At 45.1% G+C, this 288,358-nt stretch overlaps 2 long non-coding RNA genes across 6 annotated transcripts; one reads left to right on the forward strand and one right to left on the reverse strand.

Annotated features, from left to right (window-relative positions):
- The first annotated feature begins 12,631 nt into the window (after window positions 1-12,631).
- Window positions 12,632-95,850, forward strand: LOC103347858 (uncharacterized). Its single transcript, XR_016235303.1, has 3 exons — window positions 12,632-13,113; window positions 89,221-89,331; window positions 91,058-95,850. It is a non-coding gene; the product is annotated as an uncharacterized LOC103347858 (long non-coding RNA).
- LOC149126034 (uncharacterized) lies at window positions 76,567-232,071 on the reverse strand. Of its 5 annotated transcripts, none has more exons than XR_016235302.1 (3): window positions 231,651-232,071; window positions 230,912-230,972; window positions 76,567-78,031 (listed from the first exon to the last, which is right to left on the reverse strand). It is a non-coding gene; the product is annotated as an uncharacterized LOC149126034 (long non-coding RNA). The 5 variants fall into 5 exon arrangements; XR_016235301.1 differs by lacking the exon at window positions 76,567-78,031 and adding an exon at window positions 171,018-171,616; XR_016235298.1 differs by lacking the exon at window positions 76,567-78,031 and adding an exon at window positions 178,157-178,949.
- Between the last annotated feature and the right edge of the window lie 56,287 nt (window positions 232,072-288,358).

The following is a 288,358-nucleotide window of genomic DNA, read 5'->3' on the forward strand; positions in this document are numbered from 1 at the left end:
AGTTTGGAAGAAAGCAATGATCATAAACAGAATACCGAGACAGAAACCATAAAGAGGTCATCCCAATAGCAGAAGCAGACTGCAGAGAGAGATGAGCTGATTCCTGTTTTATTTCCCCCCCAAACACCTGATGCACCCTTGCTTAGAGTTTCTGGAAACAAGCCTTGACTTTCTGAAAATGTGGTTGCAGTAAGGGTGATGTTGTGTGTGCGTATGAAATGTTTTGTGCATTAAGTACCTTATGCAGAATGCCTCCATGAATAGATAACATTTTTTTTTTTTTGATAGAAGTAGCGCATGGGTGAGCTCTTGATGAAAGTATTTGGCGGTTTGTTTGCTTTTCATAGCCTCCTCGCTAGCAATTTATTTTCTCTCTCCTCCCCACCATATCTCATTCTATCACTCAGCGATAACCAGAGGTAATAAATGGGCATTCTTCGGGGCCTTTTTCCTATGGATTTGCTTATTTATAGACACACCTACACATTTATTTTCACTTTATTTGAGAGAGGGAGGGAGGGAACACGCCAGCATGCATTCAATGACTGCCTCTTCACATACCTGCGATAGCCAGGGCTGGGCCAGGCTGAGGCCAGATGCCCAGAACTCAGTGCAGGTCTCTAGTGTTGGTGCCAGGGACCCTGGGCGTACAGGTGTGGAAAGCTAGGATCAGAAGTGGAGCCATGACTTGAACCCAGGCGCCCTGGCAGGGGGTGTAGGCATCCCAGGTGGCTTGTTAGTTACTTCACCGAATGCCTATTCCACACGAGTATATAATATGTAACCTTTAATTACTATTTTTGTAGAAATGGGATTGGACTGTGCTTACTGTTCAGTATTTTTTCATTCAGTGGTATAGCCTGAAAACTAGTCATTTTAGTGCATATGGATAGATAATCTCTCCTGCTTTAAGCTACTACGTCATGTGCTGTAGCCTGAAGATAACATAGTTATTTTTAACTATACCTTCACAGATGAAAAACTGAGTTTCTAATGTTTTGCTAGTACATGCTGTTGTGTCATGATTTTAGGAACAAGTGTAACTATGTTTTTCTAAGGTAGTACTTTAAAGTAAAATTTTGATAAACACTACCAAATTTTCTTCTGAAATGCCATGTTATGATTTTTACTCCTCGGTAGTATGTTATTGTTCTTGTTCCCTAGATCTTTGCTAACATTGTTTATGGTAATATTAAATGCCTTGGCAATGTGATGAATGAAAATAGAATCTTTTAAAAAAATTTTATTGATTCTTCCAATCCATGAGCATGGAAGATTTTTCCATTTTTTGGTATCCTCTTCTATTTCTTTCCTTAAGATTTTGTAGTTCTAATCGTAGAGATCTTTAATGTCCTTGGTTAAGTTTATTCCAAGGTATTTGATGGTTTTGTGGCTATTGTGAATGGGATTGATCTTAGAAGTTCTTTCTCAGCCATGGCATTGCCTGTGTATGCAAAGGCTGTTGATTTTTGTGCATTGATTTTATATCCTGCTACTTTGCCAAACCCTTCTATGAGTTCCAGTAGTCTCTTAGTACAGTTCTTTGGATCCCCTAAATAAAGAATCATATAGTCTGCAAAGAGGGATAGTTTGACTTCTTCCTTCCCAATTTGTATCCTTCTAATTTCTTTTTCTTGCCTAATGGCTCTGGCTAAAACTTCCAGAACTATATTGAATAGCAGTGGTGAGAGTGGGCATCCCTGTCTGGTACCAGATCTCAGTGGAAATGTTTCCAACTTTTCCCCATTCAATAGGATGCTGGCTGTGGGTTTTTCATGAATTGCTTTGATTGTGTTGAGGAATGTTCCCTCCATACCCAGTTTGCTTAGAGTTTTCATCATGAAAGGGTGTTTAATTTTATCAAATGCTTTCTCTGCATCTATTGAGATAATCATATGGTTTTTCTTCTGCAGTCTGTTAATGTGGTGTATCACATTGATTGATTTGTGAACGTTGAACCATCCCTGCATACCAGGGATAAATCCCACTTGGTCTGGGTGGATGCTTTTTCTGATGTGTTGTTGCATTCTATTGGCAAGAATTTTTATTGAGGATTTTTGCATCTATGTTCATCAGGGATATTGGTCTGTAATTCTCTTTCAGTGCTGCATCTTTCTCCAGCTTAGGGATTAAGGTGATGGTGGCTTCATAGAAAGAATTTGGAAGGGTTCCCTCTTTTTTGATTGTTCTGAATAGTTTGAGGAGAATTGGAGTCAGTTCTTCTTTAAATGTCTGGTAGAATTCAGCAGTGACTCGTTCTGGTCCTGGGCTTTTCTTTGTTGGGAGGGCCTTTATTACTGTTTCAATTTCTGTCAGTTATGGGTCTATTTAGGTTTTCTATGTCTTCCTGGTTCAATTTAGGTAGATTGCATGTGTCCAGGAATCTATCCATTTCTGATAGATTTCCCTGTTTGCTGGCATACAAGTCCTTGTAGTAATTTCTGATGATTCTTTTTATTTCTGTGGTGTCTGTTGTTATGTTTTCTTTTTCATCTCTGATTTTATTGATTTGGGTCTTTTCTCTTCTTTTTTTAATTAGTTGGGCCAATGGGGTGTCAATTTTGTTTATTTTTTCAAAAAACCAGCTGATTTTTTGTAATTTTTTTTTTCGGATTTAATTCTGTTGATTTCTTCTCTGATTTTATTTATTTCTCTTCTCCTACTAGATTTGGGTCTGGTTTACTGCAGTTTTTCTGGATCCTTGAGATGCATTGAAAGCTCATCTGTTTGGTGCCTTTCCAGTTTCTTGATGTAGGCACCTATTGCTATAAACTTTCCTCTCAAGATCTTTAGCATCTGACTGGGAATGGGGAGGAATTCCCTGCCTAGAGTTCTACATAGTACCATGAAGAAGACAATTTCCTACTTGTGGGAAAACTGCACACTGTTAGGAGTAACTTCCATCTCTCGGTAATTTTTTAATACTGAAATAAATTGTCTGTTAACATTCAAAACTGTTGGTCAGCGTTACTGCTTTTCTACTGGCTTGGAGGTTTCGGGGACCATTCTTAAATACTCACTTTGAAAAGTGAAGAATTTTTTAGCGCCTAGAGTCTGACTCCTTTGCAGTGAAAGACAGTCAGTGATAATTACCTGCTAGTTTGTAACCTGTGTCAAGCCCAGAACATTCCTTGCACAAATATAAGCAAGAGTTAGTTGTTCTTTTATTCCCTGCCACCTGCCCTGCTGCACCTGCTCCTACCCTCTTCCCTGGCTCCTGGTCTCACCTGTGGTCCTTTCTCAGATCTCTGTCACTCATGGTTACTCTACAACCGGTGCCGATATGGGATGCCGGCGCTTCAGGCCAGGCCTTTAACCAGCTATGCCACAGCACCAGCCCTGAGATTTTAGCTTTTCATCCATAGTTACTAAGAAGCTAGCACCAGCTGCTTGGGCTCTGCCTCTTTGCCTAGTCTCAGGGTCTCCGGCCAGTAGGCAGCCTTGCCTGAGTTGTGGTGAGCAGGTGCTGTGCAGTATCCCCTCCATCACCTACTGACGTTATGGTAGGCAGCCTCCAAGATGACACCTGCTGATTCTCCCCTCCTAGCAGTGCTGGCCTTCTGTACCCAGGAACTCTGTCTCCTCAAATTCAGCCAACGGCTGCATGGAAAATATAGAAGAAAACCACTTCGGTGCCTGACATGTAGAGTTTTTGCCCTTGTGATTATTCCCTAAACAATGAAATAACTATTTCTACAGCAGTGAGGTCATGCTGGGTATCAGAAGTCAGGTAGAGATGACGTCGAATAGATGGGAAGCTGCGTGCCGGTTATCTGACAATGTGACACCATGTTATATAAAGGACCTGAGCAATTGCAGGAAGGCTGGGGAGGGAGCGGTTAGGAGAGCGATGTCACGGAAGCAGTCATGTGCCGGTACCAAGCGACCACTGTGTTCTTGCCTTTCTGTGGTGTCCGCCACGGTGCAGGAGGGCTGGCGGAGCTGGTGTATGTGACCGACAGAATAGGATAGAAGGGACCATGTGACAGCTCGTCTAGATCAGGGCATTGCGACTCCCACTTTGCTTCTTCGGCTTGTTTTCTCGTAGGGAAGCCAGGGCACGGCACGAGAACACACACCCAGCTTGGGGGAGGGGCCCACGGGCTGGCAGGCAGCACCCAGGACCACCTTGAAGTAGTCTTCCAGTCCCACTCACACCTGTAGATGACTTCAGTCCGGTGATATTTGACATCTTGGGAGAGACCCTGGTGCAGAACCACCCAGCCAAGCTGGTTTCAACAAGCAGCTCATAGGCTTTTAGACATTTAGAGGATTTTTTAATGCAATACTAGGGCATCACCACAAGCTTCGTGGCCTTGAACAGAATCCGCATGTGTAAGATGTAACAATAGCAGCTACGTGGTAGAATTGTTGAAAGGATCAAATGAGTCAGACATGTCAGATTCATGTAGTAATGCCTGCATCTAGCAAATTCTCTGTATTTGCTACATATTAGCTATTTTGTTTCAATGTGCCCATCTGCACTCCAACCAACCCTTGTAGGAGCTTTAATTCCCAAGTCTGACCCAAGAGCTTGTTCCCATCTGTCACCTATGGCTCCTAGTAGCTCATTCCCTGCAGTTTGGATCATGGGGACGAGGGAATTACAGTAGTTACTATTTTGAAAAGAAATGTAATTATCCTTCAAGATGCTACGATGTAAATCTCTGTTTCCCTAGAGACGTTGATCCACGATGAATTCTCATCCTTCGCCTTCTTGTAGAAACTCAAAATACTGATCCACTCACTTAGCCGCTTACTGACTCCGGTGTGGTCCAAGAAGGCTGACATTGACTTTGCAAAGCAAGCAGCCAGCATAGTACCTGGACTCCTTGAAGGCTGCAGGGTAAAGAATCTGACAGGCTGAAGTTGGGGTTGAGAAGAGCATGTGCAGCTCCTGTGTAGGTGTCTGGGTGTGCGCCGTGCTTGTGGTCCTTTGTTGATTTGACAGCAATAAGATGGTGATGATAACCTTCTGGGAAATTTGATGATGGCCAACTGGGCTCCAGTCAGTTGGGAGCAACCTGCAAGTGGTTGTTACTTTTTTTCAGGGCCTGGAGTTACTTAAAATGTCTGAAGGATTAGGGCAAATATCAAGATGTTATTTCTAGAAGAGATAAAGGACCTCAAGATCTTGGGATCTGTGACCCCGTGGATCTGGCTTGACCCTAATGCGCCTCTCCCTTCCTTTAGTGAGTTACCTTGAATAAGAGGTTGACTGGCAATCGTCAAGGCAGGGCAAAGAAAGGTTAAGCCACAGGAGGGAGACAGGGAGACCGTGGGAGATGAGGGTCTGATAGTTCCTAAGATCTACATAAAGGCACTGCACATTACACATGGGCTTGGTTTCAGCCTTTGTCTGTGCATGCCCAATTCTCATTACTTGAATACAAGTGCTTTCCCAAACAGACCTTTCTATTTCTGATCCTGCCCCCTTGAAATCTGCCTCTGGATCTTTGAAGATGTGGAAGGAAGATGGGAAGCCCATAATCAAGGGACACCTGTTGTGGAGTGCTGGCCTTTGTGGTTTTCCATGTCCATTTGTCTGCTTTCCAGAGGCAGACACTGGGCACCTGCTTGACTGGCAGAAGACACGATTGTAAAGTCCAATTATCCTGACCTGTCATTTTAGAGATGTAACTCAAAGTCTGCGCTGATGGTGGCTGGTGACCATCAAGGCTGGGGCAGAAGGTTCTTGAGCTGGGTTTCCTTTTGTCATACCCTTAACCCTTCTTTTCACTAATACGCAGTGACTATAGGAAAAATCTTCACCAGCAATTGCACCTTGGCTGTCTTGCCTATTTATTTCATGACAGAACTTTTGTCTCTTCCATCCACAGACTCAGGAAAGAGCTAGGAAAGAGCGAGGCTGACATCTCAATCTGCTCTGGATCCCTGCAGGATTGTTAACTCCTAAGATGCTTTCCCAATGTACGTCCAGTGTGTTCCGAAATCTTTGAAAGCCAAAGAGACTTCTGTTGGCAGCTTGCTGCTGGAACAGTGCTTTGCGGTTGTGCAATGTTCCTTGGACTTGAAATCTGGCATTACTCAGACATGTTTTTCCTTCCATTTTGGAACGCTAATGGGAAAGGTGATTTGTTCTTATGACCCTGAACGTTCCACACGTTTTTGTCTGCCAACTTAGGGGTAAATTCTAAAAGTGGCTGATTAGTAGATTCTTCATCCAGCGGCTCCCTGTGCTATGTGAAAACATCAGGTGTTATTACCAGGCTCCAAATGGGATTTTTGCAATTGTTCAGGAAACTCTAAGGAAACACCAGTCTGAGTGAACTAGCAGAAACTTGTCTTTGCTGGAAATCAGAGTCAGCATCTGGCTCCAACATTTTGAGCCAAAGCTAAAAGATGGCCTAAAAATTATGTATTTACTTAATGTATTTGATCGGGAGAGATAGAGAAGGACAAAGCGAGGGAGTGTTCCCATCTGCTGGTTGACTTGGCAGAAACCCACAAAAGGGTCTTAAGCCAGAAGCCTGGTTCTTGATCTGGGTCTCCTCTGTGGGTGGCAGGGTCCCAGTCACTTGAACCATCACCTAGTGGCTTCCAGGATACATGTGAGCAGGAAGCTAGAGTGGGGAACGGAGGTGATGCTCAGAGCCAGAAGCTACTATGGAGATGTGGGCGTCCCAAGGGCATCCTCACTGCTAAGCCAAATGCCTGCCTGCCAAAAGGTAAAATTTTGATATGCACACACACAAAAAAAGGGGAAACATTTAGATTACCCCTTAACAATAGAACTGCAGTGCAAAAACAGGAGGTTTCCTTGGGTGTAGGGAAGCAGTAAATCTAAGAAGCATGAAACACATGAGCGCAGTAGCTCTCCTTTGTGGCATTGTTATGTAAAGTTCAAATGTCTTGCATGCGATTAAATTCATCTTTTTAGGATACTGCCACATTGGAAGAGCCACCCAAGGAGGCTGAATGAGCTGAGAGGAAAACACACATGGCTCAGCAAGATGACAGCTGCTACCCCGAAATCTGGGTTGTTAGATGTCACTTTCCAACCCGTCACACAGAATTCAGACAGGGACATAGCTTTCTGTCGGCCTCGTTATGAGTTCCCTCTGTCTGGTGAGGTTTGAGTCACATCTGTTGGCTGCATTCTTGTCTTCATGAGATCTGCATCGACTGATGGTGTAAACGCGGTGTTTATCTAGGTCTGCGGTTCTTACTTTTCTTCCAGGGAAGTCTCCCGAGAAGCGCGGTACCCTCTGATGTGGGTGTCTTGGTTTTATTAATCAACAGTTGGTACCCACATTCACGTAGTTGTACTGCCTGTTTCTGGCTGGGATATTGGATACATTGACAATGTACATCTCTTAACACTTAGTATCTTGGAAAAAGATAATTTGTTAGAATGCAAATGCGAGCTTATTTCCCGAATATCTCAAACTGATTTGAAACAGGACTGTGGACAACACAACAACGCGAGCTCTTTGTTTGACTTCTGCGTGTTTCCAACTAGGGGGTTATTCTGTCTCTCAGAAGGAAATGATTGAAAAACACTGCATCAGAGCTTGCAACTCAGCTCGTGTCTACATCAGGATTCAAACTTTAGCATGCGTGTCTATGCACGAGCCCAGGCGATCCTTGTGCGTTTCATCTGTTGCGAAGGTTTCACAACTGCACATTGGGTCCAAACCCTTGATTTCTTCTGTAGACATATGGAATCTGAAGGCATGCAGAATTTTGTAAACATTGGCCCATATTTTTATTTCATAAGGTCTTGTTTTGTCTGTTGACCAAGTTTTGATTCCTTCCATATTGCTCTTAATAGTGTTAATATCCCCAAAGACTTGGCTATTTTGTGCCTCCCTTTATCTTTGCTTCTTTTATCTGTTGCCGTGAGAGTCTGAATTGCTGACATAGTCAATGCATTTAAATCCTCACAGTTGCAGAAGAATATTCAAATCTGTTTCAATTTTCTGATACTCCGCTTAGGACCATTATGCATTCTGTTCAGTTAATCTGTTTTTAATCAGATCTACAAATGCTAAAGTTGTACATGAGAGAAATGGTGTGTAAAGTAAAAGCAGACCAAGTGCTCTTTAGCATTTGTAACGTTAAACTCTTAGCTGATTCTACCTCTTCGTTTTCTTACCCCCTGGTCGGATGATCTTGACCTTTGGCAGGATTTATTGATGAGTTTATTGATACTCCACTGAAAAAAGTTAGCTTTTCCACAATTAAAATGTTTTCTAAATAGCAGTCATCCCCTTGATTTAGCAATAGAACTGATGAATATGTGCTTTCAATTCTATTTTATAATATATTAAACTCAGGTATATTCAGCTGCAAATAACTAATGACTGTGGCGGCATTGGCACTGACAGTGAAGACAGTAGCTTACTCGCCAGGAATTCAAGGTCCAGGCTCCTGCCTGCCTTCGGTCCTTCCGTTTTCTCTCTGTTACTCTCCATGGAGTTCCCCTGCAGGCACTGCACCGTAATGCTACCATGTCTGTGTGGAAAGGGAGGGACTATGAGGATATTTTGAAAGTTCATGGAGAAGAGGTATTGCAGGAAAACTATGCATAGGTCTCAACTTTTTTTTTTTTGACACCCAAGTAGATCTTCTACTTCTGTTGTACCCACACACATTTTGAAGTGTACTTGTAGGTGCAAAATGACTGTCTCTCCTGCATAGCTGTTGCCCTTTATCAGTAGAATCTTTGGTAGGAGGCTTCTACAGTCTGCCCCATTGTCTGACATAAACTAGAATTGGCCACAGCATTAGCCTTGGTCTGATGCTGAGCAAGATGGCAAGAAGTCCTTATGACTGGCTTCCCAGAAACATGACTTTCCTGGCCTCAGGCTGCTCCTTCTCAGCCACTGAGTTGTGTTACTGAGGAATAATCGGGCTGGCTGGAGGACAGGAAGAGGGGCTAGTTGTCTGCCACATTTACTAACTGTTCGAGGCTTAAGCTATGTCCGCGCGGGTCTTGAGTGGTGCAGTTAAACCTATGAAGCCAATTGAAATGTCCTCAACAATCAGCTATGTATGCATTGTTCCTTGAATTTTAATAGAGCTTATTTGTTATAGTATTTCCTTTCTGTATACAGTGAGCACTATGAAATGTACACTTCTACACATACCACTGGGAAATCAGCAGAAGCTTAAATGTGGGGAGAAAAATTCAAAAGGGCAAGAAGGGAAAAGACAAAAACTGAATTGTAATGCATTTCACTTGCAAAAACCTGTTTCTCTCTCCCTCTCCCCCTCCCTCTCCCCTCCTCCCTTCCCCCTCCCCTCCTCCCTTCCCCCTCCCCTCCTCCCTTCCCCCTCCCCTTTCCCCTCCCCCCCATCTTCCTTCCCCTCCCCCCTACCTCTCTCCCTCTCCCTCTCTCGGAACAAATGCAGTGTTTTGTGTATGAGTCTACCAGCTGCACATGATTTCCTCAGAATAAAACTGTGGCGCTCAGTGGGTGAACGGTTACAGTCAGTAGAGTATAATTCTGCAGCAGAATCTCGCCAGTCATCCAAATGAATAAATGCGGAAATGTGGAGAGCTAGTATCTTCAGTCATTAATCTTCTCACTCCTCTCATTCTTTGTGGGAGTGCGGTCCTCTGTCGAAAAAGGTAATGTAGAGTAGTAACATTTTTATTCTTAGGGTAGACTCTGAGTTGACCATGAACTACTAGCTGCCTATTCGAGATTGGAGAAAATTATGGGCCAAGACAGTCTCTGGTTTTACTGTGAAATTTAAAGGAAATAGCAGCCCCTGTCTTAGGATTTTCTTGGGTAACAGAGACATTCATTTCAAGATAAGGTAAGCGAAACACAGGAGTGGTGAGAAACATAGTGAAACACCCCAAAGACTCAGTGGGGAAACCAACAGCCGAGACGTGGGAGCAGCGTTGCGGATCCTGGCCAGGGAGCCTGGGTGGAGCTGCCGGTCCCAGGTTCCTGATTCCTTGGGTGTATGCAGCTTTCTCTCAGAGCTCAGTCTTCTCCATACAGAAGGGTCAGGCTCGGGCAGCCTCTGCGTCACATCCTTAAAGCCGCAGGATCAGGGAGCAAGGCGCCCTGCCTGACCAGGTGAAGTCTTACGCATTCTGAGAAAGGATGCTCCGCTCTCGCTGGCCTGAGCCGTGTGCGCATGCTTGGAGCAACCGCTACCCCTGCAGGTGGAGGGACGGGAGACGCAAGACCGCAGGGTAGAAAGTCCCCGGATTCCTCTAGAGCCGATTCTGTTCTTCAGTGGCTGCCAGCACAGATGCTCCCTTACTGAGGATGGGGCCACCCCAGTAGGCTCATCGGAAGTCTGACGTGCGTTGAGTGCACCTGGCCAACGGAACCTCTGCCAGCCGCTCGGCACCTAGCCGAGTGTGGCTTATCTGCCTGTGCACTGTGCGGCTGCCACCCAGCAACCCCAGTGAGGACTCACCAACCCAGGAAAGATCAAAGTTGGAGATTCAAGGAGCAGTTTCCACCAGACGTGAACCTCTTCTGTACCATCGTGGAGGCCAAAAGTCTGCAATGGACCGTTACAAACTGGGGCCGTTGCATAGAATGGCACACTCCTGCCCCACCCCCACTACGTCCATGGCTTTGAAGAAGGGGAGTTATTCTCAATGGGAATTATCCACTATAACACAAGCTCTACTGACTTAATTAAATTTATTTAAATAATTTGAAAGCATAGGAGCTGGGACCAGGCCAGGTCGCCCGCATGACTGGCACAGACTCAAATCCTCTCTGCCTCTGAGAGTGAGCTTTGGGAGCAGAGCTGGGCCTTACACCCAGAACCCTGAAAGGTAACTTATGAATCCATAGTAGCATCTTGTTTTTAAAAGATTTATTTATTTATTCGAAAGTCAGAGTTACACAGAGAGGAGAGGTAGAGAGGTAGAGAGGTAGAGAGAGAGAGAGAGAGAGAGAGAGAGAGAGAGAGTTCTTCCATCTGCTGGTTCACTCCCCAGTTGGATGCAATGGCTGGAGCTGCACCAATCCAAAGCCAGGAGCCAGGAGCTTCTTCCAGGTCTCCCATGTGGGTACAGGCGCCCAAGGACTTGGGCCATCTTCCACTGCTTTCCCAGGACATAGCAGAGAGCTGGATCAGAAGTGGAGCAGCTGGGTCTTGAACCAGCGCCCATATGGGATGCCAATGCTTCAGGCCAGGGCATTAACCCACTGTGCCACAGCGCCAGCCCCCCAAAATAGCATCTTAACTGCTATGTCAAATACTCCTTCTGAGAATGGATAATCTAATTGCTCCTTATGGTAAGCACTATGACGGAAATAGGATACAGAGAATTAAAGTGTTTATGAAAGGTTGACATGAATAGACTTTATTTTTTGTGTTTTTGTTTTTTAAGATTTATTTACTTGAAAGAGTTACACGGAGAGAAGGGCAGCAGAGTGGGGGGGGGGGCGGGGAGAGAGAGAGAAAGAAAGAAAGAAAAAGGGGAGGTCTTCCATCTACTAGTTCACTCCCCAAGTGGCTGCAACAGCCAGAGCTGCGCTGATCCAAAGCCGGGAGCCGGGAGCTTCCTCCAGGTCTCCCATGCGGGTTCATGGACCTAAGCACTTGGGCCATTTTCAGCTGCTCTCCCAGGCCATAGCAGACAGATGGATCAGAAAAGGAGCAGCCGAGACTTGAACCAGCGCCCACATGGGATGCCAGCACTGCAGGCAGTGGCTTTACCTGCTATGCCCCAATGCTGGCCCCTACTTTATTTGTTCATAACTCTGTCTCCTACTCTACATTCAGACTCTTTAACCCAGCTTCCTCTGGCTTTGCTTTCCTCTCCCTCTTTCTGGGACAAAAGCAAACTCCGAGACCAAATTAAAAGTCTTCAGTGCTCTGAATTCCCCACTGTGTACTCTGAGGATCCTCCTCATTTATCTCCTGTTTCCTATGATTTCTCTTGCTATGCATGGAATTACACTATTGATCTTCATCGAAGCTCCTTTGCCTAAATGAATGCCTAGGAGAGAGCAAAGATCCCTGCTAGAAGACAACCGGTTGGTGAGAAGGGGGCTGGTTGGGAAAGAGGTCGCCCCTATGTTGTCCATATTTTCAGATCAACAACTTAGTGCAGAGAAGCAGTACACTGGGATGAGACAGTCTAAGTGTTTCTCTTTGCATGCATTTTGTGTTTTTTAGTTTGCATCTAGCACACGTTCTTGGCTAGAAACGTACTGATGGGCTTATAAACACACATTATCGTTCAATTCCTTCAACGTAGAACAGCAGGTCAGTGATGGTATTAAGAGCATCTCTGAGCTGCTTGGACTTGAGATAATTTCCTCCCATAAGTAGATGTTTTTAATACTCTTTTGATAACTTTCCTTACCCTCCTGTGTGTGTTCGCTAGGCAACCAGAGTCCAGGACATGGGCCAAGTCCACTGCCTCTCGGTTGCCATGTTTTCTCACAGAATGCGTTGGTATTAGTCTCCTTGCCAAGCTGGTCCTCTGTTTTGTAAGGATGGCAATCTATCACCAACATCTTGGTTGGGCTTCCCAGAATCCAGGCTGTGGTGACATAAATTATGAGGCTGAAAGAAGTTTGTGGCTTGGCAGACATAACCTTTTATTTAACAGATTCTGGTAATGTTTATAAGGCACTGTAACCACTTTTTCAATATTTCAGAAATCAAGGAAAAATTACTTGGTGATAAAACATGTCTTCCAAGGAAATCCTGTTGAAACTTGTGTTCCTGCATTCCTAAAAAAGCGGATCATTAGGTTCCGAGCCTAACGTCCACAGTGGGATCAGCCTCTCCGGGAGTGAGCTTCAGCTAATCCCCCTCTTAGCTCTCCTCCTCGGGCTGTTCCTAATCCTTTGTTTTCCTTTCCACTATTTCCCATTCCCACAATGGGTTTTGCTTGCAGATTCGATTCTCCAAACTGTTGGCGAGTGGGTCTTCCTTTATCATGATGGACTTGCCTGGAATTCCTGGACTCCTGTGTCTCCTAGGGCTTTCCTGGAAGACAGCCCATCAAACAGACAGTAGAAGGAATTTGTGAATGTTCCCTGTGTGAACAGGAAAGGCCCATTAAGAGGCAGAATGACTTGCAGTCCAGCTGGGAGATGGCCCATAAACAGTGAAAGCGACCAAGGGACAAGGATGAGGTGAACAGTATCGGTAAGTGGGTGCAGTGTCCCAGAGGGGTGGCGGCGGGATGTCCACTTGGATCTGGTTCATCAGGCGAGAGATTGCAGAGTATAGCATTGAGTAGAGCATAGAGGATGGAGGGGAGAACTGGGGAACACAGGAACCGTATTGCTCTGCAGAGAGTTCAGTGAGACCGACCCATGGAGTTTGATTTCTAAGAGCCACATGAGTAGTTTTTATTTTACTTGGGCTCCTGGGTGCTGAATTGGTTTCTAGCCTCTTGGTATGAGTGTGAACCAGTGCTGTTTACTGTGTGCGCCTTCAGTAGTTCATCAAGTCTTGAGCTGTGCCCGTCTAGGGATATAGATGCAGACAGGGATGGGCTGATGGGTGGGTATCGCCTGGCCTGTGGTAGCCCGGTTCACGTAGGAGCCCAGCCTGCTCGGCAGCCTGGCCTGTGCCGTCCATGTCTCCAGTCCCCATCTCCCTGCTTCTGTGTGTCTGCCCAAACCCCTTTTCCATGCACTGCCTAATGCCCCGTTCTGTGTAGTGGAAAAGCACAGTGTCCAGGAGTTTCCCACTTAGAACAGGCGCCAACTCAAAGTATCCAACCTGGTTGCAGGCCACATCCCCACGGACACGTTCAGCTCACTATACTGTCGCTATAATACAATTACCACGGTTGACGCGCTCACTCCCATCACGTACCTGATGCCGTGACACTTCTGAGACCTCCAAAAAGGGGCAAAGAAATGGGTGATACTCAGTCTGTGCCCGAATCCCACTCTGTGGATATCGAAGTAAATCCCGCCCCAGACACAACCTCCTGTCCCCTCCAGATATAAAGGGACAGCCCTCACCCATGCTAATCACGGCTCATTCTCTCTGAGCTTGTCCACGCTTACTCCTGAATGTGTGCTTTTGCTTTAAGTACCTGCTTCCCATCCTTCCTTCCTTGGTTTCCTTGTTATGTGGAGACAGAACCTGGACCAAACCTAGCCAGGGGCCACTGACAACAAAACCAAGCAGTGCATACGGTACGTACATTCCTTTGCTAGCATATTTGGAAGGCGTAATATCTTTGTTTATTTGCTTTTAAATTTGAGAGGCAGAGGGACCGAGCTGTCATCTCCGGGTCCACTCTCCACATGCCCTCATTATCTGGGGCTGAAGTTGAGAGCCAGGAGTGGGATCCAGGTCTCTGAGTGGGGGGCAGGGACCCACGTCCCTGAGCCGTCACCTGCTACCTCCCAGAGTGTGCATCCGCAGGAAGCTGGCATTGGAAGTGGAGCTGGGATTTGAACGCAGGCACTCTGATACAGGATATGGGCGTCCCAATTGATGGCTTACTTGCTAGATCAAAAGTCCTCTCCCATAGTAGCTTTCGACTTGTTTTTCTTTGCCGAAAAGATTTTGCATCTGAAATTAATTCTCTGTGAAAAACATCACATTTCCCTGTTTGGAAAATCAAACTGAATGCAGGAAGTGGCAGCTTGCAGAAACATACACTCAACCTGTGTCTTGCTTTCTCAAGGTGATAAACAATAGTCGTTGAACTGCAGATCTCTGAATTACACGAGCTCTCTGTTCACCCAAGGGGGATTTTCAACAGATTTTAAAGCTTCTGTCTCTTAACTCTCTTTTTCTTCCCATGGAAAGCAGGTAGCAAGTACAGTGCCCCTCGCAATCAGCACACACTGGCTGGGAAGCTGCTAAGGTCCATACCACAGTTTGTAGGATGCACCAGGCACCCTCACGCCTTAGTGCTCTGCCTGTGCTGCAAAGGTGGTGGCCTTGAATTCCAGGCACACGCCTCCTGCTGATACTCCAAATGGCACCCCCCCCCCACCTTCTGACAACAGCCATTTCTCTCTCCTTCTGTGACCGCATGGCTTCCCGCCATGATCTGCAAACACACTGATCAGATCTCTAGAGACGTAGTCGACTATATCATCATTTGCGGAGGGTGTGCTTAAGTTTCTCCAGGCTAGACCTGTGTGTGTTGTTGTATTTACACCTCTCTGATGAAGCACCCCAAAGGGCAGAGAGCAGGTGCCACAACAAGTTGACTAAATGGGAGACAACAATTGACTTTTTATGTCCCTGCGTTCCCCTGGGCCATCAGCACACCTTTGGGGTTCTGGACAAGAGGGGAGTTTTCATCTAGGCGTGCATCACAATCGTTAGATTCTGGAAGGTCTGCTGAATTCGAGGTTACTGTTGATCCCAATTCTTTAGACACTTCTTTCATCTGATTTGTTTGGGGCTTTAAAATACACACTGATCTATGTTAATGATGCCTCGACTTCCAAAGACACACTATTTTTTTCTTTTGTATGTTCCTTAGAGTGTATACAAATACAAACGTTTGAAAGATATTTGAAGTAAAAATTGGTGAATGAGTTTGGTATTGCAAGGCAAAAATATATGAGAACATTTATATTTTTGTGAATTGCTTTCTAGGTAAACATCTATTTAATTCTTTATTTTCGCAACACACATGAAATCAATCCTATGCATTTCATCCCTTACCCTCATTTTGGATATTTTGTTTGCATTTTCTATTTATTTCCTAAAAGCCTGAAATGTAAATGTTCTTATAGTTTATTAGTGAGCTTATAGCAAGAATTAGAATGTAGATAATGTTTATACACATATATTTAGGTACAATTTACGGTTTATATAGAATGCTAATTCATGGTCAATCAGGATGTTTTAGAACTAAATATGATGAGTTCTGTTTTTAAGGATTTAGTTAAAAGTTGCTCATATGTTCATTGAAGGGGAAACAAACAAGAATGGTATGAGAGTGATCCAGGACAAGAATGAGATGGGAGGTCCGAGGGTGATGTTACTCTCTGTCTGGGAGCCTTGACACTCTGACTTGTACTTGAGAACATGAGGCCATGTCAAAAAAGAAAAGGACTTGAAGCCTCGCACCAGACAAGATACGTGTAGTCTGGTATGTAAATAATAGCAACCGTATTGACGATGGATTAAAACACAGGGAACAAAAAAACTCCAAAAAATTAGGGGGGGGGCACATGTTTCTGTGTATAGATGAATGCTAGATAATCAATATAGATGCAGGGATAGGATCAGTAAAACCTTCATTTTGTTTCCTCCCAATTGATAACCTTAATGGATGAATATTTATTGAGGAATAAGATAGCCACACAATCTCAAAACATTAGTTCTCAAATTACCTGTAAATTAGAAAGAAAATTGTGCCCTGCTACGGAGACATCTGGGAGTCACCAGTTTAACAAAACCATCCAATTTGCTTTGCTCGTAGCCGGACAGCCTGACCTGTGTGCCTCTGGAAGTGTTATAATAAAAAGAGCACTGTCTTTATGTCTAACATTCCAGAGAAAAGTCTTTAACCTGAGTCTAACCATGAGGAATCCATGACACTAATGGAAACTCTTGATACATTCCGTAAGATAACGGAAATCTTCAACAAAGCCGTTCTAAAAATCAGAGAAAGCAGGTGCACTACTAGATATGAGGATCAGTAAGCCTTTTCTGTAAAGGGTCGATTTCAAGTGTGTTCTGCATTGTGCATCCCATAGGATCTCTCTTGTGTATTCTTTTGGTTGTATTGCAGTGTAGTTGTCTTTTTATTTTATGGTGAAAAAACATATATTTAGAATTAGCCATGTGGACTTAGTTTAGGATATCTGAATTTTGACATCTGAAGTGTCATAGTTGGGAGCCAGAGGAACACATTCCTTCTTCTCCCCATCGGGTCTGCTCAGGGTGTTGACCTTGGCCACATCAGTGTCACAGAGCGTCTTCACAGCTTGTTTGATCTGGTGCTTGCTGGCCTTGGTGTCCACATCGAACACAAGTGTGTCGCTGTCATCTGTCTTCTTCATGGCAAACTTGGTTGTCTGGGAGACTTGATGATGGCATAGCAGTCAAGCTTGTTTCTCCTGGGGGCACTCTTAGGATATTTGGGCCACTGCTGGAGGCTAACAGCCTTGGGATGCTGGGCCGGGGTGACATGTGGGTCTTCTCTCTTTTTGTGGCTGTGGACGGCTTTCAGCACTGCCTTCTTAGTCTGCAAAGCCTTGGCTTTGGCTTCTGCTTTGGGAGGGGCAGGATCTTCCTTCACCTTCAGGGCCATCTTGGTAAAAAGACTCAGTGGAGTTTTTTTTTTTTTAATTTTTTAAAATTTTTTTTAATTTTTGACAGGCAGAGTAGACAGTGAGAGAGAGAGACGGAGAGAAAGGTCTTCCTTTTTCTGTTGGTTCACCCTCCAATGGCCGCAGCGGCCAGCGTGCTGCAGCCGGCGCACCGCGCTGATCCGATGGCAGGAGCCAGGTACTTACCCTGGTCTCCCACGGGGTGCAGGGCCCAAGCACTTGGGCCATCCTCCACTGTACTCCCTGGCCACAGCAGAGAGCTGGCCTGGAAGAGGGGCAGCCGGGACAGAATCCGGCGCCCCGACCGGGACTAGAACCCAGCGTGCCGGCGCCGCAAGGCGGAGGATTAGCCTAGTGAGCCGCGGCGCCAGCGATTCAGTGGAGTTTTAACATCTCTTGACATTTTTAAACATTATCCTTGAGATACAAGAGCAAACTGTGCAGGATTGGGTTGTGGCCCGTACTTTGATCTTTAGTACGTTTCTAGCTAGAAATGAAGGTACACAACAACCAAATGCAATTTGTGACCCTTATATCCTAGACCGAAAAACAAGGTGACCATTGAAGTCATTTTGAGAAGAACGGGGGAAAATAAAATGCGGTCGATGTATCAGAGGTTGTTTTTGAATTTTTGCTGCTTTCTTAAGTGCGATCATGGTGGAAGATAGCCTTCTTAGGTGTCATCTGCTAAAATACCCTGAAGTGACGCATCATGGTGACAACTTACTTTTCAATGTTTTTGGGGGAAAGTCATAATAAAAAGTAGTAGGAGTCAATAAGTGTTCTCAAGTGATTGAGTGGATTCCACTCAGTTCTCCCACTCTTCTGCAAATGTGCTTGGAGAGTTCAAAGAATATAAAAATCTGTTGCTGGAGTCCACGCAGGAGTGGGCGAAATCCTGCCTCTAGAACTGAGTATAGGTTAGATTCATCTGTGTTGGAAGAGTTGGGTTTTATGTGAGTCATCAGAGAGGAAAGAATGATTAACTCTGGTGTATAATGGAGGTATTTGTATTAAGGGAAATCATAGTGACAAATGATTTGTTGAGTTTCACATCAGAATACTGGATCTATAAGCGCACGGGAACTGTTAGTTGAATCTGCTCACCTTGCAGAAAAGGAAACTCCTGCCTAGACCGACGTTGTTCTGCCTATCCAGGGCGTGGTGCATCTGTCTTTGCTCTGTGCAGTAGTGTTTCTGTGGTTCAAAGTTACATGTTAGATGAAGTGCTTATTTACCTTAATTTATTTTTTTATTTATTTGACAGATAGAGTTATAGACAGTGAGAGAGAGAGAGAGAGACAGAGAGAAAGGTCTTCACTCCGTTGGTTCACTCCCCAAATGACCGCTAAGGACGGAGCTATGCCGATCTGAAGCCAGGATCCAGGTGCCTCCTCCCAGACTCCCATGCAGGTGCAGGGGTCCAAGCACCCAGGCCATCCTCCACTGCCTCCTGGGCCACAGCAGAGAGCTGGACTGGAAGAGGAGCAACCAGGACTAGAACCAGCACCCATATGGGATGCTGGCGCTACAGGCAGAGGATTAACCAAGTGAGCCACGGCGCTGGCCCCCTATTTACCTTAATTTATAAGATTAGATTTCCTACCATTTCCTTCAAATAGGGAAGTATTTAATAGATTGTCTTAATTGTGACTATCAGTACGTTAATGACAACAGAATGAACAAGAAGTGGAATCAGTTTTTGAAAAATTTATTTATTTGAAATGCAGAGTTACAGAGAGAGAGGAAAAGTGACAGAGAGATTGATCTTCCATCTGCTGGTTCACTCCCCAGATGTCTGCAGCAGCCAGGCTGTGCCAGATTTTTCCGTTTGCCGATGCGCTCCGCAACTGGCCTCAATGGCCAGGGCTGTGCCAGGCCAAAGCCAGGAGCCAGTAGCTCCGTCTGGGTCTCCCATGTCGGGGGCAGGGGCCCAAGCGCTTGGAGCATCTTCTGCTGCTTCCCCAAGCACATTAGTAGGGAGGTGGATCAGAAGTGGCAGAGCTGAAACTTGTAACCAGTGCCCTCATGTGATGTTGGTGTCGCAGGTGGCAACTTTACTTGCTACGCCAGAATGTCAACCCCTAGAATAATTTTTTCATTGGAAGTTACATAGTAGATTCAGGCTATGTGTACAAACTTTTGGGTCAATGTGTTCTCAAATGTAAAGGCCCCTTCCTCTCACCTAAACAAAATGAACAAAGCACTACAGATCAAACTCCGTGAGCACTCTGAATTGTGAGGGCAGGCAAAGAGAACCTGGTGTTTCGCTTGTTTATTTGCTTGTAGTTTACATTAAAAGCACTGGAGTACGTGCAGAAGGGATCTATTTGCAAAAATCTGCACACCTTATTGAGCTTCTGCCTTGAATCAGACACGCTTTTCCCTCTTGTTGCAAAGAAAGTAGAACTTGATGGCACCCAGTGGCAGAATAAATATATCACACTCAAAGTAAAGGGAAATCAGAGGCAGGATCATGGGAGAGGGAGGCATCAGAGGAGTATAAAATACAGAACATCACAGTGAGAAGACACTGCAGAGAGGATATGAAGTGGGGGAGCTCCCCCCACTTTTAAGGCAACAAAAGGGATGATTCCATGGTTGGCTTTGAGGGAGGGGGGCGAATGAACAAACCCAGGAGCTTTGAAGACCCACTTGCATTTGATGGATGTGAATTCCCTCCAGTTTGATATTCAGAATTACTTCCTCATTTGAAAAAGGTGTTGCAGGCATTTGTGTGTTGATAGTATCCTTAAATCTCTGGTAGCTGCAATGATTGAAGTTCCAATTAGCTTCTATTGCGGTCTGACACTCAAGGACACCACTGGTGAAGAGAGGTTGCTGTGTGGTTTGTTGCGCAGATACTTTGATGTCTTCACTGAAAGCCCTCTCTTCAGTGTAGAAAGAACGGAGCAGTGGCCGTCCACGGCTGCCTTTAGTGCGAGAATGTGCTGGAATATTTTATTGTTGGGTTGGCATTGAAGTCTGCTGTGAACTGATTTTTATGAATGCTATTTCCTGGGAGGCTTACAGAACTGAGAATTGCATGTCACGAGGCCACGATCCCAGGGAGCAGAAATCAAATAAATAAAGGTCTTGGGGAATTATGGTCTATGGGATATATTTTCTTCTCAAAATGAGTCCATAGTTCACTTTGATGGTGAGTTTAAATGGATCATACAAGAGCCAAAAAATACATCTATCTTTAAGCGGTAACAAAGTTCCTTTTAAGAAATTCTCCCATAAAAATGCAATCTGAGATCTAAACAGTAAGAGACAAAGTAAGAAGAGATGGTACAATAGATAATTTTAAAGCATTTGATTTTATGATGCCATATTGATGAGACGGTATTACATAAGGTTATTGGTATTTGCAATGAACATGTTAATTTTTGATCCAGGTTCTTGTCTTCCACAGCAATGGAAATACTAAGTGGAGACTGGTACCATGTGCAAATGGGAGCAGAGTTTATTTGGCAGAGAGGGAGTAAATATACTTTTCCATTCAAGTATGGGCCGCCCCACAAAGAGAAATACCTAACATGAGTGGGCCAAAGAATTGCCCCTAAACAAAAGAAAATTAAAAACTGGAAATGGTACCTGCAGTCAGGAGGGTCCATTTGAGAGCAGGTTAGTGTGAGAGAGAGAGCTTTGTGGCGGAAGAGCACACACTGCAGGGGTACATCCTGCACCCCAGAGTGAAAATGAGAGCAGTATTTCTAAGAAGGGTCTATGGCAGAGAAGAGAGCAAACAAGAGTGCTATTTCTAACTCAAGTTAACGGTGAAGAGACTTGTCTCCCCTTTCCACCTCTATGTATAAGGAAGGGGATGGTACCCCAGTTGCATATGCAAACAGTGTGGGGTCTTAGCATGAACCCTGGTTCCACGAGCAACAGGCACGTCCTGGGAAGTTGGCTGTATCAAATCCACAGTTAAAGAGGCAACATCATTTGCATGCATACAAGAGTTCCAGCTCACCACACCTAGGTACCTTCCAGCCTGTGTATCCCACACCAGTATATGCTTGATGGTTCTTGGCTAACAGCTATGTTCAAGAAAGTTTTCCTTAAGGAAATTAGGCTAATTTTAAGATGAAAAAAGCCCAAATCAGTTGCCTACAGCTGGAGAGGAAGGAATCAACTTTTCCTGGAACATCATGGAGAGAACTAGCTGTTACGTTCTGGGCTGGTGCAATCCCTCTGTTGAACAATGATTTGAGAAGATTTTTAAGAACATGGATACCCACACCCTGACTCCACGGAATCGCTGGGCAAATGTTCAGGAGGCCAAGGCGCTTCACAGGTGTTTTTGAGGTCATCTTAAGGAGGATGCATGCATGTTCTAGAGCAGAGAGAGAAGAATAACCAACACAGGTTTCCTCTTTGCATATGGGACACAGACTTCTGACAGACTCCTGGGGTGGCCAATAACAATTGGAACATGGAACAATTGTGATATGGACTGAGACTTTAAATAATTGGCACCATGTATGGTCATAAGCTAAACTCAACTGGTTGAGGTCTGAGGGTTACTAATGCAGGTTTTTCATTCTGTAGTAAAAGGATAAAGTTCTAGAACAGTACTGTGAGAGCCACAGGATGAGTTTGATGAGAGAAGACTAATAAAGCCCATACAAACATTAAAAAAAAAAATTCCAAGAACCAGTAAATGTGCAATATATGTGTTTTCGATTGGTATTTAACATTTGAAATGATTGGTTTATATTTTCCTCTTCTACTTTATGGATACATTCCAAACCCACTGTTAAAATGCAGTGTATAATGGCAAACACAGACATTGCAGATACTAATGGTGGTGCCGGTATTCAAGTGCGTCAGACAGCCCAGGGTTGAATTAACCACAAGGACAATGCTAACACACACACCAATATAGTTCTGTACATCCCTATTGAGGAACAATCCCATAGCATATATCCTAAATTGGGATTGTGAGAGCCTGTCCTGCGTGCAAGGCTAGTATTTTGGAAGCTCCTATGTTAAAAAAAAATGAAAAAATCCATGATCTTGCTAAGAACCATAATGACCGTACGAGGACATAATGCAAATACTTTATCTGCTTTAACTCCTTTCATTCTCCCAGATCGGTGCAGTCATTTTTTTCTCATTAAAAGAAGGCTAAGTAACTTGCCCAGGGTCAGACAGATAATAGTGAACAGAGCTAACGCTAATTTTACTCAGACAGCTAACCACCACTCCAGTGTTGTAGTTCTCACTCAAGAAGACACAGGGCCCGGTTTCCTGTGAGCTGTGGGGGTAGTCCCTGCATTGCAACCATAACAATCCCCTAGTTCAGTGCTGCTCTAAGGGACAAGGAGTCTGGGTTGTGTGTTTTTTAAAGGTTTATACATTTGAAAGGCAGAGAGATTTTCCATCCACTGGTTCACTCTCTAAATAGCCTTAACGGTTAGGGCTGGGCCAGGCCGAAGCCAGGAGCTTCTTCCAGGTCTCCTACATGGGTGCAAGGGGCCCAAGGATTTAGACCATCTTCTGCTGCTTTCCCAGGCCCATTAGCAGGGAGCTGGATTGGAAGTGGAGTATCCAGGACTTGAATTGGTGCCCACGTGGAATCCCAGCACTGCAGGCAGTGGCTTTACCTATTACACCACAGTGCCAGCTTTAGAGCAGTGAATCTGTAGGTCCTGTTATATAATGGCAGGGACTTGGGTTTTATGGGACTGGTTTTGGAACTCTGTGTCAGTGGGCAAATATTGGAGGTGGTTAGAAAAGGAGAATGCAAGTCCTTGGAAAAGGTGGGTTTGTAGATGCCTCTACCCAGTCTGCCCACATTGGCTTCCCGAAGAATCTTCAGGGAGGCTGAGTGATTGTTACCCCTCCCCATGTCTTTTTGTCCAACTTGCTGAATTGTGTTCATCTTGAGAATAAATGAGGAGAAAAGAAATGTTCTTTTTCCTTGGATCAGACAAAGGCTTGATGCTAAGGAATGTTCTCATTTGGCTGTAATTGGATATTTTAGAATGAACCCAGACTCCTTTTTAAAAGTCTTCAGAATCAAAGACCACATAAAAAAACTTCCAAGTAATGATGCCAGTCGTGTTCCTGTCTACACAGTTCCCAGCTGAGCCGAATGGCGACCGAAAGTTTGGAGAGTGGAGATGTGGTTTTACTATTGTAGTTCCCAAAGAGCTTCTCTAAGTGGGGGTAGTAATAGAAACAGCCAAATGATCATCTGGAATTTCTATTGTGTATTGAAATTGAAGTAGAATACATAATTACTTTTTAATTACTGTGCTCCAAAAAGTCAAACAGGAAATGGTAAGAATGTAAGATTTCGGGGAAAAAAAAATCAACATTGTGTTTGACCTCTGCTCTACAATCTGGACAGAAAGCTCAAGTTCATCAGACCGAAGTCTACCCTACTCGTGTCGTCCCATCACTCACCTCACTTACTGACTTGTAAAGTTTCCTCAAGTTCTCGTTCCATGTAGAAACGGTTTGAACATTCAGTTCAATTGGACAATTAAGATCCTTTGGCTTCTTACATCTCTTGGGATCGAAGATAGCATCCACTGGCCATTCCACATCCCAGAATCCTCTGAAATCCGTCTGTTCTCCATTCTTGTGGATGCTGGCTTATCCATGCCCCAGGTTCCGTTGAATAGGATTTTTACAAGTCTCTTACTTGCTCTTTCACATTGAATGGACCCCTAAACTGCTACCACAGGCACTTTCCCTGGAGCGCTGCTCTGATCACCGTATTCTTCAGTGAGACACTCCGGTGTCCACCCATGGTGAAGAGGACAGAGGCTGAGCTTTTTTTTTTTTTTTTTAAATTTTTTTTTTTGACAGGCAGAGTGGACAGTGAGAGAGAGAGACAGAGAGAAAGGTCTTCCTTTGCCGTTGGTTAGTGCGGCTAGTGCGCTGCAGCCGGCGCATCACGCTGATCTGAAAGCAGGAGCCAGGTGCTTCTCCTGGTCTCCCATGGGGTGCAGGGCCCAAGCACTTGGGCCATCCTCCACTGCACTCCCGGGCCACAGCAGAGAGCTGGCCTGGAAGAGGAGCATCCGGGACAGAATCCGGCGCCCCGACCGGGACTAGAACCTGGTGTGCCGGCGCCACAAGGCAGAGGATTAGCCTAGTGAGCCGCGGCGCCGGCCAGAGGCTGAACCTTTAAGTAAGTTACTTGTGGCCTCGGTCTACAAGCACATCTTCTGTGCGCTAAGCTCTGAGCACAGGGAGAGGAGACCACAGACTCCAGAGCCCTGCCCCAGCACGAGTGCCTGATTCAGGAGGCCTGGGTTTCCGACCAGCGTACAGGTTGCTGCAGTTTAGATCTAGTTTGAGCTCGTCCCTCAGCAGCTTGTGTGTGGGAGGTCTCCTCCCTGGGGTGGTGTTCACGGGAAGTGCTGTGAAGTCTGTAGGAGGTGCAGCCTGGTGGGAGAGCCTGCGATCCATGGGGAGGGGCGTCCTAACAGAGAGGTGAGAGCGCCATCTTCTGCACTCCCTGTCTGCCTCTGCGGCCCCTCCTTCCCATACCTTTTTTGGCCTTTGTTGTACCACCTGCTGCTTGGCCCTCACCGGAGCCTGCAGCATTGGTGCTGCCTGATGGCACACTTCCAGTCTCAGACGCTGTGAACTAAGTAGACGTCTCTTCCTGATAAAGCGAGCCTGCTGGGTAGTTTGTCACAGTCATGCAGAAAGCACTAGCGCTCGTGTGATGCTGATGACGCTGGCTGGAGGAGGACGCTTGGTCATCCCGCCTCTACAGCCTGCAGGGTGATGGAGCTCAATGGCCTCTTGAGCATTGTTAAAGTGTCCGTACACCTTCTGCCTCTGAAAGCAGTATGTACAAAACAGACGTGTACTTAGTTCACCTTGCTGTCTTCTTCCTTATCAGCAGTCTCTTTAGGCGAGAAGTGTGTATTACATTCATTTTTCTATTACTAGACTTAGCTCAGTGGAGAGGGAGCCAATATTCTTTGCCAGAGGAATGAATATTGGCAGTATATTATATCTACGTTCTTGACCGGGTCATTTTCAAGTTGCAGAATCGGCCATGGTGTCTGCTAACATTGAAAGCTACTGGGTACATGTATTTCAGTGACCTTTCGATAACATTTCACAGCTCTTAGCAATTCACCAAAGGGAATTTTAGAGCAATCCTAATCTTACATTGTAATGAACAAGAGAAACACGCATGACAGGTCGTCAGAAATCAGTCTTAGAAAATTCAGTGCAACATGAAACAAAAGACTGTAAAGTTGGTCTGGAAGTTTTATGGGCTCCTGTCTAACATAATTTCTTTCCTTGAGGTGTGGTTACTTGATGAAAACATAACTGGGATGTGTGTCAGCTGAGAGAGAAGCGTCCAGTGAATGAAAAGGCAGGCAGAGAGTGGCATGGCAGTGTGTTGATTAGGGTTGATTTATTGTTTCTCCTCCAATTGGTGTTTCCTGTGTTGCGTTGAAGCAGCGTATAGGGAATACATGGATTCATGTGATCCACAGGGAAAGGATTCCTAGGGAAGGTGAACTCCCGGTGCTGTTGAATCCTGATGCACAGTCACTAATTAGGTCAGCTAAGTGCCAATTAAGAAGTTCAGAGCCGAAGTGTTCCACTTCCCCTTGATTGTACACCTAGTAATTGGGACTCTGGCTCTCGTCAGAAGAGCATTGTTGGCCAGCGCCGCAGCTCACTAGGCTAATCCCACCTGTGGCACTGGCACCCCGGGGTTCTAGTCCTGGTTGGGGCGCCGGATTCTGTCCCAGTTACTCCTCTTCCAGGCCAGCTCTCTACTGTGGCCCGGGAAGGCAGTGGAGGATGGCCCAAGTCCTTGGGCCCTGCACCCGCATGGGAGATCAGGAGGAGGCACCTGGCTCCTGGCTTTGGATCAGTGCAGCACGCCAGCCATAGTGGCCATAAGGGGGTGAACCAACGGAAAAAGGAAGACCTTTCTCTCTGTCTCTCTTTCTCTCACTGTCTAACTGTCTAACTCTGCCAGTAAAAAAAAAAAAAGGCTGTTGAATGCGTTTGGGGAAGGGACCCAGCAGATGGGTGATTTCTCTGTATGTCTCTTGGTGCCTTTCACGAAAAAAATTACAGAATTAGTAGGTGAGAGTTTTCCAGAGAAAGAACCACCAGGGTGTGATTTTCTGTGTGGCTGCGAGTGTATGTGTGTGTGTGTGTGTGTGTGTGAGTGAGAGAGAGAAAGAGAGAGAGAGAGATTCCTTTTAATGAATAGGTTCACTCCATTTTGGAGGCTGGCAAGGTCCCCATGTACAGGGCAGCCAGCTGGCTGAAGACGTAGGGAGGAGTCAGTGGTGCAGCTGTAGGTGACGGCTCTGTGCTGCGGAACTCCTCGGTGCCCCGAGGGAGGTCAGGCTGTGGTTCCATGATGCCTTTAACCACATAGAGAAGCTCGGTGATGTTACAGAAGACAACTGGCGTTACTCGGAGTCCACCACTTCTAGGGTAATCTCATCAGAAAGACCCTGGAGAAACATGGAGAGTAACGCTTAGCCAGCTGTCTGTGTGCTGTGGCTCATCCAAGTTGATGCACACAGTTCATCATCATGGTGTTCAGTTGCATAGAGCTAAAAGGTGCCGATGATAAAAGAGTGTTTATGTGGCTGTTTGTACTCAGCATTTGAGCGAATGGTGATGCTTTTCACTAACACAGAATTCCCAGAAGATGGGAAAATTTCAGTTAGCTATTTCTCCTTATTCAAAAAAATATGGACTCATCATCAACCTTGTGGGGAGCAGCCCGGACTGGACTGAGTTACTGGAATTAAGACTTATTCTATGCATCTGCTCTCCCACAATATGGCGCTGGGAGAGAAGTAAACAGCTTCCGCACAGCTGCCTCCAGTTCAACCAATAAACTGTAGGACTTGCTCCTGATTGGAGAGCAGCGTACTCGGCGTGTGGGCAGCTGAGTTGGGATTGGCGGAGGACTATAAAGGAGGAGAGAGACGGCATGCACCAGGAACATCTAAGGGGAACATCTAAGGGGAACACCTGTGCAGCCCCCGAGAAAGCCGGCCGGCGGTGTGCCGCTCCCCTGCGGAAGTGGGGAATGTGGCCAGGGGGAACTGCCCTTCCACGGAGGTGGAAGGGACAGTAGCCAACCCGGGAAGAACCAGCAGCAAACCCGGGGAGGGCCGAGCAGACGAAAGAACAGCGCAGGGTCCTGTGTCGTTCCTCCACGAAGAGGGGGAGCGACAAACCTTGCACCAAGTATTAGACCAAATACTTCTTCATGGCGGTGTCTATGGAGAAGGGAATGAACTCACGATGACGTGTGCCCATTATAGGTGGACACACTGACGTTCCGTGACTTGAACCAGGTGCTTTATCTATCCGAGTGTCATCTGTAAAATTAGATTTTCTGAGTAGGGATTACATGTATCTCCATCTCTCTCTCTCTCTCTACCTCTATGTCATCTGTCTACCTACCTACTACCTACCTTGTGCTGCACATAGTAGCTAATCGATTGATATCTGTAGGCAACTTAGCGGTGTTTTCATTGTATTGATTGTTGTAACCAATGTCAAATGTTAAACATATAGGAGCGGATTTTCCCCAGTGCCAGGACAGCCTCAGGGGACATGGTTGCTGGGAGGGTACTGAGTGACTGTCTTCTGTGACAAATGCTAAATGGCTCCATTGTGCCTTGAAGCAGATAATGTAGATCCCCAGGGTGCTGTGTTAGAACCAAGGAGAAACTCAGGCCCTGGTCTCATTAGGATCAGCTATTCACTCGTAGAAATGTCTAGAGGACCCAGTAATGCATATATAATATTTTATTGAAGTTCATAAAGGTTACAAGTAAATCTCAGACCCATAAAACAATTTCATACTCATTTAAAATCATTTAATCAGAGTTGCTAACATGACTTGTTAATAGTCACAGTAGTAACTATACAGACTCCTTTGGTCTGGAAGTAGATTTTACCAGTTGGTACAATATCGTAGTCTACACTGACTGTTCCTTCTATGAACAGACCCAGCTGCAGTTGGTTCATAAGCAGAGGTGACATTCCGCAAGTGGGGTCAGGGAACCCCGGGCCTGAGGGTCAGACTTGCGTTGCCGCCTGCTTTTGTAAATGAAGCCTAATGGCAACAGTGACATGTCTTTGTTCACGCTGGTCTGTGGCTCTCTTGCCCCCACAGTGGCAGAGCAGAGCGGTTGAGATAGAGACCGTATGGTCTGCAAAGCCTTTACAGAAAAAATGTACTGGTTTTTGGAAACTTGGCTTCATTGTAGAGATCAAAAATGCTCAAATGCAACAATAGCCAAGCATAAAGGGTGCTTATAAGGGCTCCATGCTGATGAGCTGGAGAGGAGGATTGGAGGAGCCGGAGACTTGGGAAAGGCAGAGTACAGAGAGCATCAAAGGCCTGGAGCTGGGAACCCACCGCTGTGCGGTGTTGCCAAAGAGAAACACAGTTCCCAGTGAAACATTTCTTCCAAATCTGGAAAGGAAGCTGGGTTTCCGTTTCTTGAATTAAATTCCCAGGTTCGAAGTCATTGTCACAATAAACCAAAGAGGTCTGGCCACCTGTGTTTGCCACCTTTGGCTTGGAATCTAAGGAAAACCCAATTGTGCGACCATAGATGATGGGGTAAAAACAGAAAGGACACAGATGATTGTGCTTCTGCACGTGGCTTTCGCCTCGCGCCCAGGCCTCAGCCGACAGATCCAATCTGTGCGGTGCAAAGAATGACAGCATGGAAGGAAAAAGGTACCAGGCCCATCCATCAATTTCAACCTAAACCCCCTCACTTCCGAGGGGCTGAGGTCTGAAGAGACGTGGCGAAACCTGCAGGAGGCTGAGCCGCTGGGAGCAGCAGAAAATGCATTTACCTGCGCTGCCAACTCACAGCAGATGCTGAGCTCCGAGGGGAGATGAGCATGAAGCCCTGGAACACAAGCTCTCCATCCTGGCAGCGTTCAAGGGCTGCGACTGCTGAAAAGATCAGCCCAGGAACCAGAGAGAAACGGCGACGGGGCAGTGTGTGACGGCAAGCGAACCTGCTGTCGCATGGGTGATGGAGAGGCAACCTGCTGAGGGGAGTGGAGTGCATGAGCAGTGGGAAGCAGTCCCGAAACCTCCTGGAGATGGAAGAGCAGCAAGGAGGCAGGTGTGGGGCGATGGAAGGAAACAGAGTGTGCTGTATAGCAAGCAAGCTGGTAGACCAGGAAGCGATAGCCGTCTTCGGGGAGTGGGAGGGCCTTGGGCTAGGAGGGGGTCCGTGCATTCTGAGCTGTTTGGTTTTAACATTGCTAATTCCCAAGATGACACTGAAGATCTTTTTCTTTCCTTGAAAAATCATCTGAGAAGTTGAGAGACAAAAGGAGAGAGATGAGAAAGAGAGAAGGAGGGAGAGAGGGAGAGGGAGAGGGAGAGGGAGAGAGAGAGAGAGAGAGAGAGAGAGAAAATGAATCTCCTCCACTGTTGTTGCAGTATGGCTCTGAGAGGCTACCACCGTCCCTGTATGAGTTTGCCATTCACTTATGCATCATCAGTTCTCGCTTGTGATCATTTGCTGATGGCCAGCGCAGATGAGTGGCTTATGTGGTAGGCACTGTGCTTAGGGCTGCAGGAGCGCAGTGAGCAAGTTCAAGTCCCTTAGCTCCTGAAGCTTACATTCTCTTAGGGGAAATGCCTCTTTTATAGATGGAATATAATCATACTTGTAGTTACTGAAAGGCTGAGGTGGGGATTATTGAGAAAATTTTTAAAGGTACAGAACCAACCCCGTCAGAGTTACTATAATTAACACTAGGAAGTCTGTTTCCCCTACTTGCCCTGTGTCATCTCGCTCATGAACAGATGCGATGATGCTACTCCCTTTATTTTGTATCAAAGGACTCAGGAAACTTTGTGTAAAGTAAACTTCTGTGGCTTTGTCTTTGGTGTAACTATCCCACATTGCGGTTGTGCAAGCAAGTGCCACAGCTGTGTGAGTGTGGCTGCTCGTGTTCCAACGCAGAATGCTGTCTTCACAAACAGAGGGTGGGCGTCAATGCTGAGCTCCGACTGCTGGAGGCCAGCTCCTCATCGAGCCTAGGAGCAGACCAAACGTTCTAGGACATCACTCCTTCCATCGCGTCTTGCTCCACAAAAATAGACAGTTTAGTGTTTTGTAGCTGTTTCTGAAAATGTGTAATGGGCTTATTGTCAATGACTCAAATAATGTGAAGGTACTTAAAATGGAATGAGAGCCAACTATGCATAATATTGTATATCCCTTATTTTCCATTCATAAATATACATCATTTCTATTTTTTAATGTTTATTTTAATATACTTGGAAGGCAGAGTTAAGGAGAGAGCGTGATCTTCCATCAGATGGTGTACTACCCCAAGTACCCCCAACAGTCTGGGCCAGATTGAAGTCACCATGCTGGAACTCTGTCCAGATCTCCCATATGGATGGCAGGGGCCCAAGAACTTGAGCCACCATCTGCTGCCTCCCAGGGTGCACAGCATCAGGAAGGTGGATCAGAAGCGGAGCGGCTGTGATGCGCACAAGGATTCTGATGTGGGGTGACCCAAACGGCAGCTTAGCCCCCAATGCCACAACGCCCTCCTCTATCCTGTTTTTAATGGCTGCTTATTAACTCTACAGATGAATCGCAGTTTCCTCAATGACGTATTCTGCCCTTCCAGCATCCTCAGTGTAGTGTATGCCCAGTCTATTTGACAATCTTCTTGAGTTCAAAAACCAGGCTTAATGTAACTTTCCTGTAATATCTGTCGCTCTGTGGCTTCTCAGTTTATATTTAGCTGCATTGTAGCCCTTTTAAGAGTCTGGGGGTGGAGCGTGGGGTCATATGCTAGAAATAATAGAAGAGAAAATTGACTGAGGGTTACTGGACACAAAGTACTTTTTAAAGCACCTTCGTCTGTCTGCACCAGCTACCTAAGGAGTCTGGTTTCTTGCTGCTATTAACGAAGCGCTGATTATGATGTGTTTTGCTGTGGTCGTATACACATTAAATAAAGTAAGCAGACTTTGCCTGCTGCAGGAAAGGAAGGGGCTCCTACCTTACGCAGCATTCAGGACCGCTGAGCACTGTGTGTTGAACCCAGCAGGTGCAGTGGAAAAGCTGCCTTGTCTCTCCTTGCAAGCACAGTCCCCTGACCATGTTCACCAGACCTTAATCACTTCCTATCACCAGGGGCCAAGGTAGTAATTTGCTCATGGTGGAATCTCAGTAAATATCCGCCTGGCGAGTTAATGACTCTGCTGCCGAGGGGAGATAATTTACTCAATGGGAAAGGAATGGATGAACTAACACTTCCCTGAGCTCAGCTTCTTCATCTTCTAGGGGTGTGTTGTTCTGACTGCTGTGTTGCTCTAACAGACGAGGGGTAAAGGAGGTGGTGAGACCCCGAGTTGCGTGCTGATAACTCCATTGCTAGTTCTCCCATAGCTGAAGGTTTTCAGAACTCAAGCGCTTAGGAAGAGATCCTAATTGAAAGGACAATCATAGTCTGTACTGTATGAAACAGAAAAAGGACAGCGTCCTTTTAGGTTGTTTAAAAGGACTCGCGCACCAGGATGTCTGTAGGACATTTGTGAGTGATTGAGCACTGCAGGGACCCGGTGTTCCGGCAGCTCATCCGTGCCTATCGGCATCGCTCTTTGACCCGCTTTACTCAAATGAACAAAGCTGGCATCTGCCACTCGTGACGTGGAGTGACGTCCAGTCGAGCAGCACATGGCCTCACACGTCTCCATGATGCTGACGGCAAAGCCCTCTGGGTTTGCTGGCAGGTCTGAGGTTGGAGCTCAGGACAGGGGCTGAGTCAAGGCCAATGTTCTACTCGCAACATTGTATGTTAAGGCTTAACTGGAGTGATGGGAGAAGTCAGTGGTAATAACTGTTACTCACACAACTAGGTGCTCTTCAGAGCGCCACAAGTATCTTCTACAACCTCTCTGAGAGCACTGGGAAGTAGATATTTTCATCCCCTGTTTACAATCGACTAAACTGAGACTTAGGGTATGGTCATGCATATAGTGGTAGATTTGTCTATCACTCTGTTCTCTTTCACTAGGCACTGACCAATGGAATTTGAGCAGAATTTGCCTTCCTGTTTTCTTGGGATAATCGGGAAGCAGTTTCACGACATACATCATCATTTAGGAAGGGAAGCATAAGCTGCAGTTGGCTAATTCTGTATCCCTGAGTCCCAAAGGGGTTAATCACTGGACCTAGAGGACAGTACGAGCTATCTGCAAGCCCATGGGACCGCTCTGTCCTCAGCATCCCGATCTGTGGGTGATGACTGCTTCCCTGAGAAATTTCAGGAACGAGAGCATGCCCCTCCATGGCATCCGAGACTGTCTTGGTGTTATATTTACAGAAGTACAGCCTAGCAGACAGTCTTATTCCTTTCTATGTCTTGATTAAACCTGTTTGGTTTTACTGGTCATAGTGAGAATACCTAGCACCCAACAGATTTTATTGACACTCATTCTCGTGCCCTTGAACACCACCTTGCAGCTCCTCGTAGCTTCTCATCTTCTGAGAGCCAACAAGTGTTTTCTTAGCCGTGTGCCATGTTAGGCACACCGGTCCCTGTCCTTGACCTTCACTCCCTATTCTGAAGGACATCTACCATTTCATCATGTTCCCAGGACAATCGGTCTCACTCTTGTCCCATCCTGTACACACCGCAAGTATCCCCATGGAGTTTGCAGCCTCTCTTATGTTACACTGCTTTTTCTCTTGAGAATGGGGTCTTTGAATCATGAGCACCTTCTCTCCTCTGAGATGCTAGGTTGGCTGTCCCCAATTGCTTTGTGCTAAGTGCAGAGAGGGGGCAGAGCCTGACCTCTTTGCACTTTTTTTTAAAAACTTCAGTGCCAGCCTAGTATTCAACTCTGCTAACTCTCAAACATCTTGTAACTGATGATGTTATCACCTGATACTTAAGGCCAACTGTGCCGTGTTTGGATTCTATATTTGGACCTACTCCCTAGCTCTGTTGGATGGAATTTCTTTTTCACAGCTTGCCTTCCCATGGAGTTTATACAAGCTTTCTCAGCTGGTTCCACAGGACAGTTAATTAGCACAGTCACCTCAATTGTGCTGACATTGGTGGCCAGTAGCAGCCTAGAACCAGACATACTTTGGAATGATAGGGCGTGTGGACGGATGCCGAGAGAGAGCTGCTGCCTGTTTCTCTTCCGTTCAGAATATGTTTAATTGTAGCTCTTCTTCTTCCAAAGTACAGATAATACTAGTGATTAAACACACACACACACACACACACACACACACACAACTGGTATTATAGCAAGCCAGATAGGAGATAATCACTGGCCATTAAACAAAATTTGTTTCCAGAGAGACAATATAGAGTTGTATGGGTTTGGAAGCAAACGAGAATGTTATTTTTATCTTGCAGCCAGTTCCACAGATGGCAATCCTGCTGAGCCCTGTGACCAGGCAAAGTTGAGGGACTTGTTACAGTGAGTTTATTAGCTGCAATGGGACCTTGTTCCATTTAATTTGTGCCAAGAGGCTGTTATATGCAAATCTCTAACATGGTGCAGAGTCGGTTACAAAAGAAATAGCAAGACAGAATGGGGAGCTGTGTCTCTGGTAGACTAGAAGAATCTTGATCTTCGTATATTCACGTGTGGACATACAGTGCAAAGGTAGCTGCCTCACTGGGCTCTGTCACTGGAAAAGGAAGTGTGTGTGTGTAATTTTAGAAACACATAAAGTGATTACATGAGCACATTGGGGAATGAATTTGTGCGACTTTGACAATTGTCAGAAAGATAACCCTTTGTTAGTTAAGCAGAGGTGGTTCTGTACCCATAGCCTGGTTTGCACTGTAGGATTTGGCTTCAGGGAACAGACAAGAGGTTTGCAGCTCTCCTGGGGGTGCATGACATTTGTGTTTTTCCACAAGGCACAAGGCTCTTCTCTTGGTGGGGGGGTACTTTCTGGTAGGAGACAGTTGGCCAAAGCAAGTCTGTGTTCTCTTTGGATTTTTGACTGTGACATACTTTTAAAGAATTAGCAGAGAAACTTGGAAAATACGAGATATACAGGAAGAACATGAAGTGGCAAAAGGTTGAAGTTAAAAAAAAAAAAAACAAACCGTAGAGATACGAGTGAGCAGGGCAGTGAGAGGACTGGGCTGAGGTACTGGGAACAGTGGATGCCTGGTCACAGCGCAGCTGACCCTCACTCTGGTGTGCTGTGAGCTGATTGGTTGTAGGGGTGACTGCAGGCAGCCTTACTGTGCCCGTACTGTGCACAGGAGCCGCTGTTGTGACTTCCAGTCCCCACCTGGTCCCAGAGGCTTCCTGCAGTGCTTGGCTCTGTTTTCCCTTCAGCCAGCACTCAACCACTTCAACATCCTTGAATGCTGGCCCCCGAGCGTGGCTCCCACGTTAGTAATCTGAGTGTCCGATGAACACAGACCTCGGTCTTCCAAAACCCTCCACGGATTCTTAGCTTGACTGAAACAGTGGTTTTCTGAGCCATGTTGTCTAATCACAAAAACAGTCTCCATCAGCCCAAAACACAATGATTTGTCTCTACCTGGGGGACTGACGAGACAGGGGGCTGTGTCCAAATGGATGCCGCACAGTAGGGTCTGTGTTTTTCCTAGGTGTGAAGTTTATGCTCAGACTCACAAGTTTCCAGTCAGGTGTTCCCTGGCATCATTGAAAGATTCCAAAGGGCCATTCCTACACTTTAGCTAGAATCGCCATCTCTTCGGCCCAGCACGGGCCAAGCGCAAATGATCTGTTGGAGGACAGGGTGTGGCTGTCTGGCCGCATTCAAGGACTGCCCAGATCTCTGAGGAAACACTGGTCCTCTTTGGGGGGGGAGGGGGAATGCTACTTCCCCTCTGACCCGTGTCCATCTATGCCAAAAAGAAATAAGAGCAATCGTTTGAGCTGAGAAAGAGTTAATGATTTGTGACTTACATAAGACAACTAAGAGAATTGTGTGTGTGTGTGTGTGTGTGTGTGTGTAGATAGCAGACCTGGAAGATACAAGGGTATTTCAAAGAGTTGATGGAAAAATGGAATTAAAAGATAATCTAAATGTGTTGCAGAAAACAATGACATCCATGATGCATATTTTTTTTCATGATAGGCATTTTCTGCAACCATTGTCAAGAGCTCCTGTCTCCGCAGGTAAGGGGTCAATTTCCACTTCCCAGGCCACAGACGCTTTGCAGAGCCAGTGAGAACTGCGTGTGATGAGGGTGTATCTCATAGCCCTGCATGTCTGCACGCTTTGAACCAGCTGAGCCACTCAGGCAAACATAGTGCAATGTGCAGAACATCTCGTTTCTCATCATTTTTTTTTCCCAAGTGTGACACTCATGTGCACCTGGTAGCTTCATACCTAATAAATGATTTAAAATTAGAAAGTAAACAAGATACCGATACAGCCTAAAACTAGGACTTCTGGCCTGCTTTGAAAAAATTATTCAATCTCCATCAATTGAATGCTTCCTACGTACCAGGCACTGTGCGTGATGCCTTGTCACGGGACAATGCCACTAGAACAAAACCCAGGTGTGTGCGCACAGGTGGAGCAAGGCGCTTTGTGTCTACTTGTGAGTTGTCAATCCTCCGGTGAGGAATGTCCCTCTGACTCCCTGTGACACTGCTTTCTGGATCCATGTGGCACTAGGACTAGTGCAAAACGACTCGGGCACCAGCTTTGGCGGCATGCACCTTCTACCCTGTATGCTCTGTAACCGTGATGATGCTGTAGCACTGGTGGTAATGGTGATTTGGTCTTGGAACAAAGAGGACTGCTGACTAAGCCGGGGAGGAGAATGTTGGAACACGGAGCAGAGAAGAAATGCTTGGTGTAAGGCTCCCTTTGTCTGGCGAGAGGAATTAGCTGTATCCCATTGTGAATTGGGGTTTTCACAACCTCTTGGCTCCAAGCGCTATGTGTTAGCTTGTCAAAGACCACTTTGCATTTTCAGTGTCTGCCTGAAGATACAATTGGACTGACTTCCTGTTTAAATTTACTTCCCAACAAAATGTAACCCGACCGGATTGTGAACAATTCGGATTGATTTAAAATCAATTTAGGAGGATGTCATAAATATATGACGAATGAACATCGCAACATAGACATTTTTTGAAAACTTTTCCTATTTGGATATGGCGAAGGAATGTCACTATTAACCTGTAGTTTAATAGTAGCCTTGTGTGTATTTATCATGGAAGAGATACATACTTGTTTTTCTTTTAAATCTTATTTGCAAAGTGATTCATGTCCCAGAGGAAGGTTAAGTAGCGTCGCATTAAATTGTGACCTTTCGAGAAATATTTTGTTTAAAGCAACACATGGCTCCGTATAGCTCTCTATGAGAAGTGGCTGTTTGACAAATGCTGAGCGACTGAGTGAGACCGCAGCCGAGGAGTAATTACCTAAGGTTCTGCACTTAGAGAATGTATTTTCTCCGGTGGACCCAAACTGTTCGATGACGTGACAGGTAATTTGGCCTGAAAGCAAAGCGGCAGACTTGTACAAGGGCCAGAGTGAAGTGGGAGGGCTAATGTGCTACAGAGCTGGTGACAATCACTCACGCCATCTGTGACTATTGGAGACATGGATCTCCCAGTATTGCAAACATCTCGCTTCCCAAGTATTCATGTGTGTTTCTTGGCTGCGTTTTCATGGAATGAGGTGTATGACGCTGGTGCGTCAGATTGCCAGTTGTGAAAGGATGGGAGAAATCGTTTTGGGGAAGATGAGGGACAAAGATCCTATTAAGCCTTCTTCCCGCCTCTCCCCAACCCGCTCCGCGCTGCTGTCTTGCTTGCTCTGTGTGCGGTGCCTCTCCCATCCCCCTCCCCCTTTTCTTCCCACTTCTATGGAGGGGCCCCCTCTTTCCATTTGCACTTGTTAAGCGCTGTGCCTGGGCCTCGGATTACAGGAAAGCTATATCTCTGTGAATGGCCCGAGGGAGGGACAGGCTCACATTTCATTTGCCTGGAAATTTAGAATTACAAATTAATCTACAGGAAACAATTGCTTGAGCAGTTAACACTGATAGGGCCAGCAGTCCACAGCCCCTTCCCGTGGGTGCCCCGGCCGAGTGGAGTGGCGAAGGGCTGGACACTGCCAGTGTGTTCCTTCTGCCCCAGCTCACTCAGAACGTTCCAGACGTAGCTTCTCAAAAGGGGTCAGCAAGGTAATGGAAGATGTTTCTAGCACTGTGATTCTTACACGGTGACGTTCATTCTCCGCTTGATGAAACTCAGCCCTTGAACAGCCTTTTGGTTCGTTCTGGCTGCAACATGTGCATTTATACCTTGGTGCAGGGATGCCAGCTGTAGACCTGCTGTTTGTTGAGAGGAAGGGTAGTGCAAAGGAGTTTAGACCATGCGTTTTTTTTTTTTTTTCAAGAGTGTCTCTCTCCTTTTTTTTTTTTTTTTTTTTTTTGGACAGGCAGGGTGGACAGTGAGAGAGAGAGACAGAGAGAAAGGTTTTCCTTTTTGCCATTGGTTCACCCTTCAATGGCCGCTGATCCGAAGCCAGGAGCCAGGTGCTTCTCCTGGTCTCCCATGCGGGTGCAGGGCCCAAGCACCTGGGCCATCCTCCACTGCACTCCCAGGCCACAGCAGAGAGCTGGCCTAGAAGAGGGGAAACCAGGACAGAATCCAGCACCCCAAGTGGGACTAGAACCCAGTGTGCTGGTGCTGCAAGGCGGAGGATTAGCCTAGTGAGCTGCGGCGCAGGCCCAAGAGTGTCTCTCTTAAGACCACATGCGACTTGTGACTCTTGAAACTACTACAGCAGTAAGTCCCTCCCTCCCTTCTTTCTCTGTATTCTTCTTTCTTCCCTTTCCTTTCTTTCTCCAGTTTTTCACAGTTGCAGAAAATAATTGGTCCCATGAAAAGGCCCCTCGTTTCATTATTATGTTTAGCTCAGTACGTTATGTAAAATTGTCCACTGTGGTGGGATGAGATATTGTAGTTGATGGATGATGCTTTGAGGAACGCAACGGCCAGTGTGTGAAATAGTCATTCATTGGTTTGTCAGGTCAAACGGTGTTGAGGCTCCGCATGGGAGTGACACGGCACCTCCTGCTGGAGCGCACAGGCTCACGCTCTGTAGGAAGGGCAGAAGCACGAATGCCAGTGACTCGGATATTAACGAGGGCCCGAATGCAGTGGGAGCATTGAGTGGTCGGAGACTGTTCACGACAGAGAGACCCGGAAGTCCTTGTCATGGCACTGGACTGGAGGAAACCAACATGTCAGGGATAGGATTAGGGAAGAATATTTCCACCGCAGCCGGAACAAAGTAAAGGCGCACAGGAAGCTGTGCGTGCGGCTGGGACCGGAGCCGAGCTGCTTGGGGTTCGCAGGCACCTCGGATGCAGGGCGGATAGAGTTGGTGCGGGCTGGGGAAGGTGGGATGTTTGAGACTTTGCTCCAGTTAACCAGGAGGCAAGGAGAACACTAGGACACAGTGCATCACGGCATGTTGTTCTAACCACATGAATTATCCCAGCCACAAAGAGCGAAATACTGCACAGAGAGCTTGCACAGGTTGGGCCAGCATGATGGACCCACGGTTGCTCCAAGCACCAAGCCTTCGGTTTAGATTTTTGTTCTACAGCATCATCACATGAGGGTCTCCATGTTGGTGTTTTTGTCTTTTTCCACGGAGTACTTCCTTCTCCTTAATCTCGTAGTGGTGTCACCATCACCGAACTCTTTGGAGCCCACTTCAGTGTATTTTTCTTAGATCTGAAAACGCTCTCATCTAGATGGGAGTGTGAGACAGTATAACCTAGCCGAAGTCCTTTATCGCCAAACAACTACTTGTGCCCCGTAGCTCTGCAGTTCCGCTCAGCTCATCCTTTCTGGGAATGGTGACCCCCTGCTGAAGGAGCACGGATCTGAGCTGATGGGACACTGACCCATTCAAGGAACCAATATTATTATGTGCCTCTGATAGGAAATTAGTAGCTGTCATCAGTGGAACTGGTGGCTTCCAGGAGTCAGCAGTTAACCAGCCCCCTTTAATGCCTGAAGGTTACCGAAGAGTCCAGGGGATTTTCACTTGAAGCTCAAAGCCATGTTTCAAAAGAGCAGCGAGATGTTTGCAGGATTGGGTGCACGCGTCTCAGCCAGAGATAGATCTCTGCCTAGGAAATGTTCTTGCTTTTCTTGCATTGTTATTTATGTGCTGACGAATTCCCGCTACACGCTGCTTTCCATGGCCAACTCACCAGTATATTTAGTCTCTACCTGGAAAAGAACATAAAGTATAACATGACTTTTCTGCGGTATTTTTTATTTATAAAATTGACCTTTTGCTTGAATGGACAGTTTTCCTCTTTGTAGTGGATGCACACACCCGGGAACACAATCAGATGATTCCTATTGATTGTTCTGAAGCAATTTAGTTCTGGTCATGGTTGTACTGGATTTGCAATTATACTGTGGATAGGTGTTATTGACTGGGTCTGGTAATTACCACACTGACATCAGATTCAGCCGGAGGTGAAACTAACCTACATCTCCATGTTGGTGTTCCTGAGATAAAAGATTTGCTCTGACCCTTCCATTCCCGGGCCGAACACAGCACGTGACATTCAGTTTTAGTCACAGCAGTTTATTTCACTATGCAGTTCATGTACCTTTGGGTATAAGCAGCGTAAGGTCGTGGCTCAGGAAAGGTATACATTGAGGAAGTTAATTACCAAGACATGTCATAGGTACTTCCATTTGGGGAGTGGGGGAATCCAAAAAACGGAACCCGTCACCTTTTGTGTTGCAGCAGTGACTTCTAGGCAGGTTTTAGAAGTAAATGCATTACTCTCCTGCATGTGTTTATCAAATCAAATGACCTCTTAAAGATTGAACCTCTTTTTAATAAATTGACATTCTTGGATAATATGAAATATAAATGCAGTGTTAAAACAAAGACCCTGTTTATCCTTAGAAAACAAAAGTGTTTGGCACACAGTAACCTCAGGCATAATGGATACTTTTGGGTAAATTCAGTGGAACGTGTATGTAAATAGAGGTTACACGGAGCTGGTGTTGTCTTTTACTGAATTTTGAGCTTGAATAGAAAGAAAAAAAAAGTGCTGGTTGAACAACGCATCAGCCCCTCTGCAGAGTAGCTTAGCTTAATGACAGACTACAAGGTGTGCAGGCAGAAATCAAGATATGAAAAATGTATTGTTCATACTTGGCGTATAGTTAACAAAAATCTATTAAGTAATTACCTAATATGCATATCTGCTTTTGCATTTTTCATATTATAGTTACTTTCACTTCCTAATTGAAATGGATGGAACCAGAAATCCTTACAGTGTAAGACTATTTCAAGTGGGCGCCTTCCTGTGTGGAACACAGGATTTAAAGCAATTCTCCATTCAGCACTGGCTCTAGAGACCCTCTATGGAATTTGTTTGTTTGAAAGTATAAATTGTCATGATTGTAATTGGGAACCTCAATAGGAAAGCATCATCATGTACTTCTGTCCTTGGAACAAGATTGTCATTGTCTCGAAACCCAGGTTTGTTTGGGTCTGTTGGTTAACATAGTGTTTAGATCTTTTGTACTCGTATCAGAAGATTCAATTTACACTGTGAAAGACTGCTGCTTTCTCATTGTCTCTTGGAGTGCAGTAATTCCAGGATCAATATAATACCCTTAAAGAGGTTGCATTCACATCTTTCTGGCCGTAACCGTTATTATTTTCGAGTTTAGATAGGGCACGAGTGCAGTGGGAGATGCATCCCGCGAGTCTGGATTCTCTCCTGGAATTAGGGATTTTGATCTCAGGACATTTCTGATTGGATATGTCCAGTCGCTCAAGCCGTAGGCTTCTTCCAGAATATGTAGCCCGACTGTCTGCAATTGTCGAAACTCTCACCTGAGCAAGACTGTAGAGAAGCCACCCTGAGACCACCTTGGAGGATGCTAGCTCTGAGGAGCCAACCCAGGTAGTCAGAGGTCAAGGTTGCTGCTCTGATTTCACTGTAGTCCAGGTCGCCCAGGGAAGAGTGGTGCTCAGCTCTGCGTCATGGGAGGCTCAGACAGACTCAGCTTTGCAGTCAGTGGATGCACATCCGTCTCTCCACGGACACCTGTACCGAGCGAGCCTTGGTCTCCCAGGGTGCGTGCAGCAGAGTACAGATGTTGCAGTACAAACCCATCAGCACCGCTCAGAAATGGTGTGCATCAGGGGAGACATCAACAGCAGCTGCTGGAAACCCTGCAGCGGAAGAGGCAGGAACAGGCAGTGTCACTGCCTGTGCTGAGTCGGGAGAGGCACTAGCCAGGCTGGCTGTGCTGGTGCACAAAGTACCAAGCCCTGAGTAATGGGGGTAAGCAAAAGTGCACTCTGAAGTATTAGGAAAATGTGGCAAAAGCACATGCTTGGTTTCCATAGAGCGGGCAAGAGACTCATCTCTTTGTTTTGTTCCTGTAGGGAGGGCTGGGTGGATGAAGTAAAAAAACTGTTCTTGTGGCCTGTGTCTTGACATAGTGAGTTAAGCTACCGCCTGTGATGCCTGCATCCCATATGTGAGCGCGGGTTTGAGTATCTGAGTTAAACAAAACCAAACTTGGAGTGGAATCAAAAGTTCCATGTGAATTAAAAAGAGAGATGAGACTGGAGTGAGAGCAGAACGTGCTGAGTCATTGGAAAGGAAACGTACACCTGAAGTGAAGCTGCAGTGGGCACAGGGACCAGTGCCCCATGTCTTCCCACTTCATCTAAGCGTCTCTGAGATGTGCAAAGACCATGGCGGTATCGGGGGTACACACAGCTCTCTCAGCATTGCGGGTATGATCTCTTCCCGATGATCTGTTAGTGAGTAGCACTGTCCTGGGATAGCTCTGTGCCTTGTGACAGGTCCCTGATCCTGGAAGACAGTAAGCTTCAATCTGGAGCCAGAGCACAAAGGAGATGCAAACACGCAGTTTTAAAGATGTATTTATTTATTTGAAAGTCAGAGTTACACAGAGAGAGAGAGAGAGAGAGAGAGGGAGAGAGGTCTTCCATCTGCTGGTTCATTCCCCAATTGGCTGCAATGGCCGAAGCTGTGCCAGTCTGAATCCAGGAGCCAGGAGTTTTTTCCGGGTCTCCCACATGGGTGCAGGGGCCCAAGGACCCGGGCCATCTTCTACTGCTTTCCCAGGCCATAGCAGAGAGCTGGATCGGAAGAGGAGCAGCTGGGTCTTGAACCAGCACCCAAATGGGATGCCAGCACTGCAGGCAGCGGCTTTACCCGCTACTCCTCAGTGCTGGACCCAAATGCCCAGTTTTAAAACCAACAGTGAAATTTTCATTCTAGGAAAAGCATCAGATGTATTCCATGATAATACAGAAGTATAGAAATGAAAACACTGTACACCTCTCCCTCCCGCCTCCCTTTCTCTCATGTATTCCCATATCTGTATGGCTGTCTACCTATCATGTATCTAACCTCCCTATATAGAGATAAGATGCTACACTTTAGTTTTGAAGTACAGTTAACCGCCTGTCTGAAAGCATCAGGAATCTGACTTTGACTTTGCCCGAGTTTTGGGGAATGGGTAACTCTCACACTTGAAAACTGAGTTAGAATAAACATTGCAGTGAAATAGGAAGCTGAACCAGGTGAGCCTTTTCTTGATACGTTAGGTGCCTGGAAAACTCTGATTACTTTCGGGAGCGACGCCCTGTGAGTTTGCTCTGCCACACCTCTGCGAGTCCCCGTGGCATGCAAGGAGCCACGAGTTCCAGGAATGGTCACAGGACATGGCACAAAGAGCCTCCCTGTTCCTGCTGCCACATTTAGTCACTGAGACGGGAGCGAGCCCGAAGGGCCTGAGGAACGTGAACCGAACTCTTGCTCCTGTCATTACAAACTCAACGAGGCAGGAGGCTAGGAACCAAGCAGTTGACGAAGATAAAGCCGAGAGTGCGGCAGCTTATCCTTAATTAGATGTTGGCCTTGGCTCTCGTTAGAAGAGTGGAGAGACGGTTTGCTGCAGCACACGGCCGTGCACAGACAGCCCTGGTCACAGTGGCAGGGGACAACAAGTGCATTGTAAGGGATTTGGATAAGTACTTGAGGTAACAAAAATCGCAAGGGGTGGGCGACAGCAACGGAAGCTTTAGGTGACTTGCAACTGAGTGCACCTTTGTGGCAGCTTATCAGGCTCCAGCAGCCTTCCCAATGCATCTCTCCTGGTGTTCCCCTGCATGCAAGGTCAAAAGCATTCAAGTGTATACGTCCTGTCGCGCCGTCTCATATGTACGTACCACGTACATGCCGGGTTTGACACCCAGGCTAGCAGTGTCTACCACGCGAATGAAACAAAAGTCTTTCCTCATTCCGGAGGTTCCATTTATTTAACAAAATTGTGTCACAGGCAGGGGTTGCAAGTAGTGCAATAGTAAAAGGTCACAAAAATGGTAGTGGCATAAATACACATGCGGCGATATGCCGGCTCCAGGCTGTCTCGTCCCTATTTTGCTGGTTAGAGTTTGCATGCATTTGACATATTCCAATAGCTAATATTCTGTGTTATTAGAACCCTCTCTATATGTGTTCTCAACATACACAAAAGCTGTGTGTTTTCATAATATGTGTAAGCACTTCCGACGGTAAGCTGTGCACATTGCAGCTAGCAGATGGTTGCTCTTATCACAGATAAAAGCACATATAGATGTTGCTGTAGCTACACCCTCAGAGAGCGCGGCTAAGAGGAGGATTCTCTCCACCTCACAGCTTACATTACCCATCTTCTTTGGCAGCAAATAGCATATGGTTTTCTGTCGTGGAAAGGCAGTTCGTAAGGGAGATAGGATTGAGATAAGCTCAGCGATAACCTGACACTTAACTGAAAGTTAGTTTGAGGTCAGGAAGACTCAGAAAATGGGACAATAAAGCATGCAGCTTTTTAGGTTGCAGATGAACAAGGAATGATTTTTCAGTAGGATTTTTTAAAGATTTATTTTATTTATTTGAAAGAGTTACAGAGAGAGGTAGAGACAGACAGAGAGGTCTTCCATCCGCTGGTTCACTCCCCAGATGGCCGCAACGGTTGGAGCTGCGCCGATCTGAAGCCAAGAGCCAGGAGCTTCTGGGTCTCCCACATGGGTGCAGGGGCCCAAGGACTCGGGCCATCTTCTGCTGCTTTCCCAGGCCATAGCAGAGAGCTGGATCAGAAGAGGAGCAGCCGGGATTACAACTGGTGCTTCAGGCCAGGGCTTTAACCCGCTGCACCACAGCGCTGGCCCCCTCGGTAGGATTTTGTCCCTTAGTAGGATTTTATATGTCACATGAAATGTTTGGGACTTTGTAACAGTAGAATCAGGAGTTGTTTATCCGAAGTTCAAAATCATATGGAAGTGATACACACACACACACACACACACTGCCAAAACTGGCAACCATAGTTTTCAACTGCTGTTTAAATGTTACGATTTTTTTAAACTTGAAAGAGAGAGAGACAGACAGAGAGTTCCCATCTCTTGGTTCATTTCACAAATGCCCACAACAGCAGGGAATGGGCCAGGCAGCAGGGAGCAGAGACCTCAATCCACATCTCCCACATGAGTGGCAGGGGTTCAACTCCCGGAGCCGTTACAGCTGCTTCCCGGGGTCTGCGCCCGCAGGAGGCTGGAGTCAGGAGCCAGAGCCGGGGATCTCACCCGGGCCAGGGATGTGGGAGGCAGTTTCTCACTGCCAGGTTAAACACCTGCCTCGTTGTTCCAGTTTTTAACCCATGCTCTCAGTGTGCTAGGTGGCAGGAAAGCTGTCACCAGGTATATGTGGTGGAAGAACAGGAAGGCAAGGCTGCTTCCAGGCAAAACCAGGCAGCGTCTGAATGGCGCAGTCAACCAAGGAGCCGGTGTGGATAACGGGGGTGCAGCACTCACCTCTTCCTCTTAGAGCTTTTGATTCTGGCTTATAGCTCTCTGGATAATTGTTTCACTTTGGAGACGTAAGCCTAGCTTTTTATTTTTTTTTTTTTCGTTTATGAATTTGGTTTATTATTTCAGACTAAGATCTATTTGCACTCATAAAAAGGAGACAGACTTTAAACACTCCACATGTACACATTTGTATTCGTAGAGTGAGATCAGCATTCAGCCCGGAGGTTAACTGGAGTTCAGATAATTTCTGTTTTTATTCTCCGCTCTGGCTTTTGTCTCACGTCTTTCAGCAAAACTGAATAAAGATGTCTCCATGTTACACCAGAAGATTCAATTACTTTGCGAACGCCAGCTAAGCATCTGCAGATGGATGTTCCTAATGCACGGATTTTGATTCCACACAAACTTAGGTGACACTTTTGTGTTTTCTCTCCCAGAGCAGGGAAGACATTGAAACGCGCCCTTCGGAGCTGTCGCTTCCAGGGCCACGAGCATTGGCTGAGCTTTTGGCCCAGAGCCAGCCAATCCTGCAGCCCTGCACAGGCCTGACTGCATCTGTTCCACTTCAGGTCAAAAGCGGGGAGCCGGCAGTATTAACATTACGCTAACCTGGAAAGACGTTTGCACTGGGCTAGATAGGCTAATGTTACACAGGCTTTCAAAGCGCCAAGGGGCAGGAGCAACAGAACCGTCACGGGAACAGAACACAGGCGGAGGTTTCTCAACCAGAATGTTCCAGGATAGGCTGGATGGACAGATGCAAAGGATGAGGAGATAAAGAGCTGCCTTTTCCAAGAGGGCAGTCATTTGTGCACCGCAGTGTTGCGGCTCGCACCCCCCTGGACTCCCCTGCGTCTCCACCCAACCTGTCTTTGTCATTTCATTGTCTAGGGAACGGGCTCAGTTTGGGAACACAGAACTCCTTCTGTAAACAGACCTGCCCAGAAACTTCTTACAGGCCCTCTCTGGCAAAGATGTTGCAAGCAGATTAATGGATACAATAGAACTGTAGCGCCAGTTCACAAATGTGATCCTTTGCATTTCTTTGGCTCTAGGTTGGGGGCACAAAGACAGGTTTTTTTTTGTTTGTTTGTTTGTTTTTTTTTTTTGACAGGCAGAGTGGACAGTGAGAGAGACAGAGAGAGCAAAGACAGTTCAACCGTGCTGCCTTTAGGCCTATCAGAAACCATGCCGAGCGACATTTCAGGAAATTGGGGTGCATAAAAATTCCACTGAACCCCCTTGATGTTCTTGGAGCCAAAAAAGAAAAATGTTTAGTCGGAAAATCCACACATTTAGGAAGTATACGGCTAGGTTTTTGCTGTGATTTGAAGTTTTGCACAGTTGATGGAAAAAATTTCTTTTGTGCTCAAATAACGGATTGCCCTCTGCACAGAAATACGTTTTCCCTGTCGATTAAACAGTAATGGAACCTACACAACTTTTCAGTTTCCTTTCCATATGAAGTAAGTGAAAACACAGGGCTATGTATTTTAACATACTTTTTTTTAAAAAAAAAAATAGGGAAGCTGCAAAGTGGCAGAAGCGCTGGACTTTTTCCGCTCAGACAGCCATCAAGAAAATTTGGCAGGCATTTTTATTACACGGGTGTAACACTTCCTGCTCTCCATTCCTTGTCAAAAAAATTTGATCTAAATGGAAAATTCACACAGGGCACAGGTTAATGAATATGCATGAGCCTTCCTGCATTGATATACATATGATTTCTCATCTACAAAGAGCCGTTTGGAAGACTTGTTATCTGACCAGAAAAGCCTGTAGTGAATTGAGATAAAGGAGCCGGACTCCAATCCCCTCAGCCTTTGCGATTGCTTTATATTCTCATCGCCACACTGAGCATCTGTCCCCGGCAGGCAGCTTGTTCAATCTAGCAGATAACGAATGCAGCCGATGGTGACGGCGCGGCCCCTCCCCACGCACGAGGAGCCAGCGTTCCAGTCCTCTGATTACACAGGCAGTGGGAAAGAGCCCTCAAAGCTGTAATTGCCTGCGTTATGAAACATCTTCACCTGTTAGCCAAAGCGAAGTTGAATCACAGCAGAAATTATTAACAGGGGCTGTTTTCAAGCCAGCTTAATTTGAGCTGATGCTGCTGCTCACTTAACACAGATGAATAGGTGTGCAGGACGAGCCTCTAAGTGGAGATGACACCCCAATGACTACGTGCTGGCAGCCCTACTGCGGGGAGCCGGCTTGGCCAACAACAGAGGATGGTTCACAAGCCAAACTGGGGGCTGGGCACTGGACGGGACCCGCGCCTCGCCTCGCCTCGCCTCGCCTCGCCAGGTACCCTCTGCTCATGACGACAGCCCTGCCCGGCACATGGCAGCTCTTGACGGCACGTTCATTCTTTCAATTAGTTTCTGCAAATGCTGGCAGACACACAGAGTGTGTGGGGGTGTTCACCACGGTGTGGGAAGCGCTGCCCTGCGCCGGACGAGGCCAGAGATGGCGTTAGTCAGGGAGCTGAATGGGCCTCTGGCTGTTGGATGGGGTGCTTTGCTCTCTGCTGTGATGATGATCCGTCACAGCGTTCGGCTGACTTTGGCCAGAGTAAGTCATGCATCGGCATTGGATTTAGAAGCAATGGGGGTCGGACACAGGAAATGTATCTGCAGGTGTAATTTATCACAGGGATCCCTGTTGGGTTTGTTTCAGGAGGAAATAGCTGTACAGGGGAGTCACAAGCAAGACAGGGAGAAGGAGGCCGGGACTAGGGGGTCACTGTGGGTTCAGATGGTTGAATCTTGAAAGTCCAAACCAAAGGGACACTTTGTTATTTTTCAAATGAGGAATCCTACTGTTTGTTCTTTTTATTTATTTATTTATTTTTGACAGGCAGAGTCGACAGTGAGAGAGAGAGACAGGGAGAAAGGTCTTCCTTTGCCGTTGGTTCACCCTCCAATGGCCGCCGCGGCCGGCGCACTGCGGCCGGCGCGCTGCGGCCGGCGCACCGCGCTGATCCGATGGCAGGAGCCAGGAGCCAGGTGCTTGTCCTGGTCTCCCATGGGGTGCAGGGCCCAAGCACTTGGGCCATCCTCCACTGCACTCCCTGGCCACAGCAGAGGGCTGGCCTGGAAGAGGGGCAACCGGGACAGAATCCGGCGCCCCAACCGGGACTAGAACCCGGTGTGCCGGTGCCGCTAGGCGGAGGATTAGCCTAGTGAGCCGCGGCGCCGGCCTGTTTGTTCTTTGAGGCTTAACATTATGGCCAAAGATCTCACCTTTTTTTTTTTTTTTTTTTAACTCTGCTGGATAAGCATGAGTGAAGCCTTACTAGACGTGGGAAGCATCTCCCTAAGCTGGATGGAGGGGGCGCACAACACCCACCCTTCTCCTGGGGCACCCCGGGAAGCCTCAGGGCTGCAGGGTCTCAGATGTGCTGTGACTGACCCAGGAGGGGGCTTCAGAGCACATAGGGGACTAGAGGGCTGGCACGTCCAGCCAGCACCCTGTTCCTCCATCACCTGGTATAGTTCTGGGCTTTTGCGGTTACACCTGCTGGCAAAATGAGCTAGGCCAGAGCCTGTCCATTCATCTCAGTATCTCTTTACAGTGCTGAATGCTGCCGCCATAACAATCGTGGGAGAACCCATACTGATCATTAAATGGCTTAACCTATGAGCTGGGCCACAGTCTATTTATCAAGACCAGTGACTAGCACAGGGCTGCAGACATTTCACGTGCAATTTCAAAACTGGGGTTTGCAGTGTAGCAGGGGCCCTGGAAGCCCGTGCACTGCCTGTTGCTCCATCCTGTTGCACCTTCCGTCACCTGCCCTACATAGCTTTCTCTGCACCTCCAGTTCGTCTTTGGACCTTTCATGTCTGCTGCTTGGGATGCTGTGACACAGTTATGCGTCGTTCTCCCTCCCCTCTCTCTCCTCGGTCGCCAACACCACCTTGCCTGGACCCCAGGAGGTCCTCATCCATGTTGCCATGTGAGTTGACCTTGGATGAAGGGAGAAAACTCATTCCACCTTGGTACATGGACTCTTGGAATGGAGACTGTGTTTCCCAGCCTGCCTCGTCACTGAGTGTGACCGCTTGCTGGATGTGCTTTGTTGGTGGAAATGGTATGCTAACTCAGGTAGTGCTCTTCTTCTTGGTTTTTGTGAATTTTTTTAGGATTTATTTATGTATTTGAAAGGCAGAACGACAGAGAGGGAGACCTTGCATTTGTTGTTCACTCCCCCTAAGTGCCCACAGCAGCTGGAGACGGGCCAGGCTGAAGTCAGAAGCCAGGAACTCCATCCCGGTCTCCTGCATGGTGGCAGGAACCCAAGGACTTGGGACGTTATTGAAGATGCTTTAGCTGGAAGCTGGGTTGGAGACACCAAGTAGCGGGGACTTGGAGGAGGAGCTCTGAGAAGGGTTGCACGTGTCCCACGTGGTAGCTGAATCTGCACCACTGGGCCCGCCTGCAGGCCCGGTTCTTGATCAAGACCAGAAAGGGCCTACAATAGCTGGTGCTCTCGCAGTCGCTTTGTACTCCGGAGTGCTTCTGGGACTGAAAAGTCCACACAGCAGATCAACAAGATAGAAGAAATTGAAGACTCTAACATCGATCGTAGACAGCCCCCCAGCCTGGGCCCGATTATTTCCAGGGGTCTTGAAGGTGGAGAGGGAAGAGAAAACCAAAGTCCAACATCATCCAAAGTGTGAACTGAAATAGTTGCTATGGCTTTCCAGTACGACTGGCTACACTGCTAGGGTCTGGTGTGGAGTGAAAACAATGAGTCCAGCGTTCAAAGGTTATTAACAGACCTGAAGACAGCAACAGCAGAGAGGCGAGCAGGTGCAGTCGTGACCCTGTTTGAGCACAGGATCCCGTGTGGGGGAACTGACCTTGTTTTCCTGGCCTGCTGTCATCTCTCACATTGTACCAATCCCAGAAGCACCTCCTGCTGTGGACTCCTTTCTGGTTCCGGGACGTACCAAATCCTTTCCCGTCTTAGACACTGGCCCTGGGCTTTCCCCATCAGGAGCACTCCATGACAGAGGCTTCCATTGCTTAAGCTCCCTGTGGGGGCTTCTGCACGGCTCTGGGAAAGAATGAATCAACGTTGTGTGGAGAAGAGCCCCTCTGGGCACTTCCTCTCCCCAGTAGGACAGTGTCTTCCTGTTCTCTCTGCAGTACAGCAATGCAGATTCTGGGGCTTCCTTTGTAAATTACCCCACCCCCACCCCGACCTGACAAGGATGTGTGCTCCCTAACCCTGCTGCTCTTTGAGTTTTTTTTTTTTTTTTTTTGACAGGCAGAGTGGACAGAGAGAGACAGAGAGAAAGGTCTTCCTTTTTGCCGTTGGTTCACCCTCCAATGGCCGCTGCGGCCGATGCACCGCGCTGATCTGAAGGCAGGAGCCAGGTGCTTCTCCTGGTCTCCCATGGGGTGCAGGGCCCAAGGACTTGGGCTATCCTCCACTGCACTCCTGGGCCACAGCAGAGAGGCAGCCAGGATAGAATCCGGCGCCCCGACCAGGACTAGAACCTGGTGTGCCAGCACCGCAGGCGGAGGATTAGCCTAGTGAGCCGTGGCGCCGGCCAGCTCTTTGAGTCTTATAGCCTGGTCCTTTACTTACTGTTACCCTATGCATCACACTTCGGCAGCACGCTGCTGACTTAGAGCATTCTAGGAGGAGTATGGTCACTGATGACAACTTCAAGCATATGGGCATTTGACTGGGATTCGTTGGGTGTAAAGGTAGGATTCGTCACAGATTTTAAACACTTGGCCTGATCTTAGAAAGTTACCCCGTTATTAGTTCTCTAAATTTGGTGATATGGAAGTGGCACCAAAGATAGAACTCAGTCGCATGAATACTTGCCAGACTTGTCAGATATGTGAAAAGAAGGATTCCCTCTGTGCGGTGTGTGTTTGCACTGCAGCTCACACACGTAGTTCAGGAAACAAAGGACTTTGTTGAGTGCCCCTTCTTCTCATGAACACAACTTCACTACTGCAAGTGCGACCTTTCCCCGGTGAACACCTGGCTTGTGCACCACACAGAAAGCATCCACAGAGACCCGCCTCCCCCCCCCCCCCCGGATCGCTGAGGACTCTGCTGCCTGTCTGCCCCTCTAGCCCAACACTGTGCCACCGTGATCCTAACCCAATCCAAGCACGGCTGTGACTTCGAAGAGCCCAGCCACCTCTCGGGCAAGTTCCAACTCTTAATACGGCTTGACTTCGCTTTCTCCTGTCCACGATGCTACTGACAGCTGGTAAGCAGGCAGGTCGACCTTATCTTTCATGGCTGTATGGCTGATATTTGAAAGTGTGTGATCAGTAGTCTCAATACAGTTCTTTTTTATGACAAAACACATCTGCTTATAAACTTGATTGTTGAGGAGGATTAGTTTGTGTTAGGAGACAAAAAAAATCACATAGTATATCTCTCAAGAAGTGGTTTGTTTCTTCTTGTTTTTTTTTTTTTTATTTTATTTTTTATTTTTTTTTATTTTTTTGACAGGCAGAGTGGACAGTGAGAGAGAGAGACAGAGAGAAAGGTCTTCCTTTGCCGTTGGTTCACCCTCCAATGGCCGCCGCGGTTGGCGCGCTGCGGCCGGCGCACCGCGCTGATCCGATGGCAGGAGCCAGGAGCCAGGTGCTTTTCCTGGTCTCCCATGGGGTGCAGGGCCCAAGCACCTGGGCCATCCTCCGCTGCACTCCCTGGCCACAGCAGAGGGCTGGCCTGGAAGAGGGGCAACCGGGACAGAATCCGGCGCCCCTACCGGGACTAGAACCCGGTGTGCCGGTGCCGCTAGGCGGAGGATTAGCCTAGTGAGCCGCGGCGCCGGCCTGTTTCTTCTTGTTTTTTAACAAAATTATTTTTAGTTGAAAGGCAGAAAGACAGATACAAACACAGAGATAGCTTCCATCAATTGGTTCAGCTCCCTAAAATACCCACGATAACTGGCACTGGGTCAGGCCAAAACCAGGAGCCTGAAATCGAACCTGGCTCTCTCACTTGTCTCAATCTGGGGGGTAGGGACCCAAGTATTGATCCTTACAAATGTAACCATCACCCACACTTGCAGTATGTAACGTGTGCTTAGCACACGGGCACTCTTGGTCTACTAGGTGTCAGTGATGGGGATTGCCCTTAAGAGTTGAGCAGTATCTCCAAGTTACTGCATTCAGAAATTGACTCTTTAAGGAAAATCTTCTGTAGTTGGCTTTGGCAGCGACATTTCAACTCTTAGGGAATGCAGAAGGCAGCTCCAGCCTTAATCTTAGGGTGTGGCAAACGATGGGGGGATGTGCAATGGGACAGTGTCATTGGACAGTGCTGAGCGGTAGCAATGCTGTGAGTCTGTCCTAGGAATGGCTCCTCGGTCTGCTGCCAATCGCTGGTGGACACTTCATGGTGTGCTGTAGAGAGCACTGCACACCCACCTTGCGTGGCTGTTTGTGTAGATACCACAGCAGGGTTGCTGTTCAGTTTCTTCTTGGAACACACTTGGAGTGAGGGTGAGAGAGGTGAGGAATTCCCAGGGCCATCGACCAGAGGCTGGGGCAAAGGTTCCTGATACTTGGGGGAAAGAAGAGAGAGTCTGTGCCGACCAGAGTACGTGAGTGACCGTGGAGGAGGTGACCTTGTTTGTTACCACTGAGGCTGAGAAGAGTCCGTAGCCACTTGCTCCTCTGCAGCCTCAGACCCGGGCGGTAGGGCAGTGCCCTCGTGGCTGGGGGACGGAGGTGCTTTGTGGCCGTGTGTGCCATGTGTCTCCTTTGGAAGCTGCTTGCCCTCTGAGGCTGTCCCCTGTGTCTGACAGGGTTGGCAGAACTTTGCAAAACGTTGAAGTTCTCATGCCTTGCTGCTGTGCCATGAACCACAGTCTCAAAAACGTGGCATTTATCAGCTTCTTCTACTTTTTTAAGCGGGACAATAGAAAATGTCTTGGGACCACCTTCGACCTTTAACTCCTCTTTTCAGCCTTCGACCAAGTTGCCAGCTCTTTCCTTGATGAACTTTGCTCCATACTGCGTCCTTGCCATGGACAATCAGGAAGAGAACATTCTAGTGTTCTGACTGACAGTCATTTCCCACATTTTTCGAGAGGTGGAAACAATGGGCATTCTTTGGAAAGCTTTTCTTGAATTTTCTAGATGACTTCAACAGTGAACACAGAAGCTGAAAGAAAACTGAGATCTACATGATGACTAAATCATAAGATCTAAATAATGACTGAAATACCACGACCCAGTATGTAGAGTCGATCCTGTCTGAAAAGATGAGTAGCTGCTACTTCCTAATCGTCTGTGCCTAAAAGATCTAACAAAGGACCACATTGGGTTTTTGCATCACAAGAATTATGTGTCTACCAGAGGAGGTCCCTTGGCTATTTGTAGGGAGGAGAAATTAGGGTGCCGTGTTGATCTAAAAGACCTATTTTTTTGTGATTCTAAAAGGAACGAAAAACCGTGGCTGGTCACACAACTCCGAAATCCTTGTTTTCAGCTTCCCTCGTACTTCTGGGTCCCAATGACTTTTGGCTTCTTGTTTGGAAGAAAGAAATGTTTCCATTGGTGCAATATTTGTATTTTGTCTGTTTTCTGTAAGTATCTGGGGATCCTGATTTGTTTGAGATTTGAAGGGAGTGATATTTCAGTTGGTGGTGTAGAAAAAATGCCAGCATTTTTAAAAAAATATTTACTTCAAAGGTAGAGTTACAGAGAGCGAGTGAGCTTCTATCAGCTGATTCACTCACCAAATGGCCACTACAGCTAGGTCTGAAGCCAGGAGTTATTTATTTCGAGTTCTCCCCTGGGGAAGCAGGGGCCCAAGGACTTGGGGCCTCCTTTGCTGCTTTCCCAGGCAAAGTAGCAAGGAGCGGGATTGATAATGGAGTAGCTGGGACTTGAAGAGGAGCTGACAAGGGCTGCAGTGCTGCAAGTCAGGGTGCTACACCACAGCACTGGCCCTGTACCCAGCATTTGTAGTCAAGTTCTGAGGGTCACTTTGATTGGACTGGCCTCCTTCCTGGGCCACCCCTGAGCCCTGTGACCAACAGCACTGAGTAAGTCTATCGGCCTCAGTCATTCTGGGCTTGTCCCCCTCTAAACCACAGGGCTGAGACTCAGGGAGAGGATTCTCCTGAGGAAACAGGGGTGATCCAGGCACCTGGCAACCATCTGCTGCCCACGAAGACACAATGGCTGCAGAGAGGAACTGTGCCACGTGCCGGGCAGGCCTCGGTGTGGTCCCCGGGTGAGCCTGGTAGAGTAAACGGGGAATACTCTCAGGGTGAGGTCCATCCACAAACACAGGTTTTCCTTTCATCACATTGTGCTTTCCTTGGGGTGCTTGGGCCCTCCCTGTGTAGCTGGAGGGTGGAGACTTGGACGAGCAGTCAACCAGGAGTCACCCGTGTACTGCAGCCCCTCTGGTGACAAGGGCCAGCCGCGTGGAGGGCACTGAAGGGCTGTGGGAGGAAATGGAGGAGATTTGCTGCCCACCAAATAGCAGACGCCTGAATGAAACTCCTGCCTGAGGGTCAGCGGGGCCTCTGCCCCCGGCCCTGGAAGGGGGCTCTTCCTGGGATTCCCACAGTGTGGGAGCCCTCCTTCCCTCACGGCACTGGTCCACCGTCAGCATCTGCATCTCTCTGGGCTGCTTTTCTTCCGTTGTCCTTATTTGGCAGCCATCCCCTATGCTTGCTTGATTGCAGGACATTCAGTGTCATACTGCTTCTCGTACCTGTTATCACTGACAACAGTGCCTGCAAGATAGAAGGCACAGGACAGATTCTCAGTGAACAAATGCCTTTGTCTTTCTACCTGAACTGTCTCTGCAGTAGTCATTTGGTCTCCCATGGACCTAGTGTCAAAGACGACAAATGTGTACGTGTAGCATACACATATGTGTATGTGAACATACTTGCACTCACACATTGTCTGTGATCCTATGAAATCCATCTCTCCCGTCTCGGCTTCTGGTTGCTCCTGCCTGGTGGTAGAGGCAGTGCCATCTGCTTTATCCAGACTGAATCCAGCTTTGTCTCCACAGGACCTGGGGAAGCTCTTGCCATCTGAGAGAATGGCATAAATATGGACAGCAATGCCTTTCCTTGGGTTTTCTTGAGTTTCTGTTCAAACCTAAGTGATGTCAATCAAGTGACCGTTTATGGAGGCTTTTTTTTTGGGGGGGGGGTAGAATGTTTGGCATCGTGACATTTAACTCTTTGAATTAATTTCCTTCTGGAATCTTTCCAAAGGATGCTGTACCATCTTCCATCAGCTTTGGGGTGGCCCAGTTTTAGGTTGCATGGCCCATGTGTCATACGTGATGGGATCCCGCTCTGTCTCTGGGTTACCTCCTTTTTCCTTCTCCCTCGCACTCCTATTGCTACTTTTTTTTTTTTTTTGTCATGCCCGCTGGCTGTGGTCTTCCTCAAAGGCACTGTTGGACTTCCACCATCTGTAAGTAGAACAGAGAGTTTGAACATTGGTTTATGCTTTTGTGGTTCAAATCCAAGTCCTTCTGCTGCACTGTACAATATCAATCAGCAGTTCTCCACCCATAAGACATGGCCCGGTGCTGGTGCAGGTGCACTTCCTGGAACTCGTCTGGTGCTCGGGCCAGAATCACTGATCGTGTCTGTCCTGTTTGAGGAAGGGGGCCAGGAGATGGGAGTAAGCATGAAAAAGGTACAGCCAAGATTTCCTAATGAGATGCTGGAGAACTGGGCCATCCTGGGTCTCTCTGTTAGTGCTATACCACAACGGATGGCCACCACCATGTCAGGGTAAAGCCAGCATTCACAATTATCAGTACATGTCACATTTCTTGGAGGGCTCGGCAGCATTGCTGGATCAACTTGCCCAGTAGCCATGACGCCAGCTGCATCTCGTGTGCCGTCTGGAGACTGGGGGGCTGCAGCAGAGTGAGCCTTGCTATTGGCACATGCGCATTGCCTGAACACTCCCCTCTCCTGAGAGCCCTACCACACTCCCCTTAAGACTACCCTGCTCCTCTAAAACAATTTCTTGGTCATGGTTTCTTTTAGAAGAAACCATGTTTCTTCTAAAAACAATTTTAAGACTAGTTGTTGTTTTAGTTTTCCATTGCCATGTAGGCAACTCTTAGCTCCACTGGCTAGCAAAAGACCTCATACCATGTTCACAGATGTAATTATTCCTTATGTCAATGAAGGAATCCTATATGGAGCTAGATTTATACAATGAATGAAACTGAAGCTACAATGCAAGTGCACACTTGACATTCATGAGCTTTGTGCATGTGGAAGGAATCTCTACGCCCTGAGGTCAGATATGTTGATACAAACCAGAGACCGCAAATGTTGCAGCAATCCTTTATCCCAGGTGCAAACAATGCTAATCACACCGGGCATAGTAAAAATGACAACAGCAGCTACTTGTGTAGCCTGGATCATTTGCATGTCAATCAAGATGCTCCTGCATTTTCCAGATACTGTTGCATGTGATTTTTCTGTGGAGGACACCGAGGCTTACGGTTCAGGACTTCAACACGGTGCACAATGCTGGCCAGGTGCCCAGGATGAGACTTTAATCTTTTTTTTTTTTTTTTTTTTTTTTTTTTTTTTTTGACAGGCAGAGTGGACAGTGAGAGAGAGAGACAGAGAGAGAAAGGTCTTCCTTTGCCGTTGGTTCACCCTCCAATGGCCGCCGCTGCAGCCGGCGCACTGCGCTGATCCTGGCAGGAGCCAGGAGCCAGGTGCTTTTCCTGGTCTCCCATGGGGTGCAGGGCCCAAGCACCTGGGCCATCCTCCACTGCACTCCCTGGCCATAGCAGAGAGCTGGCCTGGAAGAGGGGCAACCGGGACAGAATCCGGCGCCCCAACCGGGACTAGAACCCGGTGTGCCGGCGCCGCAAGGTGGAGGATTAGCCTATTGAGCCACGGCGCCGGCTGGGATGGGACTTTAGGAAGCTATGCTCATCCTAGTTGATAGGCAGCAGCTGCTGTTGATATTTCAGGCCAGGGTAGCTACTGGTATCTGTGCTGGACCGCAGAAGCACAGATGGCCCCATGACCTGACATCTCAATGGAGCTGGTGCAACCCGAACAAAGGGTGCTTGGGCTGTTGTTGAAAAGGAATGGAGGAAGCCACAGGAGCAGCTTTGTCACCAAGAACATACATAGGAACTTGCGTTTTTGGCTTGACCTTGGGTGCAGAGAATAATGAGAAAGTTGGCTGCTGATACATGCGGGCTCACCTAATTAATGAGCCCATGTCTTGTATTATCTCCCTTACCTTTTGTTTCTCTACTTGATGAGGTGATACATCTGATCCCATTTATCGCGGCTCTGCAACCAGCTATATAAAGCACATAAAGAAAATATTAGGTCCCGGGAACTAGTGTTGCAGAAGATGAAGTTGTTGTCAGAGTAGTCAGACTACCATCAGTTCCTCTTCCCTCCACTCCTGCACAGAATTAAACGTTCTCAAAAGCAGGATCAAAGTCAAAAGCGAGGACCAGTCCTCACATCTAGGACTCTAAGGAGCCTGTGGTGGATTAGGAGGTTAAGAGTTCTGGAGAACTGTGGATGTCCAGGAAGCAAACTGAGCCAAGATGGGGAAACTGCCTGGTGGCTCATGGATACAAGCTTAAGCTTTCAAGCTCTCATTCTCATTCATTCATTTGCTCATTTTTTCATTCTAGGAATCAAATATGTAGTGAAGGAAGTAAAAATTAACACTAATTAGGCAGAGAGAGGGAATGCAGATCATTAAAGGTTTAGGGGTAAAAAAGGGGACATCGGTTAACAGGAAGGTATGTTTGGAGGCAGACTCCGGGCACCGAATGTGTGGAGAGTCCGAGGATCCAGCTTAGGAAACACCGCATAGAAGCTGTGTTAGGGTTCCACAGCCACGTGGAGGGAACAGACTTGCTGAACCCAAGGATGCTGCTTTCTCTGAGACCCAGAGACGAGATGGTTTTCTCTTTTTGAATCTGTTGACAGCTCTTCTTCCAAGAGATCCACAGTATGTGGCTTCTTCCATACCTCAAAAGCCAGTATGTCACAGTCAGGGACTGCTCATGCCGTGTTTGCCACGGCACAGGTGGACGGGTAGCCACTGACTTTTCCAGCAGGCTTCCTTTAGAGTAAGATTTTGAGATATAAAATTAAAACCCAGTCTATCATCGCAGACTTGCTTTTCATGAGAGGTAGCTGGTATGTAAATGGGTCTTTATAAAGGTATTTGTTAAAGGATCAAGAAAGTGCATCACAAAGAGGGTTTTGACTAGTTTGAAATTAGAGGAGTCCAGGTAGCCATGATGCCTAAAGGGTGCATCTTTTAACATTTACAATGCACTTAAAATATTCACTTGTGTCTGTGGTCACCAGCATGGCCAGAAGTGGCCCAGATAAGCCATCTGAGAAAGCCCACCTGGGCATAGCTCTGAAGGCCAACCCCTTTGCAGGTGCTCTCATGCCAAAGGTATTGTGCTGGAAGAAGTTGGTGTTGAAGCTCCACAGCCAAACGCTGGCCTCAGGAGGGGATCAAGGTCCAGCGTCCCAAAACTGGCAAAAAGATCGCAGCCTTCGAACCCCAGGATGGTTGCCTGAACTGCATTGGGGAAAACAATGAAGTTCCGGTTCCTGGATTGGGTTGTAAAGGTCTTCTTGTTGGTGACATTCCTGGGGGACAGCCCATGTGTCTCTCTGACCTATTGGAAGGCAAGACCCAGATGACAAATTCTGATGGTAAAAACACAGTAGTAATACACTTTCATATTCCATTTTTTTTATCTTTCTCCTTCTCACCACCTGAAAGATGCACTTGCATATTCTACTTATTTCAGGAGTTGGGGAGAGCACTTGGTCATGACGTAGGACCAAGTTTCTCTCCAGACATAAGCTATAAATCTTGAATAAACGCACAGTATTCTAGTAGAGAATACTCTAAACGCCCCCCCCCCCATTCAGGTTGATTATGGACAGGTGTCTAAAGGAACTTAGAGGGAGTGGCCTTTACTGGACACACAAGTATAGCATCCCCCAAGGAAAGGGTCCTGGGCTCTGACCTCACATTGGCTTGCTGGGGGTGTATGTGACTTTGCCTTCGGACATATTTTATCCGTTTCCTCTTCTGAAAAATAGACAGGCCTCCAAGGCTCTGTCCCACTGCGATGGTCGCCGAGTCTTTGAAGCTAAGTACAGATTAATATAGCGCCGAGAGCATAAGTGATTGCTAATTGCCAGAGTGTGACAATTGAAAACCAGAAGCCAAAATGGTCTCTCTAATTAGCTCTGACACCTCTCTCCCTCCATGACAAAGGTCAGTCATTTTAATTTCCTCGGTCCTGCTAGTCCACTCGCAAAACGTGGCTAACGGTCCGGATATCTGCCTTTGCTCCATGAATCTTTTGTGGCGATTAATAAGGACCTTACTCCTCCCATGCAGGAGGTATATTAAATCTTTTAGCACATTTTGGGATGCGATTTGCTTCATTCTGCTCCAAAGCGACAGCCCCATGACCCGAGATGGAGAAACAAGAGCATCCCTGAGCATGTTGTTTCGTTCATACCTGTGGATCCCTTTACACACGATCATGCTGTTAGGGAAGCAGCCCTTAATGTCTTCTTCATGTATCATCTAGCAGATGGGTGATCGATCACAAGCCAGGGACATGGGGGGGGGGCGGTTATCAAAGGTCAACTCTCATAGCGAGCCATTCAGATTCACCTTAGGGTGCTAGTGGATACACAGCATCACCCCAGAACCATTGCTGGCAGCATTGTCTCTGCTTGCGAGAAGTATCAAAATTGGGCCTTGGGAGTTCGGCCTGCTTCCTGGAGCTGTGACATTTGCTCAATGGACTCAAGTCCAAGAGCATCAGTTAGTGCCAGCCACCTGCAAGGGAGGCCAAGACACTGAAAAGATCCTCACTGCAGCAGGATAGAAATCGACAGTGCCTTCCTGACTCTGATAACCGTCTGCGCAGTGGCCTAGAGCGGTGAGAATTCAGAGGAGAGGCAGAGATAATGGAGAAAGCGAAGTCCTTGAGTGGGCCTTCGAGCAGGGACAATAAAACATTGCCATTGCAATCCTGCAAAGAGCCTCCTGGCGTTTGCTTGCACTGTGTGAAAACAGGACAGCTTAACTGTCTATAGGACGACCCGCCTTTTTCCAGCTCCCCAGACTGTGTCCCAGAGGTACTCTGCGCACGTACCAGCATTTCTGTAGACGGAGGCACTACCCAATCACCCATCCCTTCCTTCCACTGGGTCACGCTGCCAACGTGGGCCCAGATCTAGGGTAGAAATGAAGTCACTATGCAAGCACTTTCCTACCGTAGATGTGCCTGCCTCTTGGTGAGGAACTGAGAGCTGGAAGGAGAATGGGTGGTGAAACACAGAACGGCACCGTTTCAAGTCCCAGGAGGCTGACTTTGCAAGGCAGAGCACTAGAACGTGTGAAAAGATAAACAGGTTTTTTTAAATTGTTGAGAAATAAGTTAACTGCGCTGGATGGCAGATAACGTCAACTTATTCTCCATAGTTCTATTTACCAAAAGCTCAGTTGTAAGGACAAAGTGCTTATTTTTAATTCTTACTTACATTTGCTGGTAGGTGTAAAGTTTGGTTTTATTCCTATAGACTTAATCCTCACCTTTCTGATTATAAAGGAAACAGGACACTTTTATGTATTTTTCTCTTCTAATAGTGCTTTTAAAAATTGATTTTTTTCCTTATTGATGAGTAGGAGTTTCTCCTATATTCTTGATTGTAATGTATATTGGTAGCTTTTTCTCTAAATTTGTGGTGTGTCTTTACATTTTATGATCTATCTTGCTAAACAAATCTTTAAATTTAATGAAGTCAAATACATCTACTTATAAATCAGTTGCATTGCATCTCTTGTAAAACCCTTGCCTTTCCTGAGATCATCATGTGATTGTGCTACATCGTCTTAGAATGTTCTACGGTACTGCTCTTGGCATGCAAGTCTGTAATGTTTCTTGACACTTACCTTTGCACACCATAAGAACAGAGGCCATTTTGTAGTTTTCTGGAAAGAGAAAAATTGACTACTGTAGTTGTGTGTATTGAAAGTCAGCAGTTTATTTTCTCATTGATCTGCTAACCCCAGCACTGAGAGATAGCAAGTTTCTGTAGAAAAGTATTAAAATATGCCTCCAGCAAATCACCAAACAGAGAAAATTAGGTGAGTTTATGGCATACTGGGGTGACTAGGGAAGACGCTGCCTCACCATGCTCGGGCAGCGTCTTGGTGTAGGAAAAAGAAGGTTGCAATTACTGAGAATTTTCAGTACGATTGCAGGTTGGTTTCCTAGCCCAGGGCCTTGATTAGTATGGCGTTAAAAATCATGATACGCAAGGGTGAGTGGGAAAAGCCAAGGAAGCATTTAAGTAAGGAATTTAAAGAATCTTAGGGGTAAAAACTGTTGAGTTTTCCAGCGAAGGAATCATAGGCCACTGCTTGGGCAAAATAGTCGTGAGACCGTAGAGAGATGTATTGAAGACAGTCGTGTTAGTATGAGGGGTGTTCAGAAAGTTCACGGACAGTGCACATTACGAAAGCAATGAGGCATGACGCTTTTTGGTGTGCCTACATAATCTTAACTCACCTTTCCTTGAACTTAAAACCCCTTTGGGTGACCACTAAGGCGTAGGGAGCTTCAGTGCCGCAGCAGAACAGGGAGGGAGGTTTGAGGTCATGCCCCGGTGAGGGGCTGCTCGGTTGCGTTGGCGAGCTTTCCACTCCTGCTCCCCCAGCATTCTCCCGTGCCCGAGTAACATGCAGCGAGCCCGGAGTATCTGCCAACATGAAGGCCACCATCTTGTTTCTCTGGATGACTTTCCAGGTGATTCTTGGCTCTTTTCATGGTAAATTGATTCAGCTTCCCAAGTTCCTTACCCATACATACGTGTACAAGCCCAAAGCTAGTCATAATGGGGTTTCCGCTGCAGCAAACGGGGGTACAACAGACTTCTTCCTAATATAGCAAGCACTGTGTCTCTTCCAGTTATCCAGGTTTGCTTTCATTCATTAAAATTATACAATTTCCCCTAAAGATCTTGGCCATTCATAGTGTTGTAAACATAATATTCAACATGTAAACAACTAAGATTTATATTTTAACATTTCACTTTGGCAACTAAACGTACAATTCTTATACACATATTTTTGACTAGCAATGTCATTTACTTTTTCATTAATGCTCGTAATTTTCTAGCACATTCTGAATTTTTTAAATATCTGTGTATAATGATAGTTGCTTTTTCTAGTCAAACGTTTATACTTCTCATTTTTTCTTTCTTGCTTTGCTATGTGAGATCTGTATTGAACAGAAATGGTGCTTTGGAGGACTCTTCAAGTTCTTTAGTGAGGAGAGTAGTTGCTATGCTTTGGCATTATGTTTGTATACCTTTGTTCTTTACTATTATTCCAGACTTGCCGAGAGTTTTATTAGAGACTTATATTTTACCACATAAATTCCCCATACCGATTGGGGTTATATGATTTACTGTTTTCCTAAGACTGCATCTATTTTCATGTGCTTCTCTAAGTCCTACTCTGCCAGGTTTGGTCATATTGTACAGAATTTGGATGACTTGTGTTTTATACAGCTGACTTTGGCATTTTTCTTTGAAAACACTGAATTGAGAATTTCAGAACTTTTGGTATTTTCTTTGGGAATTCTCAAAATCCATCTGGTCTTTGACTATCATCTTCTGCTTGATACCCACTTTTTCCTCATCTCGTTCATTCAGTTTATGGTAGCATGTACTACGGGACAATCTGGATTTGAACCAGTCTGTTTTAGAGACCATGAAGATAATGAGGAGGTCATGAAAATCCTGAATCTAGAATGTACCTTACTGAGAAAGTTGGACCATTCGGGAAGTTCTCAAATAGGCGACTGCCGGGGCCAAATTCTGGTTTTCAGAAGGCTACTGTATATCATTCTCGTTGGTGAGTGGTTTGATAGAATGGGACTAGAGAGAGTAAAACCAATCAGGCACCCATTGGTGTGATCTAATTGATGAAAGCCTCAACCTAGAACAATGTAAACGAATCAGGGAATGGCTGACTCACTGGAGTTGGGTTAGGGAGACAGGTGAATTCAATTTGAGTTTTGTTTGCCATGTTGACTTGGAGGTTTCAGATATTCTATTTGGATAAGAATGTTAAATAATTAACTTTTCCACAACAACATGAAAGTCTGTCCCAGACTCTATGTAATCTTTGTCCTTTCTCTCTTCCATATTTATCCTTGTCCTGTAACCATATCTTGTGTAGTATAAGCCACAGCAAGGGCTTGTAAACACACCCTGACCTTACAGTAGCTGGGAGTCTAGGGAAAGTACATACGACTCCAGTGAGATACAGAAACACTCTTTTACAATGTAACCAGATGCGTAGGAGGTTTTACAAGGGAATTTCCATTTCCCTTTCAGTTTTCAAGTTCACGTTAATCCTAGGGTTCAACTAGAGCTACTTCTCTGCACCGCCACAGCCCTGGAAAAATAAGACCCAATGAAGTGAAGAACTGAAAGTTTCTGTCTCAGAGTCACTTCTCGGAGTTTGTGCCCACAGAGTCTGTCTCACTCCCCTCCTGTCTACGCATCTTGTGCCCTCCCATGCATTTCCCTTAAGATGCTTCTTCCCAGACTGGAGCCAACAGAGGCATCCTTGGCTTCTCTTTAACCCCAAATTTTGTTACAGTCCCTCTCTTCTCCCTTCTTCATCCCACTGCCTGGACACAGTGCTCTCCAGGGTATATGTCTTGGCTTGGGAGGTAGATCCACTGTGTAAAATGCAGTTTGGGTTCAATTAATCTTTCCACAACCAACATGGCTTTGGACAGAAGGCTTTGTGGAACACCATGAGGTTAGCTCGTGGTTCTTGGACGTACCATGAAGGATAGAAAATGTTTGGGTGCCGAGCAGTAGTATCTGGGCTCTGGTCCAAGTTTCACTGTAGTCTGGCCGGCTGAGGTTAGGGAAATCATTCATCCTGATGGACCCTTGAGTCCTCACGTGTCTGAGTCCTCCTGACACTTACAGTTACAGTCAGTCAGTCTGATATTTTCTTGCTCTCCCAGGTCTGCGAATGTTGCTCTGGTAGAAAACAAGCCAATCGGGGCCAGTGTTGTGGTGTGGCCACCTGTGTCGCCAGCATCCCATTCGGGTGCCCGTTTGAGTCTGGGCTCCTCCAATTCTGATCCAGCTCCATTCACTGAGGCCATGTTTGGCATGAACCAACAGATGGAAGATCTCTATCTCAACTCTGCCTTTCAAAGAAAATGACCAAGTCCTTTTTTTTTCCTTTTAGATATTTACTCTCAGTGAGGATTCTCTCACATTCTCTGGCACACTCTGGAATACCCTGCTCATTCCAGGCTTGCTGGACATACTATTGAAATTTATCTCTGAGCAAAACTGCCAGGTAGTTCCTATTGTGGCATTTAGAGCTCTTCTCAAAAGTTAACCACACAAAAAGCAAATCTACATATGCTGAGTATTTACTCTAAGGTACTAAGGCTTTTTTTTTTAAATGTGTGCTCTAAACATGGAAATAATACATGCAAATGGTGTCGTTTTGATCATTCTAAAGAAAAACTTTGCTTCTCTCTGTGGATTTCTCGAATATTTGGGACTACGACCTCGATGCGGATACTTTATTTACATCATTCCTCCTTCTAGATGATCAGCATAGGATGTGATGTCTCACATTCTCTAATGGAGGAAAGAAAACCTTAAGCCCCATAAACTGTATTTGTGCTTCAACTCTTAGAAATCGTGATGTAGCTAGAGACCACAGCTCCTCCGTCAGGGCTGGGTGGGATGAGAAGTGGTTTAGTCGGAGGTAATGAGAAGCCTTGATGCAGTTGCCGTGAGACTGACCAGAACTGCAAATACCTATGAAGGATGTTTTGAGAGAGGAAGGGCACTGCCCTTGGATTCACAGCCTGAGTCATAAAAGCCCAAGGCTGGGGTACCAACTTCGCTTAGACGTAATGGACCTCAGTTTCCACACTATTTGGAGCAAAACAAAACGCTTTGGATTTTTTTTTCCTTTAGGCATGTGTGCAATAACTGGCTCTAACAGGGTCATTTCTTTAAAAAAATGACATGAGCTGGAAATTAAACAACACTCTCAAACATGGAATGGGCAAAGCAGAAATCATGAGGGAAATTAGACAATGTCTTCTTGAAACAACCCAAAAATGAAAATCCAATCCCCCCAAACTAATGGGATGTGGAGAGAGCAGGACTAACAGTGAGGTTTACAGTGGCACATCTGTGTTAAAACAGGAGACAGATTTCAAATCCACCTTTATATCTCAAGGGAACCAAAGAGATAGCAATGAACTAAACCCAAAGTTAACAGAAGAAAGCTAAGAAAGATCAGAGCAGGAAAAAAAATATCAGGAATAGAAAAGATGAAACTGGGCTGCTATTTTGGAAAGATCAACAAAATCCTTAGCGAGACCAAGAAAAAAAGAGAAGACTCATGCAAAAGGAATCAGAAATAAAAGGGGAGACATTCTATCTGATGCCACAAAAATAATCACAACTATGAAGAAATACATGCTAATACATTGGGAACACTAAGAGGAATGGATACACTTATAAAAACAAATGCTCTACAGTCTGAATTATGAAGCAATAAAAAATGCAACAAACCTCTACTAGCAAGCAGATTGAACCAGCCATCAAAACCCTCTCTTGGGGCCAGGGTTGCAGCTTAGTGGGGAAAGGTACAGTGTGCTACGTCAGCCTCTCATAGCAGCAGTGGCTTTGTGTCCCGGCTGCTCCACGTCCTATCCAGACCCCTATTAATAGCCTGGGAAAAGCAGTGCAGGATGGCCCAAGTGTTTGGGCCTGTGCCACCCATGTGGGAGACCTGGAAGATGCTCTTCACTTTGGACTGGCCAGACTCGGCCATTGTAGCCAGCTGGGGAGTGACCCAGAGGATTACAAACTCCCCTTTGTCTCTACCTGTCCTGCTGTTTATAACTCTGACTTTGACATAAATAATTTTTTTAAAAAAAGCTCCTCAGTTATTGGAGATGTAGATGATATATACTGGGGGCTGGGGGAGAGCACCTGTTTGAACTCATCCACTGGTTAATTCCCCAATGTCTGCAGTGGCTGAGAATGGCCCAGCTGAAGGGAGGATCCAGAATTCAATGCATGTCTCTCACGCTGGTGGCAGAAACCCAACCAGGTAACCCATCCTCACTGCCGCCCAGAGTCTGCACAATGAAAGCCTTAATGCCAAATGGTTGCCGTGGAGAACTACACCAAACTACTACAAGAATTAACAAGGGCAGGTACGCTGGGAAGAATCACTGTATTCCTAAAGTCGTACTTATGCAATGCATTAGGTTTGTAAACCTTCAGTGAAAGGTCTATGGGAAAACAATGAATTTCACATTGCAACTTGAAAAACATTGAACAATAATCCTTCTCCTACTCTCCCTAAAAGCAGAATATTTGCAGACTAATTTTAGTAGGCCACTTTTTCCTCCATACCAAAATCTTTGTCCAAAGATGGTATGAGAAAAGAAAATCCATAGACTAAGATCCTTGATAAAAATGGATGCAAAAATCCCCGAGAAAGTAAAAAAAAAAAAAAAAAAAAAAGTAGACAGGATTATACATCATGGCCTAATGGGGTTTATTTCTGTAATGCATGGGTGGTTTGATATAAAAATAAGTGTAACACATTATCTTAACAGAATAACAAACAGTCACATTATCATCTCAACTGATGCAGAAAAGCATCTGAAACACTCAACACACTTTCCTGATGAAAATACTTGAGCAACTAGGAAAGAAGGACATTCCGCCAACATAATCCAGGCCATATATAAAAGGCCCACAACCAATGTAGGACTCAGTGGGCAAAGCCTGAACCTTTCCTTCTGAGACTGGAACAAGACAACGATGCCGACTCTGACTGCTTCTATTCAGCTCAGTAGCAGAGGACCCAGCAGAGCAATTAGGGAAGACAAAGAACGAGAGTGAGTCCAAGTTCAAGGTCAAGAAGTAAACCATCTCTGTTTGCAAATGACAGGATCTTACAGCAGAAAACTCCTAAAAATTCTTCAATAGACTCTTTCAGAATAAACACATTTTTTTTTTTTTTTTTTTTTTACAGGCAGAGTAGACAGAGAGAGACAGAAAGGTCTTCCTTTTGCTGTTGGTTCACCCTCCAATGGCCGCCGCGGCTGGCGTGCTGCGGCTGGCGCACTGCGCTGATCCGATGGCAGGAGCCAGGTGCTTCTCCTGGTCTCCCATGGGGTGCAGGGCCCAAGCACCTGGGCCATCCTCCACTGCACTCCCAGGCCACAGCAGAGAGCTGGACTGGAAGAGGGGCAACTGGGACAGAATCCGGCGCCCCGACTGGGACTAGAACCCAGGGTGCCAGCGCTGCAGGTGGAGGATTAGCCTAGTGAGCCACGGCGCCGGCCAGAATAAACAAATTTCATAAAGTTGTAAGATATACAAGCAACACACAAAGTCATGTCTCTATACAAGGACAGTGAAGAAAAGCTAATGAATCAAACCCATAACCAGTAGCATCCAAAAGAATAAAACACTTAGGAAAACACTTAGCCATGAGCCAACAGACTAGACCATGGAAAGTTTAAGACGTTGTCAATAGTGATTAAAGATACACAAGGCCGGCGCCCAGGTGCTTGGGCCCTGCACCCTATGGGAGACCAGGAGAAGCACCTGGCTCCTGCCTTTGGATCAGCATGGTACACTGGCTGCAGCGGCCATTGGAGGGTGAACCAATGGCAAAGGAAGACCTTTCTCTCTGTCTCTCTCTCTCACTGTCCAATCTGCCTGTTAAAAAAAAAAAAAGAATACACAAATAAATGGAGTGCTATCTTATGTTTGTGAGTTAGAAGACTTATTGTTAAAGAGTTCCTACTACCTAAAGAAACCTACAGATACATGGAGTCCTTATCAAAATCCCAGTGCCTTTATTTTTTTTTTGCAGAAATTACACATGAATTTCATAATTTAATGTCAAATATGCAAGTGTAAAAAATGACCTTGAAAGACAAGCCTCAGGCCTTATACGTCCTGGTCTCCAGACATATCATTAAGCTACGGTAACGGAAGCAGTGTTGTGCCAGCATAAACACAGACATCTAGACCAATGGAACACAACTGAGATCTCAGAATTAATCCTTACATTTATGGTTAAATGATCCCCAAGCAGGGGTCCAATGGGGAAAAGATAGTATCTTCAGCAAACAGAGCTGGGAAAACTGGATATCCACACGCAAAAAATACAGTTGGCCCTTACTGTACACTGTGTACGAACATTAACTCAATGCATTAAAGACCTAAATGTAAGACCTGAAATTATAAAACTCTGCTAAGAAAACAAGAAAATCTTCATGGCATTGGGTTTGACAATGAAACTGAAAACATGAGCAACAAAATAGGAATGGACCAAGGGGACTGCACCAAACTTTAAACTTTCTGAACAGCAAAGGAAACAATCAATGAAGTGAGAAGGCGGTCTACAAATAGGAAAATGTATTTGTGAATCAGATGTAAGTTAATACCCAGAATACATAAGGAACTCTTAACAATCCAACAATGAAAGCAAATACTCTAGTGAAAACACGGGCAAAGAATCTGAACACACATCTCTCCAAAGACCATATACAGAGAGACAATAGCATGTGCAAAGACCAGTCATGATCAGGAACTTGAGGTCAAACCCACACTGCATAGGATGGCCACTCTTGAAGCCAGACAAGACAAAGCCCTGAACATGACGAATGGTGGTGAGGATGCGGAGAAAGTAGGAACCTACCCACTGTTGGTGAGGATGAAAAACGGTGCAGCTGTTACTGACAGCAGGATAGTAGTCCCTCAAAAAATTGAAACAGGACTTATGTCACAGGATGCAACAATTCCAATTCTGGGCTTTCATCCAAAGTAAGTGAAAATGGGAACTTCGAGAGCTACTTGCCTAGGCCTGCTCACTCCAACACGCTTCCCACATGGCAGCAGGTGGAAGTGATCTCCGTGTCTATGGAGCGATGAATGGACAAAGCAAAGGTGGTATTTACACACAGTGGAATACTATTCAGCTCCAAAAGAAGGGAATTCTCTTGTACTTTATAGCATATAACAAGAATGAACCTTGAGGACCCCACGGTAGGTGAAATAAACCAGTCACTCAGTCACTAACACAACTACCACATGATTCCCCTTACATGAGCTGTCCACAGTAGTCAAGGGCTTGGTGCTATGGTGCAGCAGGGTAAGCCACGGCCTGTGACACCAGCATCTCCTACTGGGGCGCTGGTTTCAGTCCTGGCTGCTCTGCTTCCAACCCAGCGCCTTGGAGATGCACCAGGGAAAGTGGCAGAGAGAGGGCCAAGCACTTGGGGCCCTGGCCACCCAGGTGGGAGACCCAGATGGAGCTCCAGGCACCTGGCTTTGGCTTGGCCCAGCCCCAACCAAGGCAGCCATTTGGGGACTGAACCAAGATCTCCTGCATTGCTCTGGTTTTCAAGTTCATTAATTCATTACTGTTTAAAAATAACAGTGAAGCAGTGAAATTCTTAGGAATATTAAGAATGCCAGGGCCAGGACAATGGGGGCTGTTAGTGGATGCAGAGTTCAGTTTGTAAGATGAAAACAAAACTTGCAGGTGGAAGCTCTTGGTGCAAACTGCATAGAGTGTGCAGCCCAGTGGCTTGACCCCATGTGCTGCCCTGTGTTTGAGTCGCCACAGAATAAGGGTACTTACGAGTCTCTAGGCTGTGGCAGTGCTGTTCAGAATTTCACAATGCACTGCCTTTCTTTGCCAAGCACAAAAGCTGTCAGCTGCTTTTTCATGGTGCTTGTCCTTTTGAAATAAACTTCATCGCACAGACAAACCTCTGGACAGCACTCAATTTCTGAGTCTGTCTCGTCTCTGTGGACATGGGCTCATCCTTTGGCGCATCTCAACTGCTCCTCCGGTTACTGTGGGCGCGAGTTTGGAACTGCTGCTGGCCCCTACAGCAGGGATGACCCGTACAGCCATGCGTGCTTGTCACTCTCGCCCTTTGCAGCCAGGGGGGCCGTGGTCACGCCACGTCCTTTGCTCTTCCTTTCACAGCTCAGCGTGCAGGCTCACTGATGGACTGGAGTTAGCACGCAGGATGAGATCGACTTTATTCCTTGCTGTAAGGGGAAATTTAAGTTACTGAATTCATGTGTAGGAATCCATTAATCAAAATAATGTGCTTGCCAAGGTAGCATGTAGTACAACTATACAGAGCTCTGAATGTAGGAGTTGCTTATTTACCCGTGTCACCCTCAGTATTCAAAAGTCGGCTAGTCCCAGCAATATGTACAATAACAAAATAGTACCTGTACCTTCAAATCATCTTTAAAAGAGGATAAAATTGAGTTTGTGGAAAAACTGAACCTATAATGTGCAAAGTGAACTCTTGATCATTTGCCATACGCAGCTCTACTTTACCCAGTGCAAAGAATATACAATGGGTTCTGTTAGCCTCATCATCTCTCCCCGCACGGGGCTGCAGCCACAGAGCCCGGTGGAATGTTGGTGGGATGCGTTGCATGGTCACGTGCTCCACACTGCTTGCGTCCTGCTGGAATAGTGTCTCAGACATCACTTGTGTTTAAATACCTGCTTATCTGTGGCTTGTTCAGTGACAGCATCTGCCTGATCTATATTAACCACCAGGCTTTAAAAACACATTCAACTAGGGATGTGTGTGTGTTGACAGAGTAAGAAAATGCCACCCAATATAAGCCACTGTGGCATCTTAACTCGTTTGAATTGCAGACACCTGAAAACCAGCAGGTGCAGGCAGCTCATCTTGACCTTCCTTTCTGTTTCTTCAAAAGCAAAGGATGAAATTCGCCTGTCAAATTATCTTTCTGTACTGGAAGCCAAGTATCACTCTTATCAAAGATGGGGAGTTGAGGCCGAGGGAAATCCGTACAAGCAGACCTTGTTAAACTACTCCTTATCTTCCCGGCCACTTGCGTACCCAGTTAACTAGGCTCAGCCCAGCCCCCTGCATGGCCACACTTCCCTGATGGTGTTTGTACTGCCACTGCGTGCCAAAGTGCGCATCATCACGTCTTTGGAAGACAATTGTGGAACTCAAAGCTGACCTTAGAAATGTTCAATGCTTTTCTCATGTTGACCCACCTTATGCCAATTTAATTCCCAGGCCTGCCCAAGAATCCCAAAGCATGTAGAAGTCAAATTCTGCCTCCCTTACATTGCATGTAGCTGCTTCTATGTATGCCTGTATGTATTTCCCCTTCTTGGAGTCTTAACGGGAAACAGTTCATCCATTGGCACTATGTCACGTCTCTTCCCGTGTCTCATCCTCAGAAAAGACACCAGGCAAAGACAGTGCCAGCAGTTTCCCTTTCTGCAGTGGTCACACCCACTGCCACGTTGGATACACGGAGAGGGCGTGGCTGTGGAAGCAGTAAGTCGTCTCCAGGTCTCCAGTGCTGACTTTCTCCTTGACATACAGGTACAGGTCCCTGGCTGTACTCCCAGGTGAACCTCCACAAGGCCTGAGAAATGGGGTCACTCCCAGGGAGAGACGTTGAGCTCCAGAGCCACAGCCGGGGCAAACACTCTCAGACTCTCGGCACCCTGTGGTTGTCACAGAGCGGCCAGGCTGGGAAAAACACTGTAGGCTTTAACCCTGCTCCTGTAGCGCTAACCAGGATGGATTAAAGACTGATGGAAGCTGTGGATGAACCCAGGGATCACAGAGACAAAAATATAGAAAATTAACTCAGGTTAATAGCTTACCACAGTGTCCTTTCAAATTCAGCATCCAGTATGTTTCTGTTTCTCTAGGAATAAAAGACAGAGACTGCTAGTTCTGGGTCCAAGACGGAAGCCCACCTGCGCTGGGGGACTCCCCACTGCTCCCGCTATGGTCAACCAAGACCACACCCATTTCCAAACTGTGGCCAGGCTACTGTTGTTCATTTAGCTTTTTATTTTTTATTTACTTTATTTTTTTTTTTTGACAGGCAGAGTGGACAGTGAGAGAGAGACAGAGAGAAAGGTCTTCCTTTTGCCGTTGGTTCACCCTCCAATGGCCGCTGCAGCTGGTGCGCTGCAGCCAGCGCACTGCGCTGATCCGATGGCAGGAGCCAGGTACTTCTGGTCTCCCATGGGGTGCAGGGCCCAAGCACTTGGGCCATCCTCCACTGCACTCCCGGGCCACAACAGAGAGCTGGCCTTGAAGAGGGGCAACCGGGACAGAATCCGGCGCCCCGACTGGGACTAGAACCCGGTGTGCTGGTGCCGCAAGGCAGAGGATTAGCCTAGTGAGCCATGGCGCTGGCCCATTTAGCTTTTTAAACATTTTTCTTTAACTTTACTGGAAAGGCAAAGAGATCAGGAGAAGGAGAGAGTTTGTTCTTTCCCTGAATACCCTCAACAGCTGAGGCTAGGCCAGGGCAAGTGGAAGCCAAGAGCTCAGAACTCAGTCTGGGTCTCCCACACGGGTGGAAGGAACCCAACGACCTGAGTCCAGGGGTAGTAGTAGTGGGCAACAAGGTGGGCGTGGAGCTGGGACCTGAACCCCAGCATCCAAGGAGCAGCTTACCGGCTATGCTGAATGTCCATCCGTATTTTTACTCTATCTACCTATCTGTCTGAAAGGAAGAGAGCTCTCATCCAATGATTTACTCCTCCAGTGCCAGCAATATCCACAGCCAGGCTGGTGTGCGAGCCAGGAGTGGGAAATTCAACCCTGGCCTCCCTCAACGGGTGGTGGCAGGAATACACTTACTTACCCCTAGGGTCTGCATCAGGAGGAAGCTGGAGTGAGGAGCCAGAGGTGGGATCACACCGAGGCAGTCCACCTTGGGACACAGCGGCATTCCCGGCCTCTGAACTGCTAAGCCGAACGCCCCCCAAACGTGACAGTTACTACATGTAATGTGTTTCTAACCCTGGGGACGTTTGTTCCCACCTTCACTCCAGCTTCTCGTCCTGCTGCCAACATTGTCACCAGCAGCCGGGCTCGGGGCCTGGCCCCAGCCATCCGCTTGCGTTCAGGCTGTGTGTCACACCTGCACTGGCACTGGGAGCACCTCATTACACACTTCACTGAGAAGTCAGACCTGAGTTGCCAAACTACTCATAGAAATTTCTAGACGGGGACACCTGAGCACTGACCCAACCACCTGGCTTGGTCTTAGGATCCAGGAAGGATATTAGCAGATAGTCCCTGTGCGGCCGTGCCCTGTGCAGATGCACGGGCCCGCCAGCCTGCCAAGGGGTCTCGGCTGACCTGGGAGGACTGCCCATGTGTAGCAGGATGAGAGTGCTCGGCCGCACTCGTGGTACGCAGAGATGTCCCAGCTCTCTGACTTCAATCAACGCCAATGCGAGGGCAGGCCGGGCTGCCGGGGCATCGTGTGCACCTTGTGCTTTGCTGAGGACATTGATTTAGCTCAGCAGCTTTGGGTGGAGGAGTGGCCTGCCCGGGGCTGTGTGCATAACAGACCCCCTGGCTGGGATGTCCATGACTGCACTGGCACAAGTGCCCTCTGGGAGCTTCTCTGGGTTTCTACGGGCCAGGAGGGATAGTGGGTATGAGAAGACATGGCTGGTGTGATGGTGAGCCTTTTGCGCTAGTCCTTGGGGGGAACTTTCACCCCAAGTGAGTCTTTCTGAATGGCACAGGAACCTGAGGAACAGCAAAACGTGGCTGCTTGGAGCCACCCTCAAATCCTTCCACCACCTTTGTATGCCAGCTCATTGTCTGAGCACTCCGCTTCTAACGGTCTCGAGTGGGCCGGCTGTCAGGGTAGCTCCCCTGGATGGGCACTGGTGTCGATGGGCCCACTGCACGGATGTAAACAGTTACGAGGCCCACCAAGGCCTGCAGGCCCTGGTGTTAGTTATGGAGCCTTGCAGGGTTCTGCCAGCTCAGCTCTCATCAAGATAAAATTTGCCAAAGTGGAAAACTTACTTCCCACTGCTCTAGACTGGCTTCATCGCGACGCGATAGTTCCTGATTTGGGGACAGCCACAGATGGCCAGCTATTCGGGGCAGGTCAGTGTTTCTTTCTTTTTCTCCTTTGAAACCCAGGTCAGCAGGCCTAAGGCCGGCAAACCCTTGATATCTGAGCAGACATCATGACCCACCACACAGCTCCGCTTAACGAATCCCCTCGCTGAAATATACAGAACGGTCTATGCTGTGTCTCTCTCATCTTCACTGCACACTCAAAGCCTTAGATTCAGAAAAGACAGCGCAGGCTACCAGAACCAGTGTCCCTGCTAGCCCTGCTGCCATCCCCTGCCTAAGGATTCCACTGTGGGCCACTCACGGATTGAGAAGTGTGCATTTCAACAGTAACGGTGGCTCTCTTTCCCTCTGCACACATCCCCCTGCATTTCCAATTTAACTAAGGATAGAAGAGCAAGACAGAGAGATTTAGAACTGTCAGATCTTTCATGGACAGACTCTTCCACAGCAAGAAAAGAAACCAAAACCACCCTAAGACTTGATCCGGCTATAATTTCACCGAAGGGAGCTGTCATGGTATTTTTTTTCTTTTCCTGTTGGGTTGTTTTGCAAGCTTGCATTATAGAAGAAAAATAGAATGTCAATACATTCAACCTGGAACATCTATTCCATGAGTTATTTCCTAGTAGGAGGGAAAAAAAAAATTGAACCAGCCTAGGCAGTCTGGAGGGAAACCGTATAAATGACTTGTAACTAAGAGGATATGACCCTCTGCATAATTCATAATCATTAGTCTCGGTGACACTTCTGCAGTCACTCTGCCAGGGCACTCTGATGTGCCGGGGCGGAAGCCCACACAGCCCGACCACTGGCAGTCCTGTGTGATCAGGTTGCAGCAAAGACAACTCCCTGAAAGGCTATTTTTGGGTTGCAGGATTTTTTTTTTTTTTTTAAGCAGAAGATGCTGGCTCAGCTTCATCATGTGTGCAATTTAAGGGTTGCTCAAGTGATTCTTTAAAACTACATAAAAGCAATTCTGCCGTGCCTGGGAGACAGTACTGCTATAATGTTCCATGCATACATCTGCATGATTTGTCTGAGCTAATTCAAATTTAATGCATTGGTAATTCGTTTTCCGCCAAAGCCACCCAGCAGTAATCTGAAGGTTACAGAATGATCTTCCTGCTCAAATAACACTTTTAGCCCAGCATAAATGGAGAGGCAGGGATATAATGGGCAGAATTAGGCTTCCAGTGATACATTCCACTCTCATTACTACTCTTAGAGAGGTTGACCAGAGTCGAGAGTGTTTTTAGAGGGATAATCATAATAGAGTTTTAATATAACAGAGAGTCAAGCTATAGTAGCCTTTTATCAGAGATTGTGTAATAACCCAAACGACAGTCCATGAACAACTTCGAAAGTAGTTCCCTCACAATTGAAAAGACTATTCCCAGGGGAAAATCAAAGCTTGGATTACAGCGCCAACCAAAGAAGAGCCAGCTCACAGATCTGTAGGGCATCTGAGAGCGTGTTTGGATGCTCATAAAATTGTTTGGATGTCATAAAAATATTGCCATCCTGTTACAATGCTGATAAACAATACAAAGTAAACTGAGGACTATTTCAGTATACTTTCAGAAGCTTTGAATTTTTTAGGATAACATTAAATTTTTGTATAGAAAAACAGAACAGGCAGTTTCCCCAACTGTTATCATCCTCCACTACTGTGGGAATGTCTGTTATAACAGACAAGCCGATATCAATATGCTATTATCAGTTAAAATCTGTATGGCGCTCAGATCTCATTAGCTTTTAACCTACTGTCCTTTTCTGTGTTGTGTGATCCCATCCAAAATGCCCCCTCATATTTACCTGTCAGGTTAGCTTGGGGTCTTCTTACCTGTGACAAATTTTTTTTCAAAAATATTTTGTATTCATTTCTATTTTCTTGTTTATCTGAAAGGCAGACAGACCTTCTATCCACTGGTTGACTCCCCAAATGCCCCGAATGGTCAGAGCTGGGCCAGACCTCAGCCAGGAGCTCAGACCTCAGAGTATTCCTCACGAGTGGCAGGAATCCACCAGCTCCTCGAGTGCCCAGTAGCAGTGAGCTAGACAGGAGGCAGAGCCATTGGGACTCCAATCAGGCTCGGGATGCCGGCGTCTCGGGCAGCAGCTCAACTCCTTGCTCCAAACACCCCCCCCCTCCACCCCCAGCAAGGTTCTTAGACTTTGTTCCTTTTTAAGGATTTGGACAATTTTAAAGTGCACTGATGAGGTAATCTGTCGACTGTTCCTCAAACACTTGCCTGATGTTTTCCTTGTCGTTAGACTTGGGTTTTGGGAGACTGTAGAAAAATGCTTTTCTCACCACATCATCTGAAGGGCTCTTGCTATCACCAAGACTTCCTGTTAATGCTGCCCTTAACCAAGTGGCCCAGGGAAGGCCACGTTGAGCCCCTTTTCCATCCTGCATCCACTGGGAACACATCAGCCCTCCAGTCCATGGTGAAGGAGGGCAAAGGAGAGAGAGTGATGCTCTGTCTCCTGGGGGTAGAGAATCCACCTGAATCCTTTAGATTCTGCTAACTGGAGGTGGCTCTATTTTCCCTCCTTCCTTTGTGCATCATTTATTGTCATCAACACAGGCTTAGCTGTGTCTTTTTTACACTTTTCAGCGAAGTCAACCTCACTGTAGAGGTTTGTATAACTTGGGCCATGTGGACTTTTCCGGGTGGATTCGATGTCCCTTTAGGTCTCCAGCATTGTGAGGTGTTTTGGTTTTTCACACTCTCTTACTCTCTGGTGCTACAAGATGCTCCTGCCTCATTCTGTAGTCTTAGCAGCAGCCATTTCTTCAGGGAGCCCTGGTCCCTTGTATTGGAGATTACATTTCAGAAATTAGAGGCAGGGTATGCTGGTTGCTACCAGGTGTCATTGTGTCCAAGTCCTCTCCGTTGCTGGAGCAAAGAAAGCCATCTGTGCATAGTAACCCATCACAAATTCCCATTTCTGTAAATACTTGCTTATGGAACCATCTGTGTCTAGAGTAAGGCAGACATGGAGGGCTCCAGGTCAAAGCATCCCAGATCATTGCAGACTTCTGCCTGACCCACGTGTAGGCTTCCACTCCGAGTGAGTAACTCTGGCCAGTTTGGGAACATGCTCACCATTCATTTCGAAATGTAGGCTGCATAGTTAATAACTCCTGACTCTGCTGGTACAGTCTTTGCACTTCCTACTCGGCGGACTGACAGCAACACGAAATACACAAGCAACTACCTCATTGGTGATTTCTGAAAAGGCTTCCCGCCACGGACTGAATAATCTCTTTTCTCCTTTACTAGGATTCCCTCGAGGCTTCAAAAATGGTCAAGGAGACTGCGTGACCATCTCTGGCTCTTTGGTGGTTGCACAAAACAATATGGCTGCAAGCATCAGCCACCTAGTACATTTCATTGGAATAAAGTACAAAAGGCCGTTCTTCCCCGAAACCAAGTATTGCAAATTGGCAGGTGTCACTTGTTAGTGCAAGCTTTGTGTCTGGTAAATGCTGAGGACCGAGGTCCCACGTACTGCAGAAACCTGACATCATCCGCTCACTTACAAACCTGGTATTAATTATTTGATAAGCTGCGGGCTGGTTTTCAAAGACATTTTGTTGTATGAATGGTGAATGTCAAGGATGACTTATTACCCTGAACACATTGAAACGGGCGGCTGATATGACTTCTTCCAGGACAGGCCTGATGGCAGCTGTGCCTGTGAGGCGACAACACAGTGGTGTGTGGTGCACAGACTTACTTTGCACAGCTGGGGAAGAGGGGGAGGGTGGTGCGTGGGCATCTCCGTGGTGATGCTGCCATGGCTCCTCTGGTTTCCGGATGACAAGTCTGAAAGAGAAATCAAACACGATTCCTGCTTCACCATCTGAAATTGGGGTCTGGTAGTCTGCACGAACATGATTTTAAAAGTCCACCAGACACTGTTTTCCTAGAAGAGGAAGTTGTGAGGTCATGGAGAGGGAAATCAGCATTAGCATCACTTATCACAGATGGATGGCCCAGCCTAGCAACTTTATAAAGAGAAGGAACAGGAGTTGCTCAATTCACTGTGTCTTTGTGTGTGTGTGAGAGAGAGAGAACCTCAGACATACTGAATGCAGCTCATTATTTAAAAAAAAGAAACAAACTTCCTGACAGTGACAAGACGACCTGCTATGAAAATATTCTCTTACATCCAGTTTAAGCTGTAGGTATTTACGCCAACAGGAGGCACAGTCTTTGAACAAAGCAGGTAAAATCTCTTGCTGAACTGCAGAAGTGCAATCCGCAGAAGGAAATGGTCTTTCTGAGCGAACCAATCCTCTTCTGCCCCTGATGGATTTGCGCTGACAATTCAGTCCTCCGTGTCCTGTGTTGACAACTGGCTGAGGACGCTGTCGCTGAGAACACAGTTTGTTTCAGTAGACTCACACAGCGTATAGGCTAACTGGGCACCTAGGGTTTGAATGTAAGCATGTGTTTGCATAACGGTCTAGGGAGGGGTCCGCAGACAAGGTGTTAACAGCATGTTCCCAAATACTTGATAAAACACGCTGATCGTCTGTCTGTCCCAGAGAGCTGCTGTTAGAAACACAGATGATGTCATAGGCAGAGTCTGTGATGGATTCCGTCATATCTGGTACAGCAAGGCATACCTATCTAGGTGCATGCAACAGGGATACTCGTGTTCCTTTGGGAATACTGTTCCATCTTTTTGAGTTTCTACACCACTCATTACAGTGATGACATAGTAGACAGGCATGTCACTGCTGTACATTCACGCTGTGATGCATACTTGAGTATATAAATGACATAGGAGTTAACCACAGTTCTTGACCCAACCCTTCCCTCGCCCCATTTTTTTAAACTCAAGCAAAGAAAGAGGTTGATTTGGAATAGAAGAGTTTCTGTTGAGAAACAACCGACGAACACACTGATGTCAGTGAGCTGACACTGCTAGGGACATGGGGTAGCCCATTTCCTAGCATTGCTAATCCCTACGTGACAGCTCCCATCCGCATTCCCCGCAAGTTCCTTCGCTAGCCTGAGCGTAGAGCTTGAAGGAATGGTTCCTCATCTGCACACCTCTCATTCCATAGGCCTCCGGAGTGGAGCTGACACTCCTATATATTTATAATGTGGTAATTAAGAAGAGTGATCATAAACTTCGAGGAAAACAAAAGGACAAGAACAATACAACAAAAATTTTTCATTTCCTCTTCTGCCTACCATCCAGAGAGTTAATCACACAAAACTTTTCTTTCCCAGGATGATGTCCAAACCTCTTAGAGGAGGAGAAAAATCTCTTTAAAATATGTGCTTCTAGGGCTGGCACTGCAGTGTAGTAGGTAAAATCCCCATGATGCCAGCATCCCACATGGGTGCCGGTTCGTGTCCTGGCTGCTCCACTTCCAATCCAGCTCCCAGTTAGTGTGTTTGGGCCCCTACCACCCATGTGGGAGACATGGAAGAAGCTCCAGGGTTTAGCCCAAGCCAGCTTGGCTATTTCAGCCATCTGAGGAGGGAACCAGTGGATTCAAGATCTCTCTAACTCTGTCTTTCAAGTAAGTAAGTAAATCTTTCTAAAAAGTATCTAAAAATGGCTAGCCAAATATGCAGAGATTTTTCCAGCATTTTTAAAATAAAGTAATCCAGGTATGACTGTTCTACCTACTACAGCATAGATGTTAAGACATTTGTTTATACTCGTGGCTGGCAGGCTCCTGGGCACATTGGATAAATGGTTAATGGAAGGTTCAAAAAAGATTCTGGAGAACGTTTGATCAGAATACTTAATGTAACATTTTAGTGAGATATTACACCCAGAAAACTATCCAGTCCGGAATAAAACCAGGTAAATTGCTTTACTCCCACAAAGGGAATGTTATTTGGGTGCCAGAAATACCAAATTAGATCTATATATCTATTTTACCAGGGAAGAACACCACAGATGTATCAGAATCCCCTCACCCCTGAGCCAGCAAGATACAGAAAGCATGCATAGTAAGGTGTCTTTAATGTACACATTTGCATTATTCACAGTAACGTTTTCTTTAAGAAAACTCCAGAGACAATTAATAGCAATTCCCTTAGGAAAGCGACATCAGAGACAGGGCTTTTGCTCTGTATTTTCCTGTATTAAATCAGCCTTTTCTAAGTGCAATTTTGTTTAGAAAGTTGTTAACAGGGTTGAGTCGTGAGATTCCGATTCCCTTCTTCCCTATCCTTTTCTCTACTTAAAGAAACTGTTTCACGTTTGCTATTTCAAACTGCAACAAAGTAAGGTCCGAGCTGCCCCGGTAAGCTCCATTTCTGGCCAATCTTTCCTCCCTGTACTCCTTTCCTTGCTCCTCTCAGAATGGGTCATATATTTTCATTTCTCTGCACATAATGTTTTCTGCTGGGAAGAGCTTCCTCCCCCGTGACCCATCTGGTAAACTCCCCATTTCTCAATCCATAGCAACTCAAAAATACTCCAAGTCCAGCATGCTCTTTGGATTCGCAGTTCTTCAGCTATTCCTGGAAGTGCTACTTGGCACTATTTCTCCTGAAATGTTTTCAGTATCATGGCACTATTTAAAAATAGGCTTAATAAATACTAGGAGATAAAGCACACTTTTTTTTTTTTTTTTTTTTTTTTTTATAAGCTTTCATTGATGAAGTCGCAGATAGCAACTCTGGCTTGTATCCTGGGTCTGTGCTAGTCTGAATTTTGAGGACAAGCAACAGCAGCAGGGTAACAATATTCATGACCTTACTCATACCCACCTTCGAGATGCCCCTGCATACCAAGCCTGCGTGTGTATCCTCCCCCATGTCAACATCTTTCCCGCTGTTAATGGAATCTGAGCCCATCAGCAAGAGCTCTTTTTTTTTTCCCTTTAACCTACAGGGCAGAATATGCTAGAGCAGCTAAGGGAGAAGTAATTGAATGTACCACGTGAACAATTTGCATGATGATCCTGCAGTGGCGCTGGCTTGCCCTGGCCTCACCAGCGCTGTCCCCTGACAACCACCTTCACACTCAGCTGCACTTCATAGCTTGTTTACTGTACTGCCATCATGTTTACTCCCTCCATTTAGTTGCTGCTGGCGATCTGAAAACATTATCATGGAAACTGGTTCCTGTAACTAATGAGCATATGTTTCCGACGCGGGTCTCAGGCAGGAGCCAGTGGGATCCTCAGCGTGCCAGGACTGGTTCTCAAGGTTGCCCTTTCAACCATGATATGATGTCACATTTTTGACCTGGGCACCAAAAGGGGGATGTCCACTGGCCTAAGATGATAAACAGAATTTTGTGAGGATGGCATGTTCAGACAACTGAACCCAAAACTGATGATAGCTATAAAGGAACCTAAAAGAAATGTTGAATGCAAAATGCTAAAGACTGGCACTGGGGCATTTGGAATCTATTGAATGAAATGATTATTCCCTTCAGACTCACTGGAGGAACCCTGCAAGAATGTCGTCTTCTTTCCCACAGCCATGGATGGCTGTGCTGGGTTTCATCGAGTGAGAGGCTGTGGAATATACGCATCTGTCACGATACTGTGGAGAGTGATGCTGGCTAACCAGCGCCATGGGATGTGCATAGCTCCTGAACTTTCAGAACGTGAAATAACTCCACATAGAGCAGAAAGAGGAAGGATAATTAAGAGTACGATTGTAGAACTTGAGATGAAATTCTGTAGAAACAGAGGAAGGGAAAAACAACAAACTGAATTGAAAATCAGCCGCTTGGGGGCTGTTGCCGTGGCTCACTTGGTTAATCTTCCACCTGCGCCAGCATCCCATATGGGCACGGGTTCTAGTCCCAGTTGCTCCTCTTCCAGTCTAGCTCCCGGCTGTGGCCCGGGAGGGCAGTGGAGGATGGCCCAAGTGCTTGGGCCCTGCACCCGCATGGAAGACCAGGAGGAAGCACCTGGTTTCTGATCGGCGCAGCACCAGCCGTAGTGGCCATTTGGGTGGTGAACCAATGGAAGGAAGACCTTTCTCTCTCTCTCTCTCTCACTGTCTAACTCTGTCAAATAAATTAAAAAAAGAAAGAAAGAAAAAAAATCAGCCACTTGGGATCCATTCAGTGCTTCTGGTGAACAATGTCCTCAGGCTGAGCTGAGGGGACGTGGGCAAGGTGGACGTGCTCTCTGGCTAGTGCTGGGCAAGTGAGCAGGATCTCCCGGGTCAGACCCTTGCATTCACTCAGACATTGTGATTGGCCCTGGGATGCACATGCAGACCAATCAGAGCCAGCAAAATGTGGGATACTGAGCAGGGATCGCTGAGAAAAATGCGTGCTCCTTTTCCTCTAGCCCTGAATCACAGAGTGTGTGGTTCCGAAAGACATCAGAATGACTACTAAGCAAAGCTTAGGACAAAGTCCAAGCTCTGAGACCCTGGGTCAAGCCACAGCTGAAGCGAGATCAACCTAGGAGTGCTCAGTGTCATAACCCCATCACTAGCCTTGTGTAGTATTGTGTAGTAGACTTTAGGTTTTGCTTTTTTGTTGTTGTTGTTGTTGTTTTTTTTTTTTTTTTTTTTTTGGTTAGTGCAATGGAAAGAGTTCTGACACGTAAGATTGGTAATAGATTGTTTCATTTCACAATGTACAAAACTAAGATTTCACACTCTTGCAAACAGTGACCTAAGCTCAAGTTCTCTGTTCTCTTAAGGACATCAGAATCAACAATACAATTGTGGGCTGGCGCTGTGGCTCAATAGGCTAATCCTCCGCCTTGCGGTGCCGGCACACCGGGTTCTAGTCCCAGTCGCGGTGCCGGATTCTGTCCCGGTTGCCCCTCTTCCAGGCCAGCTCTCTGCTGTGGCCCGGGAGGGCAGTGGAAGACCAGGAGAAGCACCTGGCTCCTGGCTTCAGATCAGCACGATGTGCCGGCCGCGGCGGCCATTGGAGGATGAACCAACGGCAAAGGAAGACCTTTCTCTCTGTCTCTCTCTCTCACTGTCCACTCTGCCTGTCAAAAAAAATAATAATAATAAAGCTAGAAATGAACACTGAGCTCTTTGTGGAAATGCATCAAAAATTCCGATGGGTGGATCGAGGTGGTGAGATGTGGATGGAAAGACAGAGGGGGATAAAGTAGGTGGGCAATGTTTGTGGTAGAGCCTAGGTGAAGCTGTCTATGCAGCTGTGCACTGCAACATTCTTCAGACTCTGTATGTCTGAAATTTTTTACAATAAAATATTGAAAAATTGGGAAAAAAGGACCCTCTCTCTCTCTGTCCACTCTGCCTGTCAAAAATAAAAACAAAAACAAAAACAAAATACAAGTGTGGTGCAGGAGATTAAGCCACTATCTGTGATGGCTGTGGGGAGCAACTCGGACTAGACTAAGTTACTGGAATTAAGACTTATTCTATGCATCTGCTCTCCCACAATATGGCGCTGGGAGAGGAGTAAACAACTTCTACACAGCTGCCTCCAGTTCGACCAATAACCTGCAGGAGCTGATCCTGCTCCTGATTGGAGGAGAGCAGCGTACTCGGCGTGTGGGTAGCAGAGTTGGGATTGGTGGAAGAGGACTATAAAGGAGGAGAGAGACAACATGCACCAGGAACATCTGGATAACATCTGAGCAGCCCCTGAGAGAGCCGGCCGGCGGTGTGCCGCTCCCCCGCGGAAGTGGGGAAAGTGGCAGGGGGAGCTGCCCTTCCACGGAGGTGGAAGGGTCGGTAGCCAACCCGGGAAGAACCAGCAGCAAACCCGGGAAGGGCCGAGCAGACAAAAGAACAGCGCAGGGTCTGTGTCGTTCCTCCGTGAAGAGGGGGAGGGACAGATGGCAGCATCCCATACACGTGCTGGTTCATGGCTCGGCTGCTCCGCTTCTGATCTAGCTCCCTGCTCATGTGCCTGGAAAAAGCCACAGAAAATGATCCAAGTACTTGGGCCCCTGCCACCCACGCGGGAGATGCTGAAGCGGCTCTTGGCTCCAGGCTTCAGCTTGGCCCAGTACTGGCCATTACAGCCATTTGGGGAATGAACCAGTGGATGGAAGGTTCTTCCTGCCTCTTCTCCCCCTCCCCCATAATACTGTCTTTTTTTTAAGGTTAAATCTCTTTTTTATTTAATTTATCTGAAAGGCAGAAATACAGACAGAAATGGAGGGAGAGAGGGAAAGACAGAGAGGTCTTCCATCCACTGGTTCACTCCTCAAATGCTCCCCATGGCTGGAGCTGGGGTGATTTGAAGCCAGGAGCCTCTTCAGGGGTCTCCCACATGGGTGCAGGGGTCCAAATACTTGGGCCACATTCTTCTGCCTTCCCAGGCACATCAGCAGGGAGCTGGATCAGAAGTGGGGCAGCGAGGATCTGAACTTGTGCCCATATGGGATGCCAGCACCACAGGCAGAGGCTGAACCTTCTATGCCAAAGCCTGGGAACCAACTCTACCTTTCAAATAAGTAAACCTTTGATAACAACAACTAACTCCTTCCCCAAAGTGTCAACACATAAAGAGAGAGGCTACATGGTAGCCCTAGACAATATCCTTGGTACCATTCCTAGTTTCTTCTCACCTTTTTCAGCTTTGGATGACATTTCCATTACCTATTCATATGCACGTATGTGTGTGTGTGTGTGTGTCTTTATTCATTTTTGTTTATTTGAAAGGCAGAGCCACAGGGAGAGGGAGAGTGTAGGTAGGCAGAAAGAAAGGGAGATAGGTTTCATGAGTTGTTTTACTCCCCAGATGCCCACAACAGTCAAGGCTGGGCCAAGGTGAAGCCAGGTACCAGGAACCCAAACCAGGTCTGCCAGATGAGTGACAGGCACTCGGCACATGAGCCAATATCTGTTGCCTCCCAGGTGCATTTGGTGCCAGAAGCTGAGGCAGAGGCGGACTCAAGCCCAGGTGCTGGGATAAGGAATGTGGGGCCCAGCAGTCGCAGCTCACCCCCCTGCGCCCTCAGTGCTGGCCACCGCAGGTCTGTGCTCACTGGTGAGCGTCTTCCTTTTGCTGGAAGGAGTGTTGCAGCAAACACCCGCTGCCCATGAGCACACGCATGTGGTGTGCACTATCAAAGCCTTTTAACAGTATTTTAGTTTTCTTACTTGGTTAGAAAGGTCACTAGAGCTCCGATGGTATTATGGATATTTTTCAGCCTCACTATTTTGCGATAGATGAGATTTCATTTAATTCATTCATTGGAAACTATTCACGGCTACAAGAATACTTGCATTCTGACTTCAGACAGTAAAGAGAAGGTGCACTGAATGCATGCATGTCCTTTTCACAACAGGGAAACTTCTGAAAGTTCATGGAAAAATGCAATTGAAAGAACATGCCCACCATCAATGGAGCGAAGAGACTGACTAGAGTGGGGAAAATATTTGCGAGCTACCTATCTGACAGAGGATTAACATCCAGAATTCATCAGCAACTTACGCAAAAAACCACCCATCCAGTTAAGAAATGAACAAAGGACCTCATCAGATATTTCTCAAAAGAAGAAATACAAATGGGCAACATATATATGAAAAAATGCTCCACATCACTAGACATCAGGGAAAAGCCAATGAACACCACAGTGCCGTATTACGTCACTCCTGTCAGAATGTCTGAAGGTCCAAAGACAGAGAGTACAAGTCCTGGCAAGCATGTGGAGAAAGGGGAACACTGATAGCCTGTTAATGAGAATGTAAATTAGTGCAGCTACTGTGGAAAACAGGAGGGAGATGCTTTTAAAAATTAGAAACAGACCAGCCACGTGATCCAGCAGTCCCACTACTGGGTAATCCCAGAAGATACGAACACAGTGCATCCGAGAGATCCCTGCACCACATCCCAGAGCCGCTCACAGTAACCAAAATAGGAAGACAACCAGAGAGTCCATCATTAGATGAGTGGATAAAGGCGATTTGGTATACACACAATGGAATATGATTCAGCTATGAAAAACAGTGCAGCTCTACCATTGATGCTCATAAAATGAAATTGCCTTGAAAAAGCAAAGGACTGAATGGAAGCAAATGGAAAACATCAGGTTGAGTGAAACAATCCAGACCCAAAAGGACAAATACTCCACTTTCTCCCTTATATACGGGCGCTAACATTTATGAATACGTAAATAAAAATGGAAGAAGACAAAGAAATGCCTGTGTGTATCAGTACTGCTGCAAATGCAGTTTTGTCAATCTTTGTTTTAGTGCTCTGTCAAACCAATCATTAAGGACTTTATACTACTATAGTTTCAATGATCTGTGATTACTTTAAGATTTACCATATATGGGGAAAACAGTCATCTTTCCATTCGGTTACTTTTATAGTCCTTGCCTATATTCCTGCTGTACTAGGGTCTTTTTGCTTGTTACACTTTTTATTTGGTAGAGCATTAATTCCTTGATTGTAATGTAAGTTAAAAATCTGTTATCTCAAAAACTGAAAAAGGGGAGAGAGAAAAGGGGAGGAAGAGGGGATGGAGAGAGAGAGGAAGGAAGTATCGGTACATTAGAATTATTTCTACGAACTACGCTGACGCTGTTAAGTAAATCAACTAAATAAAAAGTACTGAAACTTATTAGAATAAATCCATCAAAAAAGGATACTGACCTTTTTCTACAAACTCTTTGAAGAAGCCTTACACAATGCAACTCTGCAAATGGGTAAACCACAAAGCATACAATTAAACACCAGTGATGACACCAGCAACCCTAAGACCTACAGCATCCCCTACCAGGGGTGGGAAACCTTTTTTTCTGCCAAGGACCATTTGGTTATCTCTAACATCACTTGCCGGTCACACAGAATCATCGAGTTCTAAATTAGCTTGCAGGAGCCATTGACTTTTGAGTCCCAGCTGCGGCGGCCTTGGGAGAGCCAGAACAGATGATTTCACGGCCTTGTACGGTCTGGGGCTGGACCGACTTTTCCCACCCCTGCAACCTTGGGAAGTTAGCTGTGTTCCCTCTCACCGTGCCCTGTCCAATGCCCACCAAAAAACCACTTAGATCCCACCCTGGCTTTCTGTTCTCAATCCTTTGCTTTTTGAAGGCAATTGGATTTCACGAGTGTAACTCCTTCAACAATATGAGGGTACTTCAAAGAGCTCACGGATAAATGGAATTAAAATTAATACACATGTATCAAGTGTTTCACAATAAGGAAGCTGATAGCTGTTTGGTGAAGCAATGGACATGTGCAAACAGCTTTGACTATTACATGCAATAGTTAGGGGATTATTTGCTGACATATATGCGATTATACACTTGGAGTCAGAAAACTCCATCAAAACCCATTCCTGTGTTCAAAACATGAAAATTCCAGCTTTAATTTGGGTAGAGACTGGTTCTCCAATTTAGGAACATTCTAGCACCTCAAACACTTCCTCTCCCATTTTTGAACATGTATCAACCTAGTGGTTGGAGAGACAGAATATATGAGAAAACTCAGTAGCCACATTTTCCTTCTAGATTTGACCTGAACTGTGAATTTACCTTGGACTATGTCTTAATAGGCCAGTGTAGTCTTTTCTCTCTCATTTCCCCAATGAGGAGTCATGTCCTTGTGAAGGGTAGTCTAGAAGTTCAGAACAGAGTCTCCACGTGAGCTCCTTCAAGACCCTCGCAAAGCTGAGCGGCTCACTGAACTGGAATTTTGTCACAAGTGATTTAACCTTGTTAAACATCGCTCTCTTCACCTGTAACAGGAGCAGCAAAACACTACCTACCTTACGGAGCTGTGAAGATGAAATGAAAAAAGAAATGCCTATAATAAAAATAAAACATCTCCATTACACTTGGTCGTAAGCTGGCAGCTGGTAAACATCCAGCAGATGCTAATTACTATAATTATTGTGTCAGCACAGATTCTCACACAGTAGTAAAAGCTGGTGAAAAAATTGTCCTTAAAGATCACAGACAAGAAAGTGACTAGGTCTCTCGATGACCTTGCGTGTATACCTATGTGTGAGTTCCAGAACGTGCAAAACGACAGCCAAACACTCCCAATGAGTGTCCACCCTCTCAACCAGCAACACTTCCCGGGACTGTGAGTGTGTTCCAATGCAGTAGGAAGCAGGTGTTTGATACGCCCAACAATCAACATATCTATAGTTGTTTGTCGTGACATACTGCAGTTGAAACAAAGAACTAGCAGTGGAACTCTATGTACTTGAGATTCTATGATAGTTCTTAGAATCTACTGCATCTGAAAGCACAAATCCATCCACTTTGTAAACCTAACACACGTGTATCCGTAACTACAGATAGACACTTTCCTTATAACTTTGTTCACATTCTACTATTTCCCTCAGCATAGAGCTCACCCGGTACGTTGAAATTACTCAATAGTCAGACCATAACGAAAGCACACCAGCATAATTATGAGTTTGATCACAGAGACCTAAACCTCAATAATTTAGTATTCCATACTTGATATCCATTCTCATTTAGAGCACCACATAACAAGGAAAGACATGCAAATAATAATTTGGTAATTATATTCCAATATTGAAAATACTTAAGTATAGACTTGCTAGTATTTGTGAAAAATGTGAATGTACCAAGTTGTAAAATTTAGATGTTTTCCCTGTGGGTTTTTTTTTTTTTTTTTTTTTTTTTTACAGGCAGAGTGGACAGTGAGAGAGAGAGACAGAGAGAAAGGTCTTCCTTTTGCCATTGGTTCACCCTCCAATGGCCGCCACGGCCAGCATGCTGCGGCCAGCGCACCACGCTGATCCGATGGCAGGAGCCAGGTGCTTTTCCTGGTCTCCCATGGGGTGCAGGGCCCAAGGACCTGGGCCATCCTCCACTGCATCCCTGGCCACAACAGAGAGCTGGCCTGGAAGAGGGGCAACCGGGACAGAATCCGGCACCCTGACTGGGACTAGAACCCGGTGTGCCGGCGGATCAAGGCGGAGGATTAGCCTAGTGAGCCGCGGCGCCGGCCTTCCCTGTGTTTTAAACACTTGGTAACTTTCAATGTCTAACTGAGTTATCACAATTACCTTCAGGGAAAATTCTAACAACTGAATACAGAAATATTTAATCATTTTTGCAACTGAATAGTCTTTTTTTTCTTCCAGGTGGTGAAGGGACCCAACTATTGACTTGACAAAGAGCATTAAGGCAAGAAAAAAAGAACTAAAAATATTCAACTACGTCATCCGCCACAGTGCCTTTCTTGTGGGATCACAGTACGTTCCTTTCTCACATTCATCAGATCGTCTCTTCAGTACTTTTATAGTCTGTGCATTTAAGCTGTGTTAAGAGACAGACAGTGAGCCAGGCTCTTTAGGGGTCCCCTCGTTGTGTGACATCTATGTCATGTGTCCCCCCAAAGGTTCCCATGCTTTGTGACTTCCCCAGGAACAGGCACATTTCTAAGGTTGGAGACTCGTCCTCCACCTGCTACCTCCACCATACAGCAGGGACGCCTGGCACTGGCCCACAGCATTCACCACTTTACACAATGTACACGACGCAAGCAAAGCCAAAGTATGCATTGCCCATTGTTTCACAGCAACCCCAATTCTCAGCAGCGACTAGATGGCAGAAAATGACCTTGAACATACAACTGGGAAACCCGTATAAAAGTCAGGGTCTATCCAAGCACCTTTACTGCATGCCTGGTGCACAGTAGGCACGAGCTGGTCACACACACCAGCGCTTTGGGTCTTAATCACATGCACTCACAGTATGCCATGTGATATGAACACCCCTGTGTTATCTTTTCAAAAAGGGTTTGAAAGGACAGGGAGATAGGCAGGGGGCTCCATCCTACTGGTCCACTCCTTAATGTCCACAATGGCCACAAAGTCTGTTCCTGGCTGAAGCTGAGAGCTGCAAACTCAGCCTTGGTCTCTCTCCTGAGTGGAAGGAATCCGATTCCTTAAGCCCTTACTGCTCCCTCCCAGGGTCTCCATTAGGAGCCAGATCCGGGTAATGACCCCAGGTAGTTTGATATGATGTATAGGTGTCTGAATACCCATCTTAACTGTAAGCTAAATGCCCGCCTGCTGTTTGTCATGTTGACACAGAGCCAAAGAAAAATGTGCCTGATCCTCTCTCCCAAATCAACGTTCACTTGAGCTTTCCTTTCTGTCTCTGACTTTCCTGAGTTCATGAAAGTTTGGTTCCACGTAGAGTCAGCGATTTCAGGAACCCTGTATTTCAATCTCAAGCTGGCCAAGTCCAGAAGGCAGATTTCAGTGTGAGTTACAGTGTGAAATCTACCTCAACGAGCATCGTAAAAGTGGCGTTGTTGGATGCTTGATTCAGAATTAAGTTGTGGTTGCATGTTTTCACTTCTGGGTTTCCAGTAGAAAAATCAGTGGGTCGTTTGCATTTTCACAGGCTGCCCGAAAGCTGTTTACTTCTCTGTGGCTTTCTCATGACCACAGTGGCACCGGGGTTCTGTATGTTGGGCTCTTTCTCCATGAATGACATGGTGAGCTTCAGCTATTGGTCATCTCCTTGACTCTGGACACAAGCTCATTGTGCAAGTGTGTGGTCGTATGTGCCTACGTCTTTATGTATCTGTGAGTGTGAGTGTGAGTGCGTGCATCTGTTTGTGTACACACCTGTATAATCTAATTCACCTTCTGAGCAGAAGGAACCCATCCAGTTGGAATTCTGTTTCCACTATCCGATTTCCACTCAGGACAAGAGGGAAAACACCACTAATTTGAAAAGCTCTGCTCTTCACTGACCTGGATGAGGCTGAGTTAGGTGATGTTTTCATAAAATAATGGAAGAGGAGCATCCATCTAGGGTTCTGAACACTTTGACTAGACCCATATCGACTTAGGAAGGCTTTCCTGTTGTGTTTCCCAAAGATAAAATTAACTGGCAAAGGATTATTCACATACAGCGTAGTTCATCTCTTGCCCTCACTCAACTCATCTCAATTTCAATCCTTAGGTCCCTCTCCTATGGTGGGGTCCAGGAAGTCTCCACATTGAGCCATTCTGACCACACATTCCCCACTTGGATGACAGACGCATCTGTGACCAGCACCTGCACACTCTAACATCTACCCTAGAATTCCCCTAAGATGTGTAAGTCGAGTCTAAATCAAATGATAGAATTACAAATGAGCCATCTATTTACATAAGCCAGATCATCACACCTTTGTAAGTATATGTTTAGAAATATGTTTACAGCTATATAAGGCCTTTTTCCCCCTCTGAGTTATAGGTAGCATGATATATGGGCGTGACCTAAAAGCTCTTAGTGCGACTCCTACTTGTGTTTCTGGGAGTAGGATGAGCCTGTGGAGGCCCAGGTCTTCTCCTGCAACAGGGCAATGGGTACCAAGTTATGGCTGCCTAGGATATCGCAGCCAAGCTTGGCCAAGCTACCAAGGCAACTGTGGATTCAGTAACATTGGACATCATGGGAATGTCTGATACTTTCCTCACATTAGCACTGTTTCTTTCTTGAATGTGATCTATAGTACATTTCTTTAAAAGCAACTTCTTTAAAAAAAAGAGGTTTCAAGGTTTCTGTTGCATTTATGTGAACTACGTTGAGTCCCAGTGCTAGAAGGTGCCAGGGGGCTTTTGTGAATGCCAGGCACGCCTAGGTGGGTGCATTGGTTGCCTCTTCCACACCCCACACTGCTCTGTGAGGCTGGAAGACTTCTCACTACAAAAGACGCTAAAGATTCAGAGTGAAGTCACCTCCTGAGGTCACCTGGCACTCAGTGGCACAGCAGAATCCGAAACTGTGTGATGGATGAGCTGGGATTTCCTGAGCGCACTTCCCGGAGGTCTCTGCTGGGATTTCAGGAATATTCTCTGTAGGAAGATGTAGCGTATGAAAAATCGGGCTGTTTGAGGATAATGGTTATCATAATTTGTAAGGCAGAGTGAAGCGATGCTTTTCTGACTGAAAAATGAAGGCGATACCTCAACATTCAGGCTCACGCTGGGCAGAATTCACGACAGAACTTCAGTTCTTTATATTCAGGGGTTTGGTTCTGCAATCAGTCACTGGAGTTAGCACACAAATAAGGAAGAGGGAAGTAGATGGTATGATGCAAACCATAAGTCATATAGATATGTTTTTTTAAGAAAACTACAGTGTCTTATGATTTTTCTTCTTTCCTTTTTCTACCCGTGGGAGTCATTTTGGTCACTGAAGATGTGCTTTTCACCAAGAAGACATCCTTCTCCTTGGCTTACCCTCTTTTGCAAATGCACGTAAACACACACACATTCTTGGACCTCACTTTTCAGAGAGCCTCAAAGCCACCTGGAGAGAAGCAGCGCAGGCAGCCAATCAATGGGCATAATGAGAGGGACAGAGAGGGCAGGAGGCTGCCCACCACAGACCTGAGGGCACTGCTGCTGGACAAACCCGACAGGTTTCCAAGACACTAATGGAGTGTATGAAAAAGTCATACCCAGTCTGAGTGAGATATTTTAAAATGGACCTTTACGTAACACATCATCTTCCTTCTGGTCAGAAAGCACACATTTGTTTGGATCGCGAGATGAGGAAGTTGTCTTGGATGACCTGGGCCTAAGCTAAATCCCATGAGTGCTTTCCAGGAGAGGACCAGAGCCCAGAGCTGGGAGAGGGAGGAGCAGCAAGAAGGAGGTGACCTGCTCTTGCTGCTTTGCAAGAGGGAAGAACCAGATCAGAGAAGGAACACAGGCAACCTCTACCAGATGGAGCGCCCTCAGCCGACAGCCACAGAAAGCTGAGTTCTGGCCAGCCGCCTAAGCCGATGAGCCCACAGCAGCCCCTGTCTGAGGCTTCCCCGAAATGAGTTCTCTCCCAGAGTGTCCAGTGAGGAGGGCAGCCCAGTCCACACTTGGACCCCAGCCCTGTCCCACTGGTCCTGGCCTTCCCATCCACACAACGGTGAGCTGAGAAACCGACTGCATCAGTCAGAGCAACAACAGAAAATCACACTCCTTCCACAGGCTCTGTGCTACTCCAAGCTGTACCAGCAGTGGCCAGGGCCGTCTTCCGGCATCTCCACAGGCAGAGATGTGCACCTGTCGGCTTTGGGAGAACGCGCACCCGGAAGCCTGTTTCTGCTTGTCTCACAACATGCATCTTTACATTGGTGGGTATTTGATTCCACTGATTGTCTGTTCCTGGCTTTTGCCCACATTTCTACAGGGTTGTTGGTCTTTTTTTTCTAATAGAATCCTAAGGGCTGTTTGTACATTGAGGAGGTGAGAACTTTGTGTGTGAGAACTGCAACTTAAGTTACCAATTGGTTCATTTGTAAGTAAATTGAAGGGTGCACACTGGCCTCCTTTTCATTGTTTTCTTTGATTCCCATGAATCTTTCATTAGATGGTGGTAGGTCTCTGGATAGCATGAGCTAAGATAACACCACGGGAACACATTTTTGCAGAAAGAAATAAACAAAAAGCAAAGACAGAGGAACGGTTGACAAAGATCTTTCTGCCTTCACCTTCTCTCCTCCAGTCTGAATTACTCTGCTCATGGCTCATTTCTAATGCTGCGACCCGAGGTCCAGGAGTAGCTCCCAATGCTACAGTGGCCACTGCCCGGGGGAAAAAGACAGCGCATTATAATACCACGTTTGCAGCAACGAGAGCGTTTTGTCACACATCCTTCAATTAAACGTGCATGCTTCCACGTACAGCTGTCTGCGACACACCGCACGAACACTGGGCGCTTCGTGTCAGCAGAGGCGTGGGTATCATTATTCCCAGGGAAATGCTGACAGGCCCTTCTCTCCACTGACACCAGCCAGCTCAGGTTATAATTACCCAGGATGCATCACTGCTTTCCCCTGCTATCCATGCAGCCAGAGCTCTCGCTTAGGAGGCAGTGCTGTGTTTATAGGCAAAGAGTTGCTCCTTTTTAATTCAAACCAGATTTGCTGGGAGCTGGGAGGGGCAGGGGGACTAGCGAAGAAAAACTGTTATAATTAGAAGATCGCAAGGAGAAACAATAAACATTTAAAACGATCAGGAGGTGAGCAGCATCCAGCCCGAAACCCAAGGCCAGCGGTGAAGGCAGGCGTTGCTGACAAAGATATCAGACTAGGTTCATTAACTGCCCTTACTGCTTTCAGAATATTTTAAATGCGGCAATTTACATTAAAATGGATTTAGTGGCGCCATCTTCTCATTACTGTCAGTTTACATTTGGGTTCATAAAGTATAATTGTAAATAAAATATGCTTTTCATTACAATGTCTATTTAGTAGAAGATGGTAGGAAATTAGAAGCATAATCGGGATTTAAATTATTAATTCGGTGATATTTTTCAGGTGCCAGATGCAGGCCCTCCACTGTGCATAATGAATACGCATGCTGGGGTTGCGTTGGGCCTCCGTCTCCGTGCCCTGACTCCCTTTCTTCCTCGTCATTTGATTTTGTCTTTGCTTCTTGACCTCGTCACAGCAGCACAGGGTAAAAAGGGTTCCTTGAGCAGTCAGCTGCCTATTATTTTCATCGCATCTCTCCTCTAGAGTTTCAAGGGGGCCCTGATACATAGCACCGGTTTCCCTGGTCTGCATTGAGAAATGAGAAGTAACCGACTGGGGCATTGAAATAGCAGCTTTATTATGGACAGAGATTGCATTGGAGCATGTCGGCAAGGCTGCGGGACAAACAGTAGAATTTCGCAGATTCAGGGCTGTCCAGAGCCTACTGAACCTGGTTTCCCCACACGTAGAGGGCTGAGTACCAACTCTTCGAAGATACCAGGTCCTGATCAGCCAAACCTGTGGCCATCACTTTATTTAGGAAAGACGTGACAGATGTGCTAAAGAAAGAATCTTGAGAGGAGAAGATTTTCCTGGACTAGCAAGCACAAAATAAATACCCTTAGAAGTGTCCTTATGAGAAAGAGGCAGATGGAGAGGAGACAGACAGAAGGGAAGACGGTGTGACTGGGCAGAGACGGGAATGGTGCAGCCCCAGGCCAAGAGATGCCAACAGCTGCCAGAAGCTAGAAGCGGTCAAGGACAGACTCTCCTGCACGGCCTTTGCAGGGAGCGTAGTCCTGCTGACACTTTGATCTCACCCCGGGGACACTCAAGTTGGACTTTGGGCTTCCAGTCCTGGGACATCAAGCATTTTTTGCTGTCTTCAGCTAGTAAATTTGAAGCAAGTTTTTACAACATCCTAAGGAAACTATTATGCTCCCCAAGCATCTCTGGCTGACAGCCCTAGGAGATGCTGAGGACAAAGACTCCCAGGAGGAAGAAGCCCTGGGAGGGTCACTCGGGCCCATGATGCCTTGCGTCCAGGCTCATCAAGCAGGCGGCTCACCCAGCTTCTAGGGAGACACAGTGATTCGAGGGCAGGGAGCAGCTTGGATGCATCAGAGATAAATCTCTCTTCATGGAGCCACTCCTCACTTCAGATCCACGGACATCCCCAAATCCCAACAAATGCAATGCTGAGACAGCTTTCGGCATTCAAATATGATTGTTATTGTCAAATGCAAGCAAAGACTAACTTTCCTGTCTCTATCAGAGAGCTTCGAAGGCCAGGAATGACATCTATGGTAGCACGAGAACAAAGGTTGTCCATAAAGTCTGCTTCACACCCACCTTCCACACTGCACGCCAGCAGCAAAGAAGGGGAAGTTGTTAATCTCTCATCCTGGTTTTATTATTTGTTACTTTTACTTATTCATTTGAAATGCACATCCATGGGGGGAGAGAGAGAAAAAGAGAGAAAGAGGGGGAGAGAGAGGAATGGAGGGAGGGTGGGAGGGTGAGAGGGTGAGAGGGAGGGATACAGGAAGACAGCTCCCATCATGGAGGAAGTTTGCTTATAAATATCACTTGCTATGAAGAGACAGTAATGAAGCCACTGGAGCAATTGTGGCATTGGTCCAGGAAGATACAAATAGGCCAACAGAACTGAAAGCCTTTGTGTACATACAGCAGGAAAAATCAACTGAATCTCAAACTCTCACTCACTCCCTCCTCCAATGCACTCACAACCCACGTCACTTGCATGACCCCTACATGCGTGCAGGTTTCTTCGCATCAGCAACTAAGCAATGATTTCTAGGCAGGCGTGCAATGCAGGTCTGATGTTCTCTACCCAGGAACAGCTTCAGATCTTTGCAGCACCAGTCCCAAGCCCTACACTCCTTGGAGTCAATGAATTTACTTGAATGGTTCACAGGGCTCAGGAAAACATACATCTTTGCAAGTTTACTGTAAAGGCTCTTACACAGGTTCCGGTGAAAAGATGAACAGGGCCAGATATGGGAGGAGGAGCTTGGAGCCGCCTGCTCTCCCCGTGTGCACTACTTCCCAGGAACCTGCACATGTCCTGCTACCTGCTAGCTCTCCAAACCTTGTTCTTTGGGGGTATTTATGGAGATTTTATTACGCAAACATGATCAAAGCCTGGATAATTGTGATGAAATCTGACTGGACACCAAGGTCATCAGCCAATGTCAACACACCAGGTGGGGAAACCCCGTAAGACTCGTCTGCCCGGATTCTTCAGCAGTTGTTTCTCCTGGCCATGAGGCCGAACCCTTCTGAAAGGCAGGCTTTATTGTCTACTCTCAAACAAGGCAGGCCAGAGAAATGCGCCCTGGTCAGCAGCTCCAAGGCGGGGTGAAAGGGTAGGGTGGGGTGAGAATGGAGTTTCTATGACTCACTCCCCGGGGAGGAGAAAGGCAAGTCTCTGTGGTTTCCCTTGGGGAGGGAGTTATGAGCCAGGAACCGTGGGTGAAAACGAAAATTTATATAACATAAAGTCATAGCCTTGAGACAGCCCAATTTACACAATGACATTTACTGTATTATAGCTGTAGTGTTGCGGATCAGTGGCGAGTAGAGTCTTCTAAAAAGTCATGCTCAGGCCGGCGCCGCGGCTCACTAGGCTAATCCTCCGCTTTGCGGTGCCAGCACACCGGGTTCTAGTCCCGGTCAGGGCGCTGGATTCTGTCCAAGTTGCTCCTCTTCCAGGCCAGCTCTCTGCTGTGGCCCGGGAGTACAGTGGAGGATGGCCCAAGTGCTTGAGCCCTGCACCCCATGGGAGACCAGGAGAAGTACCTGGCTCCTGCCATCGGATCAGCGTGGTACGCCGGCCGCAGCGCGCTGGCCACGGCGGCCATTGGAGGGTGAACCAACGGCAAAGGAAGACCTTTCTCTCTGTCTCTCTCACTGTCCACTCTGCCTGTCAAAAAAAAAAAAAAAAAAAAAGTCATGCTCAGACAGTAGATGTCTATCTCAAAGTGGTTACTACAACAGGACCCCCAGGTCATGCAGTTGTTGGGAGAATTATTTTTACATGTCAATTACTTCTGGGTAAATGAAGAGAAGTAGCCTTATATTAATTTCATTAATACTATTGACAGGCAGAGTTAGACAGAGAGAGAGAGACAGACAGAGAGAAAGGTCTTCCTTTCCCGTTGGTTCACCTCCCAGATGGCCACTACAGCTGGCACGCTGCGCCGATCCGAAGCCAGGAGCCAGGTGCTTCTTCTGGTCTCCCATGCGGGTGCAGGGCCCAAGGACTTGGGCCATCCTCCACTGCCTTCCCGGGCCACAGTAGAGAGCTGGCCTGGAAGAGGACCAACCGGAACAGAACATTAATACTATTTCTAACGCTAAGGAGCCCCATTCATGGTGCTAGGCTTTTTCCCAGGGGATCATTTTTCTTCTTCAAGGATTTAGAGAAATTCTTTGGAAACTGAGAAAGTGAGCTCTTTTTCATAATGAATAGAAAAAATGTCCTTTGTACTTGCCATTTAACATAATTTCATTTTTTAATTTTACACAGTGTTTCTAATTTCTACCTAGTCAGTCATCATTTGTGATGCCTTGGTATTGTATTATATTGGAAACAGGGGCTCTCCTATGTTGTGTTTATAAATATAATTTCCCATTTTTTCCTTCTAGCTTGTGTGTGGTTCCACTGCTTATATCACTCGCTCATCTGAATTTTTTTTCTACTGTATGGAGGAAATATACTGTCAGTTTGTTTCTGATAGCTCAATATATTTCTTTTCCTAGGTTGGTTTCCATTTTACAACTTTGCTGAATATACTATCACAAACTTCAAAGATAAATAGTTTCATGTTAAAATCCGGGAAAAGTTCAAAGAACTGAGTAGTTTTATATTTGGAGAGAATCAATGGTCTTGGTTGCTAAAAATTGCTCTCTTCAAACACCTAATTGTGCCAATGGGAAGCAGTATTTGGGTCTTCTGTGTTTGGAATAAAGCATTTCTATTCCCTCACTAGTTCTTAGGGGTTTACCAAAAAACATGCACGGTGCTCTTGTAGCCTTGCGGAGAAAAGCAACAGGAAGAAGTGGATCAGAAATGGAGGAAACAGGTGAGATTTAACTATGTTTTTGCATTTGAGTCACTGTTGAATTCCTCTCTACCTCCATTTTTCAAGTGGCTCAAAGTATCAGAACCCTGCAGATATGAATTCATAATTTTCCTCTGTGCTGCTCATTTACTAACTCATTTTTCTTCTTTATTTTGACAGCCCTCAAATATCCTAAAAGAAAAAAATGTCTGCATATTGCAGAAGTGCCATTATCATAGATGAGTGTTTGGGACCACACTACAAAGGGCTGTCTTTTGTTCTTCCTGATTCTGACGGTGACTTTGAGTGTATGTGCGTTCTTTCAACATCTGCAATTTGGCTTCTTAGCGTTCAACATTCATGGTAGCTGTGCCACGTCCCTGAGGTCACACAGCCCAGAGGCGAGCATCCGGGGAGCCCACCCTGAGCTCTGTGCCTCTCTCCTTTTTGTAGCCATCTAGAAAGTGCCAAGCTCATTTCCTACTTCTGGTTACCCCTCTGCTTCTCATTCCTCCAGCTATCAGTTCAGCACTCTACCAAAACTGCTTTCCACTTTAGACCACCTGGCTCCATTTTGTAGCAGGTTGTGTGTTCTATCAGAGCAGGGACATTTGCCTGTCTTCTCTTCTGTATCCAGTGCCAAGTACAGAGACGTCCCTCCAAGGGCCCCACTGTAGGAATGTTCACGCCTTTGGGAACCTTCAAATACTGTTCTTAGTCTTCATTGCCAAAAGTCTTGGTTTTTCTTCCTTCACCTTTGAGTCAGATGTCAGATTTCACCAAGGTCAAGTTCTGCCTCTCCTCCTCCACACACTCTGCCTGGCTGATGGCTTCCACAGTTTTATTTGCTACAGATACACTGATCACTCCTATTTCTCCACCTGCAGCCCTGTTCTCTTTCTCAAACTTCGGACAGGCATTACTCCACGTGAAGCTGAGAAGCGACCATATTCTGAATCAACTGGAGTATTTGTTTTTCAACATAGATTTCCTCCTTTTCTTTCCTGAGCAAGAACATTTAGGGTTGTGTCGGGATGAGCATTCTCAACCGACTTCACGCATGCTTTCATTTCTTGCAGGAGTGTTAGATGCACAGCTGGCTAGAAGTAGATCCAACATGATAGTTTCAATTCTAGCCAACTGACCGCCAGGACAGGTGTGCTGAGGAGGAATTGACTGCTGCCAAGGAAACATCATGGAAAAGTCGGGACAATGTGGACTTCAAAGATGAATAGGAGCCGGCACCACAGCTCACTAGGCTAATCCTCTGCCTTGCGGTGCCGGCACACCGGGTTCTATTCCCGGTCGGGGTGCCGGATTCTGTCCCGGTTGCCCCTCTTCCAGGCCAGCTCTCTGCTGTGGCCAGGGAGTGCAGTGGAGGATGGCCCAGGTGCTTGGGCCCTGCACCCCATGGGAGACCAGGAGAAGCACCTGGCTCCTGCCTTCGGATCAGCGTGGTGCACAGGCCGCAGAGCGCCAGCTGTGGCGGCCATTGGAGGGTGAACCAACGGCAAAAGGAAGACCTTTCTCTCTGTCTCTCTCTCTCACTATCCACTTTGCCTGTCAAAAAAAAAAAAATGAATAGGAACCCCCAAACCATTTCCCAAATCCAGTGCTAATATCCTACTTCCCTCTATCTCCAGTGCTAGTATCCTAGTCCAAGCCACCATCACCTCTCAGAGTTACCATGGAAATAATGGCAATTAGGTGATCTTTATCATCATCATCATCATCATCATCACCATCATCATCAGAACAAGGAGGAAAAAGGAGAAGACAGACCACCCTGATGTCTGATGTTCATAGGATACTGAAAGGATTTAAGTCTTTACTACATGCTTCCTACTTATCACACAACAAGGACAGCAGCCTCCTCACTGATACCCTTCTTCTACTGGGGCTTCCCATAATCCAGCTCCCACACAGTCAGCAGCTGTGGAAATGTAAATGTGACGATACCTCCATGGATTCTGTGATGCACAGGGACTAATGCTCCCATGGCTCACCAGGGCACAGAGAGTAAAATCCGAGCTTCCTGCTGGAGCTCGCGTCTCTCTCTCTCTCTCTCTCTCTCTCTCTGAGATTTCTCCTTTTTCATTTTCCCTACACCACTGGCCTTTGATCCTTCTTCCATGTCACCCTTGGGGCTACCCTGGGACCTCAATGCTCGGAGTCTCTTCCTCCGTGCCACCTCCTGATTCCCACTTGCCCCTTCCTCATTGCTTTGCCCCCTCCCCATTCCAGAGAGACCCTCCAGCCCCTAGCCCATCCTCTACAGCCTACATTCACCCTTCCTGGCATTCAATATTCTCCAAAAGGAGCTTCCTCACTCACTGAGTTACCAATTTTTCCATCGTCCCTACTGCAAAGAGATGGTGTCTCTTCGTACACACTGCTGTCTTCCTGACCACCCTGTAGAGTGCTTATCCACAGGAGACACTTGTTGGAGGTTTCTGGAATGCACGAGTGAGCAATGTTTGGACACTTGGGGTGAATACACAATCATCTTGAAATCTGACACACGGAAGTGCAGGGAACTGCTCTGCAGGGTACAAACAATAGATATCGTTCCTTCCTCGGTGCTGTGCTCTCTTCTTGAAGTCACCATGGCATGAGGGTACTTCAAAAACTTCATGGAAAACTGATTTAAAAGAATGAACATTTCCATGAGTTTTTTCCAGTACCCTTAACAAAAATGTGGATCGTTTCTACCTCTCTGAAAAGTAAGCGACAGCAGGTGGCACGTATTTAAACTTGGCAAGGGCAGTAAAACCAAAAAACTTCCCTTTGAACCTTCATTCATTTGAATATTCAAGAAGCTGTTGGCACTTTTTTTAAAAATTTTGACAGGCAGAGTTAGACAGTGAGAGAAAGAGACAGAGAGAAAGGTCTTCCTTCCGTTGGTTCACCCCCCAAGTGGCCACTACGGCCGGCGCACTGCACCAATCTGAAGCCAGGAGCCAGGTGCTTCCTCCTGGTCTCCCATGCAGGTGCAGGGCCCAAGCACTTTGGCCATCCTCCACTGCACTCCCGGGCCACAGCAGAGAGCTGGCCTGGAAGAGGAGCAACCGGGACAGAATCTGGCACCCCAACCGGGACTAGAACCTGGAGTACCAGCTGCACAGGCAGAGGTTTAGCCTAGTGAGCCATGGCACTGGCCTGTGGGCACTTCTAAATTGAGCATAGTAATTCTGTAGGTATCTTCTTCACACCACAGATGGACAGAGAAGCACCGATTCCTGTGCTTTAAGTAATGGTAATGTATGCACATCACACATAATGTAAACATCATGTGTTTACATAATGGTTTGCATTAAGTGTTATTATTTACCTAACTATGGCTAATTCTTATATAGCATAGTTTTTAATAGAAATTGTTCTCGTTGAAAAATTATTTGTAATCAAAATGCCCAGAACAAATAATTGAGCATATTCTTAGTCACTGACAGTTTAAGAATGATTTGGCCAAAAAATCAAAGAAGGAGGTAGAGGAAGAGGGAGAGATATATATAGAGAGATAATGATAATGGAGATGGAGAATGAGGAAGAGGAAGAGGGGGAGAGAAGGAAGGAGGAAAGAGGCAGGGAATGAAGAAAGCTCACAAGGAGGAATCAAGAAACAAAGGGGAAAAGTGTGCTTCTGCATGCCCAGTGTTGTGCATGGCTGTGAAGGCCCATGTGCATCAGTCAATGGAGTGGAAATTCTGCCTGACTGCAAAGGTGCTTAAAAATCACTGGTCTCCGTCTTGCTGGAAGTGCCTGATTGTGACTGCACCAGGGGAGGAGAGACTAGTACACATTTGGCGATTAGGAACATACGGGTCTCATTTGAGGGCCAATGAGACTAAAGAGTTAATTGTGTATCCATGTCAGTCATCATCAGTCAGTCAATCAGGCAACTAATACCTTCAGGGGTCATGAATCTAACAGGACTGAAGTTGATGGGCGAGCTGACAGCGCAAGGCCTGCTTCCTGATAACAGGGTGTGTGAACCAAGCCATTACTTGCTCGGCAGATGGCACAGAGGAAGCTTTGCTCCTGGGTATTTCTGATTTGACAGTGACAGCAAAAGCTGCACGGGTAACCTCTCATGCGCTTGGTAGAGTTCTGTTAGCAGCTGCCAGTCCCTTTTACGCGGGGTCAGAGCGTGAACAGGGTCTCATGTGCTAAATCCAAAAGGGACCCCAGGGCTGCCCTAAACCAACCCCACATTTAACAGTGCAGGCACAGAGTCCTCACGTTGTGGGCATGTTCTGTTCAGGACTCACATTTCTGCTCATAACCGAGACTTCTGTTTAGTGCACAGCCAGCCATGCACACATGTGTGTTAGTGCATCCATGTATTCAACCAATTGGTGTTCAGAAATCTTTGGGAAAAAAAAGTTGGCATCTATACTGACCATGTACAGAATTTTTCTTGTTGTTCGCCCCTAAACAACTAATGATACAGCAATTGCATCATATTAAGAGTTACAAGTAATTTAGAAATGATTTCAAGTATATGGGACGATGTGTGTTGTTTCTATGAAAACTCCATGCCATTTTTTCTAACAGACAAGCGGCCAAAGGTTTTGGTATATGGGGGTTCTGCAGTCAATCCCCATGGATACCAACACAGTACATGATTTTAGAGGTGATCATTTGACAACAGGAATTTTTATGTCTGCATTCCAATTGATGAGATGGAGAAATCCAGTTTTGCGAAGCACCATGAGTACAGCAATCAGATTCTTAACATGCAACACAACAAGGCGTATCTTCTGAAAATTTCACCCAAGGAAATATGAAAAGCATTGCAATGATTCCCAAAAGTTTCTTTTTAAAAATGGCTAGTTGAGAAGCAACTAAGAAATAGGTTCTATGTAAACTATTTTTAAAAAAGCAATTATGCAAATCAAGTCTTTCTTTCATTGCTTCTTATCAGAAGTCTAGCATAGAATCCCATGGAAAGTTCTAAAAATCACATATGCCCTGTCCCCATCACAGACTACTCAATCAGAATCTCTATGCTTGGATACCACATCTGTGTGCTTTTAAAAAAATCACCACAGGATTTCAATATCTACTTCATGTCAATAATGTGGAAAAATCCCACTGTGTTACAAACGCGGGATGGAGAAGTAAAATTACAGCATCCTCAAGTGTTAGAACCTCTGTACCAGATGTTCCACCACTCCAAACATCTTTGCAGCCATATTGCATAAATAGACTGCAACGTGACCAGATGCTGACACATGGAACCGTTATATTTCAATTATAAGTTTGGGTTAGAAATTGAGACAGCAAGAAAACAGCAACAAAAATCAACCGAGAATTCTAAAACCTTCTTAAAGCAGCCAAGGGGGTTTCTAGTATTTCTTCCCCCATTCAATCATTGGCCAAGCCTGTTTCCCAGGAACCCCTCTGCCTGGTCTAAGTCCTCTATCTTTGATCTCCAGTTGGCATGGAGTGAAGAGTGAGGTCAAGGTAACGGGGCAGGAGAGACAAAGCAGAGGAACAGGAGGTGTAGAGAAAATTCAGAGTGGATAATTCACCCTTGGAGATGCCGGAGTCGCCTAGAAGGAGCAACACAAAGGCTGACCCTGAGCAAATGGGAAAGGTAGGTGGACCGGGGGTGAGTCACAGCCACATCACCATCGGAAGCAGCCGTCTTCAAGGTGTCTTTCACACCGAGTTTAAGAATAGCATACGCTTCAGAAAAGCTACGACTTCACATTCGGGCAGATTATAGAGAGGTCTCCGGGACAGTGTCTTTCTTTTTTTTCTCCCTCTTTCTAAGGTCAAGGCTTTCTTATTTTCGTCTGAGCTAACAGTAAGCCAACAGCTCACTCAGAAGGCTCAGCTAGGAGTTGAGGGTTAGAAAGGTCGCGAACGGAACTCAAGCTTCCACCCCCATCTCTCCCGTGTTTTGTCCTCTGCGCTCCTGATGGGGATAAAGTTCTCTTGCTGAGGACAACAGAACAAAGAGAGGAAATGCAAGGACACTATGACATGCTCGCTTGCCTATCACAGTCTGGTTTCCTGGCAGCAATCAACACCCTTTGTTCCGACCTGGCAATCGGCTCCCAGGGTAACCCAACCCAGCCCCAGTGCGTTCCCGGGCGGATGCCTTGCTTTTGGAGAGAAAACAGCGGAGTGCACTGTTTTGTATCGGGTCCCTCTTTTAACAGCCTGGCCTTCAACGACAGCACTCAGAGCCCTGAGATATGCTTGTGCTTTCCCAGCTGCCGGCAGGACAGCAAAGGTCACCTTCTACTTTGTGATAGTGTTTTCATTAAAAAGCCCTCTTTCATGGACGTGACACCACCACGTATGAAGTTTCCACCAAACGTGCACAAAGGCCAAAGCGACCTGTACAGCAGAGGAACCAATGATACATCACGATTCCAACAGCCTCCCTAGTGGCAAGTGCTTTGAAAGTCCCTGATGTCATCCCACCCTTCAGCCTAGAGTCTCTGTGTTGTGTCTAACCTTATCCTGCTTTTATTCTGAGACTCAAAACAGAAAACAGGTGCATGTACTCGCGATGAGCAGAATGCAGCTGTCCACTAGCCCTGTTCTTCACGACAGCTTCCAGTCCGCAGAGGACTCGTGTCTCAGTCTGCTCTCTGCTGCTCTAACAGAATCCCACTGACTGGCTCATTCACAAAAAGAGGTGAAATGTGTTTCAGAATTCTGAAGGCTGGTCCGACATCGAGGTGTTGGCCTCTGTGGAGGGCTTCTAGCTCCATCCTGACATGGCAGAGGTGTCAGACAGGTATAAAGAGGGGAGGAGAGAGACAAAGATCCCTTTGTAAAAACACCAGTCCCATGATAACAAACCTACTTTCACACACAGGCATTACGTCATTCAGGAGGGTACCCGCCTCTTGGAAGTCCCACGTCTCAATACCCCCACAACGGCAACTGCAGTTCAGTAAGAGTTCTGGAGGGGACATGCAAACCACAGCACTCGGGGAACCTGATGGAATGTTAAGGAGAATCATTATCAGGATGTTAAACTCTAAAAAGAAGCACATTGGGAAACACGCTTAAACCCTACTTAAAATATTCTTCCCTGTGTCGCTGAAAGTTTACGGGTGTGACACGACGTCACTTACTGACGGGAGTCAATGACCAGCATCCAGCTTTCTAGTTGCTGAGACACTGTTCTGTCCCTCAAGCAATGACAAGGATTTCAGAATGGAACCCGAAGCTCGGACGAAGTCTCGTTTAAGAAGTGAGGTGTCCAAGCGGCTCAAGAGAAAAAAGCTGGGAAGTGTTGTGGGCAGAAGATGCTCACTCTTGGGGTTCCCCGTGGTCCAGTTTAGGCCAATATTTGCTTTTGGGGCAAGAAGAGCTCTACCCTGCAGCATTCTCAAATCCCCTTGGCAAATTGCAAAGAAGCCAAAACCTCTCCAAAGTCCATTCTTCCTGTTACCGTGATGAGCAGGTTCTTACAGGAAATAAACACACAAGAAGGCAGGAAACTTTCTCTCCAAAGACAGTTTCACAGAGGCAAATGGGGCAAAAGTGACTTGAGAGTAGGTCTCTCTGGAGCACTCTCATGAGAAAGCTGAGGAGGAAAGGAGGGTGTTGGCTGGCTCCCAGGGCGATTCACCGATGATGGGTGCCATGTGCCCAGGGAGTTTTCTTCATCCCTCAGTTTGCTGTCTCGCTTGTTGGTGGCATTGTTGGGTTTTTCTATATAGACATTTTCCCCTTGGGTTCCCTCTGCATTGCATGTAAATTTCCTACTTGCAAGCCCTGATACATTGTTCTGTTCTAGAAACTGAAGAGATGGGTTTCCTCTGGAATGTGTCTTTCTGCAGCTTTGCAGTCATCCACATTTTGCAACATCTAGCTGACTTCCAAATGTGCCCACTTCATACAGCTCCGCATCTCCCTTATCCCGTAGGAGAACAAGCACAGTGCAGTGGAGAATAGGGGCTTGGGATTCGGAACTCCTTCCTGCTTTTCAGAGGTGTTTTCCTGAACAGAAACCACTTCACCCGCTAAGCCTCAGTTCCGACAGCTGGTAAATGGAGATGCTGTGAATGGCTTTTCTGGTGATTCCTAAAATCATTTAGTAAAAAGTCCCTCAGAACAACTGACTCATAGTAGGGAAGCTATGCACGCCCTTCCCTTTCCTTTTCCCAAATTCTCCAGTTCTGTTTCCCTCCCCTCCCTCCCCTCCCCTTCCTTCTTTCTTTTTTTGCATTATTTCCTGATAAATGCCGATTCCTTGGAAGGTGAGGTATTGGGGCCAGGTTGCAGACAAGGAGGAAGAGAATTGCTTAGCCATTTCTTTGGGTGTGTGTTTCCTCCTATGATCTAAGTATCTGAGCGGCAACTGGCATTTTGAGAAAGAGCTCTCTCACATCACTCCACTCGTGATTTGCATCTTAAACTGCACGAGAGAGAACCGGGAGCCAGCCTGTTAAACACAGATACTGCTCGGAGTCTCGTATTTTAAGACGGCTTATAGCTCTTCCTTGAGGCAGTTGACATCTAGACGTAGCTCCTGTCTTAAGGGCTAGGAACACTATTTTAGCATTGGGGCTGTTTGTTGCAAAATTAACTGCCCACTTGCAAGCTTCCAGAGAATGGAAGAACAGGGCCCCCGCTCATCCTTTCAGGCTTAAGGGTGGCCAGGTCTTCCTGCTGTTATTCCACATGGACTCCATCATGATTGGTTCCTCCTGGCCAAAGGCCCATGCATTTAAAGCATACTTTTCATCCATTACGGTTACCTAAGTAGACATCAAAACCCTCTCATATCATGATTCCTCTGCAGATCAATCACACTGGATACTCTTGAGACTGACCTTGGGAATGGGCATTTTTTTAAATTATTTATTTGAAAGTCTGAGTTAAGCAGAGAGAGGAGAGGCAGAGAGAGAGAGAGAGAGAGAGAGGTCTTCCATCCGCTGGTTCACTCCACAATTGGCTGCAATGGCTGGAGCTGTGCTGATAAGAAGCCAGGAGCTTCTTCCGGGTCTCCTATGTAGGTGCAGGGGCCCTAGGACTTGGCCCATCTTCTACTGCTTTCCCAGACCATAGCAGAGAGCTGGATCGGAACTGGAGCAGCCGGGACTTGAACGGGCACCCATTTGGGATGCTGGCACTGCAGGCAGCAGCTTTATCCTCTACTCCACAGTGCCAGTGCCAGGAATGGGCATTTTTAAGCTCGCCAGATGATACCAGCCTGCTTCCAGGACTCAGAGCCACCGCGTTAGACAGCAGAGCCTCACCCCTGCAGTGGACCACGTTGGGGTTCTAGTCTCACACTCAAACCCCAACCTGGCAAGTAACAGGCTCTTTCCCTTTGTCTTGGGGCTCTGCTCCCGTTGCCCCTCACTCCTTAAATTATCAGTTGATTATTGCAGGCTGCAGAACGTGATACGTTATTCATACATCACGACCTACAACCAATTCAAAGACAGTCGAGCATCGAGGCTCTCAGCTGGGAGAGTTGGCTGTCAGGCTGGTTTGAGTCAACAATTCTCACCTCCGGTTCAGGAGTGCGATTTTAAGAGATGAAAACTGAAATGCAAAGCAGCAGCTCCGCCTCGGGAAGTGTGCACTCAGGTGTGGGGAGAGCGGCGCGCAGCCCAGTAATGGGGCTTCTGTGTGCACTTTTCCCTTACAGTCTCATTTCCATACAAAAGCCAGAGTGATCTTCTAAAAATGCAAATCATGCCTCTGCTGAAATGCTACCCCAGTAGCTTTTCCTACACACAGAAGGAAACCCCAATTCCGTTCCCTGGACAATGGGGCTCTGCTTACTTCTTTGTGCCCAGCTTATATGGCACTGCTGGCATTCTGACTTTCAGGATAGCAAGCTTTCTCCTAGCTCTGCATTTGCTCTGGTCTGACCACTGTCTTTATCCAGAACACATCAGGACCCTGTGTTGACCTGAGCCGCTGCCCTCTCTCTACCTCCATCTTTCTCTCATCTTCTCCCTGGCTTTGCTTCCTGATGCTGCCATTTTTTTCCAACTACCCAATTATCATACACATCTTCTTCCCTCCGGGGAAGGTAAAATCTGTGACCCCGAGTTGTCTGCACCTGCACCCTGTATGTTCGGCATACAAGGAGGACCTAGGGCCCTCTCTTGGGGTCCAGAATGTTCCTTTAGGTAAATTCGGACAATAGTCCCTCTGGACTAACACAGAGTTACAGCCTTCACCCCACAGACCCATAGTTCCATGATCCCTTTCGAGAGATTTAGAAAATGTGTTCCTTCTTTCAGGCAGACGTAGGTCTCTGTTGAGGTAGGGATGGACACAGAGGGTTGGACATCTTAGACCTTACTTGTCCTGCACAATGGTCAGAGGTAGCCTTAATGCCTGAAATCGAGTAGGCAGGCAGGCAGGCAGTGCTTGTCTCATAAATGCATTGAATGGGCTTGGATGCAGCTATGTTTGCCACTGGAGCACCCTGCCCTGGGTCTGGAGGAAGCAGAGGAGACTTTGCAGCATCCACTGGTGTGCTGGAGGGTGGTCAATGGGCAGATGCCCAGAGGACACAGCAGCCAGAAGAGCAACCTGATTAGTAGTGTCGGCCAATCTGTAGTGTTGGGGAAGCAAATGGCTATGAACACGATGTCACTGGGTTTAGCAGCAGTGAATGCGATCAGGTATCAGCCAGCTCCAGTGCACCAACTGCAGCCCCATCCCAGAGTTGAACCCTGGGAACCTCAGCTGTGGGGGCAGAGCTTGTTCACCCACCATCCACGGGCATCTTTGTGGATGTGGGGGCCTGGAGACGGCTTATCTTCCAGGTAGACAGGGAAGCCCTCAGATGCTTTAGGAAACAAAGATGACAACACAGAATCTTGCTTTCATTATCTACAAACTGAACAATCTGGACCAAATTGTCTCTGTTCCAATGACAGAGACCAGCACTTCATGTGCCATGTCTATAAAGGGAAAGGAACTCTGAAAAGCTATGGTTTCTATGCACAACTGTGTGGTATTCATATAAGGCCTGTGTCTCTCTAGATTGGTGAAGATTGAGCATACCTTCTTTGAAATTAAAATAAAATGGTTTAGATTAAATTTTCCCTGAAAGTAAAATAATGCTTAAGGACTTTCACAAATGCCAAGGACATGCCTTAAGTTGGGTAGAACCCAAGTCACGTTATGTACTTTTCCTTCCATGAGAGCTTGCATCCGATTTTCCTCCTTGCTTCCCCCACACATCCCGTTTTACAGCCTTTGTCTGGTTCTGGATTTCAAGCAAACGTTAGGCACATGCCCAGCAACCAAGATGACACGGAAATCCAAGCCATCTAGTTGGAGAAGCATAAGCCACTGTACCAGGGACCCTGCCGCAGTTCTAAGAGTTATAATTTCTGCCGCTGAGCTACCACTTTGCTGGGCAAATATCAGTGCTGAAATCTGTTATTACTACCCCTCGCCCCACTCCCAACACTGGAAGAAACGTCCAACGCCCCAGAGAACTGCACGTGTGAATGGGAAAGGCAGGAGCCCTTGGCAAAAGCGTTTCCACCCTGGGCACCAGTCTCTAACAGTCTGCCATCCTCACGTGAGCCACTGAACCGTGTTTACATGGAACGCGCGCATTCAAAAAGCAACAGCCAATGTCAATGGTGCCGATATAAAAATATCTTAATAGCTAGTAACTGACTAATGAATACTACTGTAATAACAGTTTAATTTGAGGAATTCTGACAGCTGGCTGCTTTGATGAGAGTGGTTTCCAAGGAGTCCTCATCCCATGCTGTGAACATCTCCAGCCTGCTGATCTATAGCAGCAGTGCAGAACTGTTTAATGTCACCACCTCTCAGCTCAAGGAATAATAAACAGGAATGTTATGGTTTATTTTTCTGTATGAATTGTTCAGGCTCTGTATGGTAAGTACCAACTCAATAGGGGATAATAGCTGCCATTCCCCTGGGAGCTGTAACCAGAGGCGAGCCTTTCTCTCTCTCACTCTCTCTCTCTCTCTCTTTTTTTATCAGCAACATTTATGCATCAGAAGCAGGAATGTAGATGTTCTTGGTTTGGTGGTGGATTTCTTTGATTCTTTGACATCGTTCTGGCTCATCCCACTCTGCTTAGCAAATGTGATCACTCTGGTTAAGAAGCAGCTTCCCTATTATCTCTGTACTTCCCAAGATAGTTTAAAGCAGACAGCTAGGCAAGAAATATATGGTTCTACAACTATCTTAATTATACTGTGTGACTCTGTGTTTGATACGCAATAGCAATGCCTGAGAAGTGAATTTAATCTCTACAGATTTAGGACGATTGCCAAGAAGATTCATTGATTTTTTTTTTTTACAGAAATGCAATCTTTTATTGTATAAATGTCAGAAGCTTCAAATTATTAGGAAATGTGTCAAGAAGCTCAGGGTATAATAACATTCTTTAGAGAGCTTGATTCTGAAGCTAGTGCAATGAAATGTTCAAAAAGAAAACATGTCTTATGTTCTTAGAGAAGAAAGCTCTGGGATTCGTTTTAATTTGTCATTTTGAACAGGCTGAGCCCTCCTCTGGGCTCTTTGATGTGCAAGCCCTGGGGATGATACAGAGCTTTGCCTTGGTCACCCCAGCGCCTCGATCAGCTCCAGATTGCTGAGACATCGGCAGTTCTGGGAGAGAAGAGAACTGATGTGGGATTTGAGGCTTCAGAGCTGACTATGAAAAGGCCCTGGGATGGGCTCTGGTGAAGAGGCCCTCAGAAGAGAACCAGGAACAAAAGGAGTCCAGATCACAAGCCTAGGTCACCTCACTCTGCTAGGGCTTCTCGCTGTCCTAAATCCAAGGTGAAATCCTTAGCACAAGGCAGTGCACAGCTTCAAATAACTTTTACTGCAAGGAATAGGAAAGCTGCTCCAATGCATTTAACCAAAAGGAATATAGTGACTCTTCTATGTGAAAAGTTGAGAACTTGGATGGGCTTCGGGCCTGTGGGATTCAACCCCACTGACACAAGCGTCTGAGCTCCGTTTCTGGTTCTCATCACTATTCTCCTCCCTGTGTGTGGTTCCTTCTCAAACCAGCTTCCAGGGTTTCAGATCCAGACCCTCACGCCATCCTCTGTCTAAAGAACTCAAGGAATGGTCCTAAGGTTAATTTGTCACAAGGTTCAAAGTCACCAATTTTCCTAGCCACGGTCACCTGTGTGTGTGCAGCCTCATGGATAAAATAAAAATAGAAACTGGGTCCTTAGGAAGAGGGCACCGGATGGCGTAAAGGCAGAGAAAGCAGAGTTCTCAGAGTGGGACAAGCTCTTCTTCAAGGACAAAGGCACGGCAAAAGCTACAAGGCACAGGTGATGTCACTTCTGCACACCACTGCCTTCATGTGTTCAAACTCCACTGAAAACTCAGTAACCAGTCTGTGCTGCCCAAATCATGCAGTCTGGTTATTCAGCTTATGTTTCAGAGCTTCATAGTGAGGTCCTCTCAACTTTCCAGATGAGACTTTCACTATTCCTCAGCTGTCAACCCCACGTTCCACCTGAGCTCCTCTTGCCCCAGCTCCCTGCCTGTGCTCCTACTCACCTGTTGGATCCTCTTTCCCTGGGTATCTCAACCCTGAAGGTCATGCTGGAGCGGGCACAGTACTGTGGTTCAGAGTGTAGGCAGGAAGTACAACTGTGCAGCTTCAGACTCTGCTCTTTGAGGGATTTTGCAAGTTACTTAACCACACTCAACTACAAGTCTCCTGTATTTAATATGAGACTACAAGGGTAACTAACTCAAGGGTTAACATATGCAGAAGCCTCAGATCCACGCCTGGCTCTTGGCAAACAGTCCATCAATGTTAGCAAACGGGACGGTGGTCTGGGGAAAAGTTGATCGACAGGTACCGGGTTATAGCTAGATAGCAGAAAGTTCTTGAGTTCTATTGCACAGTAGGGAGGCTACTGACAATGGTAAGGTGCTGTGTATGTCTGTAATTTAAAACATCTAAAATATAGGATTTTGGATGCTTCACAATAAGGAAATGTTGAATGCTTTAAAGGATAACTATAGATGATACATTGGATACTACACACTGTATACACATAACAAAATGTCATACAGTTCTCTAAGTGCACACTTTCTGCATGTCTGGTAAAATTTTTAAAAAATAAACATTAGGTATTTTCCAAATGTTCCAGGAAGTCATCCCCCCAACCACTCCCTATTTCTCCTTCCTTTAAACTACTCTGCTGTTTTGGCTGGACCTTCTCACTGTACACTTAAGACATGTGGTGATTTGTGGGTCAGATAACTTCACCCAAGATGGGAGGTTCCTGTCAGACAGTTCTTCTTTCTCTGCACAGGACTGAGTTTGATGCTATAGGTCTATACTGCAGATATCTGGAAAATATATATCAAAGAAATGGCATGTGTCTGTATTACTGCAATGCATATTCAAGAAAGATCACAGGTAACCAAAAGTACGATCGAAGAAAGTCCACTGGAAATTAACCTCCCCGATCAAATACTGTGTACAATAAAAAATATGACAAGGTGATTAACTTATTATACCATTCAGGTTAAAAAATTTCATTTATTTATTGAGAACTAGGCTGGTTGTCCCCTTTCAGTATATCCTTGGACAGTTTACTAGCTGACTGGAATCAGGTAATAAAGAAGACCATCTCAGACCCACACAGAAGCAGCATTAAATATTACCGGTTTGAAACATGGAAAAGAAAAAATACAGACATGATGTGAACAGACATTAGGCTTATCAGTTTGGGATACACACAAGCCTCCTTCAATCCTCACACGCATAGATGAACATCAGTGCTATGTTTTCAAATAGAAGGAGTGATTATAAGTGCAAATGAAGATTATAATATCTTCTATCTGTACAGTGCTACATATTTTCTACAGGATTTCCTTTTCCCTTGTTTGTTATTGGCTGTTATATTGTAAAGAAATTTTTCTCACTCAGAGGTCGAACAAGCTGAAGTTCCGAGGTGTTCAACAGTATTTCCAGTGTCAGGGCCTTAGGGAGTGGTGAGCTGATAGTGGGTTTCCTCTCTAGTGTACCCCACTACTGCCTCTCCTACCTCTTCTATTGTCAGTTGATGTTGAAGCATCATTGATGAGGGTAAAAAGGTAAAGATATTTCTGAGAGCAAGCGTGGCAAAGTCACATCTTTGGAGATATCCAGAAAGACACACAGGAGAGGCACAGGTTATCACTCCACAGGTTGATTTTCCCTATGGAGAACAACACTGTGGTTTCCTTACTCCGTTTTGGGAATGAAGCAGCCATGCCTCCAACTTCAGAATTTTTTTTCCAGTGCAGAACCAAAAACAGATGGGAGATTTACTGGCTTGACTTGGAGCTGCTGCAAACACTATTTATCCACTTAGATTGCTCTTCTGTCCTTTATGTGCTAACACGTATAAATTCTGGAAGTTTCAGCTTAAATACGAGCTCCTGCAGGAAGCATTTCCAGACCACTTTAAGTCGCCTCTCCCTTACTGAATGAGGTGCCGGAGCCCTAAGCTCACACATCGCACAGGTTTATTTTTCTGTCCCCCTAAAGAAACACGAGCTCCTCAGAGCTAGGCTTCAAAGCCTATGCCTATTCCATCTTTGCATTTTTAGTGTCTAGTATTGTACCTGGCACCGAGTACATTCCTTGAATACTTGTTGAACAAATGGATGATTCCTGTCGGCAAAACTCCAAAAAAAAAAAAAAAAATCACCCTGCATCTCAGCTCCTCAGCACTATCTAAGAATGTCTTATCCAGGGGAACATATGGAGCACTGAGAGGAGCTGAGCATGTGTGTGCCAGTGGAAGCACGCATCCGGGACATCTACGCCACCATGGCTCTCAGGAAGAAAACACAGGAGGACTGTGCTGGGGTCATGATGCCATGCACTGCTTTGCAGAGCTGTGCACGAATCAAGAAGCAATATGGCTCGAGAGTGGCAAGGCTGGGGGAGAGTGCCAGTCAGCTGTGAATTACAACAGGGACAAAATTTGTCCTCCTGACTCTGGAGACCCAACACTGGGAGCTCTGGCAAGGCAGGGTGGGAGACATGGGGACAGGCAAAGAGGAAGGCAGAGAAGAGAGATAGGTAGAAGGAGAGAAGACAGGGAGAAGAGAGGAGATAGGTGAGCTGAGAGAGGGGAGGAGAGAGAGACCTGCGAAGACAGCTCGGCTGGCAGTCGGGGGTGTGGTAAGGCCTCACCGTGCTGGGGCCCTCTGCTTGTCATACAGAGTCCTGCTCCACGTGACTCAAGTTCCCCTTCTAGTTTTAACACAAGCTATGAAAGCCAAGATATTGATGGGTACAGAATATAAAAAATGGGACATTTCTTACGGATTAAAAAACAATCATAAAAACACAATTTGCCAAAGCCGAGGTTCCCCAGCATACCAAATAATATAGGGAATAGAGGCCCTGGACTCCAGATGGCTAATTGAATAGGAGATTAGTGTGTATGCACATGAGAATGTCACGCACAGACATAAACTTGCCATGAAACAATTCAGAATGATAATGCTGTGTTTTTTAAAGGCCAAAATTTCTTTTTAAGGACAAGGAAAAAAGAATAAAGGACAGAAGAAGATAAATACATGGGAGTCATTTTTATACTCCAGGCTCATGGCTTTAGTGAAAATGCAGGTAAAAAGGACTTTTTTCCTTCTTGGACGCATTATAATCTTTTGCAAAAACTGAATACTACTTCAGCTCAATTCTATGGAAGCCTTCACTTTTCCTACTAAAAAGGCACTTGTTTACAGTTTGGTTTTTCACCATGGAGGAGGTGAAACGGAGCATGAGTTGTTCCTGTCTCTGACACCCCAACTGCCTTATGTATTGAAAAAAGACCCCCCCAACAAAATGATGTAAACTTCCTATCTCATAAACAACTATTCAATCTCTATTTCGGCTGCTCCATGTCACTTTTTCTTCATCCACTCAGACCTATCTCTGTGGCAGAGAACATCTGGGGGAAACAGGGTAAAAGGACAGCAAACATCAAGTCAGTCCTTTGTTCAAGATCCACACACACAAAAGAAAAAAAGGCCAGAGACAAGTTAACCGCTTAAATGCCTGGGCCGCAGGAGCAGGAAATGATACAAGGCAATTATTACCATGATCATGTATTGGTATCTGTCAATTTGTATAAAATTTCTTAGTTGTTGATGGTATTGCACTGAATGTTAGGTTCAATCTTCAAGAAATTAGGTGACACCATTATATATTGTTTATCCCATCAACAGCAGACAGTCCCAAACAGAGGGGATAGGTCCCAGCTGCTGCAGAAACAGCTCCAACCTTGACCTTGCAAGGCAGGATCCTAGCTCTGGGGCAGCCAGAGAGGTCAACAGGTCAGGGACCACATTATAGGAAGATTTTATGTTGTACATGGCAAAACAAAAAGATCGTTTATTCAGCAACAGAGAAATCTAAATCCAAACAAACATCGGGAAGGGGCAGGGTTTGCTGAATTTTACCCACCATGCACAGTATCTACAGAGACTTGTCATTCTTGTCACCAGTTTGCAGAAATGTGACTCTACTATCAATTGGCTCAAAGCCAGTATACATAATGTCCTTCATTTTCCAAAAGCTATGAAAACTGCAGATGGCAACAACCTTCAGAAAACGCAACAGTGACTTAGTAACAAGGCGTCTTAAGGAATGATGTTGAGACAATCCTAGCTCCAGAAAAACCAGCAGAGGTATCTTACTGCTGAAAATCCCCAGGACCAGAATTTCTCAGAGTGCAAAGAACTAACATTTCTGGAAAGTTGCTCTTGAATAGAGAGTGAATAAAGTGTTTTGCTTTCTTCTAGGAAGCCGAATATTCATTTTAGGTTAATTAAAATATCATTTCTATCGGGAACAATTAGAAGATTTCAGCAACTAAGACTGCTTCCATTTCCTCTTGGTTTCTAATGGTGAGGAATCACCAGTTACGGATCGGCATTGCGATACAGCAGGTAACGACGCTGCACATGACACTGGCATCCCATAGAGGTGCCTGTTTGTGTCCAGGCTGCTCGACTTCAATCCAGATTCCTGCTACTAGCCAGGAAAAAGGCAGGGAAGTAAGCTCAGGCGTTTGGGCCCCCGCGACCCATGTGGAAGACATGCATTAATCTACTGGCTTCAACCTGACCCAGCATTGGCAGCTGTGGCCAACTGGGTGTGTAGCACCAGATGGAGGATCTCTCTCTCTCTCTGTCTCTCTCTCAGTGCAGTTTTTTTTTTTTTTCAAATATATAAATGAATCTTTAAAAAAAATCAGCAGTTAAACAGTGTGAACTTTGAATTCTCAGAAAGTTAAGGTTATGTTTGTACTGTGAAAAAAAAAAGGCTTTCTGATGTTTTAGCTCAGTCGTGTTCCAACTCAAGCACACACAGTAAGGAGTGAAATCTATCCTCCGGTGAGCATTGCTACTTGCATGCTGTTTTGTGATTTCCGCATATATTTCAAATACATGCAACAACACACCAGCAGGCTAAGGTTTCTTGAGAAAACGGTGAGCAGATTGTAGACTTTTTTTTTCAACACTGGTCCTTTTTTCCCAATTGTTCAATATTTTATTGTGAAAAATTTCACACATGCAGCAGAGTCCGAAGAATGTTGCAGTGCACAGCTGCATAGACAGCTTCACCTAGGCTCCACCACAAACGTCGCCCACCTACTTTATCCCCCTCTGTCTTTCCGTCCACATCTCACCACCTCGATCCACCCATCGGAATTTTTGATGCATTTCCACGAAGAGCTCAGTGTTCATTACTGGCTTTATTCTTGGGATGTAAAACTGAGACACAGTGGAGGGCATACGTCTTACGTGTGCATTCTGAGTTCGGACCAACGTTACGTGTCCGGGATAGCAGACCCCTCACCCAGCAATATGCGTCACCCCATGACGTTCCCTTCCCAGGTCGTGCTTGCCCTCACCCCCCAGAGGCAGCCACTGAGCCCATTTCTGTTACCTCGTTTCTCTACAACATCACATGGATGCAATCACACAGAACATACTCTGGTCTAAGTTTTCTTCCCATCAGCAGATTGTTGTACTCCCCCCAAATTTTTTTTTTTAATGGAGAGATACATTCTGTTATGTTGACTATGATTTCCTTATTCACTTGCCTCTTTAGCAGCAGTAGGGCTGTTTAAGTTTTGACTGCTGTAGATAATGTTGCTGGGAAGGGTCCTTCACCCACCTTAAGGTCCTGCACCTGTGCTAAGGGAGAATCCGTCTCCCAACTTGATACTCAGAGTCCTGTGAGTGTGGAGGACCTCAACGTTAGACCACCAAGTGCGTTTCAATTTCAGGCCCTGCTTGGACTGGATAAATTCAGAGCAATGTTCTTTTTCACTGAGCACAGATGGAAAAGAAAATTTTAAAAGGAAATGATGACTTTAGGCGTATTCTTAAAGGATGAATTCACTGTTTTCTTCAAATAACTTATAGTAAAATATCAGCTTGCAATTCTAACAGAAAAAAAAAAGAAAAGAACTGCTCTGTAATATCTCTACTTCTTCTATCAAGTCTGACTGTGACTTAAAATAGCCTGGAGTTATTAATGCAGTAAATCTTTCTGAAAGAGATTTCACTACTTGTTCTTCTTGCTCTCAAAGAAAAAAAAAACTCAGTATATCATAGATCTCACATCAAGTGACACCATTTCAAACTCTATCATGACTACACTATTACTAATGCCCAGAGCTAAAATGAATTGTGGAATGCTGATGTTTCTCTAAATAACTGAATACATTGAAACAGAATTTCTTGGTTTGGTCAGATAATGTCAAACAGCACCTGAGTGTTCAAAGCTTTGACATTTGTAAGGCTGCACTAGAATAATGACTGCATCATGCTCTTCAAAGACCTTAGGAACAGCCAAGTGCGACTGGATGCTGCACAGGGGTGTCTGGGTAGGAGTGGGCAGAACGGTTTCTACTAATGCATGCAGGTTTTTGTTGCGATTTCTTAGGCTGTCACCATAAATGTTCTTTTCGGGAGCAGGCATCTGACTGAGTAGGTGAACCACGGGGTAGGATGCCCGTGTCTCACCCTGAAGCGCTGGGTTGGATCCCCGGGTCTGGTCATCACTCCAGCTTCTTACTAATTCAGGCCCTGGAAGGCTACATTGATGGTTTGAGTAGCTGGGATTCAGCCGCCCATGTGGGAGACCGGGACTGTGTTCCTTGCTTCCCAGTTTGCCCTTGGCTCAGCCCCTGCTGCTGTAGGCATTCGGGGGAGTGAACCAGTGTATGGAAGCTACGTCTCTTTCCCTCTCTCTCGCTCTGTATCCATCTGTGTCTCTCCCTTTGTCTCTAAAATAAATGAAAACAAAATGTTCAATTCCTTTTTTCTGGGGACCTCTTACCATGTGAATGTGCGATTGAGTAGTCAAGCACTCCAGTACACAGTGTGAGTGACTTAAATAACAGATCCAACACCTGCCCTGGAATTATATTTTTAAGAATAAAATGCATATAGAAAAATATATTTTGCCATCTATTTAAAAAATCAGTGTGGTTATCCCTTTCATTTTATCACTATCAATTTCCCTATCTTTCTAGTTGTTTTCCTTAGAATTGGCAAATGTACACTAAGTTATTAAAAACAAGATGAGAAAACTTTTTGAAAAATTGGTTAATATCAAGAAAGATAAATTCTTCTATGATACTTGGTATCTACAGAATGATAAAAATAATAGTCTTACCGAAGTGAACAGCTTCCTAGCATATGAAGTGACAGCAACAACACGGCCCTATGACGATTTTTCTGTCATTATTAATATTAGCATTAAATGAGAACAGAACAGAGGAACAGGGAAAGACTCACTTGACTTTCTAAGTCAAAACAACCACCTGGCACTCATTTGAACTGCCATGGAGGGACCAATAAGCCTTGAACTAATATTCTAATCTATTCACTAATGGTGCTAATCAGAACATCTGGTTGGGGCTTCCCTTTACCAAGGTCTCCTCCAAGGATCATACGAAGGACCAGTGGTCCTACGGAGCTGTGCTGACTATCAGCTTCCCCCACGCTATCTCCCTACCTGTGGCAGTGCACCCCTTGCCTCTGCCCTTAACTCAAGTCAAGCCACATCGTGCCGCTCATCTAGCCCAAGGAGTCCACCACTGATGAATTCCAAGAAACAACTTCAGCTTCCATTACTATTGCTCTAATTTCGTAGCTGTTCCCAAACTCTCTGCCTCAACTCGGACTTCTGTGTGTCCACATTCTGTCTTGGCTTCCTGCTGCCACTTCCATCTGGTCTACCCTGGTAGGTGATCCCTGTTTCCTCAAACACCTCCATGTTTCTTGTCTGAGTTCCATGATCTCCTAGACTTGAGTGCTTGTTTCCCAAGAACCACTGATTCTTTCCTCTTCCCTGCATTTCTGGAGCTCCCTGGGTCAGACTCAATAGTGATAGAGACACATACACACACACATTCACACTCTGGCCAATCCAAATTCTATACAGAACAGAATAAATACCGAGCCAGAATTCAGGGCTATGTGGGTTCTGGCCTAGGTTTATCACTAACTAGCATTCTGATCTTCTGGGATTGTAAATTCTCAATACCACGGAAAAGCTATGCATCTAAATTTGCTTCCAGTTCTAGCATTCTGTAATTTTATAGATATATTCATGATGATGATAATTATAACCCAATAGGTGCTAATAATTAGGCTCAAATGAATGTAATGTTTCCAAGACAAGATGACATCCTCAAGTACCTGAGCCTGTGTAGGCAATAGGCAACAATACTAGTTGTCTGCTTATATGAAATATATGGAGAGCTTTTACAGGCAATATTGACTGGGACCCATTCAGACAAACTAAACTCAAATCATGGGGGAGAGGAGGCGTCTATTTTGTAACATCCCCTACATGTGATTCTAACAGCCAAGAGTATGAACTACTGTAGTTGTCAATAGTACTTTTACTGGGCACAGGTTTTTAAAATGCCCATTTTAAGGAGTCAAAGTATTTCCTGTAACAATGTAAGGTATTCAGAACAACAATGTAAGATATACAGCAATTCATGAATATGTCTTGTCAGCACAGACAAATTTTAGCATTTGGAAAATGTAAACACAATGATTTGGGGCTCCAAACTGTTTGACCCTTATACATACATTAGTTGACTTAAAAGATACTAACTCATCAGTCTTTTAAATATGACAGAGATGCTTGTCTTTTGGAAGTTATTTCCCTAAGCCATCCGGTGACATTCATTCTTGTGAATCACAAAGTCATCAGTGGTGACCAGGAAAAATCACCTGGATTTCCTAGACGGATTACGAATTAATCTCATCACCTTCCCACTACCGCTGTTTCCAATGCAATTTCACACCCATTCACACAAGAATACAACAGTAAGATCAGGGGACAAAGCTCACGAGATAAAATGGGTAAGAGAAGTAATCACCGCACATTGCTACTGCAAAAATCAATAAAGCAAATCTGTTATTCTTTTTAAGTGTCACATTACAATAATGTTTTTCTGTAGACTGTTGTCTGCATCCAATTTAAAAAGGCATCTGCTTATGTTTGCTTAAAACAAAAGGGTGGTTGACTTAATGAATTATTTACAGGCGTGCAATATGGCAACAGTGTCATTACGAAGTCGCTTCTAAGATCTCCTCTGGCTACTCCTGGCAGGGCGTCAATTTGCTTGTTTTTATGGTAGGTGCACGACATCACGCAGCCATCCAAAGAAATGAGATTCTACCATTGGACTTAAGAATGCACACAAACCCAGGAAGAAAGCCATGCTGACAAGAATGGTGGAAATACTTATTTGGCATTTAACCAAATGTAACATGGAGTTCAATGAATAAGGAATCATTCAAATTACAGAAAGCCAAAAGCAGCCCTGAAAATAGGCCCCAGGCCTGAAAGAAATCAGGACAGCCTGTGAGAGGAGCCAAGGAGAAAAGCACATGTCCTGTGTCAGCGCTTTCCTCTCCCTGTTCTGTGTGGTACCTATCAGTACCGCAGTGCAAACGCACTCCCAGGGATGCTTCCACTTGTATTCCTCTACCACAGCAAAGAAGTAGAAGCAACTGAATGAACCTGCAACTGACAAGAAAGCAAAACAGAAAGCTGAAGAAAAATCATGCATACAAAGCATCTTGACAGATGACACTTTAATCTTTTTTTTTTTCCCCTGGCAACACCTTACCAAGCCCACGTTTGCTAAGACTTCCTTCTCTTAAACCTGTACATATGTCAGCTTATGAAGACGGTCAGAACCCCACGACGGCCAAGAACACACGAGGTCAGAGCGGCCTTGAGGTGACAATCAGGTGCATTGTGGCATGATGCTTTTTCTCCGATCACGGATCAATGATATTGGCTGATGGGTGATGTGACTGAACTGAAACTCCATTTTCTACAAACGGTTTTGCGAGAAAATTTTATGAACAGAAACCAGTTACCGTGGATAATGTCTTCCCCATGAGCCTAGATGCAATCCCAGAATATAAGAAAGAGGCCGTGCATAGAGCAGGGCTGCTTTGTAGGGCTTCCCAGGCTGTCTGCCTGCTATGATGCCCTGGGGTAGCCTGGGGGATTCAGGCACAGGGCCATACTGTCCCTGCCCTCACAGACACTGCAATCTCAGGCGGAACTTCAGTTAAAAATCAGATGGGCTTTCTACACAGGGAGTCTGCTCAAGTACTAGTATTTATATCTTGAAATGTTTTATTCCACTCTCAGGGTTATCATCATTTGAAGCTATAATTTCATATTTGAATCAAAGAGACCCAAAGATAAAAGTAGATGGTTTTATTAACTCTTGAAAGATGAGTTCTCAAACGGAAATGAAAACTGAACAACGTGTGCTAAGTGTAATTTACGCTCACCGCGTGGGCTACACACCCTCTTGTGATGACACGAGGGAATTTTATTGTGAAAAACGTAATTCAGAGGAAAAGTGGCTGCATGTGCATTGGCAGGGCCAACATATAAATTCAAATTGCAGCTGCATTATTTTCCATTTTGCAGGAAGGAGAAAAAAAATAGGAAAATCCCTCCCTCCCCAGTGGGGGTAAAGCGTCCTCTAACACAGCTTTGGGACTCTCTTCAAAGCAAAGAATAAATTACTGATCATCAAACCAGTGGGTAGGACTGCTGAATTGACTCCAGCTATAGTCTCAGAGCAAATTGGCCCAAAAACTGCCCAACTGAATTTGCCCCTTAGCAGTCCCAGATATAAATTCCAAGTTGGGATTACCAAATCTAGCAGGCTTCTTAATCTCATTATGGCTCCTATAGTCCTGCTACGTTGATACTCTGAACGTAGTGGTTTTGAAAGGGCTAAGGGTATGTACTGTGATTTTCAGGAACCCTGGGCCTAAGTCCTGACCATGGGTGTGTGTGACCTGTACAATACCAAACAAGCTATTTAACATTATTGAGTTTTTCTCATCAGATTTGAAGATATTATTATTATAATACCTAAAACAACTGATTGGCATCAAAGCTAAGTAAGATAATTAATGTATGTAACAGATCTTAGTCTACTAAGTGCAATGCAAGCGCAAAAATCACTAGGCTTTTTATTATTGTTGTCATTATTTCAGTTCTCCTATCAGCGACACACTGGCAATGCTGTCACTGCATACGAGAATGCAGATCTACCAATTGCATACCCAGGAGTGTTCACACAAGAGGAAGGACAAAAAAGAATGAACTTGCAATCAGAAAGGTACGGATCTCGACAGTACACACCAAGTACCATGAAGAACTCAGCTTTGTCTCTCCTACCCGTGACTTATTCCACCTCCAGCCAAGGAGACCTGTGCTATGTGCATCCAGAGCCAGGACACCGGTGCCACCACCCAACAAGGAATGAGAGAAGAAAAGAGGTGCAGGCTCTTGCCATCAGCAGACCACCTAGGCTGGTTTCCTTGATGGCTACTGTCTCAAACGCGTTTCCTTTTTGCTTCGAATTCCTTTGTGTTACTTGGTCCTTCAAGCACTTGTAGGAGAAGTCAAACTGCCCCCTGTTTGGGAAGAGCCTTCTGAAATGGGAGGCTGTGAAGAACTCAGCTGGGACCACTGGAAAGGAACCAGGACGGCTCTGCTGCACCAAGAAGATATGTGCCCCAGTAATGCAGGGCGGTCCCTTACTGGTTGCTCTGGCTCAATGACCAAAACCGAAGACAGAGAGACCAACAAGGTCTCTTTCTTCTTGTAGCCAGCAAGGCAGGAGGCCACAGCTCAGCAGACTCTAGAATTCATTCAGAGTTTATCATCTGCTGGAAGGATCTTTCCTGTATTAACTATTCTTTCAAAAACACCTTGGAATTATATCCAGTGAGGTTCTATTTCTTCTTTTATATTCTAGAGTTTTCGGGAACAGAGGTGATATTCCCAACACCATAAGTACCGAATTCCATTTAAATAAATACTCTCTGGAAAACCACGTTTGACCTTGTGCATTTAATTTTAACATTTCCACTGAGTTGACAATGCTATTAACAGTACTATTTACGGAAAGCCTGTAATCAGAACGGCTGAGAACTGTGGAATCAGACATGCACTATTATTTTTTACATTCTTGTAAGCTTAGTTTCATATTCTTTTTTTTTAGATTATTGTATTCATTTGAAAGTCAGAGTTACACATAGGGAGGAGAGGCAGAAAGAGAGAAAGAAGTCTTCCATCTGATGGTTCACTCCTCAACTGGCCACAATGCCTAGAGCTGCGCTGATCCAAAGCCAGGAGCCAGGAGCTTCTTCTGGGTCTCCCACATGGGTGCAGGGGCCCAAGCACTTGGGCCATCTTCTACTGCTATCCCAGGCCATAGTAGGGAGCTGGATCTGAAGTGGAGCAGCTGGGTCTCGAACTGGCGCCCATGTAGGATGCTGGTGCTTTAGGCCAGGGCATTAACCCACTGTGCCATAGAGCTGGCCCCTATATTCATTTTACATCTTTAAAAGACATTTTAAAATAAACTCATTTAAGATGTATTTATGGATGATAGCAATGCCTTTTACTTAGACAGGAGCTTATTATTTAAAAATATTTGCCCATCTATTATTTTCTACAATTAAAACAATCATCATGGACAGGCTCTTGGTACAGTGTGGAGGTGACACTTGGGAAGTCAACCTCTCATAGTCCCATATTCCGGAATGCCTGGTTCAAGTCTCAGCGACTTTGTCTCCTATCCAGTTTCCTGTAACATGCACCCAGGGAGGCAGCAGATGATGGATCAAGTATTTAGGTCCCTGCAACCACCTGGCAGACCTGAATTGAATTCCAGGCTTCTGGCTTAGGCTTCATCCAGCCCTGACTATTGCAATCATTTAGGAAGTGAACCAGTTATCAACCTAACAAATAAACACAGAAGTGTGAGTGTGCGGCAGAGTATCTCCTCGATGTCCTCATTCCTACACTGCTGAGACCGCTGAGGGACGTCCACTGACTACAAGGAGCCTCTCAGGGGGTAGAAGGCACGTGGTGTCTGGATCTGTTTCTTCACCTTGGGGCAGGAGCACACGTGCACAGGTCACCTCCCTGGGAAGCTGGTCTGGTGTGTGCACCTGCATTCACCTTCAGACCCCTTTGCTTCAACAGGTCATTCCGCTTCCCTCAGGGGCGCTTGCCAGTGCTCCAATTCATTCTCCTATTTGTATTCATACTGGAGAATGGTCACTAACACCGCTCCATTGTGTTTCAATAGAGCTATATTTTTGCATTAAAAATATTTCCCCCACCTGCACACCAGGCCTTCCCTCTACCCCGCAGTAGACACATATTCCAGTAGAGAACAGTATTTTTTTAAATACAAGCAACCTGATGTCAAAGATTCTCAGCTTTGATGTGGATGGAGGCTTGCGACTCGAGATTGAGTATTTGAAATTCCCCAGCGTTACACCATCAACTGTTGGTGTCTGTGGGCTCAGTAAATCTACTACATCTCTACATCACAGCAGAGACCACACCCTCTGGACATCACACCTTTCTCAAATCCCTCCCGGGCACGTGCAGAGAAGTCATTCCCTGGTATTTCTTGTAGTTAAGTCGTTGAAGGGATGAAGACAGAGTGATGCCTACCGCCCCTGTGCCTGCCTGCCAAACCTCTATGTTCCTCCAAGTATTCCTACCAAAATGCAGGGGATCTGCTGGGGAACTAGATGGCCAAGGAGATGCCGGACTGTGATGGAAATGAGAATACATACATACGCCATCATGTGGGCACGCTTTGCCGTGGTCGTTACAACAATGAGAATGACTGTAGAGAAGATACTTCTGACACTATTGAGGCTTGTGGGAGATAAGAAGGAAGATATGAAAAAGGGTTTGACATAAAGATCGGTCTTCTGATGCCAGGAGATCTGTGTAAGGAGACAGAGCAGGGTGCAGCAGCAAGGTCTGCCCGCCTACGTGGTTAGACGAATTGCCCAGGTGGCAAACAAGGGACTGGCTAAGATGAGACTACTACAGCTGTGGCTGCACTGCACAGAAGTCTGCAGAAAGAACAGAAGTGTAATTGAGGCGGAAACCTCAAGAGAGGGCCCAGGGGCCTGACCAAATTGTGTCATGATCCAAACAACCCCAGCCAGAGTTCAGCTGTGACTGGCAGCATGTGGAAGCATACAAGACAGAACGCTGTTGGTACCCCAATTCTCCTCCATTCGGGAATGCCTCAGAAACCACACCTTTCTGCCCAAACACAACACAAAGAAACAAATAAGGATGGGAGATACTGGCAGAAAAGACCAAAGCAAGCCAATGAGCTGTGTACAACATGAGAAGGTAGGACACTGATGGCGAGTCAGTGGTGAGTGGATGGGGGCTGGAAACCCAGGTAGTTTAAGACAAAATCAAGTATAACGGTATTTCATAAACTCCATGGAAAATAAAACTGCAAGTTAAGCTTATTTTGGTACAAAAATCAACAGTAATCCACATATGATTTTTTCATAATACATATATTCCATGAACACCTTAAAACACAGAAAATGTGTATCTTTTAATTCCATTTTTTCCCCACAAACTAAGGTGTCCACATACTTACATTCTCTTTGCACCCCTGAGTTTTGAGTTACGATCTGTCAATCTTCTACAGATGATTTACAAAAGAAAAACACTGACTCAAACTCTAATCAAATGCTATAGACCTCAGCACTCTGGTACAGGGAAGGGCGGGCAGTGACAGACTGTGCAGACTGATGTCACTCCCTCTCTTTGAGGTAGCCTGTTGTTGTTGTTTTTTTTTTTTGTTTTTTTTTTTTTTTTGTTTTTTTTTTTAAAGTGTGCTGTTTTCCACCTTTATTCTTGTGAAGGATGACAACGAGGATAGAAAAGCACATGAAGCGGTGCCAAGGTTTTCATGTTTTCTTCCCAAGCTGTGCCCTGGAAAACCAAGCCTGCCAAGAACAATGTCAGAAACATCCAGTGACTACGGTGATAACAACGCGGCCAGAAGGGGAGTCGTGTGACAATGAAGTTGCCAAAACAGAAATTGCTGTACCTGTGGAGATGTGGAGTGGCTGCAGGAAGGTGGTCCATCCCCGGTAAGAAAGGCAGTACACAGCAGCCAGGCACCCTTCTTTCAACCCAGTGGGAGTTTCCAGAGGATTTGGGGCCATTTGGCTTTGCGGGATCACTTCTAGAAAGATGTGAGTCTTACAAACCCGAACAATGACAGTCTTACTGGGAAAGCAGCAACAGCACTTCTTCGCTCATAGGTCTTTAGAAATTTCATTTTGGTTAATCAGTGAAGCTAAATTGTCTCTCCCGATTACCCAGGTACTGGTCCCAACCTCATGGGCACAGCAGAAGTTCTCCTTTGGAGTGGGGTTTCCAGGAATGCCCCGGGTTGTCGTAACTGACTCTTCTCACCAACGCTCGAATGCACCCCAACAGCCTACTACAGTTCTAAGTGGTAGGAGGAACCTGAGAGCTTGAACAGTTCAGAGCTGATCTGTGAAGTGAGAATAAAGTCTCTGCACAGACCACAACAACTCAGCTGGATTAGTGACGCCCATGTCCAGGGGACTTGGCAGACAAGGGGACCTCGTTGGACTGCCTGGCAAAGGCACTGAGCATAAAGAGCAAAAATGGAGATAGTATGTAGAGACCCTGGGACGGATGACAGGGGTTGACATGAGGCCACGTCCAGCTTTTGAGGGGGATGCAGCCCTCCATGGTTTTCCCTTTGCCCCTCTCTGTGCAATCTACTAGTAAGAGATACAGGATTAAAAGAACACGGCCTAGACTTTCTGATTCTGCCACCAGCTGAAGATCTATGCGAGTTCATATGTGCTACTGTTGGGGCTTCGAGCAAGTTACCCAAAGTGCCCTCGACTGAAGATGAGGAGGACCTCTGAAACAAAGGCCATTTGAGCTTCCCCTGCCTCGTGGCCATGACCGAGTTCTCTGACCTACCTTGCTTGATAGAAGTCCTAAGAGCTTCATTCCAGAGGGGTCCTGTCCCACTGCTGGGGACAGAAAGCTACCCAGAGCAGCCAACAAGAATCTGAACATATACGTCTCTCACCTGCTATAGGCGCCCCCGCCTTGGCCCCTTGTGATGAGTGAGGAAGCGTTCCTGCCTCTGAACCCCTATGCTACCTCGCTTGCACAATCACCCAGGGCTTGATCTACTGTGTTATGCTTTGTTAGTTTTGTCTGCCAGACAGCCCATAAGCTTATTTAGGGAAGGGATTATGTCAATCAGGTTCCTAACAGGATGGCAAACTCAAACTAGCTCAAGGAGGGCTTAATAAAGGATGTTTTCAGGATTGTGTGGGCAGCTGAGAGGGAGATAAAGGGGGATGGCGCCATACTCCCGGGTAGTAACAGAGGGGCTGCTGCCACCCTTGGCTCCAAGACAGTCAGCAGAAAAAGTCCTAAGAAATGTTCAGAGGCCCAAGAAACAGAACAGAGTGCTTTCTTTCCTTCCTTCACGATGCTGCCAGGGGCCCCATGGGCAGAGACCATGGGCCAGGAGCTCTGAAAGCTTTGCTGAGCTGAGAGTGAGATCAAGACGGGCTGAGAGTGGCCCCAAGAAGAGAAACTGCAGGCGACCATTCCTCCCTTCGGGCCACAGCACCTGGCTCTACAGGGCTCAGGAACCAGCTGAGTGAGGAAGAGGGTGCTCTCTGCATCTCACTGCTCTATTCCCTTACCTGCATAGCAGTACTGCACCTGCCTGCCCCTGGTACCCACCGCAAAAGGCCAGTTTGTCTATTAGAGGTTCCCTAAAAGAACCTGATGGCCAGGATGATTTGAAAGCAGTAATTTAACCCAAGGCAGTAACAGACCCCTAAAGCCCCAGTCAAGAGCCCTAAATAAATTCTCCTTCTTTAACTGCCAGTACACACTCATGTCTTCAACTTTATGAGCCAACTCCAGCTTCCGGGAGTTCACCTCTCTCCTTGATCAATCTTCAGGAAGGAATTTACTTCTCTAAGCCCACGTTCCCCCCCTCCCCTGTCAGGCAGGTCCCAGAATGACCATCAAACAGAGGCTCTGTGAACAGCTGGCAGTCAACACAGGTGTGCCTGACAGGACATTAACTGCTTAGCAGGTTGATGGAACCGACTTCCCCTCGTTCAGCAAAGCTTTGTGGTCCCTGAGATGCCACTGCCGGGCTGTAACCATCACGGCGCTCCCCCATCCACTCCTCCGCAACAGTGTTGCTGCAGCACCAGACGCTGTGGTTCAGCTCTATGGTAATTATGAGACCAGCTCAAGGGCTGTGATTTAGAGGCCTGGCTGGGAACCCTTTCAGTAATTCATGTCCCGTAAGTCTGCGTTATTGGCTCCTGAATGCACTAGCTTAAGCTAATTAAAAAATAAGCTGAAGAAATTCAATTCTTATGCAAAATTAAATCTGATATACACACTGAATATTGCACCTTGTCATGTTCATTTCTTGTTCAATTCTGCCTTTTACTGCTCACTTTGTAGCTCGAGAATACCCATCTGAAGCCGGTGTTTGGATTTCTAGAGAGACAGAATCATCCTCTTTGAAAATATTTAGCTATAAAACAAGCCTGATAAAGTAAAAGGGAATTTTTTTTAATCTTTCCACCCTGGTATTATCACTTGGCCAGCATCAACCTGAGTTTGATAAATTGATATAGTCTATGCAAACCACCTTTTGAATAACTTGTCTTTGCAGAACAGAATGACGGGCGTGGCAGACTAGGATTCACAAGGGACTGGAATTCCTGCCTTGTGAGACCCAATCTACCTAATGCTAGTGTCATGGGTACTTGTATTTATAGAGTAAATGGATGGAATTAAGAGCCAGCTTTTTTAAGAAACACAAATTTCACTACTTTTTTGCTATGAGCAGACATAGAAACACAGAAATGAAACAAACAAAAACCTCTCTTGCCTTGTATTTCAACTTGCTCTGAACTTACAGAGCTACACTTTAGGCATTTAAAGCAATCAGCACTCACTACTTCTCATGGAACATGGTGTTCCTTGTTCATTCCCACAGGTCATGTACCAGAACTTGGGAAAACGCACATCGGGTTGTGTAGTATCGCTTATCGGGAAAATCTACAAGCTAGAGACAGAAAGAATTCCCCTCCCTCCCACTAAGTATTTTATAGAAAACTCAACAACCCAGCCAGTTTGCTAGATACACCATCTGTTTTTGTTCCACTTGTTCTCTATGATTGGAAGGTAGGCATGCGAGTGTCATTATCTGTGTGAGTACATAAAGAGGATAAGGACACCAGGCACTGCGAGTTTACATCATAGTTCCTTAGAGGAGCTGAGTGAGAGAAAGAGGTAGCCCTTCCCAAGGACTTTGCGTGCCCAAGCAAAGTTGCCATCCATCCAGCAAAAAGATGGAATCCTAGGGTCTGGGGTAGGTTGAGTTGTGAGGACCGCTTAAAGAACTGCTTAACAAAACAAAAGCTGCGCACTGTGTTAGTCACATCCCACTTTGATCACGTGGCACAGGGATTCAGTCAGCATGGCTGCAACTCATCAGCTTCAAATAAAGATGCAGTTAATTGTCAATGGCTTCAACTTGAACAACACACGCATCACATAGACCTTGTTGTTTTATTTAAAGGAAACGCCACTGCTCTCTCAATTCCCTTTTCATGGAGGTGACGATAAAAGTAGAAGTAAAATGAACGATGATAAATGGCCTGCCCGTACCTTTCTCCTTGACAAAAAAAAAAAAAAAAGGCTTATAAATAGAAGTATTAATCAATGCTCTGAGCTTAGTTCAGGTGCTAAGCTATGGAATGTAATACATCCCACAACTTAATTATTATTTTCATGGACGCAGCAGCCCAATGCACCCCAGGCAATGCATCCATCAAGAGGGCCAGAGAGGGTCTAGCATAGGGCTGTGCTGCCTTTCCGCCAGGTGAACGTCTTTGCATTTGAGTTAGGTTCTTCTTAGATTTTCAGCACCGTGTCCTGGATCTTCTTGGTTTGAAATGCACACTCGGAGACACCTGCAGTCAGTTCCACGTGGGAACTCGGTTTTGTTCTGGAGATGTGCCCACTCATTCCAAAAAAGAAGTCAATTGAATGGGGCCGTGTGAGGCATCATAAAGTCAAGTTTGCTACAAAAAGAAATTGACTGAAACAAATGCTTTCATCACATGTGTCACTACCGAACAAGAAATGAAAGTGTTTTTTTTTTTTTAATTGGCCAAGAATGGCGATTTATGAAGATGTTTTCAGCCTTGGTATTAAATTTTAAAAATATATACTTTACTGAGAATTTGCATTTGTTTAAGCTACATAAAGCAATCAGATCACGATTTCTCTCTTCTAGCTATGGATCTTTAGAAAAATAACTTATTTTAATGTAGCTTTTGTAGGCAAAAGATAAAACTGCAGGGAAGTCAAGCCCGAGTTTGTTGCCTCTGGGATGTCATTTTGTCACTAATGCATTACAGTCTCCTATTTTGCAAGGTTAGTTCCTACAGGTTAGTTCCCAAAGATGATAAAGTAAATGCTGACAGATCCTGAAAAACTGGAGCAGAACAAAGAAAACCCAAGCGACTTAGCTTTAACTTTCTCTAAAATTTTTTTCTATATGTACCCAAAGGGCACTAAAACATTTATTCTCTCAAACAGAATTCTCGACATAATTATCAGGTTCAAATTACTGACTCAACTAGAAAGACAAGGTGGAAGCAACATGCTACCCTGTTATTCAATACTGTTTTATCACTTCCTTTCTGTAAATACTTAACCAAACTTTCTCTGGGATACAACCGATTTTGGTGTTCAGCCCTCTGGCTTTTTACAGATCTGCGCTTTCCACGCTGAGTGATTTAAGTGAACTATACACGATAGAGCTTGAAAAAGAAATGCACTGGTACGGCTGCCAATCAGAGCCCTGTCTGCACAACCCACAGACATACAGATGTAAAGGGGAGAATGTTCAACCAGCCAGGTGTGAACCCCAAGAATTCTGAATGCTGCCATGTTTTGTCTACACTGTGTCAATGAGGCTGGTTTTGCTGAGTCCGCAGATGTCCATCCTGTGTAGATAAAACAGATGCGTCATCTGACAGCATCATTCATTTTTTAAAAATCCAGATGTTCTGCCATCTTGTTCACAAGCATTTCCACAGCCTTTAGCACTGATGCCTGATGTAAACTTTAAATCGGGACCAGCAGACCCACGTTTGGAGGTAAAACTCTCTGCAAAACTGATTTTTAAACTTCCTGAATATCTACCCATTGCTAATCTAACTAAATACCCTGACAGTATAGTCTCTTCTTATGTACTGTTAATATCCTGTTAATGGAGAAATCATATATACCTACACATGTCTGTATATATAGGACATTGCTGATTTTTTTCATTTCATATATTGGCTTGTTATTAATGGAAGTGACATCACGACATACAAGTAAACAAGTAGGTAAATATAACCAAGAAACTCATTTTGCCATAATGTATGATCAAGTGTTCTTAATGGGGCTCATACCAAAATAATCACACACCTCACTCTTATTTGAAGTCTATTATCTGTAAGGAGACAGCATCTTCATTTCATTTAAAAATTCTCAAGACTCATAGCCCGAGTCGGCCTTTTCTTTCTTCCACAGTAATGACATACATCACGTACAGCAGAAATTTAACGTGTATTTTTTTTTTCATTTTCAGAAGTTCCAACTTAAAATATTATGGTGATAATAAATATCTTTGCCTCAAGAACCCTGCCTCAGATTTAAGAACTTTTAACGTGAAGTAAATAAATAGAAGCATTGTTCTCTGAGATTAGGTCAGAGCCTTTGAAATACACTGTGTTAGAATGTTAATTGAGTTTTACATAAGCACGGAGAGAAAATGCCTCGTGCAGCTTGGCTTAGCAGCAGTGAATCTGATTACCAATTCTAATCGTTATCTGCATGGTGACAGCGTCCCGAGATGGAGATGTTGAATATTTTAGTTGGCGATATTATCATGGTTGTTTAAAGTACTGACTACGTGTTCTGAAACCAATAGAAGTAATTGGTATGCGTGTAAGAACTAGCAGGCTGAGCACATCATTTATTTATAGAATCTTTTGATGTAACTCTATGGGGGAAAAAGTTAATAAAACATGGTTCAAAGATAAATTTACACTCACCACTGTAATATGACATAAAACACAAATTATTGTACTGAAAGACTGCTTTCTCGCAAAACATGTTCTTTATCTTTTCTTACTTCGCCAAGGCAAGCAGAGAAGGATATTGTTGATTCTTGTGCACTTTTCTGAAACGACTCTGAGTGACTGAAAGCCATGTGCCAATGCGGAGAAGTCACAGGGTATGACCTAGTTCCTAGGCGGTCCCATTTTCCCCCACGGAGTATGTTTTGGTCTCAAAGCATAGACTCACCAACCAGTCAGTATTATCAGAAGCTGAGAAGGAGAGAAACATGATTAGGGAGCTACATGGCAGCCACCTCTGCCATTGTAGACACAGGGAAGCACTCTGGGTAATCCTTTCTCCAGGGAGGGCACCCACCAGCTCCACATCTGTTCAAATAGGAAGTGTGTGTTACAGTAATGCTAACTAAATGCATCACTGTGGTCAGAGACTTACGGACTTTAAACGTAACATGCCTCAAGCAGAATCAAAACTTACAACCACAACAGGACAATATTAAATATGTGACAATTAAAAATATGTGCCTAGGGCAGTGCTACTGGCCACAGTGTACAAAGGAGCAAGGAAGGAGGATGCTGTAACTGGGCAGTGATCTCTGGCCAGGACGCACTTGGTGCACGAGCACCTGTCACAGCACACAGAGTCACTGGAGGCCACGTGCAGCAATGGCCAGCAGACAGACAGCCTGAGAATCAGAAGCACTGAGTTTTTTTTTTTTTTTAAGCTATCACAATTTTTATTTCCAAACAACCACAGTAACAATAATAGAAAACCCCGGGGCCGGCGCTATGGCACAGTGGGGTAAAGCCCTGGCCTGAAGCACCAGCATCCTATATAGGTGCCGGTTCTAGTCACGGCTGCTCCTCTTCCAATCCAGCTCTCTGCTATGGCCTGGGATAGCAGAATAAGATGGCCCAGGTCCTTGGGCCCCTGCACCCACATGGGAGACCCGGAAGAAGCTCCTGGCTCCTGGCTTCTGGTCGGCGCAGCTCTAGCCGTTGCAGCCATCTGGGGAATGAACCAGTGAATGGAAGAACTCTCAGTCTCTACCCTCTCTCTGTAACTCTTTCAAATAAATGAAATAAATCTTTTAAAAAATAATAGAAAACTCATATGGAAATATTCACAGCCTGCACACTGAGATATAGGAAAAAACAATAATCCATCTTGCATTATTGCCAACTGATTGAAAAACCAGAGTAGGGGAGCAAGTTCACCCTTTCCAACAAAGGCCCATCTTCCAACCAAGAGAGTGTTCATCAAGATGCTCAACAAGCACAGGAAATAATGAGGACTCTCACCCCCTCTCTCAGCTCTCACCCTCAAGAAAACTTGAGAAGCAAACCTTTTGTTCATCTGTTTGTTCCTTATCCCTTTCAAAGGCTGCACTCCTCTCTCCCAATAATCAAGGTCCTCAAAAGGTCCAATGACCTGATCTCACACGTCTGTTTTGTCTGCCTGTGGAATGAGGCTGAGTCCTCCACCCTCAAACTCAAGATTTAGGAAGTTCTCCTCCCCCTTCTCTAATAGAAAAAGGTAGCCAGATGAGGCAGGATTCCAAAGTTCTGGGGGTCTTAGCTAGCAGAAGCAGTGCTTTTCATGTCTAGGGATGAGTTTCTATCCTAAAGGAGGCTGGAGGAACAAAAGCAGCACATCATAAATAAACTACTTGTACCCACAGCCAAGTGGCAGTGCACGTACATTCTCACTCTCAGATGTGGGCTACACTGCACCTTAACTCATACTGTTTCAATGGGCCCATCAAGAAGCCTCAAGTTCCCAGGGCACTTGACACAGTATCACCATCACATGGTAACAAGTATACCTTGACACAGCAACAGACACAGACTTCAGGCCATGGCATTCAGCAACAACACACTTACACTGGCTAACAGTCACTCAGGAAAATGCCTCTCCTAGAGCTCAGGTTGCAAATTCTACTTCACTAGGAACATTATCCTTTGAATTCCTCTAAAGCTATAGGTTAAAACAAAATTAAAGAAAAAAAAAAACACATAAAATCTACTAAAGAAGAAAAGGGAGAAATACCGACCCTTTACCAAAATCCCTATTAGGTTTCACATTTGGAGGGCTCCTTTCCAGTTGGGTCACGAGATAGCTACAGGCATGGGGTCCATTAAAAGGGGCTGGAGAGGCCGGCGCCGCGGCTCACTAGGCTAATCCTCCACCTTGCGGCGCCGGCACACCGGGTTCTAGTCCCGGTCGGGGCACCGGATTCTGTCCCGGTTGCCCCTCTTCCAGGCCAGCTCTCTGCTGTGGCCAGGGAAGTGCAGTGGAGGATGGCCCAAGTCCTTGGGCCCTGCACCCCATGGGAGACCAGGATAAGTACCTGGTTCCTGCCATCGGATCAGTGCAGTGTGCCGGCTGCAGCGCGCTGGCCGCGGCGGCCATTGGAGGGTGAACCAACGGCAAAGGAAGACCTTTTTCTCTGTCTCTCTCTCTCACTGTCCACTCTGCCTGGCAAAAAAAAAGGGGGGGGGCTGGAGATATTTGGTCCAGTGAGGGGTGGGGTTTTCTAGAAATCATCTGCCCTTCTCAGTACTCCTCCCAAAATTTGACCCCATCAACTGCCATTAACTACAACACCCAGGTTAATAACTGGATTTCAAGTAATACTATATATAAACTGTAATGTTAAAGATAAAAGTTCAAAAGAAAACCAGTAGCTGTTTGATAGGCACATAAGCTTTCCCAGAAATAAAATTTCCTTTCTATCTGAAGGAAAAAATTCCTTAGAGGCACCATGCAAACTTCAGGCACCATACCATTTGCCCTCCAAGAATGAACTACCGTTATTCCCTGAAATTCTCCACTTTTATTGCATCTGGACCTCTCCAAGTATTCTACCTTATGACCTCTCTTCAAATGCCTTCCTCTAATCTGAATTCCCTTATGTTTGCATTCTTTGGTAAAGTTACTTCACACTTAAAATTATTTATGCAATAAAACCAGAAGATCAAATCAGTAAGACTCAAGTTACATTGCTGCCAAGAGCTGTATGGAAGTGAGCAAAGGCATTCCCATCATGTCCCCTCCCAGCCCTCCACATCCTCATGTCTATCTACTTTCTGCTAAGACACTGGGGGGATTGTACCCTTACTCTTACTCCCCTCTATGGTCTGGTGAGACAGAATTAGAACCTAAGGGAGGGAGAGCTGGCAAAGCTGTCATGTGCCAAGTTTAGCCAGTCCCTCCTGCAATGAAGGTAGGTTCGCTTAGTCTCTCCTAAAGAGAAGACAATGCCTACAAATCGAACATTTACAAAGTCATTGGAAATCTAACTACTGCCATTATTGGGTTCACCTGAGTACCTATGTGTCATGAGAGATGCAAAAGGTATCAGGTTGTAGCATTCAGAAGCAATCCTGGGTCCACTGGAATGAGGTCTCTCCCTCATTCAGGGAGAGGTTACTTTTCCACGTTGGGAGGGAGGTGGGGGGAGGCACGGCTTAGACATGGGTGGCGCTCTCAGTCTCGACATTGTCCATCTTCATCATGGAGCCTTTCCCCAGCTGACTGGCCTCCGAATGCTGCCTTCAAAGGCCCATGCCATTTCCTTAGAAGTCCAGCCTTGGTCTCAGAAACTCTGAAGAAGGTCAAGATCAATAAGTCAATGACGGAAATGGCAAAGACCACAAAAGTGCAAGCCCCTAAACAGCAATGCAGCCAAGGGAAGAGCAGCCCGGCACAGAGCTGGAGGTCCAGATGGAAGCAGCAGCCACCGCCGTGGCAGCTGGGCGCAGTCCCTGGCCAGAGAGCTCAGCCACAGCAGACCAGGCAACAAGCCATGGTCAGATTTCAAAGGTGGCCACATAGATCAAGATGGCGGAAATACAGACCAAGCCCACTGATTCATACTTTTCAGTTAATAACAAAAACGTTGTCATGAGGATAGAATAAGAAGCCATCCCTCCAGGCACTATGAGATGTAGAATTCTCCATTCTGCTCTTTTCACCACACATGCAGGAACTGTAGCAAAGGGAGTATTAGCCACCTGCACACCAATGGGGCCCTACATTGGCTCCTTAACACTTGCATGCTTGCAGATTCCTATTGAGTAGCAGAACGCAGCATGGATCCCAGAGGGCCTCTCAGAGAGCTGCAGCATGATGGAATTGACGGTGGGCTGCCAGCAGCTGGGTGACCTTGGCTTCTAAGACCTGGTTCTTCGGTGACTCCTCTGAGCTCCACTGACCGAAGGACTTCAGCCCACTTCCAGGAGAAGGCGGGCAGTAACAGGGAGCTGTGTCCACTGTTTGCACTGATCTTTGGTATAAATCCTTTATACTGCTCAGGGCTGGTTGGTCTTACATCATGACAGAATCTTAACGAACATGATCTGAGTCATGCCCCATGTATAATTTATCTAGTGCTGTATTAACCAAAAACTGTATCCCAATAATAATGTGTACAGGGCCCACCTCTGACCAAATAGAGCTTAGCTGGCTGCATTTGTGCATCAGCAGCCCTTTGGGCAATTAACAAGTCTTAACTAGTGATTGACAGGTGGGAACACTATCCATTTTACATGCAACGGATTTTAAAAACTACTGAGGTCTATAAGCCTTCCAAAGATACTTCGTCAATTGCCTGTATCTACGTTTTTCAATTTTTTAAAGGTTTATTTGAGAGGCAGAGCTACAGACAGAGAGAGGAACAGACAGAGAGAAGGGTCTTCCATCCATGCACTGGTTCACTCCCCAAGTGGCCGCAATGACCACAGTTGGGCTGATCTCAAGCCAGGAGCTTCTTCCAGGTCTCCCACGTGGGTGCAGGGGCCCAAGGACTTGGGCCATCTTCTACTGCTTTCCCAGGCCATAGCAGAGAGCTGTATAGGAAGAGAAGCAGCCAGGACACGAACTGGAGCCCGTATGGGATGCCAGCACTATAGGCAGAGCCTTAGCCTACTATGCCACAACACAGCCCTCATGGAATATTTATCACATAGATTCTCACGCTTCACTCTAGACCACTGGTCACTCTGCTCCGTCACTTGGTGATTATCAGTCGTCAATGGTAAACAGTAAGGGAGTATGGGGGGCCCTGACGGAATTAAAAAGTTTGAGGTCGCTTGGCTACACATTTCTATATTCTCGCTCCTCAACCAACAAAGTCTGACCAATGTTTTTGGTGTGTTATAAAAAAAGAACCTAATTAATACTTGTGGGTACACAATGAGTACTTAATATATACATGTCTGCCCTTCAAGATAATGTTCCTCTCTTGGATAAACTATCAGAAATGCAGACAACTGCCAGATTAGAATGATAGTTGGCTCTCTTAAGAAAAAAAGAGCATTACGAATAAAAATAGGGCTGGCGCTGTGGCACAGCATGTTCAAGCCCAGTCCACGGCACCAGCATCACACCCATATGGCCGCCGGTTCGAGTCCCGGCTGCTCCACTTCTGATCCAGCTCCCTGCTATGGCCTGGGAGAGCAGTGGAAGATGGCCCAAGTGCTTGGGCCCCTGCACCCACGTGGGAGACCTGGAAGAAGCTCCTGGCTCCTGGCTTTGGATTGGTGCAGCTCCGGCTGTTGCGACCATTCAGGGGAGTGAACCAGTAGTTGGAAGATTTCTCTGTCTCCACCTCTCTAACTCTGTATTTCAAATAAATCAACCTTTTTAAAGAAATAAAAGGTTTACAGAAGAATTTCACAAACTGAATGCTGTAGCCCCTCGAAGTCAATGTTACTGAACTCCCCCACTATTATTTTCTGTGTTTACATTTCCAACCCCCTCCCCTTCTCTATAACTGTGGGAGGTTAAAGAGCTTTTCTTCTGCAAAGCTTACTTTGAAATACAAATTTTGATTACAGTGCTCTCACTGCACTAAAATTCACTTAGCAAAAATTGATCAAAAGCGAATTTTTCAACCCTAGAAAACATAATTAAATATGACCAAAGAATAATCTCATGATTTTAACAAAAATACATTTTTGAAACTAATATGAAGTATTCAAATAAAACACCTAACACAAAAACCACATTAGACTATTAATTTGCTGAATAATCTGTTGCCAGGTAGTATTTGCAGGTACTGACCTATCCATCTATCTGTGTTTCCTACTTGCAAAGACCAGCTAACTATCTAGAGAAGAGAGAGGTTGGGTAAAATTTTCTGTAAATGGCCAGATAGTAAATATTTTACGTTTGGGGGTTGATACAACATCTGTCACAATTACTCAACTTCGCCATTGTAGAGTGTGACAGATGCCCTCATCCATATGTAAACGAGTGTGTATACCAATAAAACTTTATTGACAAGAGACATTTGATATATTTGGCTCATGATAAATAACTTGCCACCTCTTGCTCCAAGTGGTGGTAGAAAACTGTCATGAGTTACAGTAACAGACAAAACTTACATGAAAGGTAGTCTTGCAAGTTTACTCCCCTCACTGTCTGTCTACAGCATTTCTCAGATCGAAAGCCAGTACTCAGTTTCCTTCTCTCTGCATCTTGCATTATTAGTAGAAACAGCCTGAAGAATGCCAACTGCAGAGGCCTGGTCCAGGTCTTTCAGAAGTCTGGCAGCTTCCACTTTGTGCCTTTTGGGACCCTAACGCCATGTTGCGAGGAGCCCAGACCTCATGGTGGAGAACTCAGATGCTCTGTTTGGTAGTCCCTGCTAAACTCCCAGCTAACAGCCTGAACCAAAGACCAGAACCAAAGACCAGAACCAAAGACCTGAACCAGAGACCTGAACCAAAGACCAGCCACTTGGCACATTCCAGACGATGTCCAAGCTCACGCCCAGGTGACCGCAGAAGAATTGGCTAACTAAGCTGGAATCAGGAGCCATAATACAGTGCTTCTTTGAAGCAACTAAATTTTGGGATGGTCTGTGGTACAGCAGATCAAGGAATTCTCTCACTAGCAAAATTATTCATGTCCAGTTTTCATGCCTCTCAATGATACAGGATCAGAGTGTATCATAACCCTAAGCACAAACTTGCAGGATCAGGAAGTCGCTCAGCAAACATTCTGGATTTTGTCCTCAAATTTCTAAGGCTGAGAGCTACCATGCAGTATTTCATTCAGAACAAGCTTACTACAGTCAAGGGGCCTGTGTCAGCTGGATGTGTTACCGGGGGGGTTAACCAATGACGATGCTAACTGTTTTAATTATAGAAAGGTCCAAGATTTAGGGTCTTGTCACCTGCAGAAGACCCAGGAGGGTGTCACACGGCAGTCACGGGAGCGGGAACCATGCCCTTCACCATTCCCCAAGCAACAGGACACTGATTTTGGTTAAAGATACAGTCGCTGTAATGGGGAAAACACATAATGTGTATTATAGGCTGCTTATGTCCAGTGTGCGATTCTCGAGTTCCCTGTATTTTTTCATTTGGTTCTCCCCACCACTTTGTGAGATACCAGATGCCAGTTTCCACGAGAAGGTCACGACTCGGTCATCACACACAGGTGTCACCAGCAGAGCCAGGGCTCAAACCCACGCTGCGTAGGTCCGGAGCCCAGGGACGCGGCTTCGCATCAGGCTCTCCTGCAGGGAGTGCCTGTGGGGACAGCAGACTCCTCCTGCAGGTTGTGAGCACGTGACAAGCACAGCCAGAGGTGAGGACCTGCCTGAGGACAGCTCACTTTCAACCACCCACAGTGGCAACTCAGAGCCCCGACACACAGCACAGTCGCCAGGGCAGGGCTGAGCCTCAGGACGGCCAGGTGGGCTGGGGCCGAGCTACTGTGCGGGGTGCCTGCCTTTCTGACCTCTCCATCTTGGTTACTTGCCCTCGGTGTGACAGGTGTGCAGGCCAAAGCACTCTACCAACCGTGCAGTCCCCACGTTAGCCTATCAGGAGCCCCTGCTGCAGCTCAAAGTCCTTTAACGTGAAGTTGCACAGCGCAGGCCTGAGATTTCTGAAGGGCCACTTTGGACAAAAACAAAAGCAAATCACCACAAAAACACATGCTGTTTCTTTGTCCCGCCCACCTGCATAAGGAATTCCCATGGGCTCATCGCCCACAGTGGACTCTGCCAGCCCCAGCATCACTTTAGCCCCACTCCCAATTGCTGTTATTACCTGCTTGTCATTACGGAGCTTAGTATGGAGTATACTGTGGGCAGGTTCAGTGCCTCCCGATACCGCGGATAGAGGGGCACAGGGAACCAGCCCCAGCTCCTCATCCTCTGCAAAGCAATGACATCAGCATGCCTAACAAAGGATGCGCTCTCTTCTCTGTGCTGTTCGTCTTTTATCACCCCTTCTTGATGCTTGCTCATTGATCTCGCTAAAAGAGCCCTTTTCACGGTTCCCGGTGGTGACTAACACAGATGAATGGTGTCTCAGCCTCGCTTTCAATGACTGTCGTAAATTCTGGCTTCTCACTCTTCACTCAAAGAGCAACTTTGGGGAAACTTCCTAAGCCGCATGTTTATTTCTTGATCTGTGGTGAGTTCAATCACAGGAGAGGCACACAATTTAATATTTTAGAAACCATAATTGTACTCTAGACTAAGAACAAAAATCAAGGCTAAAACTTAGCATCTCTTCAGATGAGAACACAGGTTCACATAAATACATATCGATGAATAAATTAAGGGTGGAAATTGTCCAGTTAGAGAAATAATTTCAAGTCTCCTTTCAGGCCTAAGCTAAGTTAGTGAATACCACAATAAACCGTCAAAATTAACTGGTATTTGCATTTTTCTTACACTTTTACTTTCTTATTTTAGTCATCTATCATTTCATTTTACAATTGTTTTAGTAATTTAATTTATATGAAAGGTAGAGAGAAGGAGGGCTAGAGAGAGGAGCGAGGGCAGGTGAGAGAGAGGGAGAGAGAAATCTCCAATCTGCTTGCTCATTCCTCAACTGCCCACTACAACCAGAAGCCTGAACTCTCTGAACTCAACCTGGGTCTCCCACGTGGGTGACAGACACCAAATGCTTGAGCCAGCTCCTGCTCCCTGTCAGGGCCCGCATCCGCAGTAGGCTGCAACTGGGGACAGAGTTGGGACTTGAACCCGACAGGGGACACGGGCAGTCCAAGGGCCCTCGTAAACACTGGAACACACGTCCTGGGTTTCCTTCTCAAATGCATTTCTTCTTTGTCTCTCTGTGTGTGCATGGTGGGGGGTGCAACATTAGACTTTGGACTTCTTTCTAAAAAAATAGGATCTTAAAGAAGTTGTTTTTACCACCCTCTGGCCTACACTGTGTGACATGGACAAGAACTAACTTGGCAGTGCACCCGGAACATGAGGACAGAGAAGAAAGGAAACCTCATTGTCTCACTGCCATCTCGCCCTTGCGTTATGTCGTGCACCCTGCCTACAAAGCAGGTGTTCCAGATAGAAAACCCCCGCGTCAGTGTTACGGAACCAGGCTGGGACAGCAGGTACACAAACACCAAGCAAACCGAAGTCAGAGACGTCGCTCTGTACACGGTGTTTCCAAACTGATGCATTCCAGATGTTTCTCTGAACTGCTGTCAACAGCCAGAGTTCACAACGAGCCACGTCCTGGACCAAGCACTCTCATGCGTACTCCATGAACAAGATAAACGAAGTTCTTGCCTCTGTTTCTCGAACTGACGGTACCAAGCCATTTCTTCAAGCAGTTTAGCAGATCACGACCACCATGAAAATGAGAATAAATTGCGCCGGACCAGAGCAGTGTGTACAACCTGTCACCCTGACAAGTACTGCTTCTAGCACATCTACTCAGTGTATATGTGGTCGTGCACACACGTGTGCGTGCTCATATCTGCACGTGTACTGACCTGTAATGGAAAATGTATTTTTTTTTTATCTTTTATTTAATGAATATAAATTTCCAAAGTACGACTCATGGGTTACAATGGCTTTCCCCCCCATACCGTCCCTCCCACCCACAACCCTCCCCTTTCCCACTCCCTCTCCCCTTCCATTCACATCAAGATTCATGGAAAATGTATTTTTTAATGGATGAACACAGCTCACAAATCTTCAAAAGCCTTATTCCATAAGATAGGGTGATTATCTTACCTTGCAGAGGAAAAATAAAGATATACTAGAAAGAAGCCACTTTGTAACCCCAAGTTCCCAGCTGTAGCACCTCCCTGAGACAACAGTGTTGCCTGCTGCTTCCCGTCTCTCTCTAGGTTTGCATCTACTTAGCATGAAGGCAGTGCTGGCACGGGGTGATTCAGTCTCCGAGCCGGCCATCTGTGCGCCAGAGAAAGCGAGATCCTTCAAATAAGTGAATGATGGATTCTGTTCCAGACTGTCCCATAAAATTATAATAAAAATAATAATGAAGTGCTCTATAATAAAAAGAAAGTCGTTACAAATACTGTGCTATTGATTTCAAAGGGCATCATTTTAGAGGAGCTCTTTCATCTGTGTTATAAATCTCAGCAACCAGCGGAGAAAATGTCAGGATTTTAAAAGCAAACAAATAGAAGAAAAAAAAAAAAAAAACCACCACCCGGCTCATCTTTCATGCTGTTTTGAGTAAAACTAAGGTAGCACAAATATTTAAACAGATGGCTCAATGATATGCTTTTTTTTTCTTTGCTAATCATAGTTATTAAAGTACTCACTTTATTTTTATTGTGTTTTAAACGGGCAGGGAAAATCCGAGTCTGATAATGACCTTTGTACATCATGCTGCAAATTGATTTTGATGACCTTTCACTCTCCGATAATTAGGCTGGCTGCACGCACATTCATCTCCCAGGGCTCTCCTCTCCGAGTGTGTGGTGCAGGGTTTTTTCCTGCCTGCGCCTCCAAACCCTCTCCTCCTCCCCCCTCTCCCAGCTTTGTCTGGCCATTGCTAGATAGGGTTTCTCTCCCCTCTCTGAAAGCCACAGATTCTTGAATAAAGAATGAATAGAGGTATTTAGAGGCTGACAGAAGCGAAGAATGGTTATTTTACTGATGTTCTGAATGATCAAATATCGGAATTGTTGTGTAATTATGACCATTACAATGATGTCATTGCCACAGTCATTTGGCGATTGTGTACATTGTGTTGCAGACTTATTACCACGTTGAATTATAACTTGGGAGCTTAATGAATTTTATAAGGGTGTTTCTTTGTGGCTAATGTGAACAGATGGTAGAAGTGGGCAAGAAATAAACTATGCCTCGTTTTCCTTTGCATTTTCCTTGTTATTACACTGTGAAACTAGGAACATTAGATGAACACATATTTATACACACTTAGTTTTAAATCATAATCCTTAAAAATGCATTTTATCAGATATCTCCAATCTCCTTATTGTCTGCCTATGCTGCATCTTCTTAAGATTTTTTAAAATTGTAGTTAAAAAGATAGTGCCTATTATTTACCATTTTAACTATTTTGAAATATACAATTCTGTGGCATTAGGTACACCATCTAGTTCCAGAACTTTTTCATTATCACAAAGCTTTAGATGAGCATTTTTAAGCAACCATAGCTTACATCCATGAGGAAATCAATCTCCCTCCCTCCCTCCCTCCCTCCCTCCCTCCCTCCCTTCACTGAGGTTCACTAAATCACGTTCTTAACATAATTCTCCAAATAGAAGGTTGATTACCAGTGTGTTTCCTCGGGATTGCACAGCTTCCAAAGGAAGTCACACATGTAGTATCCCAGGTGGTAACAACAGCGAATGGTTATGCAGCGCGTATTCTGAGTGAAGCCACCGAGCTCACCCCTACACAGGGTGAGGGGAAAAATCGGCTAACAGAAGGTTGCTTAAAACATTCCTTAAGGCGACGTAGGTGTTAGGACGATGACGCTGACCTTTCCGACAAGGACGTCCCTGGAGCTTTGCAGGGGAATGAGAAAGAGATCGTGGGCTCTCTGGACCCAACCTTGAGTCTGCACGTCTCAATGTTCCTCTGTTTCTTTCCTGACAACCAGTCACACTGAGCCAAGAACCAGACATCATACTGTGATTTTATGTTAGTTCTAAAAATTTATTTTTAATTCATGATAAATGCACCCATTTATGGGCTGCAATGTGGGTATACAATCTGAATTGATTGAGTCAGAGTAATCAACACTCATCTTGGACATTTTCGTTGGAATCTTAGAGTTCCCTCTTATATGTTTTCATAAAACATATAATAGGCAATTCTGAACCATGGTCACCCCACTGGTTTGAGAAAGCCTAGGAATTTAGTCTTTCTTTGCAAGCTACTTAGCATTATATGATTTTTATTGATAGCACTGGAGACAGCCGAATCCCTGGTTTTGCTTCCGATTCTGGCTTCCTGAAAGTATGCACCCTGGGAGGCATCAGGTGACGGCTGAAGCTCCTGCTGCACTCAGGGGAGACAATGATTGAGGTCCACACTCCAGGCTTTGTCCCAGCCAAGCTCTGGCTGTTGCAGCCATTAGGGGAGTGAATGAGTAGACTGCAGATCCCTCTCCCTCTCCGTCTCCGTCTCCCTCTCCGTCTCCCTCTCCGTCTCCCTCTCCGTCTCCCTCTCCGTCTCCCCCTCCCTCCCTCTCTTCCTCCTCCTCTCCCCCTCTCCCCCTCCCATTAAAAACAGGAGGGGAGCAAATTCAGGAAATTGGGCACAACGTGTTAGAAATGCTCCCAGGTGAACAGAAGACTGTAAGAGGCACCCACTGCTGGGCTGGTGGGTCAAGGTGGTGGAGCAACGTCACTGTGCCCTTGGCCAACGAAGGGTGCACAGCCATGGTTCCAGGCTGTTCTAGACTGTTCCAGACACTCTCTCCTTCCATGGAGAGAGAGGAGCAGAAATGATTGAGAGCTCCCTTTCCCTCATATGTTCCAATCTGCCTATAACTGTCCTCTGTTGAGCACACACAGCCAGAAACTTTTTGACAAGGCAGGCTGGGAAACAGCCTGGGGGGATGAACAACCGGCCCTGCAGGTGCCAGGAAGCGCAGAGCCTGGCAGGCCCAAGGAAGGGTCTTGAGACCAGTGAGGTCCAAGACTGGCACTGGTGTTCTCAATCAGGAAACACTTAACCTGCTCTGAACAAAGCCGACCTGAGGAAAACGTACGGACATTTCTGGAGGGGATGAGAAGCCAGAGAATGAAGGGCGATGCCTTGGCAAAGCCTTCCAAGGAAGACAACACCCCTCACCCTTCTACCCTCGGCTCCTTTGCTTCTTCATTCCTCACCCAAGTTCTAAGCAAGTCTCATCCCAAACACGTCTCATCATCCAACGGCTGTCACCCCCTCCAGCGTTACTACCATGGTCATCTGTTACTCGGGAGTTTCAGTGATTCCACTCTTTGATTTAGTCTTCATTTAAACAACTGATAGATAGTCTATGCACCTTGGATTTGCTTGACCTGTTATTACCTGTCTCATAAATATGTGGAAATAGCTTCATTCCCCACGGGTTACCTTTTTCATTCATTGTAACATTTTCAGATTCACATCTGTGTTATCACACCATTAATTTATTATTGTGCTGATTTCTGATTACAATTCTACTTTATGTGTACATAGTTGGTCCTCCGTGTCCCCAGGCTCGACATCCATAGATTCAATTAACTATGGCTGAAAATATTTGAAGAAAAGTATCCATACCAACCATGTGAGCACTGTGTTTTGTCACTGTTTCCTAAACAAGAACCACTTATATAGCATTTACATCCTGTTAGGTCTTATAAATGATCTAGAAACAATTTAAAGTATACCAAAGGATGTGAGCGGGTTACATGCAAATACCATGGTATTTAAATAAGGGATCAGAGCGTCTGAAGAATTTCTTACCCTCCAGGGGTGGGCAGGTAGTCTGCAGCCAATCACCATGGAGCACTGTACTGCAGAATGCTTATCCATCTTCCTGGTGATGGACATCTGCACTATTTCCATTTTTTTGTTATTATGAATAAAATTATCAAGCAAGTCTTTTAGTGGTATATATTTGGATTTTCAATGGGCAAATGCTTTGGAGTGGAATCAACTGATCTTTTGGTCCATGTCTATTAATGAGAAAAAAATACTAAACTATATTCTGAAGTAGCTGTGCAATTGTTCACATCCATCACTAATTAAGAGTTCAAGTCATTTTGCAATGTTGGCAACACTGGCACTGGTAGTACTTTTAAAAATTATTTCATATTTTTATTTGAGAGAGAGAGAGAGAAAGAGAGAGAGAGAAAGAGAGAGAGAGACAAATCTTTCGTACACTCCTTCACTTCCCGAGTGCCAGAGCCTGGATTCTGGAACTCAATCTGAATTTCCCACAAGGGTGGCAGGGACTCAGGTACTTGAGTCATCTTCTTGGGCCTCCCAGGGTGCACATTGGTGGGAAGCTGGAATTGCCAAAGGAGCCAGGAATTGAACCCACGCACGGTGATATGGAAGGGGGACCTCCTGAGCGCTATCCTCACTGCTGTGTCAAACACTTAGCACTGTGGCAGAATGGAGGCCAACATTACATAGCAGCATGACTGCTGGAGTCCTGGATCCTCCAGTTATGACCTGTAAAGGCATCCGAGAGGCAGCAGACAACAGCCTAATTATTTGGGTTCCTGCTATCTACACAGCATACCCAAGACCTGGCTCCTTATTTACATATGAAACAAACTGTTTTCTAGTCTCAGGTTTGTACTTTGATTTTCTTAATGCAGTGTTGTTAAGTATTAACTTTCATGAGGTCCAACCTTCTTTTCTTATTCTTTTTGTATTAATATGGTGTATGTTTTAAAAATCCACCACTGGGGCTGGCACTGTGGCACAATGGGTTAAACCACCGCCTGAATGCCGGCATCCCATACGCCCTCCAGTGTAAGTCCCAGCTGCTCCACTTCTGATCCAGCTCCCTGCTAACGGGCCTAGAGTGGCAAGGGAGGATAGCCCAAAGCTTGGCTCCCTGCCATCTATGTGAGAGACTAAGATGGAATCCCAGGTTCCTGGCTTCTGGGTGACCCAGCTCTGGCCATTGTGGCCACATGGGGAGTGAATCAGCAGATCAAAGATCTCTCTCTTTCTCTCTGTCACTCCTTCTTCCGTAACTCTGCCTTTCAAATAAAATAAAATGAAATGTATATTTTTAAAGGTGCACATCACCCACCCCAAGTCCACAGAATTGTTTTCAATATTTTAAGGTTTTAGCTTTAGAGTTAAGTCTAGGACTCATCTTGAGTCAACTCCAGTATGGCATCTGAGATAGGGGACAAGATTTCATTTTTTTCCTTTCCTACATTTATCCAGTTGTTCCCACACTATCTGCAGAGAGTAATTTTCACATTGCAATGCCTTGATTCTCTGAGTGACTAGTAGTCTCATTTTAGATTCCATTGTGTCTCACTGAACTACCTCTCTGTCCTTCTTTGTATCTCTCTTGATGGTGTACTAGCTTTGCTATTTGCCTTGAAGTCAGATACTATATGTCTTCTAATTTTCTCCTTTTTTCAGGGGTATTATGTGTTTCTTGGCATTTCCCTAAAAATTCAAAAATCAATTGCCAATTTCTACATAAAGTCCACTTAGGTTTTCAGTGGACTTGTAATCTACATCATTGTGGGGGGAAACTGACACATTTACATCATCGAGTTTTCCAATGGAACATAGCACACACAGCCAGCTCCAGCTGCCAAAAAATACATGCCTCATAAACTGTGTCACTTACCAACAACAGAAACTTATTTCTAACAGTTCCCAAAGCCCAGGAAGTGTGAGATCAGGGAACCGGGGCACGAGTGCAATGATTAAGGGATCGATCCAACAGGAAGATGTGACTATAATAAATGTATATGCACCCAATTACAGGGCACCTAGCTACTCAAAAAAAAAAAAATGTTAATAGACCTAAAGGGAGACATAGACACCAATACAATAGTAATGGGGGATTTCAATACTCCCCTTTCAGCAACAGACAGATCAACCAGACAGAAAATCAGCAGGGAAACAACAGAGTTAATCAACACCATGGACCCAATGGACCTAACGGCTATCTTCAGAACCTTTCACCCCTCTGTGGCAGAATGCACACTCTTCTCAACAGTGCACAGAACGTTCTCTATAATAGACCACATGCTAAGCCACAAAGCAAGTGTCAGTAAATTTAAAAAAAAAATCAAAATCATTCTATGCGTCTTCTTAGACCACAATGGAATAAAGCTGGAAATCAATGACTCAACAATCTCTTGAACTTACATAAACACATGGAGACTGAACCACATGCTCCCAAGTCAACAGTGGGTCATAGAAGAAATCAAAAAATTTCAGCAAACACATGAAGATGACGATACATCATATCAAAACCTATGGGAAGGGGTCGGCATTGTGGCATAGCGGGTAAAGCTGCCGCCTGCAGTGTCAACATCCCATATGGGCACCAGTTTGAGTCCTGGTGGCTCCACTTCTGGTCCAGCTCTCTGCTATGGCCTGGGAAAGCAGTGGAGGATGGCCCAAGTCCTTGGGCCCCTGTACCCATGTAGAAGATTGGGAAGAAACTCCTGGCTCCTGGCTTCAGAAAGGCACAGCTCCAGTCATTGCTGCCAGTTGTGGTGTGACCCAGCAGATAGAAGGTATCTTCCTCCCTCCCTCCCTCCCTCCCCCTCTCCCTCTCTCCTTCTCTCTCTCCATATAACTCTTTCAAATAAATAAGTAAACCTTAAAAAAAAAAAAAACATGGGAAGGGGCCGGCATTGTGGTGTAGCGGGTAAAGCTACACCTGCACAGGTGCCTGCATCCCATATGGGCGCTGCTTTGAGTCCTGGCTGCTCTACTTTTGATCCAGCTCTCTGCTATGGCCTGGAAAAGCAGAAGAAGATAACCCAAGTCCCTGGGGCCTTGCACCTGCATGGGAGACCTGGAAGAAGCTCATGGCTCCTGGCTTCGGATCAGCACAGCTCCTGCTGTTGTGGCCAACTGGGCAGTGAACCAGTGGATATAAGACCTCTGTTTCTCTGTGCAACTCTAACTTTAACATAAATATTTAAAAAACAAAACAAAACTCAAAAAACCTATGGGAAGGGACCAGCGTTGTGGCACAGCGGGTTATAGCCCCAGCCTGTAGTGCCCGCATCCCACATGGGTGCCAGTTTGAGACGTGGTTGCTCCACTTCCTATCCAGCTTTCTGCTATGGCCTGGGAAAGCATTTGAAGATGGCCCCAGTCCTTGGGCCCCTGCACCCATATGGGAAACCTGGAAGAAGCTCCTGGCTTCAGATCAGCTCAGCTCTGGCTGATGGGATTATTTGTGGAGTGAACCAACAGATGGAAGACCTCTCTCTTTGGCTCTACCTCTCTGTAACTCTGCCTTTCAAACAAATAAAATAAATTTTTTCTTTAAAAAAAAAAAACCTATGGGATACAGCAAAAGCAGTGTTAAGAGGGAAGTTCATAGCAATTGGTGCCTACATGGAGAACTGCAAGGTACCAAATAAATGAAATATCAACGCATTTCAAGGACCTAGAATATCAACAAACTGAAAAACTAGTAGGAGGAACAAAATCATTAAAATTAGAGAAGAAATAAAATTGAAACAAAAAAAATCAGTGAAATAAAAAGCTGTTTTTTAAAAAAAAAAAACAAAATTGATACACTATTGGTTCTACTAACCTCATAAAGGAAAAGACCCAAATCAGTAAAATTAGAGAAGAAAAAGGAAATATAACAACAGAGATCACAGAAATAAAAAGACTCATCTGAAATTACTACAAAGAGTTGGAGACCAACAAACTGGGAACCTAGAAGAACTGGATAGATTCCTAAAATAAAAGATACAATCTACCAAATAGAACCATGAAGATACAGAAAACCTAAGTAGACTAATAACCAAGATGGAGACTCAACCAGTAATAAAGGCACTCTCAACAAAGAAAAGCCCGGGACCAGACAGCTTCACAGCTGAATTCTACCAGACAATAAAGAAGAACCAATTCCAACTTTTCTCAAGCTATTCTTACAACAGAAAGGGAAGGAATCCTCCCAAACTTGTTCCATGCAGCCTGCGTTACCTTAATACTCATACCTGGAAAAGACGCAGCAGAGAAAGAGAACTATAGACCAATGTCCCTGATGAACATAGATGCTAAAATCCTCAAGCAAATATTAGCTAATAAAATCCAACAACACGTCAGGAAGGTCACCCACCCTGATCAAGTGTGATTTATCCCTGGAATGTGGGGATGGTTCAACATTTGGAAATCAATGCATGTGATACACCACATTAACAAAATGAAGAACAAAAATCATATGATTATCTCAATTAATGCAGAGAACGCATTTGGTAAAATACAACATCCTTTAATGATAAAAATCTTAAGGAAAACGAGTACAGAAGGAACATGCCTCAACACAATCAAGGCAATATATGACAAATCCATGCAAACATCCCACTAAATGGAGAAAAGCTGGCAGCCTTCTCCCTAAGATTTGGAGACAGACAGAGATGCCCACTCTCTCCACTGCTATTCAATATAGTCTTGGAAGTTTTAGCTGCAGCCATTAGGCACAAAAAAGAAATTAAAGGGGCACAAATTAGAAAAGAGAAACTATCCTTGTGTGTAGATGACATGATCCTATACATAGGAGATGCAAAAATTCCCCATGGACAGACTACTGAAACTCAAAGAGTTTGGTAAAGTGGCAGAAAATAAAATCAACACAGAAAAATCAATAGCCTTTGAATACACAGACAATACCATGGCTGAGAAAGAGCTGTTAAGATCAGTACCAATCACAACAGTGCCAAAAAGAAACAATACCTTGGAGTAAAATTTAACCAAGGATGTCAAAGATCTCTATGATGAAAACTACAAAACAGTAAAGGAAGAAATTGAGGAAGACATGTTCTTCCATGTTTGTGGGTTGGAAGAAACACATCATCAAAATGTCCATACTACCCAAAGCAATTTACAGATTCAATGAGATCCCAAACAAAATGCCAATGACATTCTTTGCAGATGTAGAGAAAACAATCCTGAAATTGATATGGAAACACCAGAGACCCTCAATAGCTAAAGCAATCTTATCCAACAAAAACAAAGCTGGAGGCATCAAAATAGCTCATTTCAAGACATACTACAGGGTAGTTATAATCAATACAGTCTGCTACTGGCACAAAAACAGACTTACAGACCAATGGAATAGAATAGCAACTCCAGAAATCAGTCCACGTATCCACAGACAACTTATATTTGATAAAGGTGCTAAAATCAATCTGTGGAGCAGAAAGTCTTTAACAAATGGTGCTGGAAAAACTGGATCTCCACATGCAGAGGCATGAAATTAAATCCCTACCTTACACCCTGCACAAAAATCTATTCAAAATGCATCAAGGACCTAAATCTATGACCTGATACCATCAAATTAGAGAACATGGGGGAAATTCTACAGGACACTGGCATAGGCAAAGAATTCTTGGAGAAGACCCCAGAAGCACAGGCAATCAAAGCCAAAACTGACAAATGAGGTTATATCAAGCTAAGAAGCTTCTGTACTACGGAAGAAACACTCAGCAAAATGAATAGGCAACCCACAGAATAGGAGGAATTATTTGCAAACTGTGCAACTGATAAACGGTTAACATCCAGAATATATAAAGAGCTCAAGAAATTCAACTACAAGAAAACAAACAATCCAATAAAGAAATGGGCAAAGGACTTACACAGGCATTTCTCAAGAGTGTAATTAGCCAACAGACACTTGTGAAAATATTCAGGTTCTCTAGCCATCAGGGAAATGCAAATCAAGACCACTATGAAGTTCCACCTCACTCCAGTTAGAATGGCTAGCATATAAAAATCAATAAACGACAAATGATGGCGAGAATGTGCAGAAATAGGTACTTTGATCAACTGGTACAACTGGTACAACCACTGTGGAAGACAGTATAGAGATACCTCAGAAAACGGAATATAGACCTGCCATATGATCTAGCCATCCCACTCCTGGGAATTTACCCAAACCAAAAGAGAAAAGTATAGGAGAGAGCTATCGGTATCCCCATGTTCACTGCAGTGCAATTCATAATAGCCAAGATACGGAATCAAGCCAGATGTCCATTAAATAGTGACTGTATAAAGAAATTATGGTATATATACACTGTGGAGTACTACTCAGCTGTAAAAAAAAAATCCTGTCTCTAGCAACAAGATGGTCACAAGTGGAAACCATTACACTTAGCTAAATAAGCCAGTCCCAAAAACACAAATATCATATTTTTCTTGATCTGATGCAAGTAATAGCATGCCTGAAATATAATATATTTGAGCAAAATAGTCATTTGGAGAATGGACGATTGTTTATAGCCCTTGTCTCTTCCACTGAGGAACAATGTTTAGTTTTGTTTTCTTTCTCTTCATACTATTTGGTAAATTCCTCTACTTAGAGTAGGGCTATCTATGAGACCACTAAGCAAACTGCTAAGAGGTCATAGTAGAAATTAAGAATGGGAATCCAAGGTGGGGGGGGGGTTGGAACGTGGGTGGGCAGGAGGGGAAGCCCCACTCTGTTTCTACATCTGTATACATTAAACACGTGAAACTTGTATAACTCAAAAAAGTTGTTATAAAAATGAAGAAGCCACTGCCATGTCCAAGGACCCCTAAGAGACCCAACGGAGAGGTGCGGGTGGTGGGGGAACTGAAATTCTTGGCTAATATTGAGCCTCAACTTGCCAGCCCTGCGACAGAACCCTCTGCAGAATCAGATTTTCCAGCCCAGTCCAGGCATCAAAATAAATGTCCCTGTGGCTGAAGTCCCTTGGGGAACTCTGACCCAGGATCACCCAGCTAAGCTATTCCCAAGGAAACTGTAACCATATTATAGTTTTAAAGCCAACGACTGTATAGTAATTGGCTATGCAGCAATAGATGCTATCATGCAAGCTATTTTACACACCTTTTTTTATTTTCCAGTTGCTTCGCCACAGTGTGGAAAAATAAAATTGACTTTTATAAATGGGCCATATACCCTTCCTGCCTTGGTACATTCATTCATTAATGCTCGTAGTCTATTGTTACAGATTCATTAGGAATTTTTTTTTAATGTGATGCCATCCGCAAATACAGACAGTTTTACTTCTTCCTTTCTAATCTTAATGCCTTCGGTGTATTTTTCCCTCTTCCTGCAATGGTCTGGAGCTGCATAATTACCTCAATTAGATGTGGTCATTACAGGTATTGTCATTGCTCCTGATTACGAGACTACGTGTTCAGTCTTTCAGCATTGAGTGGATGTCAGCTGTAGTTTTTCAAAGATGAGGAAATAATCGCCCAGCCATAGTTTGCTTTGCTTGGCTAACATAAATGGATGATCACATTGCTTTGCCTTTTAAAGAAATTAGGAAAAGAGCCAAAAGATATTCATTATATTTACCCACATAGCTACCATTTCCATTGATCTTAACCCTTTCATTTCACTTCATATTATTTCCTTGGCTCTGAAGAACAAATTCTAGCACCTCCTATGGGCAGAGCTACTGAGAACAGATCCTTTAAGTTCCTGTTTATTTGAGAATGCCTACTTCATATGAGCTTTTCTACAAAGCGTTTTTATTTAACTTACTTGTATTTCCTAGCTTCAGAATGTGAACCTTAGGAGATGAGCAAGCTTAACTCATTCCCTTACATTCTCACTGTACTTGGAACTGTGACTACCACATAGTATTGGCCAGTGGCTGGAAGATGTGGGAGTGGAGAGGGCAAGAGCAAGGAAGAGATAGAGAAGAGAGGAAGGGAGGGGGAAGAAGGAAGGGAGAGAGGAGAGAGAGGAGGAGAGCTTAAGAAAGGACAGAACATAGAAGAGAAGGAGAGGAGGCAAGCAGAGAACTCTTTGGCACTGCTTTTAGTAGCCTCTAAGGAAATGTTGTCTTTGACACTCTTTCTTGAACATCAGCTGTATTCACAAATTAGTTTGCTTAAAATAGCAACGAAAAATATTTGGCAAGAAGAGGTAAAGGAAAATGCCAATTATACACAGCCTCCAAAATTCATAATACATTTTAAACTAAAAAATAACAATTTATGTCAATTGTTGACAAAGATGTCAAGATGATGCATGGGAAAATGACAGCTTCTTCAATAGTACAGGGAAAACCAAATATCCACACGCAGGAGGAGTCAAACAGGCCCTTACCTTATTCCACAGACAAACATCAATTAAAACTGATTTAAAGACTTTAATGGCAGATGTGAAGCTATAAAGCTACAAGAAAACACAGGGAGAAATCTTGATATTGGTCTTTGCAAAGATTTCTTAAAAATCACCACAAAAGCAAGCAACAAAGGCAGTCACAGACAAATGTGATTCCATCAAACTTGGAATCTTCTGTACAACAAAGAAAACAATCAACTGAGGCCGGCGCCGTGGCTCACTAGGCTAATCCTCCACCTGCCGCGCCAGCACCCCGGGTTCTAGTCCCGGCCGGGGCACCGGATTCTGTCCCGGTTGCCCCTCTTCCAGGACAGCTCTCTGCTGTGGCCCGGGAGGGCAGTGGAGGATGGCCCAGGTGCTTGGGCCCTGCACCCCATGGGAGACCAGGAGAAGCACCTGGCTCCTGGCTTCAGATCAGCGTGGTGCGGTGGCCATAGCAGCCATTTAGGGGGTGAACCAACGGAAAAAAAGGAAGACCTTTCTCTCTGTCTCTCTCTCTCTCTCACTGCATAACTCTGCCTGTCAAAAGAAAAAAAAAAAAAAAACTGAGTTAAGAGGCAACTTTAAGAACGGGAGAAAAATACTTAGAAATTATACATGTGGTTAGGGGTTAACATTCAAAATAGCTAAGAAACTTGAATCACACAACAGCAACAACACAAGTAACCCGACTGAAACACGCATCAAAGATTCAAATAGACATTACTCAAAAGAACACATACTCCGGGTCTGGGTACTGGGTAATGAAAAAATGCTCGACATTACTCACCACCAGAGGAATGCAAATCCAAACCACAGGGCTGCATCTCACTCCAGTGAGAACGGCTTTTATCAAGCACACGAAGTGTCTGTGCTGGCAAGGTGTGGAGGAATGGCAGCTCTCACACACTTGTGATGGGAATGCAACTTAGTGTCCAGATTGTGGAAAACAGAGTGGAGGTTCCTCAAACAAAAAACTAGAAATATGTGATTTTTGTCAAATCATGTATTTAATTCTGTTTTTAATGTTTTTTGTTTTGTTCCCTTTCTGGGTATATATGTTTATATCCAAAGAAAATGTAGTAAGTAAAAAATATGTAAAATATGTAAATGACATATCTGCATACCTGCACTCATTGCAACACAACTCCCAGCAGCCGTGATACAAAGACCACTGAACTGCCATCAACGATCAATGGCTAAAGGAACTGGAGTATGCACACAATGGAGTACTTAAAAAGAAAGCAGTCCTTAAAAAGAAAGCAATCCTGGGGCTGGTGCTGTGGCACAGCTGGTAAAAGCCACCGCCTGCAGTGCCGGCATCCCACATGGGCACCAGTTCAAGTCCTGGCTGCTCCACTTCCGATCCAGCTCTCTGCTGTGGCCTGGGGAAACAGAGGATGGCCCAAGTCCTTGGCCCTGCACCTGCCTGGGAGACCCAGAGGAAGCTCCTGGCTCCTGGCTTCGGATCTGCGCAGCTTCAGCTGCTGTGGCCAGCTGGGGAGTACACCAGTGGATGGTAGACCTCTCTCAATCTCTCCTTCTCTAACTGTGACTTCTAAATAAGTAAATATATCTTAAAAAAAATAAAAGGCAATGCTAATCTGAGATGGCATGGATGATACTGGAGGACATTATGCTAAGTGAAAAAGCACAGGCCCAGACAGAACACCACCACACCATCTTCCTTATACACAGAACCTAAGCAAAACTGAACTCACAGAAGCCCAGACTAGAATGGTGGTTCTAAAGATACCTAAATCCTTAGGTATTCTCCTAAGTCTCCAAACAGACACATCTATGTGGACAGAGTATCTCCCACGTAGCATGTACGCATTTGTACCTCGTATGTGTAAAGGAATGGTCATCTTTGACACATATTCTGAACTACTATAATACATACTCGGTCACCTTTCAAATGAAGAGTCTACATGGCTGGCACTTTTTTTTCAGGATGTACACACAGTGTTTCTGTGCCTAATGACAGGGAGTTGTGCGCATGGCCTGGGGTAAAAATCTGGTGGGAGAAGGCAGGGGTGAAGATGACAGGCTGAATGAAAGACATATCACATATCCAAAAGATATGTGATACATACAAACACATATCCAAAATACACACAGCTGACGTGGACATGTTTGTTGGGGGCGATCCTGTAAACAAGCCAAGATCCGATCAAGGACCTCCCAAACCTTTAGATGGAAAACATCAGGTGAGCCTCTCAGGCTGAACAGTGATAAAAAGGCTTTTCTAGGAGTGGGATGCTGTGGGGTTCCGCTTCTGAACACGTAGACCTGGAACTTGTATTGGCTAGAATACTGTTCCAGCAGACTGCTGGAAATACAGAGGTTTGGGTCTTTGGAAAGGTGCACGGGTAAAGGCTATGAAAGACACCACAGTGTTTGGTGCTGTGGCTACGGACGTGGGCCAGGCGAGCTAACAGGGCCTGTCCCCTCCTAACACAGACATTCAGTGTCGAAGAGTCTCGTCTGTGTAATCACAAGAAAGTTCTAAAAGCCTGTGGCTCAGTGCATGGAAGGTAAGTGATACCCGAGTATAGGTGGCGGAGACGGACAGGTTTCAAAGTAGGGTGACCTTTCTCCCTGGCAGCCATCAGCCAGCTGGGTTAAACTTGTTAACCCCCTCACTCTCCAAGGCTCAGCTCCTTATTTATAAAATGGAAGTCATGATATCTAATTCCTGGCTTGTTGAGTTCAACTCCAGCATTTCAGGAAATAATGTGCTTGTGCCTAATTCCCAACAAGCGGTTACTTCCTCGCTGCCAGCGTCTTCCTCAGTCAGACGACACACGCCCTCAGCGATGACTCCAGTAGGCCTTTACTCTGCACCTATCTGTATGCCAAAGTTCCTCTGTGTTCCACTCCAACTGCAACTCTGTGGACCTCCGCTTTCCCAGCCTTTTCCAGCTCTCAGTCTCAGGTGTGCTTTTCCTTTGCTTGAGATCTGATTCTTTTCTGTTTTATTAGCCTTAAGGTCTCTGTATTCTCCAAGGCTCGCTTCCTCTGAATACACATAGCACAGATAGTCTACCCAACCCTCAGCACCATTTCGGTTTACTTTGTGGCTATTATCACTGTCTAAAATGGTTTAAATACGTGCTTACCCAACAAAATATTCCTTAACATTTGGTTCTACCCGAATTTCTGTTTATTGGTTGGTCTGCACACTTTCTCACTATTTAGAGTGGTTATTTATTTAGCTAGTCTCTTACTAGAATTTGAGTTATTCCATTAAAAATTATTGCTTTATGTATTTATACATTGTATTTTAAGTTACTACTACAAACATTATACAATACAATTGTACCTACATACAAGTCTGTTTTTCCTCATTGGTTTAAATTCAATTTGTCTCAGGGTTAGGAAAGGTCAGAATTCTCATATGTGAAGTACTTTCTTCAATGCTTGGTTTGTTGTTCATGAACTGTTGTTTCGGTGTGCGCCCATTTTCTATGAGCTCGTTTTTGTTTTATATTCTTGCACCAAATCCTAAGGTTTTATTCTACATTACGGTATTTGCTTTTTTTTTTTTTATTACGTGTTTCTTGTTTGTTCAGTGTCCTTGTCTGTCCATCATATTTTAGCCTTTGCTGTTATTTTTTTTAGAAGTGCTTTCTAAATGGTAGAAGTCATGGTCTCTGAACTCTGGGTCTGCTGAGAAAGGTCACCCCGACCCCAGGATATATAGGAAATCAGCCGCGTTTGCATGCGGGCTTCTGTGGCTTCCCGGTTCCTTTCAATCTTGGATCCATCTGCAGTTTCTGTGAGCAGCCATTTGGACAAAATGATTTCGTCTTTTCTCAATGATTTCTAGTTATCACAGATTAACAGGAAAAGTTATCTTTACCCTCAAACGCTCTGTTGCGGGGAGTTCCCATACGTATTTGGGTCTTTTTCTGACTTGCTCTTGCACTCAGAGTTCTGTGAGCTCCTGGCCATGGAGAAGGAACTTGCAGCTCTGGCCTGTGTGTTACTTTAACTCCTCCCTTTCTGGTCAGGTTCCTTCCAGCTGGTTCCACGGATTTAGTTTCCAGGCTAATGGAATAACATGGTTTTATTTTCTGAATCTTTTTTTTTAAATAAGTGATATTTTAACAATATGGAATCTTCATTTCCAGAAACAGGATAGAGTGCAACTTACTGATGGTTGTATAAGGTCTTTCAGCTGAATGTTACAACTTTTCACCTTGTAATGTTCTACATATTTCTTACAAAGCTTTTTGCAAAGATCTTTCTGTTGATACTATAAGAACCTTTCATTATTTTTTTTAAAGATTTACTTATCTATTTGAAAGGCAGAATTATAGAGAGAGGGACCATGCGAGAGGGGTAGAAAGGGACGAAGAGAGAGAAGGAAGGAGGGATAAAGTGAGAGAAGGAGAGAGAGATTTTTCCATCCACTGGTTCAGTCCTCAGATAGCCATAAAGACCAGGGCTGGGCCAGGCAGAAGCCAGATGACTGGAACTCCATCCAGGTCACCCACGTGCGTGGCCCTTCCACTGTTTTTCCACGTATATTAGCACGAAGCTGGATTGGAAGTAGGGCAGCCAGGAGTCGAACTTTGCTCACATGGGATGCTAATGTCACAGGAGGCAATATAACCTACTAGGCCACAACACTGATGCCCATGTTACGTATCTGTAACTTATTATTTATATGAGAATTTGTATTTTTAAATCTAAATATAAAAATGTTTACATTTGTAAAAGATTTGTTTATTTTCTTTTGAACATGTGCCTACAAATAATGTTTTACTTTTTGAAATATTTATAATCTGTTTCAGATTAGTATTCCAGTTGGTAGCACCATTCATGTGCTTCCAATTCAACTACTGCCAGTTAATGATGCGTCTGGTTCCCAGCTTCCTCAACCATAAAAGCCTGAGAGAAGAGTTGTTGTACTTACCCCAGGGGGACATGGCAAATATCCAGTCTATAAAGCAGTTAGTAAAATGACTAACAAATATTCAAAAATGTCAATGTTTTAAATATTTTTTCCTGAAAATCAAATCCACAATATAGTCTACCGACGTTAAATAATATTCATAGCAATTTTAAATGACTCTCAATGTTGATGGGTGGGAAGGCCTAGTGGTCTTTGTGTAGTGTATAAATTATAAGATAGTAAACATACAGTCAACACTTTACATAACTCCCACATTATGCAATCATATAATTTAAACACCATAAGTTATTATGAAGCTAAATTATTATGAAATTATGAAGCTAATTTTATCTTTAAATGAGATGTATATGAATTAATGTATTAGCGAGAAAATGATGAGAGTAAGTTTTATGTTGTGATTCTCAATTTTAATGGAAATATTCATCCCTTTTTGTCAGCCTACTAAGTATTAATTTACATGTTTTATCTTTCTTGATAAAAGAGGTAGTTATCATAATGCAGTTAACTCGTCTTCACTCTCACTGGGAAAATTGGCAGAACCTTTACAGAGGCTTGCCCAGAGTAGGCATCTAGAAAGCATCCTTTGAGCAAAGGCACAAATAAACAAACCCAACCGTGGAGAAATAAATGGACTCAGAGAGCTTGTTTTCCCACGTCCTACAGTGGCCAAGCGCATGCAATGGAGACGTCTTGCTGGCCCATCCTCAGAAGACAAGAGACAGTGCCATACTTCATTTCTGCCTAAGACATGTAACATCCTCTTAAAGAAGAGAATGATACATCCTTAGGAGCTCCGCCGTGCACAACACTGAGTAGAGGTTTGGAATATTCAACGCCCTTTCATCACAGAGCACCCGTCCCCCCAGTGTATGTGTGTTAAATATTACTCCAGTAGGCTGGTTTGTCCCTTTCACTCACTGTGAAATTGTTGATACCTTGTTTTGGTTTAAGCCAGTTTATACACTTTAGCTAAACACAAATGTTCCATTTACAAATGCTACTCTGTGATTCATTGTGTCCTTATTGCACAATTCACTCTCAGATCTTTTTTCCCAAAGATAACATTAACCTTTGTGAAGCTACCTTCCCAGCAACACCAGTACAATTTGTCATTCCTGTCACTTATTTATTACATTTGATAAACAAATAAATATAGCCCCATGTCAAAAACGGCAACGACTACTTAGAGGATTAGTCCTTTGATAATCGTTGACACAGCTTAGGGAACCTTTCTGCTATTTCACAGAATTGGCCTCATTCCAGCTGATGCTGATATTGGGATTTGAGTTAATTGCCGATGCAACTCTAGCAACAGAGCAGGTGCTGGCACAAAGAGCCTTCCCTGTATTTTCTTTGTTATTTATAGCCCGAGCTCTCCTGCACTAAACCCTTGAGCTGGCTTTTTAGAGCCCACTGTATAACAATTTCATTCACTTTCATGTCAACAAGCTTTGGCTTGATAAATTAAAACAGAAAAATGCTGGCTAAAGCACCCCAGGCTGACATGATTCACTCTGCGGCAAGTTTCTGGCAGCTGCCCAACAATGACCTGCTCTCTTCGCAGCGTCCTTATCACTCCCCATCTGGACAGGGCCGAACCTTATGTGCACTGGGGACTTCAAGACCTGTGGAGGCTGCATTCAAAGGCCATTACCAGTTATAACTCTCAAAATCATCACCCTCTTCCACACAAGGTTACCAGCAGTGTGGGTCCGTAGATACCTCGGTATTGTGCCTTTCTTTTAGTAGATACACAGAAGATCACATGATTTATTTAATTACACAGAACTTCCTGCTAACCTCAACAATGCCTTTGGTCTTTCTGGTCTTCCTTAAAACTAAGCAAAGGTAATGCTGAGAGGCCCAACTGAAATGAATCAATTTCCTATCTTAGTTGTCAATGTAAATAATAAATTCATTTATTTTGCAGTTGGATTTCCTTTAAATGATATTAAGTAGGATGGTTATTTATTCACAATGAATCACAGAAATCCATAAGAATATATATTTTTGAAGAAAAGAATAAATTTATCCTTACCTTATTGAGAATCAATATGAATTCTAGAATTTGATTTTGGCCAAGATATGAATTTCTAAATAGGTCTTCTTAACTATGACTATATGTAAATTAAAAGTAAATTCAGCTTAAATCCTGATTCAGACTCAGCATTTATCACCCATAGAATAGTCAAAACATGCAGATAGTTGTGAATTATAGATAATTATGATTTTTACAAAATGAAAACTACTTTACCAGTTGATAGTTAAACTAAAAATGTAATGCTTTCACAGACTAACTGACAATGCATGTTGGTTATGTTGGTCTTGTTTCCACAGTGGAGAAAGATGTAGAGATGGCCAGGGTCCTGAGCTGGCCATCAACACTAGGATGAGGAACAGGGTGTGAACAGTTAGCAAAGCCCAGCCAAGTGCTTACTTTTCCAAAAAGAGGAACAGAAAGGAAGGAGTCAGATCAACTCTCTACTCTATCCCAGAGGGGCCATTTGCTTAGGAAATACACACTGCTTTCCGAGGTTGCTGGTTGGTTAGAGGAGTCCGGGAAGTTGACCCTTGAATCCTGCCTGGCAATGCAAACACTGGATGGCAGACGAGGAAAGGCAAGGCAAGAAAATCCATTTTCAAAATTTGTGCTGCTAGAATTCTGCTTAGGAAAATGCTTCTCTGGGGGGACCAATGATCTCCAAAGGGCATTGGTTTAAGGGTGAAGCTGAGATCTAACTCTGGAACCAGGAACTGAGCCTTAAATGTCTATGGACAATAACTTAAGTGGTTACCTTCCTGGTGGATGGAACTGAGCCGGTTGTGGAGGGTCTGAGAATGGCCCTTCGGGCCCATGAGACTCCATGCTCCTGTGGTAAGATATAAGCTCCAGGGTAGAACGTATGGAGTCCAATACTCTCCCACTGTAAGGCAGCTGTCTGAATACCTTATCTTACATTAACTAATATTCAGCCGCTGGGTACCTATCATGTGCTGACTTTATCTCATGAAGTGAATGGTCACAAAAAACCCTTGCTGTTGGGGATGGCCCACGAATGCCAACAGTAGGATTTCCTACAGAAAACTTTCCCCTTCATTTTCTCCCTGCGCCTTCCACATGATGCAATTCCCTTCTCTATTCTCAAGGTTCTATGACAATGTTTGTTAAGCCACACCGTTTCGCTGGTGCCGACAATGCCTACATCCCATATGGGCACCGGTTCAAGTCTCAGCTGTTCCACTTTGGATTCAGCTTCCTGCTAATGCACCTGGGAAAGCAGCAGAAATGACCCAAGAGCTTGTGCCCCTGCACTCACTGGGGAGATTTGGATGAAGCTCTTGGCTCCTAGCTTTGGCCTCCTGGCACGGAGGCAACAGCTCTGGCTGTTGTAGCCATCTGGCAAGTGAACCAGCTGATGGAAGAACTCTCTCTCTCTCTGTAAATAAATATTTTTTTAAAAAATCTTTTTAAATATATTTCTTAAAAATTCAATATATTTTAATAAAATATTTATTTATTTACTTAACTTGAGAAACAGAGTTACAGACAGAGTTCTTTCATCCACTGGTTCACTCCTCAAATGGCCACAATGACTAGACCTGGGCTGATCCAAAGCCAGGAGTCAGTAGCTTCTTCCAAGTCCCCCATGCTGGTGCAGAGGCACAAGCACTTAGGCTATCTTCTACTGGTTTCCAAGCAGGGAGCTCTATCCAAAGCGGAGCAGCCGGAAGTTGAACTAGCGCCCATATGGGATGCCAGTGCCACAGGCAGAGTCTTAGCCTACTATACTACAGCACTGGCACCAAATAAATAATTCTTTAAACAAAAGAACAAAGAACAAGGGAACTTGACTATATAAAATTTCCAACAGTAAGAGGGAAGAGAATCCTTATTAATGACAGCAATGAGTGTCCAAGAGAAAAGTGCCAAGGCACAGGTTTACCAAGATGACCACCAACCAGAAAATAAAGTTTTGACACATATTGGCCTCACCCAAAAGAGACTTAGAAATGCCTCCAGAGGGGTCCCTGATGGCCAGTATCACACTCAGACTCAGGCAAGAGGTATTCCTTTAGCATCTTGGGCCAGATAGCACAGGGGCACTTTTGGGGTGGGAAGCTGGAAGCTCTGAGGCTGATCTGGGGCAGTGTGGACCCCACCCTGGTCCACGTTGTCTGCTTTCAGGGTGCTCTCCCACCACGGTCACCCACACACCACCTTGACCAAGGTCTAGCCACAGGCACCCAAGGAGTTCCAGGACCCTCATCTACGAGACATCCCTGTGTTTAGGACAAAGACTTGGGATGGCGCAGAAAAGCCAATTGTCCCCACTGGCAGGCCTGGCATTCCCTGGTGGGACCTTGGAGAACAGGGCTGACTGGCTGCCAAGTGCTTACCTGTGTCATACCTAGGATTATTTCAGGGTTCTCGTCTGCCAATACGTACCACTGACTTTTGGGTGAAAATGGTGCTTCAGTGCCCACATGGCCGTTTTCTGAGTCTCCACCATAGGCCACCTGCAGCCCACAGCACTCCCAAGTGCTGAAGAGCTACTGCAGGAGGAGTTACTTTCACTGCTCATAGTCCCGCAAGTGGCAAGCAGTGTAGTCAGCATACCCACTTCTGTCCCAGTTCTGAGGGACTTAGCTCTGTGCAGGGCAGACCAACGGGTCCTTCCAGCCAGATCCTCTTACTTCTGCTACGTCTGATTGATGTGGCTCAAGTAATTGAATCTGTCTTGTGTCTTTGCTAAAGAATGGGACCACTCTTTTCACCCCACTGTGGGCCCACTGTCCTCACAGGTTGTGGGACACAGAGCAGTCTACAGTGCAAGCAATCACTTGAGTAAAATGGTGTTACTGTTGTCTACAGAGACATTACTGGGAGATGCAGCATTCTAGGCTTCTGAACTGTACATTTTGTATGGCAGAAACAAAATGGCACCTCTACTTTCCTGAATACTCTGGACAAACAAACCTGCAATGTGGTCATCAACAGCAAAGCTCTATAGCAACTTTTCAAAGGGTCACTGGAGCGAGTTGGCACTCAGTCTATCAGTTAAGCTGTGGACACTCCACATTGGAAGACCTGAGTTGGAGTCTTGGCTCTGTGTCCTACTCCAGCTTGGTGCCAGTGAAGGCCCTGGCAAACAGCTGTGATGGCTCAATGCACTGGATTTCTGCTACCTAACACAGAAGACCCGGATTGTGTTCCTGGCTCCTGGCCCCAGCCCTGACCCCCAGCCTCAGCCTCGTGAGCAACTGAGGTGCAAACAAGCAGATAGGAGTGGTGTCTCTCTCTCTCTCCCTCCCTCAAATGAATTATAAAATACATAAATACAAGAAATAAAAGAAGAAAAGCTCTTTGGAAGTCAGTATTGCAGGCAGTGGGATGGAGGATGTGGTGCCATGTCTAAGGATGGAACCAACAGTAAATAATTGGTATTAGGTAATGAATGAGGCAGGAATGTTTACAGGATTTCAGTAAGAACAGGTTCTGAAGAGCATGGTGCTGTTGGAAATCAAAGGTTTCTAACTCTTCTCCAGTGAAGGCTGACACATGTGACAACACAAGGACACGAGAGGCAGTTCTTGTGGCTAACCTTATGTTGGCTTCTGTGCTGCCTGGCTCACCTGTTACAGCTGTTGTACCTGGGGACTTTTCTACCTTGGATCCCAAAACTGGCATCTTTCCTCAAGCCCAGAGTTTGATCAGGCCTCTTAGAGCTACTCAGTTGTCAGAAGAGATGAACAGAAAGAGGAAGGAGATGAAGACAAAGTCAAAGAAAAGCCCATCAAGGGAAATGACGCTTCTCCCTGGGATAGTGGCCAACTGTGAGACTCTCTGAGGGCCACTGTAGGCTGCATCAGTGAGTGCACAGGTGGGCTGTCTGAGAGAGCAAGGAGTGGGATACTGGCTTTCTCTGGCCCTGCCTATATGATGTGGCCACAATGAGTTACAGGCAGTCAGGGCTCAATTTCGCACACAATTGTCAAGAGAAGTTAAGACCAAACCTTTAACTGAGAGGTCAGTAATTTTAAATGTTGGTAAGTCATTAAAATGATAAAGTTTTATGGAAAAAAAATCAAATGTATCTAGCTCACCTGCAGTCACCAAGGTCCTGAGACCTAGAGAAAAGCACAGGTTGGCAAATCAGTGTCACCAAAGCTTCCCAGGAAGGTTGGAACCTCGAGCAAGAAGGGCTGGCACTGCAGTTGCAAAGGCGTAAGCTGCCACCTCTGGCACTGCCATCCCATGTATGTGCTGGTTTGAATCCCAGCTGCTTCACTTTTTTAAAAAAATTTTTTTTATTTGACAAGTAGAGTTATAGACAGTGAGAGATACAGAGAGAAAGGTCTTCCTTCCGTTGCTTCACTCCCCTAATGGCCGCTACGGCAGGCACTGAGCCGATCCGAAGCCAGGAGCCAGGTGCCTCCTCCCGGTCTCCCATGCGGGTGCAGGGCCCAAGCACTTGGGCCATCCTCCACTGTCTTCCCAGGCCACAGCAGAGAGCTGGACTGGAAGAGGAGCAACCGGGACATAATCTGGCGCCCCAGCCGGGACTAGAACCCGGTGTGCCGGCGCCGCAGGCGGAGGATTAGCCTAGAGAGCCACAGCACCAGTTATTTCACTTCTGATACAGCTCCCCGCTAATGCACCTGGAAGAGCAAAGATGACCTGTCTTTGTGCTCCTGCACCCACATAAGAGACCTAGATGGAGTTCCAGGCTCTTGGCTTCCTGGCCCAGCCCTGACCATTGCCGTCATTTGGGGAGTAAAACAGCAAATGGACAATCTCTCCCTCTCTCTCCCTCCTCCACCTCTCTCTCTCTCTGTAATTCTGCCTTTCCAATACACTTATTAAATTTCTGCAAGCAAAGAGGAAATGATGCCAGGAGACAGAGCACAAAAGGGTTGGGACTCAAGCACTCTTCACAAGCTCTCAGTGCTTCCAGTCGCTGCTGCCCAGTGTTCTGGCCACATCTGACTTCCTTCTGCTTCCTCCTGTGTATGAAGTCGGAGGAGAGTGTGCTGGGCTTTGGGCCTCTCTCAGGGGAGAGGAGGACTGCCTGTGACATTCACGATGCTGTCAGAGACTCAGCACACTTTCAAAGGCTATTTTTTTGAGTTTTTGATGGAGAAATGGGGAAAAAGCTCCCAAGGTAACTCATCAAATAAAAAGAACTAATTTAAGAGTCACCTTCTCGAAAGCACAGGGCCAGCAGGGCCAGGAGAGAGGTGAGGGATTAGGCTACATTTTGTGGACTAAGCCATTTTCACCTCTTTTTCTCCTTTGCACAAAAGTGAACATGAAATAGATTCCAAAAAAGAACTCCTTGGGCAATCACAGTTGGCATGTCTATGACATGCTCTATTTGTTCTAAGCTCTTCTGTATAATTAACTCACCAAGTTTCACCATAACTCTAAGAGTGAGATGGTATTTTTATACTCCCTCTTCAGGCGGGAAACCTGATAGAGACATTAATCACTTGGCCATGGTCAATGTGGCCCACAGGCCTGGACCCCCAAGGACCAGAAAGCCAGGCTACAAAGTATGGGGCCATTATTAGATGATTATCTGTAAAAATGTATTCATTCTAGGACAAGCATTTAGCCTAATGACTAAGATTCACTTACGACACCTGCATCCCATATTAGAAGGCTTGTTTTGAATCCTGGCTCCATTCTTGATTCTAAGTTCCTGCCAAGGCACACTGCGGGAGGCAGTGTGATGTCTCAGGTGGCTGGGTCCCTGCCATCCACAAGAGACAGCCAGACTGGGCTCCTAGCTCACAATGTTGCCCTGGCCCAGTCCTAGCAGTTGCAGTCATTTGGGAATCGAACCAGCAGAGAGATCAGAGGGCTCTCTCTGTCACTCTGTGTTTCTGTACCTTTCAAATAATATCAGTAAGTCAATAATTGTAAAGAGAAGCCATTTATGCTTTCACTGTAGAATTAAGTTGTAAAATAACCTAACTGCTAATCAAAGATGAAGAATATTGACCAAAGTTGGATAAGTAGAAGAAAAATGAGGTCACCAAGTTCTCGCTCTGATTCCTTTTAGCAGGAAGGCAGAGACCCCCATTCTGCAGGACAGAGTGTGAGGACAGGTTGAATTCTCTGTTCCAGGAATGGGTCAGAAAAAATGCCTGGTCACGGTGCAAGTGTTAATTTGGCAGAGGAAATCAAGCTGTTCCCAAGTAGAATAAGCTAGCAGATGGGCTGAGAAACCTGGGACGATACTGCAGGGGAGAAGATGAGAAGATTCCAGATTGATTGACTGGAATATTTTCCTCCGATTTTGAACAATTTTTTTTAACTGCATACTGTAACAAAGGCTATGCAAAATGTAGTTTGTCAGGATAACTGTCTATTAGGCAAACTCCACTTGCCAATTTAGCTTGGTAGGCGTATTGCTAATTCTCACGTTATTATCACCTGTTTTACTGATGACGAAGATGGCACTCCACTCAAGTCACATGCTACAGACCCAATCACTAACCAGAAGCTAAGTCAGGATTTGCAACCCCTGCTTACTGCAAACTCTGCTCTCTGTTCACTGAATCAACATGATCAACTCGACTTCTATTCATACAAAATGTGTTCAGCAGATAACACACTTGGCCAAAGCCATTCTTGTTACTGAGCCCATGTGTTTGTGTGATAACCCTCAACTTCCTTATGGGCAAGAATGGTCCCCCAACAAAACACACAGGTTCTTTCGAAACTAGGGAGTGGGGTTCACCAAGATCAGACTTCAGAAAGACTTAGTATATTACTCTTAACAGGATTTCTAACAGTTTTTGCAGTGGGAAATGAAGGTGGATTAAAAAGAATCACCTTAATATTGAATTTCCCTTCTCTGTGTACAGGTTGGCACCTAACAACTCCAGAGTTCACTAAACAAGGTGGTACCCAGATACTGCCTTCTTTAGATATTGGCTACTATCCAAAGCAATAGAGACTATTCTTCTTCTTGCAAATGAAAGAATGCATATTTTAAAATGTATTACCTATGTGACTCGCTGGGTTAGCAGTCTAATAGTGAGGAATTTTAAAGTCACAGTATCTGTGCCTTTGGCGATATGATGTTGTCTTATACACTGTCTTTAATGATTCCTCCAAGTCTGTCAGTTTGGTCGCAAAGCTTATGCGCTGTGGTTATCTACCAAGAACTGGTCCAGCCCCCTCGAGAAATTTCCTGACTGCACGTTGCTGGAAACCTGTAATGGCTGCTGCACAGCCCCACACTGGAGGCACCGATCAATGCTGGCAGTGCCAGAAGGTGAGAGCCGCAGAAAGAGGCTAAGAGGTCTTCCTACTGCCACTTGTTCTTCCCCTTTGAGTCTGCTCGGTAAGCACGGATGGAAATAAAGAAAAAAGAAAAACTGCTGAACTTCAAACTGAAAAAAAAAGTCATGCCTTTCCTCCTGGCCCTACTCCATCTGTCAGCGTCAGCCAAGCATCAGAATAGCCTCCCAGACAAACCTCACAGCTTCCCAGGGTGCAAGTCACCCGCCTTGCGCTCCTCCTGAAGGAAGAATTGGGGCCTGTGACCTCTATTGTGTGCCAGCTTCGCTATGGACGAGAGGAGGGATGTGGCTTCTCAGAGGCACTGGAGGAGTAAGGCTCTCAGTCACAGGGACTTGCGTCCAAGAGGAGCCAAGAGCAGAGGTTGCCAACTTTCAACAAAACAGAGACATCAGTACTTTGTGATCTGTATCAGTCAGACCTGCAGCTCTTACAACAGACAGGCAAAAATAATTGTGGAACAGATAAAGAAGGCAACAGAACACCCGAGTCAACGGCTCCTATCCAGTGTATAAAAGAAACACCACACTGAGCCCACTGGTGTTGATGAGTTAAATATACAGCTTACACCTAAAGTGGCAGTGCTCTAAGTGTGGACTTTTCTCAAAATGCAGAATAATTAGAATTCTAAAAGTCCTCTTACAACATGCCCTGTCAAGCGCTATGGAAACAGCACCTTGATGTTCACATCTTGCATATACTGAAGGACCTAAATTACAAAGATGTGGTATTTTGGATGAGGCTAATCGAACATGAAGCTTAGCAAAAGCCTGCTTCAAAAAACAGAGAACAGGCCGGCACCGCGGCTCACTAGGCTAATCCTCCGCCTGCGGCGCTGGCACCCTGAGTTCTAGTCCCGGTTGGGGCGCCGGATTCTGTCCTGGTTGCTCCTCTTCCGGTCTAGCTTTCTGCTGTGGCCCGGGAGTGCAGTGGAGGATGGCCCAAGTGCCTGGGCCCTGCACCCACATGGGAGACCAGGAGGAGGCACCTGGCTCCTGTTAGCACAGTGCGCCAGCCGTAGTGGCTATTTGGGGGGTGAACCAACAGAAAGGGGGACCTTTCTCTCTGTCTCTCTCACTGTCCACTCCGCATGTCAAAAAAAAAAAAAAAAGAACAAAAACACAAGAAAGAAGCTGTAAGATGTGGGAAAAAGCCAAGGACACAGGAAAAATGTAAGAAAATTGCTGTGTGCCACCTAAAAGAAACCAACAGTTCTTGCTTCATTGGCAGCTATCAGATTGATAACCCATCATATTTCTTGTACTGCAACATATGAACAGTTTGCATTTTCAACTAAAAGAGATGCAGGTATTTACAAATAAGAGGATAAATCTAGTACTTGATATTGCATGCAGAACCTTACTGAATTTCTCAATACTGTTTTAACAGAGTTTTATCTACTTTGAGTTGGCATTGCAGTCACTGTACCCAAACATCTAACCAGTGCCTATGAGAAAAACTCTTTGAGTGAGGTGTATTTTGCAGACCTACAATATCCAATGAACTCTACTCTCTGTCCCATTGGCACATCTCCTCTGTGTGTTGGAGGACTTGACATTTGTCCAAAACACAGCACAATGAACAAGGAAATGTTGCAATTGGCAGTACACAGAGTGGGCAATGCATAGGAACAGGGAACCCAAATTGTACTTCCTACAGATTACATTTATTTGGATGTAGGTTTGTCTACTTTGGGGACTATTGTTTTTCAGAGGCTCCATAGGATTGTCCAGAGTCAGTTCATCAAGAGTAAAGTTTGACATTTGCTGTGAATGGTACCGTCAAGCCAGCCAAAGTTTGAGGAAGTTACTGGTGGGCATTGCTTTTAGGGCAAAGTCTCATTGGTTCGGAGCCAGGCAGCCAGGGACTTGACACATTGTAGCGGTGGGGACCCTGGAAGGCCAAAATGGCAGGCTCACACTGGGGTAAACCAGGAGAATTTAATAAGCAGCTGCTTACAAAGGTGTGTGTAGGGTTGGTTGTTTTAGGAAAACCAGCTAAGAGTAATGCATGCATAATTTGTACTGTTTCCTCTGATTGTGCAATGCAGCACTGCCCACAGTGAGGAGCCTGGACCACCCCGGGTTTAAAGCATCATGGGAGAGGATGGCTGTCAGAACTCAGGGGGACAAAAGCCTCTTTACCAAAACCTACGTATCAAGGCCTCAATAGACTGTTGCACTGAAAAAACAAAGTGCCAACAGGGAGAGAACTGGGAACCCTAACCACGCTCCTGCGTCTTCTTGAAATCCTCTTGGTGACTTCTGGCTAAGCCGTGCCGTGCCAAGCCACACCAGGGCAAGGTGGCTCCCTGAGTTATTTAATAAATGCCAGCGACCTGCAAGAGTGTGAAGCTGGAAGAGTCAGCTTAGAGGAGCAAACAGAGTACCCAACACCCATAAAACTCCCCTCATTTTTTTTTTTAACCATGCCTGATTAAGCACATTATTAACATCTGCAATTTATGGTTGGGGACACTTAGGAAGGTCAAGGAATTTTACAAGAACTCACAGGTAATAAGCAACAGCACCAAGACTGCAATACAGATCAACACAAAGCGTTTCTTCCGGAAATCTGCTCTGTGAACCTTTCCTAGGAAAGTGAACAGGGTCCAGGGGTGTGGGAGTTGGAAACAAAAAAGCTTAAGGAACAGGAGAAAAACAAGAGTAGAGGGAGAAATAGATTATATATAAACAGCACTGGCTGCCTTAGGCTCCAGTGTGAGCTTTTCATGTACAAGGTCCTGTTACTCCTCTCCTCAACCACGTGGGTGAGGCACTATCAGCCACATTTCCCATGCAGGGAAGGGAGCTTTAGGACAATCAGCAAGCCACGAGGGTCACCCACATGGGCATCAACTCAGGAACTGAACCTGTGCGGGTTCCGGGGCTCAGAAGTTATATGTAGGTAACACGGATGGAGGGAAAGATGCAGATCAAATAAAAGCAGGAAGTCTGGATGTCTGGCACACGTGTAAAATTCTCTGATGTCCCAAACACTTCTTTTGAAAATACAGTTAGGGGTCAGTGGACACTGTGGCCAAGCGGATTAAGCTGCCACCTGGGGTGCTGGCATCCCATATGAGCGCCAGTTCAAGTCCTGGCTGCTCCACTTCCCATCTAGCCACTTGATAACACACCTGGGAAAGCAGCAGAGTGTGGCCCAAATATTTGGGTCCCCACACCCAAGTGGGAGACCCCTCTACATGGTTCCTGGTCCCTGGCTTCACATCAGCCCAGGTTCAGCCATTGTGGCCATTTGGAGAGTAAACCAGCAGAAGGCATCTCTCTCTTTCTCTGTCTCTCCTTCTCCCTTTTAACTATTTCAAATAAATAAATCTTTATTAAAAATACAGTCAAGTCACTTGTGGTGTTGTTCTTGTTTCCTTGTCCATCTACTACTTGTGTGTTGTAACAGCCAAGGCGATGACGGTAATGGAAAAAAAGCAAGTGCAGTTCAGGTCGTTGTATTATTTTGCAGAGAGCTATGCATACCAGAGAGGCCTATTCAAATCTGAATTCACCATTTTCCTTTTCAGATGAGAAGGTATTTTAAAAACAAGTTGGTAGAAAAAAAATCAAATGAAGTTTACTTGGGTGTAAGAATTTTCAATTAACCCCTGCGTAGTTTTTTCAGAAAATGCGTTTTTCATGAACAGTTTTGAAGACTCCTTATACTCTTCCTCTGACGTGCTCTTTCAATTAAAGGCACAGCCTACCTTTAATCCTCACCCAAATCCTGGGCACCTTCCACACTATTACATTTCTATTATTCTTCACAACAATCCATGTTGGGTCATTTTGAAAATTTAATGTAAATCACACGAAAGCATGGTGTCTCTTTTTAGATGCACGTCTTTGACGTTATGGAGATACCTGTGTCTTCTATCTCATGTTGTGTCATTTGCAGTTTCCTCCCAAGCCCCAGCCTGGTGTCTGGTACATAGCAGCGTCTCAATAAATTCCTTTTGAAGACTACATGGAAACCAGGCCTCCCTAACTTCCCTGTGTGACGGAGAGCATCCGCGTGCTGTGAACACACTGAGAAATGCACGCCTCAGATTTCCCGGCCTTTCTTCCATTGCGAAGGCCAAGGAAGGCTGTGACTACCCGACTTTCTCTCTGCTTTCTCTGATACCTCGCCTGATGTATGCCCGGCTGCTTTCACATGTCAGAGTGACTTGGAGTCCGCCGTTGGATCTGCTGCTTCATGGGGTTTGCAGATATTGAGTTGGGTGCCTTTGATTCTCTAGTTCCATAAACTCTCATAGAGGTCATGGGTGAGACACTCCCCAAGGTTAGCCGATACATAAATGGCGTTTTCAACCAACAAGACTTTTTTTTTTTTTCTTTGAAATATTTATTTATTTACTTGCAAGTCAGAGTTACACAGAAAGAGAGGCAGAGAGAGAGAGAGATCTTCCATCCGCTGGTTCACTCCGCAATGGCCAGAGCTGTGTCGATCTGAAGCCAGGAGCTTCTTCCAGGTCTCCCACATGGATGCAGGGGCCCAAGCACTTGGGCCATCTTCTACTGCTATCCCAGGCCACAGCAGAGAGCTGGGTCAGAAGAAGAACAGCTGGGACTTGAACTGGTGCCCATATGGGATGCCGGCACTTCAGGTCAGGGTGTTAACCTGCTGCGCCACATCGCCGGCCCCAACTTTTTTTTTTTTAACTCTCCAATACTTTGGCAAATGTTTTGGCATCTGTCCTTACTAGGGGTGTTGGCAAAGCCTTCCTTAAGGCAGGCCACCAGAGAAAAATTTCTTTAGGGTCACTGAACATGAAACTTCCAAAGGAGGTGTGCACCACCTGTCCTGCACAGAACAGCACACAGGGCTATAGGCTTCAGGCTCGGAATGCTAGTTAAAATACATCTTCTGCCACCGATGCATTCTAAATCTCTCTCTTCCTTGCATTATCCCCTATGGCGATTTCTCTTTGGTGCTGTGCTTAGCGCCCAGGCAGCCATCTTGTGCCTCTGGCAGCCATCTTGTTCCTCTGGCAGCCATCTTGTTCCCCAGGCAGCCATCTTGTTCCCCTGGCAGCCATCTTGTTCCCCAGGCAGCCATCTTGTTCCCCTGGCCTCGGCAGGCTCACAGCTGCTGTGTTCAGTGCATTGCTTTCACCACCAGCGACCTCACATCTTGAAGTGACATTTGGGCCACTCAGTGCTCCCCGTGTCACGGGTCCATCAGCCTCTGTAGCGGATGGGACTTTTCCTCCCACTGAAACATCTCCATGTTTGCCTTGAACATGTCAGACCTTCACCTCTCTCAATATTCAGCCTCACTCATCTGTTTCCAGTGCCCGCCCATGTGTTCAGAACAAGCAATGCCCAGAGGAGAGCTGGAGCCCAGCAAAGCAGCTGGAGGCAGGACATCACCCATTCTTCCTTGATCACAGGTGTCACGGCATGACTCAAACACGCATCCGGCATGGCAGATTCTGGCTGCGCCTCTCCATGGCCGCCAGAGCACGTGCAGGGGTGGCCAGGCAGGGCCAAAGCAGAGCACACAGAAGACATGGAACAGTTGGTTAAGGTGAGTGCCAGTTTTCATTCTCACCATCCCCAGTAGCACGCTGGACATCTTCCCTTTCTCATCACTGTATTTCTCCAAGGCATTTTTTTTTTTTGCTGTTTAGTCTTTTTTTATTTTTTATTTTTTTATTTAGTAAATATATATTTCCAAAGTACAGTTTATGGATTACAATGGCTTCCTCTCCCATAATTTCCCTCCCCCTCACACCCCTCCCATCTCCCGTTCCCTCTCCTATTCCATTCACATCAAGATTCATTTTCTTTTCAACAGGCAGAGTGGACAGTGAGAGAGAGAGAGAGAAAAAGGTCTTCCCTTTTGCCATTGGTTCACCCTCAAATGGCCGGCATACCGTGCTGATCCGATGGCAGGAGCCAGGTGCTTCTCCTGGTCTCCCATGGGGTGCAGGGACCAAGGACCTGGGCCATCCTCCACTGCACTCCCGGGCCACAGCAGAGAGCTGGCCTGGAAGAGGGGTAACCAGGACAGAGTCTGGCGCCCCAACCGGGACTAGAACCCGGTGTGCCAGCACCTCTAGGCGGAGGATTAGCCTAGTGAGCCGCGGCGCCGGCCAAGATTCATTTTCAATTATCTTTATATACAGAAGATCAATTCAGTATATATTAAGTAAAGATTTCATCAGTTTGCACCCACACAGAAACACAAAGTGTAAAATACTGTTTGAGTACTAGTTATAGCATTACTTCACATTGGACAACACATTAAGGACAGATCCCACATGAGAACTAAGTACACAGTGACTCCTGTTGTTGACTTAACAATTTGACACTCTTGTTTATGCCGTCAGTAATCTCCCCAGGCTCTAGTCATGAGTTGCCAAAGCTATGGAAGCCTTTTGAGTTCGCTGACTTCGATCTTATTCCAACAGGGTCATAGTCAAAGTGGAAGTTCTCTCCTCCCTTCAGAGAAAGGTACCTCCTTCTTTGATGGCCCCATTCTTTCCACTGGGATTTCACTCACAGAGATCTTTCATTTAGGTCTCTTCTTCCCCCCCCCCCCCCCCCCCAGAGTGTCTTGGCTTTCCATGCCTAAAATACTCTTATGGGCTCTTCAGCCAGATCTGAATGCCTTAAGGGCTGATTCTGAGGCCAGAGTACTGTTTAGGACATCCGCCATTCTATGAGTCTGCTGTGTATCCCACTTCCCATGATGGATCGTTCTCTCCCTTTTTGATTCTATCAGTTAGTATTAGCAGACACTAGTCTTGTTTGTGTGATCCCTTTGACTCTTAGACCTATCAGTGTGATCAATTGTGAACTGAAGTTGATCACCTGGACTAGTGAGATGGCATTGGTACATGCCACCTTGATGGGATTGCATTGGAATCCCCTGGCACGTTTCTAACTCCACCATTTGGGGCAAGTCCGATTGAGCATGTCCCAAATTGTACATCTCCTCCCTCTCTTATTCCCACTCTTATATTTAACAGGGATCACTTTTCAGTTAAAATTTAAACACCTAAGAATAATTGTGTGTTAATTACAGAGTTCAACCAATAGTACTAGAACAAAACAAAAAAAATACTAAAATGGGTAAAGTATTACATTGTACATCAACAGTCAGGACAAGAGCTGATCAAGTCACTGTTTCTCATAGTGTCCATTTCACTTCAACAGGTTCCCCTTTGGTGCTCAGGTAGTTGTCGCTGATCAGGGAGATCTCCATGGCATTCTTCCATCTTGACCACAGTAAGTCTTCACAAGAGCCTTAAGTTTGATTTTTTAAAATTTTATCCTGGAAATGAGAATCTGATGAAATCACTTGGAAACTTTGTTGTGAAATATGAATGGCCAGGCTGGTGCTGTGGCTCACTAGGCTAATCCTCCACCTGAGGTGCCAGCACTCCAGGTTCTAGTTCCAGTTGGGGCACTGGATTCTGTCCCGGTTGCTCCTCTTCCAGTCCAGCTCTCTGCTGTGGCCCAGGAGGGCAGTAGAGGATGGCTCAAGAGCTTGGGTCCCTGCACCTGCATGGGAGACCAGGAGGAAGCACCTGGCTCCTGGCTTCAGATCAGTGCAGCGCCAGCCGTGGCAGCCATTAGGGGAGTGAAACAATGGAAGGAAGACCTTTTTCTCTCTCTCTCTCTCTCACGATCTGTCTCTCTTTCACTGTCTAACTCATATACAAGGTGTTGACGTGTGCTGAGTACGTTGGCATCTCACCCGGAATTTTTCGCCTCCGACAATTCAAATACAGTTTCCTCCACAGGCGTAGGAACAATGCAGTCTAATTAATGATTCTTAAAGCATTAAATGAACCTATTAAAATGACCTCACTACCTTGCAGCCATGAGCGCATGAGTTTGAGTTGTTTTTCTAGTTGGGAGCTGTCGAGTAAGACAGATACATTTCCACCTTGCGGTCTGCTCTCTTGTGAGCCACTCACCTCGAGGTCAGCCACGGTGGATGGTTTTGTCTGTGGCCAAGAGCAGGGTGAAGCCACATGGCCCATTTAGCTATAAAAGCCCCCAACTCCCTTTCACTGGAAATCACGACCCACACACGCAGACTCGGGAGAATAAGATTCCTAGCTTGCTACGTTTGGTCTTTACTTGTGAGATCCAGGGAATAGTAAGTTCATCCTTTATAAAGCCTAACTCACTTCACAAAGCTGCTCTGTCCTCTGGATTAATCTATGTCAAATAAAAAATATGAGCCTACTTTTTATCACTACACTCACACAACATGTGGGATAGCTTTTGCTATCCACTAACAACTTGAGTGAAAGGCATCATGGCTGCTATCCCAGCAGCACAGACGGGAAGGCTGAGGCACACAGAGATGAAGGCGATGGCCCAGCAACACACAGGAAGGGCAGAAGGATTCGAGCCGAGTCTGTACGTGCAGAGGCAATGCACTTGACTGTGTGCCATCCTGGTTCCACTGATCTTGAGCCACCGCTGGCATCAACAAGCTGCTGGACCAACACTTGCTTTTCTGTATTTTTTTTTTTAATAATTCTAAGTGTTCATGATCCTGTTCAAATCTCAGCTCTCTCAATCACTTTGCCCGACATTGTCACTATCCATTCCTTGTTTTTACACTATACACAAATGCAGGTGTTTATTTATTTTTTCCTTTACAGCCAGATTGGGACTATGTAGTACTTACAGCCATGTTTCTAGAGTCGACATAGTATCCAGTTTATAATAAGAACCTCGTTTGATTTATTAAATGCAATCTAAACGGAATAGTTGACACCAAGCCTTCACAAGACTATGAAAATACAAAATTAAAGGAATAATATGGCTTGATATTCCTGAATTATAATCTATAAAATAGCTTTGAGCCTATTTTTTTTTTTTGACAGGCAGAGTTAGACAGTGAGAGAGAGACAGAGAGAAAGGTCTTCCTTTTTTTCTGTTGGTTCACCCCCCAAAACGGCCAGTACACCCAGCATGCCACGCCGATCTGAAGCCAGGAGCCAGGTCCTTCCTCCTGGTCTCCCATGCGGGTGCAGGGCCCAAGCACTTGGGCCATCCTCCACTGCCCTCCTGGGCCACAGCAGAGAGCTGGACTGGAAGAGGAGCGGCCGGGACTAGAACTGGTGCCTGTATAGGATGCCAGTGCTGCAGGTGGAGGATTAACCTAGTGCACCACATCACCGGCCCCTGCCAAGGTACATTTTTAATGTACTTGAAAAGGCAATGAGATGTTTTTCCTTCCTACTTTGTCCAATACTACTATGGTTACAGCTGACACGGTTATGCCTTATAGCTGAATGCTAACAGCCAAGTGCTCATCTGTCTTCCGACTACGGCTGTCTTACTGGGCTCTTGTGAATCAAAGGCAGACTACGCATTTGCTGCTCACCTGTCTCCTCCAGTACGGAGAGGATCACAGCCTCTCCTTCGTGTTGCTGCGTGCTCAGGCTCTGTCTCTAGTTGGCCCTTATCCCCTCCTTACATGAGTGAGTCCTGCACGGTGGCCGATGCTGAAGACAATGATCAGTCCCTTCTCTTCCAAGACGAGACCGAGCGTACGTGTTGGGATGTCTGATGGTGACCACATCCTGTCAGCGACAGCTGTTTCTCTTCCTCTTCCCTCATTTTCCATGTCCATTCCATGCTCATGATGACAGGTCAATGAAACCCTCAAATTGCATGCTAAAGCTGCATTTAAAAAAAATATAAAGGTTTTCATATGTATTTGAAAGAGTTAGAGAGAGAGAGAGAATATCTTCTATCTGTTGGTTTATTCTCCAAATGGCCACAATGGCCAGGGCTTGACCAGGCTGGAACTAGGAGCCAGAGTTTCTTCCGAGCCTCCCACATGGCCAGCAGGGGCTAAAAGGCCTGGGCCATCTTCTGCTGCTTTTCCAGGCCAGTAGCAAGGAGGTGGGCTGGAAGTAGAGCAGCCAGGACACAAACAGGCACCCATATGGCATCAGAGACAGTCCATTTTTACCAACTATGCCACAATGCTGGCCCCTACATGTGATTTTTTTTTTTTTGCCTCCCACCATGCCTGCCCACATCCGCCTGAGCTTACATTTGTAATACAACATTTCTAACTTGGTTTCTTGCATTCATGCTTGCACTCCATTCTCAAACAGCAACTAGAGTGATAACACTGAAAATCAAACGATGTCACTCCTCTGTTCTCAGGCCTCCATTGATTGTTATCACACTTGAAAACCAAATCTTGAGTCATTATCCTAATCTAATAGGCCTTGACCCTGGCTGTCCCTTCAAACTCTATCTCTCAACCTTTTGCACGCAGCACTAGAGACAGCCTGGCTTCTTTATTGTTCCTCCAACTTGCCCACCAACTGTCATACCAGGGCATTTGGACTTGCCAATCGAATGCTCTGCCAATGGTGCTAGCATTGCAACTTCACAATGCTTGTTCCTGTTTAGCTGGTCCGTGTCAGAAACCACCCTGCCTAACACACACCCCATTCCCCAGCAGTCATACTCCACTCCCTTCAACCTTCAATTCCTTCTCTCGCATCCTTTATCAGTTTTTGATTTGTTTACTGCCTATCTTGTACTCCTATGTAAACTCCTCGAGATCAAGGCCAGTTTTGGTCCCCACTTTATCCCTAGCAGATGTGGTTGTTCGTACATATTTGGTGAATGAGCACGATTCAATCCAGTTCTAGACCTAAGCTAGAAGTTTTAAGTCGCATCTCTGCTTACTGCTATGAAATTCGAGTATCTCGGTCTTAAAAACTACTAGTAACTTTTTAGGAAAATCCACAGAAGAATCTATTTCTTTAGTCTTGGAAGAATGCTACAGATACAGAAGCATAACAAAGGAAGACCTGGAAATAGATTCTTGATTAATTTATCCACATTACTGTGCCCCTGAAAGAGGAAGATGGAAATTAACAATAGGTCCTTACTGTTTTTAACTATTTAAAAATATGAGTACTAGGCTAATCCATTTTGCTTATCAAGACTCAGTGAAATCTTAGCAATATGACCAACATGAAAATGACAGAATAAAATGTTTACCTCTTTTTTTAAGACCTAGGCAATGTTTTAGTCTCTAGGTCCAGCCAAGGTTTGCCAAGTGCACATACCTTTTGAACAACGTTCTCTGAGCTCGGGCATCAGGGAGAGATTTACGGAAGGAGTTGGACAGTGCAGAAAGGGTGAGTTCACTGCCTTCTTTGGGACTTGCCCTTGAGGTGTGCTGGGAATTAGAGGCCTCCTGTGGCTCTCACTTGGAATACGTGGCTGTGTTGAAATTCCTCCTGTAATGACTTGTGTAAAAGCAGCATGCACTCACATGGCCCAAACCCTTATTTTTTACTACTCAACTGTCCGCTTCCTCCGTGACTTCCTGGAGGAAACTATTTGGTATGCTTATCTTATCACACCCTCCAATGCCATCTATTTTGAAAGCACAACCCATCTGTGAGCTGACAGCATCCCACTGCTCTGGCCCCACGGATGGTGCTGACAATAGCTGGGTGATGCCCAGCAAAACCTCAAGATGCATTTTGCACTGTGGGTTTGATAGCGGGTTGCAGTCTTCATGACTGGAGTAACAGACTTGCATAATTTCGGAGCATGAGAGACGCTGAGTGGTATCCATTCAGACTGCTTCACTTTGAAATCCTAAGCAAGTGGTCCCCAAGCCAGACAGTGGCCACCCACGTTCACCAGCCCATCCGGTGCAACTGGAAGGGGCCTTTGGCTGCAAGCCCAAGGAGCATTCTCCCGGGGTAAGCTGCGGTCGGTTACTCCAAGATTCAGTAGCGGAGACTTCTGACCTCTATGGCCTTCAAGCCCTTGTGTCGTCCATTTTTTTTTTAATTATTTCTTTATTTGAGGTAGAGTTATAGACAGTGAGGGGGAGAGACAGAGAGAAAGTTCTTCCATATTTGTTCACATGGCAAAGGGGCCTTTCCAGACAAACGAAGGTTACTTATCAGCTGGCATTAACACGGGGAAGCAGAGTCCAGGTGTGCCCTGCAGATTCACACCAGCCATTCCACGGCCAACAATATTCAGAGGGAATAGGAGCAGGAAGATGAGGAGATAGGCCGTTGCTGGCTCAGAGACGGAGCAGCCAGCGGCCGATGGGGAAACATGGATGAAGTGGATTTTCTGCAGAACCCACAGAAAGGAACGCAGTGCTGGTACTATCTCCATGTCAGAATCCAGCGTAGATATGGAGACTAAAATAATAAATGTGCATTTTGTAAGGCACTATAATCTTGGCATTTTTGTTATACAGCAGCAGTGAAAAATCATTTGTCAAAATGCTTCTGTCCTTTCTCAGTCTTCAGGCAAGTGGTATTTACAAGGGTGGCAACATCTCCCTCCTTCAACAGGAAACATTCATTCCAGTGCCACCTTGCACTGGCAACCTCCACCCATGAACTAACAGCCAACAAAACCTACTTCAGATCTTTCTAGAGGATGCTGGTGGGATGCATCTCGCACACACTCACACCAGCTGCCTGTCTCTCCTATGGGTCCTCTGTCCATTTTCACAGCATTTGCATTTAATTTGAATAAAGCAGGTACCTTTTCAATCTCTCCCAGTGTATTTTGGTCATAGACAACCAAGTGAGGAGAACAGTATCCCTCCATAAAAAAGTCCATTTGCTAATTACTAGGCTCTGTATTACTTTAAATGGTAAACAATGTGATGGGGAGATGGTGCTGTGGGTAGCGAGTAAAGCTGCCGCCTGCAGTGTTGGCATCCCCTACGGATGCTGGTTAGAGACCCAGCTGCTCCACTTCCAATCCAGCTCTCTGGTATGTCCTGGGAAAGCAGTAGCAGATGGCTCAAGTCCTTGTGGCCCTGCACCAGAATGGAAGACCTGGAAGAAGCTTCTGTCGCTCCCTCTCTTCATGGAGGAACGACACAGGACCCTGCGCTGTTCTTTCGTCTGCTCGGCCCTCCCCGGGTTTGCTGCTGGTTCTTCCCGGGTTGGCTACTATCCCTTCCACCTCCGTGGAAGGGCAGTTCCCCCTGCCACATTCCCCACTTCCGCGGGGGAGCGGCACACCGCCGGCCGGCTCTCTCGGGGGGCTGCACAGGTGTTCCCCTTAGATGTTCCCCGTAGATGTTCCTGGTGCATGCCGTCTCTCTCCTCCTTTATAGTCCTCCTCCGCCAATCCTAACTCGGCTGCCCACACGCCGAGTACGCTGCTCTCCAATCAGGAGCAAGTCCTACAGTTTATTGGTTGAACTGGAGGCAGCTGTGTGGAAGCTGTTTACTTCTCTCCCAGCGCCATATTGTGGGAGAGCAGATGCATAGAATAAGTCTTAATTCCAGTAACTCAGTCTAGTCCGGGTTGCTCCCCACAGCTTCTGGCTTTGGATCGGCGCAGCTCTGCATCTGAGGAAGTGAACCAGTGGATGGAAGACCTCTCTCTGTCTCTCTTTCTCTCTCTGCCTCTGCCTCTCTGTAACTCCGCCTTTCAAATAAATAAATAAATCTTAAAACAACAAAAATGATGTGATGGAGTGAAGGATTCTGGGAAGCAAGAGCTTGTCCTAGATTATCCCTAAATCTAATGAGCTCCCAAACCAATGACAGTTATCTTTGTAAGAGGCAAACAGAGGGGCACTATTAATAGACACACGAGGGCAAAGAGCAAGAAAAGGAGATGGCTGTGAGACTTTGGAAGGATGCACTTGCAAGCCAAGGGAACCCTGGAACCAGCAGCAGGTACAAGAGGCAAGCGACAGAGTCTTCCCTAGTACATTGGGATAGAATGCCGTCCTACTGACATGGACTTCCGACATCTGGCCTCCAAGATCATGAAAAAAAAATGCACACTGATGTCCTTGAATCCCAAGGTTGCAGTCAGTTGTTGCAGCTGCTACAGGAAATGCATACAGACAGCACACCCTTAGATTTCAAAATTGTTAGAAATTCTCAAAGCTGCATTCCTGTTGCACGACACGTAAATGAGCGCTTACACCAGCAGAAGTTGACCTTAGAATATTGGGACAAAGTGTTTGTCTATGAGCAAGCTCTCTTTAAAGGTTAAATGTTGTGCTTCCATTGTTAACCAATTTTCATTATCAGAAACATCCCCTGAGTGTGTCCAATCAACACGCCAAAAATAAGGGGGAAGGGAAGCAGCAAAGCAAATAAAACACAGTCGTCTTCCCCCAGCCCATCTGCCGAGGGTCCAACCCAAAGCCTCCAGCAACATCTGATACCGTGGGGAGTCTTAGTCCCTGTCTAAACTATGCTTTCTCGTGTATATACGAACCTATGACTAAAGTCTCATCTGTAAATATTGCATAGCAAGGGCATAACAGTAACAGCTAGTAAAACAGAACAGTCACAACAGCACACTGTGATAGAAGCCGTGTGCACGTGGTCTGTCTCTGTGTGTTGTACTGCAGAGCTTAGCACCCTTAGCATTAGATTTTCCTTTATTCCTGATCAAGTTTTACCTAAAGGAAGTCCTTTAGGTGAAGTGGTTGGTATCTTTATTCTTGTCCTTTAGGGATGCTATTAAGAAAGGGTTACTTGTTCACAAACATTGTAGTATTGCTGTAACTTATTTGGTAACCTAGATGGTTACTAAGTGACTAACAGAAGGGTAGTGTATACAGTGTGGAGACACCAGACAACGGGACGATTCACATCTTGGTATACAAAACACAGCACATGGTAAGATTTCATCAGGATACTCAGAATGGAATGGAATTTAAAACTTAAGAGTTATTTACTTCTCCAGTTTTCTATATATTTTTGGATCACAGCTGAGTGCAAGTAAGTGAAAGAGAGCCAAGGATTTGCATGTATGTGACTGTCACAAAAGTATTACTAATAGAATCAGTACCTAACACATAAGTCAGGCACAGTTCAAGTAATCAGCATATATAATGCGCTTAACCTTCACAACATTCCCATGCTGTTGGGATTTTTATTATCTCATTGAAGAGGGTACGGAGGCACCAAGAGCTTAGGGGACCTGTCAAGGGTCCTATAGGTGTTAAGTGCCAGAGCTGGCATTCAAGATCTATACAAATCTGACGCACTAACCTTGAGTGACAGAGGGAACAGAGCCCAGAGGGTAACCATCTAGAGAAACTTCCAACCACCGTGGAGTCCAGCCACAGGTGAACTTGAACAAGAACCTCTGCTCCTGAAGAGTTCTAACATGGGGTGAGTCCAGACTCAAGGTCTAGCAGACCTTGCGATCCCACCTCGCCCAAGGCGTCCATTTTTCTCCTAAGGGCTGGATTCCTTAGCGGGAGCCTGCTCAGAAAGGAATGCAGCATCCACGTTCTGCATTTTTCTTTTACAATAGGTGTGCCCTGGTCTCCCCAGCTCTTGCCTCCGACAAGCCAGGCTCTGTTGGTACAAATGGCTTACAAGGAAGAAGCACACCAAGCGCAAGATCGTTTGTGTTCCAGGATCCCTTGCTAGGGAGAGGCATGGTTAGCTCATTGCCTTCTGCCATCCATTTACTGGGAGTTTTCTGTCTCCTGGCTGGGCTGCACCACCTTGGGCCAATGTTGGAAGCCCTTGAGCTCCAAGGAGGTCAAAGCGGCAAACACCATCCTCTTGATCACTGAGCCGGTAGTGGAGAGGAAACAAACCCCGGCCAAGCAGTCACACTTGTGGGGGCTGACACTGCACCCAACAGCCACCACCTCCCTGACTGCTGGGAGATGCCTCCTGGGGCCCGAACCGAGGGTGCATGAGCAGATGCCCCCTAACCCTCACAGACACGAGGCAGGAATGTGGATCCCAGACATTGCAAAAAGCAGAGCGAAGAGAGGAAATCGAACCTGCAGCACAGGCTGAGGTTGGAACTCGCGGGGGTTGACGGGATAGCTGAACTCAGCAGATAAATAATCCCTACCCGGCCATCACCAAGCAGGATGGCAAGAGATGACACAAGCTGGCTTACTTTTCAAGTCCGACATTTCCACGCGAAGGGCTATCGGGATCTGTGCTCACCGATTTCTTTTTTTCTGAATTCACTTTCTCCTTCCAGTTTCCCATTGTCTGCTGAAAATACACTGTGATTTTAAGGTGCTACATTTCAGCACGTTCCCTGGGTGCCCGACCCACTGACCTCAAAGCCCTAGCTGACCTCAAAGCCTGCTGCTGTTCCATCCAAGAGCTCAAGTGCCGTCTCCTTTCTAAGCCCCAGGAAACATTACTTAAAAGATTTTAATCAGTAGCCCCGAACAGAAAAACGTGGTGCAAATGACCAATCCCACGGATACTCCTTCGTGGGTCGTAGGCTGCTGGGTTCCCAACGAATCATTTCAGAGTACAAATACTTCCTTCCACAAAGGGAAAAGAGATTTTTCTAAGAAGGAAAAAAAGGAATAACACTGACCTTCAATCAGGGGAACAAAACCACCCTCTCCCATGAAGAGAGATGACACTGAGATACCCACTTTGCCTCCTTCCACGTCAGAATACTTGTAAGAGCTCAATTCACATAACAGAATAAAGATTTGGCTCCTTTTTATGGGGTATGTGGACCGCGAGGGAGCCTGGGTCCTTAGGCAGAGGCGGACATGAATGCTTTTTCTGTGTCTGTCTGATCATCAAACCACGCCTGAACACCACCAGGATGCAAGCCTGTGGTCCAGCCTGCAGGCCTCAGCTGAAGTGACTCCAGCACCAGATGGCTTCCAGTTTACTGTGTTAACCCCAGCGCCGCCGAGTTTCCCTTCCCCACTTATTTTAATTAACGAGGAGCGCAACCCACTCCTGGCTGGGGCTGGAGGAGGATGGACTGCCCAGTTCCGGCCCATGGCCTGGAGGGGACAGCTCCCCCAGCTCTGGTGGACAACGCCGTCCGTCCACCCTGCTCTGGCTGGGAGCAGGAAGAATCGCCATGTCTTTTGTCCTAAACACCTAATTTGTTCATTTTGAACTGTCTGAGTAACTAGATCAAAGGCTGGTGTCAAACGCCCAAAGCGCTGTTTGTCAGCAGTGGACTTTTTTATTCTTCCTGTTCTGAAGCTAACTGAAAGGGGAAAAGACTTGTACTCTATTTCCACAAAAGCCCAGGGAAGCTGGCACTGGCAGCCTCTTGCGACAGAATGAATACATGCTACTGAGCACAGACCATTTGTCTCCTGATTACAACAGACCCCAGGGGAACTGGTGTTGGCTTTGAATCCCACTTCTTTTCGCCAGGAGCCTCCTCGTGACAGTGCTACCCCCAACCCTCCCAGCACAGAGCCCTGGAGACGCGCAGCTCCTCTTGCTGTGGCTTTTCGGCTGCCTTTGGAATTCAAACAGAGCCCTCTGCTTTGAAAGGTGTGCATTTGTCTTGGAAAATGATACATAGTTTTAAACTAGTCTTGTTTGGGATTCCGGGGTGGCTTTAAGGAAAGCATCCAATGTGCCTGTGAGTTTCACATGCAAGATCACCAGGAGGGCATGATGCAGAGGAAGCAAACAAAGAAGAGGCCGAATGTGGCACAGAAAAGCCAGAGGGTTTGATGGTGTTACCAGCTGGGCACGAGCCCACTCCGTCTTTTTGCTGTGTGATTTATAAGGACTCCTGTTATGTGTTCCCCCCGGTATTATTATTATTTTGCAATGAGGTAGGACATTTCTTTATTACCCCAGAAGTGCAGTTTAATACTAGGCTGTTGGGAGGGCTGCTGCAACCCATTCTCCTCCGTTACCCCCACTTCTCACCAACATCCCCTAAGAACTGCCCACAGGACCACCAAGACCCAAGGTGGTGCCCATAGCTCCAGCCATTAACTTTATTTTTGCTTATTTAGTTTTGTTTCATTGTTCATTTCCTTTACAAGAGGGAAAAACCATAAAGTATCAGTGAAAGCTTGCTCCGTTTTGATTATCTAAATTTGTCTTACACATTCATCTCTGTCTACTCCTCTATTCCCACTCTGTTTTCTTCCTTCACAACTATGCTTCTTGTATTTAAACAAAAAATGGCAGAAGCACGCTCTCACTTGGCAGGTCTTCTTCCATTATGTTTTCGCTGCTGGAAAATGCTGGAACAAAGACTCCCGAAGTGTTGCTGACCGGGGATCAACACTCAACCCTGCTGGTGAGCCGGTAATCGGCCCGTCCAGAAGGAAAACCCATGCTTTCCAGCCCTGACCGGAGGTGTCTGTATTTCTCTTTGGAATGCTTGCTTATCCACGCAGCCACGTCAGGTGTTACTGCTGTGTCGTTCAGCCTTTCCATGCTTGCGTAGGGAACATGGAATGCAACCTCTCACCCCTCGTCACTAAGGACTCTCACAGACGCTTTTAAGATTCAAGAATCGCAGCTCAGCTATACGAATGTCAATTGCCAAAATGTGTCTTTTATTAGGGATTTACGAACTGTCCTATTCCGGCCAGATACCAACGAGGGAACGCTGCACCACTTCGGCTGACCTGTTCCTGGTGAGCACTTCTAAGGGCTAAGTAGCAAGAGTAGAAATGCAGACAGCAGTGGGCGTCCCATGGACTGGAGAAACACTGTGTGTGTGTGTGTGGGGGGGGTAGTGAACCAGGTCCCACTCCCCGTGTAACCCATGTGCCCATCAAAACAGAGAGAGATGGAGAGAGAGGGAGAGAGGGAGAGACAAAGTTTCCAGCACCCAGGCAAATGCTCTTGTGTTTCTTTGCTAATCCCCACTCTAGCCTACTTGTAACCACTCTTGTGATATCTACACCCGCAGGTCAGTTTTCCCCTGAACACACTTGGTTTTAAATTGCCCAGACGTACTGGATAATACGGACCGCGTATCAGAAAAACCAACAGCACCGCTTCTGGACTTGAAGCCTCAAGTCTAACTGGACAATATGTAGAGTCACCTCACGCCAGAAAATGCAACCTCCTTGTATGAGAGATTTGTTGACGTTTGTACTTTTTCTGCTAATACTCTGGAAAAATAGATTCAGGAGGCTATTACAAGTATTTGGTTTAGCAACTACTGAACACAGATCCTGCAAGTTCAAGCCAGAAACAGTATAAAGGCTCCAAACAATCTTAAGGTGCTTCCATAACCAGTCCTCAACTCTTTCAACCTCATGGCATGGCCTAAGTTCCCATTCTCTCTGTGGAACACAGGGCTTGACGCCAATGGTATGCTCTCTGCAAACACTTGGCTAGTGCCCTGTTCTGCACATTTGCCCCAGTTGCTGAAGCGGTGCAAACAAGTGTTTACTGTCTTTATACCACCCAAGCTTTCCTTCCCATTCTAATTATTTTATTAAGTACATGTCATGCCAAGTAGTCAAATTTGTTAAGATTATTGAGGTTCTCTGGAAAACAGTTTCATGCGGAGGAAAGATTTGACAAAGTCGATTCACTGAAAACCCAAAGACAAAGGCTATCAAATCAGACAGATCAGACAACCATTTTAAAAAAAGAGGAGAGGTTTCTTTAAACATTTAATCATCTAGTTAGCAGGTGCTTGGCCTACTGGTTATGCTGCTGTGTCCTGTATCAGAGTACCTGCGTTTGATTTCTGGCTCCAGCCCCTGACTGCAACTTCCTGCCAGTGCAGGAGAGAGAATGGTGATAGGCCAGCTCCCTGGTTTCCAGCCACACACCTGCATTGCATTTTGTACCATTCTTCCCAGCTTCAGCCCAGACACTGTGGGCACCAAGAGTGAACTGGAAGATGACAGCTGTGTTTGTACTTCAGAAATAAAAAAATGCATAAAATAATTTCAAAAATTCAGTCTTTAGTCACCTAAAGAAACTGAACTGGAAATCAAAGCGGACACATTTTCAGAGTCATTTACTTTTATTTCCTAGACACTCACCTTGCTCCCTCAATGCGTTAGTACTTTTCTGAGTTTTTAATCCTCACAGCTGCTCTCTGCAGTAGGAAATAGCCCATTTGAGGTAGAAACTGAGGCACAGAGAGGCTATGCAACTTTCACAAAGTCACACCGCCAGCTGAGAGTCAGCAGAGAGGCAAGGTCGGACACGCTGCTGCTCTCCGGCTGTGCTGTGCTTCCTCGCCGCGTCCACAGTGGCCCATGACCTTCCACACTCGCCATGGCCACTGCCAGTGGAAAAAGAGCTCGTGCTTCTTCATCTAAACCCCGAAGAGCCCGTCAGGATCTGGACTTACTTCTTATTTTATTTCAACTGAAATGCTGACGCTGTCCATGCTTCTCTCCTCCCGAATCTCATTTTCACCGACTTTATGTACTTGCACCCATTGGGTAAGTGACCTCCTACTCCACACACTGTGCTTCCACAAATCCACTTACCATCAAGTTTTAAGAATGCAAAGCTATTTACTGGGTTTGTTAGCAAGGCCAAGGTTACCTACAGAGTGAAATAAGCTGGGGTAGATGATTTCTCAGACCCATTCTAACACTCATGCTCTGGGGGCATATACGTTGGGGCTCTGAGGAACTTCCTTAGTTTGATTTAGTTTTGTGACCACAGATACCCATACCTTAGACCTCGCCCATCCATTTGATATTTGGAAAATAGAGAAAGGGTAGTTAAATAAGCCCAAACCATCCATGATTGACAAGTCTTTTTCCTACGTGAAAGAACTTCACTATTGTTTACATGAAGGAGCAAGTTATGCACAGTGCAAAGCCCAATATTAAGAACACCATTCATGAATTATAATAAGCACACATCCTGCTGTGACCTACACCAGGATCGAGTGTGCACCACTTCCACTGCCCCAGAGCTCCTCTGCGTTGCTTTCTAGTCTGTCACATCCTCACCCTACAGGAAACCACTTTTTCTGGCTTCTAGCCTCATAGATTAATTTTCCTGTGCACAAAATAGTTTTTAAATTGCCAAGAAATGGAAGGTAGCACAAGTCATCAGAAAAGCATATAGTACTGCTTTTGGATATGATATTTTAGGCCTAATTTATATAATACTTGGATTCAAACTTCTAATTTGTGAGTCAAAAAATACCATGCAAATTTCATTATCTGTTGAACTACTGATTTTTAAAACATCCTCTGAACATGGGAACTATCAGTCTAGAGATCTGAGGGTATTGTTATTAAGTTTGTGTTGCACTGATTTCTTGGGGCAACATTATAAACCCAGTGTATATCCAAAACAAATTCATTACTCTAAAAAACTATCTTTTGCGTACGTATCAGGGTGCTACAGAATAAGATATCGACAAAGAGAAATGGTAAACTGACCATTGTTAGTTCAATCCGTGTTTATTTGTTTAATGACGGCTTGTTTCTTTTGAAAATAATGACCATCTCAGCTACATAGAGGTCTAAGAAACTTACCAAAAATTGACGGCTTCCAACAACAATCACCTCTCTCACCTCTGAGGACTGACGGGATTGAGATGAACAGCTCTCCCTAGGGTTCTTCCCGTGGTTGTGTTCAACACCAGTGAGAAGGCTAGAGCGGGAAACGTCCTGCACATTTTCTCCCTTGCACACCATGCCTCGTGTCCGAGCTTGGCATGGCTGGGCGCCTCCCTAGGCAGGTCCTCCACCTGGCTCCTCCATCTTCCTCACAGCACAGGGCTCTCTGTGTACTTACGCCTTTGGCAGGTGGTTGGCTTCCTCCCAGAGTGAGCGATGTCAACAGCAAACACAGAAGACGCTAGGCTTTTCTAAGTGTGCTAGCCTCCCAAGTCCCAAGTCGCTTCCCACTGCCTCCACATTCTGCCAGAAGCTAAGTCATTCCAGCTATCAAGATTCAAGACAAGGCGAAATAGACTCCATTCCTACACAGATGGGGTAGTAGGAGAAGAATCTGCAGTTATCTGAAATCCTTCACAGTGAGGTTCGTATTTTTAGATGTTCAGTATTGAGCTCTCCATTTTATGTGCTTTTAACACATTTCAATGTGTAATTCATTATCTAGTAGTTAAGTAATCCATACACCAAAAGATCAGAGAACTTTTAAGTTGTATGTATGGGATTTAAATTTAAATTCTCTCTCTGCCTTTCAAGTAAATGGAATATTTACTTGAAAGGCAGAGAGAGAATGCGAATGAATGAACACCATCACATCTGCTGGTTCACTCCCCAAATGCCCAAACCAGGCTGAATCTGGGAACAAGGAATCCATGCCCAGTCTTCCAGACGAGTGGGAGAGCCCCCAACTACTTGAGCCATCACTTGCCATCTTCCAGGTTCTGCATTACTGGGAAGCCAAAACAGGCAAAGGAGCTGGGGCTCAAACGAACCCAAGCCCTGTGAAATGGGTCACAGATGTCCTAAGTGGCATGTTAATGGCTATGCCAAATGTCCATTTCTAAATGGGATCTTGAATCTCTACTTTTCATCTCTAAAACCTGCCTATTTTCTTTCGGAAGCATTACAAGAATCACATGAAATATATAAGGAAGTATAAAAACTCATAGAAGTGCCAAAGGTTATCAATGTTACCAAACTTTGATGACTCAATGTCAATAAATACAATACACAGCTTCTTAAAAGTCGTGGAATTTTCCAAGATGGCTCTAGGTAGATGAGCTTTTCCCCTCTGTCATATTCACAAAGCTCTTTCCTCACCTCTATCCTTGAAATAACCTCCGACTCACTGAGGAGCCTGTTGTACTGTTTAAAACAGCACCAGCACTACCCACACCTGGAATTCTAATACAGCTTCAAGTGTCCGCCTGTTTTGTTTCTAAGCCACGTGGTTTCCCGGGGCTTGCAGGTGACTGACATGTCTGAATTTAGGATCCACTGTTGAACAAATGTTGATCAATCGACGAATGACTGCCTACAGTAAACGGCTGCTGTTTTAGCTGCTGACCCGTCTGCCATCCTCATTTCGAAGTTTCTTTCCCTTTATAGTGCTATCAGTGTTGGTCTGTACTGAAGCCCTACAGCATAATTCATTTTGAAATGAGTTACTTCCTGGGGGTGGGAGGGCTCTTTTTTCAGGCTTCCCTGGTGGAGGGTGACCCCTAACAGCTGTGCTAAAACCCTGGCAATCCTTCCCAAGGCCATCTCCAGAATATGGCTCATTCTTTCAAGTTCCTTACTCAGTCAGTCCAGAATTCTTCTTCATCTCTTGCATAAACTGCTATAAAAATCCCCAACGGGGTTTCTTTCTTCACCATCTTCCACAAGTACTGGCATCCACAGGCAGCAAATTTTTCATTGTTGCTCTGCCTTTCAGAAAACCTCGTGTGCTTCATCCATGCCTATGCACTGAGTTTCAACTTCCTACGTGTTCTCTTCTAGCTCTGTGCTTATAGCCTGGCTTCGGTCCCCCACAGCTGGCAGCTTTGACTTTGAGTATCCCAACAGTGCAAGCTGCATCAACTCAAGCGTTGCCATCTGTAGCAGATAGAGCAATCACCTAGAGATCTTGTGGAACTGTAAATCCTGCTCAGAAGTTCAAGGACAGAGCTTGAGACTGTCCATTGCTAACAAGCTCTTAGGCAGTGCCAATGCCTCTCCTCCAATCCCCATCACCAAGTGGATATGCCAGCTACATCCCCGTGTCTGTGCCTGATGCTGTTTGTTGCCCTACGTGTTCTTTACTTACCTTGCGGTCTAGGGAGTTCTTGAATTCTGAACACCTAGATCAAGCACCGTCTTCCAACTGCCATCTTCCAACCTTAATCACCTATTTTTCTGATAGCACTTTGCTGATTGTTGCTTCCATGGCTATCTTCCTAACTGGTACATTTTGTGGAAGCAGTCCCACTGCTATTTTAGCTTACTTGGGAATAAAAACTCATGTCATAGTAATTACTGCTTGCTATATAAAGTTGAGCTCTGCCCTCATTTGGATATTGGCTTTGGCATCCGCTACAGCGCTATGCATTCCAGGGGTGGCACCAGGATGGCCCTCACGGGAAAGGCTGCAGACTTGATCCAATTATGGTGCTGAGCCAGTGGGCCTAACAGGAGGTCCCTGGTTCCTGGGAGCATGCCCTTGTGAAAGGACTCGTTACATAAGCCTGCGTCTGGAGCAGGTGCTCTTTCTTGGCTTCCTGCCTTATCATGGGATCCTTCTGCATGTATTCCACCTGCCATAGGGCCACCCACTGTTGGACTGCAAACCTTAAACCCTTATAAACCACAATAAACCTTTATCTTCCACCGGGAGCTTCTCTTAGGCATTTGTCATACAATGTATATCCACAAAACGTTACAGGAATACGGAGGTATCTCAAACAATGGCTGGGTGCCAACTGCGTGCTTTTCCACGATACAACACTTAGTATGTAGCAGGTTCCCAATACTTACTTGCACAAATGGCTTTGAAGAATTATCTGAAGTTCAAAACTGTACCGTGTTAAAGGCTGGTCTGGTTTTCAGCCAGTCTTAGTCTCTTTTGGACAATCTGTGAGACTGTAAATTATCTTCCTGAAAAATGTATAATATTTACTATCTTATTTAATGATCCAAAAATCTGCACTGAATCAGAAGTAGAAATGTTAAAGTAATTACATGGAGAAGTCAATTTAATGAATGCCCAATATGCGAAAGCATTATTTCTGTAATCTTTTTTATTGCCTAATTTATCATTTTTATTGTTCATTTACTTATGCTGTATAGTTCTAGAATGAATTATAATCCCTATTCACCCCCACTACCATTTTTTTTTAAATATGATCTCTTAGAAAGCCACAGAAAGCTGTTATTTGAATAGAGTTTTTATACTTGTTAATCTATTTGATTCTTACGTGCCTTGGATAATTTCCCTAGAGCCCTTCCTTAATTATATCATACATGTGTTTAAACAAGCTTTTCCTTCCTTGCAGTTCAAATTCTTTCAGCTTGATCTTCCAGGGTGGCCACAAGACAAAAATCGTGCTATTTACAATTACTTACTGACTGTGGTCTTCCAAGCGCAGCCCTTTCCTGGCGTAATGCATAAATATTTGCATCTCACAAAGACCAGGAGGAACAGACAGGCTGGCAGTTCACTATGCGACTTGGGCTGCTTCCCCTCACTTCACCCACTCGAGATGCAAACTAAGTGATATACGTGATTGTCCCCATCACAATGAAGGAGGCTTTCCTGCCAGAAAAATTTTGTTTCAGAATGGAAATGATTTTTTTAAAATCCGATTCAGCTTCAGACTCCCTTAAGAATTTCTCACATCATTTTTAGTACATTTAGTATCTTTTTTACAAAAACCTCCTGCTCCAACTTTGCAAAATGCTTCTGTAGCATGGTTGCATCATCTCACAAATCGCATATGCCAAGTGAGTAATGATACTTGCCAGCCCTGAGTTCATTGTGTTACAGAACTTAAGAACAAAAATGAATGTAAATTTACAAAGATATAATTTTCTGCCTGGAGTATGAAGTGAATAATTTGGGAAGAACTATAATGGTAATCCAAATAGTGCCCCAGGTCTTCTTCAACCTGTTAAACAGAACTAGAGGAAGAATGATAGACGACGGTGAAAAAATTAGCGAGCCTTTGAGAGCACATGTAAGCAGAGAGTGGATTGTTAAGAAAGGAATCAATCCTCTAGGTCCTTTAACAGTTTGCCAGTTTGCTTTAGATCAAATCAGATTTTATTCCATTAATAAATTCACAGGATAGGCATAAGAATACTACCTGCCTTGCTACTGTATTTTAGAATTTCGGATGTGTATGATAGACCTAGGCTGTCAGCCATGCTCCTAGGCTCTGGTTCCCCATCCGATTTCAATTGTAAAGAACTGGTAGGTGCATGTTGACTGCCTGACTCACTGGTATAAAATGCTCATGTGTCAGATCGGTTTGGAATAGTTCCAGAAACATCAAGCAAACTCCACTTGGTCATCTTAGCATCTTACATTTTTGTCTCGACGGCAACCGCAAGCTATAAATGAGACAGGTGTGTTTTCCCATCGAAAATAAAATTTTGTTTCTCATCAACCTGGACATCCACCATAGACCACAGTCAGCTCAATCCTGTCTGTGAATAGGTAGCTTGGTTTATTGAAGCCTGCGTCCACAGGAGCCACAGACCTGGCCGCTACCTACGCTGTGTAGTTAACTAGTTAGCTGTTGTGTTTCCCATGGCAATGGAGTCCCCATTCCTCAACAGCAGTCAACAAACCATCCACTGCTGTTCTTTGCAAAGAGCCAATAAACACAATTATTGGCTAATTACTATAAAGGGTCAAGGCCCTCCGCTTCTTCAGAATAAAAACAGGTGCTCTAAGAATGGTGAACCTGAAGTTTTATTTTTGACCAAAGGCATAATGTTGGTGAAAACTGTTACTATGACACATAGAAATGGTTGGAGATTTTTTTATCCTGCTTCAACTTTTGATAATAGATTGCAAGTAAGGCATCCTCAAGCCAAGAAGTGTTGCTGTGGATTCGTTCTGAGAGGATGAGCGCGGTAGGGGCAAGAGGCGCAGAGTCACCACACAGACCCCGAGAGAGAGTCGGGTGAAAGTGGGTCAGAGGCGAGCAGCCCACAGACTCGTTTATTTCAGTTGGTACAGCAGCTTAAATAGCCAAGGCAGCCAATCTGGTCAAGGGGCGATTTATGCCCTAACCAATCACAGCCCGTTGCCAGGCAGGCTCCGTTGCCAGGTGGGTTTCCCAGGGGATTTCCCAAGCCATTCCTGAGTGACTGACGCTCACTTGCCAGCAGTCATCTTGGCATGGCCTTCTCATTCCACCACAAAGAAGGCTGTGTCTTCCCTCCATCCCACACAGGGGTGGTTCAGAGAAGGGATGCAAAGCCAGCCTGCAAAAAAATGATGCTGGGCGAGGTGAATGACACACGAGATGAGTAACAAAAAGCCTGCAGACGAAAAAGTCCTGCCTAGCAGTGGTTTTGGCTGTTGGGTTGTTTGCTCTATCAGTTCCTTTACTAAAATAGCCACAGCATAGCAGACAGCAGGACCTGCTAAGTTGAAAAGTCCTTGAAGGAAACACTGCAGCTGCTGAAGGAAGCGAGCGGAAGGCAGCAGGCAGAGGTGATGGCTCAGGCCATGGAGGCAGCTGAGAGGACTCCAAGAAGCAAGGGCCACGCAGCAGAGCTCTGACTAGTGCGGGCAGCAGGAGCCCTCTGTCAGCTCGACTCACTCGGAGATCTGAGAGATGGGGACATCCTGAGACAGCCACCCTGCATGTGGGGAGTGCAGGCTTAAAGCTCTCTGCTCAACTTCTCCCTAAACCACGCATGACACACCTTTAACAGGAAGCTTTGTCTCTCCGGTAGAAACTGTCTGCCAGTTGCGAAGTGGTGGCTCCATGTGAAGCATCAATAAAGTCCTTAAAAAAAACTAACACATTTAGGCCAGGGTTACCTGAACAACAGAATGGTTACGCTAATGTGATTAAAATTCAAGGCGCCTGCCCCACACAACCCACTCAAGTCTCCACCCCACTTTCCCTGAGGAACAGACAGGAGCTGTCATTATCCAACAATCAAAAATACGGCTTCACTATACAGTATTTCAACAAGATTCCAGAAAAAATCTCACGAGGTATACCAAGGATTTGGCCTCTGCATTTGTTCACTCTGAGTAGAAAGGTCACCCTCAAATTCCTTTAAGACGGGATTTTGCTACTCTGATCCCACTTCCTTTTCTTACACTTCTTCCCTACCTTCACTTCCTGTTTCTCCCTCCTTCCTTCTTTCTCCTTTTCTTTCTATTCTGCCATCAACGTGAACCCCAGGGCCGCTCCAGTTTTTGATAATCTGATTAAATACAGGTTCTTCTAGCACTACAGGACATAGGTGTTGACATTCCCCTATTTGCACACCTACTCCTGTGCTGTATGTAGAGCTAATTCCAAGACTAGCACTTGGCCTGTCCTGGGAGCCTAATACAACTGGTGGCTTCCTTGTATATATGGAGACCATGGATTGCACATTACAGCTCAAGTTCTGCCATCAACAGCCAATGAGATGACTGACCACACAGAAACAACGGAGCCTACAGTAGATGCCTGTTGTGGGAATAGTGGGGGAAGGGAGGACAAGGAAGATCTCTTGCTGCGACTGCTCTCTTTGTTTTAACCATGCCAGCTACTGAATTTAAAGAACACAACAACACACAAAACACCAGTGACCCATCCATCAGCGGTAGCAACGTCCCTCCATCTCACATGGATGCTAAGCTTTGTTCACACGGAATGCATTACAACCCCATTAACGTTTTCTTTTTAATAGTCTCAGTGCAAGGAAAGCACTGAGCACACAGATACAGTTTATATTGTACCAGAGACTCAAAGTTACGGTCACCTTTCAATGGGTTCCTTCACCCTCAGCTGGGACAAGGAAGGGTTCAGCAGGAATGCGTTGACAACCTTGCAGGACTGTCATACTGTGGAACAAGTGCAGAGATACCACTTGGATGGAAATGTATGATAATCACACGAATTTCTTTTATCCATTCTGTAGTCTCATGTTTAAAAATAAGAAATGCACGGGGCTAAGCTGTCCCTTTATTGTATCAAATTAAATTGGATTTAATGCCTGGTTGTGTCACCCAGCTCAGACCCATTTGTGCAAGGAACTGGCTCAGTTGAATGAATGGCTTTCCCATTACTTCACCCCATTCTGCTGTCTCTTTTCCTGTCCTTTGTATTATAATGGAGGACAGCTGTGGCAGTGAAGTGAATATTAACTAACCCCAGAGCCTCGGCAGATTGTGACTTTAATCCCTGCAAATACCACTAAAATCAAAATTTAATTACACTCAGAGTAGCTCTGTTAATGCCTGAAAAATATTTAACAATTAGTGGTTGGCTTAATTAAGCAAACTGCCTTTCACAAAGCAACCTGGAAAGTCCTCCCAAGCCCTTCCCCCACCCCCTTTTTCTTTCCCTTCGACTAATTAGTCTGATGTAAGCTCAGGGTACTTCATTTACTGTTACTGAGTCCGCTGTTTAGCTGATCTGGGCTCTGAGCTTAACAGCTGGTAATAGAAGGGGAAGTTATCAAGAGAAAGAAATTAGGCTGCCTGAACACAGCCACTTAATAAAAAAAAAAAATCCCCTCAATAAACCCCTAGTCATTGTTAGTCATTTCCTCATTCATATGTGTAGTCTGGTACACACACACACACACACACACACACACACACATCCCAGAATGCCTGTATCTCAGGAACAGGGTTAATTATGAGTGAATTCAGGAAAAGCCAAATAACACATAATTCACACACTGCTGTTCTCTGTCCTTATAGATCAGAAAACACTGTTTACATTTAAGCTTGGAAAAAGGCAAAGTGTGTATTTCTGTTTGCTCACTAAACAAGCACAGAAACAAAATAAAAGCAAATGAAGAACAATAGGAAAGCACCTAAAGCTGAAATCCTGCTCTAGGATTAACCCTTGACACTGCCTGAACTACTTGGTTATGAGTTCATTCACTCGTTCAAGTAGCAAGTGTTTCTCGGTCATTTCCTATGACTTGCTTGGTGATACGTTGCTGTACATCTGCATCCACACTCACGGAATATTTGTAGAAGCCACGAAAGCACAGCTCACAAGTTGTGCTTATTGCATTGCATTTTCCACTTGATTTCTTAGAGACGATCTTGCTACTAAACAGCTCAGAGAGTCAAGGACAGTCGCGCTTCTAAGGGAGGTCACTTATTCAGCAAACTAAGAAACCGAACAAAGAGAAAAATCACAACAAAAACAAATTGCCATGGAGAACCTAAACAAGAACCGAAGCTGTCAAGGAACTTGGCATTCGCTGAGTCCAACCCCATATGTATTCTACGGCAGAGAAAACACATCTAGAGTTTAAGTGATCTGAATCCACGTTTACAACTCTTAAGTTCTCAGCGTTCCAAGGACCCCTGGGGGCCCCTATTGCAGACATTCTTTCTTTTCATCTGTTGTTGGACACAATTATAGTCAGGTGCCTTCTGCGAGTTCCCAAACTACAGCAAATCATAAACCACAAATCAGAGGCCGATGGAGTGGTTTTGAGCCACCGAGCGATCCATTGTTGTGAAATATGAGAACACCTGATAAAACTTGGAACTTGCTAAGCACAAATTCATCTGGAAAAGATCGTCGCTTGGTAACACTCAAATTCAGCGACCAAATAAACATCCTGAAGATTCTAAATTTTACGGTGCAGATTTGCGCTCCCCTGCTCATCTGATCTTACTGTGTTTGCAAATGTGTGTGGCAGTGGGTGTCAGAGAGAGAGGGAGACAGAGAGAGAGACAGAGAGAGAGAATCTCCCTCTTCCAAGGATTTTAAGGGAATTTTAACATAGTTAGGATAACAAGATGATGTCATTATTTTCTTTTTGAGGATACCAAAGAGAAATATTTTCCTGTGTTACTAAGCCTTCACTAAGAGCTTTTATGTAAATGATATGCTAATTTTTCAATCTGGAAAATAAAGACCTATCATCTCATCCTTATGGGATGTTTTCATCTGCATGTTTTTCTTCTATGCCTTCGTGTTATTCCTCTTCTAAGACTAGTTCTTCAGTGGTTGCTGCGGGATGCAGTGGAGAAGAGACAGTATCGTTCTGCTTATGTGCCTGCCAGGATGCTATTGTACACGTGTACTTATCTCTACCAGCAGTCTCCAATCCAGTACAGTTTTCTACTATTTAACTTAACAGGTGGACTATGCTCTCCGCCTCTCGGCTGGTTGAGGATGGAGACAAGTGCGCAGTTCCTAACGGGAGAGGAGGAAATGCGTGTGAGTTGCGATGGAGACACTTGGATTTTGACTGAAGAACTGGCAGCCTCTGGCCGGTATGTAAATCCTTCAGTGGCAGCAATTCAACGGTTTTATTATAATAGAGCAAACAGCAGATCAGGTTTCAAAATTGCTATCTTTGAAAAATGTGTATTAACATGATGATATAAATGATGGAAATCTTAGGGGTTCACTAGAAATAACTGTGCTTCAATGGCACGTGCAACGTGTGTTTCAGAGTCTCTCGTCTATTAGTCACATGCACAAATATTTATTTCTTCTTGAATGTAGGCTGCCTAACTATTAACCAAATGTTCATTCACCAACAAATTGTGGTTCTTCAGTGTGTTTTCTCATTCAAAAGCACATAATGATTCTCCTTAATGATAGAAATAATCCACTTCTAATGGACTGTTATACCTCTTTTCCATTCCTGAAAAGCATTATTGCTTTCAGGTTTTTAGTTAAATGCTATACAGTTCCAAAAGAGTATAACATACTTAAGCGATCTTGAAGGCTTTCTGCACAAGAACAGCAAGGATTAAACACCAAACAGAAAAACTACCAGTCAGTTCACTCTCTTTCAATTGTCAAAACTTTCTGTAACACAAAAATGAATAGAAATGTTCTTCTGTTCCAAGCGAATTTGTAGCTACAGCATTTTCTTTTGATTCTCAAGATCATTTGAAAGCAAAAAAGCTTGTCCATGCTTGTTTTCAATTTGCAAAATGTCATTTGTATCCATGCAGAAGGCACTGAGCCTCATCATCTTAGTGAGCAGAGAAAGAGCTGCCCTGCTTTGCAAAGCACAATACATCTCTCATGCTCTCCACTCTCACTTCATGTTCAGCACGAAGAATTTGTCTAATGGTTATGCTGGGGGCGTAAACATCTACTACCACCTACACACACACACGCCACCCCTCCCTCCAGTGTTCTACAGCCAATGGCCTACAAACAGACGTGTTCTCTGCGCTAAATTCAATATTTGTTGTGACCTGAATTGCTAGTTAATAATGTTGAACTACATGGCTTTATTTCTTATTTGATCACGGCACAGTGAAAAGATCTTAATGCCATCAGCATATAGCAAAGCCAAGGCCAGACTGAGCCTCTTACGAAGAGGCCTAGAGCGGTAACTTAAGACACCAAGACGCCCATCTGTCCACTACAGACAAATGGAATCACAACTTTTCTTAAGCACCTCCAGGGCGGGAAGTTCCACAGTTCACGAGGATTCGTTATGAAGATGTGAGAGAATGCCAGAGGTACGCAGAAAATGGGATAAAACCAAAGTTCACCCGGGTGCCCGCTCGTCAACAGTCATTTCTTACATCCACCTGTGACTGTTCATTTCCTTCATGATGGTCAAGAGCAGCATTTGGGGACACCCCCAGGACGGGGACTGAGCAAGCCTGTCTCTGTTACGCTCCTCTTCCAGGGTTCACTAATTTCTTCCTTTTAGAACCTGAACTCTTTCCGAATCTTAGATGCCCCTGATGGTCTAGTTCTTAGGCAACAGGGCTCCCAACAGCCAAACACTCTTGGGGGCTCCCATTCTAAGGGACTCAGTAGGCTGGCCTTTACCAAGCCCCCTTCTCCACTGTGTCTCCGCGTCCCTCTGGGGAGTGGCTGCTTGTAATTGTTAAAAGCTTTCTTCTTCTAGCTCAGCTCACTGCCTGCCAGGAGCACAACAGCCCAACTCTTAGCAGGCTCCTGGTGTTCACTGCTAGCTCTTGACTCTCCAAACAGCAACGAGGTAGCACAAGGATTTTTTCCAAATTCCTGCCCTAATAGTCAAGTTTCCTGAATGAGAAATGAGAATTTCTAGAAATTCTCAGGCAGCCCTGAAGTCCTAAGTTTTTTCCATTTTTTTTTCCTGAGATAAAGAGTGATAGTATTAAGCCGTTTTAATATAAAACTGCTAGTAATTTATATAAAAGTAACATAATGATAAAAGTATGATTTTAAGGGGACTGTAGGAGCCAGAGTTGTGGCATAGCTGGTAAAACCGTCACTGGAAAAGCCAGCATCTCATGGGGCATCATTGCTGTCCCAGCTGCTCTACTTCCCATCCGCCCCTTGCTAATGGCCTGGGAAAAGCAGTGGAAGACAGCGCAAGTGCTTGGGCCCCTGCCACCAGTGTGGGAGACCCAGAAGCAGCTCCTGGCTCTTAGCTTCAGCCTGGCCCAGCTTTGGCTGTTGTGGCCATCTGGGGAGTGAACCAGCGGATTGAAGCTGTCTCTGTCCCCCTCTTTTAAATAAATATTTTTTTTTTAAAAGAGTGTACATTCTAATAAAATACAAAAGTCATTTCTATCTGGCATGAAAACTGGATAATAGAAATATTTAAAAATTATATATGCATAAAATGAAAAAAATCTTAAATAATAGAAATGCTACACATTTAATAATCAGAAAGGATCTTAAAATGAGATTCACAAAGAATTACCTATTACATAGTTTTGGTCATTTTTCATCATAGATAGTCCAGTCTAAAAAATTTCATTTATTTCTCAATATTGATCAAAGTATTCAAAACATAGTCATAAATGTTAAGTTAAACACTAAGATGCTTTTTTTAGGAATTTCTTTTTAATGATGAAAATAATCTGCTTACTTGCCTTTTTTTCGATTTCCTTATTGAAATTAATACTGCTATTGTTCATATAGCTTTTCAATCAATTCCTGAATTCCTACTGGAATACTCCACAGTAGCACCTTCTTATATTTGCATTTCTTCTGTGTTAATTATCTACAAAAAACTGTACTGTGGTGTACATCCAGTCTCTGGGTAATGCCAAGAAACATTATTTGGTGGCATTCAAATAACAAACTTTCAGGCCATCTGGCAAGGTTCATAGCTATACGCATGTTAGCATACCAAAACTGTGAACTTGAGAATTGATTTTGGTTCTCTAAGTTGGTTCTTTAGCGCCCGTTCATAGCATTTGTAAAAGCACACTGAGTAACCCTTTTAGTACTTAAATTAACTGCAAAAATGACTCACTAGTGATCCTTAGCCGCCACCAAGGCAGGAACACACTCCATCAACTCCAAGAAAGACTGGGCAGATGCTGCATTTGGCAAAAGGGTTAAGGCACTGCTTGGGATGTCTACATCCCTACCATAGAGTCTGCCTGTGTGTCTCAGCTCCGATTCCAATTCCAGTTTCCTGCTAACCCAGACCCTGGGAGCCCACAGGTGATGGCTCAAGTACTTGGAGTCCAGCTACTCCCATGAGAGATCTAAACTGTGCTCTGGGTTCCTGGCTTTGGCCTGGTCCAGCTCTGGCTGTTGTGAGCATTTGAGGAGTAAACTAGCGGATTTAAAATCTCTTGGTGAATGTCTGTCTCTGCCTTTCAAGTAAGTAAAAATTCTTAAAAAAAAAAAAAAAAAAAAAAAAAAAAAGATTGAGTGGATCAGAAATGACCTCTAATAGATTCTCCCAGGTGCTTCCAGTATCAAGCGCATCTTCAACATCCACTCCAGAACTCTCTGCTCTCGCTTCCCGCTTGACTACAGCAGTTCCTCATCACTAGTACTGACCTGGAGTCAACTGCTAAGTTCTAAACCTTACAGGAGAGCACTGCTATGCTTTCCTCTATGTTTAGCCGATCTGGGCATGTATGATTAGGAAAACCGTGGACCTTCTCTCAGGTAAGCTGAGAAAGCATTTCCACACTGCAAGAGTCCCCTCGGATGGATCACCTTACTTCTGTAACACTGCAGCCGTGGTGCAGCACTCCAACTTTGGTTCATTTTTCTTTTACATGTCTGACATTTTAGATATACAGAGATAAGCAAACTGCAAAGCAACTTCTGTGCCTGTACCATCTTGTTTCAGCTACTACTAACACGGAGCCATGCCCATCTCATGCATTGCTTTGAGGTCAAACCCTTAAGTGTTACACAACTGAATATACAAAGGCATGCAGAGAGATGCAGAAGCCATTACACCTCCCATTCTACACAAAACTTTACTCAAAATGTATCAAAGACCTAAACAGAATAGAAAAACCCTAAACCTCTTCCATGAAAATTTTGTGAGCTTGGCATAGGTCACAGTGTTTTAGATGTGACAACTGAAGCACAAAGTCACTAAAAATGAAGAAAAATTCAATCTTATTACCATGAATCACTTTGGTTCTCCACAGCACACTTTCAAGAAAGGGGGACTACAACTTATTAACTGGGAAAAATATTTTCAAATCATGTTTCTGATAAAGGTTTAGCATCGATAATATCCAAAGAACTCTTCCAAGTCAACAATAGCAAGACAAATACCTAAAATGGGTCAAGGCTTTCAACACACATATTTCCAAAACAAGATGTATAAATGGCAGATAAGTTCACGAAGAGAGGCTCAACATGATTACTCACGAGGTAGATGCAATTCTGAACCACAGTAAAAGATCACTTCATAATCCCAAGAATAACTATCATGAAAGACACAGAAAACAATAAGTTTTGCCAAAGATACAGGAGAAAGCAAGGCATTTAGGCATTATTGGTGGGATTAGAAAATAGTTCAGCTGTCATGCAAATTATTTTGGCAGTTCTTCAAAACAATAAACATGTCACATAATTACCCAGAAATGTTTTTTCCTAGGTATTTGAAAGAACTGCCTAAGTTTCACAGAAAATGGAATTAACTTTTTATGGTACAAAATAATTTGTAACCTGTGAACAGTTTTCATCTTATGTACATTCCTTCAACTTTCTGAAATACTCTAACAAAATTAAAAAACATGTTCACACAAAAATTTGTTCCATTGCTCAGCTTTTTATCACTACAACTCAATACATGACACGGGCTGCTTATGAAGGAAAGGTTTAGTTTGGCCCACAGAGTTGCAAGTTCAGGATTCAAGATCACGTGACCCCACTGTTTGGCGCCTGGTGAGGGTGGGCGGGGGTGACTTAAATGCAGAGCAAAGATTCACGATGAGCCAGGAAGCAGAGAGAAAAGCTAGAGCAAACCCTGCTTTTATAACCAGTCCTCTCACAAGAACTATCTTTTGAGAGCACGTCCCTAGTGACCTACAGACCTCCCACAAGACCCAACTGCGACATAAACTTGGAACAAGTATCCACCCTTAATCCATAAACAATCAACAGTAATTCATTAACCATTAGCATAAGACTTTGGGCACTAACACTGGTTTTTGAGAGACACCCAAAGTATATCCAAACCATAACACTCACACATAATTATGCACCAAGGAATTACTTGCAATAGCCAAAAAATTGAGACAACCCAAATGTCTGACAACTGCTAAACTGATGAACAAAATATGGTATAACCTTACAGTGGGAGTATTCATCCAATAAAAATATGAAATATTGATATGCTATGATATGGGTAAACCTTCCAAATATTATGCTAAATGAAAATAAGCAGGACAGCAACATATTATGATTCTACTCCCATGAAATGTCCATTATACACAAATCCACAGAGACAGAAAGTAGACCCGTGGTTACTGGGAGCAGGGCAGAAGCAGGAGTTGTGCCTGCTAATAGGTATAGGGTTAATGTTTCATTTCACTGATGAGACTATTGGTTATCTCATCAACAGAGCTAAAACTTAAGTTTGCATTATACGCAGGTTTATATGTGTACATTTTCCATGTTTTTTCACCTTGTTTTTTTTTACAAATTTAATTTGTACTGAGTGATTATTTTGTATAACACACATGTATCATAATGGAAATCTAATGTATATAGGTTTTTACAGATTACCCAGGTTCCCCTGTCTTGTTTTAGTAGCACAAAATGACTATAGCAAAAAATTGTACTAGTTAACTGAAGTGTTGCTTTAACAACTACCTGCAAATGTCAAAGTGACTTAGAAACTTGGTAATGGGTAGAGGCTTGAACAGTTCTGAGTGAATGCAGGAAAAAAAAATCCTAGCCTGCCATGAATGGAGCATGAAACTCAATTCTGATGACTACCCCGGATCAGAGAGCTAGAGGCAAGTCTGTATACCTGTATGCCTTGTCAACAGGGTCCGGGTAGGAACAGGACAGTAAAAGCCACTCTGATGCTATTTTAGATGGAAATGCAGAATCCTTTCTAGGAACCAGAGAGCAGGTCACCCTTGTTACAAGACAGCAGAGAAGCTGGCTGAACTCTATCCATGTTCTACCATCTTATGTGAGGCAGAACTTCAGGGCAATGAACTCCAACTTGTGGCAGAAGCCATCTCTACGCACGGTTCTAGGTGCTGCATGACTTCCCCTAACAACTGACAGTCAAATACAGGATGAGAGCACAGAGCCAAATACGAAGTTGACAATCAAAAGGAAAACAGAGTATTGGGATTTGGAAAACCCTTATCCTGCCCATGTAAAGAGTAAGAAAGCAAGTGTAGAAACCTAAGTCAAAATGGGTCCAAGTGGTCCCGTGATAAGCAGATTAGCAGGGCTAGAGGCAAGCCAGATGCTACTGCTCCAAACAATGAGACAATGACCTCCAAACACATTTCAGAGATCTTTGAGCCTTCCGTGTCCATCACAAGGCCACAGTGCTACAGTCTTGAGGACAGAACCTCAAGGAGGGGTCCAGGGCTCCCATGGGAATCAGAGCTTAGCACCCAGAGCTGCTCCAAGCCTCTCCTCCCCATGTCGCCGAGAGCAGCCCTTGTTGGCCACAGATTTTTCTCACGTGAGGCAACATGCGGCTTGCCCGCCCCTCCAGCAGGTTCAGGTGCTGTCCGTGTGGTGCTGATTCTGAGGTGGGTTGAGGGTAAGTCCATTTCCCAGGATGCCACAGGGAGCCACCACAAAGGCACTGCTTAGTAAACCCATGGGGCAGCAACATTCCCCAAGTCGCCTAACTGCAGAGCTGTCTGTGTGCAACACCAGCCTTAGAGAATTGTTGGCTCAGGACTCCAACTCCTCGATAGGGCACGGGCTGCACTAAGCAAAGCCACAGGAGTAAGGCTCCCCAGGGTCTTGGGAGCCCAGCCTCAGTGCTGTGTCCTGTGGTGTCAAATGGATATGTCAAGATTATTTTCAAGGATGATAGGATGTTTGCCTTACTTGGTTTTGCATTCTGCAAGGGCCTCTTATGCCTTTCTGTTTTCCATTTTTCCCATGTGGAATGGGGATGTCTATCCCATAGCTCGCCCACCACTGTGTTTTGGAAGCACACAGCTGGTTCAGTGTCCCAGACCTACAGCTAGAGGGCAAGTTGCCTTAGGATCGATTACACCTTTGATGTCCAACCGGATTTGATTGACGTGATATTGGATGAGACTTCAAAGTTGCTATGCTTGAATCATAAGGAACTGAGGGCTATGAGAATGAATGAATGTTTAGTTGTGAGGATGCATTTGGGGTTCCAGGAGTGGGATGCTGAGGTCTGAATGCCCATGCTTCCTGCAACGCTCATGCTGACACTTCGTTTCCAAAGCAGCAGGATTACCAAGTGTGGCTCCCGACGTCCTCCTGACGGGGATTGGGCACTCATAAATGTGATCGATCAACAAACACTGTCCTTCTTTCCACTCCTTCCATCCCATCGGGTAAGTGAGGACATCTAGACAAGGCCATCTATGAGGAATGAGCCATCAGGAAACATGAGAGCCATCACTTCTTGCTCCTTGTGAATTCTACAGCCACCAGCACTTTGTCCAATGGGTCAGAGCGATAGTTCAAGATGGGGCTATGACCTTTTTAATGGGTAAATCTGAGTTCATCCAAAGAATCCCTCAGCAAAGTTTATGCTTTATAGGAAGAGCAAATCACTGTTGGATCAAAGAAAGCAGTCACTGAGTATCCACTTCAGTGTGTCATCAGGAAGATAGGTGTGTTATCACCTGACGCCACGGCCTTGCCACCATGTGGTGTCTGGCTACGGACAAACTGTGCTGTTGGTCCTGTCAGCCTGGGATGGGCAGGTGCTACATCATTTCTCAATCCACTCACTTCCTGTTCACCTCCTCCAAGTTTGCCTTGCAGAACTGGTAGACAAAAGCTGACACAACCTAATTGCTGTCATCTTTCCCAGAAACATTATTTGCAGATATTGTTATTATTATCAGGTTTGACAAGAGTTGGAGGCCTCACGATAGGAATTTCCAAGCGTAATATGTTCGACATTTATTTAGGGGAAGGTTTAGGTTATTTCATTGTCTCTGGTATTTTCTCAAAATCACATCACACAGGTAACGATGTGCTTCGGGGAATATCCTGGGAGTAGTTCTGAGTTATCAGAATAATGACTGCAGAAACACACAAGCTTCCAAAATTAACACTGAATTATTAACAGCAACCCGTTACTGGAGTTCAGCTGCCGTTAGTACCTTCCAGCCACTTCTGCTCTCTTGTTTACAACCTCCTCTAAGTTGCTCATGTCCCAGTGTCCTCATCAATGGGGTGATCATGTGAACATCAGTTTCCTAAAGGACAGTGAGAGGATTAAACAACAATGCTGATAGAAACAAAGCGTTCGGAACGGAACCTAGCAGATACCAGTGTAAAATACTTATTACCTTCTTGTATTCTTTTTATCTTGAAGAATATAGTATCTTTCTCTTACAAGCTGCTGTGTTTACACTGCTGACCTATTTAATGTACCTTACAATTCTGCTGTCTCTTTCATCTCTTCCCACCTTTGCTTTTCTGCAGTAACCATGAACTTGCGTGAGACATCACTGTCTTTAAGAAAAAGCATTTCTACTGAACGGACAAAAATCTGAATGTTTTGTTTATTATGACTTTGCTATTAACTACTTCTGAGGTCACAGAGATTTATTTCGACAGCATTCAATGCAATTACAATAATTTTAGGGTTTAAAATATGTGTGATTTGCGGTTGATCAAAATATAAACATGAAGTTGACTGCAGACATTTAGAAACAACGTCTCTTAGACTCGTCTCCAAATATTGCACGTGGATTAGGTGTAAGAAACCTAAAGGAAGGTGCCACATGTTAACTGTAGAGCAGTATGTCTTTGAAATTAACTTTCAGAACTCAACAGGAAAATGGAACTTGTTTCGTTATCAAGAATTGCTTACCAAGAATCAGGCAACGCGCTGAGCATTTCACATGGGTAATTTTCCTTAATCATCAGAAAGAGCCTTTGAAGTCGAGGCTGTGAAAGCCCTATTAAATGTTTAAAGGGAGCTTCAGAGGCTCTCTCAGGCAGGATTCCAAGTCCAGTCACGGAGTCCTGGTCCCGTGTTCTAAAATGCTTTTCTGTGGTGTCCTGGCCATGTATTTTAACTTACTGCAGGATACTCAAATATATCCTTTTTTTTTCTTTTACAGATTTTGAGTCATGTTTCTTGTTTAATAAGATCCTTTTGATCCCAAGATGATGGATGCAGTCACCTCTGTTTGAAAAATTAGTTCTTTGTTATTTCTAGGTGACAAATGCATCAAGAAATTTGTACATATGTGTACGGTGTGTGGCGAGGCCTTAATCCTTTTTTATTTGAATCTCAGTGGAGTTTCAACTGTTGCAATACGATTTGTTAAAGGTCAGATTCACTGAAACACAATTTTAATTATAACTGTGTGTGTGTGTGTGTGTGCACGTTTCTGGCCTTTCTAGTTGTCTGTCAGTGTGCCTTCATCGCAATAACTATGCCAGCATACGTTTGTAATGCGATTTGGTGCCCAGTAAAGGACATCATCAGCATTGCTCTTTCAAATACTCGACTGCGCACATGTGTACAACCAGATGTTTTGAGCATCAGCTCTTGAAGGCAAGAGCCAGTGAGAGTCCCCTTTTGGCCTGCCCCCTGTGCTGGCTATGTATCCACCATCTCCCCAGGCAAGCTCATACCCTTTCGTACATGGCTCTGGCTACCAAATGCATTTGCTAGACGCCATGCAAGTTTGCTCCCTGCTTATCTGGGCCAATGGGAGGCATTAGAGGGTTGCTTGAAGGCAGAATTCAACAACGGACTCATCTTCACCTCCCTTTGTGTTTGTCGGAGCCAAAAGGATGGAGAGCTCCGATTCTGTTTTCTTTTGCTTCCTTGCCTGGTCTGAGCACACCTGGGTTAGCATACCATCCTTCCATGCTACTGTTTCTCATGAATTGGTACATTCATAAATAAATGATTAACCTCATTTTAATTGATTATAAAATCTGAGTCTCCAACACTTCAAAATGATATATTAACATCCAAAGCTTTTCTCTGACAGCAAATCTAATAAAACCCTATGGCATTAACTGAGTTGGTTTTTGTATTCTATTTTGAGTAACAAAATTATTTTCTCTAGGAAAAGATAGTTATTAATAGAATAGCAGCAGAGTCTTCATTACGTTTCACTTGGACTTGCTCACAGCACACAACACGCGCTCCGATGTTTCAGGATGTGATCAGGAGGCAGAAGGAGCCAGACCGCAGAGACTTCCTGAGTCCAGTATTCCAAAGCAGATGCACATCGAATGGAGCAACGTACGGTCACCACTATCACCACAAACTCTGACCAACACCTTGACACAGATTCATCATTCCAATTCTCTGACTTTCTACTTAGACAAGATGAAGTTTAAAAAGCAGGTGCAACAGAAGCTATCAAAAATTCTCACACACCCGTGCATTGGATCAAAACCTTAGAGTCAAAATTATGCAGCAATATTTAAATGTTCTAGAACATTCAAATTAATTGGTATATTCTTATCCAAGTCAGCAATTCAATAGAGCAATCAATTCTAATTCAGTGAAAACATACATTTCCTTGGAACTGTTTGACTTCTCGACTGCTCTCTAACAGTATAACAAGAATCCCAGGTTGAGGGAATCTCCTGTCTACCAATTGTTCCTAACACTGAGTCACAGAGCACGAGCAATGCTGAAATGCAGTGATTATCTGGTAATTCTATCAGTGCAGTCTGCAGACAGTAATTCAGAAGGGGAAAAAACCTTTAGAATTTAACATATTGAGTTTGTCTCTGTTGATCAAATTAATTGGACCATTTCCAAATCTCTACTGAGTATTTTATTGACATAACCTTTGAGCAAGAAGCATATAGATTTCAAAGTGTCTTTCCTTATAGACAGAAAATCAATTTGCTTATGTTAATAAATATAATTGAGCAAAATAGTCGGCTGAGCAATTAAAGGCTATCTGCTGGCATTGCTTGGTGGGTACGGGCCAGGGAAAGGGAGCTGAGCACAGAGGAACCAGGTTCCCAACACTGCTGTGCTGCAGGGAGGATATTACAGAGAAATGAACAATACAGAATTTTTTAAAAATAATTATTTTGAAATATCTTTAATTCTAAGGCAGAGAGACCAACATAACTTTGTATCTGTTGGTTCACTTCCCAATTGTTTAGTACATCAGGGGTTAGGCCAGGAACTCAAGCCCAGTGTCCCACACAGATATAAAGAACTGAGTCACTGGAGTTATCCTCCTTGCTCCTTAGGCCTCCAACAGAAGGCAGCTGGAACCAGCAGCTAAAGTGGGCATCAAACCCACGCTCAGATGTGGGGTGCTGCTATCTTAGCTTGTGTCTCCGCAACTACACCAAATGCCTGCCCTCCAATATAATTTTGAGTGTATGTAGAAATGTTTTGTTATAAAATCAAGCGTTCTTTAGCTGTTTATCCTATTTTTATACAATTCAATAGCAGTTAAGACAAAATATGAATTGTATATTCAGTTCAAAGAAACATTTTCTTTGGAAAAAATTGTCTAAGCGATCGCTGGACACCGTGTCAAGTCCGTTCTGACTTCTTGGAGGTGACATGTTAAGAGAAAGGCTCCCTGCATGAGAATCCCAGCTTTGCTTTTCCCTAATCATTTGGCCTCTCTGTGTCTGTTTTCTCTTTTGTGTATTTAGGAAATTAATGGTACTTCACTTATTAAAGTTGTTTTAAAGGGTATATTAACACAGAGAAAAGTAAATTAACACACAGTGCTCAGTAAATTCTAATCATTATGCTTTGTTCTTTGAAACGAATATGTACTGTATTTCCTAACAAATCATATCTTCTAAACAGTTTTCTAATAAATATCATTTTAAACTGAAAATGTTCATTTGATCATTTTAGCACTGATTTATTTTCATTGACTAAAAGTCTACTATTGTAATGCTGTCCCAGTTAATGGTTTGGTTATGTGCAAGCTTGTTTATGTGCAAGTTTGGTTATGTACAAGTACAAACATCTCCATACATGGGCAGAAGAGTAACACCAAAAACCAATGAAGCACCACATTTTAAGTTTATCTCAAATTATCACAGCCCTGGAGGTCACACTGCACACATAGCAACCAATAAATATACACTCATCCAAAAGCATAACTTGTACTTAAATCTTTCAAGGTTGTCCAAAAATGTAATCCATTTGCTGACGACTCTTGAGGTAGATGTGATTCAACTGCATTCAGTTGCAATTAAACATAGTTTAGAAGTATTACTTTGGGCGAAAACAGAAATACACTTGCTTCTGAGTATTTGAACATTTCTAAAATTCACAATCTCAACTTTCATAAAAATGGCAACACTTATTTGAAAACATGGTGAAGAGCCACAGCTCCAGAGTCAACCAATAGCTCCAGAGTTAAGCCAATACTTTGAAATTCCCTGTCTCCTCAAAAATGCTAAGCTTGTTTCTCCCAGTGATATTTGTTCTGGGCACTGGTAGTTCTTTTCATCATGCAATTCTTTTAAAATGACCATGTTCAGATACAACAGAAGCTGTTTGCTGTCTAGTAATGTTATTTTACATAATTAAGTTATCATGAATCTATTCTTTCAACAGAGGAATGAAAGCGTATCTACACATTATAACAGATGACCAAACTGTGTCAAATTAGGTCTCCAAATGGGGACAGAAGCCCTGGTATATGTACATTCTTATTAGAGCGGAAGTGAATCCAAAATACAATCTCTTGAGTTCAATTACAAAACCCATATGCTTGAGCGAATGCAGGGTAAAAATGTGCAACTTCATTACACATTAGAGACGCTACAAATTTCAGCTTTGATTCAGAAAACACTCAAGTTACTAATGTGGCATACACTGCTAAAAGGCTAATATCTCTTCTGTGAGGAGTAGTGTAAGTGGGCAAGTGGAGACATCTGTATTTTCTGTGCTGTAAGACCATGGACTTTGAGCCCAAGGTGCAGAGGATAAACCTGTAATAACAAGGAGCGATAGTGAAGAAAACAACACACATGGGCCCTGGAATTAGCCAAGTCCAGATTTACCACTATTGCCAATGCAAACTTCCTCTCAAAGTCGGGAACACATATTCTTGTCCCTTTACTCAGCCTAAGCTAAGAGTGCTAAGGACAATCTCAACTGCAGAAGAATGGGACAACATCTATAAAACCTTTAGGTTTATGAATCTAAACACCATGGTGATACATCAAGATATGTCAAGATAAACATGTATTTTAATTGTATACAGATTGTAACTAGGGGCCTAATTAACTCAGTGATCAGTTTATGTTTAAAGATGTGTGTTCACTGGTTTTGGTTTGCAAAAAAGATATACTATTTATTTCAAAGGACAGAGATTTGATTTATTGTTTGATCTTACATCTACTAGTATACTCCCATCGCGCCCACAATACCCAGGGTGGGCGGAGCCAAGCCAAAGCCAGAAGTCAGGAACTCCATCTGGGTGTCCCCCATGGGAGGTAGAAACTCACAAGTAGTTTAGCAGGAACCTGCATGGGAAATACAGAGTAGCTGGGATCTGAACCAGGTCCTCCAACCTGGGAGGCGGGTTTCCCAGGCAGGGACTTAACCTTCTCAATGTCCACTCTTGGGAGCTATTGTTTCTGCGGGCTCTGTCTTTAGGGTTGTACTGGGAAAGCCACATTTCATCTCTTGGTATGGCTCTTCAACAAAAGACTCAGGATCTTGACTCCACTTCCTAAAAATTTCCATTCAAAGCTTTTCTCCTCTGTAGCTGACTGATCTGGGTGCAACAGCTTTGACGACCATCCAGCAGAACGCGTGTTCCAGTTTTACAGACATCAGCCCACAACTGACACTTAAAATGCTTTGCGATGACTGATGGTGAATAAAGAGCTAAAACAATGATCCTCATTCTCACTGAGGGCAAATCAGAGTCCAGGGAGAAAAACTTAGGTCAGTTGAAAAAAATTTTCAATCACCTAATTTTGTATTTATAAAGTTCAAAAATATAATATTAATCATTTTAAAAATTATGCAAAAAAGTACAAAAAGAACCTAACAATTAATCGTGTACATGTTACTCACTTAGCAATCAGGCAAACAGGTGTAACTGAACCTCCCTGCCCATGAACCCAAGCACTTCCTTCCCAGAAACAGCAATTGGCCAGTCTAGTGCATTATCTCCAAAGCACTTTGGGTCATTTTATGAATTTTATGCCCATAAACACAATGCTTTCTGGTTTCACATCTCTTTCCATTATGCCAATGGCTTCAGACAGGATGTCATATTGTTCTGCAATTTCCTTTTATGTCCCTCATTATTATGTTTTCAGTTCTGTTCACATTATTACAAGTAGTTCTGGTTCATTCACGTTGATTGATGAATAGCATGCCAGTGATTTCATCTATCATAACTGATCTGTTTCCATGAAACTTCAAGTTATTTACAATTTTTTTCATATTATCAAGGCAGGTGCTGTGGCATAGCCGGTGAAGCTGCCGTCTGCAGTATCAGTATCTCATGTGGGTGCTGGTTTGAGTCCTGGCTGCTCCACTTCCAGTCCGGCTCTCTGCTATGGCCTAGGAAAGCAGTGGAGGATGGCCCAAGTCCTTGGGCCCCCACACCCACATGGGAGACCCGGAAGAAGCTCCTGGCTTCGGATCGATGGATCTCCAGTTATTGTGGCCAACTGAGGAGTGAACCAGCAGATGGAAGACCTCTCTTTCTCTCTGCTTCTCCTTCTTTGTGTAACTCTTTCAAATAAATAAATATTTTTTAAAAAAACGATGCCACAATAAACTTCTGTAGAATGTATGTGGGTGTACCTACACCCCAGTGAAGATGCTCAGTTGTAAGACATGCATGTGTTCAACTTTGTTTTCATGAGTTGTTGTGTAACACAGTGGTGGCAATAGATACACCCCTCTGTTCCCAGATTTCCTTTCTAGTACTTAAAGATATAATAAAAAATCATTTATTTGTTCATTTATTTGAAAGGCAGAGCTGGCAGAGGCAGAGAGAGAGAGAGGTCTTCCATTTACTGGTTCACTCCCCAATTGCCCACAATGGCCAGAGCTAAGTCAATTCCAAGCCAGGAGCCAGGACCTTCTTCTGGGTCTCCCATGTGGGTGCAGGGGCCCAAGGACTTGAGCCATCTTCTACTGCTTTCCCAGGCCACAGCAGAGAGCTGGATTGGAAATGGCAGCCAGGACTCAAACCGGAACCCATAAGGGATGCTGGCAATGCAGACGGCAGCTTTACCCCTTACGTCAGTATTTTAAAAAGGTTAGTCTGATAGTTCCGAGATGTGATCTCATTATTTTAAACTGAAGTTCCCAGACAATAGAGGTTTTTTTCTTTATACTAAAATTGCTGAAAGTTAAGTTCAATACATACTTTTTGGCTGGTGCAGTAACTCAATAGGCTGTCTCAGATTCTCTCTGGATGATTAAAGATGACATAGTCCCCTACGGCATCATGGAATCACCTACATTGGGGGCATGGAGTATCTCATCATCCAAAGACAGCTTGCTTTTTTTATTTTTTTGAAAGGCAGAGTTAGAAAGACAGAGACACACAAAGGGACACCTTCCACTGTGGGCTCATTCCCTAAAATGCTACAACCACTGAAGCCAAGAAACCAGAGCTTTTCTGAATTCCCACATGGGTGGCGGAGGCCCAAAAGCCATCTGCCACTGCTCCACCAGGCACATTAACAGGGAGCTGGATCAGAAGCGGAGCAGCTGAGTCCTGAACCAGCACTCATATGGGGTGCCAGTGTTGAAGGTGGGAGCTTAACCCACTGTGCCCCAAGGCCAGACAGCTTGGTTTTTATGCCATGGGGCAATACTATAAAATGCCATAAAATGCCATAAAGGAGGCTTGGCCAAATGGAATTGTATTGTACTATCACAAGAGATCAAAGAATGGCAGGGTTGGTGCACATATAAAGCAAAGAATGATTATGGAAAAAAGGAGCAAATGAGAAAGAATTCCTTGTAATGACGTCAGTTTCCTTCAGATTTGCCTGCTGAAATTTTATTCTCAGTTTGCTCTTTTAAGTCACCAGGCCCTCTAATTATATCCCACTTAAGGGAAAACGTCTTGCTGATAATCATCACAGAGTCATAGGATTACAGGGTGGGTAGGAATCTAAGGTGTCATTTCATTTTATACATGAGAAGTTGGAATGAACAGGCTTTAACAAAAATCATTCAAGAAACAACCATACCGGCTCGCCTGGTCCATGTCCAAGGGGAATAACCTGATGACTGGTACAGATCAAAGAGATCCCTTCTGCACAGTCACTGAACATTGGTAGTTGAGAGCACAGGGTCGTGACCAGAAAGGCCCAAGAGTCACAGAGGACATGGGCATTTTCGCTGCTAGCCAAAGTGCCCACCCTGTCTCCTGCTTCAATTTTGTGCCTGAAGCTAGAACACGACTCCCCACCCAAGTCTCATCTTCCTCTTGGTTGCACCTGCCATCACCTCTGAGCAGAGGGCACTGGAGTCCATTAGCTCTGAGGCCGACTTTGGATGTTATTTAAAGGTGTCTGATTCTCTTCACCAGGCCTTGCTGTTGCTGAGTTTAAGTTCGGTCCCAACTTAAAGCTGGGAGACACATGGTTTAAATGCATCGGCAACTCTCCCTACACCCAACTCACAGAATGCACTGTGCAGAGGGAAAAAGTCCAAGGGTCTCAACAACTTTCTGAAGACCAAACAGTCACCTGCATGAAGAAGGTAAGCCCCCAGGTTCTCAAAAAGACCAGCTGTATAATATGTGCACTGTTGCACTGCAACCAGAGAGGTGACAAAGAGAAGCCACATACCTTACCTGGGGAATAATGATATCTACTCAAGCCAGGCAAGATCTCTTGAGTCCTAAAGAAAGATCAATCACCAGAAACACAAAAAGAACCAAAGCAGGATGAAGAAGTACCTAACTACCTAAGAGGATAAAAATCTCACCTGAGCTAAGAAAGAGGGGCAAACTTTAAAGCAGGTGTTTGTATTCCAATAGATTTGATTGGATCCCAAAATCACAGAGCAAAAATAGGCAGGCCTGCATGCAAAAGGCATAGTGAAATTCTGGGTGCGACCTCTTGAAAATTCCAGATAACTTGAACACAAAACCAAAAGACAACTGAGCCCCTCACAGCCTGAATTTAAGTTTCAGGAAAACAAGGGAACAAGGGTTGTTTGGTTCTTAGAGCCTTCCCAGAAAGTGATGAGCACAGTCCATGCCAATCTTGTCTGGGCAGAGCAATCAGGCTAGAGCTGCTCTCGCCAACTGTGCCATCCTTTCCAAGCATGCTCCAACGACTTCAACCACTGTCTTGGGGGAGCATCAGGCTCAGCCTCCTTGCTGGGAGGCTTGGCCACAGGACCAGCTTTGCTCAATGGGCAGTGAACTAGCACAAAATACACTACACCCCATCAGAAGTTTTAAGAGTGTTGTGCATTTTAGTTCTGGTATTTGTCTTTTGATTTATGTTTTCTGTTCCCTGCTAAGACACCAGGTCTTACTACAGAAAAATGGCACGTCCTAATGAGAGACTGCTCCTTTGATCTGCATTCTGGAATGAAGATATACTTGTGGAGGTAATAGTACCTTCACAGATGACATGAAACGAGCATCATATGATAAACCATTGAGGTTTTGTGGGTCTTTATTCTTTTTTTTGACAGGCAGAGTGGACAGTGAGAGACAGAGAGAAAGGTCTTCCTTTGCCGTTGGTTCACCCCCCAATGGCCACCGCGGCTGGCGTGCTGCGGCCGGCGCACCGCGCTGATCCGATGGCAGGAGCCAGGTACTTCTCCTGGTCTCCCATGGGGTGCAGGGCCCAAGCACTTGGGCCATCCTCCACTGCACTCCCTGGCCACAGCAGAGAGCTGGCCTGGAAGAGGGGCAACCGGGACAGAATCCGGCGCCCCGGCCGGGACTAGAACCCGGTGTGCCAGCGCCGCAAGGCGGAGGATTAGCCTAGTGAGCCACGGCGCCGGCCGGGTCTTTGTTCTTAAAGTGAAGCTCACTAATACACTTACTGATTCATATTTGTGTTGCTGGGAAAATGTACCCAAAACTTTCAGTTAATCTTATTTTGCTTCTTACTAGACAAATAAAATGAAGTTACATCAATTTCTGTAGAAAAACTAGCATCCAACACAATGTGATGCGTAAAATCATAATCAGGATAATAAAAGCAAACAAGCAAAATAAAAAGCAATAGAAAACAGAGGGGGCAGTGTTTGACACAGCAAGTTGAACAGCTGCCTGTGACACAATTCAAATCCTAGCTGTTCCACTTCTGATCCAGCTCCCTGTTAATACACCTGCGAATACACCAGATGATGGCCAAGTGCTTGGGCCCCTGCCACCAATGTGGGTGTTGTAGATTGGGTTCGAGGCTCCTGCCTTCAGCTGAGCCCAGCCCCAACTGTTGTGCGTATTTGGGGAATCTACCAGCTGATGGAAGATCAATCTCTGTCACTCTGCCTTTCATATAAAATAAAAAAAAATAAAAGAAACAGGAGGAAAATATATTAGAGATAGTACAAACGAGGAGAACTATTGCAGAGCTAACAATGTAAGTGTATTAAAATCACTTAATAGAGGCTGGTGCTGTGGCATAGTGGGTTAAGCCGCCACCTGCAAAGCCAGCATCCCATGTGGGCAATGGTTCAATTCCCAGTTGCTCTACTTCTCATCAGCTCCCTGTTAACGTGCCTGGGAAAGCCGTGGAAGATCATCCAAGAGTTTGGGCTCCTATGTCCACTTGAGAGACCCAGAGACTCTTGGCTCTGGTCTGACCCTGTCCTGGTTATTGCAGCCCTCTATGGAGTGAACCACCAGATGGAAAATCTCTTTCTCTGTACCGCCACCTTTCAAATAAAATAAATTTATTTTCCTTGAAAGACACTTATTAAAAGACAAATTCAGGGTCAGCAACTGCCATTTATTAATAAAAATGAAAACTTGGTAAATAGACTGGAATTTTAACTCTCACTATTCCAAAAACCAAGTTTCAGTGAGAATTTTAAAATATTTATGTACTTTGGATATTTTCAAAAGTAGTTGATGTTAGTTATTACCACCCGCTTACAACAAGAAAGGCATACGGGGCCAACACTGTGGCTCACTTGGTTAATCCTCCGCCTGCGGCACCAGCATCCCATATGGGCACCGGGTTCTTGTCCTGGTTGCTCCTCTTCCAGTCCAACTCTCTGCTGTGGCCCGGGAAAGCAGTGGAGGATGGCCCAAGTGCCTGGGCCCCTGCACCCACATGGGAGACCAGGAGAAAGCACCTGACTCCTGGCTTCGGTTTGGCGTAGCTCTAGCCGTTGTGGCCATTTGGGGAGTGAACCAACGGAAGGAAGACCTTTCTCTCTGGCTCTCTCTCTCACTGTCTAACTCTACCTGTCAAATAAATAAATAAAAATCTTTTAAAAAAAAGGGGGGGGGTGTCAGTGCTGTGGCACAGTGGGTTAAAGCCCTGGCCTGAAGCACAGGCAGCCCATATGGGCGCCAGTTCAAGTCCCGGCTGCTCCACTTCAGTTCCAGCTCTCTGCTGTGGCCTGGGAAAGCAGTAGAAGATGGCCGAAGTCCTTGGGCCCCTGCACCCGTGTGGGAGATCCGAAAGAAGCTCCTGGCTCCTGGCTTCAGATCAGGTCAGCTCCAGCCGTTGCGGCCATCTGGAGTGAGCCAGCGGATGGGAGACCTCTTTGTCTGTCTGTATCTCTCTTTGTAGCTCTGTCTTTCGAATGAATAAAATAAATCTTTAACCAAAAAAAAAAAAAAAAAGGCATATGTACAAATACAGACACACATACACACCCAACTTAGAGACCTCTGAAGATAGGAAATTTCCCCTTTTATCTCTTCTATTACCTGCCTGGATACAACAGCCTGGTGTGCATGTGAAATTTTCAGACATTAGACTCTATTCAAACTTATCAGGCTACTGTAATTGTTAGTACCAACCCCTTTTCTTCTCCAATTACCCAGGTTAGGTTGATAAATTCTTACTGTTCATGTACCAGCCTTGGCATGATTTATTACTATGCCTCTAATAAATGGTAATAAAACTACAGAGATTTCAACCAGAGAGTTGTACTCCCCTTCCTGGGAGATTCAGAAAGAACAATGCTAAGTACACAAAATGAATCATTAATCGACCTGTAATCTAGATCTATTAGTGTCATTAAGTTTCTGTTTTAGTTTAGTCATCGCTAAGGTAGACATAATACATAATTTTAATTACTTCATCATGTTCCACTAAAACTTCTAGAACACAGACCTAAGACCATTTTGAGAACTATATAGTGCTTTAAAGATTTTAACAGATTCTAATTGTCTGATTTCTTTTTATGCAACCCTAAGGTACTACTGCTGTCATTGACCATTTGGACGTGATTTAGATTATTTAGAATGTCTTGTCTTTTTTTTTTTTTTTTTGACAACTCTGAATGTAGGTACTAGAAGATCATAGTGTTGTGAGTCAGGGTTGTAAGATTCCATTTGAGTAGGACAAGATGATCCGTCAAATTAATTTCTGAGCCTGGTTCATTTTAACTAGGGTGAGATCCTGTGGTCCAACTTCATTCCCAGGGCTTCCTGACAACATTTTCCTTCAGATCTAAGTCAGGAAGAGGGCTCCGCCCCTCAGAGTCTATGCTCAATGCGGAAATAGCCTCTACAACTTGTCAGCTTAGTTGCCGACAATGAAAATGAACAGTTTATGCTACTCAATAGTTACGATGAACTACTGTTACTTTTAAATCAGAAATACATAATAAAAATACCAGTGGGAATCTGGTTTTAGTTTTCCTTTTCCTGCTACGCCTGATTTCCCAAGTCTTCTATTAGGCACCAGAATGTTTATAGCCTGATGCTCCACCTACCAGCATAGCCTGGCCCCTCAGAGTTAACGAACAGCCTGTTCTGACACGACTGTTTGTTTACATCTTCAACCTGGAACATTCGCATCTGAGCCAAGAGTCGATTCCACTTGGCTCTGTCTTCGCCAAGGCCATTTTCTCTTCCTTTCCTTACAGAGAGAAGTTTCTGTAACTGTGCCTCATCCTGAATGATTCCCGGAGAAAGTTCACACGGCATAAACACTTACCATAGTGCAGCTCACTATTTGTAGTATATAAATAAGAATGCTTTATTTCCAGCCTGCGTTTGAAGACTTTTATACAACAGCCTACTTCACAAAATCTAGCACTTGTTGCCATTGTGTGCAGTGACAGGGCAAGCTAATGGCAGTGATAAACCTCGCCAGAAAGGCTGAATTAACCATCTTGATTGTTGAGAAACACAGAGAAAGAGAAAAAAATCATTCCAAGTGGCAGCAGTTCTCAGGAGCACAGAGCCAGATGGAAACACTGATAGCGCAAGATGGGCATTTCCACCACTTAGGAAGGTCAGGGGAAAGGCACCCTATCAGCTACCAAGAGCAAGACCGTTTTTTCCAAAGTAGTCCCCAAGAGCTATGACATTCAACCAACTATCAACACAACGCATGTCCTCCCCTGGACGTTCTGTGGCCAAGAATCACTATTCGTAGGGTGCACTAGAGGTCCCTTTAAAATGTGACAACTTCGACAATGAATGGCTTCCTCTCACCATCATTGCCCTATCCCACTTGCTGGGAGTAAGGGAAAGACTGCTGCTTAAAGAGTTAATTTGGTGTCTCTCCTTACACCTAATTAACACCAGGAAGGCCTTAGGCAAAAAAGGGAAAATAGGACTCCTGGGATTAGGTAATCTCACTATTGACTCCAAGCAAACCCGAAGAATACCTGTCAACCAGAAAGCAGGCAGGAGCAGGATTTGCAAGCAGCTTTCTAAATCCTCTTTGGGGAGAGAAAGAGATGTGAAGGTAGAAGAGGAATTTGCTTCCCTGTGAATTCTATACCTCTCTAGGAGGAAGCCTCACTCAGAAAAATCTGGCACGTGTTTGCTTTCGCATTACGTAAAATCTCATTTCATCTCAAGAAAAAAGATAAATTTTGAATTAAACTTTTTAAAACAGAGGATGCATGACTTGAAACAAGGCAAAGTGAACGTTGCCTGGGGCAATTCAAATACTAATGATTTGTGTTACAAGGTCAGTTTATAGTTAATTCATGATTGTTTATAAGAACAAGAAATGACGGTGATTTTCAGCTTTGTGCAAGGCTACCATGCAGCCAAGAAGCCCAGCCTCACGGACACTGCTGGAGGAGGCAGAGCTCCAGTCCTGTGTGGATGTGTCCGTGTCCCCCGAATATGACTTTACTGTCTATCATGAGGAAGTGAGCCTCCTATTATGTCATGTAGGCCAACTACCCATCGACCATCTGTTGTCAGACATTCATTTGGTCACATTTTGTATTCGATCAGTACTTCCAACCTTTTTCAAAATTTCTGTTAAAAAAAAAAAAAACACAGAAATCTTAGGGTGGCGGGCGACACAGTGTGCCTATCTTCCTAGAAACTTTAGGATTTCATTTACAACACAGATGAGAAATGCTGAAAAGAGTCACCGGCGAGTGAGAGCTTGCACTGTTGGGTAAGAATACACCGGGGCACATCTATCTGTGCCCCAGCACCTGTGCCCATGCCAGGCTTGATAGGTAACACAGGGAAGGCTTTCTCCAGATCTCTGCCAACAGTCAGGGTCCTCGCTGGGGAACACAATCTGATAAAAATCAAACACAGAGACACAAAAGCCAATGCTCCCTATATTCATTGTTCTGTGTTCAAACATAGAAGTTGGCGACTTCAACTCATGAGTGAAATGAGTCTGCGTTGTGAACTGAGGTTTCTGTCACCAACTAGCTTCGCAGACAGGGAGGTTTTCTACACACAGGCTGAGTCGAGGTGGCATTCTCAGGGACCTGTGAGGTCCATCTCCTGGTACCCAGGACCTCGTGTGGACCCCTCCATGGAATCAAGCTGCCCCAGTACAACACCACGTGGGCTCTTGTGAGTTTTCTGAAGCCAGGTCATCCACTGAGTCCCAGCCCCCAACCTGGCCTGCCCGATCGTTTGCTCTGCGAGCAAATGTCACCACGTCACAAGGCAGCTTCAGCAGCTGTGTGAGGAGCTGCCTACCAACCCCCAAGTGTCTGGGGCCTCAGAAGCAGATGCCCTAGCCAGCTTCACCTTCTACAACTTCACGGGAGGGCCCCAGTAAGAACAGCCCAGCTAAGCCCTTCCAAAAATCCCTGACCTGCAGAAACTGGGAGATGGCAAATGATGATTGACACTTAATAACTGGTTCTATTTATGGGGCATCATGTAATGTTTTCATACACATATACATTGTGTGATGAATAAATCAGGGTAATTATCTTAAACTAATTACCTTCAACATTTATCATTTCTCCTACATTAAGTTTTGTAGTGACGTGTTATCTAACACCCAAAACCAAAATAGCAATCAGTGAGTATGCACTTCTTGGAGATTTTCTGCTGCACTCATTTCCCTGTCTGATGACTGGGGACAAGATGACCTCAAAGCTCTCCAAGCTCTGTCAGAACAGGCGGTTGTGTTTGGCTTCTTTACCTCAATTATCATTGTGGCTACCAGCGTTCTTAGGGAAGGTTAACAGAGATTCAGTCCAACTACGCTGGGAAGAACACATCCACAAGATAGACACTTCCAGAAGTCAAAATGGATAAACTCCAGTTACACCATTTGCTTCAGCTTTATTTTATATGTCTAACTTCCACTTTGCCAAAAATCAATGCTATTTTCAAGGAGAAGGTAGAGAGTCTTTCTAAATTCATTACCTCAATAGAGGTGTGTTCAGGGTAGCCATTTCTTATCCGCCGTGGTGACTACAACACAAAGCTACCCTACATACAGCGTGTGTCCTGCCCCTCCCCGAAATGGATGTCGCTCCTGCCCCACTCACTGTCCTCCAGAACGGAGTAACTGCTCCACCTCTACAGGGCAGCTTTTCCTGAGCCCTCTGTCTGGGTTTGATGTCAGACAGCATTTGAGAACACAGCACGTTCAATTTCCTTTTCCAAGAATTCTTTAAAAAAAAAAAAAAAAACTAAAAACCATACTTACTTATGATGAGTGACATACTATGTGGCAGTAACTACTTAATTGTTTTCTTCCTGTACTAATATGCTTAAATGAGAAGTCATCAAAAGTTTTCACATCCACAGATGTGAAAACAGGAGAAGGCATAGCTACAGATTCCTATGGTTGTTTGAGCAAAAAACTATTCATATCTAATAGCAGAGGGACATTTAAAACATGAACACTCACTTAAATGCCAACATTCATTTCCCTGTTTATGTCTTACAAACTTCTCTCCTAACCCTGACATACCGGCTTAACTCAAATCATTTAAGTATATCATTTTCAATCTCCTTTAGGACAACCTCCATTTCTCAGCATAACCCTGTTGCTGCCTCCAAACCTCGCTTAGGACTAAGTGATTCCACAGACAGAACGCGCTGTAACTAATAGCACTTATTTTCCTACACATGGACACCATATACGCTACCTTCAAGAATCAACATTCAGAAAGCCTTCATTACTTAGGTCACCAATTGCACACTGGAGGCTTACTCAATGTTAGCCAAAACCCTAGGTACTCAGATCGGAAAGATGAGGCAGGTCAATTTCTTACCCTTGCAGGTAACAGGGTCAGTAGTTGAAGAACATAGCAACTAAGCCTACATGACCTGCAGATTTAGATTTCATCCTCGAAGAGAAGTTTCCATCTGCTCAGGAGCACGGTCAATCATTTCCAGCTAGATTGTTGGCTAATGATAAGCCAAGTCTCCACTCCAGCACAGCTGGGCTATTTGAACTTTTTAAATGCACGCACCGCACTAATGCATCAAGTCATATGAACTCTTTCAGGTTCTTCGGGGACTGCTTATTGTAATAAACATGAAACTTTCCATGGGGTCGTAAAAATTCATCTGACTCAGTCTGTCCTAGTCTAAATAGCCAAGATGGTAACAAAGACCAGAAACCCTTGCTCATCCTGGGAAGGTCACACAGAACCGTTCTACGCTTTTCAGCTCTCAACTGACTTTCTCAGAAACCTCCCCATTTTAGCTCCATCAGTGGTTCCTTCCTTTAGCAGGGGCATTCCCAGACATTAGGCTACAAAGCAGAGCATTGCTAAGTCATCATAACCCATCCGCACAAGGTCAGAAGTGGGCAAAGAATACCGTAAAACAGTGGGCAATGAAATATGGGTGTATGTCCAGTACATGTGCTTTTTTCCTTGCCTAGCACATGGGCAAGCTGATGAAAGAGGCACTGCTAATGCTTCAGTTTTTTAAACTTTATTTTTTTATTTGACAGGCAGAGTTAGATAGTGAGAGAGAGACAGAGGTCTTCCTTCCGTTGGTTCACCCCCGAAATGGCCGCTACAGCCAGCACTGTGCCGATCCGAAGCCAGGAGCCAGGTGCTTCCTCCTGGTCTCCCATGCTGGCACAGGGGCCCAAGCACTTGGGCCATCCTCCACTGCCTTCCTGGGCCACAGCAGAGAGCTGGACTGGAAGAGGAGCAACCGGGACTAGAACCCGGCGCCCATATGGGATGCCAGCGCTGCAGGCAGAGGATTAACCAAGTTAGCCATTGTGCCAGCCCCAATACTTCAGTTTAACATCTAAGTTTTAAAATGAACCAACATCAGGACTTTCAGATCTACTTTTTTAATATTCCAAGTGTTTTTCTAATTAAACAATCTGTAATTAAAAATATTTCCATTTGCTCTGTGGAGCTGCACGTTGAAGATTTGTAGTGGCTACGAGAGAAGGCTACAGGGACAGCCCTGTTTCTTATTTGGTGAGCTGTGTTCAGCAGAGCAAAAGCACTAATAAATCTTCTATTTTCCGTTGTAACAAAGCTGATAATCATCATTCTTAAATGGCTTTTGGTGCTCAAGGCTTATGATCCCAATTTGTCATGACTGTTAACTCACATCAGTATCTGGAGAAGCCAAACTTTCAGAGGAAACACAAGTCTTGTGTCTTCATCTTCACAGGTATATATTGATGTGCACATTACTTCCAGCTAAATTGAATTTATTATGTAAAACAGGCTATCTGAATAAGTAGCTTGTCAGGAAGAAAAAGGCAGCACAAATCCACATCACCATAGGAGACAGCGGATTATGTAAGTTGGAATTCGTTCAATTACAAACCATCATAGGTCTCAATGTATTGCTTCTATGGTACCGTCACTAGTAGTCCAGGCATTTGGGCTGCAAAGAATAGTCAATGAAGTAAGTATACATTTTTTTTTCATCCCAAGGATTTGTAATAAGAAGCAAACTACAGATGTCTTTTTAATATTCAATATGGAAAGAGGGAGCTTTATCCTTTTAGCTACTGAATACCATATGTTTTGACTACGAAGTCTCTTTCCTATATTTATTTATGGATGCAAAGTAACACCTAGCATTCTGTACTCCAGGCATTCTATGATTCTAGTTTTTGTAGGAATAAGAATGATCAAACCGCCCAACCCTATTGGGTGATAGATAAGGTTCACAGAAGTGCCTGTCCAAAGGCAGGGACAAATCCCGGAACAGAACCAGGCTTTTCCCATTATCCTGGGCTTGCTCTGAGGCCAGCACTACCACAGCTGAAGCACAAGCACAGACAGTTTTGTAGTTCCATCAGGAGAGCTAGAGAGAAAGCGCTAACGTTTGCTCGCGTGCACACCAATGAGGCGCTCTGAGCCCACTATACTTCCTCCCACGCTTTGGAGGTCAGCACATTACCTGAAACACTAAACAGGAAGTGAAGGCTGAACAATGGATTGTTTCAGGGGTAGGCGGAGAGGAGGCTGACCGAGCTGGCAGGGATTTTCATGACCCATTAGGCTAGGAAGCTCATGCGCTCAGGGAGATCACGACAGAACCGCTTCCCCCAAATCAGGCTGTCCCTGAGGTCTTAGAGGGTGGGACTGCCTAGTCCCAATAGGAAGCGTTGGGCCATCCCGGGAGTTAAAAGGCGGATTTTGGAATTACAGCCTGCCCCAAGTACTCACTCCCGGAGGACGGATGGAAGCACAATATCGCAAGCTATCTAGGTTGGCGGAGCAGTACCCCAAGTCTGCGGAAGCTCCCTTTAATTAATCTTGTCACTGGTCCTATGGTGAGCAGGATGAACTTCCCAACATTAAGCAGTAGAATGACTCACCGGGTGGCTTTCCCCAAGCAGCCCCAATTAAAGAGCTGTATTTGGTTTGGGTTTGCTCAAATGGTGCTCTTGTTAACACTCATCAAACACAGGAAAAATAAAACAGCAATTTCATTGGGCCCGCAGTGTAAAAGGCTTGTGCAAATAATCAGCGCATTTCTAACTGGTTAGTAATAGGCAGAGTACAAAAAAACAAATGACCGGCTTTATACCACTGGGCAGGTCTGCGAGCACCAGTACAGCTGAAATATATTCATTTACAATCGAAAGCAAGCCTTCCAGTGAATAATTGTTTACATAATAGTGAGGAGCGCTTGTGCAGCGCAACTGGGATCCATTTACAATGTGTTAACCAAATAATGCATGTTTACAAAAGATTTAGAGTTTGTTTTTGGAGAAGAGAATCGTGGTACCCATGCCAACAAAAGCAGACCGGTATGCACAGCTAGCAAATCTTTTCTTAGCTGCAGAATTAGTGTCAAGTTGCCTGAGCCCCTTAGCCACGTCAGCAATAGTCACTCTCATTAAATCGATGTGTGAAGGTAGTATTCCTCACCAGCAGATTCTCCCATTCTGAGTTGTTTTTTTTTTTTCTTTAAGTCAGGCCAATCAGAAGGTGGGGGTAGGGTTGCTTAACCAGGCCAGGGGCAAAAGAAAGCAGAATCATCTTAAAACGGCCATCCTGGATTTAATAGCCTACAACAAAACCCTAAGCAGGTCAACTTCATGGTTCAGCAGTTCCTAAAAGCCTTGTCTACTTCTGGAGAGCTTATCGGTGACGGCTGGTGCATAACAGCTCCCAATGAGCACTGATTTACGGCACCGAAGGGCTTTGCATGGACAAAGGCAGCCGGAGTCCTGGAGGACTTGGTGTGTATTCTTTTTTTTTTTTTTTAGATGGCAGAAGATGATGTGGCTCTGTGATAGGCATCTCTTATACTTGGCCGCTGACATAAACAGGTCACCGTGCCTGCAAAACCTCGTGCACCAGTCAGAAGCAGTCTCCCCTCCCCGCCCCCTCCACTCCCCCAACCGTTTTCTTTCTGGGTCAGAGTCAGATATTATCAAGTCAAGCTATCTAATTGAACACAAACCATGTGACAGGACCCAAACAGAGTGCATTAAAAATGAAACAGAAGGGGCCAGGTTTGCCTCCGTCTAGTGCTGTTACCGGGATAAGTTTCAGACACCACCTGAATACAGATGAATTTTTTTTTCCTGTCTTTTTAGGTATGTGTGTTGAGGGGGAGGGGTGCACGAGTTGAGAATAAAAGCACACACACAAACTCAGTTGCACGCTAGATAGATCTGTTGTCAAACAATATGTGGGCTAGGAAGGAAAATACAGGTGAGTCTCTCTGTCTGGAGGCAGCCCTGATGGAAACCATGGCTACACAAACCAGAGCTCTGTCCAGATCGCAGGAAAGTGAATTACATGTAATAACACTCCGAGTTTCCTAGTACGATTGGGTTTGCCTTCTTACATAAATGCTTAAGTTATGATACAAAACAGGGCCTTGTCAGTTCCTTTCAGTCTCAGCACAGTTGCTATTAGCATAAGAAATGCTGCTTATGGCAGAGCTAGTGGGGCTTGAAATTTCTGAATTAATGGATTTGATTTCCTCTTGAGACAAACCATCAGCCTTGCAGTAATGGAAACAGATATAGTTGGTAAAACAAATAAAAAGCTGGCATGCAGATAAAATGGGTCTCGGTTTCAAATAGTCATGTTGTAATTGAAGCCAACAATTACAAGCCTGCTCCTAGGCACAAAAGACATACCACATAAATGAAGTCATGTTTTTGTTAAGTAGAGTCATTTCGCCAAAGTGTGGAGCTGCAGATGTCACTGTGTGCCACAGGGAAAAACTATACTTCCTCTTCCATACAAGAACCATTTAATAACATTTGGCTAATTTTAATAATAATTGCTAATATTAACCCTGTATTTCACGGGGAGCCGGCAGACAAAGGCTCCCCTTCCCCGCCCTGTTCTTTGCCCCCATTGCTTCGCAGTGAGCCAAGGAGGGCGAGTCTCTGTGCAAAGCTATTGGCCGTGAACTCTTGGAAGCCGCACCCCCAGCGACAGCCCCTTCTAATGTCTTATTTCTCTTTGTCAAGCATCTGTGATCAGATATGGAGCCTGTGCGCCAGCCCTCGCAGGTGCAGGAGGGAGAGGAGAGGGGGTGTGGGGAGTGCAGACCCCAGCCCAGCCAAGTGGGCTCTGGAATGCTCACATCTGATCCCCTTCAGGTTTTTTTTCGGTCTGTTTCAACTTGTCTGTGAACCATATGACACTCAGAACATAAAACGTCCACTTTTAGAACTTGAAATCTTTTCATGTTTCTCTCTCTCTCTCTCTCTCTCACACACACACACACACACACGAAGGCAGCCAAGGCCACAGAATGTCCCACTAATCCTCAAGTCTCACCATCACTAAAAAAAAAAAAAAAAAAAAAAAGACACAAATTCACTTGAACAACGCGCTCCGCTGGGTCCCGGTCTCCCAGGAAGAGACCCTCGGCGGTGTTAACTCCTCACGTTTTGGTAACATTGCGGCTTTGTGCAATTGGACTTGGCAATCCTGGCGCTTTGTTCCCCACGCAGCAGCCCTGCTTCGTCCAGCACCTCCTCACTGAAGCGCACTGCTTTTCTCCAGAAAGCCCCATCTGGAAGAAGCTCCAGAGGAACGAGAAAACCCAGTGCCCCTCACAAAGGACCGAGCGGGGACATCTGCAGAGCAGAGCTTGTGTCTGGGAGCCACACCGGAGGAGGACCCCTACCCTTCGCCCTGGGCCCATTAGAACCATTCCCTTCCTAAGGCAGCCTACCTCTGACAGTCCCAGCCCGCTCCACCTGGAGCACGTCACCTGCCCCGCACCCAAGTCCACCTCCTTCCTCCAGACACATGAAAGCCAGAGCTGCAGCGTGGGGGTGAGGGGAGGGTGGGTGCACACTGGGGAGGTGCTGGTGGTAATGGGGGGGGGGTTGGTCGCAGCCATCTGCGTGTGTGCCTTTGAAGCTCACTGCTTTCTTCACACTCCTCCACTTGGAGAAACACACCCACACGCCCCAGGCAGCTCCCTGCACGCCCAGGCTCGTTCTCCCATTGGGAGACATCTTCCAACAAATTAGCGTGCTCCCCGAAAACCTGAGGGCCTCCATCTCTTTATCATCTCGGTTCCACTGGAGCAGCTCTTCCTTGCAACTCGCCCCGCCTGGCCAGTCCACACACACAACGGCACACCCTCTCCTCCCGACACTCCCAGCAATCTTTGCTCCTTCTTCCCCCTCTTGACACAGCAGCTGCTGACACCGAAATGCACTTTTTTCTCTTTTGACAGAGTAATAAAAATCTCATTATCTCTGAATAGGCAGCAATTTCGTTATCTAATCTTTTGACCAAAAGGTTACTTAATTAATCAGAAACAAATCCTGATTATTATTTCAATAGAATTAGCAAGACAAATCACCGGAGTGCGGCTCAAGAGGGCAGGCCTGTCGATTCACCTGCTCATCGCCATGCAGGGCCTGTGGCTGGTGGGGCCCGGCCGGGCCGACACCCTTGGAACAGCAGCCAGCAGATGGCTGCCCCGAGCAGCCGGCCCGCCTCTGCCTGACGCCTGTGATCCTATTACCTCACTGAATCCGTTTCCAGGGTAACTGTTAAATTGCTGTGAAAGGCATGGTAATAAAGTAACCTGTCACATCGGCAATAAAAGGCGCAGAATTTTCCTGTTCGCTGAACTTCGCAGCTCATCAATACTCACTTGATGGAGAAATTCACCACCCCTCCGCAGGGCAGCCGCAGGAATCTTTCCGTCAGGGCTCCTGAAATGCAAACCCAAGTTCATGTAAACACGCAGAAGGTGCTACGAAGCGCAGGGTGCTGAGCTCCACGGAGCCAGTGCCACTCTTTTCTGGCATGGGTTACGGGAGCCTGAAGAACACCCGATTCTTCCCTTTATTTTTGGTTTTCGGTTTTTTGTTTAATTTAAAGCATGCTAGATAAAAACCACCTTTGCTGGTGAGAGACAGCTGTGATTAATTCAAGCTTGGGAAAACAAAGCACCAGGCAAAAAAAAAAACACCTTTGTTCTAAAAATCTGTCTATTTCAGATCCTGTCTTATGGGCTGTGTTGATTAAAGGGTCAAGGAACATAAGAAATTATTTGGATTTGAGCAATATAAGACGAAGAAGAAGGATGCAAAGACTCCCATTTGCCAGAGCTCCTGGGGTCGACCACAGCTAGCCAGCCGCCCCCAGCGCACAGGCAGGGCCCAGCAGCTCTGAGTGCCACAGACGGACAAATGTGTCCTCAGTGCACCGTGGAGGCGGCTGTGTCTCCCCGGCCTGCAGCAGAGGCCCTGCCAGGCTGAGTCACGGCTTCTACCAGTGATGCTCCCCGCCGTGAGATTCCCTGCATCTAACGGAGCTTCTTGGGGGTAGGAAAGGACACCAGGCAAACACGGTCGGGGCAAGAAAGCAAAGCAGAGAAACCCATGTACCTCACTGACACGGTGTGACCAGGGCGTGTAGCTGGCCCTCGGGACCAGGTGCAGGCAGGCTTCACGTGTTGCTGCGTTTGGGGCTGTCCTTCGTTAGGCGACATTAACCTTAGACTCCTTTAGACCTCACCTCCTGCAGCACCTTTGGGCACACTCCTTCTCCTTTCCTTCCGCCCTCTCTCGGATTTGCAGGGGCTTGTGGATTGTGGTTAAAAAAAACTGACACTACTGTATGGACCAGGCCCAGCAGACAGAAGCGTTCTTCTAGTGGTCGCTGTAGCCCACGAGAAGCAGTGTCCCTACATAGGAACCGCCCTCACGGCAGTCTCGGCGTGGAGAACAACCACGCAGGCCCACTGGCTGGCCCTCCTACATAGGGCCTTTGATTGGCACTCAAACACCAGAGGAGCTTTTAGGAACGAGGTAACAATGAGATGCATGTGGGAAGCTGAATGAATTTTTCACCGTGAGTTGGGAAAAGGAACGCTATGGCCTGGTAATATGCAGATTGTTTTAAGAGGCAAAAATACGTTATCTTGTTGAAGGTCCCTGTCCAACACGGTGGCACAAAACCCACACGCATATAATGTACACTGGGCAGTGTGGGTAGTGGGTGACATTTTTGATGCAAACTTGTCTCTCTTCTGCCATCTGATGAGTCCCTGAGTAGCAAAGCACTGGGACTGTAGTGATGACCACGTGGGGACAAGCCCCAGCCCACCAAAGTGCTGCCATCGCTTTGAGGGTTTTCCGTGGAAGTCAGCGTAGGAAAAAGTCCTTTTCTACACCAGAGATTGAGCCCCTAAGTTTGGAAGAATAAGAAATCAGCAAAAGCAAGCCGGGCCGAGTTCAGGCGCTGCCAACAGCAGTGGAGCCAGGTGGGTTTCGTAAACTGGTGAAGTGCACGGCTGATGCGCAGTGGGTAGTGGGGGGCGGGGGTGACAGGCTGGTGTCCCCAGGAGAACCCGATCCCTCTGCTAAGGGGAACATTTTCTCTGCCACCGACTGTCCCCCTGCAGCTCAGGAGCATCCGCTATAATCAGACCTTTCGGCTTTTCAAGACCAGCCACTACAAGAAATCCCCTGAGAGATTCTTACTTGGCTTTCTCGGTCTGGAGCCTGGAGATGTGAAAGCACAGTGTGGGTGGGTTGTCCCCTGAGGGCCCTGGCCGGGGTGTGCAGGCGGCTGTGAAGTCTCTGTCTTCACGTGGGGACCTCATTCACCCCATTGACCTGTCGGGAACTGAGTTGCTTCTCTAGAGCCGGTCTCTGAATACAATCACATTCCAAGGTACTAGGGAGGACGAACTTTATATGAATTTGGAGGACACATAGACCAGTCCCTACCCCCAGTGTGGGCCAAAGGGACCTTCCTGAGGGAAGTGTGGGATCAAACAACCCGTGCGCACAGTATCTGGTGAGCCTAGCATGGAAGTCCAGTTTGTAGCTTCCATTTGAGATTTTTCAGAACTTTCTTCATGAGAAAATGCCCTGCTATGACCTTGGGCCCACAGAGTCGAAGGCGTTGAAGAGACGAGGGTCCGAAGGGCATAGGAACCTCCTATTAATGCGCTCTGATTGGCCACGCCGTCTTGCCCCTTTGGGTTTGCAGAGGCCTTTCTGGAAATAACACAGGTCCCTTCTGTCTCTGGCAAGGAGAGCTAAGTGCACTTGAACCCTTGTTCTGCACCACAAGCCATCAGAAAGCTGGGCTACTTGGCAGGAGGAGGTTGGGAAATGTCTAGAACTGCACGGAAGTTTTGGTCAGTGCTACTGCCTTGAATCCCTCCAACCACGACGAACAGGACAAAGTCTCAGGCTACCAACTTTCCAGATCTCGAAAGAAAGGAGAGCCTACTGGGATCACATCCTGTCGAGAAGACGGTCTTGGGGGACCAAATCTGAAGATGCAGCGGTAGCCCTAGAGCACAGGGCTGCTGTGCTCATCAGGAAAGATGAGACTCTGGTGAGGGGGAACTGGCATGGCAACCCCGGCAGCTAAGGGTCAACCAAGTGGAGACCCTCGGGGACAGCTTTCCGCCAGCTGCTGGTTATCTGCCCCACCCCCACACCCGACAGGCGGAAGGGGAGGCATCGGGGGTGGGCAAGAGCTGCTCACGACTCACGTTGTCTCTTTCTGCACCAGTGGGATGAAGTAATTTTTTCTCAGGGTCCATGAGGCTCTGTTAATTGATTTTCATAAACAGATGTTTTGGAAAAAAAAAAAAAAACCAGTTGAGTGCTAGGTGGACTTCGGGCTGTTTTCCTCGGTGGAGAGCTGGGTGGCACACACCCACAGTTCTGTGTGTTTCTAGACACTTCTACAGGAAAGCATATCAAGGCAGTTCTTTTTCACCTTCTGTTGCTGTACGGTTTTTCTCCCTGGGAGATCTATCTATGTCTCTCTATCTACACACACACACACACACACACACATTTCTGCGTGCTTGTGCTAAGACATCACAAGGAACGGCAATTCTGTTTGTGCCCCTGAAAGTTAGCACTTCGAGGCTGTACTGTTTCAGGCACTATCACAGGTCTAAGAGGACTGTGCTAATTAGGATGTGGCCTGACTTAGAGCAAGCTCTTTTTCTTAAGGTAAGAAAAGACATTGATTGCCAATCAATTATGGGATCATCATAGTCAATGTTTACTTCATCTTGGCCGAAGCCTGAAGAGGAGTGGTACAAGGCAAGTGGGAGGGGAATAAGTGAGACAATTTTCATTTGATGTATTCCCATAAAAAACCCAGACGAGTTTCTGACTTACATTTCTCCCCTCAAATCCTCTTTGAGTTGAGGTGTGACTACAATGAAAACCTATTTACTAGCACTTAATAGAAAACTTAATAGAGTTCATTCTGTAGGAGTATATTGTAGTGTGTTCCAGGAGCCACCATGACTACAATTTTGTGGCAATCACTAGGGTGACGAGGTAAGTCTGGAGCTGTGGAATAAGGTCCATGCTGAAACGTCTTCCCTGCCTTCTTACAAGTTTTCAACACAAAGATAATTCTGCATGCAGGTGAGGGGTTGGAAGCACATTCGTGCATGCGTATGTCCTCAGTGAAAAGACCAGAGGATGTGCTGCATCATTTCTGTCACTTGACTACTGCTGGGTAGCAGAGTTACGGCTAATTTCTTCTGCAACCTTTGCTCATTTCTTGTGTTCAGTCACTACATGTAGCTACGAATACAGATGAGGCTGTATCTCCAGCCTCAACGTCTTCAAGCTATCACCAAGTCTTTGCCCCTTTCATCTAGGTATCCTTACCTAGGAACTCAGGTACACTCAACAGCCCCTAACCTGAGCTCATTTTCCTATTCACAAACTCCTCTGTTTTTCTCATTTCTGTTTATAACACCATTTTCCCTTCAGCAACCCACAGTGAAAGGCTGGCAGATGTAAATCACTCTTGGTTTCTGGTTTGTTGCTTCTCACTGGTGCTCAGTCAAATCTGACACCTGGGGCTATAACTCACATCCTTCCTCTCTGTTATCTGTATAGGACTAATATCCAGGTCTCTGTAATTTCTAAGGTTCACACCCACAAGGAGCAATCAGTTAGCCAACCGGTTCTTCAGACATATTCTGCCTGTCAAGATATTCGTGAAGGTTTTTATGCAAGTTCCTCACAGCTTACTATCACTGAAAGGAGGTTTCTCAGATGTGCTAAGGAACGGTAAATAATGCTCCCAGTCTGTAAATGAACGTGGGAGGGAAGCTAGGCTTCTTGAGTTGTACTCTTCCTCTCCATGATCAAGTCAGCCCAACACTTCATTCCAGGCAGTGCCGATTTGCCACTCCGGATACTGTAAACATGTTCTGTTCTGATTCTTGTGTTGTTTTCTTGACTTAACATGGTTGAACAGAAGAGAAAAGAAATTATTTCATGAAGGTTTCTCACTGTAAGCAAACCTAGTTACTACACCCATTGGAACGTTTAATGTTCACTGAGTTTGGAAAAAGACTTTATTGAGAATCAGTTGTGTACAAAAATGGATTATGATGTGACATTCATGGCCCATGTGACTCCATAGGGTCAGCGTGGTGGCAGGGCACAGGCCCAGTGCTGCTTCCATCTGTCAAGGGCCACGTGGGTAGAGCTAGGAGAACAATTCATGACAAATTATATTTTTTAATATTTCACATGGATCACATGGATAGCCTTGCTGTTAAGAAAAAGTTCAATAATTGAATGATTCAGAAGGCAAATGGCGATATAATAATCCAACATAGATGTTCTGGTCACTTCCTATATCTTTCAGGGCTATTAAGCGGGCAAGTAGACTTGGGTTCTCCAGCTGGGAGGCACTTCCAACTCTCCAAGGAAAACATGGAAGGAACACTGTACCTCTTGTCTTTCCTGCACTTTTGCTGACCTGTTCTGAATGAGGAGGAGCCACACAGGGCAGGAAATCCTGTCCCACGCTGAATTCTACCACTGGGATCAGCAGAACTATTGAGACCCATTTCCATTAAGGGCCCTGCACTTTGCAGAGTTAAACTTAAATGTTATTGATAAGACCATCAAAACATTCAAATGCAACTGCCTTTTTTCTGTAACATAGAAACAGAAATCTTACAAATGCTTCGAAATTCAATCTGGTAATGATTATTGGTTTAAAACCACAATAAGAACCAATTTTCATTTAGAAATGTTTCCTGTTTCTGTTTAACCATCCAGAGGTCCAGAATGGGAAAGCAAAGGTTAAAAAAAATAAAGATATCACCAAATATACTTGAACCTTAAAAAAAAGCCTTGATATCTTTATTTATTAAGATTTCTTTAAGACAAAAAGTCAAGGGGCTGGTGCTGTGGCGTGGTGGGTAAGGCTGCTGACTGCAGTGCCAGCATCCCACCTGAGAGCCGGTTCGAGTCCTGGCTGCTCCACTTTTAACCCAGTTCCCTTTTGGAATGCCTGGGAAAGGAGCAGAAGATGGCCCAGATCTTTGGGCCCCTGCACCCATGTGGGAGACCCAGAGGAAGCTCCAGGCTCCTGGCTTCAGATCGGCCCGGCATTTGCCACTGTGGCCATTTGGGGAGTGAACCAGAAGATTCTCTCTCCTCTCTCTCTCTCTAACTCTGCCTTTCAAATCAATAAACAAATCTTTAAAAATAATGGCAGAAAATCCTGAAGAGTAATTTGCTCTTCAGACTGTCAATTAACTCTACCCAGGTTATTTTCCATTAACAAATATGTTTAATTACATATCTCAGGGGCTGGTGCCGTGGCTCACTTGGCTAATCCTCCACCTGCAGCACCCACATCCCATATGGGCGCTGGGTTCTAGTCCTGGTGGCTCCTCTTCCAGTCCAGCTCTCTGCTGTGGCCCAGGAAGGCAGTGGAGGATGGCCCAAGTGCTTGGGCCCTGCACCCGCATGGGAGACCAGGAGGAAGCACCTGGCTCCTGGCTTCGGATCAGCGCAGCACTGGCTGTGGTGGCCATTTGGGGAGTGAACCAACAGAAGGAAGACCTTTCTCTCTGTCTCTCTCTCACTGTCTAGCTCTATCTGTCAAATAAATAAAATAAAAAATTATTACATATCTCAAGAATATTGGCAGTAAATTTTTCTCTTTTTTATTTTGAGAAATAATGCTCTCCCATAGCAACCTAACAAAAAATGATACAGACCCTGCCTGTGCTCAGATAGTTCTTCTCTGAAATATCTGTTGGAAACTATATTATTTTACTTATATATTTGTGTTACGGGAGGTAGAAGGCCATAGAAATCCAAGTGCAGAGCTATGTCCACCTATATGGAGACATCTCACATTTTCCTTGGATGAGGCTCAATGGCATCCAGTAAAGAAACTGAAAATAGTTTTCTACTTAGGACCTTTTATTTGAAAGGGTGCTAGAAATAATCAGTAGCAATGTCAAGGAAGGGAAGAAAATAATATTTTAATGATTTTTAACCTAAGTGGTGCTCACCTTAAGGGCAGGCACAAAATATTTATAAATCACGTACCTGGAATAAAAGTCTGTATTTTATCTTCGCTGTACCATGCTACCTTAAATTTGTGTCTGGCATCCTAGAAACTAGAGTACATACAGTGCCTGAGGCTCAAAAGTATTCTGACTCTTAGTGGTGATTGCATGTATTAGTCTTAATACTAAATATTGAGTTGTGGGGAAAAAAACCTCACATTTATACTGGCTCTGCCCTCTTGCAATACAAATTCAAGCTCCGGAAAGAAATGAGCTGTGTCAAGCAGTGCTTCAAACGTGGCCTCTTAGAAACCGGGCATGCATGCTGTAGCAAGTGTGCGTTTTCAGCGGCGACATGTGCAGGGGCAGCGAGGACTGGCGCTCCGAGGCCAGGGATTTTCTGGAACCCAACAAGGAAATTGTGACTTGCATGAAAGTACACAGGAATTGTTTTGCCCTGCTTCTAAATTCTGCTGAGATTTCCAAGGGATACAACAGACAGAGAAACACATTGCCTTTTCAGTCTGATGATCTTCAGCGGAAAGTTAAGCAAATTAAATTGCAATTAGCTGTATGAAAAGACAGCCTCCCAAATCCTTCGAGTGACACTGAAAAACCTCTCTTCTCTGCATCAGGTTGTGTACTGTCTAGCTGCATCTCTTTTGCCCATTAAAAATGTCATTTTCATCGTGTTCCCCCAACATGACCTAAAAATCCAAGGCCATGGAGAAAGATCAAGGAGAAAATGTAGTCCTCAGGTGTTGACTCTGTTCCAGAGTTACTCAAGTGTGGCTGCCTCGGAACACTCTCTTCAATGACAGGCTCAGCCAGGGGGGGTCGTGTTTAAATCTGTGCATAAACAAAATGATAAAATAAAAACATCACATTTACAAATTCTAAAGATGCTGCCTTTGTAATCAGGAATTATGGCCATCATCTTACTTGCTTCTCACAATGGAAAAGAATGGGTACAACCACAGGTAAACCCAGACACCCTCATTACCGATGACATGCAATTAACACGAAAATCACCACCCTCTGGAAGCAAAGGCCGGAACTCCAAGAATGCCACTTAGTGCTGTATTTAATGATAGTTTTCACGTGCTGAAAGATGCACATTTGCACGCTCGTGCCTTTCCAAAGAATCGGATTCATTTTGTTGCCTGGAAATAGAAAAAGGATCAGAAAAGATGAACTCAGCTTCCCTGCCTATGGTGTAGTCCCATTTCAGACAGCCTTCCGGAATCTACAGGATGCACACAATTCTGCATGTTTTCTTTTCGAAAATGAAAATTGCCTTGGGGAAGAAGGGTTGTCACAGTCGGTGTGTTGGTATCTAGATGTGCACAAGAGCCCATAAAATCTCCTCCCAGGCTAACGACTTGCGGTAACCCACCTGCCAGCTACCTGAATCAGTTAGTACACCTTAATAAAAACCGTATTACTTTCACATCAAATGTGATTAAGGCTTTATGCCAGTGCTTAATTAAAACTCTGCACTTAGGAGTGTGTGCACTGTTGTTGTTACTGTATTTCCTTGGAGCGTCAGTTGTGCACATTTTTGGAAAAATATGGTCATTTAAGACATCCAAGAAGAAGTACCGGAAATAGTGTGACCTAGCCTATAAATAATGATGAGGGTTTTCAAATTTGGGGCAACGACAAAGTTCATACTGTCCTTCATTTCCCTGTAGCATTCTCTGTGAGAATTCTAGGAGATTAGCAGCCTGCAGCATGGAGGTGCGGGCTGCGTGACAGAGGCCTGGGGAGTCTCATTTTTATGCCACTCCTCCCCTTCCAGGAATGTTATATTAATTTAAATTCTCGTGAAATAGGTCCATATCGCAAGATAAATGCATAACGGATGACCTTCTTTTATTGCTCTCTTAGGTCAAAAGCAGCAGTGATTTGTGTCACTGGGAAATAATCAATCACACAATTCCTTTAGAACAGGACCAATGTCACCATGACTTCCTTCTGTAACCAAGACCTGAGAATTCACCAGGTTTGAACGATGCTCCCTCAAGGCTCATATCAATGACTGTCCACACTAGGGGACGGGGACCATGTTGGGGGCAGTCTCCTGCATTTAGTGTCTATCATTTTGGACCAGGAGAACACTATGTGTTGACCTTGGGGCTCATCTAAGACTGCTCAGAACAATTAGCTGGCCTGTGATTGTTCAGATCTGATAGAAAACGGGTTGGCACCAATGCTTGTTAATTCGCATGTGAAACCGATGTCATCACTCACTGAGCCTTGATTTGGTTCCTGCACCACTGAAGGGAAATCAAACACTCGGGGAGAAGAAATTGATGTACATTAAAATTCTTTGATTTATTTATTTGAAAGGCAGAGAGATAGAGACGGAAGAGATGTTCCAGTCACTGGTTCACTCCCCAAATGCCCGGTATAACCAGGGCTGGGCCAAAGAGAAGCCAATAGCCAAGAACTCAATCCCGGGGGGCGACATAGGTACCTAAGTACTTGAGCCATCAGCTATGACTGCCCAAGGTGTGCATTAGCAGGAAGCTGGGGTCAGAGGTAGGGCCTGGACTCAAACCCAGACCCTCTTACATGGGATGGGGAATGTCCCAAACAGTATCCCGACTGCTGTGCCAAACATCCATCCCCAGATAAATATTTTTATATCCTACTGTAGAGTAGTAAGGAGATATAGTCTTAACCACCATGCTTAAGAAGACGGACAATTCACTCTGGCCACTGTGTTAAAAAGAGAAACATCTAATTTCAGTAGCTATTTCTCTTATATTTGTATGAGACAATACTACAAGTATACTCGATAAATAATATGAATGACACAAATGAGTATAGACATAAATGGATAGAAAAAATGAGTGATTTGACTTGCCTTATTGATTGGTTTACAAATTATGTTTACTGCCGTATAGAAATTGTGGCTGCTTCGAACACAGCTAGTTAATTTGCCACATTAATCTGATAGTCAAAGAGCTTCATTTCTCTGAGTCCTATCCAAAGCAAACATGCCTGCATGCTCCACCCCAGTGGTAGTTCTGAAATGCTTCCAGTTCAGGAAAACTATTAATATCTACTGCCCTAAAACATAATTATAGCAATAACTCCCCACTAGGAAATTTAATTAGCATTCGTAGGGAGAGGAGAGTATAACAAAGTGTAATGCGAACCTTCCAACCTGACTCAACATGCTCAAAAAAGCCACTGCTTAACAGAAATCATGGAAAAGTACCTCTTCAAGATCTAGGTATATACGTATATATAAATATGTATTTTATATCTGGCTTATCACAAAACAGAGTTAGGATAGAGGTACACTACTGCTTTCAAGTGTGGTGTTGAACTGATGCCGGTATAGAAAAGGAAACTTTTACTGGAAATTGGGGATGACCTCTGAAAATTACTACTCAGAAAGAATCTGAAAATTCTGCCCTTTTCCATCAAAATAAAGACTGTGGCAAGTGCACCCTTGAAGCCACACTACCCTCAGAAGCGGAAACCCTTGCTCAGTAAGCACACAAAATGCAACCCGAATGCCCAGGGTTGATGTTTTATTGATAAAAACCGGCTCGCAACCTTCCATGAGCTTGTAATTAGTTTAGCATCCAAAGTGTTGACAAAAGCTCTCGCTCAACAGCCCAGTTTCCCCCCACGCTCTCGGCTGAGTGCGCACAGCTCCTGGTGGCACTCCTGCTGGGTCATGAAACTAATTGTGAAAATCCTGCATTTCCGAGCGGGGGGACACGGGCGGCCTGACGGATGCATGTTAGAAACGTGCTCTGCTGTGCCCCTTCATCTCCGTCGCCGCCTATTTATTCTGACTCGGTTTCTAAATTATTCATTTTCTTTAAGCAATCAATATTAATAATCTGATTTGCTCCCTGGCATTTTCAGTCGCACTTCTGTTTAACTGACTGTAAATAAAGGTCACGGGGAGGCCTCCTGCTGCTGTTCGGAAGGTCCCTGCCTAATTAATTCCCAACACTTTTTTTCCTAGAACTGTGACTAGCGGTTGCAATCAGGGCGGGCAATTAGCTGCCTCCTTGCACTGTGGTTTGCTCCACTCAGCCGCCGCGATGAGGTGCCATTCATTCGGTCATCCAGTCATCCCCTTCGAAAGGAAGCTGAGTGGGGAGGATTTATCTTTCCCTTCAAGGTTTACAAATGTGTAGATAATTACAGAGGCGATTATTAAACTCATCTGCCAGCTGCTTTACTAAGCTCCTGGTTGAGGGTCCGCAAACACTGTGGGCAGAGAGCTTAGCTTGCTGGTATTCGGGACCACCAGAAGTTGGGAGTCTCATTTCTAGGCTTTGTCACCTGCAAGCTCTTTGGCCTTGGAGGAGTGACATACTATCTCCGGCGGTAAAAATAGTACTCCCTCTGGGTTTAGAGTGAAGATTAAGTGACAGCACACTCATGAATGGACTCGGTGAATGTTTGTAAGAATCTAAATTCTTAGCTTTCACTCATCCTGGAAGCATCAGATCCATGAGAGCAAGTAGGCTCTATGGTTATTCATTTTGGGTAGGTTTCCAAAAATACGAAGGTTCTGGGAGGTAGCCTAAAAGGAATAATTTGCATCATGAAGGAAAATACACCAGGTTGTGGCAGGTGACAAGGTAAATCAAAACAGGCAGAGACGGAAGTGGATGAGAACTCAGAGCGGGACAGCACCTGATCCGTCACAAACAGGTAAGGGCAGTAACTTAGGTCAAGAGCAGAGGTGGCCTGACTTGGACAGTGAGCAATCAGAAATAGCCCAGGGCAATGCAGTTAAGGGGTACGACTCATTCCTTCACGCATTCAGTCATTGCACCGTTATTTATGGAAAGCCTTCTCCGTGTCTCTTCATTCTTCCGGAAGCTGGGGACCCAGTACTGAGGGACAAAAACACGTGACGTCATGGAGCTAGAGCCAGAAGAGTAAGGGAGCAGACCCACAGGTGATACTTCAGTAGACTCCTATTACAAGACGAGGCAATACAGAAGACGTGGGATGGAGGATGTCGGGATGGCATTTCTACGCCTCGAGGAGACGAAGTTGCTGAAAGGGTCTGAGCGGAGGATTCGAGATAAACGGATCCTTGTGGTCAGCACAGACTGTGGGAGCAGAGGAGATCAGCTCCGAGGCCCTGGCAGATCTCCTGACGAGGGAAAACGGTGGCCTGAACATGAAAATTAGCAGTGCAGAGGCCAAGCAGTGCTGGGATTCTGGGTATGGGTTGGCAGGCAACGCCAGTGGGAGTCCCTCCTGCGTCAGATGTGGGGTGTGAGAGAAAGAGGTGAGTCCCAGCGATATCTTACACCCAGTTCAAACTGTGCCACCACTTCTGAACTCCAGCCAAGGTGAAAATCACATTGGGATCTTAAAACCAGAAAGCCAGGTGAGGAAATTTACACTATGGAAATCGGCAAACGTTCTCTCCCGCTCTCTCTCTCTTCTCTCTCTCTCTCTCTTTCTCTCTCTGAAGAGTTGGTTGCAAACATTTCCCAGCACTCTGCGGGATGATTTCAGACATGATGCTGATGACCTGAACATAGCATGGAGGTGCTACCTGCCAGACTGGGGGACTCTGGGTGGACCACCTGGATGAAACAGAAATCTGCAGATAAATTTTGGCTGTCTGAATGACTTGGAAGTTTGAATCTGGGAGTCATCAGCAAATATATGAGGTCTTCAGAAAGTTTATAGCAAAATGCCTATTTTTTTAAGATTCATTTGAGTTACACAGAGAGAGGAGAGGCAGAGAGAGAGAGAGAGGAGAGGCAGAGAGAGAGAGAGAGAGGTCTTCCATCCGATGGTTCATTCTCCAATTGGCCTCGACGACCGGAGTTGTGCCAATCTGAAGCCAGGAGCTAGGAGCCTCCTCTAGGTTTTCACACAGATGCAGGGGCCCAAGGACTTGGCCATCCTCCACTGCTATCACAGGCCACAGCAGAGAGCTGGATTGGAAGAGGAGCATCTGGGACCAGAACTGGCACCCATATGGGATGCCGGTGCTTCAGGCCAGGGCGTTAACCCGCTGCACCACAGCACAGGCCCCGCAAAATGCCTATTATGAAAAAGCCAAGTATGGATTTGAAAAGTTTCTGCGTCAAAACACATTTATCTTTGAATTCCATTTTTCCATCAACCGTCAGCTGTCTCCCCTGAGACTAACTGAGAGGCCTGGGTGAGATGACCTGGAGGAGGCGACCAGCCGGGAAGCCCAAGAACTGGTGCCTGGAACACCTAGACAGGGGGTGAGGAGGGAGCAGCAAAGGAAACGGAGACACAGACGCATGGTGGGAAGTTCAGCTGCGTCACCCAAGCAAACATCACTTGTTACACCCTCTCCGGGGCCGGAACAGGAAGAGTGGGGATTGGGCTTGGTGCTGAAGCATTCCTGGTCTGCAGAGTGGAGGGGAGGCTATGAGGTCACGACTGTTGACGCACACAGATTGGCACCAACAGCTGCTGCTAAGAACCGGGAGGTTCTGGAATGTGCTTGCTTGGGAGAGTTTGCAGATTATCAGGAGCAATTTGAAGATAAGGCAAATTCCCCACTCACACCACCCCCACCCCCAACCAAAGAATCTAAATGTGCATGCCTAAAAAAATTCTACTTTTCTAAGAAATTCTTATCATTAAGTGGTGCCCATTTTTACTGCTGGCACTGGAGCTCCCTCTCCCTGACAGCTACAAGCCAAAGCAAGAACAGATTTTCTTTCGCCTTGCTGTGCTGTTGAGCTTCTTCATTTAATCTCACAGGGGATCTGACAGCTTTCTCCAGCTCCTAAAGCATTTCTTTAGCACTCATTGAAAAGCACAGTAAGAGAGACGGAAAAAATGCTGATGGCGGCTCACAGGCAGAGCCCTGCTATGGCTATGGGAGGAAAGACCGCCCGTTTCCCAAGCATCCAACACTCAGAATGAAAACTAGAAGTAGCCATTCCAACACTCTGTTTTTATGACAGCTCGGCTAATGAATGCAAATGTTCAGCACAACCCATTAACTGGACAGTGGATGATTCATTTCATTTGAGATCTGTTATAGCAAATGTCAAGGGCTGCTTAATTTATGGACTGCATATACAGCATATGGAGCTGTAGTCTCTTCTTCTTGACATAGGTGATGGGTGTCTCGCTCGCACACCTTACGTGGATGGGAAAGACATTTTGACAGTCTACCCAATTCTGCCCTCAGACAAGCTCATTTTTGTGCTCATTAGCTAATCAAAAGATTCTGTTCAGCCAACTGGACATTTTCTCTAGTGACAATGGCAGACGGTGGATCTGCTACAGAAGTGGCTCCCACTCATGGGATTCATCACCACCTTCCCAAGCACTGTGAACAGCGCTCATCTCCAGAAATCTCTTGTCCTCTGTCATACTCTCACGCACTGCCACTCAACTCTGTACCTTTGAGCTGTCGTCTGCTGGCCAAGGACTTGCTGCTCTTCAACTTCTAGTGCTTCCTAATGAAATCCAAGTCTGTCATTCTGGTCAAAGGAAAAGTATGAGACTAATTGAGATTCTAGATTCCAGGAAGCATTGGAGTTCTTGTTCCCCTGGTATTTTCTGTGAGAATGGAAATATTCTGTGTTTGCACAGCCCAATATGATAGTCATTAGGCACATCTACTGGGCGATTGAAATGTGGGTAGATGGAATGAGGACATAAATTTTAAATTTTAATTCAATCTTATTTTATTATAGTTAATTAAATTTGTTAATGACCACATATGCCTGGCGCTTATCATATTGGATGATCCAATAGATGTAAGGGCTCTTGGACATTTTCCTCAGCCTGCAAACTCTATTTCAGTTCTTAACAAAAATTCCTGGCACAGAGGTGGACTCTAGGAGTCCCCTTAGACAGGACCTAGCTTAAGAGAGAAATCTCTGTCACCAGAAGCTGAACTTGGAGGATCTTATGGCTGCTCCATCTCTAAGGTACCAGCCCATTCATGCATCCTAATTGTCCTAATAGTCCGTTTAGAGTTTCAGACTTGAAGTTGTATCACTTCAAGTATCTTCACTCTGGCTTTATCTTATTTGAGTTTATCTCCTGGGGCTAGACTATGTAAAATGTGAATGAATGAGGCCCTCAGGCGATGTGTGATGTGTAATATTTGCACATGAGACAGTTGACAAAGCTCTGGTCTTGAAAAAAAGAGCCATTTGCATTTCGGGGGAGATTCTTAATTGCTCTGATTATTATGAGTAGGGGGAAACAAAATACGGCTTGAGGCTGCCCAGGGCTGTGTATCCATGAGACATTGGCCCTTTGTTAGCAAACCTATGCTTCAATTATCGCATGAATTCTAACAATAATATTATACCAAGAAACAGTTTTTATTTTTCACAGGTACTTCTCCTAGGAGACAAGGGGTCCATTTCTGATTTTCCAAAAATCTTTCATTTGTGGCACATTTTAAATATGGGAAAGGAGGGGAAACTTAACTTGAGAAACTTGGGAATGAAGCAAATGTTAATATGGTGTCAAATTTGCTGTAATTCGCTTTTCTTCTTTCTTTTAAGCTAAAAAATGTGCTGAATATAGTAATGGGAGGGAGCCCATAGTCCTGCCCCACCCTGGGAGGCCAGCTCCCCTTGCAGTTGGAGCACACGGGGCCATCGTGGCTCTGCAACAGTGCGGCAGGGCAATGAACAGCCTGAATGCCACCATCAGGTTCACGTAATCTGGGATAAATTACTTAACCTCTCTGTTTCAGGAATGAGGATAAGAACAGAATTTGGCTCACCTGGTTACTGTGAGAAGGACATGCCTGCAAGTCTTGAAATTGCCATTTTAGGTTGTGCATAAATATTAGTTACTATTGTTACTATGCATTTCTGCCTATATGCGTGTGACCTGGGCTAATATAAAAAGGCAACAATGTGTTTTTTTTTTCTTACCTAGCATTATGTGTCTCTGAAGTGCGAGAGGTGGTACATTCACAGTGGGTTAACTCTGCCTTCTCTGTAGCATCCTACTGAGTGTTTATGTGTCAGTGTGTGCATTCTCCCTAGACTCATGCGGGTGCCCCTTCCAGGTTTTTTGTTGTTGCTATGACAGCTGGAGAAAGATGTCCTGTCCACACTTCCTGGTGTGCCTGTACACATTCGATTTACGTCTGCCTCGAAGCCTCAGACACACGAGGTCTCCGTGAGTCATTATTAAAGCAGATCGACTTTGCTTGCATTTAGATCTCATCTCCCTGGTGCCACGGAGAACTCAGATCTGCAGTCAGCAGCTGAGACCTGGATGGAGTGAGGTGTGGCACACGGCTGGTGCAACATCCTTCACACACGTGCTTTGTTAAAGCAGAAGTCTCCCAGCCCGGGCCCGTGTCTTCCTCTCCCACTGTGCTTCCCGTATGTCAGTTCACCGGGCCCGGTCACCCAGGTGCTGTCACCGCTGGGCAGGCTCACGGTGAATCCCACCAGGAGTCACTGAAAGAGCCGGACGGAAAAGGGCAGGACCTCTCCACTCACAGGCATCCCAGAGCTCCCAAACCCCCGGGAGGGCAGCGGGGCTCAGGAGCAGAGAAACTCATGGAGGTGAACTTGCTCTGCTTCTCTCTGTGGAGGTGAACTTGACGGTTTGCTCTTTGCAGTGGAAATTTCACTGGTTACCCTTGCGGGGAAGGCAAGATGTCCTGAGGTAGGGCACACAGAGGGCTAATAAGGAATAGGCTGAAGACTCTGTGGCAAGAAATAGCCTACATGGAGGATCCCTGTGAGACTTCAGTGGAAAAAAAAGGGTCATCAAAGAAGGATGTACTCTTCTCTGAAGGGAGGAGAGGACATGCACTTTGCTTATGGCCATGTCCAAATACTGATGGAGTCTATGGTCTCAGGGGCTTCCATAGCCTTGGCAGCCCATGGCAAGAGCCTCGGGTGATCACTGACGTCATAAATAAGAGTTTTAACTGTTAAAGGAACAGCAGAAATCACTGTGCACTTACTCCCCAAATAGGATCTCCGTCCATAATGAGTTGCACTATGAGAATTGACTGTAGATTTTGCTCCCAAACTGTACTCTATATGTTGTGTGTGTGTGTGGGTACAAATTGTTGAAGTCTATGCTTAGCATGGAGTTGGTCCTCTGTATATAAAGTCAAACTAAAAATGAACCATAATGAAGAAGGACATGGGAGAGAGAGAGAGGGAAGTGGGATGGGAGTTGGGGGGGGGGGGAGAGGTGGGTATGGGGGAAAGAACCTGTGTATTCCTAAAGTTCTATCTATAAAAATGCACTCATTAAATAAAAAATAAAGAAAGAAAAAGAAATTAAATTAAAAGGAAAACAAGGAATAGGCTGTGTTTTATTTCTAAACTGCACTGTCATTACACAGCTGATCTACTTCTTATTTTTCTTGAAATTTTCACCCACACACATATGTATAATCACACTCTGCTTCCATATGCAGCCAAAAAGAGGAAGAGAGAAAAAAAAAAGGCAAAAGAAATAGACTGCAAAATCCTAGCTCTGCGCCACAGAGCATATCTTCTTGCCCAGTGTGATTTTGGAACTAAGTCCTTCTCAGAGCTGTGAGAAGGCCTGAGCCACACATCCTCTCCAATAACTTCATGTGCTGCCATGTGGTACCAACACCACCAACACGAGTCTCCGGGGGACGACGCTCCCTGTTTCTAACTGGAGGGCTCTCATCCTTAGAAAGCTGTCAATCAGAACCCAGGGCACTGAGCTGGGGGTGTGTGGCTGCAGTCCAGGGAAAGCTACCAATGAGTATGCAGAAGGCAGTGTTTATGCAGGGGGCGAGAAGAAAAACGAGGGAGGCAACAGTATGTAAATACACCTGCACCTGTTTACCTTCCCACACACGCAAGTGTAATGACACATTCACGCGCACTGGGTGTTGTGCATGAAAATCAGGATGAACAAATAGAAGCAGGTAGCAGGACGGGAAGGAAGGGAAAGAGGTGGAGTGGAGTTTGGAAGAGACAAGCTGTGTGTTCAAGACAGTAGAGGCGGCTGGCAGGAACGGGTGGGGAAGAGATGGTAACGGAAGATGGTGGGGGGGGGGGCTCACGGAGTTGGTGACTGTAATGCTGCTCTAGAAGAAGAAACTCACGCAGCACAGATGTGGCAATGAGTCGGAACGGCCACAGCGTGACACCACAAGCCTCACGCTGCTTTCCGGTTCCCAAGCAGTTTCTCCATGTTCTGCCCTAAAAAAATGGGAGCGGGAAAAAAACGTGGGTGGGAAAGTTTCTCAACCTGTATATATGAAATATGTAAACCTTGTATAACAAATAAAATTTAAAAAAAAAAAAAGAACTTGGGAGAAAAATACCATCCCAAGGCCTTGTGACTGGGCACACCCTGGGCAGTCTAATTATGGAACTTAATTGCTTTATCATAGTGTGCAGGCTCCTGCATAACCTACTTCTAATCATGTCTTCAAATTCATCTTCTAGTATTTTGTGTTTTACACACAGTGTTTCCCCTGCACTGGCTCTTCTCCCTCTCATTTTCGGATCGATTCATTATCAATTGCTACATAAAAATGCCGCCCCAAGGCCAGTGCTGGGGTACAGTGGGTCAAGGCACTGGAAAGCGTCTGCATCCCATAGGGGAGCCCATTGTGGGGTCCTACCTGCGCCTCTTCTGATCCAGCTCTCTGCTATGGCCTGCGAAAGCAGCAGCAGATGGCCTAAGTAATTGGGCCCCTACACCCACATGGGAGATCCAGAAGAAGCTCCTGACACCTGGCTTGGGACAGGCCCAGCTCCAGCCATTGCAGTCATTTGGGAAATGAACCAGCTTCCTGAATCAACACGCTATAAGAGAGGGGATGAGAAACTTCTAGCACAAACATTGGCACAGTAGCGCTCAACAACTTGAACAACCGTGAAGAAGGAAGGATGCCTCATGGTAAATAAATGGCTAGATGAAAAACATATCATCTTTTAGCTATTTATCAGCAACCCCAAGGTAACTCAATATTTAATGTTGAAAAAGTAGGTAATATTCTTGGAGAGGCTATTTCACTGGATCTAAGACATAACAGAATTCTCCCGAGTCACACTTTTTCCCCCTTGAAAAAATGGAAAGGGATCCCCAAGGCGAAAGTGATGTGCTTTGGGATAAATATGAAATGCAGCACTCCAATTGTGTCAGGGATAAGCCGATAGCCAATGAGTCTTTCTAGTCAGTCATGAAAACAGGGCATCTATAATGCATTTACAGTTTCTATGCACCTAATAAATGTGTAAAAATACCAGGGCCACAAGGCAGGAACTTCTGAAACCACTGAATGGAAAGGGATTCACTCCAGAAAATCATTCGCGTTCCATGTGCTCCTTTATTATGTTTTTCTTACCCTTTTTTTCTTAGCAATCTTAAGCCAGGTCAAGGCACTGCTATATCCTAACTGACTCCTAAATTTTTGTTTTGTTGTCTTTTTTATTTTTTTAAATCTTTTTTGACAGGCGGAGTGGACAGTGAGAGAGAGAGACAGAGAGAAAGGTCTTCCTTCTGTTGGTTCACCCCTCAATGGCCACTACGGCCGGCATACTGTGCTGATCTGAAGGCAGGAGCCAGGTACTTCTCCTGGTCTCCCATGGGGTGCAGGGCCCAAGCACCTGGGCCATCCTCCACTGCACTCCCAGGCCACAGCAGAGAGCTAGACTGGAAGAGAGGCAACCGGGACAGAATCTGGCGCCCTGACCAGGACTAGAACCCAGGGTGCCAGCGCCGCAGGCGGAGGATTAGCCTAGTGAGCCACAGCGTCAGCCAATTCCTAAATTTTTGTATGAGTTCAAGAGGTATTGCAAATTTCTTCAAACCATTTGAAATAAAATTAATCTGCACTTGAAGTTCACAACCGTTCAAAACAGAGAAAAGCAAATTTAAAGGCACAAAGAGCCTGCTGCAACCTGCTCAGCCATGCCCCTACCCGCATCTCTGAAGTCTTGCCTGTATCCATCTGAGCTGCGTGCTTCTCCTTACCTAGACTACTAATCCACACCCGGTTTTCTGAAGCCAGTGTTGCTACAAAAACTTCGAACGGCTCTCCTTGCCCTTATCCCATGCTTTTCAAATTATGTCTTCGGTACTTTACAAAAATGTTTAAAAAAATCCTTTTGTACAGAGCACCAAATGATTATCCTAAATGCATATATATCAACTATCAACGCTCATCAGCTCCCAAACCCAAGTGCTTGTTGAGACTTAAGTCCAAACTCCACTCTGTGACCTCCAAGGTCTTGTAGGAACTGGCTCTTGCCTCATTCTCCTGCCCCTTGTCACTCCACGTTCACCACTGCTCATGCTAGCCAGTGTCCTGTTGCATGATTTTGTCAAGTTTTCCCAGTGCTAATACCTTATCAGCATGCCGAAAGACAGTTATCCTCCATTAGCCTGTGCGTGGGCCTTCTCTTCCTGCAGGTCTGAGATGTCAAACCTCACACAGCCTCCTCCACCCAACACTACCCCAGGGTGCTGCTCCACCCAACCCTACCCCAGGGTGCTGGACTTTCCACTTCTGCTCTGTTCATTTCCTTTACAATCTGTCATCACCCATATTCACTTTGTTTTATGGCATCTACTTGTTATCTCCATGAATATCGCAATGTAAATTCTGCGAAGAACTCTTCCTTATGTACCTTGCTCAATATCTGGCGTAAACTACGTGTATAACAAGAGCTGATAAACGAGTGAGCGAGCTACTAAATTTCCTGGCCCTCATTTCAGTATGTTGTGGAGATGCTTAACACTATTTAATGACACAGAATTGTACTTATACGGAACTTAATTACTTTATCATAGTGTAGGCTCCGGCCCAACCTTCTTCTAAACATGTCTTCAAATTCATCTTCTAGCATTTTGTGTTTTACACACAATGTTTCAACTGCACTGGCCCCTGATTCATTATCAATTGCTACATAAAAATGCCCCCCAAGGCCGGTGCTGGGGCACAGTGGGTAAAGCCACTGCAAGGTGCTGGCATGCCATATGGGAACCCGTTGGGGGTCCTGGGTGCTCCACTTCCAATCCAGCTCTCTGCTATGACCTGGGAAAGCAGTAGAAGATGGCCCAAGTCCTTGGGCCCCTGCACCCACATGGGAGACCCAGAAGAAGCTCCTGGCTCCTGGCTTTGGACAGGCCCAGCTCTGGCCGTTGCAGCCATCTGGGAAGTGAGCCAGCTGATATAAGATCTCTCTCTGCATCTCTTTGTCTCTTCTCTATGTGTGTCCCTTTTCTCTCTAACTTTGCCTTTCAAGTAAATAAACAAACCTTTTTTTAAAAAAAAAAAATGATGGCTTAAAATAGACAGTAATGGTATCACACTCTGTTGATCAGCAATGGTGGGGTAGTTATCATGGTGGCTCGGGCTCAGGTTCTTTTATGCTGCTGTGAAGATGTTCAGTGCAGTTGCAGTCACCAAAGGCTTGCTGGGGCCTGCGAGACCAGCTTCCAAGACCGTTGGCTCCCACAGCTGCTGGTGGCAGGGCTTTCAGTTCCAGGCTGATTGCTGACGTGGGGATTTTGGTCCTTGCCCTATGACCTTCTTTCTGGGCTTTCCTGAGTTTCACATTATTGCAGCAGGGTTCCTCCAGAGTATGTGACCTAAGGGAATAAACACTGCATTGGCTTTTGTGGGGAGCAACTCGGACTAGACTAAGTTACTGGAATTAAGACTTATTCTATGCATCTGCTCTCCCACAATATGGCGCTGGGAGAGGAGAAAACAGCTTCTACGCAGCTGCCTCTTGCCAACTTGAGTGATGACCTCCAGGAGCTGATCCTGCTCCTGATTGGAGGAGAGCAGCGTACTCGGCGTGTGGGCAGCCGAGTTGGGATTGGCGGAAGAGGACTATAAAGGAGGAGAGAGACAACATGCACCAGGAACATCTAAGAGGAACATCTATCTGAAGGAACACCTGTGCAGCCCCTGAGAGAGCCGGCCGGCGGTGTGCCGCTCCCCCGCGGAAGTGGGGAAAGTGGCCAGGGGGAACCGCCCTTCCACTGAGGTGGAAGGGACAGTAGCCAACCTGGGAAGAACCAGCAGCAAACCCGGGGAGGGCCGAGCAGATGAAAGAACAGCGCAGGGTCCTGTGTCGTTCCTCCACGAAGAGGGGGAGCGACGTAATGGTGCCGTGACTCGGATAGGAAGCCTAGGCAGGGTTTAGTGTCGTTCCTCCACGAAGAGGGGGAGCGACAGCTTTTATAACCCAGCCTTGGGTAGGTTATATAGCAGTAGATACTCTACTGATCACAAAAGTCAGTCCTACTCAGTGTGGGAAGCTACTACCCCTTTGGGGTTATTGGGGGTTATCTTGGAATTTGCCTTGCAAATCCAGGTTTGCCTTACATGAGTCATGTATTTCCTACATATGCAACCCTCTGTTAAGGCCACCTAGAAACCCCAGCCCACAAAGTACCAGCTCAAAATCCAGAATTTTCTCAAATAACAGAGCCAGAGAAGATGAGGATTCTCAGGTACAATTTTTTTTTAAGATTTTATTTATTTATTTGAGAGGAAGAGTTACAGACAGTGAGAGGGAGAGACAGAGAGAAAAGTCCTGCCTCTGGTGGTTCACTCCCAAGATGGCTACAATGATTGGAGCTGCGCCAAAAGGAAGCCAGGAGCCAGGTGCTTCTTGCAGGTCTCCCAGGTGGGTGCAGGGGCCCAAGCACCTGGGCCATCCTCCACTACTTTCCCCAGGCCACAGCAGAGAGCTGGATTGGAAGAGGGGAAGCCAGGACTAGACCCAGTGCCCCTATGAGATGCCAGTGCCACAGGCAGAGGATCAACCCACTGCACCACAGCACTGGCCCCAAGTACAGTTTAAGTACAACCATTCGGATTCAATTTATTTTCACCTGAACGTCTGACAACTACATCACTGAGTTATCTGTATCCGTATACACTGACATACAGCAGAAGGTTGGCCTTATAAGACAGCAACTAATGAAATGCCCACTCAAGAAGTGGGGGAATGAGAAGCACACAGGACCCACTGAAATCCAGCTGACAAATATCGAAAGCCCCTTCATTAGCACGCCGTGTTACTCCTACCTGGGGTAACTCCAGATGAATCGGGCTCTGCATTCATGCTCTGGGTGCTACACTCTCAATTATCCCTGCTTTGCTATGAAGAGTAACCTATATTGGAAAATGTAGATCATTCCTTCTTTCTTTTTTTAAAGAAAGATTTATTTATTTGCAAGCCAGTGGGACAGAGAGGAAGAGGGAAAGGGAAGAAGAAGGGAAGCCGAGAAGTATGGAGGAAGAGAGACAGACAGAGATTTTCATCTGCTGGTTCACTCTCCAAACGCATGCCAAAGCCAGGGGTGGGCCAGGCCAAAGCTGGGAACTCCATCTAGGTCTCCCACCTCCTCCTTCCAGCAGTCCAGTAGCATATATATCACTCTGCTTGGTGGTATTCTCCAAGTTCTGTGTGCTATCTTTATCCTTTTTCATTCTTTTTGCTTATCAAATGGGATGATTTCCATTGGTATACCTTCAAGCTCACTAATGTTTTCTTCCGCTCAGTCTCGTCTGCTATGGAATCCCTCACTGAAATTTTTACTTCAGTTATTATATTTGTCAGCTCTGATCTACATTGGGTAATGGTTAATATTTTCTGTATTGAAATTCTCAGTTTTTAGATTGTTCTCCCTATTTTAATGACCATCTTTTTGATGATTATTTTTGAGTTCCATATCAAGTAAATCACATATTTGCTTTTCATTAGAGTTGGCCTTTTTAGATATCTCGTAATCTCATTTGGAGCATATTCCCTTAATTATTTTCTTGACTTTCTGTTTGGTATCTCCACATTAGGTAATACAACAACCTCCCTACAAATAGGTGGATACTGGGGACCGGCACCATGGCTCACTTGGCTAATCCTCCACGTGCGGCATCAGCATCCCATATGGGTGCCGGTTCTGTCCCAGTTGCTCCTCTTCCAGTCTAGCTCTCTGCTGTGGCCTGGGAGGGCAGTGGAGGATGGCCCAAGTGCTTGGGCCCCTGCACCTGCATGGAAGACCAGGAGGAAGCACCTGGCTCCTGGCTCCGTGTCGGCTCAGCGCCAGCCGTAGCAGCCATTTGGGGAGTGAACCAATGGAAGGAAGACCTTTCTCTCTGTCTCTCTCTGCCACTGTCTATAACTCTACCTGTCAAATAAATCAATAAAAAAAAAACAAAATAGGTGGATACTTCAAAAAATTTGTGGAAATGGAATTCAAAAATAAACCTATTTTGGTATTCTAAAATTAAATTCTTGAATAGTTTTTCATAATATGTATATTCCATTAACTGTCCTCTTTATATGGACAAAAAATTTTTAAAAAGATGACAAGATGGAGATTTTCTGCTGAGAAAACCATCTGTATTAAAAAATAAAATGAAACTTCCATAGTTGAAAAACTCTGGACTTAATGTATTCTTAAATTTATCCTGAATACGTACTAACAGAATAATTTCATATTACAGAAATATCTTACTGTGCTTTAGGTTTGCAGTTTACCCACTGCACTGTGAGAAGGCAGCACTACAGGAGCTGCACATTGTTGGTAAACTGATCTTGGAACTTCATATAGCAGTATCGACTAAATGAACATGTATGTGTATAACCTACGGCATACACCTAGGAGGCAAGAATACATGAATGAGACAATTTTAAGAGTGCACATAGAAACACTATTTTTTTTTTCTAATGACCAAATTGAAAAAAAAAAAGCTGCATTTCCAACCACAGGAAATGCATAAACTGTAGCACATCCATATAAAGAAATACCAGGAAAATAAATGGAACTCCACCCAGTATTTGGAGGACCATCGCAAGAATAGCACTGGGTGACAGAGGCCAGGCATCAAAGAGTGCATGTGGTACAGAGGCCTTTGTGTGAGGTTCAAAACCAGGCAGAACTAACTGGTGATCGTACAGGCCAACATGTGAATGACACAGGGATCATGATTGGGAGAGGCAAAAAGAATCTTTCAGCTCTGGGTATCTGTGTATTGATCTATCTGCGTGATGATTTCACCAGTGGGTTCATTTTGCGAAAACTCACAGACCTGCCATTGGTGACTCTTACTGACAAAATAATTTACAAAGAGAATAAAAGGACTGTGCAAAGACAGCAGCAAAGATACAGACCCACCAAGGCCGACATGAGGTCCAGAGGCTTCTCTGGGTCCTATGGGCTCCGCAGTTCTTGGTTGGGTTTCTCTGGGGCCTGGGCGCTTTCCTCATTTTTGGTTTTAAGCGATATTTTCCAAGAAGCCCTTTAGATCTTTTTTTTTTTCTTGCTCATTTCATGTGTCGTAGGGTTTTCCCTCTCTGGAAAGCCCCAATGTCGAGCCTGCTGCTCTCGTCCACGCGAGCTGGTACTGCTCCATCCAAACACACGCCTGCCCCTGCTCCTCACGTCCTCTCAGCTCCTGTTCAGGCTTCTGGGTACGCACTTCTTGTTGGTCCTGCACACTGGCTGCAACTCCCGCTATTTCATTTTTCTCAACCAGAGATTTATTTTATGAATTGGTAGTGCAGCCAGGAGGAAGTCCTGAGCTGGAAATCACGGAGGCAGGTTTTCAAAGGCTTAGTGTGAGCAGGAAATTGTAACTGCGCCATAGCCAGGTGGATTTCTAACCTCCTCAAACGTGTTTCTCCTTTGCCTGATGGCAAAAGCCAGTGTAAACTATTTAATTCCACACTTACAGGATGAAGAACCGAACACAGCTCAGCCTTTGGCAAGAAGTGAGTATCCTTCTGCTCTATCTTCCTCAGTGCAGAGAAATGTGTCCTCTTTGGGCAACCCATGCTATGTCCTTTATTCATGTTTTAATTCAAAAGACAGTTTGGTGGTGGCATGAATCTATGTGACACACAAGCATACAGCTCTGTGGCTTCCAAAGAACAGTGTTAAAAATGCAGTTTTAGGGTCTAATAAAAAGGCCTGTGTTTGAGCACCACATCCCACTGTGCTTAGGTTCACAGCCCTCGGGATCCCCTGCTGCCCTCGAACAACGCACCTGCTATTTCGACATTGGGTTTTGGATGGCCATTGGAGAGTAGATGGAGGAAGGAGAGCTTTTCAAAAAGAAAAGACATTTCCAATATTTCTGGGAAACTGCTCAAGTATGTATATGTGTGAATGTTTTCTGAGCGTTTCGCATGTTTTCAAGACAAGCTGAGATTTTTTCCTGCATTTTCTGCCTGGCCCGCTCCGTGCTAACATCCACAGATGGGATCCCCCAAATGCAAGAGAAGGTGGTTAGACGGTGACTCCAACGGGGAAAATGGAGGGTTTCTCTGCAGATGGGACAGGAAGGCATTCCAGCACCCAGCTCAGGCAGTACAAGCAGCGCTGCTTGTTCCGATGTGCAGTTTTTGTGAATTAAGGGAGCTGTAAGACATAAATCTTAGAAATCTTCCATTCTTCTCAAGATGCATAAAAATTGCTTTCTTTGCTTAAAGGAGACTCTGGTATTGTTCTCCTCAGAGCAGTTAAAAGCTGACTGCAAGGCAAAGTATCTGAAATTGTGCTCCGTCGGAACTGGCTGGAAGACACAGAACAGTGACTGCTGCCTGTGACTCACTTCACATGCACTCAGCTCCTCACTGTGAACTCAGAACAGGATTTCTACGTCAGTGGGGTGGACAGCGGGGCACTGTGCTGTGGATTACTTGAGAGAAAAAGGACAAAGGCAGCTTCCCCTCTCATTAAAGAAACATTTGCAAATAAGATGAAGCGCCTGGTACTGTTTGTTCTCTTACTCTTAACAGACCCATTTCTTACTCTCATCAATACAGGCAGTTTTGACTATGTCAGGATATAAACCATTTTGGCAAATGGGAGCTAAGTGCTTTTTAGGTTTAAATATTTAAATAAATAAATGGAAATCAGGAGAAGACATAGTTTCCAAGCAGATAAAATCATTAGTTAAAAAAAAATGTTGAGCTACTTAGAGCTACAGCCAAATCTGTACAACTTGGGCATTTGCAAATTTATGGCATCTTTTGAGTCAAATCACTTTGTTTTCATATGAAACTGTAAAAGTAATTAACACTTAGTGAAGAAACAGTGGTTTGCTTCCAAGATCTCATTTTTTAGGAATGGGATAGTCTACTTCCCCGGTACTGGCTCCATCCATCAGAGAGTAGAAGCAAAACCAGTGCCAGACGTCTTCGAGGTCCAAAATTTCTGGGAATCAGCTTTGCTTCCAGCCCTCACAAGTCTCATGATCTTAGCCAACTAGAGAGGCATTTACAGTCATGCGTCGTCACGTCTGAAGGTCATTCTCTGTGGTCTCTTATCTGTAGTCAAGGTCTCTTCAAGGAAGTACTTCTTTCAGACCTGGTATACATGGACCAGCAAATACAGATCCTTTAGGAGCTGTGCTGTTAAGTTCCAAATAAATATGAGGACAGAGTGAAGGAGCTTTTTCCCTCCACAAAATCAGTGACATTGAGCTCCACGTCTTGCACGGATCCTCTGCCTGTGTCTGCCTAAGGTGTTTTCATGTGAGCTCTGTTTTACATGCTGCTCCATGGAGGAAGCCCTCTAGTGATGGCAATGATCAAGAGGAAAAAGAGAGAGAATCTGAAGCCAGACCCGGCTCTTATTGTCCCTTTAAGTATGTAAAGAAAAGAAATGAGGATCAAAGTGCACTAGGAATCCTACGTATTTTCCTTCCTTTAAAACCCACCCTCATTTCCCTGCTGGAAATTCCTTTGCGAGAAAAACACTGGTGTCTTCGAAAGGTCTTGTTTTTAGATAAACTTCTTTTAATTACAGTTATAAAAAAAAAAAAAAGAATTCCCTACCACACCCCAAAAAGGGTTTGCACAATTTGAAGACTTCGACTGGGCCCACGAAATGCAAGCTTCTCATTGAAAAGGCTACTGTTCTTCAAAACATAATAAAATCACCTGCTATGGACAACGTCATAAAGCAAAAGTTAATCAACGGCACGGACCCCGTCATTTCAAAGCGATTCTGGAAAAAGAACTCTTAGGAAGATGCAAGACAAAATCAAGCAGGAAAGCATGGGAACTCCTACTGCGGCTCTATCATTTCTCTTCTCTCCTAAAGTCCCCCTGAAGCAACAGGCAAATGCAATTCATTCTGCTACCGCCTAACTCTGGGACAGGACTGCGCTAACCCCGGTGTGCTCTGTCCTTATGTAAGCTGTTTTATTGCCATCATAATCACGGATAGTGACCCTGTTTCCAATCTGTTGATTTTTTTGCCTTTGCTTAGGTTTCAAAAATACTGATCTCCAAATCATTAACCTAGAAAGAACCTGGCCTTCATCCACACTGTTTATGGGATGTTAAAGCAGTCTCGAGGGTTTGCTAAAATAAACTAACAGGCTGTAGAGGAGAGGAACGCGCCATCTGGCCGAGCCGGTGAGGCTGAGAACAGATAGCATAGGTAATTACTTCAGGTGAATCTATTACGACACACGGCCGGGCAGGAGGCTTGGCGATGTTCTCTCTTTACCCTGTGAATCTCTGCACATCCAAGTGATGGACTAGTTAGCCCGAGGAAAGCGGAATCAGGACGAATGTAGAGAAATGCCCGTGTGAGTGGCAGGGGCAGTGGGAAGTGTTCTCGGCGCTTTATGACCCCAATAGAGCCGCTGTCCACTAAAGACAGAAATCCTCTCAGTTTATGGAGCCGCCGCATATGAAGGACTGCAGGTAAAGACATTTCCATCCCTTGCATCCCGATGCATGTGAAGGGATCGGGCAAAGTGAGGGGAGGCCTGTGCTGAAATCTCTTTATGCCCCATTGATTTATGGTTTCTGAGCACAGAGAGCTTACTTTGATCAACAGATAAATTGCAAGGGAATAAGGAGAGGGGACAGGAAATCTTGTAGATGAAAAGAAACTACAGAGAAAAGTCAACAGACTTCAACGCATGGACCTCGTTCACGTCTCTCTTTATTAAATAGTGTAGATGTCAGCCCTAACTGTAGTTTATTTTTTAATTTTTATTTAAAAAATTTATTTGAGAGGCACAGAAACATACCAAGAGTGACACACAACACACACACACACACACACACACAGAGCATGAACTGGTTTACTCCCCAAATGCCTACAATGGCCAAGATTGGACCACACTGGAGTGAGGAGACAAGTATGCAATCCAAGTCTCTCACTTGGGCGGCAGAGACCCGACCACCTGAGCCATTACCTGTTGCCTCTCAGGCTCTGCAGGAAGCTGGAATGAAACCCAGACTCTGTGATATGGGATGTGGGCATCTTAAATGTTGTCTTAACCACTAGACCAAACACCTGCCCCTGACTCAGTCTTGACTCACTAACATTAAATAACAAATAATTTTGGATAGTCAGGGAATTGGAACAGTTACTGCTGTGATAATATTAGAAAGTTACTGCTACTTTTTTGGTTTTAAGATTTATTTTATTTTATTTTATTTATTTTTTTTTTAGTTTTTTTTTTTTTTTTGAACTTTTATTTAATGAATATAAATTTCCAAAGTACAACTTATGGATTACAATGGCTTCCCCCCCATAACGTCCCTCCCACCCGCAACCCTCCCCTTTCCCACTCCCTCTCCCCTTCCATTCACATCAAGATTTTTCGTTTCTCTTTATATACAGAAGATCAGTTTAGCATACATTAAGTAAAGATTTCAACAGTTTGCTCCCACACAGAAACATAAAGTGAAAAATACTGTTTGAGTACTAGTTACAGCATTAAATCTCAATGTACAGCACACTAAGGACAAAGATCCTACATGAGGAGTAAGTGCACAGTGACTCCTGTTGTTGACTTAACAAATTGACACTCTTGTTTATGGCCTCAGTAATCACCCTAGGCTCTTGTCATGAGCTGCCAAGGCTATGGAAGCCCCCTGAGTTCACTGACTCTGATCATTTTTAGACAAAGCCATGGTCAAAGTGGAAGTTCTCTCCTCCCTTCAGAGAAGGGTACCTCTTCTTTGATGACCTGTTCTTTCCACTGGGATCTCACTCGTGCAGATCTTTCATTTAGGTTTTTTTTTTTTTTTCCAGAGTGTCTTGGCTTTCCATGCCTGAAATACTCTCATGGGCTTTTCAGCCAGATCTGAATGCCTTAAGGGCTGATTCTGAGGCCAGAGTGCTGTTTAGGACATCTGCCATTCTATGGGTCTGCTGTGTATCTCACTTCCCATGTTGGATCATTCTCTCCCTTTTTGATTTTATCAGCTAGTATTTGCAGACACTATTCTTGTTTATGTGATCCCTTTGGTTCTCAGTCCTATCATTATGATCAATTGTGAACAGAAATTGATCACTGGGACTAGTGAGATGGCATTTGGTGCATGCCACCTTGATGGGATTGAATTGGAATCCCCTGGTATGTTTCTAACTCTACCGTTTGAGGTAAGTCAGCTTGAGCATGTCCCAAATTGCACATCTCTTCCCTCTCTTATTCCCACTCTTATATTTAACAGCGATCACTTTTCAGTTAAGTTTCAGCACTTAAGAAGAATTGTGTATTGATTACAGTATTCAACCAAAAGTATTAAGTAGAACAAACAAAAAAAATACTAAGAGGGATAACATATCAAGTTGCTTATCAACAGTCAGGGTGAGGGCTGATCAAGTCACCATTTCTCATAGTGTTCATTTCACTTTAACAGGTTTCCTTCTTGGTGCTCAGTTAGTTGTCACCTATCAAGCAGAACAAGTGGTATTTGTCCCTTTGGGATTGGCTTATTTCACTCAGCATAATGTTTTCCAAATTCCTAACAGGGATCACTTTACAGTTAAAATTCAAACACCTAAGAATAATTGTGTGTTAATTACAGAGGTTTTAAGATTTATTTATTTAATTGAAATGCAGAGGCACAGAGGCAGAGGCAGAGAGAGAGAGGGAGATCTTCCATGCATTGGTTCACACCCCAGGTGGCTGCAATGCCCAGAGCTGCACTGATCTGAAGCCAGGAGCTTCTTCCAGGTCTCCCACGTAAATGCAGGGGCCCAAGGACTTGGGTCATCTTCTGCTGCTTTCCCAGGCCACAGCAGAGAGCTGGATCAGAAGTGGAGGAGCCAGGTCTCAATCTGGCGCCCATATGGAATGCCAGCACTGTAGGTGGCACCTTTACCCACTACGCCATGCTACTTTCTTTTTTTTTTTTTTTTTTGACAGAGTGGACAGTGAGAGAGAGAGACAGAAAGAAAGGTCTTCCTTTTGCTGTTGGTTCACCCTCCAATGGCCACCGCGGCCGTGCTGTGGCTGGCGCACCACACTGATCTGATGGCAGGAGCCAGGTACTTATCCTGGTCTCCCATGGGGTGCAGGGGCCAAGCACTTGGGTCATCCTCCACTGCACTCCCTGGCCACAGCAGAGAGCTGGCCTGGAAGAGGGGCAACCGGGACAGAATCCGGTGCCCCAACCGGGACTAGAACCCGGGGTGCCAGTGCCGCAAGGCGGAGGATTAACCTAGTGAGCCACGGTGCCGGTCTACTTTCTTTTAGTTACAGTAAACATGCTGTAATTAGATTTTTATGGTGTCCTCATTCTTTAGAAATTCATATACATCTACTTATGATGGCAATCATAGCTCTTAGCTTCAAAATGAGCTAACGGACTTAGGGGTGTAGGTGTGAAGGGAGGAGGGAAATGAGGAGTGTATGAGTGTAATGGAAATAAGACTGACCATGAGTTCATGGCCGTCTCACCTGGTGAGGGTGCACGGGAGTTCTCTGTGCTGGTCTCTCTCTACTTTTGTGCACCTTTGAGTCCAAAATAAGAAGTTTATGAAACACCATATGCTGATTTTGTTTTTGTTTTGTTTTTGACAGGCAGAGTTAGACAGTGAGAGAGTGAGAGAGAGAGAGAGAGAGAGAAAGGTCTTCCTTCCATTGGTTCACCCCCCAAATGGCCACTACAGAGTCAGGAGCCAGGAGCCAGGTGCTTCCTCCTGGTCTCCCATGCAGGTGGGCCATCCTCCACTGCACTCCCGGGCCACAGCAGAGAGCTGGAGTGGAAGAGGAGCAACAGGGACAGAATCCGGCGCCCCAACCAGGACTAGAACCAGCGGTACTGGCGCCGCAGGCAGAGGCTTAGCCTAGTGAGCCACAGTGCCGGCTGACCATATGCTGGTATTGACTGAGTTATGTCATTAGCCTGGCCTGCCTCTGAGCACAGAAGTGTATGTGTGTTCATGACACCTAAGTGTAACTTAATGTATGCAAACTTAATATATGCACAATGCAAATCCACCGAAATGATGATGAGAGTGAAAACCTTTTTTTTTTTTTCTGTTAGTGTTTCCCATGTTAGTAATTTTTGCAGCTCAAGCCAGAAGCCTGGGTAGAATCCTTGCTTCTTTCCTCTTTGTAGCATCTTCACCCATTCCATTTTCATGAGTTATTAGCTCTACCCCAACACTTATTCAAACAAACCTAGATCACTTTCTGCTGCCCACTCCTTATTCCAGACTACCATCATCTCTCATGGACACTACTGCTCTCATGTCTCAGTTAATCTTTCTAACTCTAAATTTGCCTAACATATAGTACTCTTCCATACAAAAGACACAATTATGCTTTAAAAATATGAATTATATCATGCTAAACATCTTAACATCTCTTAATGGCTTCCCATTACAATTAGAGTAAAACCTAACTTTTCCCCAGCCTTCAAGGTCAAGCTTGACTTCCAGTGCCATCTTGTACCTCACTCCCCGGCAGCTCAGCGGATGCCATCCACCTACCCTGGAACACCCCAAGTTCTCTGGCGTCCGTGGTTTTTGTCACCTGCTCTTCCTATCACTACGAAGGCTATCTCTATTCCCAGTCCATCCTAGGCCTCTTAACATGCAAGACCCCATGCCTTTTATTTTTTACTATCTGAGCACATTTTCCATTTCTTTCATTATGCTGGTCTCTACCTGCCATCACAAATTTATTTACTTGTATCTAAATTGCCTGAGTGCCTCGCTACCTTCTACGAGGATGCGGTATTAGTTTCACAAATCACTGCTGAGTGTTTTCGAGCACAAGGTGGTTACTTGCATTAAATAAAAATTAGAAGAGGGACAAATCCAATAGCAAGTTGAATTTAACGCTTGTATTCTAGGTTTGAGGAAGAAGACCATTTGAAAATGTAAATATTGGAGTATTGATGCTCATTTAAAACATAGTAAACATTTCAAAAAAATCTAATTAGTACATCAAGTTTGATACAGATACTCACATTTTAATTTAATGATTAAGTCTGAGTATGCTTAGGTTGAAATTGAAATCATGTTTCCACCCTTAAGGTTAAAACTCTCATCTCTACCCAAAGAAATAGAAAAGGAAAGCTATATGTGTTATCTGAAGCTTAACAATTTGCTGTTTTTAAAAATTTTGGTACAAATGCCATAAGGTAAATGGAAAATGTTGATTTCCTCACCTTAACTAAATAATCTTAAATTACACGGTTCTGCATTGTTTAAATATGTGTGCAGTTTTATGTATACTCTGAAGTAAGTTTCATTTGTGTTCAATATAGGAAGTACAGTCCTGGTTGCTGGCTGTGTGGCATAGTTGGCTAAGCTGCCGCCTGCAATGCCCTCATCTCATAGGGGCACCTATTCGAGTCCCAGCTGCTCCTATTCTGATCCAGCTCCCTGTTAATGCACCTGGGAAATCATTGGGAGATAGCCCAAGTTCTTGGGCCCCTGCTACCCACGTGGGAGACCCGGAAGAAGCTCCTGGCTTTGGATCAGCCCAGCTCTGGCTGTTGCAGCCATTTGGTAAGTGAACCAGCAGGTGGAAGATCTCTCTCTCTGTCTCTCCCTCTCTCTCTCTGTAGCTCTGCCTTTCAAAAAGAGTACAGTGCTGAGGATGAGTGTTTAGTAGACAGCACTGCACCTGCTAGTGGGGTTTTCATCTTGAGGACCCTTACTTCCGTTCTTCCATGGGACTGAAGGTTCTGGCACAGTCCACGTGAACGAGGGATGCACAGCTAAGCACGGATGTGCCCCTCCCAAAGGGGTCGTGAAAAGAGGGGTACAATCTAGGGCAGGTCCTGGGCAGCTCTATCTCAGACACTTGTATTGGCATGTAATGGAAAACCAGAGAATGTAAGAGCTTAGGGCAGAATTTAAGTTCTGAAGGTCATGTTTATATAACACATGTAATAAAGAAAGAAATCACATGTTTTTTCCCATCTCTTTTAAATCCATACATTTTGTTCTAGGCCTGTGGCCCTTGATTAACTCTGGACATACATAAGAATCACTTAGGCACTTTTTTTTTTTTCTGACAGGCAGAGTGGACAGTGAGAGAGAGAGACAGAGAGAAAGGTCTTCCTTCCGTTGGTTCACCCTCCAATGGCCGCTGTGGCCGGTGCACCGCGCTGATCCGAAGGCAGGAGCCAGGTGCTTTTCCTGGTCTCCCATGGGGTGCAGGGCCCAAGTACTTGGGCCATCCTCCACTGCACTCCCGGGCCACAGCAGAGAGCTGGCCTGGAAGAGGGGCAACCGGGACAGAATCCGGCGCCCCGACCGGGACTGGAACCCGGTGTGCCGGCGCCGCAAGGCAGAGGATTAGCCCAGCTGGCCCACTTAGGCACTTTTAAACTCAGCAATGACAGACTATACTCTTGACCAATCAAATCATTTTTCTGGGAGGTGGTGCCCAGTAGTCAAAAATTTTTAAAACAACTCCGCTGTGTAGCCAAGAGATACCGCTCTAGGGCTTTCTCAAATCTAGCAGGACTTAACTAAGGTGATTGCAACACACATGCTCATGCAGATGTCTGTACTTACGCTGGAGACATAGACATAACCCCAGACACACAATTCATAGTAGCAGATATACAATTCATAACACTGGATGCACAATTATTCTAGCCGATTTCCTCTTCTGGGTTATAAAGCACCAATCTTCAAGATTTCTGAGGGAGCTGATTTTTATTTCCTACAACATAGTTCTTGGACTATGTTGTAGTTCAAGAGAAAGTAGAACAAGGAGAAAGTAGAACAAAGTATACCTGCACCATCAGACTTGACTCACATGACGATACTATATGGCTGCTTTAAACAACCAGGCACAGAGACGTATTGATGCATAAACCCAGTCTGTCTCAGCCGGGTGACAGAAGAAATAATTGAGAGTGCAAGAACTTCACATTTGAGAGAGGCAGTACCATACTGGGTCCTACAGTAACTTCAGCAATAATTCAAATTATTATTTCAAATTTAAATTCAAATGCATGCTCCTCAATCGTGTACTGACAGATAAACTGCAATTTCTGACTTTCTTAATGTAGGTCGTGAGTTCGATGATCTTTTTATTCAAATCTAATTTTTATTATAATTTAAGTTCACGTTTACAACTTTTGGTTTGCTTTTCTTCCTAGTAAAACAAGCACAATCCACCTTCTTTTTTCTGCCACTCTTTTTAAATGGAAATAACTTTGAGTCATGTGTGTGGTCACTTTTTGCTAATTTCTTAAATCCAGGGATGTATAATTTAAAATATTGCTTTCTGGATGAATTCCATTCCGAAATTCCAGGTTAACTACATTATGGTACATTATATGAGTGAATATGCAATAGTCATTAATTTTGTTAATTTATGGCTATGTAATGAGACAGAAAGATATTCACAGTCTAGTGTTAAATGATGAAAGAAAATGGAAGAACGGCATACTGAGTATGCTAGTATTTCTCTAAATAAATGTATACTTAAAGAAAAATAGACAACAGTAAAATATACAACAAAATTCTAACAGTAAAATAGTTTTTATTTTCATTACTTTATCAATCTTTTCTATTAATAGTCTCTGTTAGTGTTAAATAATAAAGAGAATTAGACAAAAATAAGCTATTATAAGTATTTTTTAATATTTATTTACTTACTATTTGAAAGTAATAGAGAGAGAGAGAGCAAGGTATAGACATGAGGAGAAAGAAAAATCTTCCATCCACTGGTTCACTCCCCAAATGGTTGCAATGGCCAGGGCTGGGTCAGTGCAAAGCCAGGAGCCAGGAGCTTCATTCAGTCTTCCACATCGGTGCAGCGACCCAAACACTTGGGCCATCTTCTGCTGCTTTCCCAGGTACATTAGCAGGGAGCTGGATAGGAAGTGGAGCTGACAGGACTCAAACAGGCACCTGTATGGTATGCCAGCATTGCAGATTAAACTGCTACGCCACAGTGCCGGCCCCAAGTATTTTAAGTATTACAGCTCTCTGTCTTGCTAAAAGAAATTAAGGATCCAATGTTTAGGAACAGCAGGTGAAGGCAGTGTCTGCAATGCTGGCATCCCATATGGGTGCTGGTTCACATCCCAGCTGTTCCACTGCTAATGGCCTGGGAAAAGCAGTGGGAGATGGCCCAAGTGCTTGGGCTCCTGCCACCCATGTGGGAGACCTGGATGAATCTCCAGGCATCATGCTGGCTCAGCCCTGTCGATTGCAATCACCTGCAGGGGGAATCAGTTGATGGAAGACTTCCCTCTGTTTCTCCCTGGCTCTCTGCAACTCTTTCAAATCAACAAACAAATCTTTAAAAAAAAATTTGAAAAAGGAGCCGGCTCTGTGGTACAGCAGATTAACGCCCTGACCTGAAGCACCAGCATCCCATAACGGCACCAGTTCGATCTGACTGCTCCACTTCCAATCCAGCTCTCTGCTATGGCCTGGGAAAGCACTAGAAGATGGCCCAAATCCTTGGGCCCCTGCACCCGCATGAGAGACCCGGAAGAAGCTCCTGGCTCCTGGCTTCAGATCGGCACAGCTCTGGCCGTTGTGGCCAATTGCGGAGTGAACCAGCAGATGGAAGACCTCTCTCTCTCCATCTTTCTGACTCTCCTCTCTCTGTGTAACTCTGACTTTTAAATAAATAAATAAATCTTTAAAAAAAAGGGAAAAGATTGAACATCTTGTGAAGTCTTTTGAAATAAACAAATAAAGTGCTATGATATAAGGCTGTTAAAAAGCTGTATAAAATAGAGGTTGGAAATAACCACGTTGAAAATGAACACCACTCTACAATTCAGTGGACAATACTTAAGTGTTTGTTCACTGAGGATGCAGATAAAAATGGTTTAAGAAATGTACTGGGGAGACGGGGCAGATTTCCTCCCATGGGTGTTCTTGGATACAAAGAATTAGGTGGCTTCTCTTAGATTAAGTAGATTTTTAATTTTCAGTTTCTAAGATACAAAACTAATAAGGCTGCTGCTGGAAACGTCTTCACACACACACACAATTATTAAAATAAGAGCCATATTGTATAAGAGAGGTGGGTGGAATGACAAGGAAACCAGGCTTTCTGCCAGCATTTCTTAGACAGGATAGAGAGCTCTTGAAATATTCATGAAATTCTTTTTATTCAAGCAATTGGAACACATTCTAAAACATGTAAACAGGATTCTTTCACAATGAGCCTTGACTTTTCCAAATGAGGATCTGCAAGTTGTAACACAAAATGCAAAGATAACACACACTCTGGTCGTCTTGGGCTGTTTGCTCACATCAGCTGACCACAAGCCAGCTCCCACACTGTCCTTCCATATAAACACCAGGGTGAGTTCTTGTTACCCACAAGCCCCCAGAATCATGAGTCAGCATTTTGTTCCATTGCTGTGCGTGATACACAAGGAAGAGCCAAGCCCGTGGCACATGCCCCTACAGAAGTCCCACCCTAGACCACATCCTGTCCTTTGTGGTACTTGACACAATCACACCTTGGTACATATGCGGTTATTCACATAACGCCCGCCTATCAATCTACGCTGTAATTCTGTGAAGATCAGTCCTGGGTCCGACTGTGCTTTCCCTTAGGTACCAACGTCTTGCATAGTTGTTCACCTACAGTCATCGCTCTGTTAAGTGTTTGTTGACTACATGAATCATTCTTAATGAAGTGGGAAAATCTGATCCCACAAAGAATGGCCCCTTAATGACTTTTATGAAATTTGTAAAGTGTCATGAAAGAGGGATTGCCCCCGTTTTTGATAGAACCATATGGGGAGTGAATCATGTTATCATACAAGAAGAATTATAAGAAAATCTAGTGAGATAATGACAGCAGTCTAATAAAAGGCATTAGAGTTTTGAAGAAGGCAAAGATAAGGAAAGGCATCTAGGGAGAATTTTACAGATTTTATAAATGAGTTAATGGGCTGTGAGCCATTGATTAAGCCCAGCCAAGAGACGAGGTACTAAGAATTGTTTTACAGACATCGGACAGTATCGTGTGGTTGCCACTCAGTTCCAAAGATACTGTTCTAACTGATAAAGTGCATTTCATTAAAATTAAGAACTGATGTTTAAGAAAAGAGAGTGTCAACAAAGTGAAATGGTGTAACAAAATAGGAAGAACGCCTTATAGTTCATGTAATTTGTTAAAAGGACTAATATGTGGACAGCATAAATGAATACTACAAATCAATAAGAAAAAGAAAAAGCAATTGATAAATGGATATGATACCAAAACAGATAGTTTACACGCATAGACACACACACACACACATACACTGAAATCTTATTGTGATCAATAGCATTAGCTATGCAGGGAAAGTATCCATAAGAATAAAGTTCAAAACAAAACAAAAATAGAAAGTGCTGGTGAGGATGCAGAGCAACCAACTCCTCATATGTTTCCTTGGAAACTTATCTGAACTTATGCATATCCTGTGGGTCGACAGTGCTACTCCAAGGTGCACACCTAATGCAAATGAGGGCACATGTACAAAACCAATGTGCGATAAACTTCATAGTGGCATTGTTAGTACTAACCTCAAACTGAATACAACACAAAAGCCCACTAACAGGCTGGTTATAAAATTATGATGTGTCACGAAACAGATACTATACAGGAATGAAAAAGAAGGGGCTTTTGCTATATGTCATAATGTCAAATAATTTCATAAACATAAAATAGAACAAAGATGTGAAGCGGGTCACGCAGAATATGTACTCTAAAGCTATAAAAGAGTTGAAAATATTCAGTTAGAAATCAGGCTAGGCTAGCTGCTACCTGTACATTGGAGGGCCTGAAGGAAGGGATAATGGTGAGCTTTTGGTGAGTTGTTAGTGGTTTTTCTTTTTCTTTTAAATCTAGGTAGCAGCTACGCAAAGTTTTTCACATTAGGAAGATCTATACCCACGTTTCTCCACATTTCTTTGGGTTTATTATAGGTCATTAAAAATTTATGTTAAACAAATATGTTAGATCTACCGCAGATGCTGTTAAGTCATGTTTCCCTGGGTATGTTCCACAGATGAACTGTGAGAGACAAGTAAGGACAAACAAGCTGGGAAAATCATGTTGCTAACCTGCTTGTGGGTTGTTCAGACCAGCCTTTTCACACCATTGGATCGCATTGGATCTTCAATAACAATGATTCACATTTCTCAGAGTTTACTGTTCCCTGGAAGACACTTAGGAAAACAGCCAGAGGTGCACCAGAGTAGGTGAGGCTACGCTAACAACAGGTGAGCCAGGAGCTAGAGCCAGAACCTTCAGTGAAGTAGCAGTCGGTGGAGGTGACTTGCAGTCCAACTCTAAGTACCATAGGGACAGGGCAGCTCAGCAGAAGAAATCGCAAGAAAACTCTCTGGGTCTTTAGCTGATGCTCCATAGCCCACTGATGAACGAGGGGGCCTCAGTGGTCCAGAGCACCTCCACCAAGAAACTCAAACACCCACCAATGCACCCACCCTGTGCCTGATTTGGATTCTTTACATTAGAACGTGAGAGAAGCGAAGACCTTCATATAAGAACTACAAAACACCCTAGGGAGAAATGCAAATAAAAGGCAAAATCATTTCCACGGTTTCATCATCCTTGGAGATGTTTCCAGCAGTAGCAGACATAAAATAATTGCAACAAGATCATATTGTGAACTGTGAACCCTTAAAGGGTCATCGTGACAATATTGGGCAATTGTACTGTGATCCAGTTCTGCCTATTACTAGCTTGATGCTTTTAGAGAAGTTGCAGAAATGTACATTGCCTCAATGTTCCCATTTGCAAAGTGAAGATGATAAAACCCACCCACTTGGGTGCAGTAAGTATTGCCTTAATTAATACACACAAAATGCTCACAGCAGAACCTGTTGTGTAGTAAGCACTCAATGCATGCATTAGCCATTGGAGGGCAAACTTTAATGGACTTAGGAATTTTATGAAAGAGCAAACATGACAGCCCATGAACCATCTAAGTTGTGAACAGAGACAAAATAATTGACTGGACCCAGGGCCTGATATGGTACAGTGACTCATAGGCTATTGAGTTTCCAGACTGTAGGCTCTACATAATGGCAGTTGTCTGTGCATTCTTGTCAAAGAGGAAACTGGCATTGTCAACCCATGTTGGCAGCAGCTACAGAAGACCTCCCACAGGGAAGACACGAACCAGGGTTGTTGGAAGTAGAGATAGGCGTCTTCCTTCTATCCCCACAGAATTAGGAACGGCCCCTGTAGCCTACACGGAAGATGATGATGTGCTGCTGTGGGCTGCAGACTACAACCAAGGAGCCCTCATTTCTTCCCCCCCAGTTATATTTCCTGTAGCACAACTTCCTGAGGAGCCTCCGTGGACCCCTCATGGCATTTTCCCAAGTATCTTCTAAGAAATCCTTGCCCTTTTTGCCCTCAGCCTCCACCTCGATCCTTACCCCCACTGGCAAAGACTTCAAAGTCTCCTTGGTTTAGCAAAAAAATCTGCCTTTATGTGTAGGGCTGAGTCTACAACACTGAGGTGTGTCTTGAACACAACCTGCCCAAGAGAAAACTTACCTAATTTTGTTTCAATTGTCAGAAGATTCCTAGCACCGTTCCCAAACTGTTGGCTGTCTTGACAAAGCCTTCTTGCCAAAGGGAGGAACTAATGGCAACTTCAGGGTGCAAAGGCGAGACATTCCGGAATGTTCTCATCTTGCGTTTAGTGGTGACTCTAAGGGATCTGTCTCCACCGAGATTCCAAGGCTTTTGGAGCACCTTCCCTTCATGGTCCCCACTCCCAGAAGGGCCCCAGAACGGGTCCACCTCCTGTGGAGTGGCCTTGGCTCTAGGAATACTGTCTGCTGGTGGCTACAGTATCTGTTGTTGAACTTCTGGAATGCTTCACAGTCCCACGTGTATCCTTAGAGCCCCTCTCCTGTATCCGTTACCCTGTTAGGGTCCTGAGAATGCTATGAGTGGTTATCAATGTCTTTAACAGCGACAAAAAGTTTGTGTACCATAACAGCTGTTGTCATCCTCACTGGGGACAATTGGAGCTGTTGGAAGGGTCCAAGTCATTCAAAAGACAAAGCAGATTTAGACAGATCAGGCATTCTGGAAAAAAAAAAAAACACCTGCATTTACATTTATATACATTTAGGGGTTGACTATTTCCCTTGATGAAATTAAACAGTTTCACAATAGATTCCACCCTACTTTGTCCTGTGCAGTCAGAGCCTCATCTCATTTCAAATAATGGCTTTTCCCAAAGGAAGTGTCTCCTTTCAGGATATCGTAATAAGCTAATGGACTGAGTGATCAATGTTGTGTGCGGTGGAACATTAGAAATGTGCCATAAAATATGGAAAACAATTTAGCCACTCTCTAATGCAGGCAATTCTTGTGAAAACGAGACACGAAAAACATGTACCCGGCCATTTTTTCATGCCTCGTGACAAGATTAGATGCAATAAAAACCTTGTCTTGGCAAATCAGTGTGTTGGAGGATGCTGTCAGAAATAACTTTGCAAAGACATGTCCATTACCAAAGTGGGGCATTATCCTAAATTTACTCTCAGTGAAGATTGATGGCTGCTATAAGCCACCATCTGTCTCTGCATCCTATGGCATTACTGGGCTGTCACGCTGTGCACTGGGTGCGGTTGGTGGCTTCTGGTTTTCTTTCCACTTGTCCTTTTCCCATCTGAGGATGGACAAGCAATTGTCAGAACAAAAGGATAAAGTAAGACTGACCTCGCAGCGTGCAAGTATCAAGCCCGGACTTTTTTTTTTTTTTTCATTAGGGAATATGAAGAATGCCTCAAATCCATTTTTTGCATGTGATTACCTCACAGTGGATTAGCCTAGTGGATTATCAGCTATTCTGTGGCCAGAAAGCATATTGCAGCACATCTGGCCAGTTACACAAATTTTCCAAACTAAACAATGCAGTGACATTTTAGGTAAGTGAATAAGGATTTTCTTGCTTTGAGTGTCTTTTCTTTTAGGTGTAGATGTCCTGCTTATCTACTGAGCAGAACAGTATTCTCCAACTTTTACATTTCCTCTCCATTATCAGTACTGTTGGGCTACTCATTTCCAATAAGTCTTTATGAATCGTTTATAAATTATACACACATAAGCTACCACATATATAATATTCATTACAAAATACATACACCTACATAAACCTAAAATGATGCGATACAAACACATGCATTTATTTATGTAGTTCTGGTATTTTTATCCACCTACTTGATCCCATTTTCATCTCCCAGATCTGCCATCCAGACTGCCAGGTTAGGCCCACAGCAGGCAGAGCATGCTGGGAGTTCAGTTTCGAGGGGCAGACATTGGGCACAGCAGTTAAGATACTACTCGGGACATCCGCACCTCATATTGCTCTGCCTGGGTTCAAGTCTCGGCTGCACTTCTGATCTGAGCTTCCTGCTAATGCGCACATCAGGACGGCAGCCGTTAGAAGTCAAGTGCCTGGGTCTGTGAGAGATCTAGTCCAGCCTCCTGGCTCCTGGCTTCTGCCAGGCAGAGCCTTGGCTATGGCAGCCATTTTAGTAGTGGTCTCTCTGCCAGTTTCTCTGTCTCTCAGATAAATAAAATAAACACATACTGTTTTTATGTTGAGTTTTGATACACAGTTTCTAATTAAATCTTATCTGTTAGAGGTAGGGTTGCCAGATAAAATATAGAACATCCAGTTAAATATTAATCTACTTAGACTAAAATGTATTTATTATTTACCTGAAATTTAAACTTGATTGAACATCCCGAGTTATTTATTTTCCTATTTCTTAAATAAATTTACCAACTCCAGCTTACGCCCAACTCCTCCACCAAGTCTGCAATTGCCATCTCTTACTACAACACTGACAGGTATAAAATCATGTATTTTCCTATGATTTCCTTAAACTCCATTGTCTGCAGAGGTTCCCTGTTTCCAGGCTCATCCTAGCTACTACCCGTGTAAATAGGACATAACAAAGCAAGTCTCTGTATATCATTAAATTGATGATGTTCACGTACAGGGGGTGTTGACTGGATTGGTTTATTCATCCATCATGTGTTCAAGGCCTAATATGTTGTAGGCACTGAGCCAGCACTTGTGGTATCTAGAAAGTGCAGGATATACTTCTACTTCCTTCTGAGTAAATGCCAGCATCCTGCACGGCAAACTCTCCATGCCTTTTTTTCTTTTTTTATTTGACAGGTAGAGATAGAGACAGAGAGAAAGGTCTTCCTTCCATTGGTTCACCCCCCAAATGGCTGCCACGGCCGGCATGGCGGGCACTGCACCGATCCAAAGCCAGGAGCCAGGTGCCTCCTCCTGGTCTCCCACACGGGTGCACGCGCTCAAGCACTTGGGCCATCCTCCACTGCCCTCCCGGGCCACAGAAGAGAGCTGGACTGGAAGAGGAGCAGCCGGGACTAGAACCAGGTGCCCCAACCGCAGGCGCAGGATTAGCCTAGTGACCCACAGCGCCGGCCCCTACCTCTGCTCCTCTTACCGCCCTACTACTCTCCTGAAGGCAGAGCCCACGAGGACACGAGTGTTCTGTTCTGCTCATGGCTGTACGGGGGTGGAGACCATCTGGCCCACAGGCTGCATGAGGCCTGGGATTTGGTCTGGCCCTGCCAAGGCAGCCACAGGCAGGACTCAAAATTCTTCTAGTCGATAGCAGGCTAACTTTAAGCTGATAATTTCATATGGCCCGTGCATGATGTTATAAGTACCCAGATGGCCCTTGATAAGAAAAATCCTCTCCACCCCTGCTAGAACCCTGCCTGGAAGACTTCTCTTGCAATAGTCCCCGGAACAGAGTCAATGGCTAATCAAAACCTGTTGAGTAAACGACTTCCTGTCTACTAGAGGTCAAAGGTCTTAAGGAGACTACAAAAATCAGGGGTTTACCTAACTCTGGCGTGTTGGGGACGAGAAGGCAGAAATGGTGATATTTATAGTGAACTCGAACGTTCAGTGGGGCTCAGTTATCCCCATGCCGGAAGTGGGCGGAGCCAGCCGACAGATCACCAGGGAATGCCAGTAGTGGGAGAAGATGAAGAGACTAGGGGCCAAGGAAAAGAGGGGGTCGGAAAGGCCTAGGAACAAACTGCCTGGAGAACAAACTGATCCAGAATCGGTCCAGATCTCACAGCTCTTTAAGGTAGTCGTAAGTAACAGCGATGATAGCGATCCTTTGGCATTTTATTTTATCTGTATTTCTTGTATCTCTCTCCAGATCATCTCATCCAGATAGGCGATGTCTGCTGTAGACATGAGAAACTCACAGAGTAACTTTCAAATGCATGTTAATAAGGAACGGAAGCGAGCGTCAGACACAGACATCTGTCTGCGCGATTGTCTTCATGTTGTGCTAGGTGTCTGGATTCGCACAGCACCATCCAGGTAGCTGGTTCTCATATGAGCACAGTGTGGAGCTTCTTTCTGATTTGTCTTCCACTGAGACAAGGCGAAGACCTGACTGACACTGTATAAACCACGTATGTTGCCCTACAGGCCCCTAAAGTTGTGTGCAGCTACTAAGGCATCATTTAGGATCCCAGCATAATGGCTGAAAGCTACAAAGAGAGGTCGAGTCTATAGCACTTGTACACAGCTGATGATTTTTCAACTTCCCAGAAATTCTGACCAGGGATCTTGGTCCAGGGAGGGTTTCTCGACCATTTTCTCACTGTTGCCTCTAAAGGGTTACTCCACCCTTTCCTAATCTTTCCTTCTCCCACCATCCTGCCTCTGCAATGCCACCACAGACACAGGAGTTCACAAAGAGTGTGGAAAACGCACCTTGAAGAAATGTTTATTTTGGTGCAGAAAATATTGGGATTTATACAGTCTTTTTTATAACATATATTTTCCATGAACTTTTTAAAGACCTCTCATACAACCGATTATATATTATGGACTTGAAAAGCCAAACTGTTATACCATCTAATCATTAACATCTTCTTGATCGCCTAAAACTAATGTTTGCCCCTTTGGGAGTGATATAGGCCCTGTTCAGAATGCATGATTTGGGGAAATAAAAGCATCCCGCAGCTGACTTAGGATACAATTGGCTTAGCAAGTAATTTTGTCTTAGCAAGTAATTTCAGTAATAATAAGTCCTGCTTGATGGCTATTTTCCCACTCACTTTTGGAAGGTACAGAGTCCACCCAGTTAAAACCTAACAGCACTAGCTTCACAGGCCCGCGAGAAATGCATGGTGCTTTTTGATGGTTGCATACCCTGTATTTGCACTGGAAGGTGGCACTCAAGGAGTTCCACAGATGCCATGGTAAATACACTGAACATTTATTTCCTCATCAATGGAAACCTGCATGATCCTGTCATCAGAGAGATAGATTTCCCTCCCAAGTTGGGGTCAGGGGGCCAGGCATTCATGGGATCTTAGCTATGTCACCATATGAATTAAAATGGAGTAATGAATTTGTGCTGTGTTCCACAGCTTCAAGTTAGACATGACCTTTGAATCGCATTTAACAGAGTGCAATCTTAGGTCACAGATCAGAGTTTTAAGTAACGTTCTCATCTATCAAGGGAAACTTATTTAATTCAACTTGATCTTATTTGGTGCTCAGAATTTAGGGAATTCTCGAATATTACTGAGTAACTGAAATCTATTAAAATGTAAGGATGTTAGAGTTTGGGGCACTTCATAAAACGTTAAGATGATCATATTCAAATGAATTGTATTTGTACACATTATATAATACATTCCTATGTTCACAGGGATAGCTCATCTCAGGGCCTGGAAACTCTACGAATTAGATGGCCAAAGAATGAATCACCACTGTACCAGTGGATTTCCTTATTTGAGATAACTGTGAGATATTCTGCAAAGGGAAGGATTTTATATCATGAATAATTCTCTTTATTGATTTCTCAAATCTGTGCTTTGTGATACTTTTTCTGTAGAGTGAAGTTGAGCTTCACATTTCTCCAGTTCTTTCCTAATTCTTTTGCTCCCCTCTTTGCTTCCTGTATTATTAAGAAGGAAGAAGGGGCCAGGGAATGAGTTTTCACAATATTCCTTGGCATGAATTTAAATTTGTTATATTATTCAGAATTACATATCCTCAAAATACATAAAGCTTTTATATTTTGAAAAAATACTACCCATTAAATGTCTTCATACAAAATATATCTTTGATGCTTGGATGGCAGTAAATCTCTTTTTCTTTCTCATGTCTTAACAAAAACTCCCATTTCATCAAGAATGAGAAATTAAAGGAAATAGGAATTTAATGGAGATAGGATACACCACGCTGCCCCATTTCCATCAAACTATGCTCACACTAAGCTTGTAGTATTGGGGATTTTCTGCCAACTTGCAGGCAGTAATATACTTCAGTCATCACTGCAAAAATCAATAGATGATCACAGATTTTAACCATATTACTCCCTCTTCCATTATGCTTGGTTGACTTTGGGAATGTATTATTTATGTATGACATTATTATTATCATTATTTCAGAGGCGGAAAGACACAGAGAGACAGATGGGAACACAGAGAAAGCTCTTGTCCACTGGTTCACAACACAAACGTCTACAACGGCTGGGGTTTCAGACAGGCCAAAGCCAGGAGCCAGGCACTCAATCCACACCTCTCCTGTGGCTGACAGGGATCCAAGCACTTGAGCCATCATCTGCTGTCTCCCCACGTCTGCATGAGCAGGAAGTTGTGGTCAGGAGCCAGAGACAAGATCTAAACCAAGACACTTGAATGTGGGATGTATTTTAACAACTAGGCCAAACACCCACCCCTGACACTACTATATGTTATTAAAATGTGACACAAAGACAAAAATCTTCCTAGAAGTTGCCTTGTGAGTATAGAGGGATACATATTCATTCACCAGTTCCAACTTTTTTTGTTTTAATCTTTTCTATTACTTGTTACTCAACATGACAATTATCTGGTTTTGGAAACCTTTCAACTACTAAGTTTGCTTCAAATCCATACAAGAATATGGTGAATAGTATCTTTACAGCCTACAAAAAATTAATGAAAAACACAGATTAATTATACATATTCAGTAAGAGTTTGGCAGAAAAAAATGGCGGCAGAAAATTGTGTGGAGTTTGTTGGAGTCAGTGAGGCTTAGATGATTTTATGTGGTCCGAGGTAGCTCGAGCTCATTCATAAAGCGAGTGGTGTAGTGGAGAGCAGCAATCACGGATTCAAGTGGGCAAACAGTGGGGGGCTCACGTTCCTTTACAAACTGGGATGCAATGAGATCAAGGGTCAAAGACAATGCTGGTCTTAGAAGAACCTAGAAGAGGAGGAGATCAGGTGAAGTGAAGAGAACGACGGAGAGCTGGAGAGAAAGTCTGGCTCCAGCAAAGTCTTCCTAAGAAGAGTCTGAAGGCTGAGGTTAAAACCCATCTCCTGTGCGATCCTCAGAGCACTAAAGTAGGGGGCGCACATGGAAGGTACAAGACGCAGACAACTGAGCATCCTTGCAAAGCTCCTCTTCTCAATCCTCCCTGTCCATAATGACACTGATCCCAACAGATGTGGGTTCTGATCCTTGCCACATGCCACAGAAACCTACTTCGTGCATTACTGCAGAGAACGTCCAAGCATGCGACAAGGAAGAGACATGGCAGACTGCAAGGACAGAAGCTTTTAACACCCAAGGGGGACGTAAGGAGAGGTGAGGGGACCTGCTCTTCCTGTAATGGATGATTTCCTTAATAAGTTACAAAAAGGAAGCAGAAAGAACGCGAATGGTGTATTTTAGTCCGAGACATGACGATGTGGATCCAGTAGAAACTGGGAAGGAAAACAATAAAACTGAAAAGAATATGATGACCTGGAAGACAGAGTTAGAAAAGGCTAAAAGGCCGAATGTCTCAAAGATGATAAGGCCCCTGAAAATTCTCTCTGCACAAACCTTCCTCCCCCTTGCCTATTGTAAGTTCTGCTCCCAACCAATCATTACTTAACCTGCATGACCAGGTTGTTGTCTGAGACCTTCTATTGTAAACATATCTAAAATCACTCTAGTTACGAACCATGGCAGTTAAATTCTGTTTTAGAAACAAGGCTTTAGGGAGAACAACCTCATACTACCATGAGTAGTCAATTAGTTGAACAGATATACTTCCTGCCTGCTGAAGAAGGAACTGGACACATTTCTATGCTTACTTCTAACGGGCACATACTAAGTACACATCTTTACGGGGTACAGAATGGTAGTGTGATACATGTACACAACAGACAATGACACGTCCAAGGATAATTAGCATATATATCATCTCAAATATATTTTTATTTAAATTTTTATTTATTTATTTTAATTTTATTGGAGAGACAGGAGCAGAGACAGAGAGATCTTCTGTCTACTGGTTCACTCCCCAAATGCTTACAAAAGCCGTGTCCGGGCCAGGCTGAAGCTGGGAGACAGGAACACAGTCTTGGCCTCCCACATGGGTGGCAGGTACAGGGACCCAAGTATATCAGCCATCACCTACTGACGCCAGGGCGCACATTAACAGCAAGCTGGATCAGAAGCAGAGGAGCTACAGTGACACCAGGAACCACACAATGAGGATGCCGGTGTCCCTGGTGGTGATGTAACCACTGTGCCGAATCCCTGCCCCACATTTCTTGATAAGTTTGTTAATTAAGGTTTCCTGTGCTTTGGAAATCTAAACAAGCCTGCAACTTACTGATGAAAATGAGGTTTCCATCATGTGAATTGTGTGATTCTTAAATTGTAAATACACATGTGCCATCTCTATGTTTAAATCCCTTCTCAATTCTCCCGAGACTTATTTTATTTAAAACAAATGATTAAATTGGAATTAAATCAGATTATTTAAGAATGAATGTGTATCAATTAATGTTTCCATCCTTGATTCATCATTACAAGGGATTTCAGATTCCAACTGAAGATAGGAAACTCTGGAGTAATAAAATGTGGCCAGGAGGTGGTTACAGAAACACTCTGTCAGAGGAATAAAGGGTATGAAAGACTTTCAGGAGCACAAACTACTTACAATACTTGTCTGCTGATCCTGAGATGGTAAGTGGAAGCAAAAGTTAAGAGAAGACAGAATTCCATCCCCTTATATCATTAATAATAAGAATGCAGGCAGACTTCACTCTGAGAGATAGGCATTACTCCCGTGGCGGTAACATCTGACATTGTGCAGAACCTGACCAGTCTAATTTTGCAAGTGGTACACCATGATCCACAAGACCAAAACATACAAGTAAATTATGCACCTTATAGTTTATGACCATTGCATCCATGGTCCTATAGGCTATGACCATTTGTCACTTTAAAACAAACCCTTCAGGAGTTGGATCAGAGGAAATCCACTTTGTAACAATAATGGACCAGATGTCAACATACAACCAATCAGTGACTATAACAAAACAAGGGTGGGGAGGGGGAAGTGCTGCTAGTGTGTACTTTCTGCAGAAATAAGTACATGTTTAAGTCGCAAGGTGCTGGGATGTTATCAAGACTCCAAAAGCAGAGTCTTTCTCTCAGAAAGCACACAAGCTTAGATAACTAGATGAACATTTTGGGAAAACATATTGAACACGAGGTGGGTGTCGTTGTCAACACACCACTGGATTGCCACCCCTTTTTGCAGTATCTCGCTTTACGCCTTTGCTCCACGCCTGATTCCAGCTTCCTGCTAACACACAGTCCTGGAGGCGGTAGTTGATGGCTCAAGTTCTTGGGTTCCTGTCCCCTACATCGAAGACCTGATTGCCTTCCTGTCTCCTGGCTTTGACCTAGCTCAGACCTGCCTGTGCTGGACATTTAAGGGTTGAAACTGCAAATGGAATCTCTCTCTCTCTCCCTCTGTCTCTCTCTTGCTCTCTCTCTATCTCTCTTTCTATCTCTCTTCCTTCCCTCTCTCTTTGCATTTCAAATAAACAGTTAAAAGAATCTATTTTTAAGTAAACAGTTGTTTCAGGGACAGTTGTCACTCTTGTGTTCTCCCTGTGTTTCATCCTTTCTATGATTCTGAAAATCTCTTCTGTTGTGGGAGTTATCACTTCTCGTGACCAGGTCCGTAATAGGCAGCTTTTCATCTCATGATGGGCAATGAGGGATTCGGATGGGAGATGAAGTAGGAGAAAGGAGATGGTCAGCCCTGGTATCTTTCCTCGTTAGCAGACACCACCCAGCATCCAGTACACTCAACACTTTGTATACAGTCACCACTACCATGTTTTAGAGGAAGTGGCTTACTGCAGCAAGAACTGCCTCTCACGATTTGTTCAAGGAAGCACACTCTCCTTCTCCAGCTAGAATACAAACCCTTCAACACTGAACATCTAATTATGTATTTCACTCTCTGATATAATGCAGTCTTGTTCATAGAAAGGAAACTGCTTGAAAAACACTTACAAACTAGATTGGAGAGCCTGCCAAACCAAGCCCTCCCAATCACTGCCATTTCTTCCATGTCATGTTATCTTTTAATGGCACTAAAAGCAAACAGTCAACCTTTTATTTTGAATAATTCAGAGTCATTCTTCGGCTTCTCAGAAGGATGCTGCATTAAATCTACACCTAGCTCATGCGCCAAAGCTTTAAACGCTGGATGTCTTGACAGCACGCCCTGGAGCCTATTGAATGTGACCGTCACCATTGAAAAGCACCATTAGGATCTGACAGGGAAGAAGCACACACTTACCACTGCTGGGGATGCTCTTTCCAGCTGCCCTTCTGCTATAGTTTCAAGGCCAGCTCTTTGCAGTCTATTAGGAAATGTGGCTGCAGAATTGTTGGTGTTTACCTTGCAAATACAGGGTCTGGGAGCCTCCAGAGTTAAATCAGACGGGCGCTGTTCAATAAAGAGGAAGTGTTGCACCATCCAAACTTGGCACAGAAGCCCTAGTTCTGTCTAACAAAGGACCCACTTTCTCCCACACATCCTTGTAGATTTACTTTACTTGGGAATGAGCTATTTTCAAAATTCCTCCAGAATTTTTTCCCATGTGAAAGGCAGGCTGTATTGCAACCTGGCCCCTGCCTCAGGCCAACAAGTCACCTAAAATACACCGCACGGACACATGAAGCATTCCCTATGCTGTCTTCCTATAGTTCTGTGATTAACTTCACTGAAGGAAACCACATGTAGAAGCAAATCTCACAACCTTTTGAGACCAGGCTATCTGGGGGGCAATCAAAAGATGCGTGTGTGTATATTTTAAGATTTATTTTTTATTTGAAAAGCAGAAAAAGAAAGAGAGATAGAGACACAGAGAAAGAGATCTTCCATCTGCAGATTCACTCACCAAATGGCCACAATGGCCAGGAATAGACCAGGCTGAGTCCAGGAGCCTGGAGATGTGTTTGGGTCTCCCACGTGGGTGGTAGGGGGCCTGATTACTTGGGCCATCTTTGGCTGCTTTCCCAGGCACATTTGCAGGAAGAACAGTCGGAAGCACAGCTGCTGGCATTTCAATCAGTGCTCACACAGGATGTGGGCATCCCAGGTGATGGCTTAACCCGCCATACCACACCACAGGCCCTAATCAAACTGCATTGAGCTTGAATTTTTATCATTATTGCACAGTTCTATAAAAATTTACTAAAACCACTGACCTGTACACTTAAAATGTGCGGATTTCAAATGTAAGTTGTGTCCCTATAAAGCTGTCCCTTCAAGAAAGTAATGTCATTATTTCCTACTCAAGGTAGAATTGAAGGAGGATTTTCCCAAGCATATTTATACTGAGCTAACTTCTCTACCGGTCTATGTTAAATATAGGTTGCTCAGGAAGTCCCTCCCATGACTGAGTTTCTTTTCACACATGCAATCTCACCTGACTTGGAGAAATCCACTAAAGGACCCCCCAAAAATCAAGTAGGTTCACAACTTTTCAGAAGTCATCTGGGTGCCATGGAGAATAGGGTTCATTTAAGTAGCTGTGTAGAGTGATGGGGAACAATCACTCCCTACTACAACTAATAATGTCATAAAAGAAAATGAGGGCAAAATCAAGGCTTTCAAGAAAATATGTGGATAACTCTACACTAAGACACATAATCACCTACAGAATGAATGATTCTCACTGACGGGAGCCTGGGGTAGGCAGAGTCATCATGAACCTGTAGCTTCACATCTACATAGGAATGATCAGCTGTAGTCTACCTACCGGCAAATGCTCATATGGATGAGTGTTGATAGCCAGCACATCCCAAACTTGAACTCAAAAGAGTACTGTTGGTATTCAGGAAAAATATCCAAGAAGGCTAACAACATACTATCAGAGGTAGAGAAATGGGAACAAGAATAAAACATCAGAAAGAAGTGCTGGGCAGACCAAACATCATTTGGAGCCTGAGGGTCAAGCACAATGGAGATCCACTTTCTAATACTGAGGCCAGAGGTCAAGAGAGCTACGCCACAGACTGACCTGTGGTTGATCTGCATGAGACATTTACTTAAGCTTCCTTTAATGCTCCGTGATTTGTTCCAGGGCCCTGGCTGAGGGTTCAGGTAGGGGCTACGTGGCCTCAGCTGAGGGAAGAGAGCACTGTGGAGCCTGCTGTATCACTACAGTAAGTTAATGTGTCAGGCAGGTTAAGATTTGCCTGCCTCTCTACCCTCCCTGTTGAGCAGAAATTTGAGCTCCACGGTCCTGTCACACTATGTGGAACCTGAAGGGGAAACGTGTAAAAATTCACTTGCCTGAAATAAAAGACAGACCGGGGGACACTTGTTTGGAGTATGTCTAACTGAATATGCTTCCTACATTCAGATGCCTGGAAATAAACTCGCTATGACATAGTGTCTACATTTATATCCAAATCCCAAACTTCAAAATTTGGAAAACCAAAAGATGGAGCAAATAGTCTGGCAATTTGTAAACTAAATTATTTTTAAAGCCATTTTTTTTTCACTCTGTCTCCCAAGAAACTTAGGTGGGATCATGATAATGAACCTCAATCAGTGCTTCTGCCCCAGCATCCCGTGATGTACACAAACCCATAGCAGCGCTGAGTTCAGTAGTTCCAGTCCTACTGAAATAAGAAAAACAGAACAAGTAAAATGACAGTAGAAGGGAAATACTGCATTTTACAGGCTGTAAGTCGCCCAACTTGGAAAGAAAACCCACAAGCGCAAGTGTCCAAAAACAATTCTGTGACTCAATGCCATAAATCAGGCCCAGATGTCACAAACACAATAAATCAATTGAAACTGCCAAACCACTTCTCTCAGCCTACTGGATTTAATTAAAACCACAACTCAGTTCATGAGAGGCCTTCTAATAGAGCAGATAATATCACTCAGGCTCAGCCAGGCCCCCGAAGCTGATGGCGGAGACGCGGCATGTTAAATTCTAATCCAGGGCCCGTTCAACACGGCAGGGTTTAGTGCACATCGGCGGTGGCTTCCCACGTGCTCGTCCTGAAGCGCTCATTGAGATGCTATCCATCAGCCTTTGCCATTAGAATACAGCAAGCGCCGGGTAAATGCTGTAGGGATATTGACTCCCCAGTCCTTGTTTATGTGTGCACAGTACAGCTCCGTCATTGAAAAACAGCGCAGCGTATGTAATCCAATGGATAAAACAAGGTAGCACTGTGCCTGGTGGATTTAAATTCTTGAGCAAATCTCCCTAAGACTTTCTAACCCAAGCTCAGTGCCTATAAGGATTTATGCCCAGAGAGCTTATAAATAAGGCTGCTCAGGAGAAAGACAGAGAGAGGGAGGGGCGGAAGAAAACACCAGGAAACACTCACAAACGATTAAGAATTCATGAGGCCGACAAAGGACCCAGGTTTGAAAGCATCTTCCAGGACTGGAGGTTAGAAGGCTGCTTGGCCCTGCCACAGAAAAGCTCCCCTGAGTTTACTGCACGGGGGACACCGAGATGTCCACCCCTGGGGTTGTCTGAACGGGACGGGTCGCATTAGTCACCGGGAACAAGATCCACCCTCGGCCAGCAGGAGTTCTTGGGGAAGTTTCCTTGTGTACACTGGGCTCGGTGTTAGGAAGACACAGCAGGCTATGTTTGGCATTTTTGCCTTGAGTTATTGACATGTTTTAAATTATGCTGTTTTATGTCCATTCGTAACAGAACAGAGATCTGCTACAAACGATATTTATTAACAGACCGCCTCAGGGGCTGAGCAGACCCGTGCTTGCCATGGAATCTTCGAACAGACAGGCAGGGAGCGCCTTCACGAGCCGTTGGCTTCTCGGAGCGGCAAGTGGATGATGGGGGTTTGTTGTCTTTTTGCATCACTGTCTGACTAATTGCCTCCCAGGCCTATTGCCTTGGCCTAATTAACAATATGCACAAATCCTAAGCAAAGAACACATGGATGAGCCCTCTCCGGAGGAAGTGTGGAGTCCCTAAGACTCTGGGCATGACATGACTCCTCATCATGGTACACACAGGACTTCAGTCTGTTCAAGGTCAAGGGCACTGTACTTGGAGCTGTCAGAAGGCACCAGAAGAAACCATATATACTGGTTGTGGTTTAAAAATCAGCAGCCTTGGTGTAATTCATCATCTTCTGCAAATTTTACCATTTGTTGACTGTAAAACTTTTAATAGTGATTGGTTCCAGTAGTTAAAAAAAAAAAGAGGAAAACACGTTTGATCTAACTGAGGATAAAACATGATTTAAGAGAAGTCAGGACATGGGGAGGAAGTGAGAATAAATTTACTGTTCAACCACTTTTCATTAACTAAATAATTAGTACCACAGAGCTTCAGGGTGTGTGTGCCACAGGACACAGGAGTCAACCAGGGAGGAAGGACTTTATTGTTCTTGGGATTTTATTATCAAATGCCATACATTTATTGAAAGGCCAGGTATGAAGGCCCCACTACTGCCACATTAGATTACGCTTTCCTTTTCTTAGTAACTCAGCAAAAATCTTTTAGGTAAGAAATTCTGCTTGTTGACTTTGAAGGTTACATTAACCCTGAGAAATTAAGTCATGCATATCCCTCAATTGTAACATCCAGTAGGTACAGTTTTTTGTCTTCTAGTCTTATGAAACTCCAACTAAAAATGGAATGACAAATAAAAATGTATTACATATGCATAGAGATCCATTAAAAAGTTTTCTCTAAATTTGATTTTTAAAAATCACCCAACTACCAAGGTCATGACTATAGCAACCAAAAGACTGGATTCCAACAGTTGCATGGGTTTCGCTGGGAAGTCAACTGGGGCATCAGAGATTAAAGCAATGATTTAGAAAACGTAAAGGCCTGGTGGTAGATTGCCACTTTTCTTTCCTCTTTTCCATTCCAGAGTGAAAGGGAAACAGCAATAATGTTTTCAACTTGAAAAAGAGGTTTTTTTTTTTGTTTTTTGTGTTTTTTTTTTGTTGTTTGTTTGTTTTGTTTTGTTTTGTTTTTTGGTCTTGGAAATGTATGTCAACTATGGGGGAGGGGAATTTCACCCGGGGGCAGTTTACACACAAAGCTGTAAGCACACGGGAACAGTCATCAAAATGAGGTCCTATCCACAAGAAACCTGGTCGGCACCTGCCATGTGCCAGCCCCTCCCCCACGCCACATTCCCAGTTGCATGTCCAAGGGGCTGTCTTGAGTAAGGGACGGAGGTCTTCGGTTTTCTGACTGTGCCAAGGAAAGACTTATCCTGTGCCAGCACTCCTTCTGCCACCCTCTGGGGAACTGAACTAAAAGCTGAACTTGTCTCCTTTAGGATCAAGAGCGACACCAGTAATTAACACAAGATGTTGTTGCTCCACGGTTTACCTTGTTCCCCATTCTCTCTGCTAATGGGTTCTGCTCATGAACTTCAATCTTAACAACCCTGCAAACGAAGTTATCACCGCTACGCCTACCTATGTAGACAGAGAGAGCAGCGATTTGCTCACGAGTGCCACGCTGGCGAAAGGTAAAATGTGGCATAAAACCTAGAAGCAACCCTGGATCCCATGCCCTCATCCAGTGCACAAAATCTGGCCAGGTCCAAGCAGGACACACATTTTTGATGGCTATGGCGTAGGGGAGGTGGCCACTCACCAGTCTGCTCAGCCAGCTGTTTTCCCTGGGCGTGCAACAGATCGTGTTTAAGGTCAACTGGTTTTCACCTGCCTCGACTCCAGCGATTTACAATTATTTCTTTATTAAGAAAACGCTCAGTGTGTGAATGGTCCCTCTGAAAAAGTGCCAACAGAGAGGCCTTGTCAGTTTTTTGGCAGAGACGCATCTAAACACATAAAAACAAGTTTAAACACCATCATTTATGCATAATTCTTTCTTGGCATCATCCCTCACTTGCCACAATTTGCAGCCAGAAAACACTTATTTCTACTTTCCTTTCTGTAGGAAGAATCCGGCCTTAAGTGGATCTAATTCCTTCCCAGAAGAGAAACAGCCTTGTCAGGACATGGCGGGGGTGCGCTGCGTGCCTCCGAGACATCAAGGTTCCATTGACGGCACAGCTGCGCCGACTCGGAAAGCTGGGGCCCAGCCAGAGCACCGTGCCCACTGAGAGCTGCAGTCTGCAATGATAAACACACAGCTGCCTTCGGCGAGGGCCACGGGCATAATCAATGGCCCCGTCTCCAGCAGAGCCTGCGCAAATCGTGACTGCGATGGCCGTGCGTTGAATATCACACAACGTGTGCCAAGCGGGGAGCTGTCCCCAGGGGGAGGGGAGGGGAAGACAGAGGCCACTGCAGAGAGAGGACCCGCAAGGATCTGCTTTGCCGCTGATTTACTGCCTCGGAGCCCTCTTGCTGCAAAGAGTTCATAAGGCCTGTGATCTGAGTGCTTGCCCACGGGACCACAATAACATTTATCTAGCATAAATTAATGTGTTTCAACCACTAATTCAATTTGGCTGTCTCGTTCCTCTGGTTTTGGCAAAGCCCAGCCCTGCTGTCATTCGGTCACCCGGTGACTCCCACGCAATGGCTGTGTCTGCTAAACAGTCACACTCCACCAGGAACAAAGAGTCGCCATAAAAATACACCTCCCGAGCGCATTTGGAGCTGTGCTAATTGAAACTTCCTCTTTGGAGAAGGCTGATCAAAACCAGCTGTAGGAGTCAAACAGGAACAGATTTCCACATCATAGGGAGAGGCCAGCGGATTCAGCGAGAGCTGCCTGGGAGTCGGGCGGGCATTCCAGCCTGCACAAACGCTCCTAATTGGCTCCTGGCACGTTGCAGAGAGCGTGTGACCCGAGCCCGCAGAGCTGCGGGGACCAGCTTCTCCAGATGACAGGAAGAAAGAACCCAGGACTGCAGTTCTCATAAAATCCACAGCAGTGAGCATTCCCAAGGAACACGTGCGAACCCCCACCAAAGCTCAGGGTGTCAGGAAACGCTTAGGAAGTGGCATAGTGTTCTGGGGACGGCGATCCAAGAGCTGAAGGGTCTTCATTGCTAAGAGCGCCTTTTAAGAACAGAAACAAAACCTCCACCTCGCAGAGGAGCAAACGAAATTCAAGTAAGAAACAAAAACCTGGAGAATCACAAAAAACAAGGACTGCACTTTAAGATCACACACGAGCTGCCCCTTCCTCTTCGGTGCCTTGGGACTTTTCTCTCCCCAGACATAATGGCTGCTTTCTGCCAACAAGCACAGAAGAGA

The sequence above is a fragment of the Oryctolagus cuniculus genome, chromosome 6, assembly GCF_051225735.1.
Source record: "Oryctolagus cuniculus isolate XC-2025 breed Fujian yellow rabbit chromosome 6, ASM5122573v1, whole genome shotgun sequence".
NCBI classification, from domain to species: Eukaryota; Metazoa; Chordata; class Mammalia; order Lagomorpha; family Leporidae; genus Oryctolagus; species Oryctolagus cuniculus.